The 286,499-nt window shown below is 46.2% G+C and overlaps 2 protein-coding genes, 1 long non-coding RNA gene and 1 other non-coding gene across 7 annotated transcripts in view; 1 reads left to right on the top strand and 3 right to left on the bottom strand.

The window, feature by feature from the left end:
- The window catches only part of LOC126956819 (uncharacterized), a 26,271-nt gene extending 9,991 nt beyond the window's left edge, over positions 1-16,280 (bottom strand). Inside the window, exons 1-2 of the long non-coding RNA XR_007726478.1 lie at positions 16,144-16,280; positions 4,414-4,555 (exon numbers count right to left, since the gene is read on the bottom strand). This is a non-coding gene — a long non-coding RNA (uncharacterized LOC126956819). The remainder of the gene's footprint in view (positions 1-4,413; positions 4,556-16,143) is intronic.
- A 19,915-nt stretch (positions 16,281-36,195) lies between these two features.
- Positions 36,196-36,410, bottom strand: LOC126957837 (small nucleolar RNA U3). The gene has a single exon (XR_007726988.1). It is a non-coding gene; the product is annotated as a small nucleolar RNA U3 (small nucleolar RNA).
- A 35,365-nt stretch (positions 36,411-71,775) lies between these two features.
- PPARGC1B (PPARG coactivator 1 beta) lies at positions 71,776-196,334 on the top strand. 3 transcript variants are annotated; one of them, XM_050793630.1, is made up of 12 exons: positions 71,776-71,938; positions 161,866-162,039; positions 168,075-168,287; positions 172,148-172,264; positions 174,004-175,126; positions 176,020-176,056; positions 176,648-176,712; positions 177,688-178,498; positions 181,476-181,551; positions 183,662-183,783; positions 187,117-187,271; positions 188,742-196,334. In XM_050793630.1, the coding sequence occupies exons 1-12, from the start codon at positions 71,861-71,863 to the stop codon at positions 188,840-188,842; spliced, it is 3,072 nt and encodes a 1,023-aa protein (XP_050649587.1). In that variant the 5' UTR covers positions 71,776-71,860; the 3' UTR covers positions 188,843-196,334. The 3 variants fall into 3 exon arrangements, with proteins under 3 accessions (XP_050649587.1, XP_050649588.1, XP_050649589.1); XM_050793632.1 differs by having other exon boundaries at positions 71,804-71,938; positions 174,004-174,931; XM_050793631.1 differs by lacking the exon at positions 172,148-172,264.
- Positions 196,335-199,283: 2,949 nt separating this feature from the next.
- On the bottom strand, positions 199,284-286,241 carry PDE6A (phosphodiesterase 6A). 2 transcript variants are annotated; one of them, XM_050793647.1, is made up of 22 exons: positions 285,648-286,241; positions 276,712-276,864; positions 276,072-276,161; positions 274,484-274,624; positions 264,760-264,834; positions 257,665-257,729; positions 245,882-245,948; positions 241,879-241,926; positions 237,590-237,739; positions 236,565-236,708; positions 234,542-234,607; positions 234,187-234,333; positions 232,996-233,103; positions 227,890-227,999; positions 226,405-226,492; positions 226,104-226,204; positions 225,199-225,306; positions 209,674-209,737; positions 209,315-209,389; positions 207,755-207,838; positions 204,588-204,735; positions 199,284-202,436 (listed from the first exon to the last, which is right to left on the bottom strand). In XM_050793647.1, the coding sequence occupies exons 1-22, from the start codon at positions 286,119-286,121 to the stop codon at positions 202,360-202,362; spliced, it is 2,583 nt and encodes an 860-aa protein (XP_050649604.1). In that variant the 5' UTR covers positions 286,122-286,241; the 3' UTR covers positions 199,284-202,359. The 2 variants fall into 2 exon arrangements, with proteins under 2 accessions (XP_050649604.1, XP_050649606.1); XM_050793649.1 differs by lacking the exons at positions 276,072-276,161; positions 276,712-276,864 and having other exon boundaries at positions 285,648-286,121.
- Positions 286,242-286,499: the final 258 nt, after the last annotated feature.

The raw sequence follows: 286,499 nt of genomic DNA, 5'->3' as shown, positions 1-286,499 counted from the left end.
TTTTTTGCCATGTCTATACACTCCGTTTATGATTAAGAGTAACAACATTTATGAGCGTGTTTCTTTAATTGTAATTAGAGAAACTGAGATATTGAGAAAAGGTCAACAAGACCCTTTTTCATGCTAAAGAAGTGAGGCCCTGTCCCTGCAGGGACTGTCCTTGAGAAGGAGACTTGACTGGCATTCTGGCACGGCCTCTGCTCTTATCACCCCTCTGGTATGGGTGTATTTATTGACAGAGCCAGGGCTGATATCACAGTTGGCTTTGTTGCATGTATGACTCCAGGCAAGTCCTTGCCTCTCTTGGGCCCTGGGTCTTCCCATATAAACAAGGAGGGGATGGGATTAAGTGACCTTTGAGTTCTGCTGCTCAGTTCTGGGGCCTTGTTGAAGGTCACTGCCCGATGGAAGCAGCATCCAGGGGAGAAGCTGGAATCATACTCTCTGGGTGAAAAGGCGCTGGAGATGTCCACATTGTTAGAGCTTTCTGAGCTGCATATGACAAACACTCACCTCAAACTGGCTTAAGTAAAAAAGGAATCTATTGGCTCATGAACCTGAAAAATTTAGATCTAGACTCAGGCTTGGCTGGATCCTGGGAATAAAAGGCTGTCATCCAGACTCCGTCTCTCTTAGTGTCTTCTGTTTTCCTTTGACTGTTTCCTCTTCAGGCAGGCTCTTCCTGGACAAAGGCAATGTGGCCACCAGCAGTGGCAGGTTCACACCTTGCCAAATTAACACCTCTTCCCCAGGGCTCCAGCGGAAGTCCCAGCATTGACTCTCACTGGACTGTATTAAGTGACATGCGCATCGCTGACCTGATCACTCGGTGGAGCTGGGGTGTAGATTCTATTGATTGGCCAGACCTAGCCCCTGTGCCTGCCTCTGAAGTTGGGAGGTGGGTGAGTGTCACTTACATGTTTTGGTCTAAGGGTTAAGGAGGGGCAGTTCTCCAAAGGCATGTCAGGAGCTGCTAGCAGCTGGGGACAGGATGTTGGGAAGGAAAGAGCCCATAGAAGTCCACTCAGGTTCATGTCCATCTGTGTCAGCGAAGTGTGCTCCTCAGATTGGCAGCAGCCTCATCACTATCATCATGTGGGAGCTTGTTAGAAATGCAAATTCACAGGTCCAGCCCAACAGGCAATTCTGATCATGCTAAAGTTTGAAAAACACTGGGGGAAACCAGTGCATCTTGCCCCTGCTTCCATCAGAATCACCTGCGTTGAGAGTGGGCCCCACTCAACGAATTTTATCAGGAAAAGGGAGGGGACCAGGTCCAGTCATTCATATTTTTTTGTTTTGTTTTGTTTTGTTTTGAGACAAAGTCTCAGTCTATCGCCTAGGCTGGAGTGCAGTGGTGCAATGATAGCTCAACCTCCTGGGCTCAAGTGATCCTCCCACCTCAGCCTCCTGAGTAGCTGGGACCACAGGTACATGCCACCAAGCCAGGCTAATTTTTTTTTTATTTTTTATTTTTGTAGACCACCTGGGCTAGTCTCAAACTCCTGCTTCAAGCAATCCTCCTGCCCTGGCCTCCTAAGGCACCGGGATAACAGGCGTGAGCCATTACGCTGACCTGATGCTTTTATTTATTTCTTTCTTTTTTATTTTATTTTTTTAAATTTTTTTGAGATGGAGTCTCGCTCTGTTGCCCAGGCTGGAGTGCAGTGGCCGGATCTCGGCTCACTGCAAGCTCCGCCTCCTGGGTTCACACCATTCTCCTGCCTCAGCCTCCCGAGTAGCTGGGACTACAGGCGCCCGACACCTTGCCCGGCAGGTTTTTTGTATTTTTTAGTAGAGACGGAGTTTCACCGTGTTAGCCAGATGGTCTCGATCTCCTGACCTCGTGATCCGCCCGTCTCGGCCTCCCAAAGTGCTGGGATTACAGGCTTGAGCCACTGCGCCGGGCCCTGATGCTTTTAAAAATGTTGCCCCAAGTAATTCTGATGGAAGCCCAGCTTGAAAGAACAACTGAGCTCAACCAAAGTCTTGTTCTCAACTATTTCTAACTTATGAAGTGGCGATAAACAAGGAAGTGGATGGTCCTTCTGCTGAGAATGACGGTTTACTAAAGGAACAACTTGGAAGATAGCAACTTAAGCCAAGTCAAATGAAGAGACAAAGCCAGGGACATGTAATCCACTGAACTTTGTGGAATTTGAACCTGGAATTTCCTACCCTATGACAAATTAATCTTCATACCCACACAGCTGATTCAGCCAAGAAAAGAACTAGAGGAAAAAAATAATAGCCACAACTGAGTGCTTACTACCAGTGTGTGTGAGACAATGTATTTATCTTATTTACACCAACATGACCCTGGAAGGTAGGTAATCCTAAATAGGAATATAATCCTGTGAAGTAGGTAATATTAAATATGAAAGAGGAAGACACCGAGGATCAGAGGGTACAGGAACTAGAGCCCGGTGGCTGAGCTAGGATTTGAATCCTGGGCTGTTTTGAAAACCTTTATTCCTGCTCTGCGTTGCCTTCTGGGAAAAGTCACACTCTCTAGTAAGGAGTCGAGGGGCTTGAGGAGGAGTTTAGAGGTGACTCCTCCGATTCCACACATTTTAAAGAAAGAGCACCAGCCTGAGATCAGAACCTGGGCTGCACTCCCAGCCCTACTCCTGCTTAGCTACATGACCTGGAGCAAGTCATTTCTCTAGCTGGGGCCTCAGTCTTCCTTTCTGTACAATGGGATGGCTTTAATTGACCCCTAAGGTCTTTTTCATTTCGGGATCATCCGTCTGAATAATGTTATCAGGAAGTTTCCAGCAGTTCTACTTTCTGGGATCCTAGGACCTATTTTGAAATGCTCCCATGGTCCGTCCTGACCAGGTGTCATAGTCAGTCTGCTGATTACTAAAGAATTACTCCCTAGACCAGTCAAGGGTTCCTAATTTTTTTTTTCAAGGCTTAGAAGACAATACAGCTCAGACAGAAGGTCTAACAGTTGCAATTAAATCTTGGAGGACTAACAAGACACTGCAGAATTTTGTAGAGTCTCAGACCGTATTTTCATCAGATAGGATGCAAAAATCACAGTGCCCCGACTCCATCAATATTGATCAGTGCCTACTACATTCAGCTTTGTGCTGGGGACCATGGAAGACACAGAAGTGAAGGGGAAGGTGAAGGGGCAGCACCCTAGCACCAAGGAGGAGTGCCATGGGTCGGGGCATGGCCCTGTACTCAGCCTCACATTAATCAGGGAAATGCAAATTAAGACAAAATGCTTTTTGCCACCAATGAAAGGGTTAATATCCAGGGCTGGCGAAGATGTAGTGAAGTGAGCATTTTCTTTTTTTTTTTTTTTGAGACGGAGTCTTGCTTTGTCGCCCAGGCTGGCGTGCAGTGGCCGGATCTCAGCTCACTGCAAGCTCCGCCTCCCGGGTTTACGCCATTCTCCTGCCTCAGCCTCCCGAGTAGCTGGGACTATAGGCGCCCACCACCTCGCCCGGCTAGTTTTTTGTATTTTTAGTAGAGACGGGGTTTCACCATATTAGCCAGGATGGTCTCGATCTCCTGACCTCGTGATCCGGCCGTCTCGGCCTCCCAAAGTGCTGGGATTACAGGCTTGAGCCACCGCGCCCGGCCGAAGTGAGCATTTTCATATACGACTGGTAGAGTGTAAACTGGCACAGCTTTTTCAGAGGATAGATTATAATATCTCCAAAAATTTTAAGTACATAACCCTTTAATCCAGCAATTCCACTTCTAAGACTATCTTCAAGAAATGCTTGCTCTATGCACAAGAAGGCAAAATAAGAATGTCCATTGCTGTGTTGTGTGTTGTATGTATTTTTTGGAGATAGCCAAGATAGCATTCATTAGGGAATGGCTAAACTGGGCTGTATTCATGCTCTGGCACTTTGCAGCATTTAACAAGCACAAAGAAGATCCCCAGATAACGACACAAACATATTTCCAAGATATATACATTTTAAAAAGCTACTCTCAGAATATATTTGGTTAGGTCAGGCACGGTGACTCACACTTGTAATCCTAGCACTTTGGGAGGCCAAGGCAGGCAGATTGTTTGAGCTCAGGAGTTTGAGACCAGCCTGGGCAACATGGTGAAACCCCATCTCTACTAAAAAAAATACAAAAAAATTAGCCGGGCGTGGTGGTGTGTGCCTGTAATCCCAGCTACTTAGGAGGCTGAGGCATGAGAATCACTTGAACCTGGGAAGCGGAGGTTGCAGTGAGCCGAGGATCACACCACTGCACTCCAAACTGGGTGACAGAGTGAGACTCTGTCAAAAAAAAAAAAAGACCTGGCATGGTGACTCATGCCTGTAATCCCAGAATTTTGGGAGGCCGAGGCAGGCAGATCCCCTGAGGTCAGGAGTTCAAGACCAGCCTGACCAACATGGAGAAACTCTGTGTCTACTAAAAATACAAAATTACCTGGGCGTGTGGTGCATGCCTGTGATCCCAGCTACTTGCGAGGCTGAGGCAGGAGAATTGCTTGAACCCGGGAGGTAGAGGTTGCAGTGAGCCAAGATCATGCCATTGCACTCCAGCCGGGGCAACAAGAATGAAACTCCACCTCAAAAAAAGAAAACAAAAAAGAATATATTTGGTTAAACACACACACACACCCCCACCCACCCACCCCCGCCACATCCTCCCCCATACCACTATGAAATACTGCTTCATACCCATTGGAATACGTATAATAATAATTTTTTTTCAAAAAGAGGCCAGGCTCAGTGGCTCACACCTGTAATCCCAACACTTTGGGAGGCCAAGGTGGGAGGATCCCTTGAGCTCAGGAGGTTGAGACCAGCCTGGGCAACATAAGGAAGCCCCGTCTCAACAAATAAGTTTTAAAAATTAGCCAGGTATGGTGGCACACACCTGTAGTCCCAGCTACTAGGGAGGCTGAAGCAGGAGGATCTCTTGAGCCTGGGCGATCAAAGCTGTAGTGAGCCGTGATCGCATCTCTGCATTCCAGCCTGCGCGACAGAGCAAGACTCTGTCTAAAAAAACCAAAACCAAATGTAAAGACAAATGTTGGTGAGGATGTGGAGAAATTGGAACCCTCATATACTGCAAACGGGAATGTAAGATGGTGCAACCACTTGGAAAATAATCTGACAGTTCCTCACATAGAATGGTCATGTGATCCAGCAATTCCACTCCTAGGTATGTAACCAACAGAAATAAAAACACGTTTTCACACAAAAATTCATACATGAATGTTCATAGCAGCATTACTATAATGACAACCCAAGAACTGGTGAACGGATAAATAAAATACTGTATAGCCATCCAATGGAACATTATTCTGCAATCAAAAGGAATGAAGTACTGACACATGCTACAACATGGATAAGTCTGAACGAGTTTATGCAAAAGCAACAAAGCCATTCACAAAATACCATGTATTGTATGATTCCATTTATATGAATGTCCAAAATAAGCAAATCCATACAGACGGAAAATAGTGGTTGTCTTGAGCTGGAAGTGTAGATGAGACCGAAAGATGAGAGCTAAGGGGTGTGGAATTTCTTTCTGAAGTAATTAAAACGTTTTAAAATTTATTGTAAAATTGGTTGTACAACTCTCTAAATATACTAAAATCCATTGACATGTACACTCAAAAGGCGTGAATTATGTGGTATATTAACTATGTCTCAATAAAACAAGTACAAATATGTACAATGTTTTCAATGAAACATTGTTTTTAAGTAGCAGAAGGAAATAGCCTAACACCCATAAATAAGTGATTGGCTAAGGAAATTATGGTAAAATACACTACTGTGGAATATAATGTAATGTTATGCCAAAGGCAAAAACGACGACCTTTTGTACGAACTCATGTGGCATGATCTCTGAGATATATTGCAAACTGAGATATATTGTACTTTAGCATAGCATGTTCCCCTCATGTAAAAAAGAGGGGGAAGAACATCCATAGTTCTCATCCACACAGACCCGGGGTGGGCAAGCTCCAGTTCACATGTCAAATCCAGTCTGCCACCTGTCTTTTACAGCAGGGAGGTAAGAATGGTGCTTAGATTTTTTTTTTTTTTTGAGACGGAGTCTCGCTCTGTCGCCCAGGCTGGAGTGCAGTGGCCGGATCTCGGCTCACTGCAAGCTCCGCCTCCCAGGTTCACGCCATTCTCCTGCCTCAGCCTCCCGAGTAGCTGGGACTGCAGGTGCCCGCCACCTCGCCCAGCCTAGTTTTTTGTATTTTTTTTTTTTTTTTAGTAGAGACGGGGTTTCACCGTGTTAGCCAGGATGGTCTCGATCTCCTGACCTCGTGATCCACCCGTCTCGGCCTCCCAAAGTGCTGGGATTACAGGCTTGAGCCACCGCGCCCGGCAGGTGCTTAGATTTTTAAGTAGTTGAAAAACTAAAGAAGAAGATTTCCTGACACTTGAAAATGATATGATGTTCAAATTTCTGTGTCTATGAATAAAGTTTTATTGGCATACAGCCTCGTTCATTCATTTATATATTGTCTATGGCTGCCTTTGCAATGCAATGGCAGAGTTAAGCAGTTGGGGCAGAGACCATAAGCCTACAAAGCCTAAAGTATTTACGATCTGGCCCTTTACAGACAAAGTTTGCTGACTCCTGGCCTAGCGTAGTTGGAAGGAAACACTGGAAACTGGTGACCTGGCCAGCTGCTCTGTGAGAGGAAGGGACAGCTGAGGGATGAGGTAAGAGGGAGACTTTTCACTGGGTACCCTTTCAGACCTATTCAAAAGATGTCAACAAAACTAAAGCTATATATTCCTGCATGTGAACATATTACGATGTAAATATGTAGAAAAATATTTCAACAGCTATCCATCAAATGCATAACAGGTTACTTACTTTGAGGGAGGGGCCTGGCTGGGGAGAGAGGAGTTAAGTAGCTTCAGTAGTAAACGTATGATTGGAATAGTTTACAAGGAGAATCACTTAATGTATGACTTAATGCAATAAAAATGCAATAAAAATAAAGAGTACATTCATAAAACATGGCCCTCGTGGCATTTTCTTGAGTTGTGTGTTCTCTGAGGTTCCATGAGGTAGGATCTTCCTGGGGACCCACGGTAGCTCCTGGCATGAAGCATGGCCCTCTGTAGACCCTAAGCTGGTTGAATGAGTGTGAGGGCCAGGAGATGTGTGTGTCAAGAGTGAGGGAGTGAGGGAGTGCCCTCACAGGAGTGCACAGTTCAGAGTGGGCTGGAGTGCAATGGGATGGCCTGGGGTAAAGGGAGGGCCAGAGTGGCAAAGCAGGGACATAGTCCCCAATGCCTCCTAGCTCAGGGCCATCAGCTCCCCTGGGTCGGCAGCCACCGTGGTTGAGGAGTGCTAGTCTTTTAGCCTGTCCTCATTCCCCTACCCTCATAAAGTCTCTGATTTTTTCTCCTTTTACAGCCTCTCTTGAAGGGCATTAGGGGAGTCTAGCTAGGGCCTTATGCAGCACCACCCGTGCCTGCTACTCCCTAGAACCGCCTTTTCAGCAAAAGCACCATCTGTGGTGTCACTGCTGTCTGTGGAGGAGACGACTCCTGCCTGCTACCCAGTGCTGGAAGAATCCCCTTCCCAAGGACCAAGCCTGTGGGGGCTGCAGCAAAACTGAACGTGGATGTTCAGGCGCCCAAGAACAGTTTGACTCCAGGGACCAATGGCAAGAGGGTGTCTCACACATGAGAAAATTGAGGACGCCTCAGTTTTGTTTGGTTTGTCCTCCATCTCTTCTCCCAGAAACAGGGCCCTTATTTTTATTTGGGGAACTCTTTATGCTCACTCCATGTAATTTGGGTGGGGCTGAACCAACCCTGGATACAAGATTGAACACAAGAAACAGACCTGGTCAATCAGAAAATTCTATTTTTCTGGTCACAGTGATTGGTTCAGAGATGAGTATGTGGTCCAAAGTTAAGCCAATGAACGTCAGCCTCAAGATTTTTGCTGATGCTATCAGGAGAGAGGTGCTGTCTCTGGGCTGGGCTTGTTACCTGCAGAACTACACTTAGAGCTGATGGTTGACTTTTGTCAATACATAGAGCAAGGCCAGCCTGAGAACAAAGCTAAGATGGGCAGAAGTAGAGCTGAGAATTGGAGACTGGTTCCTGATGGCAATGTTTACACCAGATTCATATCTACCCTTGGCCTTTTCAGTTAAACAAACTCAAAATTCCCTCTTTTGCTTTGGCTGGTTTGTGTCGATAAGAGTCACTGAAAAGCAATGTTAGCAGAGGGAAGCTTCCTGTCAGATTCTCTGAGCATTTCATGAAGATTTCATTTCCACCCACTCTGCTGTGCACTTACAACCCTCTGCTCCCAGCTGTCCAGGGGCAGTCTGCCTCTCTGGCTTGCTGGCTCTCAACTCCTCTCTGAGTGAGATGTCCGATCCCCTAGGTCTTCTCTCCTCCCCTTGGCAACCTACTCCTCTGAATTCCAGCCCCTGAGGATCCAGGCCCATGGCCTGGTGTTAACCCCCATTCTCTTTATGACTGAAATGTGTCCCAGACACAACTGTTGATGTTCTTTGAGCTTTGATGAGTACGTCCTATTTGCCAGACTCTGTGCCAGCCTCATTACATGCACAATCTCATCGAATCTTCTCAATAATACTGTTGGGTAGGTTTTATGATTATTATTTCCATTTTCAAGAATAGAAACCAGTGGCTTAGGGAGATTAAGTAACTGGCCTGAGACCAAACAGCTGAGTCACACACAGCGGGAGGCAGGGCTAGACAGAGTTGTAGGAGGGAACTGACCCCAGGGCCTGTGCTCCAACCACCGCACCAGCGCTTCTAACCCGAGCGAGCCCCAGGATCACCGGGGTACAGGAGCCCATTCCAGGGACCCACCTCCTCTGAGTGAGGACAGGAAGGTCTGGGAAGCTGCTTCATTAAATGCCCCAGGGGATATTGAAGCATGGGTCCCCAGGACCTTACACGGACAGCAGCCACTATCTCCCCCATTAAGGACCTTGGCCTTAGAAAGGAGCTTGGCATTTCCAGATCTATTATTGCAGAAGCTGAAGCTCTGCCCTAGGTTAGAAATGATGACAACGCTAGACAAACTTCTTTGCTGACACAGGGAAAGGAGAGATCAAGGGCATGTGGATAAGCAACTCATGCCTGGGAAGAAAACAAAAAATTAAAGAATAACATCATTCCACTCTTCAGGGGGTGGGTTGTGAGGGTCTGGACTCTAAGAGGTAAGAGGTGTAAGCCAGGGCCCAGGAGAAATTCAAATTCTACAGGCTTTCTTCATTTGTCCCTGAAAAGAAATGGCTCTCACGGCCCCAAGAATGAAGTTCAAAGTTATTATTATTATTTTTTTAGACAGAGTCTCACTCTGTCGCTCAGGCTGGAGTGCAATGGTGCAATCTCAGCTCACTGCAACCTCTGCCTCCCAGGTTCAAGCAATTCTCCTGCCTCATCCTCCCAAGTAGCTGGGACTACAGGCACCTGCCACCACATCTAGCTTTTTTTTTTTTTTTTGTATTTTTAGTAGAGACAGGGTTTCACCATGTTGGCCAGGCTGGTCTAAAACTCCTGACCTCGGGTGATCCACCTGCCTCAGGCTCCCAACGTGCTGGGATTACAGGCATAAGCCACCGCACCCTGCCAAGTTCAAAGTTCTTAACAAAGCTTTCCACCCAACATGAGCTGGTTGTGCTCTCTTGACACCTGGCTTTTAGGCATACCTCACCTCTCTGCCTGAAATGCTGTCTCTTTCCTTTCCCTCCTTTGCTTAACAAACTTCCGCTTATCCTTAAGGTCCCAGCATTGATGGCACTCCCTCTGGGAAGCCTCCTCCAATCACCAAATCTAGATTAGACATCCTTCCTCAGGGCTCCCTTACCTCCCTTAATATGTCTTGATTGTACCTCTTATATTGTATTTTATGTGTTTAATTCACCCTGCTATACAGTGAGGTTCCTGAAGGAAGGACCATGTCTATCGTGTTCTCTATTATATTCTCAGCACCAGATACATTACAACAATGAGTGAATGAAAGCTTAGTGAAACCAAAACAGAAAGCCCCAGGCTGTTACATGCAGTAATGACATTGACCACTAGATGGCACACGACTATGACGTCCCAATTGAGATGGGCTGGGAGAGGGGCGTGAAATTGATTAGCAGGTTGATGGAAGGAGGCCGGTGGGCCTCTGATCTTCTCCAGACTGACAGCTGGAGACCTTTGTGATCCTTAAATTTGTATGTGTGGAAATCTTTGTTCAGGTACTTGCCTTACTCCAGAACCCCATTTCCATTAAGGGTTACGTCTTCATGCTACACATTAAACGCTTTTTGATGTCTCAGAAGTTTCTTCTCTTGCCTACCAAAGAGGTGCTTTCTGTGATGGGCGTTGCTGTTGACTGCTTGAAATGGTTTTATAGACTGCTTTTTCTTATTACCCTTTAGGAATTAGGTGGAGTCTGTCACTTTTAGGATCTGAGCCACCAGTGAGTCCAATCTTCCACTCTTCAGTTGATCTGAAACTTCTGTTTTTTGGCTTAAGAACTAACACACACTTAGACTTGTCTTCCTCTTCCCTTTTATCACCAACACAAGTTGGCTTATTTTTCAACGAGCTCATCTTATACAAAGCCATTTTTTTTTTTTTTTTTTTTAGTTATCCCTGGAGAATGTCAGGATAGGTGACAAGTGTTGACCTGTACCTGCTGGGCAGCAGGCTAGACTTACAGACCGGTGTTATTCTTCCCAGCATACCAGCTTCCCAGTGCCATGATTTAAATCTGGACCCAGTGAAATGACTAATATATGCCATGAACATTCTGGTTTGCTCACAAATAATTAAAACCAAACACTTCAATTGAACAATGCCAAGAATCTAAGGTAGCAAGCTGATGGCTAGCTAGTTTCCTAGAAGCCCCAATAGTCCCACACTTTTATTATAATAATGATATCATTTGGAGAATTATTTTTCTGTGGAAAGTAATAAAAACCTCAATTTGGCAGAAATTCGGTAACTTGCAGCCTGTAAGAAGTTAGGAATTAGGTGTTGCCCTAATGGGGTTAATTCTTAATTACCCTATAGATGCTCACGTGGCTACATTAACCTCTCTGCGCCTTTGCCTTCTATCTCTCCAGTGGAGGCAGCAAGCCTGCCAGGGCTGGCCTGAGAAGGGGAATTTGAGCCTCCTCTTTGTACATATATTTGACTTGGCACTGGTTCCAGGCCCGTGTAGCCACCATAAGCAGTTACAAAGGCCTCTGGCAATCTTGCTTTGTCCGGCTCCCCAGCCGATGCCAGTCTCTGCCCATTACACCCTTCATATCTGAACAGTTTGGGAATTATTTAGAAACGGCCTTATTTGTAGTCCTACAATCCAGCCAATATGACAGCCATAAAGATTGCTTTGCCGTTCCTTGAGCTGTTGATTGAAGGGTGTGGAGGGAAACAGAAACTAGATTAGTCAAGGGCTTTGCCCGAAGGTTGCCCAAAGTGGTACACTGGTCGTGGGGGACAGGCTAGCACCCAGGGCTCTTGGCAACCCAGATAGTACACTCTCCCTCCTGTGGGCTATTTCCAAGAGCTGTGTGTGTGTGTATGTGTGTTGGATAGAGGGAGTAGTTATTAGTCATTCAGCCAAAGTCCTTCTCTCAACAAGGATGTTGTGGATGGCCACCAAAATGGGTTCAGTACTAAGCTTCATGACATTAGATTTGGCAGTGATTTCTTGGATATGACACTAAAGGCTCTGTAACAAAAAATATATATATACAAATTGGACTACATGAAAATCTTTAAATTTTGTACACCAAAAGACACTATCAGCAGATAAGAAGGCAGCCCACAGATTAGGAGAAAATATTTGTAAGTCACATATTTGATAAGGGATTAATATCTAGGGTATATAGAGAACTCCTAAAACTCAACAAGGAAGAAAAAAACCAGCCCAATTTAAAAATGAGCAAAGGAGCCAGGCGCAGTGACTCACACCTGTAATCCTAGAACATTGGGAGACCGAGACGGGTGGATCACTTGAGGCCAGGAGTTTGAGACCAGTCTGGCCAACATGAAGAAATCCCATCTCTACTAAAAATACACAAAATTAGCTGGGCATGGTGGTGTGTACCTGTAGTCCCAGCTGCTTGGGAGACTGAGGCAGGAGAATCACTTGAACCTGGGAGGCGGAGGCTGTAGTGAGCGGAGATCATGCAAGTGCACTCCAGCCTGGGCAACAGAGTGAGACTCAGTCTCAAAAAAAAAAAAAAAAAAAAAAAAAAAAAAAAAGCGTGCAAGGGGTCTAAATAGACATTTCTCCAAAAAAGATACACCTATTGCCAATAAACACATGAGAAGAAGCTCAACATCACTAATCATTAGGGAAATGCAAATCAAAACCACAGTAAGATACACCTCACACCCATTAGTATGGCTACTATAAAACAGAGAAACAAAACCTCCATAAAATAGCGTTGTCAAGGATATGGAGAAATTGGAACCCCTTGTACACTGTTGATAGGAAAACATAATGGTGTAGCTCCTGTGGAACAATGTGGAAGTTCCTCAAAAAGTTAAAAATAAAATTGCCATAGGATCCAGCAGTTCCACTTCTGGGTGTATACTCAAAAGAGTAAAAAGCAGTCTCAAAGAGACACTTGTACACCCAGGTTTCTAGTAGCAGTATTCACAATAGCGAAAATGTGGAAAGAACCCAAGTACCCACTGATGGATGAATGGATAAGCAAAATGTGGCATGTACATACAATGGAATATTTTTCAGCCTTAAAAAGGAAGGATGTTCTAACACGTGCTGTAATATAGATGAACCTTGAGGACATCATGCTGAGCCAGTCACAAAAAGGCAAACACTGGGCCGGGCACGGTGGCTTATGCCTGTAATCCCAGCACTTTGGGAGGCCAAGGAGGGCAGATTACGAGGTCAGGAGTTCAAGACCAGCCTGGCCAACATGGTGAAACCCCGTCTCTACTTTTTTAGTAGCTAATACAAAAATTAACTGGGCGTGGTGGTGCACTTGTAGTCCCAGCTACTCGGTAGGTTGAGGCAGGAGAATCGCTTGAACCAAGGAGGCAGAATTTGCAGTAAGCCTAGATCGCACCACTGCACTCCAGCCTGGGTGACAAAGCAAGATTCCATCTCAGGGGAAAAAAATTAAAAAAAAAAAAAAAGACAAACACTGTATGATTCCACTTATGTGAGGTACTCAGAGTAGCCAAAATCTTTGAGTCAGAAAGTAGAATGGGCTAGGCGAGGTGGCTCACGTCTGTAACCCCAGCACTTTGGGAGGCTGAGGAGAATGGGTCACTTGAGTCCAGGAGTTGGAGACCAGCCAGGGCAACATAGTGAGACCCCAGCTCTACAAAAAATTTAAAACATTAGCCGGGCATGGTGGCACATGCTTGTAATCCCAGCTTCTCGGGGTTGAGATGGGAGGCTTGCTTGAGCCCAGGAGGTTGATGCTGCAGTGAGCAGTGATTACGCCACTGCACTCCAGCCTGGGTGACAGAGCAAGACCCTGTCACAAAAAAAAAAAAATAAAAAACAAAAAAAAAAAAAAAAAAAAAAAGGTAGAAAGGCGGTTGCCAAGGGCTAGGAGTAGGGGAGAATTAGGGAGGATATTGTTCATTGGGCCCCGACTTTCGGTTTTATAGGATGGAAAGAGTCCATGGAGATGGTGGTGATGATTGTATAATATTATGAACGTGTTTATCACCATTGGACTGTACAGTTAAAAATGGTTATGACTATAATTTTTATGTTACGTATATTTTACAAAATAAAAAATGTTCTAACAAACGGATTCAGTGTTGAGCCCACTGTTATTGGGTGGGTGGGTGGGTAGGTGGTGTTGACAGGATGGAACAAGAAGAAATGAGACCCAGTCCCTGGCCTTAGCCTCTGGTCTTGTTAGGAACGCAGAGTGAAAATCAACCAAGAGGACACTGGTAGGAAGCAAGGCTCCTTGTAACTCCAGTGTTAGCTCAGGTCACATGTCCTCAGAGATTAAAAGAAATTGGCTAGTGCCCTATCCCTCCTCATGTGGGTGGTCTAATGCCCTCCAAAGGCTTCTGCATGTTCCCAGGGGCCTCTCTCTTTCCCATGTCCCCAGACCTTGGGTTCCTTCCTTCCATGAGGCTGTTTCAATTCCAGGGTAATAGGAACTGTCTTTCCTTGTTTTCCTCTAAAACTCTGCCTCCCGAGGTTTTGTGTGTAGCCAGCTCTGCCAGTAGTCTGGTGTGGTCAATAACGCAAGCACTGATAACCTGAATCCTGCGCAGCCCTGGGCCTGGAGGCCCTTGTGCCACCAAGTCCTCTGGCCACCTCTCTTTACAGACCTCAGCTCTCCGTTTGTTTTTGTTTGGTTTTGGTTTCGTTTATAGAGACAGGATTTCACTCAGTCGCCCGTGAAGGAGTGCAGTGGAGTGATCATACGATCATAGCTCACTGAAGCCTCGACCTCCTGGGCTCAAAAGATCCTCCCGCCTCAACCTACCAAAGTGCCGGGATTACAGGTGTGGGCCACCATACCTGGCCCCTACCTCTCCATTTGGATCCAGCCTGGTCTCCTGGCCCTTAGAGTCCATGTTCGAGGTACACCCCCAGGAATGCAGTTTCCCTCAAGGTATCATTTGGAGCAATGGATTTTCCATTCCCATTTCCAAAGAACTCCTTGCACATTCCAAGACTCGTTAACGTGATGTGCTAAGGAAGGGCCATCTGCCTTTTGAATTTTGTACCATGTGCAACTATTATTTATTCTCAAAGAGCCAAATACTTTTTTGAAAGAGACTTTCTTCTTAGGATCTCACCTTTTACTGGAAAGAAAAAACAAAAATCCTTTGTAATTTTAATCCATTTTTATCTCCTTCTCCTATCAGCCTCTTCAAGGAAGGAGATAGTAGGGAGATTTGTTTTTCCACCTATTGGAATTATGCCTTCCCTCTTAGAAAGCAGAAGCTGTTGCAGTGATTTTGAGTTTGAAATGACATTATTTTCTGACTTTGCCCCATTTGTTATGTGCACCATCCCATTCATTCATTCAATAAACAAACAGATGCTATAGAACTCAGTGGAAGGTAGAGTCTATGGGCGGGAGTGATCCGAGGTGGCTTCATGGGAGGGGTGGGAATTGACTTGGAAAATCATGGGAGGGAAGGGGTAGAATTTAGTTCAGTCAAGAAAAAGAGCAGGCAGGTAGAAAGTAGGAGTATAGACTGGTAGGTGCGGGGAATGAATAGCCTTCCATTCAATCAACAAGCATTGCTGCGGCTCCACGCAGTCTTGGCCACGGGCTAGGCACTGTACTAGAGACTGGCAAATGGACACAGGCAGTTCCAATAGAGGGGAGGCATGGGAGAAACACAGTTCATGGGGAGAGAGGTGCTGCCTCAAGGAGACTGAGAGAGGCTGCCAGGAGAGAGTGACATTTCAGCCGAGACAGGAAGAATGTGTGGGTGATGGTGAGAAGCTGTGCTTCAAGCAGAGGCAGCATTGTTTATGAAATTCCCAAGTCGAGGGAGCTTGATGAGGAAATGGAGGAAGTCCGACCTTGCGAGACGCAAGAGCTGGAGGAGCAAAGTGAGGAATGAGGCTGGGAGGGGCAGGTGCGGGGCAGGTGCAGGGCAGGTGTGTGCAGGGCAGGTATGTGCAGGGCAGGTGTGTGTAGGGCAGGTGGGGCCTCGGAGGCCCCAGAAGGAGGAAGCCATGTAATCCTGAGGACAGGAGAGGCTGAGGGGTTTCTTTAGCAGCGAAGCTACATAATCAGAGCTGGGCTTTCAAAAGGCACCTGGGCTGGGCCTGGAGAATATGCTGAATGGGGAGAAATGGAAAGCAGTGGGCCCATTTTGGGAGGGGATTGCAGTGGTGCAGCAGAACTCTGACGCCTTACAGGCTGTGGGTTAGAGGAGAGACCTGTGCTAAAACAAGAGTAGGCAGGGATGGAACCTGGGACCTCACAGAGGAGAAGGCAGAGACGAGAGGACTTGCAAAAGGGCAGCCTCTGAGACAGGTCAGGGTGGTGACAGGGCTCCTGCTTGGGGGAACCAACTGGATGAAACCTGGGTCACCAAGGATGAATCCTCTGTTCTCCAAGAAGGAGTGCGGCACTATAGGTTGTCCCAAGGGCGAGACAAGTGCTACTGGTGGGCAGTGTCCAAGACGGGCATGACAGCGTTGACTCACCTGGCAGAAAAGTTCATTTATTTCTCAATTCCTCTTCAGTTCTTCAAGGAGAAAGCCTTGAATGGGTGCTAGACTCTTCAACACCTCTCTGACATTTACTAACCTCTCTTTTCTATAAAGAGAGAGCAAGCCTCAGTCTCAGAGCCTTCAGCAGGCAACAGTGTCTAACTGGGATTTGATAACATTTCATTGCATGTATTTGTGTGGCTGCCTTCCATTTATGGTCAGTCATATCAAGTTTCCAATTATGGCAGTGATATCGAGTTTCATTTTTCATAAAGGCATTTAAGCTAAGGGGGAAAATAGGCCACCTTTAAAGATATATTAAGTAAATAATGCTACAGGTGGTCTAGAGCTATGGCAAAAAACAGGAGGGGAGGACTCAGATGACAGAAGGTTGGGAAAAACTTGGATAATAAAAAGGGCACTGGGTTTGGAGTCCTGAAACTATGTGTAAGCACTGTCCTCCTCCTCCCAGTCGTCGTGGGGACTCGTTGACATCATGGATGGGAAAGGGCTCCAGGAACCCTGAGGCCTCTTGGGACATTCCTTATTGTCAGGATGACAACAGGAGGCAGTCTCCACCCTGATCCTCCCACTGGGTCCTGGGCGTGAAGGTGGGAGTTAGCAGTGTGGGGTAAGGTTAGTGTCCACTTCATTCTAGTAACTTTTTTGGTTCATCAAAGAAATTAAGCCTGAAAAGCAAATCTCCCCAAAGATAAAATATTCAAGGCTGGGCACGGTGGCTCATCGCTATAATCCCAGCACTTTGAGAGGCCGAGGTGGGTGGATTGCCTGAGGTCAATAGTTCGAGACCAGACTGACCAACATAGTGAAACCCCGTCTCTATTAAAAATACAAAAATTAGCTGGGTGTGGTGGCAGGCACCTGTAGTCCCAGCTACTTGGGAGGCTGAGGCAGGAGAATCACTTGAACCCAGGAGGCGGAGGTTGCAGTGAGCTGAAATTGTGCCACTGTACTCCAGCCTGGGTGACACAGCGAGACTCTGTCTCAAAAAACAAAACAAAACAAAACAAACAAACAAACAAAAAAACATAAGTTGTCCAAACACTGTTAGGTATACTTTGCTCTCCTGAAGTGGTGTCTAAAACTCAAGCCACAGGAAGGTTTAGAACATGAGGCTGTTGTTGGTGTCAGTTTGGTACTCAGTGCAGTTCCTGAGCACCAGGAGCAGGGCAGTCTGGCATTGGTCACCAAGGGGAAGCGACCTCTCTGTGACCCGGGGAGTTGCTATTGTTGCAAGACCGAGAACTCGGTGCTCCCGATCCTGGGGCTTCCTCTTACAAACTTTCCATCTTGATGTTGGTGGGTGTGTTCCAGCCCACTTCACTCCCCAGGCCCCAGTGGCGGGGAGCTTGACCAGCATGGGCACTGGCAGACTGTGAAACAGGGGATTTCCTTCAGCGCATTTCTGCAGTCACCACAGCTGAATCCCTCTGTTAGTTTACTTCTTACTGTCAGTCGTCACCTGCTCCTGGAAGGTAAGCCGAATGAGGACAGAGCCTTGTTCTCACTGGTGTTCCCAACACCTTTTGCAGTGTCTTGCACTTAATAAGGATGGTTGAAGAAACAAATCAATGAGAAGGGCCAGAATGTAATCTTAATGTTCAGCTTCCTCACAAGGCTCCGGACAGACTCCTTAGAGCATGACTACGAAATACAGAATTGGGAGTGAATTGGAAATTGGCTTTTTCTTGCCCCTGTGACCTCTCAATCTAAAAAAAGTATTAAGGAATGAATCCTTTTAAAATGAGAGTTTAAGGCATTTAAAATTGCTCTGAGTTGAAAAATCTGAAGCAATATTTAAGGAGCATTGGTATGCTTTCATTAGTTGCCTAAGTCACAAAAATGTTCCCTTTGGGGCTGGATCTAGGGAACAAGAGGGTTCCAGGTGGTTTCTTGGGACAGCGAGACTGCAGGAGGGTGGTTTGCCCCAGTTCACTCTGGAGAGGTAACGTGACTAGATGAGTAGGGCTGACCAGTGCCTAATGCTCACCCCAGCTCACCACCACTTTGCTTTCAATGGAGACTCAAATCCTGATTCTTCCCTTAGTAGCCATGGGACATTAGTCAAGTCACATCACTTCCTCTAATGGGGATAATCATGGTTCCTATGTTATGAGGAGCTGGGGAACTATTTTAAGAATTAAATAAACACGTGCATGTAAAGTCCTTAAAACAGTATCCTATCCATAGTAGGTGCTCAAAAAATATCAGCTTTAATCATTATTTCTTCCATTTTCTCTTTCTCTAATATAATGAGACCAATTCCAAGAATATAAAAGCATTGCAAATTAGTTTAAGGGAAAATATGATTTATGGTCTCTAACAAATAAAGTGTACATTTAGAAGGATGATGTAAATTCCAAGAGACAAATGTTATCGGTGAGTTGGGGGTTTTCCCTCCTACAGTTTCAGCAACTTTCCTAAAGATGTGTGATCTCTGTTTATAAACCCCAAGTGCTCAAAATGTTAGAGGTTTTACTGAAGTCAAGTGTGGGTGACCTCTGTTTTTAATCAACAGGCAAACTGAAAAGACTCCCTAAAATTTAATAGCTATAGCTCCATTTGTTTTTTTTAATCACCAAATTAAAAGTAAACCACAGATTTATAATTAATGCCTGAAATATTATACTTTGAAATGTAATATGCTGATTGTGATAATTTGCAGAGAAAATCAACTTATACATAATGGATTTTTATGTCCCTAAATTACTGACATTATTTTTGACCTAAAAAGGGATTGCACATAGTTTAACTTTCTCTTAAATTTTCATACACCCCACCCCATCTCTTCCAAATGCAACATAATCTTTTTCCCCAAGGTATCAATATTAGAGAGAATCATAATTTCTACTCTGGAACCCTTCCCTCTTCCTTGGAATTTGCTTCCCATGACTGCACACACTTAGGTCCCTCTCCTCTCCCTGAAGTTCAGCCCCCAGCTCGAGAAACCAAAGTCCCCATATGCAAGGACAGGGATGGTCTGTTCTGGGGATCTTCAGGGAATAAGCTACACCCATCTTCCTGTCAAAGGCATTTCCCAATTACTCTCCTGAAAGACCCAGGCAGTCTCCCCTCTGGGAAGAAGGGGAAAGGGTATGGATACGCATGCCTCACTCCTTGCCACCTGTTAACATGTAGTTGAATTCTAGAATCGTAACTTGCTTTGTATGTCCTGCAGTGTTAATTCCCATTTTACTGATGAGGAAAGGGTGGGTGGCTGTAGGGTGACATCATATAGGCCATTTCTTCAACAGGATTTTGTTTGGTTCTGTTTTGAGCACCTTCTGTGGGCCAGGCGCTGCATTAAGTGCTGTCGACACGATGATGAGCAAGACAGTTCTACATCTCCCTGGAGCCTGAGTATCTTTATCTGCATAGTGGGGACAAAAATCCCACAATAATGACTTGGCCCTTCTCAAGGGGTTGTGTGGAGATCAGCTGAGCTAATGGAGGAGAAAGTGCTTTGTAAAATATTAAGTCACGATACCAATATGAAGAATGATCAGATATAGAGTGAAAGTAGATGTTTAAAAAGAAGGCTTGGCCGGGCGCGGTGGCTCAAGCCTGTAATCCCAGCACTTTGGGAGGCCGGGACGGGTGGATCACGAGGTCAGGAGATCGAGACCATCCTAGCTAACCCGGTGAAACCCCGTCTCTACTAAAAAATACAAAAAAACTAGCTGGGTGAGGTGGTGGGCGCCTATAGTCCCAGCTACTTGGGAGGCTGAGGCAGGAGAATGGCGTAAACCCGGGAGGCGGAGCTTGCAGTGAGCTGAGATCCGGCCACTGCACTCTAGCCTGGGCGACAGAGCGAGACTCCGTCTCAAAAAATAAATAAATAAAAATAAAAAATAAAAATAAAATAAAAAGAAGTCTTGTTTTTCTGCACTCTTTATTAAACGATAATAACAACAACCACTTATTGTGCACCTACTGTTTGCCAGCACACATTCTTGCAAGATCTCACAGCAACCCCCAAGAGAGCTGTATGATCTCTTGCAGGGGCCAGGGCAGCCTGCCCTAGGTCACGCAGCTCGTGTGTCTTGGAGCCAGGATTTCAGCCAGCACAACCTGCCCATTTCCCTTTTGGCAGACTCTCATGCAGGCTGTGGGGAGGGCCTAGATATCCTGGAGAGAAGGGTCAAGGAAAGGTTGAAGGTAGAATGGAAGAGGAAGGAAGAATAAATGCATCTCCCTCAGGATCACCCAGGCAAAGATGAGCCCTGGGGGTGCCAGAGAACTTCTCAGGAAACAGGCAATCAGGGACAAAGACTTAAGGGTTTGGTAAGAGTTTCTAAACCTTTGTGACTTCCTCTTATTGGTTCTTCCATTATTCAGGCCTTCTGCCTATAGGGAGAAGCAGTGAAACACAGCCTCTGTCTACCTGTATGTATTAAGTGCCTATTACAGTGCCAGGCAGGCACAAGGAGATGGGCTGGGGGGATGTCTTTTCAGAGGCAGGAGGAAGAGAGGTGTTGAGGCGTCCTGTGATGCACCCATTGTGTCTGAGAATGAGAACACCAAAGGACTGAGAGCGTGGCGGTGGCTCGAAAGAGGAACGGAAAGCCCATGAGTCTCTAGGGCTTTCAGGGAAGAAGAAAAGGGGAACAGGGGGGCATGAGCCCAACCTGGTCCTGAGCTGGGTGGGCCAAGAAGGGAGAGGACTTGGCCCTGACCCCGCCACAGGCTGTCACAGGGCTGAAATTGGGCTTGGGCTGGGCTGTGTCCTCCTTGGCCCTCCAAGCCCTGAAGTTCCTCTTCCTCCTCCCTCCTCCCTCCCCTGTTCCACAAGCACCCACTCTTGCATTCTCGGGGAATCAAAGGCTAAAAATAAACAGTTGCCACCAGACTCTGGGCCCAGAGGGGAATGGGTTCCACAGGAGTATTGCGGACTGTGGGTTGGGGCTGGGGCGAGGGGATGGAAGGTAGGGGGACAGCTAAAGGTCTTAGGACCCCCTCAAGTGGTGATGCAAATAGTCCCCCTGCTCCCCACCCTGGGTCTGGAAGAGCCAAGCCTTCTAGCCTTCAGCTCCATGACCTTCTACAGCTGGGGCTATTTGGATCCTGGGCAATGTCACTGTGCCTGCTGGAGAGATAGAGCATGTGGCAAAAAATAGCTTCACCTCCTTGCAGTATTCCTACCCATAACTGGACTCAGAGAGTCTTTATCAGTCCAAAGGCATTCTCCCAGTGGAGCAAAGGTGCCTTTCTGGGAAGGCAGAACCCGTGACTCCTCAGCCCAGAGAGGACTTAGTGGGGTTCTCCTTACCGAAAGCATCACTGGAATCCTTTGGAAGAGAGTCCAATTTTTGGAGTGGAAGGCAGGGTGGGGAGTGGGGGCCGATGTCAACTAGCAGCATACATCTGTCATCTAAGAAACCTTCTTGGCCGGGCGCGGTGGCTCACGCCTGTAATCCCAGCACTTTGGGAGGCCGAGGGGGGCGGATCACAAGGTCAGGAGATCGAGACCACGGTGAAACCCCGTCTCTACTAAAAATACAAAAAATTAGCCGGGCGCGGTTGTGGGCGCCTGTAGTCCCAGCTACTCGGGAGGCTGAGGCAGGAGAATGGCGTGAACCCGGGAGGCGGAGCTTGCAGTGAGCCGAGATCGCGCCACTGCACTCCAGCCTGGGCGACAGAGCAAGACTCTGTCTCAAAAAAAAAAAAAAAAAAAAAAAAAAAAGAAACCTTCTTGGGTCTTAGCTGTCCCACTCTTCTGTCTGTGTCACTGACAAACACAAGTCCACTTCCAAAACTTACTTGATGGATTCATGGATTATTCCAACTGAGTCATTGCCCAGACTTTTGTCTCTAGGAATCCAGGGACTGGGAGACCCTCCCTGGCTCTGTGTTAACTCCATATTTAGCCATAAAGAGACTGCACCTCCAGGGACAGGGACCCTGGTGCCTCTGAAAACATTAATAAGAACAATAATAACAACATTAGCTACCGTGCACGGGGCACGGCTGATGTACCAGGCATTGTGGTCATGACTTTATGTGGATTATCTCCCTTAATCCTCACAACAACCCATGTTATCATTTCGTACCCATTTTATAGGTGGGAAAAATGAGACCCAGGGAGATTAAGTTGCTGCCATTTGCACACACATAGTGATGGAGCCCAGGTGAGATGGTTTACATCAGCCTGACTCCAGATCCTGTACTCTGAGCCTCTACAGAAAATGTTCTGTTTCAGATGAAGGACCCACCAGGGAACGGGAAAGAAAGGCTACAAGGCCAGTGGCAAGAGTTCCCAGAACATTTCCCTGGAGAGCTTTCACTGTGCCCTGTCCACTGCTGTGTCCCCACACTTGCATTCTGCAATCCCACTAGCAATGGCTCGGTCAGAGGTTGAGCCACTCTGACCTCTCAGGCCCTTGCATATGCAGTTCCATCTGCCTCAAATGCCCTTCCCTCTGCTCTGAACTTGGCCACCTCCTGCCCAGCTTAACAGCTCTTTCCTCAGAGAAGCCTGACTTGGCCAGATCCAGTCCCACCATGCCATTCTGTCTTACAGGCTCTAGCACAGTTGTTATGGAAATGTGTGTTAGAATTTGTGGTATTTGTCTCTGAATGGAATGTAAGCAGGAACCGTGTCTATCTTGTTCACGGAGGTATTCCTGCAATTTAGCCCAGTGCCTGGCACATAGTAAGTGTTCAGTAAGTACTTTTGAACGAAGGAAGGAAGGAACAAATGAATGAATGAATGATTTGTCAAACATTGACTAAATGATTGAACCAGTAATCTCAAATGCATTTGGCTGATGGGATGTAGCAGCCGTTGTGCAGAGCAGGAGGGAGGCTGTGGGGAAGACGCTACCATGAGAGACAGTGCCTCCCCTGGGGCGGTGACGGAGAGATAGAGGAAGGAACTGGGTGGCCTGTGATTAACCAGATTACCCTAAGACTCCATCCAACCTTGAAACACTGTGCCTTGATGTGAGGATGGGCTGGCGCCCCAGATGTCAACCCTTTAAGGTCATGGTCCCCCAGGCCCTCCTCGTTTACCTGAAGAATCTATTGGAGTAAATCCCACCCTATGAGTGCTAAACCTTGTGAGGAAAGAGCTGCATAAAATCGCTTTGAAATGGTCATGGTGAAAGCTGCTCCAAAGCAGCTCATTCTGGGGGTGGGATTCCGAGGGCGTTCACTTTCTACATCACATATTTCTGTAATGATTTCTCGCTCCCTTTTTTTCTTCCCAACAAACATATATTACCTTTGTATTAAGAGTAACAAAGCCGGCCAGACGCGGTGGCTCACGCCTGTAATCCAAGCACTTTTGAGAGGCCGGGGTGGGAAGATCACGAGGTCAGGAGCTCAAGACCAGCCTGACCATGGTGAAACCCTGTCCCTACTAAAAATACAAAAATTAGCCGGGCATAGTGGTGCATGCCTGTAATCGCAGCTACGCAGGAGGCTGAGTCAGGAGAATCACTTGAACCTGGGAGGTGGAGCTTGCAGTGAGCTGAGATCGTGCATTGTGCCACTGCGCTCCAGCCTGGGTGACAGAGTGAGACTGCGTCTCAAAAAAAAAAAAAAAAAGTAACAAAGTCAAGTGATTAAGGATGTCTTCAAATATTTGGAGGGTAGAAGTGCCTATTCTTTAAGGAGTTTCTGGTTGTAGAAAATGAGGAAAAGGGAGGAAAGAGAGGCTGGGAGTGAGTGGCTAGTCAGAATGACAATACCACTGATGACTTGTTTTTCTTATTTTGACAATTAACATGCAGTAAAATTGTCTTGTGTGTGTGCTACAATTTTTTTTTTTTTTTTTGAAGAGCCTTGCTGCAGTGGTGCCATCTTAGCTCAGTGCAAGCTTTGCCTCCTGGGCTCAAGCGATCCTCCCACCTCAGCCTCCTGAATAGCTGAGATTCCAGGTGATCACCGCCATGCCCAGGTAATTTTTGTACATTTTATAGAGATAGGGTCTCACTATGTTGCCCAGGCTGGTTTCAAACTCCTGGGCTCAAGTGATCCACCTACCTTGGCCTCACAAAGTGCTGGTATTAGAGGTATGAGCTGCTGTGCCCAGACAGTTCTACAAATGTTAACATATACGTAGATTTGTGTAACCACCATTGCAATTAGGATATAAATCAGTTCCATCAGTCCAAAAAACTACCTTGAGTTGCCCTTGGTATTCACACCCTTCTCCCAGCCCTGACTCCTGGCAACCACTGATCTGCTCTCCATCACCCTAGCTTTGTCTTTCAAGAATGCTGTGTAAATGGAATCATATAACACATAACCTTTTGAGACTGGCTTCTTTCACTCATTTGTTGCATGCATCAGTGGTGCGTACCATTTTACTGCTGAGTAGGTTTCTAGTGATGGACTAGTAGGCAAACCACCGTTTATTTACCCATTGAGCAACATTTGAGCTGCGTCTAGTTTTTGGTGATTGTGAATAGAGCTGCTATCAACATTTGTGTCCAGGTTTTTGTGTGCGTGTAAGTTTTCATTCCTCTAGGGAAATTGCCTAGGAATGGGATGGCTGAATTATATGTTAAATAAAAGTTTCACTTTATAAGAAATTGCCAAACTGTTTTCAGGGAGGCTGCAGCATTCTGCAATCCTACTAGCAATGTATGAGGGTTGCGGTCAATCTTCATCCTGCCAGCATTTGTTGTCAGAGTTTTGGGGGGTTTTTTGTTTCTTTTTTAAGCCATTCTGATAGGTATGCAGTGGTATCTCATCAGGGTTTTGTTTTACATTTCCCTAATGGCTAATGCTGTGGAATATCTTATCATGTACTTATTTGTATCCTCTCTGGTGAGCTCTCTGATCAAGTCTTTGGGCCATTGCTCAGTCGGATTGTTTCTTTTCTTACATTGAGTTTTGAGGGTTCTTTTTATATTCTGGATACTAGTCTTTTGTGACATATGCGATTTGCAAATATTTTCCCCCAGACTATAACTTGTCTGTTCCTATTCTCAGTGGTCTTTGTCATAGAGCAAACATTTCTAGTTTTGATGAAGAAAATTTTAATCAATTTTTAAATTTCATAGACCATACTTTTGGTGTTACATGTAAGAACTCTTTGCCTCATATTATCATTTTTGATCACTTTCTTTGTGCCAGCCCACATTGCACAATCATTTAATCTTCACTACAATCCTATATTATTAGTACTATTCTTATATAACCTCATAATACAGATGAGGAAACTGGGGCACAGAGAGCTTAATAATTTTCCTAGGACTCACACAGCATTCACTGGCAGAGCTGGGATTCAATCGCATGCTCCAAGACGTCAGGGCCCAGCCTTGTCACCACTAGGATCAGGTTGACACGCTGCCCATAGAAACCCTACTGGAAAGCCAGCAGGGCAAGGAACATTTGCTGCATCTTGTCATTTGGGTCTTAGCTTAAACGTCACCTCCATAGGGAGATCGTCCCTAGCTACCCCATCTAAAATAGGCCTTCTATTCCCCTCCCCTCCGTTTTCACCTCTCCCTCTCTTCCCCCCTTTCTTTCCCTTCTTAATTGAGCATGAGTCTCTCCATGGTACTTTTCATTACCTACAATTTGTTAGTTTTATTCTACAACTTGTTTTCTTCTACATAATTTCTTCCTTCCCCACGTAAGGTCAGCTGAGTGAGAGCAAGGACCTTATCTTTCACCTCTTTATCTCCAGCTTCTGTGCCTGGCACAGAGTGAGTGCTCAGCAAATGTTTGCTAGCACTGTTAGTGGACGGATAAACGAATAGATGAATGGATGGATAAGTTGCCTCAGTTGGGGAAACCTGGATGCTTGAGCAGGAAGAAGCTGCCACCTTGGAACTAATCAAGTCCCAGCTGGAAAGAATGGAAAGGCATCTTCTGTATGAACATATTTGTTTGTGTATATAAACATTATGTACGACATTTGTGTTTAAAAAATAGAATATTGTAATACATGTCTATTCTAATATATGCATAGTCTATCTCTGGAAGGATACAAAAGAAGCTGGTGTGCTGACTGCCTTCTTGGGGTAGAGCTGGACTAAGATATTGGCTACAATATTAGGATGAGAATGAGACTCACTTTTCACTATATAACCTTCTATTCATCTTGCTACCCTGGGCATGTATTGCATATTCAGAGCTTATATTTCTTTTAACAATAATAATGATACAAGATTTCTCTCCCTGGGAGGCTGGCATCAGAACAAGCCAAGAGGTTAATCAGAGGAAGTTGTTTAGAAGACAATTAACACCTCTCCAACCAGCAGCTTCTTTGTAGGAACTGAGGCAAGGTCAATCTTGATGCAGAAAAGGTTTTGCAAGGCTAAATGGACAGGCAACATTTATTAAGTCATTACTAATGAGCAATGCTTATTAATATTTGGAATATAATACATGCTCACTGCAACAATTCAAACTTAAAGATGTATCTGAAGCAAAACTAACACCTTCCAATCCAACTCCTTTGACATACTGTAATTAGAAATTTGATTTTCCTACTTTTATTTGATAAAGTATTCTGTGTCATTTGGGTATATTTATTGTTTGTTTTCTATAAAAATGGTATCAAACCATAGACATTATTCTTTTTTGTTTTCTGTTTTCTGAGACAAGACCTCTCTCTGTTGTCCAGGCTGGAGGGCAATGGCACAATCGTAACTCCCTGCAGCCTCTATCTCCTGGGCTCAAGTGAGCCTCACTTCAGCCTCCCAGGTGGCTGAGACTACAAACACACGCCACCACCATGACCAGCCAATTTTTTTCTAATTTAAACGATTGATTTTTTTTTTTTTTTTTTCCCAGAGGCAAGGTCTCACTTTGTTGCCCAGGCTTGTCTCGAACTCCTGGACTCAAGGGATCCTCCTTGGCTGGCCTCCCAAAATGCTGGGATTACAGGTGTGAGCCACCGCACCTGGCCAACACTATTTTTTAACATCTTTTTTTCACTCCATACATTTTGGAGATAATTTTAAGTTGATACACATGGAGCTACTTCATTTGTTTTAAGAGTTACATAATGGCCGGGCGCAGTGGCTCATGCCTGTAATCCCAGCACTTTGGGAGGCTGAGGTGGGTGGATCACAAGGTCAGGAGATCAAGACCATCCTGGCTAACACGGTGAAACCCCATCTCTATTAAAAATACAAAAAATTAGCCAGGTGTGGTGGGGGCGCCTGTAGTCCCAGCTACTCGGGAGACTGAGGCAGGAGAATGGTGTGAACCTGGGAGGTGGAGCTTGCAGTGAGCCGAGATAGTGCCACTGCATTCCAGCCTGGGCGACAGAGCGAGACTCCATCTCAAAAAAAAAAAAAAAAAAAAAAAAAAGGGAGTTACATAATATGCAATTGTATTGATGGGAGCAGGAGCAGGATATTTCTAGTTTCTTGTTGTTACAAAGATGTTGCAATGAATATTCTTGTATCTAGCTAGCTAGGGCGTTTATGTGCTATTACTTTCATTTCTGAAAGTTGTCACGTATTTTTTGTCATAATATTTTGGAAAAATTATTTTCCTACAAGACTGTAATTTTTTACAACCAACAATGGGTATGATAGAGTTGGTTTTCTTACTCTGCCATCAGCTATAAACGTTACCAATCTTTTTGTTTCTGCCAATGTTAGGAGACATATGGGAACTCACTATTTAATTTTTATTTCCCTACTTATACATATGCTTATTGGCCATTTTCATTTCCTCTTCTGTATACTGTTCACATTCTTTGCCAAGTTTTCCATCGGGTTGTTCATTTTTCCCCCCAGTTAACTTGTAGGAGTGCGTTCATGCCGCGGACAGTAAGCCTTTGTCATATGAAGTTTCAATGTTTTATCCTGGACTCTCATTTATCTTTTGACCTTGTTTGTGGTGTCTTCTGTTATACAGAGGTTTAACATTTTAATGCAATCAGATCTCTCTATTTTTTCCTTTATGGCTATTAATAACCACGGATGTTTGTGTAACCCAGTGGTTTTCATACTGCGTTTCCTAACCTTAGGGTTTCATGGGGATGAATGGATGTCAAGAGGGTGGGGGTGAATGGAGCTGCTGGCTGTCAGGAACTCACCATTTCCCCTTCCTCTGTTTTTTATTGATCCTTTACATGCTACCGCTAATGCTATAGTGGAGGAGAGCCCGGGCTCCGGAGCCAGAATTCTTGGGCAAGGCACCTAACCTTTCTGGGCTTAGTTTCTTAGTTTCTCAGTCTATAAATTGGGGGTTTAGAATAGTGCCTGCCCCTAGAATTGTGGTGAGGCTCCAGTGAGTTGATCCATGGAAAGCCACCTCTTCACTTACCATGTGTCCAACACTGTGCTAGGCAATATACATACATATATTCTCAGTCAGTCCTCACAGCTACCTATCTGCCTGAGAGGCCAGCAGGATTATTCTTATTTTACAGAGGAGGAAACGTAGGCCCAGTAAGCCTAGGTAACTTACCTAAGGGGACAAAGGTAGTAAGTGATGAAGCCAAGATTTACACCCTGGTTTCTGCATGCCTTTAAGACCTTGGTTGTTATTTCGTCCTCTCTCCTTACCACATTGATATTCATTGAGCACCTACTATGCTCCAGTCCAGGGCTAGGTGCTGAGGAGACAGCAGAGAATCTGACAGTCTCCTTTTCTTGATGCTTACAGTCTAGTGGGTGAGGCAGTGATCGACAATCAGACAATTGCAAATTGTGGGTGTCATTGTGCACTGTGTAATGAGAGATAATCATACCAATTGTGATTTCAAGCTGGGGAATCAGGAGAGGCCTTTCTAACAGAATTGTTTGAGCTGAGACATAAAGGATGAGTAGGGAAGGCCAGTTCGAAACCGCAGCATATCAAATGGGTGGCTCTCTGGCGGAGAAAGAGCTTGGCAGTCTCCAAGAATGGAAAGAAGGTCAATATGGCGGGCAAGCAGTATGTGTGAGGGCAGTAGATGCCAGGGCATACAAGCCCTTTGTGGGTGTAGGTGAAAGTTTGAACTTTATTATAAATGCAGCAGGAAGCCATGGAGGGTTTTAGAAAGAGAATGCTGGAATCTGGCTGTACTTTAAAAATATCACTTTGTGAACATGTTCATACGTTACGGCAATTCTACTCCCAGGCAGGTAGGTACCCAACAAAAATGCACACTATGTGCACCAAAGACCAGAATTTTAACAACTGCCCTCTTTGTAATAGCCCCAAACCACAAGCCACTCAAATGCCTCTCAGTGCTTGACTGAATAAAAGATTATACAGTCACACAATGGAACACTACACAGCAATGAAAATGAATAAATTATACCCACATAATGGTATAGATGGATCTCGCAAAGGTAAATGAGTTAAGGCAGACATAAAACAGTATACATGATATGAATCCACGTATATAAAGCTCAAAAATAGAGGTGAAACTAATCTATAGTGTTAGAAGTCAGGATAATGGCAGCCCGGGGGGAGATATGGAAGTGACAAGGAAGGGGCATGGGGTGGGCTTCTAGTAATAATACTCTGTTCTTCATTTGGGTGCTGGTTACGTGGGTGTGTTTTAGACAAACCCATCAAGTTGAACATTTATGATCTGTGCACGAGTCTCTCCGTATGTTCCTTTCTGGCCAGTATGTGAGTGTTGAACTAGAAAGGGGGCGCGTGCAGCCTTGGGGAGATGAGGTGGGGGCTGTTGAAGAATTCAGGTGAATGATGGCTGGCTAGAGGGATGGTGGGGGCCAGGGAGACCTGAGGACAGAGCAGGGACACATGTTGGAGAAAAGCTGGTGAGGGTATCAGCACTGCCTCTCCACTTCTGGCATGAGCACCTGGGAGGTGTCAGAACTAAGATGGAGAAGGTGGGGGAGGAGCAGTTTTGAAGAGGATGACAGAACCCAAGACTTTCGTTTTGGACATGTAAAATTTGAAATGTCTCCAAAAGATGACATCGCGGGAGCAGATAGGTGTCTGGTGAGATTTCATTTTAAAAAACAATAAAAGATTCTGCTGCTTAAGAGAAAAATAAAGTTTGAAAAAAGTTGCCACCATTCTGGCAATTTTTTCTTTTACAAAGCACTTTCAGTTCCATTATCTCATTCTATTTAATTTCATGACAAGGATTCTTGTCTTTGAGGTGTGGGTGGGGTGAGGGGAATGTGATGTCTTTATGTAGAAATTAGAGAGATATTCATGTGTGTGCTGTTACTGGAACATGCTATATTTATCCATTAAAAGAGAGCAGGCCTGGGATGGGAGCCTGAGCTAACCCGTGGAGGGCATCAGCCGTGATGAGAAGGCTGATTGGGGTTTGGGAGTTTGGCTTTCACTGCAGTGGGGCTGAGCCAAGTGGTCTAAGACCCAAATGTAGTGGGCAGAGATGCTTTTAGACAGCCTTGGGACCCTGGGGACAAGCCACAATTGCTGCAGATTCAGTCCCTATCGCTGCCTTCCGCTGAAGAACACGGATCACACTTCTCCCCTGCTTTCCTCTTCCAAGGCTTCCCATTGTTCCCAGGAAAGAATCCTCAGTCCTGGCCACGAGGAGGATTTGCATCTCTGCAGCCTCATCTTTTACTCATTTTATGGGTTCTTTCTGTTCAAGCCATGCAGGGCTTTCTTTCTGTCTGTTGAATGTGCTGCATTCTTCCTAATCTCCAGGTCTTTTTGTAGGCTTTTTTCTGTGCCTGGGATACTTGGTCACTCGTCTTTGTACTTACCTGTATGCATCCTTCCAGTCTCAGGTCAAAACCATTTTCTTCAGGAAGGCTTCTGCATTCCCTGAACAGCCTGAGCCCTGCCCTACTCACTCAGGTCACCCAGCACTGCCCTTGATCTGAGCCCTACTCCTCTTTCAGCATCTGTCTTCCCCACCAGACTGCGAGCTCCAGGGCAGTGGGTACTGTGTCTGCTGTGTCACAGTCAGCCTGTCTCCTACTCCCTAGCATTGGGTACTAAACATGTCCTCACAGCCATGTGCTTTTCTTGCCCTCTGGGCTAAACTGATAACCTTGAATCTGGGCATCCCTTTGTCCACATCCCCAGGCCCCAGTGAGACTCAGCGTTCACTGTGCACTCAGGGGCTTGTGTGTGGATTTGCAAAATCCCCTGAAAATACTCATGACCATAACTGACTCCACACCTACTTTTTCAACAGAATACTTGGGCACAATTTTTAGGCAGATTAGAACCAAAACCTGGGGCTGGGTGCTGTGGCCCACCCGTGTAATCCCAGCACTTTGGGAGGCCAAGGAGGGCGAATCACCTGAGGTCAGGAGTTCAAGACCAGCTTAGCCAACATGGTGAAACCTCTGTCTCTCCTAAAAAACACAAAAATTAGCCAGCCAGATGTGGTGGCAGGCGCCTGTAATCCCAGTTACTCAGGAGGCTAAGGAATGAGAGTTGCTTGAATCTGGGAGGTGGAAGTTGCAGTGAGCCAAGATCGCACCACTGTGCTCCAGCCTGGGCAAGAGAGTGAGACTCTGTCTCAAAAAAAAAAAAAAAAAAAAAAAAAAAAAAACCTGGACACCCCTCCTCCCAACAAAGGACCAATGAGGGTCAACTCACTAAGACCAATTCAGTCTGAAATAACCTAATCCCATGAAGGTGTCCAGTGACTGTGTGGGCAGTGACACCGAAAAAAGAACAGCCACAGGGCATCGTTAAAAACCATGTCACAAACCTTAAAAATATGAACATCCTTTGCTGCAGCAATTTCACCTCTAGGAATTCACTCTGATAAAATAATGCATGGGAGCAAGGATGAATTTATGAGGCTGTTTCCCACAGCATTGCTTATCACAGCAAAACATTGGAAAAACCGAGATATGCAACAATAGGAGACTGTTTAAAAGGGGAGACACAGACAACACCCTGCCGCCATTAAACGTGATGTTGTGTGTGTATTTTATCGACATGGAGTCACCCCCACGACACACGGTGTGTGTGGGTCAGAAGCTGTTCAGTGGCAAGTGACAGAAATCCACCTCGAAATGGGAAAAGCACAAGGGAGGATTTGTTGTTAGCTCATGTAATCTAGAGGAGAGTTGGACAACACAGTTCGGAAGGACCACAGTGTGGCCAGGCCCAAAGAACACCTGAGGTCTGGGGCTCAGGCAGCTCCAGGACCTTCTCTCCATCTGCTGTGTTTGCCTCTCCCTGTGTGTCAGCCTCATTTTCTCATTGCAGACCAGATAGTGGGGAATAAGTTTTGAGACATAGGAAAGCATATACCTGAAGCTGTCTTTAGCCCTCAATCCAGGACTCCCAAGCAAGGAATAGATTGGCCACTTTAGTTCAATTACCCAAATCTGAACCAGTCAACTGTGGACAGGGTAGCCCCGCACTGTGATTGGCCCAGCTTGAGTCAAGACCTGCCTCTGGACCAAACAACTAAGACCAGGGGGCGGGGTCTCTTTGACCTAACGTGGAAGTTCTTGAACTAAACAGAGAAGGAGGGAAGAGCGATTCTGGGAAAGGGTACAGGGCTGATAATCTGGGTTATCCTCCACCTATTTTTGAGTGAGATGGTTAACAAAATGACATACCAGTTTTGTTACTGAAATATTGTTCACTCTTCATTGTACTTACCATTACGCATCCTTCAAGCCTCAGCTCAGGAGGGCTTCTGCATTCCCTGAACAAGCTGAGCCCCACCCTACTCATCCAAGGTGAGCTCTCATTTCTGTAAAGAAATGGAGGAAGGGCAGTGCATAGACGAAATAAAGTCTGAAAAGATATTCTAAAATGTTCAGAGTTGTTTTCTTGCAGCTGTGCTGTGTTTCTACAATGAACATCAACTATTTGTGAGATCAAAACAATTTTTTTTTTTTTGAGACGGATTTTAGCTCTTGTTGCCCAGGCTGGAGTGCAATGGTGCGATTGCGGCTCACTGCAACCTCTGCCTCCAGTTCAAGTGATTCTCCTGCCTCATCCTCCCTAGTAGCTGGGATTACAGGTGCCCGCTACCACACCCAGCTAATTTTTGTATTTTTAGTAGAGATGGGGTTTCGCCACATTGGTCAGGCTGGTCCTGACCTCAGATGATTCAGCCGCCTTGGCCTCCCAAAGTGCTAGGATTGCAGGCATCAGCCACCATGCCTGGCCCAAAAATCTGTTAAGAGAGAAAAGCTATATTGACTCCATGAGTATGTGGAATAACCACTCAAGTGGTTCTCCTCACGTCTCTCTCCTTCAGCCAGCCCACGCTGGATTTGAAATGCAAGTGATTTTGTGAACTGCAGATCTCATTAGTGTCTCCAGGCATCCATCCATCCAACAAATGGAAGTTGACAGGGGCCCCAGTAAGTGCCAGGCAGCAAAATGTGCTGGAGATACAATGACTACTAAGGGCTAGACCCTGCCTCCAAGGAGCTCACAGTCTGGTGGAACGTAGATTGTGATGAGTACATAACCAGTTACATTACAAGAAGCTCAAAACAGAAGTGTGAGCAATGTGCTAGAGAAATATAGACCAGAGGACAACTGGTTCTGTTTAGACGGATCTGTAAAGGTGGTCTTGGGGCATTGGACTTTGAGTTGGGCTGCAAATGTACAGCATGCTGTGAAGGCTTATCAGATGGGGAAGACAGCACATGCAAAAGTGCAGAGAGCTCACCAGTAGGACCTGGAGTTGGTGGTCAGGTGTAGTAGGAGTTATGAGGGAGCAGGCAATGTATTTCTTTTGCTGAGCAGGTAGTGAACATCTAGCATATGTCAGGCTTTTGACTAAGGGCTTGCTGATAAAATAGGAAGGGCATTTGAGATTAGAGTCCAGAGGGCCTTGAATGCTATTCTATCTCCTTTCCAATAAAACAAAATTGAGATAAAAATGTGGGCTTATCACTTCTTTCATAGGAGAGACACATGTCTTCTTCATGTACGGGCCCTCTCAAGTATCTTCAGCTCCTGCATCTCCACATTAAAGAAGGAAGCAGGACTGGGTGTGTGTGTGTGGCAGAGGTAGGTGTCCACACTCCCTGCTTCCTGGGTTCATATTCCACCCTTGTTTCAGGGATATTGGGGAATGAGACACTTGGGGAATTCTTTTAGAAGTTGCAGAGGCAGGGCCGTGCTCACAAAGTCCTAGCTGGGCTTTGCTGTGGAGGCCCAGAGCCATGATCATGGAAACAACTTTCCCAGCTCTGCTTCTCTGGAGGGACTCTGGGGAAGGGGAATCACTGGTCTGCGAAGTGTCTTTCATGCACTAAGCTGAATGACCTTGGCCTGAATCGCTCAGGGTTATGTAAGATTAGGTAGCCACTTAGTCAAAAATAGCTTTCATGCTGACTCCAGCCCACAAAATAGCATCCAAGTCAAGGGGGCACAGATGCGCCAGAGCTGGGCATGCATGGGGAAATTCCCCTCCTGGTCCTCGCCATTGGAAAATCGCTTGAGGGTGTTAGCCGGGTCTTGGAGCTGCTGCCAGGTAATCTCCTGTGCGTCTCTGTTTGGCCGCATATATATGGTTGTTTTGCTGAAGCAGAGAAACCAAGGGACCATAAGCACAGAAATGCAGTGCAAACGTTAGAATAAAAGTGAGAAAGAGTGTGCAGTAGGCAGAAAGAGCACTGAACTAGGAGTCTTCAGACCTGTTACCACCATTGACTTTCTGGAGTCAGTCACTTTCATTTATTCATTCAACAAATACTTACTGAGCCTACTGTGTGCCAGAGACTGTACTAGCACTGGAGACAAAAAAGGGAAGGATAGATGCTATTTCTTCCCTCATGGAATTTTAGCTTGTAAGCTGTCTTGTCCCTCAGCTTAAAGATAACTTACATCCTCTGAGAACTTTCTTATGCCAGGCACTTTACAAGACATTCGACATACACAGTGAACAAGCCAGATATAGTCTTTGGCCACATGCAGCTTGCAGACTAGAGGGAGAAAAAGACAAATAAAGACCAAAAAAAAAAAAAAAAAAATCCAGACAATTTGTCTTTGCAATAAAAATTCCAATAAAGGGCCCTTTTAGGCCTAAGAGGAAGATATCTCTATTGATTGGGACGGTCACCGTCTTGTTCAAAGTTTCTGCCCAGTGAAGGAGCATGTCAGCGCTCCTGTTTTCTCCTTCTGGAAGTGACATTGGGTAAAAGCAACTTGGATCCTGCGTTAGGAAGAGAGCCCCATCCACTGCTACTCAGAGTGGGTGTTGGTCTGATATTTTTGGAGGAAAATTTGGCAACATTCATCAAAGCTTTGCAAGTATTCCTCTCCTTTGACCTAATACGTTCATTTCTGGGAGCTTATCCAAAGGAAATAATTGGATAAGTGTACAAAGACGTACATTGTAAAGAAACTCACTGAATCCTTATTTATAACAATTAAAAATTTGAAATAACCAAGATAGTCAATAATAAGGGATTGTTGAAGCAAATTGTAGTTTAGCTGGACTGGTAGCACATGTCTATAGTCCCGGATATGGCAGAAAGATCCCTTGAGCCCAGGAATTGGAGTTCAGCCTGGGCAACATAGTAAGACCCTATCTCAAATAAAAAATAAAAAATTGCAGGCCGGGCGCGGTGGCTCAAGCCTGTAATCCCAGCACTTTGGGAGGCCGAGGCGGGCGGATCACAAGGTCAGGAGATCGAGACCACAGTGAAACCCCGTCTCTACTAAAAATACAAAAAATTAGCCGGGCGCGGTGGCGGGCGCCTGTAGTCCCAGCTACTCAGGAGGCTGAGGCTGGAGAATGGCGGGAACCCGGGAGGCGGAGCTTGCAGTGAGCCGAGATCGCGCCACTGCACTCCAGCCTGGGCAACAGCGTGAGACTCCGTCTCAAAAAAAAAAAAAAAAAAAAAAAAAAAAAAATTGCAGTATATCTATAAAGTGCCATAAAATAATTTTTGCCTTTTATACCATTAACCTGGAAAGACGTTCATGATATGATAAGTTTAAAAAAATTGGTTCAAAAAATTGTGTGGGACAGTACCAAAAAGAGCAGAGTACGTAATAATAAATTTACCCAAGAAGGAGCAAGACTTGTTTACGGAAACTTTAAAACACTGCTAAAAGAGATGAAAGAAGACCTAAATATACAGACATTCTTTGCTTATGGGTTAGAAGACTCACTTTTTAAATTCAATTTTAATTTCTGTGATTAATGTGTTTATTTTTATGGGAACCACTAAGACTGTGTCCTCTCCTTCTTACTCCCCTTAAGGAAGAGAAGAAGGATCATCAATGGCAAGCGGCAGCTGCAACGAAACAACACTATGAGCTGGCTACATGCTCCGGAAAGAATGCCTGCCTCCTCCGTTTGGTTTCCAGTGCTCTGAACATTCAGAGAAACTTCTCTAGTATTGCATGATAGAAATGAGCCCTGAAAGTAGAGTCTTAGAAGACTTGATTTTGTTAAGACAACAATATTCCCCAAAGCAATATGCAGATTCAATGCAATCCCTATCAAAGTCCCCAAATCCCACAAATTCCATTTTGCTGAAGTAGAAAAACTGACTCTGAAATGTATATAGAATTGCAAGGGATCCCAAATAGTCAAAACAATCTTGCAAAAAGAAGAACAAGGTGTTAAGACTCACATTTTCCAATTTCAAAACTTACTACAAAGCTACAGTAATCAAAATCGTATGCTACCGGCATAAGGATAGTCATGCATATAGATCAATGGAATAGAATTGACAATCCTATGTAACTATGTAACTGTGGTCACATAGTTAATAAATAAACCTATGTAACTATGGTCAATTGATTTTCAACGAGAGTGCCAAGACCATTCAATGAGGGAAAAGAAGGGTTTCTTCAACAAATGGTGCCAGGCCAACTGAATATCCACATGCAAAAGAATGAAGTTGGACCTTACCACACACTATGTACAAAAATTAACTCAAAATGAATAAAATCCTAAATATAAGAGCTAAAGCTATAAAAGTCTAAGAAAAGAACAGCTTTATAACCTTGGGTTTGGCAACAGTTTCTTAGACCAAAAACAAAAGGAACAAATGAAAAATAGATAAGTTGGACTTCATCAAAATAAAAAACTTTTGTGCATGAAAGAACGTTACCAAGAATGCAAAAGGAAACCCACGGAATGGAAGAATATATTTGCAAATCATATATCTGATAAGAATCTTGTATCCAGAATATAGAAGGAACTTGTACAACTCAACAAGAAAAACACAAACTACTCAATTTTTAAAATGGACAAAGGCATGAAAAAGAACAAAATCATGTCCTTTGCAGCAACATGGATGCAGCTGAAGGCCATTATCCTAAGTAAATTAACACAGAAACAGAAAACCAAATGCTGCATGTTCTCACTTGTAAGTGGGAGCTAAACATGGGGTACACACGGACACAAAGATGGGAACAATAGACACTGGGGGCTCCAAAAGCAGGGAGGAGGGGTGGGAGGGCAAGGGTTAAAAAACTACCTATTGGGTACTGTGTTCACTATTTGGATGATGGGATCAATAGAAACCCAAACTTCAGCATCACACAATATACCCATGTAACAAACCTGCACATGTACCCCCTAAGTGTAAAAAAAAAAAAAAAAAAAAAAAAAAAGCCAAAGGCCTTGAAAAGATATCTCTCCAAGGAAGACATACAAATGGTCAACAAGCACGTGAAAAGATGTTTAACATCATTAGTCATTAGGGAAATGCAATTCGAAACCACAAAAATGTAGTTGTGAGATAGCATTTCATACCCACTAGGTTGGTTATAATAAAACAAAACAAAACAAACAGAAGGAAAATGACAGGTTTGGGTATGAATGTAGAGAAATTGGAACCCTCACACATTGCTGGTGGAAATGTAGCCACTGTGGAAATCGCTTTGGTATTTCTTCGATAAGTTAAAGATAGAATGACCCTTTGATGTAGTAGTCCCACTCTTAAGTATGTAGTCAAAAGAACTGAAAACAGGTATTCAAATAAAAACTTACATGTTCATAGCAGCACTATTCACAACAGACAAAGGTGGAAATAGCCCAAATGTCCCTCAACTGGTGAAGAGATAAACAATATATAGCATATCCATGCAATGGAGTGTTACTTGGCTATGAAAAGGAATGAAGTACTGATGCATGCTACAGCATGGATGAACCTTGAAAACAGACTGGACCTGGTGGCTCACACCTATAATCCCAACACTTTGGGAGGCTGAGGGGGGTGAATCACTTGAGGCCAAGAGTTCAAGACCAACCTGGGCAACATAGTGAGACTTTGTCTTTACAATTTTTTTTAATTAGTTGGGTTTACACCTGTAGTCCCAGATATTTTGGAGGCTGAGGTGGGAGGATCACCTAAGCCAAAGAGGTTAAGGCTGCAGTGATGTATGATCATTTCACTGTACTCCAGCTTGAGTGACAAAGAGAGACCCTGTCTCTAAAATAAAAAAGAGAAAAAGAAAAAACATTTTTAAAAACCTTGAAAACATTATGCCTGGCTGAGCACATTGGCTCATGCCTATAATCTCAGCACTTTGGGAGGCCAAGGTGAGAGGATTGCTTGAGGCCAGGAGTTGGAGACCAGCCTTGCTGACATGGTGAAACCCCACCTCTACTAAAAATACGAAAATTAGCCGGGTTTGGTGGCACATGCCTGTAGTCCCAGCTACTCAGGAGGCTGAGGCAGGATAATTCATTTGAACCCGGGAGGCGGGGGTTGCAGTGAGCCTAGATCATGCCACTGCACTCCAGCCTGGGCAACAGAGCGAGACTCTGTCTCCATAAAAAAACAAAAAAACAACAAAAAAAATATGCTGAGTGAAAGAAGTGAGACACAAAAGATCACATATTGTATGGTTCCACTGATGTGAAATATCCAGCATATGCAGATCCATGGAGCTAGAAAGCAGATTCATGGTTGCCAGGGGCTGTCAGGAGAGGGGAATGGAGAGTGACTCTTCCGTGGATATGGGATTTCCTTCTGGGGTGATGAAATTATTCTGAAAATATATAGTGCTAATGGTTATTCAGCATTGAGAATGCACTAAATGCCACTGAACTGTATACTTCAAAATGGTTAAAATGGTGAAAAATTGGTGTGGGTATTCCAGAAAAACAATTGGAAGGATGAACAATAAAATGTCAACAGTGATTATTTCTGGGTAACAGTAGGAGTAACTTTCACTCTCCTATTTTTCTTTTTATACTATTTGAATACTTTATGAGAAGCATGTTTTGCATTAATAATCAGAGTGAATAAAAACCATAGTGAACTGTTTTCATTCTAGAAGGCAAGAAGCAAGAGGGAGGGGAGGAAGAAAAGACGGAAGGAAGGAAGGAAAGAAGGAAGAAAGGAAGGAAAGAGGGAAGGAGGGAGGGGAAGGAAGGAACGGGAGGGAAGGAAGGGGAGGGAAGGAGGGAGCAGAAAGAAGAAAAACAGGGAGTCCTTGAACCCACCCCCGCAACTCCCTCATGTCTCTCGTTACTTTGGAGGTGCAGGCCTTGCTAATGTCAGGCTGGGGGTTGCATGGGTTTCTGGTTAGACACCAAGAAGGACCTTTTAGGTTAATAGGATCGAGGTCAGCAACCAACAGAACTCTTTACATATCCTATGGGAAGATCCCTAAGATATATTGTATAAAGAGCAAGATTTAGGACAGAGTGTGACAATTAGTGTAATGATACACTCAAACACATACACACACACATGCTCCTGCACATACAGTCATAATTACTAAAGAGTGCATGCTGGCCAGGCTTGGTGGCTCACGCCTGTAATCTTAACACTTTGAGAGGTCAAGGAAAGAGGATTGCTTGAGGCTAGGAGTTCTACACTAGCCTGGGCTACACAGCAAGACTCTGCCTCTACAAAAAATAAAAATAAAAAACTAGCCGAGTGTGGTGGTGCATACCTGTAGTCCTAGCTACTTGCGGGGAAGAGGCAGGAGGATCATTTGAACCCAGGAGGTCTAGGCTGCAGTAAGCCATGATCATGCCACTGCACTCCAGCCTGGGTGATAGAACAGGATCCTATCTCTCCCTCCCAAAAAGTGTGTATGCATATACATTTGCAAATGTAAAGATGCCCTCTACCAAAATGGCTGAAAAATAACAAGAATGGTTTTCCCCAGGGAGGGCAACTGGGTGATTAGACAGGAGAGAAAGGGAAGGAAACAGACATTTCACTGTAAATACCCATCGACCCATCTCTGTATCTTTTGTATTTGGTGGTACGTATATACTTTTTTTTTTTTTTTAAGATGGAGTCCCCTCTGTTGCCCAGGCTGGAGCGCAGTGGCACAATCTTGGCTCACTGCAACCTCCACCTCCCAGGTTCAAGCAAATCTCCTGCCTCAGCCTCCAGAGTAGATGGGATTACAGGTGCATGCCACCGCACCAGGCTAATTTTTGTATTTTTAGTGAGCATGGGGTTTCGCCATGTTGCCCAGGCTGGTCTCTGACTCCTGAGCTCAAGCAGTCTGCCCTCCTCAGCCTCCCAAAGTGCTGGTATTACAGGCGTGAGCCGCTGTGCCCAGTTGTATGTATATATTTTCAAAGACAGACATTTTCTCCCCCTGAGCACTTGCTTTATGTCACAAAAACAAAATTTCCAAAACATAAAGATATTTAGGTAAAATATAATCCTTTTTTTGGTTTCTGTCCTATTTTTGTATTTACCAAATTTTTATAACAACAGACATTATTTAACATGGTATAAAAGGCAGATATTACTTAACACATTTAAGTAAGACAGAAATGTTTAAAGCAAAAACAGAACATTCCCCTTACAGTTTGCTTTCAAAAGGAAAATACATTTATAATTAAATGTATTTTTAAATGAAATAAAGGTATCAGAAAAAATGGTCTTTTTTTAGAAAAACTTCTCCGTTGGTTTCCTTCCCCCTAAATTTTCTACAGTGCTATCTATTATTTCATGTTGGAAAAGGTCTGTAATTAGCTGAGTCTTTAAACACAAAGCCATGGGTTTTAGGCAGCTGGTAAAGCAGCGTTGGCCTGACCTTGACCTCCGTAGAGCCCTGGACCCTTCGCCTCTGGCCCTGATCTCTGCAGCCTCCTTGGCCCAGACCCTAGGCTCTGCCAGTCCTGCTGTCCTCACATGGCCTGCACAGCCTGCCAAGCCACCAACCCTCAGGACTCCCTGTGGAGAACTAGGACGGGATGGGGGGCAGGGTGCTTCTGGATATTTTTCCAGGAGGGGCATGGGGGCTGTTTTGAAGCTATGTTTGCCCTGTAAGCAAACTTTGATAGCCTATGGTAGACAAATAAAGTTTTAAAAGAATTTTTTCTTCATGCTTTTACGTTAGTTGGAACAAACATTACTTGTCCATTTTCAAGAAGTGGGCAGCAGGTGCTCGGGGAACCTGATGGAAATTGAGAAGTGGGCCAGCCCCTGGACTACCCTCCCTGTCCCCACTGGTGTGGCCATCATTGGAGGGACGTTGATGTTCATCTGCCCATCTCCGCTCTGCAGAGGAAAGAGGGAGACACAGGCTCTCCCATCTGCCTTGGGCCCAGACATGCCATTGGAAACCCCCCTCCCCCCGGGGCCACTCACATGATGTAGGACTAAGGGTTTGGAGCTTTTCTCCTGAGGCTCGTTTACTGAGCCTTTCCCTGTCCTGGCTTCTCTGCTCTGCTCTCCCCGCACACGTCTGAGGTGACGCTAAGTCCGATTAAAGTGGGCCAGTCAGAAACATTTCCAAGGTCTGCGGGGACAGTTCTACCAAGGTTCTTACTGTCCCCAATAGCTACCCTATTACCTGAAATATAACCGTTTAAGAACCATCTTATTTTTAATTTGTGCTTTTATAAACACCATAAGTTCATTTTCTCCCCTAAATTATGAAAATTTATCACTGTGAAAAGTAGCAAAAAGTAGAAACACACCCTCCTTCTCTGCTACCAAAAATGTCACAAAACACTCATACACCCAGTACCTTGAGAGGATCTCTAGTAGTTTGGAGTATTTCTTTGAAGTCTTTAAAAATAAATATCAGAGTCATTTTTGTTATTATTGCTTAATATCATCAACAGAAGCTTTTTTTTTTTTTCTTTTCTGAGACAGGATTCACTTCCATTGCCCAGGCTGGATTGCATGATTTCTGCTCACTGCAACCTCTTCCTCCCAGGCTCAGGTGATCCTCCCACCTCAGCCTCCTGAGTAGCTGGAACCACAGGTGCATGCCACCACACCCAGCGAATTTTTGTACTTTTTTGTAGAGACAGGGTTTTGCCATGTTGCTCAGGCTGGTCCCGAACTCCTGACCTCAAGTGATCTGCCCACTTCAGCGTCCCAAAGTGCTGGGATTACAGGTGTGAGCCACCATGCCCAACTATAAGCTTTTTTTTTTTTTTTTTTTTTTTTAATGCTGCTATTAAGTGCTGGCTCTGATGTGCTACTAGCTCTGTAATTTGGGGTATGTTAACCTCTCTGTGCCCCAGTTTTCTTATCTGCAAAATGAGGACAATATCAGTATCTATCCTACTGAGCTCCTGTAAGGATTTAATGAGATAGTGCAGGGAAAATGCTTTGCCAACAGCCAGATTCAACAAATATTAGCAATTCATCTATTGCTAGCATGGACGAAGTTAAATTTTGCTTTTCAGCTAGTGTGAATAATCCTACGTTGAACACCTCTGTATCTAGAGCCTCATCCACAGGGAGGATTAATTTCTTTTCAGAGATTCCTGGACATGGAGTTGCCGAACCAAAGGGTATAGATCTTTTTTTCTTTTTCTTTCTTTCTTTCTTTTTTTTTTTTTTTTTAAGACAGTCTTCCTCTGTCACCTAGGCTGGAGTGCAATGGTGCGATCTCAGCTCACTACAGCCTCCGCCTCCTGGGTTCAAGTGATTCTCCTGCCTCAGCCTCCTGAGTAGCTGGGACTACAGGCACCTGCCACCACACCCAGCTGATTTTGTGTTTTTAGTAGAGGTGGGGTTTCACCATGTTGGCCAGGCTGGTCTCGAACTCCTGACCTCAAGTGGTCTGCCTACCTCAGCCCCCCAAAGTGCTGGGATTATAGGCATGAGCCACCACACCCAGCCTTTTTTATTTTTATGTTATTTTTTTGTAGACAGATGGTCTCACTAAGGTCTCCAGGGTGGTCTCTAGTGGTCCCCACACCTTGCCCTCCCAAAGTGCTGGGATTACAGGTGAGAGCCATGGCTACTGGTCCCAGGCCTTTCTAAAGTTCTTGATATAGATTGTCATCGACACTTCTGCCAGGAGAGGAAGTGTCTCTGTCTTCCGTAACTCTGTCTTCTGAGTACAGGACACTGAGTCTCTCTCCCTGACTCCAGCACACACAACTTTAGTGGATGTGAATTCTGATGGCTTCTCTCTCAGAACACACCCACCTAAAAGTTTGATAAGACATCTTGGCATCATACAGCTGCCTGTTGGAATAACCCTGAGACCTCAGTTTCACTCTCTGTAAAATCTGGTCAAAGATCTTGCTCAAGGTGTGGCAAAGAGTAATCAATAGCTAATGGCTGGGACTGACTTTTGTTCTCCTGGTCATAAAAGACCTTTGAATTGCTTGGCCACTTTGGGTTTCTCAGGAAAAGTGATAACACTAAGCCAAAGTTCATCCCAGTTGGCCAGGCCACCTCTTTCCAGCACCCACAAGGCTCGAGGGAGAGGGGGAATGGCCACAGTCTCATGAGTGTTGGGCTGGGTTCACTGGGGTGAGGGTCACCAAGGGTAGGAGCCATTTCCCCATTGACTCTCCCATGCATCACACCACAGAAATATCCCTGTGCTCTGTTTATCTCCCACCCCTCCCCCGACACAGCAGAAGGACGTAAGTTTTCACGCATAGTAGACAGAGGACTTAGACTGAATGAGGTGAGGCTTGGTCAGCCCTGATATGAGAAACACAGATCAAAACCAGACTTGTGCCTCTGCTATCATCACCCAGCCACTCAACACCACTTCCCAGAATGACTCAATCGACATTTCCTGTACCCGAGCCTGGGATCTCCATTTTATCAAGCTTTCCAGAAGATGTTATCATCTAGCAAGTTTTTGAAGGAAGCATAGGACTCTGCCTATCCTAATGGTGTCTGCCCAGGTCTCCTCTGTGCTCAAACACCGTCCAAGGCTTCCTCAGTCCAGCCTGAAGCCTCAGCTCTTAGTGTGATATTCTAGGTTTCAGTTCACCTGTGCAGACCATCTCCCAGCTCTCCCTCACTCACTACCCACTGCAGCTACTCTGGGGTTCCTGGTGCTTGAATATGCTGTGGGCCTTTAGGAAGAGCAACCTTGCTCTTGTTATGCTGTTAACTTAATGAAATCTTCTCCAACATTTAAAGCCCAGCCCTGATGCTCCAACTCTAGAAGGCTCCCTTGATCTAGCCCCAGCTAGATGTGACCCCCTCAACTTTCCTCTGAGCTCCAATAGACTCTCTTCATCTGTGCTCGCACATAACTCTGGTCACTTTCCACCTTATTTTACAGATGTTGGCTGGTCTCATCTCCCCAAGCTGTCTAGAAGCTGCTTAAGGGCAGGCCACACAACTGGTTGGTTCATCTCTATGTCCGCAGTGCAAAACTTGGCATCTCTTAAGGCAATTAGTAAGTGTGCTGTAATGAATTAATTTGTGTCCACCATGACAAGGAGATATTGGTCAGAAACATGAATTAAGTAGAGATAGCTTTATCTCTTCCTTTCCATTCTGGGTGCCTTTTATTTTGTTTTCTTGCCTAATTGCCCTGGCAGGAACCTCAAGTACAATGTTGAATATAAATAGGGGGAATAGATATCCTCATCTTGTTCCTGGTCTTGGGGGAAGCAGTTGGTCTTTCACCACTGAGTGTGATTTAACTGTGGGTTTTTTATAGATGCCCTCTATTAGGTTAAGGATATTCCCTTCTATTCCTATTTTGTTGAGTTTTTTATTATTATTATTATGAAGAAGTGTTGAATTTTGTCAAATGCTTTTTCTGCATCTATTGAAATGACCATGTGGTTTTTGTCCTTTATTGTATTGACAAAGGTATTACATTAATTGACATTTCAGATGTTAATCTTGCATTCCTGGGACATTTACCAGTTGGTCATGGTGTCTAATTCTTCTGATAAATTGCTGTGTTCTGCTTACTAGTATTTTGTTGAGATTTTTCTGTCTACATTGATAAACGATATTGGTCTGTGGTTTTTGTGTGATGTTTTGGTCTGATTTTTGTATCATAGTAATACCGGCTTTTGTAGGATGAGGTGGGAAGTGTTTCTTCCTCTTCTATTTTTTGGAAGTTTGTGAAGAATTCTTCCAAAATTTGGTAGAATGTACTAGTGAATTCTGGTCCTGGGTTTTTCTCTGTGGGTAGTTTTTTGATTAGTAATTCCATCTTTTTTTTTTTTTTTTTGAGACGGAGTCTCGCTCTGTTGGCCAGGCTGGAGTGCAGTGGCCGGATCTCAGCTCACTGCAAGCTCTGCCTCCTGGGCTTACGCCATTTTCCTGCCTCAGTCTCCCGAGTAGCTGGGACTACAGGCGCCCGCCACCTCACCCGGCTAGGTTTTTTTTGTATTTTGTAGTAGAGACGGGGTTTCACCGTGTTAGCCAGGATGGTCTCGATCTTCTGACCTCATGATCCGCCCGTCTCGGCCTCCCAAAGTGCTGGGATTACAGGCTTGAGCCACCGCGCCCGGCAGTAATTCCATCTTTTTACTTGTTTCAAGTCTGTGCAGATGTTCTATTTCTTCCTGAAACAGTTTTGCTATTTTAAGGCTTTCCAGGAATTTGTCCATTTCATGTAAATTATCTAACTTGTTGGCATACAGTTGTTCATAGTAATCCTTTACAATCCATTTTATTTATATATGATCTGTAATAATGCCCCCTTTTTCATTCCTGATTTTAACAATTTGAATCTTCTCTCTTTTTTTCTTGATCCATCTAGATTAAGGTTTGTCAATTTTGTTAATCTTGTTGAAGAACCAACTTTTAATTTCCTTGATTTCCTTGATATTTTTCTATCATCTATTTCATTAATTTTGGCTCTAAATTTTATTATTTCATTTCTTCTGCTTGCTCTAGGTTTAGGTTACTCTGCTTTTTTTCTAGTCTTAAGATTATTGATTAGATATCTTTCTTCTTTTTTTTTGTAGTGTAGGTGTAAATTTCCCTCTAAGAACTGATTTGGCTGTATCCCAAGTGTTTTGATATATTTTGTCTTCATTTTTATTCATTGAAAAGATTTTCCTAATTTGCCTTGGAATTTTCTTAATGCAATGGTTTTTTAGGAGTGTGTTTTTAAATTTCCATATATTTGTGAATTTCTCAAATTTAATTCTGTCATTGATTTCTAATTTCACACCATTGTTATCAGAGAACATACTATATATGATTTCAATCCTTTTAAATTTATTCAAATTTGTTTTATGACCTGGTATATGGTCTATCCTAGAGAATGTTTCATGTACATTAGATGAGAATGTATACTATACTTTTGTTGATTGAAGTGGTCTGTAGATGTTTTTGAGGTCTAGCAGGTTTATAGTGGTGTTCAGAACTTCTGTTTCCTTGTTGATCTTCTGTGCCTCATAATTTTGTCTCTTCAATGCATTAGAAAATAAATGCTCCTTTCTTGTTTGTTTATTTATTTTTATAAAGATTAGGGGGTATCACTATGTTGCCCAGGCTGGTCTCAAATGCCTGGGCTCAAAGTGATCCACCTCTCTTGGCCTCCCCAAATGCTGGGATTACAAGTGTGAGCCACTGTGCCCAGCCAATGTATCTTTTTTTTTTTTTTTTTTTTTTTTTTTTGAGACGGAGTCTCGCTCTGTCGCCCAGGCTAGAGTGCAGTGGCCGGATCTCAGCTCACTGCAAGCTCCGCCTCCCGGGTTTACGCCATTCTCCTGCCTCAGCCTCCCGAGTAGCTGGGACTACAGGCGCCCGCCACCTCGCCCGGCTAGTTTTTTGTATTTTTTAGTAGAGACGGGGTTTCACTGTGTTAGCCAGGATGGTCTCGATCTCCTGACCTCGTGATCCGCCCGTCTCGGCCTCCCAAAGTGCTGGGATTACAGGCTTGAGCCACCGCGCCCGGCCGCCAATGTATCTTTACAGATTAATTTTCTTGTTCCTTAGAGGTTTAGTTTTGGAGTCCTAACTATCAAGTTTGACTATCTAGACAAATTTAATCCTTCTTATAAGAACAAACTCTGTACTTTTCTGAGCTCTGGGTGAATCTAACATAAGAAATATTGGTTAAGGCTTGGAATGTAAAATCTTGGTGAAGAAGGACTTTCTTACCTGATCCTCTTAGGAGCACGTGATTCTCGAAGTGTGGTTCTAGATAAATCAGCCCTGAATCTCCTGTTCAACCAAGCTGATGTTTTCTTCCTTCTCTCCTTTTCTCCTTGTTTCCTCCTTCTTTCTTCTCTCTTCTTCCCTCCTTCCCATATTTTTACTATCTTTTTTCCATCCAATCATTTATTTATACTTTTCTTCCTTCATATCCATTTACTTGTCCTTTCCTTCTTCTTTCCTTCTTTCCTTTCTTCCCTTCTTCCTTCCTTCTTTTCCTCCTTCCTTTTTTTATTCAATTATTCATCCTATTCTCCATCCTTTCATCCATCTATCTGTCCTTCTTTACTTCCGTCTATCTGTTCACCTTCCCTTACCTCCTCTCTTCTCTCACTGCCTTCCTTCATTTCTTTCCACTCCCCCTCCCTTCCTCCCGTCTATCCAGTCATCCACCCATTTTTAGCAATAAAGCACCAGACAGGACTCAAGCTACCTGAAATAGCTGAGCTCAAAGTAGATGTGGTGGTGGTGCTGGGGTGAAGGCCCCTGATTTCTAGTTCTCATTTTCCTTCCAGAAATCTACAAAGTGCCTAATGGTGCTGCTTCACTGGCAAACTTTTATAAAATACCTGTTGTGAGCCAGACAGAATTCCTCGCAACGGGAATGAGTAAGGTCTACTTGCTACTCCCAGGGACAGAGAATAACAGTACAGCCTGGAAAAACTGCAGTATGACGGCCTCTAAGGCTGAGGAATAGGACCCTCCAGGGGGCAGTTGGAGAGGTTTTCTTGGAGAAATAAGTGTTTGGTTGAGCCTTGAAGTATGAGCATTTATGTGAGAATCAAATGTAATAGCACATGAGATTATAAAAAGTAAAAATGTCACAGAGAGGGAGTGACATTTATTGTTGAGACTTATGGTAAAAACCACTTAAAGTAATAACAACTGGCCTGCATAGAAAAGGTATTTGTTAGAAGCATTAACAAATTCCTATGCAGTTTTTAAGACTGTAAGACAAATGTGCTGTGGGTGGAATTAGACATTCAGAGAGTAGTGAGGCAGGGTAGAGGAGTACTTCAGAGTGTGGGTTTTGGTATCAGACCCACCTGGCTCCAAGCTCTGCTGTCACTTGCTGTCCATGTGCTCATCTGTGGAATGGGGATGACAGTATAAGAGGATTAAATGGGATGGTACAGGTTGGGGTTGGTGGCACACAGTGGATGCTCTGTCAATGCCAGCTGCCACTGTTCATGAGAAAGGAGCTCAAAGGTCATCTGGCTCCAGGTGGTATGGATTCATGTTTTCCTCCTGAAAAGGTGCTTTTTATCTGCTACCAAATATGTAATCTTGGGGAAATTACTTGTTTTTTCTCAGCCCTTGCCTTTTTTTTTTTTTTTTTTCAAGTAAAATCTCTCAAGATCATCATGAGAAAAGCAAGCTCTGGCTGGGCACTGTGGCTCATGCCTGTAATCCCAGCACTTTGGGAGGCCAAGGCAGGTGGATCACCTAAGGTCAGGAGGTCTAGACCAGCCTGGCCAACATGGTGAAACCCCATCTCTACTAAAAATACAAAAATTAGCTGGGCGTGATGTCCCACACCTGTAGTCCCAGTTACTTGGGAGTCTGAGGCACGAGGATTGCTTGAACCCAGGAGGCAGAGGTTACAGTGAATCGAGATTGCACCACTGCATTCCAGCCTGGGCGACAGAGTGAGACTCAGTCTCAAAAACAATAAAAAGCAAGATCTGTCAAGGGAAAATATATTTGAAAATTGTGACTTGCAAGCCTAAGCCACAAAAATGTTCACCTCAGTATTGTTTATCATGGACATGTAGGGAAATGGAAAAAGTATAGATAGACATCCCAAAATAGGAGACTGTTAAATAAATTATGAAACTTCCTTCAATGGAATCACAAGCAGTGAAGAATTAGGTCCATGAAAGCCAAGGTTTTCTCCTTTTGTTGAATGATGAACCCCTCAGCACCCAAAACAATGCTCATCATATGGTAGGTGCTCAGTATTTATCAAAGAAACAAATGAATAAGCCAAGAAAAATCAACCACCAAGAGGCATCCACCTGGCTGTTGTTTTGGTGCATGGGGTAGAAAAGTGGACTAGAAGAGCTAGGGTTGAGAGACTAACGAGAGAGCAAGAAAGTTAAACTATCAAGAGCTGTCAAGTAGGACGTTTGAGGGTGTTTGTTGGATGCTGGGCTGTATGACTCTCTCCTTCATGGCCCACAAAGTCTTCAGTAAAATATACAGTGGCTGGCAGTGCTTTTGGAATTGCATGTGTGTTTTAGGGGGTGAAATGAAATACAGAAGACTGGCCTCAATTGGAGAATACCATGGGCATCCAGTCACATCTGAGTATGATAATGTAGAAGAAGGTTTAATGACGTGGAAAGATGCTCACAATATATTGTTAAAGAAAATAATTGGGTACAGAAGGGGATGTGTAATTGCATCCCATTTTGGTTAAAATAGAAAAACATCTGCTCATGTCTGGATGGTGAGATGAAGAAATATTTTTTCCTTTTTGTGTATTCGCGCTTTATACTTTTCTTTAATCAATATGTACCACTTGTGAACTTGAAAATAATGTGAACTGTTGAATGAGCTTGAGCTGTCCTTATTGCATTTGACTGGTTGGTAAATAAATTGAGCTAGAGGTCAAGTGGCATTGTCAAGGTCAAGCCAAGACTGAGTGGCCCATCAATGTATGGCCAGTTCAGTGACCTTTCTACTTGATTAGAAGGAAACAAGTAGTGTTTTCAGTGCCTTGGACCCCCAGCATCTCAAAGATCTGAAAGACTGGGCCATTCCTTCTTCCTCTGCCTCCCTTTTGCTAGATTCCAGAGGATGATCATTGTCCAGGAGACTATCAATGGTTATAAGTATATTTCCTCTTCTCCATTTCAAAGGACACTCACTAGGTTTTCTTTTGTACGTCAGGTCAGTAACATGACCCTTGGGATCCTCTGGGCAGAGGATCATGTTAGCAGGATGGGCTGTGAAGCCTCCTGCAAATTAAACCAGTTATAATCTGTGACTCATATCTGCAGATAGTAATTTTCTTAAAGGTGTTTGTTGAGTGATGGGAACACACAGAGAGACAAGAGACAGAGGGGCAGCCCAAGTAACATACCGAAAAGCATAAATGTATAACGTGGAACTGAAAGAGACCTTTGACATCACCTAACTTGTGACTGGATGATCTGGGAAGCAGGCTTGGGATGTACAGCCAGGGCCAGAATGAGATGGTTTTACTTCCTAAACATCTCTCCATTTCATCCTTTCCCACTCCTTCTCCCCACTCTGGCCTGCAGGGATGCCACAGCACTTCCCTAGCTGGTCTCCTTTCAATCCAGAGCTATGTCACTAAAGATTCTTTCAGCTATGTTGAGGAATCTGGACTTAAATCTGGGGCAGTGAGACACCATGGAAGAATTTTTAGGCAGGAAGGCAATGGGGTCATATCTGGATTTCAGGTGGCCACTGAAACCCTCTGGTTTCTGTGTATAGAATGCACCCAAGGCAGTTAAGTAGACTCAGGGAGAGCAGTGAGAAGGCTGCTGTAACTGTCCAGGTGAGAGGAGGCGACAGCCTGGACCAAGACTGTGGCAGTGGAAGTAAGTGAGTGGTCTCCCTGACTCCTCAAGCCTCTCATTGACCTCCTCTTTTGGTGCTTATAGTCAGTATCTCCCAATTTAATACCTAGTTCTGGGCTTGTATTGGTTAGGATTTTTTAGATGTGATTGCACAGAAACCCATCTCGGCTGGGTGCGGTGGCTCAAGCCTGTAATCTCAGCACTTTGGGAGGCCGAGACGGGCGGATCACAAGGTCAGGAGATCGAGACCATCCTGGCTAACACAGTGAAACCCCGTCTCTACTAAAAAATACAAAAAAAAAAAAAAAAAAAAAAAAAAAAAAAAAAACCAGCCAGGCAAGGTGGCAGGCGCCTGTAGTCCCAGCTACTCGGGAGGCTGAGGCAGGAGAATGGCGTGAACCCAGGAGGCAGAGCTTGCAGTGAGCCGAGATCGCGCCACTGCACTCCAGCCTGGGTGACAGAGCAAGACTCCATCTCAAAAAAAAAAAAAAAAAAAAGAAAAAGAAAAAAGAAACCCATCTCAAACCAACTTAACTCAACATCATTGAGCCATGTCAGGCACATGATAGGTGTTTAGTAAACAATGAACAAGTAAATGAATGACTCCAGGACTCCAGGACCATTGTTCTTTCTACTGTGCATAATACTGATTTTAAGCCTAAATTCCAAAACTCTAAATTCCATAACCTCTAAAGGCCATCTATTCTGGGCTTGTGCCCAACTCCGGAATGCCCTCTACAACATGCTTGACAGAAACCCGTTCAGCTTGTCTTTGGAATTCTCCAGGGACAGAATATTCACTACCTCAAAAAGTCATTTAAACAAAAGAGTAAACGTATATTTTTAAAATCAGCTTTATTGAAGTATAACTTACATACACCCATTTAACTATAAAGTTCAATGAGTTTGACAAACATATACAGTCCTATAACTACCACCACTATGCCATTTTAGCGTATTTCCATCATAGAGCTGAGCATGATAGTTTGCACCTGTAATCTCAGCTACTCAGGAGGCTGAGGACTGCTTGGACCCAGGAGTCAGAGGCTGCAGTGAGCTGTGATTGTGTCACTGCACTCCAGCCTGGGCAACAGAGCAAGACCCTGTCTAACATTTCCATTGTGCCACAAAGTTTGTTTGTATTCCCTTGCAGTTTGTCTCTTCTCCCCACTCCTGGTCTCTACTTTCCGTCCTTGTAATTTTGCATTTTCTAAAACTTCATTTGAATGGAATCATGTACTACGTGGTCTTGAATTGAGAATAGTTTACTTAGTATAATGTATTTGAGATTCATCTACACTGTTGTGTCAGTAGTTTGTTCCTTTTTATTGCTGAGCAGTATTCCAATAAATGGACATATCACAATTTGCTTATTCATTCACCAGTTGAAGGACATTTGTGTGGTTTCCAGTTTTGGCTATTGTTAACTGAGCTACTGTGAAAATTCACATATACATCCTTGAGTGGACATATTTTTTTTCATTTATCTTATATAAATACCTAGGATGGGATTTCTGGGTAATACGGAAGATATATGTTTAATTTTATTAGGAAAAAACTGTCAAACTATTTTCCAAAGTGGTTATACCAGTTTGCATTCCTGGCAATATGGTATGAGAGTTCCAATTGTTCCACAACATCGCAAACACTTGGTATTGTCAGTTTTAACGTTTTAGTCACCATAGGGAATGTGTAGTGCTTTCATATTGTGATTTTCTCCTATATTCCCTCAACGACTAATGATATAGAGCATTTTCCATGTGCTTATTTGCTATTCCTATAAAATAGGTGTAACTTGAAGGCCGTACTTTCTGCTGTTAGAAATCTCCAAACTCTGTCTATTGATTCAATTCAGTTTAACAAATATTTACAGATGACTTACTCTATGTCATTTACTATGAGGTCTGATGAGCCCAAGACGATTAAGATCCATTCTTGATCTTGATTTGTTTAGAGTCTCATGGGGGGAAACATACTTAAAAGAGAAACATTTCTCTTTAAAGGTTTTAGTGTATTCATAGAGGTAAGCCCAGGATACAGGGAAAAAATGAGGAAGAGTACTCTACCTAGTCAACGGTGCTGGCAGGTGGTAGGGTGTGAGGAATGTTTATGGGAACGTCCACCCTGGCTCTGAACTGTGGCATCACAGAGGTACGGACATGTTGTCATTCATTCATCACATACTCAGTGAGCACCTAACATGGACCAGATGCTGTGCTGGCCTGGGGAGGATGGCTATAAACCAGACAGACATTGTCCCTGTCTCAAGGATCTTACAAAGTGAGAACAAAAGTTCATTTCCTTTCCATGTGGAAACTTATATTTAAAAAAACTACTTATCTAACTCTCTCTTTCTCTCTCTCTCTTTCTCTCTCTCTCTCTCTCTCTATATATATATATACTACCTATCAAAGAATTGCTAAGTGATTAGAAAACACAAAAACAGATTTATGGTAATTGTATGTTGTATAATTTTACAGGGATGATTCATTATAATGTCTTTTATTTAAGACATAGGTATTTATTCGGTGCTCAGCTCCTTCACGTGGGTTATCTCACTGGGTCTACATGATCAATGAGAGAGGTTAGGATTGCTACTGTCTGAAACTGAGAGTCAGAGAGCTAAAAATACTGGCCCAAAGTCACTCAAAAGTAGAACCCGTCTTTGAAGTGAAATCTTGGGACTTTAAGTTCAAATGCTACTTTGAATAATATCTGTACCGTTGGCATATTTTTAGTACAATTTGAGGACTCAAGTACTAACTGTAAAATTACTAATTAAAATTAAGTTCCAAGGGATTATGGTTTGTGTTATTTTCCAAATATCTATCCAAATCCCCCATTTAGCCTATGAGGATATGGGGGGTCCAGTGGGAATAGCCACATAGAGAGTCACAATCCAAGTCCAGGCCTCCTGACTCCATGCTGTTGCCTTGTGAGAGTGCTACCTCTCAGTGCTAACTTGCATGATCACTCCTGTTTATTTAGTCCACAGGCATTTGGAGCAGATGTGCTGCTGTAGGCAAAAAAGTGAGGAACGGTGGGAGGAGAGACTACATAGACCCGGGTTCAAATCTCAGCTCTGCTGGTCTCAAGCTGAGTTATTGGGCAAATAGCTTTACCTTTTTTTTCTTTTCTTTCTTTCTCTCTTTCTCTCTTTTCCTTCCTTCCTTCCTTCCTTCCTTCCTTCCTTCCTTCCTTCCTTCCTTCCTTCCTTCCTTCCTTCCTTCCTCTCTTTCTTTTTTTTTTTTCACCAGGTCTCTCTGTGTTGCCCAGGCTGGAGTGCAGTGGTGCAATCTCAGCTCACTGCAACCTCCACCTTCGAGGCTGAAGCAATCCTCCCATCTCAGCCTCCCAAATAGCTGGTACCACAGGCACATGCCACCACACTGGGCTAATTTTTGTATTTTTTTGTAGAGATGGGGTTTTGCCATATTGTCCAGGATGGTGGTCTCGAACTCCTGGGTTCAAGTATCTGTCCGCTTCAGCCTCACAAAGTGCTAGGATTACAGGCATAAGCCACCACATCCAGCCTCAGCTTAACTTTTCTGAGTCTCAGCTTCCTGGCCTGTGAAATGGGGCTAATAACAGCACTGACATCTTAAAGCTGCTGGAAGGTATCAAAGAAGAAATGTGTAGGAAGCCCTCCCCTTGAGCTCTGGATTTTGAACAGGTAAAGGAATGCAAACACTTAGCTCCCTGCTGGGCCTATAATAGCACTCGATAAATTACACAATGACCAGCTTTTCTATTTAATAATTGCACTAAAATTATTTTTTATGAAGATCAAATTAAAGGAAATTTGAATAGAGAACATTTTTACTCAAATCTAAATTCAAAGACACTGTTTTTATCTCTCCAGATTTTTTCAAAACTTTATCCCCATTTGGGAATTGAACTAAAATGATTTATTATTAAGAATCTGACACCAACATTAAGGATAGCCCAAGAGCAAATTTTTATATTAAGTCCACCACTCAAATGTACTAACAGTTTTAATTGTCCACATTTCTTTCCAACATTTATCCAGAGATTTTTTTATATTGTTGGAATCAGAATGGTTCTCTTTGTGTCATTCTTTAAAAAATTTTTTTTCTTTATTTAATTTTATTTCAGATTATTTAATGAATTAAGTTCATATGTAAACCTTATGCTTATGATTTCTTATGGTTCCTTAGAATTCTACTCAGTAGAATCTAGCCAGTAACATGGAAACTCAACTCCTGCAGGAAATTATGTTATATTATCATGTCATCTTATATATTCCACAAAATCACTAAGTGTTTACTATGTAGCCTTTGAGCATCGTCACAATCCTGTAAGCACTAACCAATTCCATTTTACAGATTAGGAAACTGAGGCTCAGGTTATTTTAATAAGTTGCCAAAATTCATGCAGCTAATGTCTAGTGTTCCTATAACAAATTGCCTCAAGATGTAGTGGCTTAAAACAACAACATCCATTTATTTGTTCTTAATTCTGCAATTTGGGCAGGGCTTGGTGGGGCTGATTCATCTTTGGTCCACGTGGTACTGACGAGAGTGGTTTCAATGGAACTGGAGGATCCAAGATGAGTTCATTCAGGTGCCTGGTGTCTCAGCTGAGGAGGCTGAAATGGCTGGAGGCTGGTTGGGTTTCTCTCCCTTTGTGGTCTCTCATCTTCCAGGGGCTCTTTCTTTCTCTCCACGTGGTCTGTCCAGCAGATTAGCTGGGCTTCTTTCCATGATAGCTGGCTTCCTAGAGGGCAAAAACAGAAGCTCCCAGGTGTCTTAAGAACTAGCCCCAGAAATGGCACAGTGTCATTTCTGTTACATTCTCTTAGTCAAAATAAGTCACAAGGCCAGCCCAAAGTCAAGGAGAGGGAAACAGACCCTACCCTTCATGCTTGGAGGAATAGTGTGCATGGGGATGGGCTGGACTGTTAGCCATCATCTTTACAGTGACAGAGCAGGGCTTCAAACACAGGCCTGTCTTCCTCCAGGCTCCAAACTCAGCTCCCGCCCCCATACCCCTTCAGTGAATGTTTTTATCCGGCTAGCTTTTTCTCTTCCTTTCACTCATTTTTAGGGTAAATTCCCAAGGACAGGGAGATTTGGTCAAAGGGCAAACAATGTTGAGCTCTATGCTGAGATAAATCAACTTTTGCATAACAAAGTCATCTCATGAGCTTCTCATTAAGTATGTGACTAAAAAGTTTTGTTCCCCCACCTCCTTTTTCTTCACAAAGGAGATCCAGGTTTAATTTTGTTCATTCTATTGTTTCACCTACTTTGACGGAGGAAATCTTGTTTCCTGCTATGGAGAAGCTCCTCAGGACTTCCAGGCAACAACACAGTCAGCAAAGAGCCATGACATTCACCTGCTGCTGAGCCATGCAGGATGGTGTTCCCTGTGGATTGGGGCATGCGGGAAACTCACTGGCTGACCTTGACTTTTCACAGAACTTGGGATGTCATGAAAAGAACATGGCTTAGACTTGCCCGAGTTTAGCTCTCCTTCTGAAGAGTAACCGTGTGCATCTTTGTTTACTGTCTCAGTTTATGCCTGTTGTCACGTGTCCTGTCCATTTCAGTATTTGTTCAGGGCAAAAGTTTTCCAATTTGGACAATAGATTATACGATCACCCTAGCTGCCGCAGGAGCTGGGGCAAGACATTGCTCCTCCCGGAGTCTCAGTTTCCTCATCTGTACAGTGGGCCTGGCTACCTATTTCATAGAAATGTGGATCACTTTTCACTTAATAGCATCCTTCCATGTGGCAGAAACTGTCTTGGACTCTGGAGGATCCAGGGGATAACAAAATGAGGTTCCTGCTCTCCTAGTAAATAAGCAAGATAATTTTAGAAATTTGATTTATATCAGGAAGTCAGGAAGGGCCTTTCTGAGGAGGTGGAATTTGAGATAAGGGATGAGGAATGAGAGCGGGCCACAAAGGGAGCTGAGGGAAGAACATGCCAGGTTAAGGGAACAGCAGTGCAAAGGCCATGGGGAAAGAGATAACTGGCAAAGGGAACGGAATGGAGCTCAGGTGCAGGTCGTGTTCTATAAACTGCGAAGAGCCCCAGCAGTTATTTTCCTCCTAGAGGGTTTTAAAATACTCTCCCATCCTTTATCTGAAATGATCCTCAAAATAACTCCAAAAAGGCAGGGCAGAGTTTTTTTTTTTTCCTTTTAATTTTAATTTTTTTTTTTAGACGGAGTCTTGCTTTGTCGCCCAGGCTGGAGTGCAGTGGCACAATCTCTGCTCACTGCAACCTCCGCCTCCCAGGTTCAAGCAATTCTTGAACCTCAGCCTCCTGAGTTGCTGGCATCACAGGTGTGCGCCACCACACCCGACTAATTTTTTTGTTGTTGTTTGAGATGGAGCCTCACTCTGTCACCAGGCTGGAGTGCAGTGGCGCAATCTCAGCTCACTGCAACCTCTGCCTCCTGAGTTCAAGCGATTCTCCTGCCTCAGCCTCCCTAGTAGCTGGGATTACAGGCACCTGCCACCATGCCCAGCTAATTTTTTGTATTTTTAGTGGAGATGGGATTTCCCTATGTTGGCCAGGCTGGTCTTGAACTCCTGACCTCAGGTGATCCACCCACCTCAGCCTCCCAAAGTGCTGAGATTACAGGCTTGAGCCACGACACCTGGCCACGCCTGGCTAATTTTTGTATTCTTAGTAGAGACGGGGTTTCACCATGTTGGCCAGACTGGTCTAGAACTCCTGACCTCAGGTGATCCACCTGCCTCGGTCTCCCAAAGTGTTGGGATTACAGGTGTGAGCCACTGCACCTAGCCTAATTTTAATTTTAAAACTCTAATTAGAGACGAGGTTTTGCTGTGTTGCCCAGGCTAGTCTTGAATTCCCAAGCTCAAGCTATCGTCTTTCCTCAGCCTCCCTAAGTGCTGGAATTACATGCATGAGCCACAGTGCCTGACCCAAAGATGTATTATTATTAGTATTGTTATTATTGTTTTTTGAGAATGAGTCTCACTCTGTCTCCCAGGCTGGAGTGCAGTGGCGAGATCTCACGCTGCAACCTCCACCTCCCGGGTTCAAGCGATTCTCCTGCCTCAGCCTCCTGAGTAGCTGGGGTTACAGGTGCATGCCACCATGCCCAGCTAATTTTCATATTTTTAGTAGAGACAAGGATTCACCATGTTGGTTAGGCTGGTCTCGAACTCCTGACCTAGTGATCTGCCTGCCTCAGCCTCCCAAAGTGCTGGGATTACAGGTGTGAGCCACTGCGCCTGGCCAAAGATGTATTATTAATCCTGCTTTACAGAACAAAAAAATCCTTATGAGTTATCTTTGCATATTTTTCCAAAATGGACCCACTATATTTCTATGCTTAAATTTAATCTGATGTATCTCCATGATTTTTTATTGCTTTTGATGTTAGGAATCTTTCAGAAATCAGAGACCTCTTTAGGCACATCTTCCCATTGTGATATTTAATTCGGTAGTTAAGTAATCATGTGTACTGCTTTTGCATCTATATTCATAAAAGATATTGATCTGTAGTTTTCTTGTGATGACTTTGTCTGGTTTTAGTATCAAAGTAGTGCTGGCCTCACAGACCGAGGTGGGAAGTGTTCCCTCCTCTTCTGTTTTTTTGGAAGATGTTGTAAGAATTGTGTTAGTCCTTCTTCAAATATTTGATAGAATTTGCCAGTGGAGACATCTGAGTCTGGTCTTTTCTTTGTGGATAATTTTTTATTTCTAATTCGATCTCTTTACTTCTATTTCTTCTTGAATCAGTTTTAATAGTTTGCACCTTTCTAGGAGTTTGTTCGTTTTATTTGCGTTTTCTAATTTATTGCCGTTCAGTTGTTCATAGTTTCTCTCACAATCCCTTTTATTTCTTTTTTTTTTTTTTTTTTGAGACGGAGTCTCGGTCTGTCGCCCTGGCTGGAGTGCAGTGGCCGGATCTCAGCTCACTGCAAGCTCCGCCTCCCGGGTTTACGCCATTCTCCTGCCTCAGCCTCCCGAGTAGCTGGGACTACAGGCGCCCGCCACCTCGCCCGGCTAGTTTTTTGTATTTTTTAGTAGAGACGGGGTTTCACCGTGTTAGCCAGGATGGTCTCGATCTCCTGACCTCGTGATCCGCCGGTCTCGGCCTCCCAAAGTGCTGGGATTACAGGCTTGAGCCACCGCGCCCGGCCAATCCCTTTTATTTCTGTAAGTGACCCCTCTTTTCTTTTTTTTTCTTTTTTCTTTTTTTTTTTTTTGGAGGTGTAGTCTTGCTCTGTCACCCAGGCTGGAGTGCAGTGGCACAATCTCAGTTCACTGCAACTTCTGCCTCCTGGGTTCAAGCAATTCTCCTGCCCCAGCCTCCTGAGTAGCTGGGACTACAGGCGTCTACCACCACACCTAGCTAATTTTTGTATTTTTGGTAGAGACGGGGTTTCATCATGTTGGTCAGGCTGGTCTCAAACTCCTGACCTCAGGTGATCGGCCTGCATCAGCCTCCCAAAGTGTTAGGATTACAGGCATGAGCCACCACGCCTGGCGTTATTTCTTATTTTAGTAATATGAATCGTCTCTCTTTTTTTCTTGGTCAATCTAACTAAAGTTCTCTTAATTTATTTTGTTGATCTTTCAAAGAACCGATTATTGGTTTTGTTGATTTTTCTCTATTGTTTTTCTAGTCTCTATTTTGTTGGTTTCTGTTCAAATTTTTATTATTTCTTCTTTTCTGCTTGCTTTTTCCAGTGTCTGGGTAGAGGGTTAGATTACTGATTCTAGATCTTTCTTCTTTTTTAATATAGGCATTTAACATTCTAAATTTCCCTCTGTCATGTATACCAATGTTTAACTTTTGGACTATAGGGTCTCATTGTACCCTCCCCACTCACCCTGATGAGGCTGGAGTAAAATAATCAGGCCTAGAGTCAGAGAGCCTTGGCCTGGTCCTGACACCGCCACTCAGTAAGTGACCTCTGGTGAGTCCCTGCTGCTCCTGAGTCTTAGTTGTTGTCTGTCTGTAAAATGAAGAGGCTGACCACAGCATCTCCAGGGGTCTCCTAGTCAAACTAGCTTGGGGGACAGGCTCATGTCAGACTCATCTCTGTGTGCCTTTGGATTGGACATCTGTTGTTTCTGCCTGCTCAGCACTCTCCTTTCCCTTTGGTAAGGCACCTGCTTTCCCTTTGGGGAGACATCCATTCCTCACCTTCTATTCAAACTTTTTTTTTGTGCCAGGGACCCCTCTGACAGCCCATAGAAGACCATGGATCCCTCCTCAGATTGATATCTTATTTTTATTTTATTTTATTTTGTTTTTTTTTGAGACAGGGTCTCACTCTGTTGCCTAGGCTGGAGTGCAGTGGTGTGATCTTGGCTCACTGCAGTCTCCATCTCCCAGGTTCAAGTGATTCTCCTGCCTCAGCCTCCTAACTAGCTGGGACTACAGGCGTGCGCTACCATGCCCAGGTAAGTTTTGTATTTTTAGTAGAGACAGGGTTTCACCATGTTGCTCAGACTGGTCTTGAGTTACTGACCTCAGGTGATCTGCCTGCCTCGGCCTCCCAAAGTGCTGGGATTACAGGTGTGAGCCACCATGCCCGGCTTCATTGATTTTTTTAAATGGTATGACATATACTACATATGGTCTAAAGGAAGCCAATTATATTGAAATAGTTATGAAATTATTAGGAAAACAGATTTTTCACATAGAGATATTTGTACTTCTTGATTAGCACAATAAAAAACAAGCACTACTTGGCCTAATAACTAGAATAATTTCTAACTAGTGCTAACATAAGTGATATTTTAAGATACCTGTGACAATTGTGATGTGATATGAAATATCTGTGATCTCTATTGGTGACAAAGTTATAGGTAATTATTTTTACACAAACTATTGCTCTATTGCCCAGGCTGGAGTGCAGGTGTGATTGTGGCTCACTGGAGCCTCGACCTCCTGGGCTCAAGCCATTCTCCCACCACAGCCTCCTGAGTAGCTGGGACTTCTATGCCTGGCTAATTTATTTTTTCTGTAGAGATGAAGTCTTACTATGTTGCCAGGCTGGTAATTTTAATACTACCATGATTCGTTGGCTACATTTATAACAGGGGGGAAAAAAAAAAAGCTAAATTTCAGTTAGAGATTAGTGAAAAGAGAGATTTTTTTTTTCTCTCACCCAAATTAATGGTTCCTTACTAAGAAGCCCTGGTTTGGGGGGTTGATATCAAACTGCTTGACTCCCAGATTCCGAGGTAGCCATATAACCCAATACTGGTCAATCAGAGCAGGAATTGGATAAGAGTTTTGAATCAAATGGATGAAATCAGAATTGGGCCTGGCATGGTAGCTCATGCCTGTAATCCCAGCACTTTGGGAGGCCCAGGCAGGCGAATCATGAGGTCAAGAGATCGAGACCATCCTGGCCAACATGGTAAAACCCTGTCTCTACTAAAAACACATAAATTAGCTGGGCGTAGTAACATGCGCCTGTAGTCCCAGCTACTTTGTAGGCTGAGGCAGGAGAATCGCTTGAACACAGGAGGCAGAGGTTGCAGTGAGCCAAGATCGTGCCACTGCACTCCAGCCTGGCGACAGAGCAAGACTCCATCTCAAAAAAAAAAAAAAAAAAAAAAAAAAAAAAGAAAGCAAGCAAGAAAGAAAGAAAAAGAAAACATAATTAATCCAGGACTTTTGCTGGACAACTGGGAGAATTTCTTCTGCGGGGCTTGCTAAGAGGTTTGGGTTTAGCCTGCAACATGTCACCTCGCTGTCACCAGGAAAGAACCTGACTCAGAATCAAGCCAACACAGAAGAAAGCAGAGCTGAGAAATGAACATCCACATCTTTCTGACAACATCCCTCCCTTTAGTGTGTTAATTATGTAAGCCCATATATTATCTGTTAAAGCCGGTTTGCGTAGGGTTTTCCGTTCATTGCAACCAAAGGAGTCACAACTAGTATAGTCCCAGGAAGCTTGGCAGAATGCCTGCCCCAAAGTAGGTTGCCCATGAAGGAATGAGGAATGAATTTCAAACAATGTAGCAACATGATTAATGTTATTCACTGAACTCATGTAGGTAGATCTGGCTCAATTGTGTATTAAAAGATGAAGACTCAAAGTAAGCATTCCATAGGCTTTTATTGTTTAAATGAATGAAAGAACTCATCCATTGTCATCATTTTATTAACAAATTATCCCCAGCTTTGCATATTCTTTAGTGATCCAATCAGGACCACACAACCAAATGGAGAATGCAAGTCTAGAATCATGATGGACTAATAGTTACAAATGAAGTTTGTGGCACACTCACACGGGGAAAACCATGCAGCAATGTAAAGGAAGAAGGTAGATCTATGTGTACTGATATGGGAAGACTTCCAAGACACTCTAAGAAGGAAATTACAAAATAGTAATCACATTAAGAAGCCGTTCTCAGCTGAGCGTGGTGGCTCATGCCTGTAATCCCAGCACTTTGGGAAGCCGAGGCGGATGGATCGCCTGAGGTCAGGAGTTTGAGACCAGCCTGGCCAACATAGTGAAACTCCATCTCTATAAAAATATAAAAAGTTAGTTGGGCGTGGTGGCGGGTGCCTGTAATCCCAGCTACTAGGGAGGCTGAGGCAGGAGAATCGCTTGAACCCAGGAGGCAGAGGTTGCAGTGAGCCCAGATTGTGCCATTGCACTCCAGCCTGGGCAACAAGAGTGAAACTCTGTCTAAAAAAAAAAAAAAAAAAAAAAAAAGATGCTCTTCTCATAAAAACAAAATCTCCCAAACAAAATCTTGAGTTTCTCTATGAACCTAAATGAGTGTAAATCAATAAAAAGTTCTAGAAGTCCACTCATGAAACGCTCATAGTGGGTACCTCTAGCAAGGGAATGGTCACAGAGCCTTGTCCTTTCTCTGTTGTTTCCAATTTTTATACAAGGATAAAATAGTTGTGTTACTTGTGTAATTTAAAATAATTTCTAATTTTAAAATGAAATAATAAAACAACTCTGACAGAAGGGAGAATATTCCTTTCATGTTTTTCCCCCTCAAGTGTCTGTCAGGATTCTTGGGGAAGCTGAGGAAACCAGGGCTGTGACTGTGATATTCTGCTATACCTAAGGTCTGTGCCCATGATGCTCTGCTGCATCCATGATGCTGTGCCCATGATGCCATGTCATGCTCTCTGTACCTTTCCATGCCTGTGACGCCATGCCCGCTCCCTGGGATTCTGTAGTTCTCCTGGCTGCTCTAGAAGCCAAGGAGATTCTACCCCATGTAAAATGCTCCCGGGGTGGCCTACTGACCTGGATTCTCCTCTCAACATCCTGACCCCAACCACCTCTGCTGCCAAACTACACATGGCCCAGGTGACTTCTCCCACAAATGGGAGAGGGAATCAGAGCATTTCATAGTCAGAGCAGAGGCCCTGGGGAGATGCCCGTCTGCAACAGATTTGGGACAAATGATCCAGTTCAAGTCCATCACTGTGCAGAGTGGGATTGTGAGCCTCAGAGTGGACAGAAGATTCATCCAACTGTGGGTTCAGTGCCAGCCAGAGTGGAACTCCACCCTGACTCCCAGTTCAGAGCTCATTTTGGTGTGGAGTCCTGAAGTCCCACCATCGTGGTTATCCCTTGCTTGGTCTCCAAAATGTCCCTGTTCCAATATATATCTGTTACTTAAATAACACGTTTGCAACATAGCTATCAGAGGGGTTGGTTTTTATTTAGAAAGAAGCTGGTAAGTTATATTTTATTTATTATAAAGACAAAATTGTAACAGCACAAATGAAAATATTATTAATAAAAGAAATTCTTTCTGCCACCCTGATCATGTCTCATTTGTTCACATTGCTTAATGTCATTCTAACATACACACTTTATGTGTACATTTATGCATACAGTTGTAACCTTTTTATATACATTTTATCATCTTTTTTCACTCAGTGTTATTTTTTCTGTTTTTAAGGAGCTGAATTCAGAAGACAATGTTACACATTTCTTTTATATAGCTTTCTACCTTCTGCAGAGTATTTCATCAAGTAAGTAAACCACTACACCTTCATAGTTTTTGTATCATGAAATATTTTAATCATACAGAAAATCTCAAGGAACAATATACCACACATATTTAACAAATATTGATATTTCTAAGCTTGGCATAGTGGTGTGTGCCTATAGTTCCAGCTATTCACTTGGGAGGCTGAGGCAGGAGGATCGCTTGAGCCCAGGAATTTTAGGCTGTGGTGTGCTATGCTGGTTAGGTATCTGCACTAAGTTTGGGATCAATATGATGACCTCCTGGGAGCAGGGGACCACCAGGTTGCCTAATGTGGGGTGAACCAGCCCAGGCTGGAAATGGAGCAGGTCAAAATTCCCGTGCTGATTAGTTGAGGAATGGCATCTGTGAATAGCTATGACTTTCCATTCTGGGCAACATAGCGAGACCCTGTCTCTTAAAAAAATAAAGATATATTTACAGGTACAGTTGGAGCTTTCTTCTGCATGATGTACTCAAGTCCACCCCAGGATGGACTATATAATTTTCAGGGCCCAGTGCAAAATGAAAATGCATTATTCAAAAATCATTATGAATTTAAAGACAGCAACAGCGGAGCATTAAACCAAGCATAGAGCCCTTCTGAGTACAGATCTCAATGCTACTGTACAGGTGACACACCCGGGAAGCCAGCCCTAGTTCCCCATCTCCTCTCACTTTCCTAACATCGATCTGTGTCTTCATTGTCCCATGTTTATGCTTTTACTTTGTATACATGCATTGACCAATATTATGGAGTATTGTTACATGTTTTAAAATATTGCATAAATGACATCATACTGTATGTATCCCTAGGCTGCTTGTTTGTCTTACTCTTTTTGAGAGGTATCTGTGTGGAATCATAGAGATGTTATTTATTTTCACTATCATCTAATATTCCATTGTGAGATCTCACCGCAGTTCATTTTTCTGGTACCCTATATTTTTATCATAATTAACAGTACTGAGGTGAACGGTTCTCTGTGCATGTATGTGAGTTTCTGTCTGTCTGTCGCTAGGTGTGGAATTGAACTGTTCTGCTTTGCTGGATGTTGAAGTTATTTCCAAGTTTTTGCTTGGCACCAATGTGCTCCCCCGGGGTGTTTTCCTTTGGATGTTCCTAAGTCACCTGAAAAGCTTCCCTTGGGAGACTTTCCTCTGAGCTACCTTTCTTCTAAGATCACCATCCACACAGTCAGAAACTGTGTGCCCTGACCCTTTCCTTTTATTCCCTCACCACTTCTAACCTATTGCCAAAGCCAATGGATTCCCACTCTAAAATAAGGCTTTAACCCATCCTTCCTCCATTTCCTTCCTGCTACTTCTGTTATCTTGGTTCAGGAACCCCCGCTCCCCTAGACTCCTTTTCCAACTCCTAACTTGTCCCTCAACCCCTCCAGTCTCCAGTCCCCAACTTTCTTCACTGAAGGACTCATTACACACTACCAAGTTGCATGGTGACATGCAGTGCTCCCATGCACATTGTAGAGATCAGAGCTGTGAGTTACATGACAGTCAGATTGCATCGTAGTCACCATTTGTGGACCTGTAGCATGGTACCTGGTACCCAATAGAATCTAAAAATATCTGTTGATCAAAGGATGAATAAACGTCATGCTGTCATTTTCCTATCTTTTGGATCACTCAGGATAAATTCGCCAAAGGAGCATTATTGATGACTTAGGATAATGAATGTAAAGTTCACAGTCCTGTGTAAACTGAATTTGATCCACACAAAACTTTAGGTCAGTTGAGACCAGCCTGGGCAACAGAAGGAGACCCTGTCTCTACAAAAACATAAATAAGTTAGCTGGACAAGGTGGTATGTCTACTGTCCTTACTACTTGGGAGGCTAAGTAGGGAGGATCACTTAAGCACAGGAAGTTGAAGCTGCGGTGAGCTATGCTCACATCAGCACACTTCAGTCTGTGTGACAGAACGAAACCTTGTCTCTAAATAAAAATATATAATTAAAATATAAAATATATATAATAAAAATATATAATTGAAAAAACTCTAGGTCAGGTACAACAGATAGGATGACCCTTACCAAGAAGTGGTTTTCCCAAGATCCCAAAGCCGATAAGAGACAAAGTATAAAGAATAACAGGTACTCAGGTATTCTTTCCATCTGCTTGTCTTATTTCATAGGTGCCCTACATTGAGTTTAGAAATAACTTAATATAAACTATGTTGCCCTTTAATGTCAGGTGACTGTCTCTTTAAATGTTGCGGTTCTGACACAAATATACATCATTCTAATGTGTGTGTGTATATATATATATGTAAAATGTGTATATATATTTAAATAATAACCTGATAGAATTTGTATCTCTCTAGAAAAGAAAGAACTCTCATCTCTGGGCCTTTGTTTATCCGTCTATTAAATGGGCATAAGGAGGGTCCTGTCTAGGATCTTTTGCTCCATGAGTAGATAAGGAAAAAGCACACTTTTCTATCCCTATCTAATTTTGTTGCTCCCATGCTCTGTGCAGTCATTTATGGGGCTGAGGAGGATGAAGGAGGAGGATTTACGAGGCTCTTGCAAAACTGGGAAACAGTAATAACTGACATTATAGCTGCTAATGCCCCTTACCTGCTGATTTGAAAGCGCTTTAATCACTTGTAGCCTATGAAACAGAAAGTGATCTGCTAGCTATTTCCCCCAAATGCATTGGTGAGTTCATAGGTTAACCCTACAGGAAGAAGAGAGCATTGCTAAACACAAAGAGCCTTGCTTCATGGGCTTTCAAGAGTCAAAGGCCCCAATCATTGACTCTGAGACCCTCAAATGCTACCATCTAGCTGATGTTGTTCTAAAGGATCAGCCCTGAGGAGAAGTTCATCCTATGGAAGCCATCTGAGCACTCCACACACCATCTGAAGCCCTGGCTTCCAGTTCTGGCTCTGCCACTAAAGGGCCGTGTGACCTTAGCCACATTCCTCTACCTATACAGTGAAGCTGGTGGAAAACACCTTTCCACTGCCCCTCCACAGTTCTAAAGTTCTATCATTCAATGGGAGGTGGAGATGGTTTTCAGCATCAACAATACAAAGCAGGCAGCTTTTTAGTTCCTCTTGGCCTGAGTCCCTGCCTCCTGGACAGAAGCTGGGAAATAGATGAGCATCTGGCTCCCTGGCCTGGGTCACAGAATCACAGAATCGTGGGTGGCTGGCAGGAAGCCTCTGCGTTTATCAAGACCCACGTCCTACCTCCCTCCCTCATTCAACACAAATTTACTAAGCAGTTGCGTTGAACAGAATGTGGGCAGAGATGGCGGCTGTTGTGTTCACCAATTTATCCATGGCATCTAGCGCAGTGGGTGGCACATAGTAGCTGCTCACTACATATCTGCTGAATAGTGTCTCATCTCCTACAATAGAGTCACCTAAGGGAGCCTATTAAGCACAGATTCCTGGGCCCACCCCAGACCTCCTGAATTGGAATCTCTGGCGATAGAGCCCAAGTGACTGTCACGCCCTCCAGAGTTTGAGAACCACAGCTGTATGTAGTGTCTGAATAAAGCATTATCTTGCTATCGGAAAGGAGAAAATGCTGATGTTTCAACTTTTGAGCATTTGTCGGTAGTGACTAAAGTATTCAAGTCAAATAGGTTCATTTTGCTGTAGCCATTTCCATGGAGCCTGGCGATCTCTGTGCTTTGCACTAGGTATGCACAAGGCTCACTTTCACTAATCTTGAGGGAGACGAGGCTGATAAAAACAGGCAGAGAAGATAGGAGTCAAGCCACACAATGTCCAAGCTTGGCATTATTATTGCCCTTCACTTGGAAGTTACCAAACAGGAAATGTGCTGCCCTTCTAGCTTTCATGGGGAGGTTAGATGCTATGAGATTTTTCACCCTCCCTTTCCAGTGTCTGTAGCTTGGACTGTGTACACACCTGGGTTCATATCTGAGCTGTTGACTCTATGTAGTCCGGGGCCAATCACTTTAACCCCCTTTAAACTTTTGTTTCTTCAGTCATAAAATGGACATCATGATTTACCCTATGGAGGGTTGCTGGAAGGATGAGAGATGCTATAAACTCAGGCGCTGGGCACATGCTCAGAACAGAAAAGCTCTAAGTTTTGGTTGATGTCTATAAACTGCCATAACATTTGGGATGCAGGACTCTGCAGAGGTTCATCTAGGCTAGCTCCTTCTTTTTTCTTTTTTTTGAGACAGAGTCTTGCTCTGTTGCCCAGGCTAGAGTGCAATGGCACAGTCTTAGCTCACTGCAACCTCTGCCTCCTGGGTTCAAGCAATTCTCCTGCCTCAGCCTCCCTAGTAGCTGGGATTATAGGCAGGTACCACCACACCCAGCTAATATTTTTAAATTTTTAGTAGAGATGGGGTTTCACGCTGTTAGTCAGGATGGTCTAGATCTCCTGACTTCGTGATCAGCCTGCCTCAGCCTCCCAAAGTGCTGGGGTTACAGCTGTGAGCCACTGCGCTTGGTCTGCTCCTTCTTTTTTTTTTTTTTTCTTTTGAGAAGAAGGCTCGCTTTTGTCCCCAGGCTAGAGTGCACCCAACCGACCACTCCTTCATTTTTTTTTTTTTTTTTTTTGGAGACGAAGTTTCGCTCTTGTCCTCAGGCTCACTGCAACCTCTGCCTCCCGGGTTCAAGCGATTCTCCTGCCTCAGCCTCCTGAGAAGCTGGGATTACAGGCGCCTGCCACCATGCCTAGCTAATTTGTGTATTTTTAGTAGAGATGGGGTTTCACTATGTTGGCCAGGCTGCTCTCGAACTCCTGACCTCAGGTGATCCACCTGCCTCGGCCTCCCAAAGTGCTGGGATTACAGGCGTGAGCCACCAGGCCAGGCTGCTCCTTCAGTTTATAGATAAGAAAATAGCCTCAGAGAAGAGAAGCAAATGGCACAAGATCATCTAGCACCTCAGGCTTTTTGAGGGCTTTTTTTTTTTTTTTTTTTTTTGAGATGGGGTCTCAGGCTGGAGGGCAGTGATGATCACAGCTCACTACAGCCTCAACCTCCTGGGCTCAAGTGATGCTCCCATCTTAGCCTCCAACGTAGCTGGGACCATGAGTGTGCACCATAACCCCTGGCTAATTTTTTTTTTTTTTTTTGGTATTTTTTGTAAAGATGGGATCTCCCTATGTTGCCCAGGCTGTTCTCAAACTCCTAGACTCAAGTGATCCTCTGGCCTCAGCCTTCTACTGTTGGGATTACAGGCATGAGCCACCACACCCAGGCCAGGACTTTTAATCTCAGTTAAGAACTTCACATTTTTCCACTGGCCAGAGGAACTTCAAATTCCTCCATGAGGCTGAGACTCTGTGAGCGACCTGTGATGAAGGAATTTCTGGGACAATATGCTTTTGAAAAGGAGGCTAGATATCTCAGGTGAGGCCCTTTCTTGCCTAAGTTTCTTGCCAGCCAGAAGACTGTTGTGAGGATATAGTGATTGGCGAGAAAGTCCTTGACATTGGGCAATGTGTGGCTTTTCTACCAACATGGGAGTTTTAAAAACAAAAAAGCCTCTGAGAAAGTGCTGTCGGGCCTTCCCTGGCAAGGCAATGAATGGCAGCTCTGCAAGGACCAAGGCTAGAGATGGCTGGCTTTGGGAATACTTCAAAGTTTGGTCATCCAAAGTTTGGCCTCTGGGCTGTAAAGGACACACCACCGGTCAGGGGCCAGGCTGGGCCTGGAAGGGACATCTCCGGAAACCATCCCACAGGACTCTGACTCTGGTGCCCAGGAGAGTAGCAAAAAAATGGGGTCTTGGGAGAGTTCAAGTCCTTAGCGCTAATGGCGATGACATTGGTGATGTTGGTGATGACTATAGTGATGATGGGCATTTCCTGCCTGCAAGATTCAGGGCCAGGCAACTGACTTTACATGAATTGCATTGTTTCATTCAATCCATCCTCATAAGATCCCTATGTGGAGCAAGCAGTACCATTGCTATCCCCACTTTACAGATGAGGAAACTGAGGCTCAAAGAGGTTAAGTAAATGACCAAGGGCACATAGCTAGTTTGCACCAGGATTCAAATCTGAATGTATTGTAGTCCAAAGTCAGTCAGCAGCCTGTAAGTGCTGGAAAAAAGGCAAGTAACATTGGCTAGTGCCTTCAAGGGATATATATTTCTTATTCCCATTTTAACAGAAGGGAAACAGAACAGAGCGCTTAGCATATTCTCCATGAGGTCAGGCACTGGGCCAAGCACTTTACATATATTATCTCCTCAATCATCAAAACATCCCTATGAAGTAGGTGGTTTTTTGGTCCCCATTTGTGTAGATGAGGAAACTGAGGCCTGAGACTAAATGACTTGCTATGGTTCCAAATCAAGCAGTGTGACTCCAGGGCCCATGCTCTTCACCCCCTGAACAAACCAGATGTTCCAGTATCCAGATGCAGGGTTTAAACAGAACCCAGGACTCCTGACTCCTAGTCTAGGGCTCTGAGGCTAGAGGCAGGCTCTCTGTTGGAATGCATTGTTCCTTAAAAGCACACTGGCCTTAAGCCCAAGGAGTGAAATCACGCCCTGCGGTTCTGGGAACCTCAGACTGGAGAAGGAAGCTTTTGCCCTGGTGTTCAAGTCTCAGCAGGTGTGCTGGGGACTCTCCCTCTGTTTCCTTCTCCTGCTGGAAGGGAGCCCTTGCTAGGTGGGCAGGGTGGGGCAGCCCTTATGAGTGTAGGGTGGGAGGAGGGCAGGAGGCAGGTGTGCCCAATAAAACAGACCTAAAGCTTCCCGCCTTCTTGCCTTCATCCAGGCAGTGCCCTCATCTCCTGTCTGGCAAACAACAGGGCATGATGATGAGAGTTCAAGTTTGGAGTCAGGAGGTTTGAGTTCTGGTTCTGGCTCAGGCAGTCACTCCATGTACACACTGACAGTCAGTTTCCTTATCTGTATAATGCGTGGTGGTGGTGGCAGAGAATCAAAATTCTCCAGCCTTTTCAGTTAACACATCATCTATTAAGTGCCTACTGTGTGCCAGGAACTGCGGATACAGCAAGTGCAAAAGCAGATTTAGGCCCTGCTTTCATGATGTTAGCGTCTTGTAAGACAGATACAAAGATTAAGTCTTCACTGCAACAAATGTAAAATGGCAACTGTGACCAGCTTTTAGAGAAAAAAGGCCTGCTGATGGAGCTAAGGGAGCCCATGATGGTGGGGGTGGAAGGAGAGGAAATGGCTTGACAGTCCGAGGGGTAATAGGGAAAGATGCCCTGAAGAGATTACTAGGTGAATGGCTGCTGGGTGTACAAGCCCGTTGTGAGTGGGCCTGCGGAGGCTGGCAGGAGCCCAGCCCCTTCATGCATTGTGGGCATTGGTAAGAGAAGTTTTTTGGGGGAAGGGTGTTGGGGGACGATGAGAGACATATATGATCAGGTTTAGCACAGAATGTAGGCAAACGCACCCTTCAAGTAAAAGATAAAAATGCCTCCTCCTCCAAGGAGACTTTCTTGATTTCTTTTCTTTTGATCTATGGTATTTCTCCCTCCTTCTCTGGCCTTGTAGCCTGGGTAGAGAAACTCAATCCTCCAGGGGAGTAAGACCTGAGCTTTCCCTTCCTGCAACTGATGTGAGCTGTAGCTTCAAACGAGGTCCTATGCCTTCTTGAGCCTCAGTTTCCCCAGCTGTGCAGAAGCAGGTTGTCTCGCAGGGTCCGCCCAGCGCTAACGCAACGTGATTCGTTCTGGCAGGAGCCGGGGGCTGCCCGCATTGCTGCGCAGGCATCGGGCTGCTGGCTGGGGCACCGCCACCCGGCTGCCTGTGCTTTACCCCCTGCTGAGAGCTGCGGGAGCCGGTCTCGGCGCCAGACGCGGCGCAGGAAAGTGGGTGAGCGACCCCCGGCTCCCGCGGGCGCCGCGCGGCCCCGCCCCCGCAGCCAGCGGCCCTGCGGCAGCCGGGGGCTCGAGCTCCGCCCTCCGCCTCCCGCCGGCCTCACTCCCTCCTCCCTCCTCCTTTGCTCGCTCGCTGGCTCCCTCCCCTCGGGCCGGCTCGGCGTTGACTCCGCCGCACGCTGCAGCCGCGGCTGGAAGATGGCGGGGAACGACTGCGGCGCGCTGCTGGACGAAGAGCTCTCCTCCTTCTTCCTCAACTATCTCGCTGACACGCAGGTACGGCCGGCCGGGGCTGCGGGCCCAGGGCCAGGGGTGCTGAGCTGCGGGGGCCGCAGCCGCAGCCGCGGAGGCCGGGAGGCAGCGGTGGGCGCCCTGAGGTAACTGGGGGTTCCAGGCTGCAGAGCCCCCCTTCCAGGCGCCCTGCGATGCGCTTCGTTACCGGGGCAGGGAGCCGGAGGTTTCCCGGCGCGTGCTGGAGCGCTGGGGGCGCTACTGCCGCTGGGGAGGGTCTAGCTTTGGCCGCTTGGAGTCTGCCCCCCCGCGGGCAGACCTGGGGGGTACCGCGCTTCCTTTGGGAGGTGTAGGCGCGCCACGGTGTGAGGTACCCTCAGGCTGGCGCTGGGTGCTGGAGGCGCGCCGTCAGCTCCCGGCACTTGCTGCCGTACTTTCACGTGGACTTGTGGCCCCGGCACGGGTGCTTGCTCCGGTCTCCGGAGTACCCTAGTCCTCCAGGCTCTAGTCACCCGAGTGCTGTTGCTGGCCCCCCTAGGTTTTCTACCCGCGCCCGCAGCGCGGAGTTTCCTGCCAGTTGCCGGCTAAAGGCATAGGGGTCTGCGGGGCACGTGGACACGCGGGCGGAGACAGCGTCTTCCTGGTTTCGCTATCGGGCGGAGCCCCCTGGGGGGAAAAGCCAGGCTGGATGGGGGCGGAAGGACTGTCTGGGGGCGCAAGGACTGTCTGGGGGCGCCTGGGTCCCCCTGCGGTGCGCGGCCCTGGTGCGCGCTCCACGATGCTGGGGGAAGGGAAGGCGAGGCGGAGTCCCAGGCTCTGGCTGAGCCCGGGAGCCCCACTGGCGACACGCGCGTGACAGGAGAGGGTGCTCTGGTGTGCCAGGGCGCGGGGGAGCGAGGAAGCTGGTGGCTTGGAGACTGGGAGAGGGGTGCTGCTGGGACAAGCAGCCACCAAAAATGTCAGCACGAGGCGTGCGCGCCCCCCACCTCTTCCCCCATTTTCCCCACCCAATGCCTGTTGCAAGCATAAAGTTTGGCTCCAGAGTTAGGGCTTTTTTCTCTGGGCGCCCGGCTGCGGGTCATTGGGAAGCTGGAGATGCGGCGGAACCTCGGAGGAGTCCCCGGGTGCTGGCACACGCCTGGGCACGGAGAGGGGCAGCCGGGCGGAACCGGGCGCGGCTCGCGGGGGCTGATTTGATACCTGGAGTGGGAGCGCCGGTGCCGGCCCGTTTTGCATAACAGTGGAAGGGAGGGGGAAGGCGGAGATGTGGGGAGGGAGGTGGGAGGAGAGAGAGGGAAACTTTGCTTCTTGTTATAATCTGCCTGTCTTTGGGCGGCAGCAGCTGTCATGGGACCGGGTGGGCGGGGAGAGGCTTGCAAGCTGACTCCTTGCGGTGAAACGCGACTTGGAGGGGACGCCGCAGCCGAGACGTTCAGCTCCGGGCGGACTCCGGGTGGCGACTTCGGGCTGGCGGCTGGGACGGCGTGGCGTGGCAGGGTGTCGCCAAGAGGAAGCCCGCCACGCGGGAGGCAGGCCGGCCCTGGCCCGCTGCAGACGCCGCTGCGTAGGGGAGCCGCTGGGCCGCGTGGTCGGTGGCGGGCGCGCTTGGGTGGGTTCGTGGCTGAGGCCGGAGGGGCTAGTGGCGTGTGATTGCGCTTCTTGAGGTCGGGGGGAATGTGTGCTGAGTAGGTTGCGCGCGCGTGTGCATGTGTGTGTGTGTGTGTGTGCACACGCCGCGCGCGCCGGGCGCGTACCTTTACCTCTGACGAAACTGCGGTGGAGCTCCCGCCGTCGTCGCCGGGCTCCGTCACACGCCCCGCGCCGGTGTCTGCGCCGAAGGCGGGTCCCAGCCTCAGTACCCCCAGAGCCGACAGCTTGGGGCTAGCGGGCACTGAGTGCGGGAGGAGGGGCAGAGTCGCTCTTGGGAAGATTCTGTCCCCAGATCTCGAAATTGCCCGGGGTCGTCTCCAGATCTCTTGGCTGAAATGCGGATGAGGGAGGCCTGAAATAGCCGGAGACTCGTTCAGGGACCCATGTCAAGAACTGTCCGCTTTGGACCATACCCCGGATTTTAACTGGATCTTCAGTGTTTGGCTCAGCAATAATTAATTATTTTGCCCTTTAGCCGCCCAGCGAGCCTAGCTAGCAGAAATATTTCACCCAAGGAGACTAGAAAATTGAATAATCAGGTGTTAGCAGGAGCAGTGCAGTGAAAGTTAATCTGGGTCGTTTGCCTTTTTTTTTTGTTTAACCACGTGACAGGCGGAGGATCTTCTGGTGATCTTTGCCGGCCCAACTTGGGAAATGTAATTGATAGGATGAGCTTTGAGCCGCCCCTAGAAGGCTCGGAGAGCCCAGCCGGAACAGGACCTGGGCGGGCCCAGTGTGCGCCTCCTCATTTTACAGTTGGAGAAAGAGGCTGCGAGGGGTGAGCGGCTTGTATGGGACCATGCAGCCAGAGGGTGACAGAGCCACCCAGGGCTCCTGACTCCAGGTCCTGTGTGTTACCTCGAAATAGCACTGGACTTGGAGTCAGAAGGCCTGAGTGGAGTCACCTTCCCCACTCTCTGGCTGGGTGACCCCGGAGCAAGCCATTTGAACTCTCCGAGCCTCATTTCCTCCATCTGTCAAATGGGGCTGGTGGTGCCGCAAGAGAATCCAATGGCCCAGTGGTGGGGGTGAGCATTGTTTTGCATGTGAGATGTTCTGGTTGTTCCTGCAACCCCCTCTCCTCCCCCAAACTTTCCCTGATCCTCCCCTCCTCCATCTCCCTTTGGGAGCTTTGGGGAAAGTGGATTAAATGGTAATTCATTGTCTTTGTCCCAAAAGATTGTTGTTGTCTTTGGTGGCTAATCCAGGGTTAGATTAGAGGGAGGACTTCTGTTTAGAAGACTTAACTTTTACCCATTGGGGCCAAAGTACGGAAATTTAGCAGAACAAGGATTGCGAAAGTTTCTTGGAAAGCTTTGAGGCATGAATCCCAAAGGACTGTGGGTGGCTTCACCTTTGTTCAGGCTGTGCCCCTGGCCCAGAGTGCCCTCACCCACCCGTCCTGCATGGCCTTCTCCTCTAGTAGGCTCTCCCAGCCCAGCTCGTCATGCTTTCTGTCCTCTGGTTTTCTGCATCTGTGTTATACAACCAAGCGCTTTGTGTAAGTCTGGTGTCCAGTAAGATTCTAGCACTAGGGCTGTGCCTTTTATCATTGTGCCCGCAAGGCACCTGTCAATATGCTGAGCCGTGTTCCTTTGCTTAGCTCTTGGCTAGGCACATGGATTACAGACAGGGTCGCAGCTGGGTCCTGCCAAGCAGAAGCTGCCAGGCTGGCAGAGGAGACAGCTGGGCAGTGAGTGTGGGAGAGAGGAATGCAGAGGGCTACAGCTGTGGGCAAAGGCTTTGGCCCCAAAGGCCACACAGCAAGCCCACACTAAATATGGACTATTTGGAGTTGCTTAGGGCATCAGTCATAGATGCACAAAATGTCAGAGTTGGCGGCGGGAATTTTAGAAATCATCTGTTCTAACATCTTATTTAAAAATATTTAATTATAGAATTGTTAGAAAATACTGCCAAGCATAAAGAAAAAAATGAGAAATATGTAACATGACCCAAAGATAACCACTGTTAATTGTCATGTATATTTCCAGACTGTTTCTTTCCTGTTCATATAGATCGCATCTTATTTTTAAATAATGGAGTCGCCGCGCATGGTGGCTCACGCCTGTAATCCTAGCAGTTTGGGAGGCCAAGGCGGGTGAATCACCTGAGGTCAGGAGTTCGGGTCCAGTCTGGCCAACATGGTGAAATCCCGTCTCTAGTAAAAATACAAAAATTAGCTGGGCATGGTGGCACACGCCTGTAATCCCAGCTACTTGGGAGGCTGAGGCAGGAGAATCGCTTGAACCTGGGAGGCAGAGGTTGCAGTGAGCCGAGATCACGCCACTTCACTCCAGCCTGGGCAAAAGAGCGAAACTCAGTCTCAAAAAAAAAAAGGAGTTATCCTGAATATACTGATTTGTAACTTGGAATCGCACTGTTTTGTAACTTGTTTTTTTTCTCCTCCAAACAATATGCTGTGAACATCTTTCCACATCGGTAAATATTCTACTTAGTATCTTAATGATTATATAATGTTTCATTGAAGATTGAACCGAAATGTATTTAATTAATCCTTTATCGTTACTCATTTAAGTTGTTTAATTTTATTTTGCTATTGTAAGCAATGCTAAAACGAATATCTTTTTGTGTATGTCTTTGTTCCTTCCTTTACTTTCATAGAAGTGAAATTACTCCATCAAACCCATTCCTGGATTCTCTTCTAGAAAGATTGTACTTATTTGCGTACCAGCATAGTCTGGGAACACCTTGTTTCCTATACCCAGATAACTGTTGATATTTTCATTGTTTTTCATTTTTACCGGTCTGTTCATCAATAAATTCTGTTACCCTTATTGTTTGAATGTGCATTTATTTGATTACTTGTGATGCTGAACTTCTTCCCCATATGATCATGGGTGATTTGTGGTTCTGAGTTTCTGAACTTGGCCCATTTTGTAATTGGTATCTTGTCTCCTTGTTGTTCTAAAGCTGGGACTGAGCACCCAGAAGGGGCCCCTGCCACATGGAGAACTGGGAAAATGGCTCCACACACCCCTTGAAGCCAAGGCCAACTTCTTTTTCAAATCAGTTTGTGGGTTTGGACAAGTGTATAGTGTGTGGGAGAAGGTTGAAGTGTAGCCTTCACTGGGTGCATTTGCCCATTCTTCATCTGTATAAGACTTAGGGAGAGTAACTTCTTCACCTGAGCCAAAAGGGGTCATGTTCACCAGAGACCTGGGCTCCACTTTCGTTGGGATTCCCTGGCTGGTGCTAATGATCAGGATGCCTGTGAAACCCAGGAATGGCAACGGCCCAGCAGCTGGGCCATAGGGGCTCATATTTCCTCTTTACTTTGGGGCCCTGCTCTTAGCAGCTAGTGCAGGCCAGGCAGAAGTTCCACTATGCCACGTGAGTCACCCTCTTCCTTCTTCCTTTGAAATAGAAGAAAGACTGGCTCGAGTGAGAAGCAGCCTTGCAAAGGGGGCTCAGGCTTGAAATGCATTACAAGAACATTGCAGTGTTGATCCTTGCCTTCTCCTTCATCATTGTCATCATCAGTGATGTTTACTCAGTATCCCCTAGACCCCATGCAGTTTACTGAGCCTTCTGTTTGCACTACTACATTTCATGCTCATAGAGATTGTGCAAAATGTAGGTGCTGTTGCACAGTTGTACAGATCTTACAGTTTCAGAGAACTCACTGACTTGTGGAAGACTAATTACCTTTGAGTAAGTAGAAGAGCCAGCATTAGTGGGCAGTGTTCCCAGACTACTTGACTCCAAGCTCCTTGAAGACAGGGACTACTCTCGGTTTTTGTTCATTGTTGTTTTTCTAGCACCTTGAGCTAATGAAGCCACATTGATTGTATAGAGAGAATGCAGAGGCGGGGAGCGGTGGCTCATGCCTGTAATCCCAGCACTTTGAGAGGCTGAGGCGGGCTGATCATGAGGTCAGGAGTTTGAGACCAGCCTCACCAATGTGGTGAAACCCCGTCTCTACTAAAAATACAAAAATTAGCCGGGCATGGTGGTGTGCGCCTGTAATCCCAGCTACTCAGGAGGCTGAGGCAGGAGAATCACTTGAACCTGGGAGGCAGAGGTTGCAGTGAGCTGAGATTACGCCACTGCACTCCAGCTTAGGCGACAAAGTGAGACTCTTTCTCAAAAAAAAAAAAAAAAAAAAAAAAAAAAAAAAGGGAAAGAATGCAGAACAAGTCCCTCTGCTTCTCTAGGCCTGTTTCTCAATCCTTGAAATGGGGATAATAGGCCCTAACTCTCAGGGTTGGGAGTGAAATAATACAGTGTATCTAAAATGAGCATTCATCTGCTGCTCATAAAACTTAGAATAATTCTCTCTTTGAAACACTTTAGAAGGACAGGATCAAGTATGGAGCTAATTTTCATACATGCAATCTTATTTTGCATAAAAAAGAGAAGCGTAATTCTTATTAGAGAGTCAAGGGTACCCAAATAAAGTCATTTGGAAGAAAATGATCAGGGTCAATTTCTATCTGTCCTCCTACAAGGTAGTCAGAGTGCCTCATATCCATCCCGTTGATACTCAGCTGATGCAGAATTGATTGGATTGATCTTTCTGTTCTTCTCCCCTTCTGATCTAGGTTTTTTGTCTGTTTGTAGCTAGATTCCTGCAGTTACTACCAAACAGATCTTTGCCGTACCAGACTTTGTCTTCTTCCATTTGCCCTTAGCCCTGATGGCAGATCAGTCCTCTTAGAGTGCATATCTGACATCACTCTCTTGCTCACACATCTCCCATGGCTCCCCAGTACATTTTTTTCTTTTAAGACTTTATTTTTTTAGAGCAATTTCAGGTTCACAGCAACATTGAAAAGAAGGTACGGAGATTTGCCATATACCCTTGCCCCCAACATGCATAGCCTCCTCCATTATTAACATTCCCCACCAGAGTTATAGATTTGTTCTAAATGATGAACCTACATTGACACATCGTTGTCACCCCAGAGTCTGTAGTTTACATTAGGGTTCACTCTGTGGGTTTGGACAAATGTATAGTGACAGGTATCCACCATGGTTACATAACATCACACAGAATAGTTTCACTGCCCTAGAAATCTGCTCTACCTTTTCATTTCTTCTGTCCCCCAACTCCTGACAACCACTGATCTTTTTACTGTTTCTACAGTTTTGCCTTTTCCAGAATGTCATATAGTTGGAATCATGCAGTATGCAGTGTTTTCAGATTAGCTTTTTTGTCACTTGCTGATGGGAATTTAAGGTTCCTCCATGACTTTCATAGCTTGATAACTCAGCTCTCCAGTATTTTAAAATTAAAGTCTAAACTTAAACCTGATTTCCAAGGGCCTTCAGGTACTTAAGTTGGACAGTTAGGCCCTTGACTTTGTCTTGAGCTGTCTGCTTTTACTTTGGGATCCTGTACTTCCCCAGGAAAACCCTGAATTTTCCTCCTGGAGGCTTAGACTCGGGCTGCCCTTTTCTGTGTCCTCCGTCTCCATTTCCATGATTCATCCTGCGAGCCGCCGCTCACCAGCCATTGTTTTGGCAATGCCTTCTCCCTCACCTCCAAGCCAGCTGTTCCATCTTCTGTGTGGCAGTATGCAGGGCCAGCAGAGCACTGATTTTGGAATCCCCTTATTGGGTTTGAGTCTTGGTTCTGCGATTTGCCAGCTTTGAGGCCTTTGGCAGGTTACATAACCTCTCTGAGCTTCTGTTTCCTCAAGTGGGAAGATATGATGATTATGATTGTTGTGAAGAGGCCAGGCATGGTGGCTTACACCTGTAATCCCAGCGCTTTGGGAGGCTGAGGTGGGTGGATCGCCTGAGGTCAGAAGTTCGAGACCAGCGTGGCCAACATGATGAAACCCCGTCTCTACTAAAAATACAAAAGTTAACTGGGCATGGTGGCGCATGCCCGTATTCTCATCTACTTGGGAGGCTGGGGCAGGAGAATCACTTGAACCGGGGAGGTGAAGATTAGGAAATCACTCCTGGACGTTAAGCTCCACAAAGGCAGGGATTTTCGTTCATTTCATCCACCTTTTTTTTCCGCCACAGTGAATAGATCAGTGCCTGGAACATAACAGATACTTAATCAGTCCTCATTGAGTGAATGAATATGCTAGACTATGAGCCTCTTCAGGGCAGACGCTGCTTCTTGTTTTATATCTTCAGTCCGAGTGTTCCTGAGAAGGGATGGACTAATCCAAGTCTGGTGGAATGAACTGGAATGTCCTCTCCCCACCACCATCTCTGCCATTTTAATGTATTCATAGCCTACCTGAACTTTAAGCCCCCTCTCGAAAGCCTGCACTCTCTGGAAAGCTTTTTTTTTTGAGATGGCATCTCACTTTGTCGCCCAGGTTGGAGTGCAGTGGCGTGATCTTGGCTCACTGCAACCTCCGTCTCCCAGGTTCAAGCAGTTCTTCTGCCTCAGCCTCCCGAGTAGCTGGGACTACAGGCATGTGCCACCACGCCCGGCTAATTTTTATATTTTTAGTAGAGACGGGGTTTCACCATATTGGCCAGGCTGGTCTTGAACTCCTGACTTCGTGATCCGCTTGCCTTGGCCTCCCAAAATGCTGGGATTGCAGGCGTGAACCACCGCGTCCAGCCTCTGGAAAGCCTTTGAAGCTAACTTCTTCTGCTTCCACCACCCACGTGGCTTGTGCCACTTACTATCCCATGGTATCTGTGTTTGCTTTTATTCCTACAACTGGATTGAAAGCTCTGGGAGGACAAGAAATTATTTTTATCCTGGACTAGCACTGTGGTTGCCTAGAAGAGTGTTTTATATGTTTCAATGTCAGGTTCTCTGAAAAGAACTTTGTATTTTAAATACTTGACTATGGAAAATGTCAACTCATACAGAAGTAGACAGTAGAGAGAACAGTATGGTGACTCCCCATTCCTCCATCACCCAGCGTCCACTGTTGAAGACTTGCAGCCACTCTTATGCCGTCTCTATGTACAAGCCGTCACTTCATCTGTGACTGTTTCACTGTGTATCTGTGAAGAGACTTCTGAGTGCTATTGCATGGATTTCTCCCAATAACTGAGACTGGCTTTCCCTATTTTGTAGGTGATGAAACTGAGGTGCAGGGAGGTTACGTCAGTTGCTCAGGGTCTTGAAGCTAGTGAGCGGCTTACCTGGGATTTGAACCTTCACCGTGAGCAGCTCCCTCTCCTTCCAGGCTTGGGGCAGGGGGCCCTTGGAGATATCAGGTACACCTTGCCGTTTCCAGAAGAGAGGACACTGAGGCCCAGCTGCTTGGCTGGAGGAGGCCCAGGCCCCTGACTGCCTGGCAAGTTCATTTCCAGTGTCAGGTTTTGCGAGGTGCGGTGGGCCTTAGCTCTTGGGGAGGGCCAGGGTGGGTAGTCCTCTGAGAGACACCATTGCCCTGAGTGGCTGGACTTTGGGTGGCTGTGGTACTGTGGGGCAAGGTCTACCACCACCCCTGGTCAGACTGCATTTTCTTCCTACTCTTGTCATTCCTAAATCCCAAAGGTCCCCCTTGCAGTTGACCACGAGTTCTCTCATGAGATGCTTAGGACTACCCAGTGAGGGAGCGGGAGCCAAGGGGTCAGCAGCGGGGTTCACAGAGCTCAGAGAGGAGGGGCCTGGCCTGAGGTCACCCAGCTGGGCACAGGGTTGACAGGCTCTTGGTGGCATCTGGATCCGTGGGCTCCCACCCTGTTCTTTCCTCAGGACAGAGACCGAATTGCCACCCAGGTCTAGAGTAGGCGACCAGAGACAAGACCTGAGAGACTTTCACAAATGGTGGGATAAAGTCATTGATTAACTGTCCCCAAAGGCCTGTGATGACTGTTTGGTGTTTTAGGTAAGAAAACAAACATTTGCCCTAATTGTTTGTTTTAGTGGCTGTGAATGCTAGGATTGGGTTCTGCTTGGGGCAAAGCCCTGGGAGCTTGGCAGAGAATTTCTTTGGGCCTTCTTTTTCTGTCTAGGAAATGGGACTGATAGTAGCATATACTCTGAAGGCTTTTAGTGAAGAATAGTTGAGGCAATGTCTATAAAGTGTTCAGAAATGCTCAATGAGTAGTAACCCTTGTTATTATGAAAAAGAGACACATATAATGCAGACTCTGCCATTTGTCTTCCCCCTGAGCTCCAGGTCCTTGATCTAGTCAAGGCCCTGAGGTTCCTCTTGTAGTGTTTTTTCCTGTCTACTTCTGGTGCAGGTGACGAGGGATCACATCCAGTCCTAGCAAGTGTTGCAGTACTGACTTAGGAAACCCATCTAGTGAGATGCCACTTGAAGGGAGAAGAAATATCCAGTAGTGGTTAAGAGCTCTAGGCTTTGGAGTTTTAACTGCCTGTGGTTTAAATCAGTGCTCTACCACTTACTAGCTATGTGACCTTGGGCAAGTATCTTAACTTCTCTGACCTCAGTTTCTTCATATATGATCCCCCAAATTGGGGATAATAATAGTGTGCTCTTTGTAGGATAACTTAAGATAGCTGCAGATAATTAAGGCTTGCAGCTTCACCTGACATATAGTAAGCGCTCAATAAATGGTAGTCGCTAGGATGATGACAACGATAATGATGTAAAAATATGAAACACCCAGATGTCAATTTGAGCTTTCTGGGAGTTGGGAGTGCCTTAGAGATGATCTTGCTTAATGCCCTTACCTTGAAGGAAGGAAACAGACTAGAAACAGATCAGAGGATGCCTTCAGGTCACTCAGCAGAGGCAAGACAGGGCCCTCGGCTGCTGTCTGCTTGGTCAGGGCTGGCTCTGAGTAGCTGGGACTCAACTGTCTGGGACCCACTGTCTGGGAACTCAGCCGGGCGAGCCCTGCTTGGCTGAGAGATGGATGCTCCCCGACAGCTCTGCAGCCGTATTTTTTCCCTGTGATTGCCTGGCAGAACATAGTCATTTAGCAGAGGGAAAGTGAGGAGATGTTAGAAACCAACCAGGCCCTGAGCAGTTGCAGCAGCCGGCCCACGAATCGCTCCCTGATGTTGCCATGGCAAACAGCCTTGGCAACGTGGCTGCTCACGCCTTTATTTCTGGTCTCAGGCTCTTTGCAAGGAAGTGTGGTACCCAGAACACTGGGGAGGGCCCTGCCCTGGATCCTTGGCACTGAGGGCAACCTGGCCTCTATGCTGCTGGCAGTCCCAGGCCATAGCAGCCCCTGCTCAAAACACCTGCAGACCTACCCTGCATTTGCAGAAGCAGACTACTGGGTATGGGATTTGAAGCCTCAAATGCCCATTTATCTGACTATCTATCTATTTGTCAAATACTGTGTTTGGCAATGCCATACTGTTCCCACCACTGCAAGAGCACAGCCACATAATATTCTTTTTTTTTTTTTTTTGGTGAGATGGAGTCTTGCCCTGTTGCCCAGGCTGGAGTGCAGTGGTGTGATCTCGGCTCACTGCAACACCCTCCTCCTGGGTTCAAGTGATTCTCCTGCCTCACCCTCACGAGTAGCTGGGATTACAGGCGTCTGCCACCATGCCTGGCTAAATTTTTTGTATTTTTCGTAGAGATGGGATTTCACCATGTTGGCCAGGCTGGTCTTGAACTCCTGACCTCAGGTAATTCAACCCTCTCGGCCTGCCAAAGTGCTGGGATTATAAGCATGAGCCACCATGCCTGGTATAGCCACATAATATTCTTTTTTTTTTTTTTTTTTTTTGAGACGGAGTCTCGCTCTGTCGCCCAGGCTGGAGTGCAGTGGCAGATCTCCTCACTGCAAGCTCCACCTCCCGGGTTCACGCCATTCTCCTGCCTCAGCCTCCCAAGTAGCTGGGACTACAGGCGCCCGCCACCTTGCCCGGCTAGTTTTTTGTACTTTTTAGTAGAGACGGGGTTTCACCGTATTAACCAGGATGGTCTCGATCTCCTGACCTCGTGATCCACCCGTCTCAGCCTCCCAAAGTGCTGGGATTACAGGCTTGAGCCACCGCGCCCGGCCAGCCACATAATATTCTTAACATGAACCCTGGTGTTAAGAGTTCCTAGGTAGGCATCATCTTCAACCATGTCCTTCAAGGATGATGATGATGATGGTGGTGGTGGTGATAACAGTTAACAGCTACTATATCCCCTTCAAGAGATCAGGCCCTGTGCCACATCCTTCACACGTGTAATCACATTTAATCTCAGAGGAACCCCATGAAGCAGTCCCACTGCTATCCCCATTTTACAGCTGGGTAGACCTAGGTCAACCCAGAGTTTGTGGTGCTGGTGCTGCTCTGCAGCTCCTCCCCTATACCAGGCAACCATGGGGGCCCCACCATGAAGTGTCTGTCCCCTCTCCGTGCCCCTCTCCCACCTGCACCTGCACACTGCAAGGCTCAGCTCAAGAGATGCCTCCTGTAATTCCCCCTGTCAGAACTGGCCGTTTTTGCTCTGTGATCCCCACAGTCTGCTACAGACACTTTGTGTTCCCTGCCTTCCCTTAATACTCTGCCACTCTGGTGAGTTTATTTCTGCCCTCCAGCCATCCCAAAACAAAACAGAAGGGCAAACTGCCTAAGGAGGAGAGCTTTGACTGTGCTGAGGAGTTTGGACTTGGCAGGCAGTGGGGAGTTGGCAAAGAGTTTTATTATTATTATTATTCATAACAGTAATAATATAAAAGAGCCAACACTTAGAGACTTGTTGATATGTGCCAGGTACTAAGCTAGGGCTGTTAGGTGCTTTATCTTGTTTAATCAACTACCGTTGAGGTTGGCAGTATGGCACATGAGAAAACTGAGACTTGGAGAAGGTCAGTGACTTTCCCCAAATCGCCTAGCTAGCAAGTAGCAAGGCTGGGATTTGAATCTAGGTTTGTCTGACTTCAGAGCACATGGTCCTAACCATTGCAGTGTGGCTAATTTGGCTGAGCACATAGAAAGGACTGGAATGGGGTAACAGGAGGCATCTGTGGTATGGCTGGGGTGGGTGGTAGGGCCTGTACCCTGCCTCAGCTGTGAGGCTCAGTGGAAATCACTAGATATAGGTAAGAGGGCAGAGGGCTCAGAGTGGTACCCTCATAGCCAAGATGGGGCTACAGAAGAGGATTTATATGGGGAGAACATCCATCTATTCAAGGCCCACTGTGTGCCAGGTCTGTTCCCTACTCTGGCCTTCCCTGGAGCCTGGTTAAATGTAAACTGTAGCCTCAGCCCTTTATAACCTTTGTTTATGTGTTTCTTCTTCTTCTTCTTTTTTTTTTTTTTTGAGGCAGATTCTCGCTGTGTCGCCCAGGCTGGAATGTGTGGTGGTACAATCTCGGCTCACTGCAACCTCTGCCTCCCGGGTTCAAATGGTTCTCCTGCCTCAGCCTTCTGAGTAGCTGGGATTACAGGTGCCCACCACCACGCCGGGCTAATTTTTGTATTTTTAGTAGAGATGGGATTGCTCATGTTGGCTAGACTGGTCTCGAACTTGCGACCTCAGGTGATCTGCCTGCTTTGGCCTCCCAAAGTGCTGAGATTCCAGGGCTGAGCCACCGTGCCCGGCCATATTTATTCTTTACTGTTCCCTCTTCTCTACTCAGTTGGGACTGGAGCTCATCGAGCTGGTTTTCCATCAAATCCCCCAGTGACTTAACAGTCCCTGGCACACTGTAGGCCCCCAATAAATAGTTGTTGGATGACTGAATGATGAACAAATGCTGTTCGATCTTTCACGACATTTGCCTGACGTTTGCCTGACCCCAGAGGTCCTTCTTTGTGCCTGGAGACGTGCTAGGATATGTAGGTGAGGTGAATGTGGCAGCATTGTACCAGTCCCCACAAGGAGTCACCTGCCCTTGTCACCAAGATAAGCCTTGCACACAAAAGATCAAAGGCAAACACTTCGTGGAGCCTCCGGAATCCACTATCAGAATACACCTGCAGCGCACAGATCTTTGTGGAATGATAAACCACTGCTAGGAATCCAGTCTGTTCCAGGGCATGGCTCTGCCTCCACTGGGGAGGGGCTCAGAGTTTCAAGAGTCTTGGTATCTGCAGGGAGGTGTCTGGTCAAATGTTCCCACATCTTCCCAGGGTATTGAAACCAGCACTTTACACTAGGCCTCATGCCCATGACCCACCTACTTACTCTAGAGTGACTAGGCAGGCTGCCTGCACTCATGAGGAAGGAAGAGAAATCCAGGGAGGTGAAGGGGCAAGAGAGGACTTGGGGACCAGTGACCATAGTGCCCAGCCCAAGAAGATGAACTCCATGCTGCGTGGATCTTCCCTTGCTTAGAATCTCCTCATATGTTGCACCCAGCACCTTTCCTACTTAGGGCCAATTTGCTCTTAGTTTGCACACAGTTCTTACAAGCTTGGCAGTCATGTCGGGCAAGGCCTCATGACATGAGAAGCAGCACATTGGTTCTGTTAGCGTGTGCCTATGTAGGCACGGGGTGAGAGGTGAGGATCTACCAGAGGCAGACACGTGGACTGCAGCACCAAAGCCAACCTGGGGCCAATTAGTGAGGGGGCTGAGGGCCCCTGCACACCTGTCTTGTTCCTGAATACATTACTGTGTGAAAGCGCAAAGCTCATTGGTGATGAAGACAGTGTATCGTCTCTGAGAAAAGGTACATTCTGTTCAGTGTTCTCTGAGAAAGCAAGAAAGTGTGAAGTACATTTTGGTATTACCATCAAAAATAGGAAGTCTGTCAAAAGTAGGCAAAAGTTTTGGCATTCCAAGTTATTTATAAACTTTGCATATTGTGAGCATACATAATTCCTTGATGATGCCAGATGAATGAGTTAGTCTAGCCTTAAAGAAAGCTTTCTTTGAAAGTTAATGCAATCTCTGAAAATAAGGTATTGTCTTTTATGTTTCCAAGGCTGCTTAGGGTAGTACAAAGAGTATGTAGCTCGGCATTAGATAAATGCTGATTGGCCTCAAGAAACAGTGGCACTGTGCTTAGTGATTCGTCAGAGCTTGGGCTTTAGAGTCTGGTTCAAATTTTAGCTTTGTGACTTTTTTTTTTTTTTTTTTTTTTTGAGACAGAGTCTTGCTCTGCTGCCCAAGCTGGTGTGATCAAGGCTCACTGCATCTCGACCTCTTGGGCTCAAGGGATCCTCCTACCTCAGCCTCCCCAGTAGCTAGGAGTAAAGGCATGTGCCTCCACACCTGGGTAATTTTTTACTTTTTGTAGAGATAGAGTCTTGCTATATTGCCCAGGCTGGTCTCGAACTCCTAGGCTCAAGCGATTCTATTGCCTCAGCCTCCCAAAGTGCTAGGATTACAGGCGGGAGCCACTGTGCCTGGCCAGCTTTGTGATTTTTTAGTTGTGTGATCTAAGGAGTTAGATAGCTGCTCTGTGCTCTAGTTAGCCAGCTCCCAAATGGGAATGATAATAGGACTTACCTGCCAGGCTTGGTAGAACTAATCAGTGGTTCTCAGCCATGAGTGCACATCAGAATCAACTCTGTAGTTAAAAAAAATCATAATTACACATCTGGGGCTGTCCTAGAACTATTGAGTGAGAATCTTTGAGAGCAGACCCTTAAGCTTCTCTGTCTTTAAAAAGCTCCCTCTGATGACACCCCTGCTTTGGTACTAAAAATCAGGTACTATTCATAGAGTGTCATGAACTCTGCCAGTTCCCTCCCCTCCCTCTTTCCTGCCTCAGTGTGGGGCACAGGCTAGCATTTAGGATGTGAATGACCAGGGAACAGATCGAAAGCCGCTTTATAATAATGCCTGTGTAGATCAGGGCAACTTCTTTATCAGGCATTTCCATTTGCTCTTCACATCAATCTTATATCATAGGCAAAAGGAGTATTCCCGTTTTACAGATGGGGAAATAGAGGTCCAGAGAGTGACTTGGTAGGATCTTGATGGTAATCAGTTTTCAAATATTTGTCTTGGTCCCTGTGTTTGTCCTCCTTGATCCTCAATCCCACACCCACGTATGGGACAGCTCATAGGAGGTGGGGGGATTAGGATTACTTTATGAGGTGAGTGGGTTGGAAGAGGGGAGGAAGAAGGCAGCCTGAGAGAACACAAGTCACCTGCACACCCCCAGACCAGTGACAGTTTGATTTATCAGGCCCCTTATAGATCAGAGGGGTGCTGGTCTTGGTCCCAGACCATGTAGTCGCTTAGGGGTAGCAGCAGGACTAGAATCTATTTCTGATGCCTGATTCACTGCCATCCCAGCTCTATGTGCGGCTTCCACAGTGTGGTCAGGGTGTGGCTCCACTGATAGTAGAATTAGTCTTCTAGCTAGTGTAGTGAGGCCTTTGCACTTGCTGTTCCCTCTGCCAGGAATGTTCTTCCCAGGCATTGCCATGGCTTGCCGCTTCCTCACCTCCTTCCAGTCCTGTCAGGTGTCATCTCCTCAAATGACCACCATTCTACTTTCTGTCTCTATGATTTTGGTTGTGACATGGTTTCTTATACAAGTGGAATCACAGTATTTGTCTTTTTATGGCTGGCTTATTTCACTTAGCATAAGCATAGTATCATCAAGGCTCATCCCTATTGGGGCGAATGTCAGAATTTCCTTTTTCAGGTAGAATAATATTTCACTGAATATGCCACATTTTGCTTATCCATTCATTTGTTAATGAACACCTGGATTGCTTTCCCATTTTAGCTATTGTGAGTGATGGTGCTATGAACATGGGTGCACAAATATCTCTTGGAGACCCTGGTTTCAACCCGTTTGGGTATGTGCCCAGAGGTGGAATTGCTGGATTATGTGGTAGTTCTACTGTGAATTTTTTTGAGGAACCACCATGCTGTTTTCCATGGTGGCTGTGCCATCTAACATTCCTGCCAATAGACCACAAGGGTCCCAGTTTCTCCATATTCTCTCTAACACTTCCTGTTTTCTGTTTGTTTTTTTAAATAGTAGCCATCCTAATGGGTGTGAGGTGGTTAGTTTAGATTTGCATTTCCCTAATGGTTGAGCATTTTTTAATGTGTTTATTGTCCATTTGCATATCTTCTTTAGATAAATGTCTTTTCAAGTCATTTGCCTGTATTTTAAAATTGGGTTGTTTATTTTTTGTTGTTGTTGTTGTTGACATTTAGTTCTTTTTATATTTGAGATACTAGTCTCATCAGATATGATTTGCAAATATTTTCTCCCATTCTATGAGTTGCCTTTTTATTCTATTGATAGTGTCTTTTATTTCACAAAATTAAATAATTTTCATGTAGTCTAATTTATCTATTTTTTTGTTGCCTCTGCCTTTGGTGTCATACCTAAGAAATCATTGCCAAATCCAATGTCAGGAAGCCTTTGCCTGCTTTGTTTTCTTCTAAGAGTTTTAGAGTTTGAGCTTTTTCATTTATATCTTTGATCCATTTGGAGTTAGTGTTTATATATGGTGTAAGGTAAGAGTCCAACTTTATTCCTTTGCATCACTGAATGTGTCTTGAATGAGTGAGTAATTGGCTAAGTCCTTAAGCGGTACAGGCTGCTGAGCTCACCTAACCCTCCCAACAGTGTCAGAAGAAAAATACTTTTAGTGCCATTCTTCACGTGAGCCTGATGCTCAGAGGGTGAGTGTGGGGCCTGGGGACGTAGCTCCTTTGCTGACCAAGCCACACAGAGGTCCCCAGGGCCCAGCAGGCAGGCATGACTAGGGCCCCACCCCAAAATATCATGCCCCAGTGCCCCAGTGACCTCATGCCACTTTCTCCTTGGGGTTGGGCAACAGCTCCTCCCTGCCCTGTGGGTGTGGACACCAGGTACCTGCCCAGCAGCGCCTGGGGCCTCCAGCCTACTGTAGCACTGCTCTTTGTCCCAGTGGCTGAAGGAGTGGCAGCCTGGCTTGTACTTTTTGGTCCAGCCCCAACAGGAATGTGGCAATCTCCTCCCTCTGTGCCTGCATCCATACCTCCCTGATGGGGTGGGGGTGGACCATGGGCAGGCACCATAGCCGGCAAAACCAGAGGACAGTGATGGTGTCTTGGGTGGAAGCTGCTTTGCCAGAAGCCCATCTCCTGAGAGGCTACAGCAGGCCCAGGTTGGTGGATCAGGTCCCAGGGAGAGCAGGGTGGGGTTGAGGAGTGGGTGAGGAGCCAAGTGGGAGAGGGAGGTGGAGGTTTAGAATCCACCCTACAAGGAGAAGAGAGCCCTCCTTTGCTCAGCTGGCCTGCCAGAAGATTTTCAATGATCTGGTTGCAAAACAACCAGAGGAGGGGCAGTACCAGCCAGTTCCAGGTGATGAGCATAGCCCAGGGTCTGAGGGCCAGCGGGAGGCACCCGAGAACAGTGAAGAACAGAGTTCTGCGTCAGGGCCTGAGTCCAGAGTCTGTCAGTTGGCTGCTGACTTAGGGCATGCTACTTATTGTGCCTGGGCCTTAGTTTCCTCACCTGTGAAATGGGGTGAAGATATATATATATAAAATTATATATATATATATAATCTCAGTGGGTAGTTGAGTTTGAAAAGATGAGAAGGTACAATGTCTGAAGAGCTTCGTGCAGGGTCTGGGTGTTATGATCAATAATAATGACAATTACCAGTGACCAGATGGTTTGGTGACAGCTTAGTGGAGGAAGGCATGCAGCAGTCACTCCCTGTGCATGGGAAACCGGTTGCAGATTTGAGCAAGCCTTGCTCCCTGCCCTGGATGAACAGATCTGCAGATGGCCATGGAGGGTGCCCAGGGCAGAGTGTCAAGACAACTTTTGTAGCAGAAGGGGTATTGAAGGATGAGCAGGAGCTGGCCAATTGATGGGAGGGGCCTCCTAGCCAGGGGCCAGGCTGTCATGAAGGCTAGCATATCATGTGGCTGATGACTGAGCAATGCGTGGCTAGGTGGGAGGCTTGTGGGGAGGCTCTGAGCTAACTGGAGGACACCCCGTGGGGGCAAGGAACAGACAGCATGAACGAAATGTCTGGAAGAATCAAAAGAAGGGACACCAAGATTCCTGTCCGAGAAACTAGCTGGAGGCTGCTCCGGAGAAGGGGAAAGGCCTTGGGAAGGTTTCAGAAGGAGAGTGACTTTGAGAGTGACGCATTCTTCCCTGGGCTTCACAGGCAGCATGGAATGAGTGGTGTCACCCTGTGGCCTGCACCACTCATCCCCAGGCCCTAGGAGTGAGTGGGGGACATGCAGGGATTTGTGCAAGGATTGACACAAAGGCTGGAGCACAACTTCTCAACTGTAGTCCTGACTCAAGTCCCTGGCCCAATACAGCAGGAATCGGTGGGGCCAGGCACCGTAGAACCACCAGGTACAGCCCTCAATAAATGTAATGATGCAGATGATACTTAGTGCCATCATAATGATTATTACTCCTATTTACCGTTATACCTGTTAGCATGTCACTGCGAAATTCAACACAGCATTTTCACATCCACAGTTCACATCCTTGTAAGGATTTTCATTTTCGTTTTGCCGACAAAGAACCCAAAGCCCAGGGATGTGAAGTGACTTACCCATTGAGGTCACTGTTGTAGGAACTGGATGGGAATGTGAGACTTGTGGCCCTTCAGATCCGTCTGGTTGAGAAGAGAGATGTTTTTTGAAAGGAGCCCCTCAGCTACTCCTGTCTGAGTTCCCTGCCTTATCTTGAATTCTTTTTGGAGCAATGATCCCCAGTCTTTTCGGAGTTGCCACATCCCGCCATTGTATGATTTTGTAACAGTTGCAACTGTGAAACGCCCCCAGAAAACTGTAATCTCCATTGATCTCTATGTAATTTAGTTAGGGAAGAGAAAAATATTGTTTCTAGAATTTTGCATCTGTGCTGGAAAGAAGAGTGTCACGATGAGAATATTGTACCTGGAGTCTGGAGGGAGGCCTGGGTTGTTCCTCTTTGCTGTGTGACCTTGCACAGGTCTTGCCCCCACTCTGGCCCTGAGTTTCCTAATCTCTGCCATCCTGTGACTCATTATCTTTCTAAACGTGAGCTGTTTTAAAGTGTCACAAGTCTGGGATTGTGAATCGTGGGGGCTGTTTTGCTTTGGTAAATTCTGCTTGGAGCTGAACCACCAGGTACTGGAGAGAGGGAGACTAGTTCCTGGAGACAGATGGACAGATGGAGCTAGGAAACAGTCTCATCGCAGATGGATAATGTACTTTCCCTGCACCCAGTGGGTAATGTCAGTGTAGGTTCTTAACTCCCCAGGTTATGTGGCCCCTTTCCTGGTGACAGGTGCAATGCTGACTTCTCTTTGAACTGTAAGTTGGAAGAAATTTGTCATGGGATCATGTGCCTTAAACGAGTGGGTTTGGAAGGAGGAGAAGGCGGAGGAGGAACTCCAGGCAAGAGAATCCCTGATTTCCAACCTCCCCAGTGAATCACGGAACATTGGATAAGTCATTCATGGGGGTGGAAAGATTGGGCGAGAATTGGGAACTTCAGACCAGATTTTTTTTTTTTTAAAGGGAGCAAGTCATTCAAAATCCTCTACTGACAGATGATATCTACAATAATTTCTTCCCCTTTCCTACAGCATTATTTTATCCACCTTAAATCATTTTTTAAAATCTGCAAAACAAACTTCCTTTTAGCTCTGTTCTCTGTTTTAGTGAAAAAAATATATATGTTAATAGGGGAAGGAAGGTGTCAGTGAATATCAGATACCCCAGGGGTCTGCAGACTTGGCTGTGGATGCTCTTTGAGGCTCAGAATGGCCATTCTTGGGCCCCAGCCCCTGGTGTCTTTCACACAGAGCTGCTTACAGAGCCGCTGCTGGTTCAACCATGAGGTCTGGAATTATTTAAAGAAAGCTCACATCAAGTGGAAAAAGAGTGAACCACACTTAATGTACCATGTGGCCAATGGGCAATTCAATACCAAAGCCATCCGATTACCTCTGGCCCACACCAGCTGCTGGATTTTGCAGCCGGGTGCATTAGGTAACCATGGGACTGACCAGCAGGTCCAAGTACGCACGATGGGTGCCCGTGCAGGCAGCCTGGCCAGGCTTCAGCCTGGAAGACAGGATCTGTGTACATCCAGGGAAAGCTGTGTTCTGAGCTTTACAGAACAAGTTAATGTAAAAGCAATTTTGCAGAGTAAAAAAGAAGCTAATAAGTATGAAATTTAAAACTTAAATGTTTTATATTGCTGGAACACAGACATTTGTTTAATTGCACTGTAATTTATCGTTAATACCAAAGTGTTTTGAAGAAATAACCTTAGATTCCTTTTACTTTTATATTTTGGTTGTTTTGTTTAACAAATGTAATATAGATTTTTTGGAAATTAATATTTAAAAATTTTCAGTATTAGGGACTAATTTGTCAGAGAAAGTAAGGTTATCCCCACCCTGACACTCTTAGCAGTTTAGCAGGTTTAAATGCCTTTCAACTGAATATGGTATTATCTCTTTTCTTTTATTTCTTTTTTTTTTTTTTTTTTTTTTACCTTTTCTATGGTGCTGATCTTTTATGTTTATATAAATTATATTTTTTCTTGTTACAAAAATGATATGCGTTAATTTATTGAAACAAGAGAGTACAAATAGGTAAAAGAAAGTAAAGAAAACTAATCCCGGCCGGGCGCGGTGGCTCACACCTGTAATCCTAGCACTTTGGGAGGCTGAGGCAGGTGGATCACCTGAGGTCAGGAGTTCAAGACCAGCCTGGCCGATATGGTGAAACCCCGTCTCTACCAAAAATACAAAAATTAGCTGGGCGTGGTGGCACATGCCTGTAATCCCAGCTACTTGGGAGGCTGAGGCAGGAGAATTGCCTGAACCTGGGAGGTGGAGGTTGCAGTGAGCCAAGATTGCGCCACTGCACTCCTGCCTGGGCGACAGAGCAAGACTCTGTCCAAAAAAAAAAGTAAAGAAAAGAAAACTAATCCCAGCACCCAGAAATAACTAGTCATAGGCAGTGCTTAAGAAAATAAAGGTAACATTTATTGAGAAAATAAAGGTAGGTTTCACTTCTCCCCAAGCTTCTCTCCTTGGCCACACTTTTCTCACCTCTCAGCCACCTTTTATGGGCAGATTCCTACCCATGACCTTGAGAGGGGAAGAACCTAGACGGTAGTCATAGTTTAACTATCTCCTCCTTTATAAAATGGGAACAGCAATCCCTGCATTGCTGTGAGAATGCATGTATAATGAATGTGAAAGCAAATTGCAAGTTGTAGAGTCATAAACAGATGTAAGGCTGTGTTGCTACTTCCCTGTGCCTGTGCCTACCACAGCTACTGATATTGCTGCCTGTTTTAAAACTCAGATAATACCAGGTTTGGACAATATCTGATCACCTCCAAGTACTTCTCAGGCTTTAATCACTCCCGAGGTTTGGCTTTTAGTCTACATACTATGTACCGCATCCCTCCATATGTCCGTTAATATGTATAGAACAAGATAAATGCCCTTGCTGGTGGGGAAGGCATTTAAACTCAGGCTTCCTGATTTAGAATCTATTACTCAGTCGGGCTGTTTGAAGTGTTAACTGATCCACCTTGTGATTCAGACTGCAATTGGAGCAGAACCAAGGGGAAGAGATTGGTGGGGCTCACGCAGAGCAGGCCCCAGGAAGACCCAGCTGCCTGGCAAGCTCATTTTCCTACTAGTTTCAGCATACACCGTGGTTCAATGTGAAAGAGACAATGAACTTGCTTTAGTATTTATTTTGCAAATGTAACACAGGCCCTGGTTTAAAAAATTATGTTACAGGCCGGGCGTGGCAGCTCACTCCTGTAATCCCAGCACTTTGGGAGGCCGAGGCAGGTGGGTCACCTGAAGTCAGGAGTTCGAGACTAGCCTGGCTAACATGGTGAAACCCTGTCTCCACTAAAAATACAAAAATTAGCCGGACGTGGTGGCAGGTGCCTGTAATCCCAGCTACTTGGGTGGCTGAGGCAGGAGAATCACTTGAACCCGGGAGGCGGAGGTTACAGTGAGCTGAGGTTGTACCATTGGACTCCAGCCTGGGTGACAGAGTGAGACTCCATCTTGATCACTTGAAGTCAGGAGTCAAGATGAAACATAAACAAACAAACAAAAACATTATGCATGTTACAAATGGCAGTCATTCCCTGCACTCACATTCGTGTGTTTCCATCCCCAGAGCAATGCTCTACTAATTTCTAATGTATTCTTCCGGAGGTAAACCATACAAACATTGCATCTATGGGGTCTAACTTGCTGCCTCCTGTGTTTTTATTTTTTATTTTATTTATTTTTTATTTTTGCACAAATAGTAGCAAACTAAGGACATTGTTGTGCAACTTTTTTTTTTTTCCACTTAGTATTTCTTAAAGATCATTTCATATCAATATGCAGAGATCTACTTCACTGTTTGGATTGATCATAGTTTGTTTAACTAGTTGGGCATTTAGGTGATTGCTATTTTATTTTATTTCATTGAGACAGAGTCTCGCTCTGTTGCCCAGGCTGGAGTGCAGTGGCGTGAGTGCAGTGGCTCACAGCAACCTCTGCCTCCCGGGTTCAAGTGATTCTCCTGCCTCAGCCTCCTGAGTAGCTGTGATTACAGGCATGTGCCACCACACCCAGCTAATTTTTTATGTTTTTGGTAGAGACAGGGTTTCACCACTTTGGCCAGGTTGGTCTCAAACTCCTGACCTCAAGTGATCCTCCCACGTCGGCCTCCCAAAATGCTGGAATTAGAGGCGTAAGCCACTGTACCTGGCCTATTTATTTATTTTTAATGAAAAAAATATTTTTTTAACCTACCTCTTATACAGAAATAAGTTATTTCTAATTGACTGCTACTGCTAGTCTGCAGTAAGTGTCATTTTGCACACATGTGACCATATGCATAGGATAAATGCCTCAGAGGGGAATTGCTTAGTTAAAAGGTGTGTGTATTTATTTACTTTTTTTGTTTCTTTTTTTTTGAGACGGAGTCTTGCTCTGTTGCCCAGGCTGGAGTGCAGTGGTGTGATCTTGGCTCACTCCAACCTTTGCCTCCCAAAAACAAGCAATTCTTCTGCCTCAGCCTCCTGAGTAGCTGGGATTACAGGTGCCTGCCACCATGCCCAGGTAATTTTTGTATTTTTGGTAGAGACGGGATTTCGCCATGTTGGCCAGGCTGGTCTTGAACTCCTGACCTCAGGTGATCCACCCACCTTGGCCTCCCAAAGTGCTGGGATTACAGGCATGAGCCACCACACTCGGCCGGTGTGTGTATTTAACATTTTGATGTATATTGTCACATTCCTCTCTATGTGTTTATGTTTCTGTAGAAATGAATAAGAAGTGTTTGTTTCTTCACACCTTCACCCACACAGCATGTTATTAGACTTCATTGATCTTTGCCAATCTGGAGTCTCTGAAGTTTTAATTCATAGTCCTTTTTGGATGGTAAGACTCACCTGTGTTTCCTTTCCTGTGAACTCCTATCAGTTGTCAGTTTTCTTCTTCCTGATTTGTGCGTTGAGCTTGTTTTATCCCCATTCCCTCACATGGCCCCGGGTCCTTTTTGCTTGCCCCCCTCCCCTGGCAGCTCGGTTTGGAGGAGGATCCCTCCTGGGCTCGGGTCGGGGTCCAGATCAGACTGCCTCCCCTCTGGGTGAGCTTGACTAAGTCACTTAAACTCTCTGAGCCTCTGGGTGAGCTTGACTAAGTCACCTAAACTCTCTGAGTCACTGTTTTCTGCTCTGTGAAGTGAGGATATTAGTTCAACAGCAGGGCTGTTGGATAGATCAGATAATAAGTAGAAAAGTATTTTAAAAACTGTAGAAAGCTGTCAAAATATAATATCACATTAATATTTACTTGGTTTCAAATGAGTGATAAAATTTTACTTACCTAAAACTTTACAGTCAAGTCATCTGGTTAAACACATAGGCAGAGTGAGGCTCTGAGAAGAATGGGCCTGTCAGAGTCAGGTGTCAGAGGCTGGGTCTGACAGGTAACCAGGTCCTGATTTGTCTTGTTATATATAGTAGGAGCCATGGGCAACGTGCAGTTTCTTCCAGAGCATCCTGATTTTTTTTTTTTTTTTTTTTTTTTTTTAGACAGAGTCTTGCTCTGTCACCCAGGCTGGAGTGCAGTGGTGCGATCTCAGCTCACTGAAACCTCTGTCTCCCGGGTTCAAGCAACTCTCCTGTCTCAGCCTCCAAAGTAACTGGGACTACAGGCACACGCCACCACACCTGACTAATTTTTGTGTATATACACACACACACTATATATGCACATATACACTACATATATATGCATATACACTACTATATATATACATATACACTACATATATATATATATATATATTTTCTTTTAGTAGAGAAACGGTTTCATTATGTTGGGCAGGCTGGTCTCAAGCTCCTAACCTGAAGTGGTCCGTCCACCTTGGCCTCCCAAAGCGCTGGGATTATAGGCGTGACCCACTGTGCCTGGCCTAGAGCATTCTGATTTTTTTCAAAAAGTTTTTTTTTTAAGAGACAGAGCTTTACTTTGTTGCCCAGGATGGAGTGCAGTGGTGCAAACAGCTCACTGCAGCCTTGAACCCCTGGGCTCAATCATTTCTCTCACCTTCACCTCTGGTGTAGCTGGGATTACAGGCATGCACCATCACACCTGTCTTTGATTTTTTAAGTGCCAGCTCTTTCATGGGTGAACCCGTAAGAGCCAATACTTCAGAGCTGAAAGATGTCTATGTTGGAATCTCAGTTTTACTAGCTGTTAGATGTAGACCCTAGACTGGGGTCTTAGCCTTTTTGGGCCATGGTTGCAGAAGATGGCTGAAACAGTGCTGGAGTCCTGCTTGTCTGGTGGTGGTGGTGGTGTTATTATTATTATTATTTGAGATGGAGTTTCGCTCTTCTTGCCCAGACTGGAGTGCAATGGCGTGATCTCGGCTCACTGCAACCTCTGCCTCCCGGGTTCAAGCGATTCTCCTGCCTCAGCCTCCCAAGTTGCTGGGATTATCGGTGCCCACCACCATGCCCGGCTAATTTTTGTATTTTTAGTAGAGACAGGGTTTCACCATGTTGGGCAGGCTGGTTTTGAACTCCTGACCTCAGGTGATCCACCTGCCTTGGCCTCCCGAAGTGCTGGGATTACAGGCGTGAGCCTCTGCGCCCGGCCGCTGGCGTCATTGTTGCTGCTTGGCTTTGCAGGAGGCACAGCAGCAGCACTCAGGGTTCAAGACCTTGCTCTGCCCTCGTTTGCTGGTTGTGTGACCTTGGGCATATGACTTCACCCCTCTGAGGTAATGCACTCTAGCCTGGGCAATAGGGCAAGACTCTATCTCAAAAAGAAAAACAAAAAACAAAACAAAAAAAACAACAAGCAAACAAACAAAATTCTTACTGACGTGCCTGTTAATGTCCCAGCACTGGTCCAGATGTTGGGGCTTTAGCAGAAAGGAAGCAACATCCTTGGCCTTGGGGACCAGCATCAGGTCCAAATGTCAATTCTGTTGTCCTCTTCTAGAAACTATGGGACATAGAGCTTCCCTTAGGAAATGTGAGGGTTTTTCCTGCCCCTGTAGACTCTGCAGATCACTTTCAAAGTGAGATTCTCTTTTTGAGTAACCCTAGGACACTGGACTCCGCGTGTCTCTCCTCCCCCAACAAGGGGTAGGGCCTTACCTGACTGGCCCTCGAGCACAGATGATCTGACGTTCCTTGACTAGGAGTGTGGTATGTGTCTTGTTCACTGTCCCCCTGAGATGGAATCTGGTCCTGGACCCCTAGGACTGAATCTCCTTGGCTCATTAATTGTTTTTGCTAAGGGAAGTTTCCTTCTCATCCAAACCCTGTTCAGTAACCACTGTGCTTGGTCCTGGGGATACAGCAGTGAGCCCCAACCCAGCATGGTCCTCCAGGAGCTCACACAGAGAGGCAGAAAATACACAAGAGGATTTCAGCTAGTGATAAGCCCTTTGAAGACGATAAAACAAGGACATGTGATGGGGGTAGGCGGGTTACACTAGAAAGTGTGGTCCAGACGCCTCTCTGAGATGGTATTCATGCTGAAGCTGGAGAATCAAAAAGGAAGCAACCTTCTGGGGAAAAAGTATTCCAGGCAGTGAGAAAAGCCAAGAGCAGAGGCCTTGAGCGGCTGAGCTTGTCATTCGTCATAAAATACACAAACGACTTGTGAAAATGGGATCCAACAGGAACTACATAAAGAAACCTGGTGTGTTTGAGCATTTTTTTTTTTTTTCAGAGCAGGTGATATGCTAGTTATAAATCAGTGTGCACCCTGCCTGAGGGGATGGCCAAGTCAGCCTGGGTGAGGTGGGTGGATAAGTGCATTTGAGGCCATCGCTTGAGCTACAGTATTTATTTGAAATGAGTAAAATCCACAAGGCCTCGATAAGTGGCAGAACCAAGGCCTTCCTGAATTCAGCCCTGCCAGGCTGTCCTGACGGATGAGGGCTTCCTCATTGGCTCTCCAACTAATAGTGTCAGCGTCTGCAGCCACCATCGACACAAGTCAATTTTCACTCTTGGATCTGCGATTTAACACCCAGCTGCTCAGAGAGCTGCAGAGAGTGGAGGTCAGTGGGGCTAACTGGTTTGCTTAATAAAAGAGGGAGGTTTCCAGAATTGGAAAGGCTGGGCCCCCGGCAGGGTCATGGTGCAGATAAACTAGGATGGCTAGCTCACGGGGCTCAGCTGGGAGGAGGAAGGGGGCCACTATCACAGGGCTGGAGCCACGCAGACCCATGTGGAGGCCTTGGACTCCTGTGGACCCCATTCCCCTGGGAGGCAGTTCTTGTAGCTCTAGGAGTTTGAGTTCTAGAAAAAGGCCAGGTGGGCAGCTTAGGGCATTCTTTGGCTTGGATTAATCTCTCCTAGTAACAGTGTGAGTAATGGCTACTTTTCTCCCTCTCGCCCTTATTCCATAACCCCTGCCCCCCTCCAAACCCACACAAAGCACCGTCTGTGGTTAGCACCAGCTGGAACTGGGGCTGGGTCTGGCCATGTGAGGGCACAGCTCATGGTGGTAAGGCTAAATTAAAGGTCATTTGGCCAACTCGTCGGTGTACTCTGTCTGCTGGGTAACCCTGCCCTTTGGGCAAGTCCCACCACTCCCCTTGTTCTAGACAAGAAGTCATTCATTTATTCATTCACTCACTTGTTTTTTATTCACCTAATCAATCATACATCCTCTTGTCTGTTCATTTATTTAACAAATGCTTACTGAGTTGTCATCATGCTAGGCTCTGTTGGATGCTAGGAGCAGATCATCTCCATTCTCTTAGAGTCGACGGGGAAGAGAAGAGGCAGACCTGTGCATTGTACACTTGTTACTGTGATTGTGTGTTTCACTGGCGCTGTACATAGCAGTTCCTGTTTGAGACATACCTTAGTGAACAAGTATGGGACCTCGCTGGGGGATCAGAATCCACATGGAATCTCCTATGTGGTCACGTGCCCCAGCAGGTGCCATCTTTTGGGAGCAGGGTGTGGACAGTTACAACACATGCCCCCAGGAACTCATCACCACGGGGATTCCAAGAGGGCTGAGGCCAGCCCCGCCTGTGGTCTTCAGCCTTCCTTCCAGGCTCCATGGTGTCTTGTATCTCTACTGGGGGTTGTATACTTTCTGTTTGTTTTTTGTTTTTAATTTAACAAACATTTAATAATTGTAAAATTTTAATATTTTGCTTCTAGTTGTAAAGAAGATGTAATTAAAGACTTGGCCATTAGTTTCATACATTCCCAATAACTGTGGTTCATATAATCATATCTTTTCCTGCTTTGTTTTTTAACTATAAAATGAAAGGCTAGTTTTAGAAGTTTATTATAAAAGAATTCAATCTTTGTTGAAGAAAATTAAAGACGCAGATATACCCTTTCAAAGGAAATAAAAACCACCCATAATTATTTAAAAGTGACTATTATTTCTTTTTTCACATATTTATTTTTCCTTTAAAAAAGTCAGATCATATTGTCTTTATGACTTTTTCATTTAGCATTATATTGAAGAATCTATCTTTATTAAGGCCTTCTAGGTCTTCATTAAGGTTTAAAGAGGTCTTTTCTGTGGCCTTAAATTTGTTTACCTCCTCATTTGTTGACAGTAGGACTCCTCATGGATGTAGCTTGAGATTCTGTTTTGTGGTTTGCACTTCTCTGTCTTCTTGAGAGCCAGTTATGTTTTACTCATGACCTCAGGCAAGTAATTGACTTGTTTGCCTCTTTATTTATTTGTACAGGAGGAAAATAACTGCACTTCTCTTAGAGTGGATGTGAGGGGTGAACAAGCAGAGGGGCCTAGCACTGGTGAAAGCTGTAGCAGTAGTGGCCACCATGGAGCAGGAGGGGCAGGAGGGGTACTACCGTTTCCCATTTGGTGCCCAGAAGCCAGAGACTGAGGGTTAAGTCACCTGTCTTCAGCAGCTGTTGACTCAAGTTGGACTTGGACAGCATACAAATGAGAGTTAACCTGAGCCCTGGGCTGGGGTGGGTTGGTTCATTGCAAAGATGGAGCTCCTCCGGCTCCTTCCCTCATCCTCACAAACCAGAGGAAATGCATTTGGTTGAGAATGACCTACATCCTTCATTGGGCGTGCTGCCAGCAGCAGCATGGGGCAGCTGCAAGACTGCTGCTTGGGAGTTGGTGAGGGGCCTGGCTGCCAAGAGCCCCCTGGGCCAGGGGCCACCCACACCTGCCCTAGATATTGAGGCTCAGAGAGGCAGTGCTGTTTGCCTAAGTCAGGTAGCCTGTAAGTGGCAGAGCTGGGATTTGAACCCAAGACTTTTCCACTGCATCTTCTGTGTTAGACTCATTCACCTGTGAGTTGGAACACCCATTATGTGCAAGGAACTCCAGAGCGCCCACAGGGTGCTCCAGACATGAAGAAGGTGTGGTCCCTGCTGAAATGGCACACACATAATACAGGAGATGCTGCAAGAGCCAAGGATACCCTAGGGACACTTACCTGGTTCATTCCTTATGCATACACTGTGCTAGGCTGTGTGCTCAACACCGTGGACACAGCTGTGAACAAGCAGACCACAGAGGGCCAGCAGACAGCAAACTGCCAGCAGATCGAGGCAGGCAGAGAGCACTGCGGGCAGCAGAGGGCTCTGGGCAGCAGTTCCTGGGAAGAATTGTTGGCGGTGGGACTTAAGGTTGGGCTACCCTAGCTGCAGTGCTCCTGAAACCAGGGGCACAGTCTTGGCATTGAATGGTAGCTATGGGAAGGGCTTTTGACCAACTCGACTGGATCTGAGGATTCTGCTACATAACATGCTGTGTGACCTTGGGCACATTGCTTGGTTTTTCTGAGCCTTTTCCTTGTTTAAAGGGGATACTATTTATCTGCCTCACAGAATGAGTATGAGAATTAAATGAGAATAAAGGGACTTGAATGTATTTCCAGCAGCCATGTGATTATTGTCATGAGGGGGTGGCAGCAAGTGTAGAGAAGCCAGGGACACGCTTGGGGTTGACATTGTACGTTATAGAATGAAACATAAGTGAAGCCCAAGTGCTATGCTTATGTGACACACATTGTCCTAGTAATGATCTCATGTGCCTGCTGCACAAATAAGAAAGGAATTGTAGCCTGCTGTGCATGGCTGCCCCTTGAGAGAGGAGGAGAGGAGTTATTTCTGGAATTTGCCCCAAGGTGTAGCAGGTCCCTTTTGACTTAGTCCCACAGTGTACACCCAGTCCTGTTGGGCATTTAAGGAGAGCTTGCTCATCTTTTTTTTTTTTTTTTTTTTTTTTTTTTTTGAGACGGAGTCTCGCTCTGTCACCCAGGCTGGAGTGCAGTGGCCGGATCTCAGCTCACTGCAAGCTCCTCCTCTCGGGTTCACGCCATTCTCCTGCCTCAGCCTCCCGAGTAGCTGGGACTACAGGCACCCGCCACTTCGCCCGGCTAGTTTTTTGTATTTTTTAGTAGAGACGGGGTTTCACCGTATTAGCCAGGATGGTCTCGATCTCCTGACCTCATGATCCGCCCATCTCGGCCTCCCAAAGTGCTGGGATTACAGGCTTGAGCCATCGCGCCCGGCCGAGCTTGCTCATCTTGAAAAAAGGCTCCTGATGCCCTGAACTGGGGGATGGGGATTAACGGGGAGATTTCTGGAACCTAGGCATATTTCCTGCTGCTCTAGTTATTAAAGCAGCGCAGGGCATCTGGGCGGATTTGTTCAGTGATGCTGGCAGGCGTCCGGCCCCTTCCCACACTCCACAGTGCAGGCTGCTTGGGGTCTAATCCTGCTGCTGTGGCTTTTTTCTTTTCTTTTTCTAGCTTTATTGAGGTATACTTGACGAATAAAAACTGTGTGTTATTTAACGTACATAATGTGATGATTTGATGTATGTATATATTGTGAAAAGATGACCACAATCAAGGTAATTAACATATCCAACACCTCACACAGTTATCTTTGTGTGTGTGTGTGCCTATGCATATGTGTGTGTGGTGAGAACGTTTAGGATCTACTCTCTTAGTCAATTTCAAGTATACGATATAGTGTTTAGTCACATTGCTGTCACGTAGATCTCCAGAGTTTATTCATCCTGCATGACTGAAACTTTGTATTCTCTGACAAACACCTCCCCATTTCCTCTGTCCCTCAGCCCCTGGTCACCAGCATTCTACCTTCTGCTTTTCCCACTTCTGGGTATGTATTCAAAGGAAATGAAATCAGGATGTCAGAGAGATCTACACTCTCACGTTCATTGCAGCATTATTTACAACAGCCAAGATATGGAAACAACCTAAGTGTTTGTTGACAGATGAATGGATAAAGAAAATGTGGTATGTACATATAATAGAATATTATGCAACCTTAAAAAAGGAAGGGAATTCTGTCATTTGTGTATAGCATGGATGAACCTGGAGTACATTATGCCAAGTGAAATGAGCCAGATGCAGAAAGACAAATGCTGCATGATGTTACTCCTGTAGAATGTAGAGAAGACCGGGACTTATTAACTTGACAGGCGATAGGTTCTGCTCTCATCAGCCTCCTCATCCATAGCAGGGGAGTGCCGTGTTATCCTGTGGATGTGTGGATAACAGTATTGCCAACCTGATTGTGGTATTGTGAGGGTAAAATAAGATAATATGTGTTTAAAGAGCTGACACAGTGCCTGTCACCATGAGCGCTCAAGTTTTTGCTCTTGGGATTTGGATATCTGCCTATCCTTTGCTGTTCCCTCCTCAGGGAAACTGTCATCCTCTTCTCTGGCCAGATCCTGGTTCTTCTTGGGTTCTCCTGGGGACCTATGTGAGATGATGGGATAAATGCAAGGGCAGTGACAAGCAGGGAGGCAGGTGGGTGACTTGGGTCAGGAATCCCACAGAATTTTTTTTTTTTTTTTGAGACAGAGTCTCTGTCACCCGTGCTGGAGTGCAGGGGTGCAATCTCGGCTCACCACAACCTCCGCCTCCTGGGCTCAAGCGATCCTCCTCCCTCAGCCTCCCAAGTGGCTGGGATTACAGGCGCCACCATGCCCGGCTAAGTTTTTTGTATTTTTAGTAGAAATGAGGTTTTACCATGTAGGCTAGGCTGGTCTTGAACTCCTGACCTCAAGTGATCCTCCTGACCTTGGTCTCCCAAAGTGCTGGGATTACAGGCATGAACCACTGTGCCAGGCCGGCAGATCTTTTCCTGTCTGCCTGCAGAGCCCTCAGGTACCTCTCTGCTGATTCTGGCAGCCTGACCCACCCATGGGGCCTCTCAGTGAATCTATCTTGTCCTGAGGGAGAATTCCAAGGCTCTCAAGAATGGAAGGGATTTTAGAGGGCAAGTTATCTAAATAGCACCCCCCCCCCCCCCGGGTAGGGCTTGGACCGTTTCTGCCTAACGCTTGCATGTGTGGAAGGACAAGGTGTTCACTGTTCTGGAGGCAGCCTATTTCATTTGGGGACAGTCTTGACAATTTGGGTATTGAGCTGAATCTCACTTCCATCCTCTAGATCTCCCTCATGGCGCCAAGGTTCTCCCTCACCCCTTTTTTTAAAGAGATGGGGTCTTGCTCTGTTGCCCAGTCTGTAGTGCAATGGTGCGATCAGGGCTCACTGCAGCCTCAACTTCCTGGGCTCAAGTGATTTTCCCACCTGAGCCTCCCAAGTAGCTGGAACTATAGATGTGCACCACTACACCTGGCACATTTTAAATTTTTTTGTAGAGATGGGGGTCTCACCATGTTGCCCAGACTGTTCTCTAACTCCTGGGCTCCAGCAATCCTCCTGCCTCAGCTTCCCAAAGTATTAGCATTACAGGCATGAGCCACTGTGCCTGGTTCACCAGGGCCCCTTGAGCACCTTCAGGTGCCTTGAGAGAGGTGACCTGCCATCCCCTGCAACTTCCCTCCCCACTCTAGCGCTGCAGCCTTGCTTGCTCCCTCTGGCCTTTGGCCCTGGTCCTGCAGGTCCCATTCTGGATTCCTCAGGGGAGCTTCACCGTGGCCCTTGGGTGACTTGTTCTTGGGTGACTCTTAAGGCTTTCTTTATTCTTCCTATTAAAGTTACAGCCAACCTTGGATATGAAGTGAAATGAAAGACGTTAAATGCTTGGTGTGTTTTTCTTTTCTTGTCGTCAGGGGCTGTTGGTCATGGTGGAGTTCAGGGGCAGGGGAAGGTGTTTGGAGTCTCTCTCGTTGAGGCCCCTGTGAGCTCTGTCCTGGCTGTGGATGAGTGGAATGTGTAGGTCCTGAGGGTTCAGAGCATGAGAGCCAGAAGGACCTTCAGAGGCCATTGACTCCTGGGGCTTTTTTTTTTTTTTTTTTTTTTTTTTTTTCCAGAGAAGTTCTCACTCTGTCACCCAGGCTAGAGTGCAGTGGTGTGATCACAGCTCACTGCAACCTCTGCCTTCCGGGCTCAAGCAATTCTCCCATCTCAGCCTCCTGAGTAGCTGGGGCTATAGGTGCGTGCCACTGCACTTGACTGACTTTTAAATTTGTCATTGAGATAAGGTCTCACTATGTTGCTTAGGCTGGTCTCAAACTCTTGGGCTCAAGCCATTTTTCTGCCTTTTTTTTTTTTTTTTTTTTTTTTTTTTGAGACGGAGTTTCTGTCCCGGGCTGGAATGCAGGGCTGCAATCTCGGCTGACCGCCACTTCTGCCTCCTGGGCTCAAGCGATCCTCCCACTTCAGCCTCCCAGGTAGCTGGAATTACAGTCGCAGCACTTCCAAAGTGCTGGGATTACAGGTGTGAGCCACCCGGCCCAGCCACTTCTGGAGCAGAACCATCTCTGGATCAGAACCATCCGTGACCTGAAGTCCAAAGATGTGAGATGGGTCAAATCTAGGTTTACTCCTAGTTGAGAAAATGGGAAGGACAATGTCATATCTCTTCTGGTCTGTGAGGTCGATGGCTGTAAAAGTTGCCCAGGGCCTATCAAGTAGTGAACTCAGTTAGGTCTCATCTGTTGCACATTATGTCACTCCACCCATCTGAGACTTCAGTTCCTTATTCTAAAAATGGAGATAATAAAGCCCCAATCTGTGGGATTGTTTTTTAGGATTAGATAGTATATTTAAAGTACTCGACAATACCTGGCACATAGTAATTGCTCAGTTTTTTTAAGGCTGTTATTTTAATAAGGAGTTTTTTTTTTTTTTTTTTTTTTTAAATGAATGCCTATAGAAATGTTGTGATTACTATCTGTGAAACAGTAGCAGAGCTATCACCTCTGAACCCTCAGGCAAAGCTTGGACCTTACAAATGATGTTGCCATAAAAAATCTGCCACCTTGTGGCAGCCTACTCAAATTGCAGGTTTAGTGTTTTTATTTTAAGTCTTGTTTTTAAATTTATGATTATGATTATGACTTTTTTTTGCTAGATTGGGGTGGTCTGAAAGAAGGGTAACAATAAAAAAATCTAAAGTTATGTGGTTACAAGGTAACCAGGAAGAGCAGGCTAAAATAAAATATCTTCACTGGGTTAAAAACAGTACCAGACCCAGCAGAGCCTTAATAATTAATCTATATATTTAAAGGCATTGTTTATTAAGGTCTTTTTCTAGGGCAGACAGTTTGACTAGCGCTTTGCATCCATCTGTTGTAGTCCATCCTACTTAGCAAGATCAATATTACTGGTGTCATATATTTCAAAAAGGGAAACTGAGGCTCAAAAGTAACTGAGTAACTTGCCTGACAACAGAGCTTACATGTGGCAGAGTTGGAATGTGAACCAGGCAAGATGATGATTAAACCTCCTAATAAGTAACCTCTCAACCAAAAAATCTGTCCTATTCCTGGATTCTAGAGGGTGTCACGGGCTGTGTTCTTGGTTTCTGCCATGGGGCCTAAGATTATACTCTGCAGTCCTGCCCATGTCCTTTACAGAACACAGTAGCACCCATCATTGGATTCTACTAAAGGCAAATATGGGGTGATTATTACATTATCTGTCCCCTCATCCTCACTGCTCCCTGTCCCCCTACAAAGGCAGTTAGGTGGCCTCTTTGGGGAAAGTAGGTTTTCTCTGAATGGCTCTGAGAGAAGCAGGTTTCCTGCTTGCACTTTGAAAACCTGCATCTGGAACCAGCCCAGAGGGGTGGTAGCAGGGCTGTGAGGAGGAAACAGAACCAGTATGTTCCTTTCCAAGTTGGTTCAGCTGACGAGGCTGTCAGAGATGAGGACCAGGCCCCTGCATTGAGTGGGTACAGAGCTGTCCAGGAAACTCCTTGGCCCATAGTAAGGATATCCCTCATGCCAGGGGAGGAAGTCTTCCCTGCACTAGAAAACAACAGTCCTCTTTCTGTAAAGTTGGGCATCTCAGCCCATTTCCCTTGCTGGCTTTGCTGGGAGAGGAAGGTGCAGGTTGGGGTGTCAGATTCACAGTGGTAAGCCTTGGGACCTATGTGGGTGTTCATGCAGGGAAGTCCTAGAACCCACACATACATGCTTGTGCCTCCAGCCTTTTTCCCCACTCTACGGGATATGGTCTGGGAGAGGCAGACTAGAAAGATTCCTTGATAATAAATAATTGTTTAGAACTGATGGCTTATTCAGGGCTCCCAGGGAAAGAGCCTTCTTCCTGATTTTTTCTTTGAGTTCTTGGAGACATCAGGAAGCTTTGAAAGGCTGCGTGGAGAGATGGCATTAGGATGTGCTCACAGACATGGGGTCTCAGAGTAAGCAGAGGCAGATCTTAGAAGATGAGGCTGGAGCATCATTCCCAATGTAGGTAACAACTCTAGAAATCTAGAACCCTCTCAGTTCCTTCCCAAGTAAGAAAGCCTGTCTTAACATGCCTGGAAAATATAGTATCTATTCAACTCCAGGGACTGAACATTCTCACTGGGGTATCCCATTCCCTTTGGACATCTGGCAGGATCACTGAGCTGAACTCTGCTCCTCTGGAACTCTCCTGCATTTGTCTACACCAGTGGTCTCCAACCTTTTTGGCACCAGGGACCGGTTTCATGGAAGACAGTTTTTCCACAGATGGGGTTGGGGGTGGGGGCGGCGGGTGCAGGGAAGATGGTTTCAGGATGATTCAAGTGCATTACATTATTGTGCACTTTATTTCTGTTATTATTACATTGTGATGTGTAGTGAAATAATTAAACAACTCACCATGATGTAGAATCAGTGGGAGCCCTGAGCTTGTTTTCCTGCAACTAGATGGTCCCATCTGGGGTTGATGGGAGATAGTGACCCCCAAAGTGGGTTGCTTATTTCCAGTCTCCTCCGTAATCTTGTTTTGGTTGCTGTCGCTGCAGAAAACCCTGCTGCACAAGGATAGGATGTTGGAAATGGAAGCAGGCTTTTCAGTGTTTTGTGAAGGTCTCTGGATATTCTGCCTTGACTTTAATCCAGAACGTATGGAGATTTGAAGTTGTCCCAAACATATTTTTAAGGCCACCAGATGCAGCTTAATTGGCACTTGCCACTCAGCAATAGGGTTTTTCTTTAGACAAGGTCTGGCTCTGTCACCCAGGCTGGAGTGTCGTGGTGTGATCCTGGCTCACTGCAGCTTCCACCTCCCAGGCTCAAGCAATCATCCCATTTCAGCCTCCTGAGTAGCTGGAACTGCAGGCACGTGCCACCAGGCCTGGCTAATTTTTTTTTTTTTTTTTTTTTTTTATGAGATGGAGTCTTGCTCTTTCGCCCAGACTGGAGTGCAGTGGTGCCATCTCGGATCCCTGTAACCTCCGCCTCTCAGGTTCAGGTGATTCTGCCACCTCACCCTCCTGAGTAGCTGAGACTACAGGCGCCCACCACCATGCCTGGCTAATTTTTGTATTTTCAGTAGAGATGGGGTTTCACCACATTGGCCAGGCTGGTCTCAAACTCCTGACCTCAGGTTATCCACCCACCTTGGCCTCCCAAAGTGCTTGCTAGGATTACAGGCGTGAACCACCACGCCTGACATAATTTTCATAATTTTTTATAGAGATGGGATTTCACTTTGTTGCCCAGACTGGTCTTGAACTCCTGAGCTCAAGCAATCTGCCCACTTCAACCTCCCAAAGTGCTGGGATTACAGGCGTGAGCCACCGCTCCTGGCCGCTGATAGAGTTTTGGTGAGTCTGCAAGCAATTGATTTATTACAGTCTCTGTGCAGTCAGACCTCTCTGCTAATGTTAATCTATATTTGCAGCCACTCCCCAGCACTAGCATCACTGCCTCAGCTCTACCTCAGATCATCAGGCATTAGATTCTCATAAGGAGTAAACAATCTAGATCTCTTGCATGTGCAGTTCACGATAGGGGTTGCACTCCTATGAGAATCTGATGCCACTGCTGATCTTACAGGAGGTGGAGCTCAAGCAGTAACGCGAGCAATGGGGAGCAGCTGTAAATACCGATGAAGCTTTGCTTGCTTGCCCACCACTCACCTCCTGCTGTAAGGCTGGGGACCCCAGTCTACACTGCATAACGTCTTATACTTTTCCCCCTTACAAATGACGATGGCGAAGTGATAAGCTGCTGGAGCCAGGCCTCAGGGGGCACATTCCCACTGATTTGGGAAGCTCATCCAGGTGGGGAAGTGCTTCTCCTTTGGTCTTTCCCCAAGGTTGAGAGACCGCCACCCCGCCTCCCTCTCCACCCCACCATGCCCTCCTCCTCTCTGGGCTTCAGGTTTCTCACTTATACTTCGAACGGGGGCTGCAGTGATTTCCTGTTGCTGCTGTAACCAACTACCATACACGTAGTGCCTTAACACAGATCTTGCCATTTCAGAGGTCAGCAGCCAAACATGAGCCTCACAGGGCTGAAGTGAGGGTGTGACTGGGCTGCATTCCTTCCCAGGTGCTCCAGGAGAGAAGCCATTTTCTGGCCCTTTCTAGTTTCTGGAGACTGCCTGCATTCCTTGGCTTGTGGCCCCTTCACTTTGTGCTCATACCTCCTTCTCTGGCCCTGACCCTGACCCTTCTGCCTCCCTCTTATAAAGACCCTCTGATCACACCAGGCCCGCCCAGGACATCCGGGGTTATGTCCCATCTCCAGATTCTGAATCACATTGGCAGAGTCCTTTTTTGCCCTGTAAGGTAGTATCTTCTCAGGTTTGGGGGATCAGGACGTGGACATCTGTGGGAGACCTTATTCTGCCTGCTGTAGTGGTGCATTCATCATCTTCAGAGCTCCCTCACCTCTGCAGCAGCCCGGCACTCCCCACTCAGCTGCCCCTCAGCCTCTGTCCTCCCTCAGGGTTGTGGGAGCCCCTGCCTTCCTGCCAGATCTGGCCTTCTCAGGGGCAGAAGTGCAGGAGATGACCACTTCAGTCTGGAAGCCTTCCTCTCTGGCTGTCAAATTCTATTTAACTTCTTAGGATTCACGTTTAAAAAAATAAGAGAACACCCTAATTGTTTCCTTCCTAGAGTCATGTGTCTTTTGCCTCGTAGCTCCTCAAAGTATAAAGACATACAGGATATCATCGCTTCCTCCAAAAAGTTGAAGATCCAGATAGGGGAAGATGTGGGTGCCCACACAAAGTCAAGACTGTTTACGTCAAGGCAGTTATCAGCTGTGTCATCCTGGGCAAGTAACTTAACCTCTCAGGCTCAATTTCTTTACCTGTTAAGTGGAGATAGTAGGACCTTCCTTTTCTCTCAAGAGTTGTGTTAAGAATAAAAATCAGGAAGCCAAGGCATGAGGATTGCTTAAGGCCAGCCTGGGCTGCAGAGTGAGACCCTGTCTCTACCAAAAAAAAAAAAAAAAAAAAAATTAGCTGAGTGTGGTGGCACATGGCCTGTAGTGTAGTCTTAGCTACTTAAGACTTAAGGAGGCTGAGGTGGGAGATCTCTTGAGCCTAGGAGTTCGAGGCTTCAGTGAACTATGATCACTGCACTCCAGCCTAGGCAACAGAGCAAGACTCTTAAAAAAAAAAAAAAAAAAAAGGAATAAAAATTCAAGAATATAGTTGAAACACAAGGGTTGTCTGGAATAGCATGAGACACCTTGAGTAACACCAAAGCCATCATAGGACTTGATTAAATGTGATACAAAATTATTACAGGGTCAAGGCTTTCTGTCGTTTGTGTGGATGCGGCTACTCTGCAGTGAGGACCTCAGGCTTTGAAGGCCCCTCATCATTACTGTCTCCAAACTTCATTTCTAGAACTTTGAAGGAATTGGATGGCTGGTTTGTTGAGAGCAGGGTGAGAGTACAAGTGGAGGCTCCCCGCCTGCACGTGGGGGTCCTTGTGCACATGCATGCGGATGCTGCACCTGCATTTCTAAGCACCAGCCACCATTTTCTCTGCAGGCAGCCACTGCCTGGTCATGCCTTGGGTCTAGGAATGTGTAACACCCACTGCACAGTCATCCTGAGGATGATGGGCCCAAGAAGAGACCCGCAGAGGCCCCTGGAAGCGGGCTTAGGGCCAATCAGGTGGGGAAATTGGGGTCCCAAATGCATCTGCAGCCCAGGTAGGCAGGTTTCCTTACACAAGTGGACTCCCTGCTCTGTGGGGAGGGAACAGCTGGAGGAGGGCCAGAGCGTTGCCCCTAAAGTGCAAAGCCGAGGGCAGGGCCCTGATTGCCCAGGTCTGAAGGGCTATGGAGATATTCTAGTCAGGTGTGAGAGCAGAGGTGGGCAGAGGATGGGGAACTAGCTGGGTGTCGTCTTGGACCTGTGAGGCCAGATTTAAGGCATAGAGTAACAGCAGCCATCTATTACTGTGTCCTACATAAATTATAGCAAGAGGAGCATTTTCTTTTCCTCTGCCAGTTTTCATAGAAAGACAGAGCAAGCCGTATTCCGTTTTCCTTGTTGTTTCTGTTTGCCTATCAAGCAGCACTCCACTTGCTCTGCCTTACATTCAGTGGTGTGCTGGTAAATGCATAACAACTGATTCTGGGGGCAGGAGCCTCTGAGGTGGGAGGCTCTGATTTGTAGCATTTTCAAGTGTCCAGGAAGTAAATATTCCCACCATGGCCAATTTCATCCTGTTTAAGTGATGTCACTGAACATTGTCCCCAAGCTTTAGCATTCTGCTTTACTTTCTCATTTTAATCCTTAAGCAACTCTGAATTAGTTGCTGTTATCCCAGACTTACAGGCAGGAAACAGGCTCAGAGAAGTGAAGGTTTCCAACTCAGACATGCCAGGCTGGGCAAAGGTGGGGACCTCTCAGGGGCCTGCTCTTATCTGGGTTGGGGCTGCCCCAGGACCCTTGGAGGAGCTGCCACCAGAGCTAGGTGTTGGGCCAGAGGTTATTTTGGTAGCTTTGGTGGTGAAGGCTTTTGCTGTGAGCGTGTTGGGTTGACGGTTGTGACGTGCTGCTGGAAGGGTGTTGGGCAGACACATGGTTGTGATGTGGTGATGGTGGGTTAGGGTACAGTAGTGTGTGTGATGTGCTGGCTGTCTCAGGACGCGGTGTTTGTGCTGGTGCTGCAGCCAGTCTCCAGTCATGGTGTGTGGCACTATGGATTTATTTGGCTGAGGAGGCTGCACGGTGTTGCTGTGGTGTTTGCTGTTGTATTGCTTTGCTAGGGCTGCTGTAATAAAGTACCATAGACTGGGTGACTTACACCAGGGAAATGGGTTTTCTCACAATTCTGAAGGCCAGAAGTCCAAAAGCAAGGGGTGGGCAGAGTCAGCTTCTTCCGAGGCCTCTCTCCTTGGCTTGTGGATGGGCATCTTTCCCCTGTGAGTTCACGTGGTCTTTGGTCTGTGTGTGCCTGTGTCCTGATCTCCTCTTATAAGGACACCAGTCATATTGAATTAGGGCCCATTATAGTGACCTAATTTTAACTTAGTTACCTCTTTAAAGAGTCTGTCTCCAAATACAGTCACATTTTGAGGTAGTGGGGTTTAGGGCTTCACCATATGAATTGTAGGGCAATGCAACTCAGCCTCTAACAATTGTGTTTTCTGTAACTGCTGACTGGGTGGTGGTGGTGGTGAATCCGTGGAGGGGGTTTGGTGTAACAGTGTTTGTGACCTTGTGAAGATATTTGTGTGTGTGTTTAGTATGATGGTGGTTGTACTGTGAACATACCTGGTGCTTAAGGTAAAGGCGTTGGCTATGGTGGCGTTGCAGGAGGGTGTTTGGGGAAATGGTCTGTGTTGCAGATGTTTTCTAGTGGGGTATGATGGTTGGTGTTTGTGAGACATTGTTCTCCCATGTACCAGCTTTGCCCATACTTAGTGTTTTTGGTTAGCAGTGTTGGCTGGGCTGGTGCTTTCAGTCTGTACTTTCTTGGTGTGTGGGGCAACCCCACAGGCTGTGATTCGGGTTGTGAGGCAAGGACTGTTGTGGTGGTGTCTTGTGCAGCCAGATGAGAGCTGCATATCTCTTATTAATCCAGCCTCCAGAGGAAACCCAGCTGTGCCTCCCGAAGCTTGATGGAAGCTGCCGCACGTCCCCGGCCTCCTGCTGGTCTGTCTGCCATGTTTTGTGCAGCTGGTGCATGGGTGATCCTGGCAGCTGAACCTCCTCAGCCAGTGCTCCGCCCCGTGGGCAGGAGTGGGGCAAGGCAGCCTCTACTCTTAGGTGTGTCTCAGCCTGGCCCCTGCCTGGCTGGCTGCTCTGTTCTGGCCTGGTCCCTCCTCACAAAAGGCAGCTCCACCTTCATAGACAGGGGTCAGGAGGAGGACAGGCAGATGGAAGTCACATATCCAAATCAATGTGTAGTTACGCACTGAGAATGTGAGGAGGCTAATAGACATGGTGATGGGAGGCAGAGCGGCCGCGGGAGGGACTGAGATGGGGCCGGCAGGGTAGCCACGTGCTGGAAATGGATGCGTGAGGGGAAGCACTTGGAGGCGTGGTGTAGGCTCAGCTCCCATCCCTCTCAAATGGGAACTGAGCCTGAGCTTCAGGAGGGACCTGGCTGCCCAGCGTGATGGTGACTGTCATGAGGACTGGGGACTGTGGGCGGGGCTCAGCCTGCCCCACCTCTGCTGCTAGGCACCCCACTGCCGTTTCTCTGGAATGTTGGTGCTCTGTCCCCAGGTGCATGGCAGATTGTATACCTGCCAGTCAGAAAGTAGGTGTCCAGCAGTGAGCCTCAGGGCTCCAGCCTGAGCCCTCCTGCTTTGGCCACTGTAGCACTGGTTAAGAGAGCAAAGAAGGTGCTTGTCCTGGGTTCCCCTTTCAGCTCTGATCTGAATTCCGTTTGGGGAGAGGCCGTGGTGACAAGGGCATCGGAGCCCCAGCGGGAAGTTCAGGGGTGGCACCTTGCAGCAGCCATGAGGCAGAGAGCTTGTGGAGTCCCCTGTTCCCCCCTAGTAAGGGGACACCGTCATAGAGAAGTTCACAGAATGGGTGTAGGGGCCTGAGTTAAAGTTAGTGTTGCTGCTACTGACTGTGTGCACTGGGCTCCGGTTTCCTCACCTGCACAGCAGGGCTAAAAATCTGGCATAGCCCTGGGTGCTGTGAGGTTGCCATGAGATGGTGCAGGTAAGGCACTTAGCAGTGAGCCGGGCACATAGTGGCAGATCAGTAGAGGTCTGCCGCGCCGGTAATCCTTCTGGCTTCTGGTCCCATGATGACCTGACCACAGTAATCACATCCGAACATTGGCGGGGATTGGGATGATCTCTAAGACTGCCAGCTTTGACATTCATTCATTTGTTCATTCATTCATTTAGCATGCAGGCCACACCCCTTAGGAGTTTGTCTCTATTTATGGTGCCAGGACTTTAGGGACCTGTAATGACTAGGTCCCTGCCCCATGTGTGACCTGGCAGCTGGGCAGACCCGAACCTCACCCCCTCTCCCTCCCGCCTCTGGCCCTGTACTGACTTGTAGAACTCCCTGTACTGACTTTGTAGCTAGATCCTGTAGGCCTTCTCAGAAGATGACAGATTCTCCAGGACCCACTCATGGGAGTCATGGAGACCAGGCTGCTGCTTTGGGAGTTGAGAGCATTTTTGTCCAGTGGTTGGGTTCTGTCCCTACTCACACTTCCCAGGGTCTAGATGCGCTCATCTGGGACTCAGTGGAGAAGCATGTCCCCACAGCCAGAGAGCAGGGCGAGCTGCTGCCAGAGCAGGCGGGGAAACTGGTTCCACAGTTCCACCTAGAATTGCTCCCCCCTTCTCCCTTTGGTGGGCTGTGTTCACTGGCAGCTGAGGGTTGTATAGGGGTGGAGTACAGCCGCTCCCTACTGTGGAGGCCTCCTGCCAGCCCCACATGGCTGAACTATCACCCCCTACTCTGGGTGTTACTGTATAAGCCATAACTACAGCCTGTTGGGGGCAGAGGCAGTTGAGAATGCACTTTTTTTCTGTAGATCTGGAGGGGGCAGGGCGTAGTGGTAATAAGAGGTGAGATGGAGTCCTAGGTTCTTGTCCCCACTATCATCATGGCCCTGTGTAACTCTGGACAGTTTTCATGGCCCTGCAGGTCTTCAACTTCTTTCCCTTCACAGAGGCTCAGTGATTCTTGCCCTATCTGCTGCCCAGGTTGCTTGGAGGGTACAGTAGGGTGAGGCATGTGGCCACAGGGATAAAGGTCATGACTGAGATGGCGCAGGAGCTGAAATGTGCCTTTCAGCACCCATGGCAGACAGAACAAATTCAGTGTCCACACTCTTACTCCTGAACTCCAACAGGCCTCAGAATCCACTGCAAAACAAGGCTTCAGGTAGTCCTCCCAATTAATTGAAGCTGACACTTGAGATAAACATTTCCTGAAAGACCTAGAGAGGCATGCTGAGTCTGCAGCTAGGCATGCCTAGTGGTAAGGTCTTCCGCCAGTGATGCCCACACCTCTTCCCTGTCCTAGGATGGGAGCCAGGAAGCACTTGGATCTGAGCTCTGGATTTTCTGATCAGGTTCTGTCTTTGGATCTCCTTCTCCAATTCACCCCCTACCCCCTTCTCTTTCTCCACAGGCAACAATGAAGGGAGTTGTGGTATTAGGTGCACTGGACTGTCTATACAGAAAGTAAATCAGATTGGATAGAAATAAGTCGTTCCATTTTCCTCTCCCTGACCACTTAACAAATTCTTAGGACACAGCCAAGCTGTCCAAAGCCAGCATTGCCCCCTAGTGGTTAGCATCAAGAATACATAGACTACCCAACCGTCTTCACCTCCACCTCCTTCTCTGCCATACCAAGATACTCCCTCTTTTCCTCTGTCTTTGTTACTAATTTTCTCCTCATACAAGTATGTTTCTTTTTGAACCCTTCTACATTCTATTCTAACTCTAATAGGTATCATAGAAAAGGCAGCAGAGTGTAGGTGATGAAAGAACATTGGACTGGGAGTAGTAGGGGCTGAACCATAGCCTTACTTCTGTTGCTGGCTTGCAGTGAGACCATGGGCAAATTCCTTTCCCTCTCTGGACCTTGGTTTTCCTGTCTGCACTGCAAAAATTTTGCCTTGTGCAGCGTTTCCCAAAAGGGGTCCCAAAAGATTTTTAAAGTTTAATTTATGTTTATTTTTTTCAACTTCCAGCAGCACCCCAATGCTCTTTTTTTTTTTTTTTTTTTTTTTTGAGACGGAGTCTCACTCTGTCACCCAGGCTGGAGTGCAGGGGTGCAATCTCTGCTCACTGCAAGCTCCACCTCCCGGGTTCATGCCATTCTCCTGCCTCAGCCTCCCAAGTAGCTGGGACTACAGGCGCCCACCACCACGCCCGGCTAATTTTTTGTATTTTTAGCAGAGACGGGGTTTCACCGTGTTAGCCAGGATGGTCTCTATCTCCTGACCTGGTGATCTGCTCGCCTCCCACAGTGCTGGGATTACAGGGGTGAGCCACCACGCCCGGCTGAGCACCCCAGAGCTTTTTGGGCTGGACAGTTTTGCATTGTGTAGGACTGCCCCAGGCACTCAGTTCAGTTTGCATCCCAGATCTCCAAGTCAAATCATTGTGCTAAGGTGGAACACCCAAATGCTCCCAGGCAGTGATGCTGCTGTGGTTGGCATTCATTGAACCAGGGGATCTTGAGAGCATGTGTAGGTGGGTGCTGGTTTGATGAGAGTTGGGTGGGTCGTTGGTGTCAGCTGCAGCTAGGATGCAATGAAGACATCTGGGGCCCTGGGAATGACCCACCCAGAGGCCACCATTGTAGTGTAATGGAGGCACTGTGGCCTCAGCAGTTAGCCCCACATTCAGATCCCCTCTCTGCCACTTGCTATCTCTGGAGCTTCAGACAAGTTTGAGCAGGATTGTGTGTGTTCTCAGTTGACAATGGAAATGGCCCTGTAACCTTTTCCCGTTGGCAGCGGACAGGGAGAGGCTCTCCTGGCTTCCTGCACTCTGCACGCACATGTGTGTACACACCCTTGCTCTTGCCCAGTTCCTGGTCCCGAGTCCTTCCCCACCCTCAGCCTAGCTCTTCCATGATGGTTGGCGATCATGGGCCTGTGGGGAGCCCTTTCAGTTTGCAAGGAGGTTATTCCCAATGTGCAGGTGCTGGGCCTGAGCCTCCGAAGGATGGTATGGCTTCCCTTAAGCAGCAAGGCCAGGGCTAGAATTCAGTCTGAATCTGTTCTTCTTCTTGTTTTTGCTGAGGCAGTTTTGTGGTTTTTTTTCATCTACAATTCATAGAAAGCACTTAGTATATGCCCTGGCTTTAGAGTCATTTTCTCAATTTTCCCAAACACACATAGACCCACACAGACCCCTGCTGCCCACACATGCTCTGCCCACTTTACAGATGTGGAAACTTTAGAGGGAAGTCCAGAAACACATGCCACGGTTGCTGAGCTCTCTGTCTGCAGAACCTGTTCCCTTCCTCCCCCCGCCACCCAGACTCTCCTGCCTCCTTCCAAAAGCCACCACCCCCTGGGCCATTGGCAGCCCCTGCCCAGCCTGAGCGGTGCTGACAGTCAGGAGTGGGAGGGGGCCCGCCTGGCTCTGAGCTCAGGAGAATGTGTTGGGAAATTCCGCCACCCTCCTACGCAGGGAGGGAAGAGTTAAGTGGCTGCCTTGTCCCTCATGGGTCCCAGAGGCCTCTTCACTCCTTTTACAGACTGGGTCTCCTAAGGAAACTGCCGGGCAGCTGGCCCCCTCCCCCAGCATCCTCACTTCTTGCCTTCTTTGGTCCTCTCTCCCCATGAGAACCACACCACCCAGAGCCTCTAGCTTCCCAAGATGGGGACGCTTAGAAGTAGGGATTTAAAAACTGTCTTTGTAACATACACACACACGCGCACACACACACACACGGTACCCAGCTGCTCATATCCATGTAGCAGCAACACACGCGCGCACACACACACACACACACACACACACACACAGTGCCCGGCTGCTCATATCCATGTAGCAGCAACACACACACACACACACACACACACACACACACACACACATACACACACACACACACAGAGTACCCGGCTGCTCGTATCCATGTAGCAGCATCACACACACACACACACAGAGTACCCGGCTGCTCGTATCCAGGTAGCAGCGCCACATACACACAAACACACACACAGACACACACAGTACCCAGCTGCTCACATTCCATGGAGCAGCATCACACACACACACACACACACACACAGAGACACAAACACACACAGAGCACCTGGCTGCTCACATCCGTGGAGCAGCATCAGCCGTGTCTCAGCAGGTACTTTGTCTTAGAGGGGATGGCAGAAGGGAAGCAGCCCCTGACCCAGGAGTGGTGAGGAGGCCTGGATCCCTGGAAAGGCTTTAGTCTGTCTCTTACCCATCAGTCTGCAACTCCGTGATGGGAGAAGAGGTCTGTGAGCTTCCCTGACTTAGCTTAGTACTCCAGTGGCCAGGGAGACTCCAGAGGCAGGGAGAGGAGGCTCCAAGCAGAAGCGGGGCTCTTGAGCTCCCTGGGTCGAGGACCTTCAAGACCGCCTCATGGAGAGTACCAGCATCCCTGCCATCCCACCAGCTAGTGGCCATACAGTTCTCATGACCTCCCACAGCTGCTGGCAGCCGTCACTGGGCAGCTCTGGTCACAAGGGCATCCTTAGAATAAATGAGCTGCAGTCTCAGCTCCCACCATGGCCTGGGCTTGGTGTCGTGGGCCCTCATAGAGCAAGGTTCACCCCTCCTGCAAGTCACAGCCCTTCACGCCCCCTCCTGCCCAAGCTCCCCCACCAGCACCCCAGGCCACAGGATCTATCACTGCTCGGCTGTGGCTGGGTGACCACAGATAAAACCTGGCACTCATGGCCTCAATTTCATTGTTTGAAAAAAGGGAAGTTTGATGGAGTGTGTGGTCATAAAACCATCCTCTTTTTTCCAGGATTCCGGGAAAAGAGATTATCCAGAAACTTTTAGAACCATCTCACAGGGGAGATGACCCGTGCCCAGCATCTGTGTTTGAGAGGCAGTTTCATCACAGACCAGTGTGGAGGAAGCCCTAGAAAGCTGTTACTCCCAGTAAGGCCTAGTTTTTGAATGTCACAAAAACTAGACTCCTCAGAAGGAGGAGATTCCTTGAGACAAAGTCCAGACTCCTTGGGACACCCAAAGGCCCATTGTGATCTGACCCCAGCCAGGCTCCGAATCTGAGTGCAGCCCACGGAAAGGAGTCCTGAATTTGGAGTCTGGTCTCTGCTACAGGCTGGCTGCACTGTCTCAGATGGCCAGGCCTCTCTGGCTCTGTCTCCCCAATGATAAGATGGGGATGAGGCTTGCTAGAGTTCAGTGGGGTGAGTGCATACACCATGCCTGGCACGATCTCAGTGCTGCTCAGTAACAAAAACAACGGGCACTCCTGCATCTGGGGGAGGGGCCGTCTCTTCTGCCCTCAAGGCCAAGTTTTGAAACCCCCATCTTCACAAAGCGTTGCCGGACCACTTCAGGCACCACTGCAGCATCCATACCTTCAGGATTTTATTGAGCATCTACTGTATGCCACACACTGAGGATACAACAGTGAAAAGAACAACAGGCCACTGCATCCCCGGAGCTCTCTAGAGAGTCAGAAACAAGGAGACAAATCAGATAAAAATCAACATGCTCTAGGAAGTCCAGGGAGGGAGGAAATAATGGGGTTCAGTTGCAGGGGGCCAGGAGTGACTTTTGAGACTACCTGGCAAAAAAGAGAATTTGAAAAGGTCTGGAGGGGTTCCAAGAGGAGGCCACAGGTGTGCTGGGGAGGAAGATGTGAGAGGCTTCTGGAGGTGGCAAGGTTAGGGCATGCCTGTGCCTTCCCACGGTGCTGTGTGCTGGGCTTGGCCCAGGGTGTATCTGGGATGCAGGGAGGGGCTCGGTGCTCCATGATTGATAAAGGAGTGGATGGAACCCCTTCCCAGCCCCTTCCCATGGCCTTGGTCTGCACGAGATCTCTCCTGTTTCCTGGTGTCATTTTCATTTCCTAACACCCTCTTGGCTGGCAGCAAGTGATTGACTCTCCTCAGCCCAAGAAGCTGAGAGGAGGTCTGAGTGAGAGGGCTTTCCATCCTAGGGGAGTGGGAGGAGAGAAAGCTGGGATGAATGCCTAGGCCCACAGGTGCAAAGCCTGTTTCTGCCGCGGGGTCTGGGAGCTGAGTGACAGAGGGGAGCAGAGCCGTGTGCGATTGGAGCATCGAAAACCCACACACCCAGAGCACAGGTTCCAGCTCGGAATGAGTAGCCAGAGCCCAGTGTGGCTGCCTGGCCCCAGGCCTGGCCGGTTCAGATTCTCATCCTTACTGGTCACCAGCTCTCAGTGTGTGACCCACGTTGGCTCTCCTGACCTTGAATTGGGTGCAGGATTTCAAGTCAAGTCTTAACTGATGTTTAGTGGGCACAGTCCCAGGCTGGGAGGAAGATGTCCAGCCCTCCACTGTCTCAGCATTGAACCTGAGACAAGGTCCCTCTCCCTCTCCAGGCCTCCGATTCCCCATGTGTACAGTGAGAGACTTGAACTAAGGGTCTGTAAGGCCCTTGTTGATTTGATGATCTGTTATTCCTGTTGTTCTAGTTTTGCAGATCCTTGGCAGCGGAGGGGTAGTCGTGTATCAGCGGTTAGATAATGTGAAGCATAGTTAATCTCAAAAAGTTATTGATAATTTTAAACATTAAGTGCATTAATAGAAAGCTGGGGCCTAGAACTAGGGAGGAGATGGTTCTGTCACCAAAGTAGGCAAACAGATCGGCTCTCAGAGAAAACAGAATCAAAAGCAGGATGACTGTAAAGCAGGTGTTCTTCCACATGGGCGGAGGCAGTAGAGGTGTGCAGCTCAGAAGAAACAGGCCACCTGCAAACATCGGCATGGGAGAGGCGTGGCACTGGTAAGTGGAGGTCAGAAGGGCAAGTGCTGGCTTGAACTAAGAAAGGGCTTTCCGGCAGGGTGCAGTGGCTCATGCCTGTAATCCTAGCACTTTGGGAGGCTGAGGCGGGGGATTGCCTGTGGTCAGGAGTTTGAGACCAGCCTCGCCAACATGGTTAAACCCCATCTCTACTAAAAATACAAAAATTAGCCAGGCATGGTGGCGGGCACCTGTCATCCCAGCTACTTGGGAGACTGAGGCAGGAGAATTGCTTGAACCCAGGAGGCGGAGGTTGCAGTGAGCCGAGATTGTGCCATTGCACTACAGCCTGAGTGACACAGTGAGACTTCATCTCAAAAAAAAAAAAAAAAAAAAAAAAAAAGGAAGCGGCTTTCTGAATGAAAAATGGCATGAGCTGGCCTGCCTTGGGCAGTAGGGAGCTTCCTGTCATGGGAGATATGAGAGGGCAGGTGCATGGTCACATCACAGGTTGGCTGTCCTTAGTCCTATGGTTCTGCATAGCTGCCATTCTGTGACCTGGGATCAGGCCCAGGCTTGCCAAATGACCTTGGTTTAGTCACTTAGCCTCCCCATGCCTCAGTTTCCTCCTGTGAAAAGGAGAGAGACTACCTGTCTGCCTCTCAGTCTTCTTGTCCAGATTAGTTGAGGTGCTGGCTGTGGAGTTCTTTGTGTGAACACCACTGAAGTGCGTAAGGGATGTTTCTTGTTTTTCCCTCTAAGTTGTCTGCTTGCCATCATGCTGCCGTTTGAGTGGTCGGCAAGGTGGGGGAACCCTTACAGCTCAAGCTGACTGATCTGCTGAGCTAAATTTCTGCTTCACGGAGTTTAGTCTTGGGAGCAACAGAATGATGGGGGTAAATTCTAAAGCAGGAAAACAAAATCTGGCACTAGTGCTGAGGGATGCCCTGGCCAAGGCAGACATCGCTAATCAATCACCATACTCTTTCCTGCTGATCTTGGATATATGGTCTCATAACCTATACCCATACAATGACAGCTACTAATAACCCTGATGGGACTTGGCCTGTGAGGTAAACTCTATTTGCCATTCCTCAGTAAAGAAAAACAATCATTAATGCCATTCCTGGTCAGTGCCAAGCAAGTGACTCAGTAAATGCATTAAGGGGAATTTGTGTGTTGGTGGGAAGTGGGGGTTGGGACAGCTGTGAGCTAAATTAATTTAGATGGGGATGGCTTCTTGGTGGAGGTGGTAATGGGCTAAGCCAAGAAGAAGAGAGGGGAGATTAAGAGAAGAAAAGAGAAGTAAGAAGGGCACACTGGGCTGTTAGCCTGGCATAAGCAAAGGCCCAAGTGGTGGGCTGGGAGAAGGCTCCTGATCAACTTGGGGTTGGGTGGGCGTGGCTTGGGAGTCTGATTCCTGTCATTCATTTACTGTGTGACCTTGGGTGTGGCCATTCCTCTTGTATAAGGTATAAAGAAGCTCTTAAAAAATTTTTTTCTTCAAAGACGAATATCTGCAGCATACACATGTACAACCTTCCTTCTCCCCAAGCAGTGGGTTCCTAATGAATGCCTTGTTGGTGGCAGCATATTAAAGTGAGATCCAAATGACTCAGAAATCTGGGGGCTGGAAGCAGTAGCTACACCAGGATTGTTATCGGGGAAGAAGCAAGGACGTGGGCTGAGTGGGCCTGGACAGCTGACAGATCCCTGGATTTCTAGAGAATGGAGTATTTTCCCTGAGGTCAGCAGAAGGTTTGGGCCCAGAGCAGCTGAGCTGGATATCTGGGCCCCTGTACCATTTCAAGGCGCCCTTTTATTTTCAGCCAAGAGGGAAGGGAGGCTGGGTAGGGGCAGGGGGGCTGAAGGTTTCTCATCTATTAATAGCTGGGATTTGGGGTCACGAGGCCCCGGGTGCTGGGATGGCCTGATGCCTGGCCTTGCCAGCCAATCACAGGGCTGCTGCCCTAGGGTCCTGCACATTAGCAGGTTCCCTATTGTGAACCCACAGGGCTGGCCTGGGCTCTGGTCAGATGCTTGACATTCACTCCTGACCCCCAGTGGGCCTCTGAGGGGCTGCCAAGTGTCTGCTGGGACAGAGGTAGGGAGCAGGAAGGAAGAAGGGAAAAAAGGGCTTATGTGAATACAGCCTGTGGGTCCAAGCTTGCAGATTAGATAGAAATGCAGGGTGCTTAAGGTAGAGGTTCCTGAAGTGGGCAGTGGAACTCCTGGGTCCTGGTATTGATGTCACACTGGAATGAGAGATAGAGACAGAGATAGAGATAGAGAGCGAGAGAGAGAGAGACTGTTGGCCCACTCAGGCCTTCCTCACCCCTGGGGCACATTTGTTCCCCTCCTGCCATACTCAACACCCCAGAGGCCAATTAGTTAATTTCCTCTAAGATGTGCAGCCATCAGTGGAATTATAGAACTCCATTTGCCCATTTTGCCCTGTTGGGAGCTCAGAATGGGCTGCACAGTTTTTCATAAAGAGAGTAGCATGTCAGAGTAAAGGGGATCAAGTGACCTTAATGATGACTGCATAGGACCTGAGAGACAAATCATGGACTGAAGTTGTGACCTTGGGGGATTCTTTTGACCTTTTTGGGTCCTTAGTTCCTCATCTGTGAAATGGGGGAAACACCAGCCTCACCGGGATGTTTTGAGTACCAGATAAGAGAGTGTGTGAAAGACAGAGTTTGCACCATCCAGTCAGGTGGGGGAGACCCCAGGCCAGTGCCCAGGAGATTGTAACCCAAGGAGAAGGAATGGAGAGAAACTCAGTGTGGTAGGAGAGCCCCAGGCTGGGAGGAAGATACCCAGATTCTGGTTCAGCTCTCCACTGTCTCATCACCGAACTTGAGACAGGGTCCCTCTCCCTCTCCAGGTCTCAAATTCCCCCTCTGTACATTGAGAGGTTCAAGACGAGTATCGCTAAGGCCCTTGTTGATTTGATGGTCTGTTATTCCTGTTGTTCTCGTTTTGCAGATCCTGGGCAGAAGAGGGGTAGTTGTGTGTGAGGCATTATATAAACAGGAGCATGGCAATAGCCATGTTTATACCCACGCCACCCTTCACCCGTCTCCGCATGCACATGTGTGCAGGCATGGGTGTATATACATGCCTGCCCCAGCCTGGGCAAGGTGGGCGTGGGAGACCTCCTGACTTGCCTGCCTGGGGCTGACCGCACTGTTCCCTTGCTTGTAGGCACCTCACACTCAGCTTATTCAAAGCGGAGGTCTTTGTTGCATCACCCCAGACCCCAGCCCTGTTTCCCTTCTTTCTTCCACGTGGGTTGCTGTAGTCCTCAGTCAGGGAGGCTACCTTAATTTCTCCTTCTACCTTGCTGCATATAGCCAGGAGTCACTGAGTCTTGTCAGTCCTACCCGTGAATATAGATCACAAATAGGTCCAATCCCTCCTTTCCTTCATTTTACTTCCTCCCACTCAGAGGCCACCCTCTCACATCGGCCTGTGAAGCAGCCACCTCATTGGGCTTCCTGCTGCCATTTTTGGCTGCATCTCCATGTCAGCCAGAGTGCAAATCTATCATGTCACTGTCTTGTAGAAAGCCCCCTAGTGGCCTCCTCGTCTTGGGGCAGAGGCCACCCATACTGTGGCCTAGAAGTCCTTTCAAGATCTGGCCCTGCATACCTCACCCTTGTCCTTCCCGGGTGTCCTGAGCCTCACTCCAGGCAACTGAGTTTCTCTCAGTTCCTTCTTGAGTCCTAATCTCCTGGGCACTGGCCTGAGGTCTCCCTCTGACTGGATGGTGGGGACTCTCTTTATCACTGCTGTCTCTCCAGCACAAGATAGGTGCCTGGTGCAGGTTAGCAGTTCAGGAAGGAGGAATCTGTTTATATACTCTCTCAGGGTGACCTTGACCCTTAATTACAAGGGGTTCTCTATACTAATAGAGTTCAGGAGATCTGGAGAGAACCCTCACCCAGGGTAACAGTAACGCGCGATCCCAGGCAGGCCTCTTCCCATGTGGCCAGCCCCTCCTGGGCCTCAGTCTCCAGTCCGCACAGCAAGAGATTGGACCAGATGCCCTCGTTTAAGGGCCCTTCTGGTTGTAAAGGTAGGATAGGAAAGAGGCTAGCAGCATGGCCTTTGCAGCCAGGCAGACCCAGGTTAGAATCTTGCTTTCATTCCCCCTTTGGCCGGGTGATTTTGGGCCTCTGTGAACCTTGGTTTTTGTCATCTGTAAAGAGGGATGCTTCTTGCAGGGCTGGGAGAATCAAATGAGAGAGCCTAGTGCCTGACACTTAGCAAGCACACAGTAAAAGACACCACCCTCCTTTCCAGTTTATGATCTTTTGGTGGAACTTGGCAGCTCGAATGTCTCATAAATCTTTATCATTCAGAAAGATTTTTTCTTCCCCTTTACCTTTTGGTGCCAGGTAATTACAGAGAGCCTGCTGCGCACTTGGCCTTGGCCTCCACTGTGCCTCTCCTGAGAGCCCAGTCCCGGCTCTTCATGAACAAAGACAAAGACCCTCTGTTTTGGTTCCTGACGGTGCCACACGAGTTGTTCAGGTGTGCCTGGAGCCTGCTGTGGGTTAGCGTTGTGACTGTCAGAGGCTGGTGGCACTCTAACCTAGGTTGGCACTAAATGAGGCCAGAGAACAGAATGGTTTGCTGAGCCTCCCCGACACCTGTGAGGTAAGCTGCCCAAGGGTCCAGGACAAGGCTTGGCTCAGAGTGAAGGCAAGTTGAGGGCTGAACCCCTGACACTCATTCTTCTTTTTTTTTTTTTTTTTTTGAGACAGGGTCTCCCTCTGTTGCCCAGGGTAGAGTACAGTGGTGTGATTGCGCACTGTAGCCTTGACCTCCCGGGCTCAAGGGATATTCCTGCCTCTGCCCGCATCCCCAGTAGCTGAGATTACAGGCATTTGCTACCATGCCAGGCGGATTTTTGTTTTGTTTTGTTTTTGAGACGGAGTCTTGCTCTGTTACCCAGGCTGGAGTGCAGTAGCTCGATCTTTGCTCACTGCAGCCTTCTTCTCCTGGGTTCAAGCGATTCTCCTGCCTCAGCCTCCTGAGTAGCTGGGATTACAAGTGCGCATCACTACCCCCGGCTAATTTTTGTATTTTTTTAAGTACAGACAGTGTTTCGCCCTGTTGGCCAGACTGGTCTTGAACTCCGAACCTCAGGTGAGGTCTTGAACTCTGAACCTCTGCCTCCCTTGGCCTCCCAAAGTGCTGGGATTACAGATGTGAGCTACTGCGTCCAGCCAGATTTTTGTATTTTTTATAGAGACAGAGTTTTGTTTTGCCATGTTGCCCAGGCTGGTCTCAAACTTCTAAGCTCAAGTGAGCCTCCCATCTCGGCCTCCCAAAGTGCTGGAATTACGGGCATGAGCCACTGTGCCCAGCCCTGTGGCACTTATTTTTGATGGGAAGATGCCCCAGGAGCAGGAGCCAAGATCCAGAGACAGGCGTGTGTGTAGATGCCTTCCCAGAAACTCTTGTCCCAGGGTGGGCTGTCTAACCCCCACTGCACATGTGCTGCAGATGGAGAAACTGAAAGTTGAGAAGATCAAGGGGAGGAATATCTTTGGTAGTAGAAAAGACAGAGACTTCAGAGGGTCCTAGTGGAGATCAGCAAACAGCAGGAAATGTGGGTAAAATGAGTAAGTGAATGAATAATAGTCTTCTCCTTCCAATAGAAGTAGAATCCTGTCCTAGGCCTCAGAAGTAGAATATTAATGCACTTGGCTCAGGCCTTATCAATTTTATTAGGTGCCCAGAGTCCATAGTTTAAAAAAAAAAAAAAAGTCATCAAAAGAAAACCACAGGGTCAAGCTTAGTGAGTCTCGAAACTTTTTTAACTGCCACAACATGCATGTTAGAGCACACAGGCTCACTCTCCTGTGCATGCCCAGATTACCACCAGCTGTGGCACGGATAAGAGAAGCTGCAGGTATCAGGTGCCTGCTGCATTTCTTTCCTCCAGCATCAGAATGTGAGTGTTTGACTCTTAGGGCTGTTTTGGCAGTGTTACAGAAAGCTGATTCAAAGTCACCCCCGCAAAAAGAAGTTGATTGGTTCCCTTAACTGAAAATGTGGGATTCAGGTTTAGTTAGATCCAGGAGTTCCATCTCTCAGCTCTGCTTTCCTCTGTGAGAGCTCCATTTCCACACAGGCTCTTTCCAGCCAATGGGAGAAACGGCCTTAGGGTTTCCCATGGATCAGCTTAGCAACCACAGCAAGAGAGCATTTCTTTTCCAGTAGCACCAGCCAGTGTCCTAAGGCAGACTTCTCATTGTCTGGAGTGGGGGCACATGTTCAGTCCTGAGCCAGTCATGATGGCTGGAAAAGATGGCCCTCTGGTTGCCCAGGACTAGGTCACGGGCCCACCCCGGGCAAGAGTGTGTATGTGAGCTTAGCTTCACTGACCCACGACTGCTGGGCCAGGAGGCATTGCTGTCCAGAGAGATGATGGAAAGGATAAAAGCCCCTTGTGCCCACTGAACCTCTCCACTTTTACATTAAACACCAAATTGGCCCCAGGTTGGCATTTTAAAGTGTGATTAGTAACAAATTACCTACCATACCTTTTGCTGGTGTCTGTTGTCACACAGAGGTGACCTGCTGATGTAGAATTAGCTGAGAACATCTGCTGATAAAATTTGGTAGTCATAAAAGTGAGCTTGTGGGCCGGCTCTAAGCAGTGTGTCTGTTGAGCAGTTTCTTGGATGTAGGGAAAGATGGGTGCCGCTGTGATCACATTCTATCTGCAGGGACACTATAATCTACCAGTGACATCTGCAGGGAGGTTGACACATGTAGGGACATGGACTGGGCTATGAGCACCCTGTCGACCAATCATAACTAAATTTAGAAATAACTCAAGTTTGGATAGAAGATTTTGTCTATACAATGGAAGGGTTAGGTTTGGTCACCTACCATCTGCAGTCAATTGGTAATGACTGTCAAAACTGGATCCTTTCTTTACACCTTATATAAAAAGATGGCTTAAAGACTTAAATGTTAGACCTAAAACCATAAAAACCCTAGAAGAAAACCTAGGCAATACCATTCAGGACATAGACATGGGCAAGCACTTCATGACTAAAACACCAAAAGCAATGGCAACAAAAGCCAAAATTGAGAAATGGGATCTAATTAAACTAAAGAACTTCTGCACAGCAAAAGAAACTACCATCAGAGTGAACAGGCAACCTACAGAATGGGAGAAAATGTTTGCAATCTACTCATCTGACAAAGGGCTAATATCCAGAATCTACAAAGAACTTAAACAAATTTACAAGAAAAAATCAACCCCATCAAAAAGTGGGCGAAGGATATGAACAGACACTTCTCAAAAGAAGACATTTATACAGCCAACAGACACATGAAAAAATGCTCATCATCACTGGCCATCAGAAAAATGCAAATCAAAACCACAATGAGATACCATCTCACACCAGTTAGAATGGCGATCATTAAAAAGTCAGGCAACAACAGGTGCTGGAGAGGATGTGGAGAAATAGGAACACTTTTACACTGTTGGTGGAACTGTAAACTAGTTCAACCATTGTGAAAGACAGTGTGGCGATTCCTCAAGGATCTAGAACTAGAAATATCATTTGACCCAGCCATCCCATTACTGGGTATATACCCAAAGGATTATAAATTATGCTCCTGTAAAAACACATGCACACGTATGTTTATTGCGGCACTATTCACAATAGCAAAGACTTGGAACCAACCCAAATGTCCATCAATGATAGACTGGATTAAGAAAATGTGGCATGGGGAGGGGGGAGGGATAGCATTAGGAGATATACCTAATGTAAATGACGAGTTAATGGGTGCAGCACACCAACATGGCACATATATACATATGTAACAAACCTGCACATTATGCACATGTACCCTAGAACTTAAAGTATAATAATAATAATCATCATCATCATCATAATAAATCATCACTAATTAAACTGGTCAAGCCTTGACTATTGTGGCCCGGCAAGAAACTCAGATAAGAAATGCTGTCTATCAAAATAGATTGGTTCTTGACTACTTGCTAGCAGCTGAGAGGTCTATAAGAAATGTAACCTTACTCATTATTGTCTACACATAGATAATCAAAGGCAAGTAGTTAAAGACATAGTTAAAAATATGACAAAACTGACACATGTGCCTGTACAAGTGTAGCACAAATTCAACCCTGAAGCCATGTTTAAAAATTAGTTCCCAGCACTAGGAGGATTTAAAACTCTTATAATAAAAGTTATAATAGTAAAAAGAACCTGCTTACTGCTCCCTTGTTTGCTACCTGTACTTCTTCAAATGATAAAAAAGCTTCATTGCTACCTTAGTTTACCAAAATGCTTCAGCACAAGTGTACAATATGAATCACTATCAATCTATTGCACAAAAAGACATAAGTAGCAAAAATAAGAGAACTCCCACTAATAAAAAGTGAGAGTCTCAAAGGGGGGAAATGAGGAAAGAGAGAGACCCTTTCATATTGTTTTATACTCAGTACCTGTTTTAAGAAAAAACAACGAAGCAAAACTAAAGACAGGCAGCCTGGTGCCAGGCCTGAAACCAGGCCTGGGCCTGCCTGGACTAAACCCAATAGTTAAAAATCAACTCATAACTTAGAAACCGATGTTATTCATAGATTCCAGACATTGTATAGAAGAACATTGTGAAACTCCCTGCCCTATTCCGTTTCTCTCTGACCACTGGTGCATGCAGCCCCTGTCACGTTCCACCTGCTTGCTCAAATCAATCACGACCCTTTCATGTAAAATCTTTAGTGTTGTGAGCCCTTAAAAGGGACGGAAATTGTGCACTCAGGGAGCTTGGATTTTAAGGCAGTAGCTTGCCGATGCTCCCAGCTGAATAAAGCCCTTCGTTTTACAAAAGAAAAAAAAAGAAAAGAAAATGTGGCACATATGCACCATGGAATACTATGCATCCATAAAAAAGGATGAGTTCATGTCCTTTGTAGGGACATGGATGAAGCTGGAAACCATCATTCTGAGCAAACTGTCTCAAGGACAGAAAACCAAACACCGCATGTTCTCACTCATAGGTGGGAATTGAACAATAAGAACACTTGGACACAGGGTGGGGAACATCACACACTGGGGCCTGTTGTGGGGTGGGGGGATGGGGGAGGGATAGCATCAGGAGATATACTTAATGTAAATGACAAGTTGATGGGTGCAGCACACCAACACGGAACATGTATACATATGTAACAAACCTGCACATTGTGCACATGTACCCTAGAACTTAAAGTATACAAAAAAAAAAATTGTTCTGGGTTGAAAAGTCCAAAGTTGTGCTCTGGCTCAGCAGGAAAGAGGCCTGTGATCGCCTAGTAATGTCTGCCATAGGCAGATATTAGGACATTGAAAGCAGGAGTGTGTTTGTCAGTGTAGTAGCCATTCCTGTACTTTTTTCAGCTCTCTTTAGACGTGAATCAACTGAACAAATGGGGGCAATATCAGGGCTCAAAAGAAAGACAAATGCAAGGTGGGGGCTTGCCTGGGAAGTGATCTGAGAATGCAGACTTATGTACACAGGTTGTGTCCTTGTGGAAGTCATTTTCCTTGCTGAAGCTCACTTTCCTCATCTGCAAAGTAGGACAAATGATCCAGTACTGTGAACCAAGCGGAGTTGCTAGGAGGATCAAAAGAAGTAATAAATGTGAAATCATTTTGGCATACTTATAATAGCAGAAGCCATTAAATGACACTTTTTGTGTGTTAGGCACTGTTCTGAGTGCTTTGTTTATATCCTCATTTAATCCTCAAAACAATTCTATGAAGTTGTTAACTATTGTTATCCTCATCTTATAGAAAACGACACTTGAACACAAATGTCAAGTCACATACCCAAGATCACACAGCTGCAGTAGAGCAGGCGGCCGGGCTCTGGGCTCACTGTTCTGAATCCCTTCTTGATGGTGCTTCTCACTGTAGACTGTAAAGTATCATGCACCTGAAAGGGATTCCCCGAAGCTGCACTTCTAGATCCATTCTTGTTCAGGAACTGCCTTATTATCCCAGTCCCTCATGAACATGGAGGTGAAATTGGCCTGCTGTGGTCTGTCAGTCTTTCAGGGCTTGATGACACATTTCCAAGAATTTGTGGGAAGGAAGGAAGGAGAAGCAGTGTGTAGACCTAAGGATCTGCCCTTGATCTCCAGTCAAACTGCCTGGGTTTGTTTCCTGCCTCTACCACTTCTAGCTGGGTGACCTTGGGCAAGTTGCCTAACCTCTCTGAACCTTAGTTTCCTTGTCTATAAATAGGGATGATAATCATGCCTACTGTGTAGGATTGTTGCAGGGAATAAGTGGGATAACCTAAGGGATATGCTTGGTAATATACTAAATACTCAGTATGGGGGAGTGCTGGTGGTGATGATAGTACAGAGGTCAAAAGGACCAGAATGATAGGCACAGTCTGCCCTTCCCAGGACCAGAGCCTTTTGGCAGCATCATTTATAATGATGCCCTGGTTAGTTCTGAGCACATTACCCGCTCCTAGCTGTGTGGAAGCCTAGTGGCTTCCTCTACGGAACATCAGGCTCACTTAATCTCTCTGGGGTGTGCCTCCGCTCTCACCCCTGCACACCCTCCCTGTGCAGACAGCTCTGCAGCCATTGGCTAGAGCTGCTTTCCCTGTCCAGGCTGCTGTAGCCCCAAACCAGTCCAATCCAGAGTGAGCTGGTCAGTAGCCTGCACTTCCTGGAGGCCTTTGAGGCTTAAAATGTAATACTAGGAGCACAATTGAGAGAGATTCTGATTCTAGGGTGAGGCATCTGGTAGTGTACAAGTGCCCTTGTTTTGGGACCTGATGAAATTAGCAAATAAATGAATGACAACACTCATTGATTATTTGCTTTCCTGTCATTCAGTGCTTTTCCTTCTGTTGGGTGGGTCCCAGTGACTCCACCTGTGAGATGAGACCAGGAAATCCATTCGGGAGTATGTGAAACATGCAGATTCCTGGGCCTCAGGAATCTGGACATGGATAATAATGGTTACTTTGTTACTTGGGAACTTGGTTAAAATGTAGGTTCCTGGGTCCCTGCCAGAGATGGTTTCAGGCTCTCTGGGGTAGGGCCCAGGACACTGCATTTTTACAAGCTTCCCTGGGAGATTCCGCAGCAGTTGGTAAGAGAACCAAACTGGGTGTCTTCTTATGAGTATTCTATGGGCCAGGTGTGGTGGCTCACTCCTGTAATCCCAGCACTTTGGGAGGCCAAGGCAGACAGATTACTTGAGGTCAGGAGTTCAAGACCAGCCTGGCCAACATCATGAAACCCTTTCTCTACTAAAAATATGAAAATTAGCTGGGCGTGGTGGTGCCTGCCTGTAATTCCAGCTACTTAGGAGACTGAGACACGAGAATTGCTTGGGGCAGGGGGCGGGGGGGGGGCTGACGTTAGTGAGCCGAGATCCCATTACTACACTCCAGCCTGGGTGACAGAGACTCTATTTCAACATTTCGGAAAAAAAAATTCTATTAAAAAAAAAAAAACTGATTCTATTAGGTTTCTCCTTGTCTTCCCTCTGTAAAAAACCTCACTCCCAACTCTTGCGGCAGCCAAAACACTGTACAGACTGAGTGCTCATTGGACGAATGAGCACCCAGAGCTCCTGCTTGAGTTTCTAGAGATGAGTTCCTGCCTCTTCATGAGCTCCCCATCCCTGCAGGTGTGCAAGGAGCTCCAGAGCATACCCACTCCAGATTGGGACTGGGAGAGCTGACCTATGGGAAAAGTGTGTGTGATGTGATCTTATGGTCTGGAGAGGCCGGTCTTTCACAGCAAATGTCAATTTCTGCAGAATGGGTAGTAGAGGATATTGGTGCTGGGAGGGATTTTTTTTTTTTTTTTTTTTTTTTTTTTTGCTGTAGGACTCCTTGTCTTCCCTCTGCAAATAATCTTGCACAAAAGCTCCTTGAATAAAGGAGACAGTCGAGCTGCTCTGATTGGCCTGGTGTCCAGCAGTACCCTTCTCTCACTTTAACAACTTTTTTTTTTTTTTTTTTTTGAGACAGAGTCTCGCTCTGTCGCCCAGGCTGGAGTGCAGTAGCGCGATCTCAGCTCACTGCAAGCTCCACCTCCTGGGTTCACGCCATTTTCCTGCCTCAGCCTCCCAAGTAGCTGGGACTACAGGCACCTGCCACCACGCCCGGCTGATTTTTTGTATTTTTAGTAGAGACGGGGTTTCACTGTGTTAGCCAGGATGGTCTCGATCTCCTGACCTCATGATCCACCTGCCTCGGCCTCCCAAAGTGCTGGGATTACAGGCGTGAGCCACCGCACCCAGCCACCTTTAACAACTTTTGACAGATTAAGATAATGAGGGCGGTATCTCAGTGCCTTGCAGTTTTCCGTTTAAATATAAAAGGATTCGTCTATAAAAGTTTCATTTATTCAACAAACATTGGATGAATGCGCACCTGCTGGGCCCGGGGGACCCCAGGACACACATTCTAAGTCTTTGGCCTTGGCTTCCCTATGGGTAAGTGATGCTGAGTCATGGGAGGGGTGTCAGTGGGACAGAGAGTATCCCCTAGGCAAGGCTTGAAAGGGCAGGGTGTTGAAGAGAACAGAGTGGCCTGGGAGGGAAGGTGGGGAGTGGTTGGAGTGGCAGAAAGGGGAACATGGTGTTCAGAGGTGCTGAGATGGGACTGGTCAGGATGTTTGGAATCAAGGGTGGGAGAAGCAGGACATGAGGCTGTAAAATGGGAATTGGCAAACAGAGCTTGCATTGATAGTCCCTCGGGAGCCAGCAGGGCTCCTCCAGTGTCCCAGGGGAGACTTCGGAATTTTCTAGTCAGCATGGAGCATGGCAGAAATTTTCCTCCTTGGAGCCTCTGAGATGTGGGGTGCCACTCCCTCATTCTTCACAGCAGCTCCCCAGAGGCAAGAAGGGTCATAGAAAGGCCAAGACCTTCTCCCAGAGTGAATCATCTCCACTTTTGGGAGTAGTGGGACAGGGTTGGGGATGAGAGGATTGGAATGGAATTGGAATGGAATTCTTGATTTCATTTAAGGAATGCGATTTTAGAGACGTCGGCACTAGGACACTGGGATTCTAATTCTGGCTGGCTGCACACTTTTGCTTCTCTTTTAAATCTTTTTGTGCCCGAGTTTTCCCATCTGCAAAGTGGTATCATATTCATTTCTACCTTGAGGATTATTGTGACACTTAAAGAATGTGCTGATGAAGGATAAGAGCCTGAACAGGATGCAGCCTTGTTCCGTAGTTGCATTCATTCATTCAGTCAGTGTTCATGCTTGGATGCTTAAGACCCCCTTGCAGTTTGCACTGCTGGCCTTGGTATAAATCCCCACAAAGAAGAAATCACTGACTTCATTTTGACATATTCTTCCTTGTATGGAAAAAATGCAACTTCTACCCACTGGTGTCTTGTATCTGCCCTGGGGGTCCCACAAAAGAAGTTTCTGCCACTTCTGCCTGAAGACCTTCAGAGATGTGTGGATAAAACGATGGCAGCCAAAGCCTTGTGGCCACATACCCTCAGCTGCTTCATCCAGGTGGAGGAGAGGTGGGCGCGGTCTCTGGGTGAGGTAGAGAGTGTGTTCTCCATCGTCTGGGCCTCCCTGTGGTTCCCTGCCTTCCTCACCCTCGGGTGGCTGGTCTGGTAGACTTTCCCTCACACAGTCTGTGGGGGCAGCTGCTCTTGCTTGCTCCTTCCTTTTTGCCTTCCTGAGAAGTGGGTGGAGGCCGTGGGGCAGCTCTTCTTGGTCAAAGGAGTGATTTCTGCTTACTGGGAGGAGCCCCTGACTCATAGGAGATGTTCTCCTGCAGGAAGGGAGAGGTGATTCTGTCATCAAGTCCCAGGAGAAAAACAGAAAGAAGTTGGTTCCCCAGGGCATCCTCTGTCTTCTGGAAAATCCCAGTGTGCTGTTTAAAAGAAGGCCCTTACACTGCCTCCCTTGGCACTCGTGCAGCAAATGTTTTTGGGGAGGGCATATCACACCCCAGTTTCCTCATGCCTTCAGACACATCTCCTCCAGCAGCCCCTGCCTTCTGGAATCCAATGCAGAACCCCGCGGTAGCCAAAACCGTCATCACAAAAACCAGGCACTGTGGTTCCACAAACCATTCTCCTTCAGACCCCAGTGCCACTTGTCTCAGATACAGCCTTACGCTTGGAGAGCTGTGTGACCAGTCCACTGCAGATCAGAAACAGGACCCAAGCAGAGGGGAATGGAACTTCTTGAAGACAGCAGACCTGTAGGAGGAAGATGTGTAAGCTGAGACCCTAAAAACCAAGGAGGAAAAAACAGAGGGAAAGACACTCAGACAGACCAGCCTGGCAGAGACAAGCAGCTCTGAGGATCCCAGTTCTCTGGGTGCAGCACTGTGTCAGGGCAAAGGATCCCAGGGATGTGTGTGTTACGATGATTCCAGGGTCAGCAAGCTACGTATGGTCCTGTGTGCCAAATCCAGTCAGCTGCTGGTTTTTGTAAAGTTTTATTGGAACCCAGCCACGCCCATTTATTTATGTGTTGTCTGTGGCTGCTTTTGCACTACGGAGTTGAGAAGTTATAGCAGAAATCTATCTTATGGCTCAAAAGTCTAAAATATTTACCAGTTGGCTCTTTACAGAAAAAGTTGCCAACTCCCAATGATTTGAGCTATCAAGGAAGGGTTAAAATTCAGCTTCTGTTAGAGAAAAACTGGGAGGTGTGAACCTCTTGGGGAAGGCCTTCCAAGCAGACCAGCTGATGATGTTGTCACCCCATGTGTTGGTGCTTTTAATGAATGGTAAGGTTTCAGCTTGTCTGGATTTCATAAAATTAGCAAGTGTTAAGGCCAAGACAAATGTTAGATAGTGTCTAGTTTAACTCTTGAATATCCACATGAGAGGAAACTGAGGCCATGTAGGCAGGGGGGCTGGCTTGGGAGCCTATGGCGGCACAACACACTCTCAGAGAACCCAGGCCAGAGCACTTTGTTCTGATTTGCTGTTTATTGCACACACACATGTGCATACGTTCATGTATGTGAGCGTGCACATGCACACACGCACACACACACATACATTCAAGCAAAATTCTCTAAGCAGTAAAATGGCAAAGATGTGTTTGCCTCTAAAGGGCAGTTGCTTATTTTGTCTTTTCTGTGCCCGTTGCCTTTGAGGCAGGAGAAGGGTGGGCAAGGATTCCTGCTTTGCCCTATATAAGGAGGCTGTTGTCCCAGCCAGGCCCATCCCCTGGCAACAGGACTAAAATGGTAACAGGGAGTTCTGTTTAAGGCCAGCTCTGCACAGCAGCTGCCTCTCAGCCCGCTGCTGATGAAGCGTTGTCTGCCCAACACCTGCCCTTCCTGCTGTAACCAGATTGGAATGCAAGCACCAGGGTCTTCCTAGCTCTCCACTGGGGCCTGCGATCCTGGGGTGGGTCCTGTGTGGGGGCCATTGCCCCACTGATGTGTGCCCTTTAGTGCCACCCTGCCTTGGGTCCAAGGCCATGGGGACACATGAGACATCATGACGTCAAAGCGTCAGCTAGATTCTCCGTAAGAGACTTCCCACTCTGGGCCTCAGTTTCCTTTCCTGTACAATAGAATTAGAGCCAGCTATGGCTAAGGCTCCCTTTCACTCTGCTGTTCTGTAATTCTGGCACCTATGCCTTCCTTGCAGCAGCTCTGAAACGGAAAGGTTTTTGTTCTGATTCTAGCATAGAAATTAGATGTCATAGCTTAGGGTGTGAGATTTCCTGAGTTCCAGTCTCTGGACAACTACCTACTTAGCTGGGTGTCTCCAAGGGCGTCAAGTTTCCTCACCTGTAAAATAGAGATAAAAAGGGGAAGTATCTCATGAGGTACCTGCACCTACTGTAGTTAAAGCATAAGGTGGGGCATTGGACTAAGTGGCTGTCAAGGTCTTTTTCCACCTGGGGCTGTGTTGTTCTAAATCCCAGATGTCTAGCCTCAAGCTGGAGAATGACCTAAGAGAGGACATTTCACAGCTCTGGAAACCTGATCTGGAGATTAGAGGCCTGGAAAAGGCAACTGAGGAGAAAGAAGCAGTGAGGAGTTTCCAGAGCACTACATGCAAATCTGAGTACAGGTGTGGATGCCACGTCTCTGCCAGCCAGCTCCTCGGGGCGGAGGACGCAGGAAGGCGGCAGCTTCTGAGCGGGATGAAGTCACAGCGTCTTGAGACCTGGGATACCATCACCTCAGCCCCATTCATCTGCAGTTTTCTATAGAACCATCCTTCCCATGTCTCCTGTTTGGAGATGATTGTGGAGGCAGGGGGGATGATTCCCCCCCCCCCAGTATAACAGTGATTAAGAACCCTGTTTTGGAGTCAGACTTCCCTTAACCCAGCTGGGGAACCTCATTAGGCCTCCTCAGTTTCCTCCTCTGTAAATTGGGAATAATACCAGTCATGAGGATTGAATGATATGGTGCATGTCAAGAGCTCAGCCCATTTTCCCACATAAGAGAAGTCTCACTAAAATCTGAAGAGTGCCTACTGTGTGCCGAGGTGCAGCAGGAAGCATTGAGAGGCTTCCATTCTGGTGGGGGTGGACCTGGACAGAACCAACAAGGCCATTTCAGACAGTGATGTAGATCTTGAAGAAAATAAAACACAGCCATGCGATGGAGAGTGTGATGGAGTCGGGAGGGTGGTGGCCACTTCAGAGTGAGCAGTCGGGGCGGTGGGGCGGGCTCTTGGAGGAAGTGACATTTGATTTAAACATCAGAAAGTAACCAGCCATGCAACAATGGCTTGTGGATAGACACTGGGGCAGTGACCAGCTATTGAGCTCCAATGTAAAGGATGCCAAGATGGCTGTGGCATGGTCAGCGAGGCAGAAAGTGGCAGAAGAGGATGCTGGCAAGGTAGGCAAGGGCCTTATAAGCCACAGGTGTTTGGATTTCATTGTGAGTGCAATAGGAACATCTTTGGAGAATTTTGAGCAGTGGGTGGGTAACATAACCCTAATTTACATATTTTAAAGATAATTTTGGCTACTGTGGGAGAGACCAACTTGGGGTGGGGTGAAGAAGTGTGGGAGTGGGAGGCCAGCTGAGCGTCTGCTGAAAGTCTAGTAAGATGATTGTATGCACCAGTGTGGTGGCAGCAGGGAGGGAGAGATGAGAATGGTATTTTGGAGAGAGTGCAGACAGGACTGGCTGATGGTTGGCATGTGAGGGTGAGGGAAGAGAGGAATACTTAAGTTTTGCTCCTCAGCAGCTGGGTAAAGGGTTTGCCATTTACTGACCTGGGGAAGACTGAAGGAGAAACTAGTTTGGGTGGAAATAGAATTCCATTTGGATCTAAGGAGGAGATGCTGATAAACCACTCAGGTGGAGACATCAGGGAGGAAGGATTTGAAAGGGCTCCTTTGCAGACATAGCCGAGGACAGAGTTAATGCATGGAAGGACACGGTTTGTTTTGCTCTGAGACAGCCTGTGTGCATTTCTAACTGCAGCTTATCCCTCTTCCAGCCCTAAGCTTCTGGATTAGCTTGAAGGGCCTCCCTCCCTCGCCCAACAGCTTCGAGTGACCCACATCCCTCCTTGAGCCCTGGACGGGCTCAGGACTGCTCAAAATGCTCCTCTACAGGACTCCTATTGGCGCATAGGTGGAGCCTCCAGCCCTGGTGTGTCTGAGATCAGAGCCTGGCATAACCTAGACCAGCCAGCCTTAAAGAACATTCACAGTGTGCCAGGCACTGTATTACAATGCTTTAAACCTCACGTTTAAGGGGTCTGTGAACTTGGATGGAAAAATATTACATCTTTGTTTTCATGAATCTCTAGCTGAAATTTAGCATTTCCTTTATGAATGTAGGGGACGAAAAAAGTTTTAGTGGTAACGGTGACTTTGTTGTCAACGGAAATCACAGATATTTGTATATCACTTGTTCGAGATATCTACAAATATTTAGGCTCATTGCTATTTCCAAATTATAAGTAATTATTAGGCTCGCCACTAGCTCTTGTTATTTGTTAATAAGGAAACACTACTATAACAGATTGACTTTTTAATTATTTTATAAATATATTTTGATAGTATTGATTTTCTTTATAATTCTATGTTTCATTTGGTGCATTTAAAAATATTTTGGCTGGGCGTGGTAGCTCACACCTGTAATCCCAGCACTTTGGGAAGCCAAGGTGGGTGAATCACTTGAGGTGAGGAGTTTGAGACCAGCCTGGCCAACATGGTGAAACCCTGTCTCTACTAAAATAAAAATTAGCTGGGCGTGGTGGCGTGTGCCTGTAATCCCAGCTATTAGGAAGGCTGAGGCAGGAGAATCGCTTGAACCCGGGAGGTAGAGGTTACAGTGAGCCGAGATTGCACCATTACACCTAGCCTGGGCGACAGAGCAAAACTCCATCCCTGCCCCCCACCAAAAAAAATTCATTTATTTTTTATTTTATGCATTCATAAACGTTGTGAGAAGTTTATAGGATTCACCAGATCTCAGAGGGACCCATGGTTCAAAAGAGGTTAAGGATCCTTACTTTACAAGTATGATCTTGTTATTCCCATTTTACAGATAAAAGAGCTAAGGCTCAGAGAGGTTGAGTATCTTGGCCAGGGCCACACAGCTGGTTAAGGGACCAAGCCCAAATTAATGCAACTCTTTCTCATTCCAAAGTCAGTGTTCAGAACAGTCCACCATTGCCTCCAAAGTAGCCCCATCAGCTAAACCTACAACTGATTTGAATAGTCCACACCACAAAAAAATCGTATTTTATCTGGAAAAATTAATCCAGCATTTGCATTCTAGTCCCTAACATGCCTTTGTTTTTTTGTTTTGTTTAGTTTTGTTTTTATAATAGAAGAATGTTCCCCTTTCCAGTTAAATGACTTGACTTTATTATGGCAAATCTTGGGGGTAAAATGGAGTTCTGAAAAGAGGCACCATACCTCCTGTGTGTGCCTCTGAGTATGTCTTGCCACTCCAGGTGTGTGATCAGAGATAGAGAAGCATGGCCTCAGCTTAGTTGATTCCGATGCTGCCTGTGCACAGCCAGTCCACTGAGCAAACGAGAAGGCTGAGGCCTAGGGCCGTGGGGTGGCCTGACTGTAATCACATAGCCGCAGCCAATGGAGTTCTAGGTCATGTTCTTCCCCTGTTGCAACCTTGGTATGGCTCGGATGCCCAGCAGACTTTGGTCCAATTCTGACAACCCCTAACTTAGCCGAGTGATTCTGAGCACATTGCTTACCATCCCTGGGACTCAGTTTCCTCATCTGTAGAGTGGACTGGACAGTCTGTCTTCCTGCCTTTATGTGGTTGTTGGACAGTATAAACGAGATGTCCATAATGTGCTTGGCACAAACGAGAGGCTCAGCAAAGGGCAGTGATTATTACGGCCAAATATTACCAAGCTCTCAGAGGTCCCCAGCCCCCACGCAGGGGAGGAGGGCAGAGACCTCCTTGCTGCCTGAGAGGTGAGATAGGACATTTGCTAAGCTCCCACCAAGAGCCAAGTGTGACCTGGTGGTCCAACCTCAGCCACAGTGGAGACCTCACTAGATGGACTGTGAAGGGTGGAGAATGGGGGACAGATTCCTCACCTCTCATCCCTGTCTGTCTGTTCCTTCCTCAGAATCCCAGAACGAGAAGTGGTGGCTTTATTTCACACACCTCTATATTTAATAAGCAGGACCATGACGAGGTTTGGTGACCTCAGGGCCCAAATGGACTGTCTGCTGGCATAAGTGGTGCTTGAGTCATTTCCCAGGGATGAGCACTGGGCAGGCTTCCAGGAGCTGAATTTACCCTCTGATTCTCTGCTCTCCTCTTCTCCTCCCCACCCCCAAGCTCCATTTTAGAGTTTCCAGCTTCTTTGGCTTCAGGAGGCATGGACCAAGATAGAAAGTAAAATAGTTATTCATTCACAAGGGCTCTCATGCCCCTCCCTGAGCAAAGGCTCAGGCTCAGATTGAAGGGAGACCCTGGAGGCCCGAGACTCTGACCTAGGCCTTGAGGCTTCTGCTGATATGTACGTGCACTGGGGACACAGTCTCAGTGACCTAAATGCCCAGAGAGAGACTGGAGGAAGGAAAAGCTGAGGCAATCAGGGCAGGCTCCATCAGGGAGGTGGCATATGAATGTTTTATTGTTTGTTTGTTTGCTTTTTTTTTTTTTTTTTTTTTTTTTTTTTTTGAGACAAAGTCTTGCTCTTTTGGTCCAGGCTGGAGTGCAGTAGCACGATCTCGGCTCACTGCAGCCTCCGCCTCCCGGGTTCAAGTGATTCTCCTGCCTCAGTCTCCTGAGTAGCTGGGACTACAGGTGTACACCACCACACCTGGCTAATTTTTGCATTTTTTAAAGTAGACATGGTTTCACCATGTTGGCCAGGTTGGTCTCGAACTCCTGACCTTAGGTAATTCACCCATCTCAGCCTCCCAAAGTGCTGGGATTACAGGTTTGAGCCACTGCTCTTGGCCCGAATTGGGTTTTGAGGAATGAGTTGCAGCATGTGTATGATGAAAATAAAAACCTTCAAAGAGTAAAGAAGGATGTAAAATAGAAAGTAAATATTCTCTGACCTCCCCCATGCCCAACGAACTCCTTATTCCTATTCCCTCCAACTCCTACTATTCTTGTGTGTCCTTCTAGCACTAATCTATGGATATATGAAGTACCTATCTATGTATCATAAAAAAAGTGTAAACAGGATCATATAACGTTAACATCCCCTTCCACCTAACAGCCCATCTTGACAGTCTTCCATAGCAGTTCATGTGGGGAGGGGTGGCTTTTGGCCAGTGGTGCGAAAACATTGGTGGTCCTTGCAGGTGACCGGAAAGATATCACCGAGAACTCAGAGATGAGAAAACCCGCAGTGTGTATGGGGAGCTTTGACAGGAGTGAGGCAGGCAGTATTGCCAAGCGATTTCTTTTTTTTTTTTTTTTGAGAAGGAGTCTTTGCTCTGTCGCCCAGGCTGGAGTGCAGTGGCGCGAACTCGGCTCACTACAAGCTCCGCCTCCTGGGTTCACGCCATTCTCCTGCCTCAGCCTCCCGAGTAGCTGGGACTACAGGCGCCCGCCACCTTGCCCGGCTAGTTTTTTGTACTTTTAGTAGAGATGGGGTTTCACCGTGTTAGCCAGGATGGTCTCGATCTCCTGACCTTGTGATCCGCCCGTCTCGGCCTCCCAAAGTGCTGGGATTACAGGCGTGAGCCACCATGCCCGGCCTGCCAAGTGATTTCGAGCCTGGTCTTTGGATTCGGAAGATCTGGGGTTGAATCCGTTTCAGCACTCTCTAGCTGTGTGACCCTGGGCAAATTTCTTCACTTATTTGAGTTTCAATTTCCCCATGTCTTAAATGGAGCTAACAATACCTCCCTTTGGGACCATTAGGGACTTTTGGTGAGAGCACTTACAACTCACAGAGGCACCTGGTAAACAGCCTCTGCTGTTTTTGCTGCTGTTGTCATGTGACAGATGGGGCAGGGGGAGCTGAGTCCCAACAGATGGGGCCAGGTGAATGTTGGGTGTTTCAGGAGTGATATTTGGAGGGAAGAGGGCCAACCGATTGATCTGAAGCTCAAAATAGCCTGGAAGTGCAAGAACAACAATAAATAAATGGGTTCCGGATGCTTTTAAATCTTGGCATTTCCTGATCTCAGCTCAGCTGGTCCAGACAGCTTCATCAGCATTTACTGCTGAGGCGGCGGCACACGCCTCCCTTGGCCATGACCCAAAGCTGCTTTCAAGAAAATCAGATCTAGAAACGCTTGGATCTCTGGCGCCGGGCCTATGGGTCATGGACATATGGCGTGGATCAGGTAGTGTCGGGGTTTGTCCCGTGTGTATGGAGAATGAAGACATAGGGGATGAGGAGAGAGAGAGCAAGACCTTGTAGGACGAGTGGGTGATATGGGTGCAAGGGAATGGCCAGGCTCCTAATCCCCTTTCCAAGTGTTTATTGAACACTTACTATATGCCAGGTGCCAGGGATAGAGTAGTGAGCATTAATAAAATACTCATGCAAATATATGTTGAATAATAAATGCTTAATTTCCCAGTGTGCTCAGCTCCAGAAGCCTCTGGAATCCAGAAGGCTGTGAGAAGGTGCAGTAAGGCTCCTTATATGATCTGCAAGCTCAGAAAAAGCTTCCTCAAGGAAGTGGAGTGAAGGGTGAATAGGAGATAAGTAGGCAAAGCCTTTATAGGTGGGAAGTGTGTTCCAGGGAGAGGGAACAGCATGTGCAGAGGCTCTGTTGGGGGACAGATCCTGTATAGTGCCAGGGGTGGAAAGAAGCCAGCAGGGCTCAGAGTGGCAGTAGGGAGTAAGTGCCAGTATGAAATGACGTGGGACAGGGAGGCAGGAGACGCACCGTGCAGGACCTTGCAGGCCACAGGAAGGGTTTCAGTCTTTACCTGGGAGGAATCAGAGGGAGTCAGTGGGTCAGGTCTGTGTCTTAAGAAGATAGCTGTGGCTGCTCTGTGTCCAATAGCCTGGTGGGGGCTGGAGTAGAGGCAGGAGGCTGTGGCTGCCATTGAAGTGTGAGTTGGTGGTGTGAACTGGGTCCATCTCAGAGCATGCAGGGTTAACTCAGTGACTGGGTGTGAGGAAGCTGCAGGGAGGTCTGGGCTGCAGCTGTAGTTGCTTAAGGACTCTTGTGTAGTAATCTCACTGATGGCCATCGTCTTTTGAGTATCTACTTTGCACTAGACACTATGTGAAGCCCTTCTCGTTAATCCTCGTAAGAACCCTAAGCAGGTGGGTGTCCCCTATTTTACTGAGGCCCGGAGAAGTTAAATCATTTGGCCAAGATTACACAGCTCAGCCCCGCCCCACCCCCGATCCCCAGGCTTGTTTGGTTGACGGTCCTCTGGATAAGTGTTCTCTAGTTCACTCGGATCCTTCTCAGGGCTTGGCCCAAGGCCCCAGCTTCTGTCTGGCTGCTCCAGTGACCCTCAGTGTAGTGTCTGCCCTGACCTCAGGAACCGGTTCAGAGCTGGTCTGGAAAAGCATTGTCAAACACGGTCTGAAAGGACACAGCCATGTGGCCCTTGCTGCTCCGTCCCTCCTGGCTTGCTGGCTTCTGGCAGCACTCAGTTTGCGACGTGAGCTGAACCGGCTGTGTCTCTGGGCTTTGCATGTTGCCTGCCTCCCGGGATTCAGATGGTCTCTGCTGCTTGTTTTTATTTTTCTTCTTGACTTCCTCTCCTCTCCTCCTTTCCCTCTGCTCCCACCCTGTCTCCATGTGTTGTGGCCCCATGGGGGTCTTTCCCTCGCCTCCCGGATGTGCAGGCAGGACTTGGGATGGAGGCAGAAGCCTCCTGCCTTCTGACCTCTCGAGAAGGAAGGAAGCTAGCAGTTTGGACAGCTGTTACCTGCCGGGCTTTGGACTAGGCTCTTGGCATACGTGATCACACAGAGCCCTCATAACGCTTCCGTGAGGCATACACAGCTTTATCTCTACAGATGGGGCAGCTGGGGCTAGGAGGACTCAGGTGTTGCATCCATGGTCACATGATAAGGATCTGACTCTTGATTTCAAAATGTTTGCTTCCCAAACTTAAATGTGCCTATGAATCACCTGAGTATTTTGTTAAAACGCAGATTCTGATTCAGGAGGTCTGGGATGAGTGTGAAGGGCTGCGGTATTTAATAAGCTCCAGGAGAGGCTGATGCTGCTAGTTCATGGACCACACCGTGAGTAGCATAGGGAGGAGCCAGCAGAGCTCCCGCTTGCCACTTCAGGGATTCTCCGAGTTGAGGATTCACCAGCCCTCAGTACACACCACCTCCACCCCCGCTGTCTCTCCTCCTTTTTAGGAATTGCTAATGGGGCACCTCACGCTTTCCCACCCTGCCCATGTGCTGACCCTGCCTGTCTCAGGGCCCTGGTTGACTGCTATCTGAGGCTGACCAGTGCTGGAATACGGGGGACTGAGGCTCAGAGAAGTAGAGGGACTCGTCCCAAATCTCATACTATTAGCAGAGAGGATTTAGCTTGTGACTCCCCATCCAGTGTTCTGTACTGTTGCGTCCACTAGGACTCAGAGATCTTGAGATTCTAGTCCTGGTCCTCTCTTTGACTTGCTCTGTGACTTTAGGCAGCTCACTTTCCCTCTCTGAACCTCAGCTTTCCTGTTGGAAAAATGGCTTAACCTCTGCCCTGTTGTGACTATCAGATGGGAGAATATCTAATTTACAGCATAAAGGATTTTTATGAGCCCCAAGACCCTGCAGTCCTAGTAGAGTGGGAGAAACTTAGTAGGGCAGGAAAGTGGGTTCTCATGGTACTTACATGTGTGTGTGGCAGGGGCTTCATTTGACAGGAGACCTCGTTGTTCTGTCATAGAGAGAGCTCCTCTCCTCCTGCCTATTTCTCTTAGTCCTGGGTGGCAATCGAGCATCTGATTTTCCCCCTTTCCTAGTTCAGGTGCCTGTTCTGTCATGAGCACACAGTAAGGAGGCCCAGGAGTGGGGAGCCTGCTGCATTGCCACCCCCACCCCGGACACATCCCTATTACTTGAGAAGAAGGGAGTGTGGAAACGTGTGATTCAGTTGACACAGATTCACTGTACCGCCCAATTCTTCGCTCTGGAACACACTTCTACATAAGGCAGGCTCAGCTGTGGCTTAGAAGGCCAGCCAGGGCCTCGCGTCTGCAGGAGCTGAGCGAGTGGGGGTCTGCTCAGCAGGCCTCCTTGGCTTCCCTTGGCCTCTGGCCCTCACTGGCCACATGACCGAGGAGAGCCTGCTGGGGCCAAAGAGAACCTCTTTCCCACCGGCTTTATCTGGGAGCCTGTGGGTCTGCGTTTCTCATCATCTGACCCACTGGAAAAGGAAAGGCAGGAGTTTCCATAAGGGAATAAATGGATGCGGAAGGAAACCACCCCCCAACCCCCAGTAAAGGGGGGGTGAGTGTGAGAGAGACTGTAGGCTTCACAATAGTGTGAGGCAGAGATGCCAAAACTGACCTGGGAAATGGTGCCCCTGCCCCTCCACCCCACACCCTCCCATCCTGCAAAGGTTGAGTAAGAACCTACTCACTGCTTGGCACCTTTCCAGGTGCTGGGACTCAGCAAAGGACAAGGCCAGGTGCTTGGACAGTTTATATTCTGGAGAGAAGATGGATGGTCCCTGGGTCCATGCTGTGCTTAAAACACAGTGATGTGGCCGAGTGCAGTGGCTCACGCCTATAATCCCAGCACTTTGGGAGGCTGAGGTGGGTAGATCGCTTGAGGTCAGGAGCTTGAAACCAGCCTGGCCAACATGGCAAAACCTCATCTCTACCAAAAATACAAAAATTAGCCAGGTGGTGGAGCATGCCTGTAAGTCCCAGCTACTCAGGAGGCTGAAGCGGGAGAATCGCTTGAACCCAGGAGACAGAGATTGCAGTGAGCTGATCTCATACCACTGCACTCCAGCCGGGCCGACAGAGTGAGATTCTGTCTCAAAAAACCAAAAACCCACAGTGATGTAATCCCCGTAAGTGGATGGATTGCAGTGTTGGGGAAGGCCTCTGTCACTGAGACTGAACAGTGGGAAGGTGGCCCCAGGACCTGGGGGAGGTGTCCCAGGTGGACAGCCCCAGACAGAGCGTTGTGTTCCAGGGGAAGGAAGAAGGCCACCATGCCTACTGTATGGGGAGGGTGGGAGAGTCCAGGAGGTGGTGAGAAAGCAGGCAGGCTGCAGCGGCACTCGGCCCCTGAGGACTCTGGGTTTTAGTCAAGGGCAGTGAGAAGTCAGGAGAGGGTTTTCAGCAGGAGAGTGAGTGACGAGCCCTGGTGTCCGCTCTGCCTGCAGCTCGCTGGGCATGGTGGGCAAGCCCTGCCCCTCTTGATGGGAGCTTCCTCCTTCGTGACGTTGCCTGGGCTTCTGGAACCCAGGAAGACTGTCAAAGGTACTAACAGACGTGGAGAACTTTCCCCTCCCCATTCTTTCAAAGTCAAATAGAGAAAATGGGGAATACCCACTTTGCTGGATTCTTACAGGCTGCTCAGACACCCTGAGTGGTAAATACCATGGACTTGGGGAGTGGTTTCTTAGTTTGGGGTTTGGGTCAAATAAACCATCATAGAGTCCTTAAATAGACTACGAAGTAGTGTATATGGAAAATAGGTACGTGTGTATGAGTGTATGCAAATATAGAATCATATGCAAGATACATCACCCTACTTCTAATGTGTAAGAAAGAAACAGAAATGTGGCTTTTTATTTATTTATTTTGAGATGGAGCCTCGCTCTGTCTCCCAGGCTGGAGTGCAGTGGCACAATCTCGGCTCACTGCAACTTCTGCTTCCTGGGTTCAAGAAATTCACCTGACTCTGCCTCCCGAATAGCTGGGATTACAGGTGTGCACCACCACGCCTTTTAGTAGAGATGGGGTTTTGCCATCTTGGCCAGGCTGGTCTTAAACTCCTGACCTCAGGTGATCTGACCCCCACTTGGTGCTGGGATTACAGGTGTGAGCCACCGCGCCTGGCCTATTTTTTTTTTTTTGCCAATCACATAATGTTCAATTCACTCTGGTTAAATAGGAATATGATGGGTTGTCACTGTATGACTTTTGGTTAATAACCATGGAAAACCTAATTAACTCTTTCGTAATCCCTCCCATTTCAAAGCCCAGGGCCATGGTAGAGCTGTGGGGGTTCCCCAGGGAGCCTGGTGTGGGAACCACAGGACCAGATGGGCTGTGAGGCCCCTCCAGCTCCCACGCTGTGCAGCAGCAGGGGCAGCTGTGGGCCGAGCACTGCTGAGTCATTGCTCCCTCGGCCTGGTCATGTGTTGGCTGACAACCCAGGCTGGTGTGGAGTCCTGGCCTGGGTTATTGGGGAACTGACTTCAGCTCTGGCCTTCCAAGGCCCCCAGCCTACTGGGAAGTGGGAATCGCCAGCTACCTACTGCCTGTCCACGCACCTGAGGGTCCCCTGTCTGTTCATAAACCACAGGAGCTGGACACCTAAGAGGGCTGCATATCCTGGGTGTGAGTGCTGCCCGGGGGCTCTGGCATGACAGCAAAGCGGCAGTCAGCCCCAGGCAGCACTGGGCTGAAGGTGTGCGCTGGCATCTTGCTGCCCTGTTGAGCGTGACATTTCCTTAAATGCCATGAAGGGGCTGCCTGACCTTCACTCTCTTGCCAGGACCCCCTTTCTGCCTCTTTCTGGGTTATTTATAACAGTGTTTACAGGAAAAAGGGCTTCTCAGCCGAGCCCTGGCCCTGCTCCCTCGGTATCTTCTGCCAGCCAGGGCAGGAGATGCAGAAATAGAACCAGAGAACGTGAATACTGTAGGACCCCAGAGAACATCTCCAGATGGAGTATATGGGACCCTTTGTTTTTTTAGGTCTCTGGGACTTTTTTTTTTTTTTTTTGAGACAGAGTTTCGCTCTTGTTGCCCAGGCTGGAGTGCAATGGTGTGATCTCGGCTCACTGCAGCCTCTGCCTCCTGGGTTCCAGCGATTCTCCTGCCTCAGCCTCCCAAGTAGCTGGGATTACAGGTGCCTGCCACCACGCCCAACTAATTTTTGTATTTTTAGTAGAGACGGGGTTTCACCATATTGGTCAGGCTGCTCTCGAACTTCTGTCCTCAGGCCGTCTACCCACCTCAACCTCCCAAAGTGCTGGAATTATAGGCGTGAGCCACTGTGCCTGGCAGACTTTCTAAAAAAAATTGTGGTAAAGTGTACCTAACATAAAATTTACCTTTTTTTTTTTTTCTTTTTTAGAGAGGGTCTGACTCTGTCATCCGGGCTAGAGTAGTGCAGTGGCACCATCACAGCTCACTGCAGCCTCAACTTCCTGGGATCAGGTGATCCTTCCACCTCAGACTGCAGAGTAGTTGGGATGACAGACACACGCTACCGTGCCTGGCCAATATTTTTGTATTTTTTTTTTTGTAGAGACAGGGTTTTGCCATGTTGCTCAGGCTAAAATTTGCCATTTATAAATGTACAAAACAGTGGCATTAAGTACATTCACTATGCCATAAAACTATCATCAGTCCAGCAATTTCTGTCCTCCCCAAAGTCAGGTACTTTGTCATCCTCCTGACACAGGAGGATGGCTGTCATGTCCCTAGGCACACCCGAATTTTGAGGAAATGCCACACAACATGGCAAGGAAAGGAAGCACCTGCCAGCTTCCTGAGCAGGGTGTCAGTGGTCATCCCTTCAGCTGTGTGATGTGAGCTAGCAGTCACCCTTTGCTTTCCTTCCGACTCAGGACCAGGGTCAGAATTCCAGCAAGTGGACCGCCAGAGGACATCCTGATTGCAGGAAGAACCAGGAATCTACTCCAGTCTCTTTCTTTTCTTAAGCAAAATCGATGCATTTCATGAACTTCACTCCTGTCATTAGAAATAAGGCACGTGTTTTGTAACTCACCTCAAAGCTGAATGCCACCCCCCATCCTGGCAGGCCATTCACCATCTTTGAGAAGAATTTAATAACAAATAAATAATAACAAATTTAAGAAACTGGAGAGTTTCTTATAAGCACTTTACAGTTTTCCTAAATCCCCTTCCAAAATACCTCATGAGGGCTCAACAATTCCACAGCAGCTACGAGGTTATGGGCCCCATTGCAAAGATGTTGAAACTGAGGCCCCATTAAATGGTGTGACCTGAGACATGGTCCCATTTTAGTCACCTGCACGAACAGTAACTTTCCCCATCTAATCCCACCAAGATGACGGCTAAGGTAAGGCAAAGGAGGCACTTGGCTCTGGCACAAAATTTAAGGAGATGCCAAAAAACTCAGTCATCAAGATCAATCCTATTTATATCAGTGTTTAAAAAATAATTGATGTGAAAATATCTATGCTGAACAAAATATCCAATTTTAAAACAAAGGCAGAAACAGTGACGTGGCCGTGCGTAGCCCTACAGGAACCTGAGGCAAGAGGGAAAAACTCGGCACCACTGACCTCACCTTTACTTGGAATTTTGGTATTTTGTTAATCTTGGGTGGATATTTTGCATTAATTTTAAAATTGCATTAAAATATGATCTACCTTGATGACTGAGTATTTTGATGTCTAAGGCACCCTAATTCCAGCCCTGGCTCCACCTTCTAATTTCTGTGAACTGCTGGAACAGCTGACCCCTGCCTTCAGGTCCCCAGGCCCTGGGGTCCTCGGATGCCAGGGCCTTTCACTCCTGAGAGTCAAGAGAGCAGCTGAGGATGGCATTTGATCCCTGCAGTCTATTTTTGTGCCTGCCCTTCAGCAACTGATAAAATGTTGCTCTCGGTAGAGCTGATGTGTTGAAATGGTGAGTGTTGATGTCAGGTGGTTTGTGTGATCATATATCTTCATTCTTGACCTCATAGAGGGGCCTGGAACCAGGAAAGAAATGGAGCTCTCAGCGGTTTTGCCCCCACAGACTTTGACAAAACCTGAAGTTGTTGTCTGGTGACTGAGGCTGCCAGGAAGCTTGGTCTTGTCTCGGGGCTGTATGGAAAAAAATGCACATGTTGCGCTCTCTTGTTTTTGTGCAGAGCCCTATACCCTCTACAAGACACTCATGTTGTTTTTTGAACACATGTTTGTTGAGTACCTACTATGTGCCAGGCATTATGCTGGGCATTTGAGATACAGTGGGCAGGAAGACAGACCCAGACACAGCCCCTGCTCACATGGAGCTGCCAGTTGTGGGAGGCAGCAGTAAACAAGTAGACAAATTAGTAATGGGGTTAGTTCTGGAGATGGATGGTGGTGATGGCTGCATAGCAATGTGGGTGTACTTAATGCCACTGAACTGCACACTTAAAAATGTTTAAAATGGGCCAGGCATGGCAGCTCATACCCATAATCCTAGCACTTTGGGAGACCAAGGCAGGAGGACTGCTTAAGCCCAGGAGTTTGAGACCAACCTGGAGCAAGCTGGGAGTGGTTGTGTGCGCCTGCAGTCCTAGCTACTAAGGAGGCTGAGGCAGGAGGATTGCTTGAGCCCGGGGAAGACAAAGCTGCAATGAGCCATGATCATGTTACTGCATTCCAGCTTGGGCGACAGCATGAGATCCTGTCTAGGAAAAAAAAAAAAAAAAAAAGTTACACTGATACATTTCGTGTTATTTATGTTTTACTATAATATAAAAACATACTGATAAAAGGGGGCAGGGGATAGCAGAGAATGATAACTGCTAATTGAGAGAATTCCAGCAGGGTGCTGGGTAGGCCAGAGATGGGGGGGGCATTTAGGGTGCAGTGGTCAGGGAGGCCCATCTCGGGAGGGACGTTCAACCTGGGATGAGGATAGAAAGAAGGAAGCCGCTATGGGAGATGAAGGAGAGAGAAGGTGTTCCAGGCTGAGGAAGGCTCCAGCGCAGAGGCCCTGGGGTGGACACTTAAGCCGCACAACTGTTCCAGGAGGGAGGCTGGTCTCGAAAGATGCGGAGAGGGCAAGCAACTCCCTGTAACTAGCAAGTTATGAGCCAGGGCCAGCCCTGCCTCAGCAAAGCCTAACAACATGTACCTGTACATCATTTTACAGTTTAGCAAGTGCTTTCCTGCCACTCTCCTTTGAATTCAAGAGGCCCTTGAGTTCAAGTGCATAAAATTGGCTGTGAGTGCAGGCAGACACAATGTGTATATTACCCTGTCCTAAAACACCTTGTGCAGAATATACTTCAACCTTATTGTTTACAAACAAAATGAAACACTGCCTTCCTGGGCTGGGGCAGGCTTGTACCTGCTGATAGGCCACCTTCCTGACAGGTGCCAGGATCCATCCTGCCAAAGGTGGGGAGGGGGGCCTAGCTGACCTCGGTGCTGAAGGAGGGGAGTCTGGGCTCTGCATAGCCACATGCCAGGCCATCCAGGAGCTGCCCCACCCCAGGTCATCTCACCCCGACACAGCAACTAGAGACTTTGCAGATCTTCAGTGGATAAGGGGCTGCTTGCAGGCAATAGGAGTGGGTGAGGAGATGACTGTAAGATAGCACCTGCCCAGGAGACTGCCTGTTCTCTCTTTCCCTTGTCATTTAAAGAGAGATGAATCTAATGTGGAACTTTTGGTGGATGGGCCACAGATGTTGAGGAAGTGGCCTGTTATTCTGGAAACTGGTCTGGACAGGTCACACGGGAGATCCCGGTTTGTGTTCCGGCCCTGTCAGGAGCTGGCTGTGTGGATCTTGGGTGACTCCCTGTTCCCTCTTTCTCAGCCTCAATGCCCTCATTTGCAAATTGAGAGATTCATTCACAAAAAGTGTTACTCCAGACCCTTCCGGTGTACAAAACCCTGGTTCTGTATTACAGTAGTCCATCATAAGGCTTTATTTCCTGTGCTGTGTGGGCCAGAGCCTGTGTGCAATAGTCACCTTCTTATCTAATGAGAGTGGGAACACTGGGAGGTGCCTGGAGGTTGCAGAGGGCAATTCCTAGGAAAAAGTCAGATAAAGCTCAAAATTGTGAAACACATGCCTACATTGTCTTTTAGCGAAGCCATATGACATGTACATTCATTTTTGCCAGTCTTTTGCTATAGGACTGTTTGTGGTGCCAGCACTGAAACTCTAAGTCATCTGATTCCCTCCATAGTCCACACCCACGGTGCCAGGGTTCCAATTTCCAGTTTCAGGACGCATTCAGGTGGATCAAGAACTTTGACTCTTTTTTTTTTTTTTTTTTTTTTTTTTTTTTGAGATGGAGCCTCACGCTGTTGCCCAGGCTGGAGTGCAGTGGCGCGATCTCGGCTCACTGCAAGCTCCGCCTCCTGGGTTCACGCCATTCTCCTGCCTCAGCCTCCTGAGTAGCTAGGACTACAGGCGCCCGCCACCGCGCCCGGCTAATTTTTTGTATTTTTAGTAGAGACGGGGTTCACTGTGGTCTCGATCTCCTGACCTCGTGATCCGCCCGCCTCGGCCTCCCAAAGTGCTGTCAAGCAGTCTGAGTGCTGAATCTTTCTTGATTCTTGCAAATTTCTCCTAATCTTTTACCATGATCTCATTCACATGAAATTTGATGACAGTGTTGTTTGTTTGCTTTTTTAGCAACTCAACTTCCTTGAATCCTTCCACAGCCTTCAACTTAGTTTTCATTGAAATCTCTTCTTTTGTACTCATATTTTCTGTTTATGGACCAGTTAATGACATTTTGTAATTACACTATCGAGTGGGTTTGGGAAGAAATAACTGAATCTTAGTAAATAAACAACTCAGCTGGTGGGAGCAGACCAGCTGAGGCTCTGGGGCGCCTTGGGCATTAGTAAAGGGTGTTATTACAGGAGAGGGTGGGGAGTGTTGGTTAACCTGGTTGGTTGGTCGAGTAGAGGCTGGTTAGGAGAACCCCTGTTATACCAAAGGCCTGAGATGGCCTGGATGGGATTAGCTTTGGCTGCAAGTAGCAGAAAACTGCCTCCAAATGACAGGAAGTTTGATGAGCTCTGAGTTGAGTCCTCTCTCAGATCCCGAGATAGGTGTCCCAGGGCAGTGTCAGGGATCCCAGCTTTCTCCATCCTGTTGCCCTGCCTACCAGGCAGAGCTGCCTTCCAAGGTCCCTGGAAACTGGGCTTCTTCCTGGTTGGCTGGGTCTGGCCCAGCCTTGGAGCTCACTTCTGAGCACTGGACCCCATCTTCTTCTCTGGGCTGGAAGATCCACTCTCGCCAGACCTGGTGACCTCCTGTCGGGTCGCCTTACGCCAAGCCCTGACCAGGCACCACCTACTTGGCTAAGGCTTGAAGCCCGGCTGTAAAAGGCTGAGAATCACCAAGGTTGAGCTCTGCCAGCCTGAACCTGGATGCTTCCGCACAGAAAGGGCCTTGGATGCCGGGTTGAGATCTTTTGCCTTAAATGTTTTGGTGGGAGGCCCTTCCAATGGTCTGGTTTATCTCTGAGTTTAAGATGTTCTGTTCTTCTAGGCTGGGCTCAGAGCCCCTCTCTTCTGTCCACTTATTTTGTCTGGAGTTTAACTTTGTGTTTGTGACTTTGAGTCTTATTTCAGATGATGCTATAGGTATTTCTGTGGGGACTAAGATAAACTACTCTCCCCACTGTTCTCCTGGAAGCTTCTTTAGGTGATTTGCATTAATTTGGAAGACATGGGAAGATTGGGTTTCTTTTTCCATAATGTAAGAGAAATGAATAACTTATCACTTTTTCATTGATGGGTAGTAGAAACTCCAACTGGCATATAATCTAGAGAGGGAATGTATTCACTCACGGAACTGTGGAGCACAGGGAATGCCTGCCTTCAGGCACAGCTGAATCCAAGTGCTTCAGTTATTTTATTGGGAATCTATCTCTGTCTGTTTCTTGACTCTGCCCTCTCTGCTCTGGCTTCTTTCCCAGGCAGGCCCTTTGCAGGTAGTGGCAAAGAGGGCTGCCAGCCTATTCAGAACAGAATCCAACCAGCGCAGCCCCCTTGTCCAAATGCTGTTGCAGTTTCCTGGTATTTGCTCTGACCCACCCAATGCAACCAGTTGTTGTGGCCATAGGATATTTTAATTGGCCTGGATGTGCTTCCCTGGATTGCTTGCTTGGGGGTAAGGGAAGGGCAGCTTCCCAGAGGAAACTCAGTGGGCTTCCACCCATTGGGAAGGGAATGGGTGAGAGGCAGGCCAAATAACAGAGGTGAGAGAAGGAACAAAACATTTATAAAGTGAAATGGCTATGTGGGACTTCATAGGTATTTCCCACACTTCCTTCCTAGAAGGTAAGTAGAGGCACAGGGTTATAATGTAGACTAGGCCCCTTCTAATCAATTAGTAACAGCTGCTGAGGCTCCGTGTTAAGAAGGCTTGGGGCTCAGCAGGATGTCAGACTGGGATCAGTTAGTGGTATCGCCATGGAAAGAGGGAATGGTGAGCCCAGTGCCGTGTGCTTGCCACCCTAGCAGATCTCATTGCAGGTCTTCATTCCTGACAGCAGTTTAAGAAGAATAACTTATCTCAGATCATCAAATACAACTTCTTGTCAGTGAAGGAGGCACCAGGCTGGCAGTCGGGCAGGACTTGGTATCCAAGATGGCAGTCACAGGAGGTCAGTGCAGCTGGGTAGGGGCCGACTCCCCACCATTGCAGGCCGGCCTGAATGGAGCCAGCATGGTCTGGCTGGCAGGTCAAGATCATTCCCCCAACAGAAACCACGAGCCATGATGACACTGGGATTAGGCGGCTGGTCAAAGTTGACAGAAAAGAATTGGGTGAGCCGGCAGGTTTAGAACTGAGGATGTGGGTCAGGGGATGAGTTCACGAAGCATTGACCCTCCTGGAGCCCCAGTGTTCCCATCAGTCAGATGCAAACGCTAACCACTGGCCATCCCCTGCATCTTTGGAAGGTACTGATGAGAGCACAGCTGTGAATGTCACTTGGGAACTAGAAAGTGCCATATCTGTGTCTCAGTCTGTTTCTGCTTCTGTAACAACATACCATAAACTGGGTGGCTTATAAACAACAGAACTTTATTTCTCACAGTTCTGGAGGCTGGGAAGCCTAAGATCGAGGCGCCGGCGGATTTCGTATCTGGTGAGGACCCATTTCCTGGTTTATAGATTGCAGCTTCTCGTATTCTTACAGGGTGGGAGGAGCAACCGAGCTTACTTGGGTCTGTTTTATAAGGGTATGCCTCCCATTCGTGACCTCATCACCTCCCAGAGGCCTCGCCTCCTCATGGCCTCACCATGGGGGTAAGGATTTCGACATAAATTTGGGGGATCACAAACATTCAGACCATAGTAATCCATGATCACCACTCATGGGTGTCTGATCCATGCCATGTTCCCAACCTGTGGTACTTTATCTTTATAAGAACTTGGGAGGCAGGATTGTTTTTATTATCCGCATTTTGTCAATAGAAACCGAGGTCGCAAAAAACATAAATGTCCTGATCTGAAAGGGTCAGTGTTAACCACAAAGCCAGGGCCTTTTTGCCCTCCTCATCTAGGCTACCTTCCATTTCAAGACAGTCCTCCTTCTGCATTTTGTCTCCCCTCTGGAAAGTCATTCACACATACATTCCTTTATTTGTTCATTAAATGCTGAGTTCTGCCTGTTTCCCCAAAGCCTATATGGATCTCAGAAATTTGATAAGTACAGAATTATATCAAACGCTTGAGCAGGGGGTGTCCAGAAGGCCTATCTGGTTTTATGTTCTCTTTTCCAGAGAGGGCAGTGAGGACCAGAGAGGGGGAGGTGACCCAATGAAGGATGCAGAGTGAGTCCTCACAGACCCAGAACCCAGGCTGTCACTGCAGCCACCCCTCCGCCCCACCTCCTCGAGCTTCCTTCCCACTCAGTAGTTCTGAAAATCTGCTCTGGACCAGGCACTGTGCTAGGCGATTTGCTGATTATAGCCAGGAACGTAGAACCACCAATTTTTCCTGAAGATGCATTCTTTCTTAAGCAGGGAATCAATTTCTGGCAAGATTCACAAGCTTCCAATGAAGCCACTTCTGTGAGTCTGGATGAAACCCCATTAATCCATGGCCAGGGCCATTTATCTCCCTGGCTCGGGGCAGCCACAGTCCTTTCAGATAAGCGGTGTGGTGTTGCTGGAGAAGGGGGGCACACGGCAGGGGGTGAGCAGGCACAGAGAGGGGCCAGAGAGGCCGCACACACGAGCCTCCTGTTCAGTGTGTTCGGTCCCAGGTCTGTCCTGGCTCAGCCACAAACTTGCCGTATGACTTGGGCCATCCCCAACCCTTGCCTCAAGCTCCATTTCCCCATCTGTAGATGGGAATGAATGGTCTTGAATATTCCTTCTCACTTTCAGAAGCAGGGTGATGGATGAGGGTCCTGGCTTCATAGGGAGAGAAGAGACTTGGGTTTGAATCCCAGCTTCACCCCTTTGGGACCCTGGGAGTTACGGTTGAATTGTATCCTCCCAAAAAAGGTGTGCTGAAGCCCTAAACCCGCAGTGCCTCAGAATGTGACCTCCTTGGAGCTAGGGTCTTCACAGAGATAAGTTAAAATGAGGTCATTAGGGTGGGCCCCCATCCAGTATGGCTAGTGTCCTTATCAAAAGGGGGAATTTAGGCACAGAGACAGACACGCATAGAGGGAAGAAAACATGGAAAAACAAGGAGAAAATGGTCATCTACAAGCCAAGGAGAAAGGCCTGGAACAGACTCTCAGAAGGAACCATTCCCGCAGACACCTGAATCTCAGACATCTGTTGTTTAAGCTACCACCCCGTTGTGGTCCTTTGTTATGGAAGCCCTAGCAACCTAATTTATTTATTTATTTATTTACTTACTTACTTACTTACAATTTATTTATTTATTTGAGACTGAGTCTTGCTCTGTCACCCAGGCTGGAGTGCAGTGGCGTGATCTCGGCTCACTGCATCCATTGCCATCCATGCCTCAGCCTCCTGAGTAGCTGGAATTATAGGCAGCTGCCGCCACACCTAGTTAATTTTTGTATTTTTAGTAGAAATTGGTTTTCACCATGTTGGCCAGGCTGATCTCAAACTCCTGACCTCAAGTGATCTGCCCACTTCGGCCTCCCAAAGTGCTGGGATTACAGGCGTGAACCACTGTGCCTGGCCCTAGTAACCTAATTTAAATGACTTGCTGACATGGGGATGGTAGCACCCACCCTGCTAGGTTGATTTAAGACTGGTGAGAGCATGTATAGAAGGCACTAGCATGGGCCTTGGCATCTAGTAAGGATGTGCTTCGACCTCCCAGCTCCACTGGCAAGGCCTGTAGAAGGCTCCCGGGACAGGACAAGAAGGCCTTAATTCAGACCTTTCAAAAAGAACTGGGCCACTGGAAGCACTCCTTCAAAAGCCTCTAAATATGGAGATGGCCAGAGAAATCACTCTTAATGCGTTGCTTAATGGTTTTTAGCTAGAGAGTGGTCTTAGCCTAATTGACAAGGCCGCGAAGCTGAGGTTTCTTTGTTTTTATGTGCTGGGTACACTTTGAGTATGTTGAGCTGCTATGGGCAATCAATAAGTGCAGCCATCACAGCCATTTTGTGGACATTTTGTAAAGGAGATGGTATGGTTTCGAGGGAAGGACACTCACCGGATGACCCCAAGCAAATCCATTATCCTCTTTGGGTCTCAGTTTCCATATTTGCAAAGTGAAGGAGATAGACCAGCTAGGTCAGGAGTTCTTAAGCTAGTTCTATGAAGTTCTAAAAGTTAAGGTACATTTCGTGCGCATACCTGCATCTTGTGGGGAAAAATGTCCATAGCTTTTGTCTGGTTTTTGGAGGGACCTCTGCCTCCCAGATTGTTCACCATGACTTACCTGGACAACCTCAGAGCTGCGGGTTCCTGGCTAGTCTGGGATTCTGGGACTCTGGTTCTAAAGCTGTTTCTAAGAAGCAAGCCCTACAAAGCTGTCTGCTCTGAGTTACTGGAGAGAGGGAGATCTGGAACATAGAGCTCACCCAAGAACTTATTGCTGCGGGCTTTGCTGGCCTGGGAGGCCCTAGCTGCCTAGCAACCTGTGTTTCTGCTTTTGGCCCTCCCTTCTGTCCCACAGTCCCTAGATGGTGTCTGAGATGTACCTCCCTGACCCACCACCTGTCCCCTCCTGGATGGCTACAACAGCTATTAAACCATCTCCCGGCTTCTATGCCAGTCCTACCCCCATCACACTTAGGGTAAAACCCAAATCCTTTTCCGATCCCTACCTGATCCAGCCTCCACCAGCCTTCCTAGTGTCATCTTTTCCCATTTTCTTCATCCCCCACCCCTAGTCACCAAGCTGCAGTCTCACTGACCTCAGCGCCTTATGCCTTGGGCTCAGTCCCCACTGGGGTCTTTGCCTCTGACGGTCCCTCTGCCTGCAGTCCTCTTCCCACCTCTTCCACTGCCTGACTTCTCCTTCAATAAGTTTTTCCTGACATTCCATCTGGTTTAGATTCTGGGCTGGGCACAGTGGCTGACACTTGTAATCCCAGCACTTTGTGGGGCTGAGGCAGGATGAGACAAGCCTGGGCAACATAGACCCCTGTCTCTACAAAAAATTAAAAAAGAAAAATTAGCCGGGTGTGGTGGTACACACCTGTGGTCCCAGCTACTTAGGAGGCTGAGGTGGAAGGATCGCTTGAACGTAGGAGGTTGAGGCTACAGTGATTCGTGATCAAGCCATGTTGTATTCCAGCTTGGGCAACAGAGCAGGAGACTGTCTCTAAAAATAAAAAGGGTAAAATGATAGATTTTGCTTCCTGTTATCTTCCATCAGTGCACCTTGTTTGTTTCTCCTTCATAGCACTAACTCAGTCTAGAATGAAATATTTATGTGTTTTCTTCCCTCACTAAGATGTCAACTCAGGGAGGAAGGAGCTGAGTCTTATATAACACAGTGCCTGGCTCATAGTAGCACTGGACATGCCCACTAGAATGGCTAAATAAGTGACTGACAATACCAAGTGTTGGAGAGGGTGCAACACTCGTACAGCTGATGGGAATGTACAAAGTGAGTGTTCTCTCACTGTGGAAAACAATTTTCTGTTTTATAAACTTATACACACACTTACCATATGGCCCAACAGTTTCACTCCTAGGTATTTACCCAAGAGAAGTAAAGACATATGTCCAAACAAGACTTGTACGCACGTATTGCGGACTTACTAGAAATGGCCCAAAACAAGAAACAAACCAATTATCTATGTAGAACAGGACCCCGGCTGCATCCCCACAGTCTGCTTGGGCACGAAGGAGAAAGAAGCTCTCAAGAGGCAGCGGAGAGAATCCACCTGAGTTCCCGCAGCAGGGGCAGCCATTGAGTGCTGGTGATTTGTAGTTGGGGGGCATGACAGTTGGGCTTGCGGGGACGGGGGTACCTGGGGGACCCAGAGATTGAGGAAGCACCTGTGTCCCTCTCACCTTCAGATTCCCAGTCAGGTTCAGAAGCATTCTGCTCTTCTCTGGAGAGTCATGATTTAGAATCACATGTTTTGTTTGTGTGATTATTTGTTTAATGTCGTCCTTCCCCACCCACCATCACAGTGCCTGGCTCAGAGTGACTGGGCTCTCAGTAATGAGGATTGTGGAATACATGTGGATTGGAGAAAGAATAGGCAGGGTGGGCAGGGTGGTGGAGCTGTGCTCTCAGAGGCAGACTTGCTGGACACCTTGCTGCCTGCTTGAGGGCAGGGGGCCGGCCGCTTGAGAGGACCTGGGCCTGGTGCCGCCTGTGTAGGCAGGATTTTTGCAAAACGCCAATTAAGACATTTGACCCAAATTTGGATAAAAGCCTTTTTCCTGTGTCAAGTTGAGCTAATAATATACATTTATTCATAATTTATGAGGCCTAGTAAGTGGGAACAATTAAGGAAAAGGTCTGGGGAAAACCTATTTCTCTTAAGTGTCACATATGCCTCTTTTTGTTCTCCGAGACAGTTTCCGCTCCTCTCAGCCTACCATGAAACACCATTGTTTCATCATTATTATTATCATTTGTTATATTACTCTTAGCTGACATTTATTGAGCAGTTACTAGGCCAGGCTATAACCACATTGCCTCTTTTAATCTTAACATAGAAGGCCCATATTGTTGTTGTCCACGTTGTACAGATGAAGGGACTTGCCCAAAGTCCACAGCTGGTGAATGGGGATCTCGACTCAGTTCTGCCAGGCCCCAGGGCCAACAGAACATCACCAGGCCCTTCTGTTTCTGTGTCAGCCCCCCAACTCAGGCTCTTTCTGAATCTGTAGGGCAGCTTTTCTATTGATGACCGTTAAACTTGGGAGACCAGGGTGAGAAATTGATTGCCTTCTGATTCAGTAGCTCTGGGAGTAGGCCTGAGAATTTATATTATTTCCCACATACCTGGTTTCCAGGTGATTCTAGTGCCGCCCGTCTGAGACTACACTTTGAGAACCACTGATTCAGGCAATGCTGCTATCCGAGTCACCTGTGGCTCCTTTCTCCCCCACTCACTGCTGTTAGGTGGGTTTATGACCTTCTAGATCTTTTCCGGTGTGTTTGCATACATGCTGTGCTACATAGAGAAATATACGGCTTGATTTCTATTTTTTTTTACACATGTGGGGTTCTATTTTACATGCTGATATTCTACAACTTTGTTTTTTATTTAATGTGTCTTGGAGAACACACAGATCTTCCTCATTCTTTTCAACAGCACTGTAGTATTTCATGATATGGGTGTTTTGTTTGTTTGTTTTTGTTTTTGTTTTTGTTTTGTTTTGTTTTGTTTGTTTTTGGCTTTTTGAGACAGTTTCCATCTGTCACCCAGGCTGGAGTGCAGTGGCATGATCTCAGCTCACTGCAACCTCCGCCTCCCGGACTTAAGCGATTCTCATGCCTCAGTCTCCCAAGTAACTGAGATTACAGGCATGCACCACCACACCTGGCTAATTTGTGTATTTTTAGTAAAGACAGGGTTTCGCCATGTTGGCCAGGCTGGTCTTGAACCCCTGGCCTCGAATGATCTGCCCACCTTGGTCTCTCAAAGTATTGGGATTACAGGCATGAGCCACCATGCTCGGCCCATGATACGGGTGTTTTATGACTTTATTTACATATTGTCTACTGATTGGTGTTCCATCATATTATATCATATATGTAATTTTATGTTCATCATATATGTTCCATCATATATTCCATCATATATGTAATTTTAGACATTACATATATTCCTATAAAATCCCTGGGAACATGGATGAGTGTTTCTTCAGAACCTAGTAGTCACACATTAGTGTCAGTCATTATCATTGCTGTTTTTGTTTCATTATTAATATAGAGGCATTGTTAGCTTCAAGAAGTCCACTTATAAGTGGGGACATATGTGTAAAGGATTAGCTCCTCATTTACAGTCTCTAATAAAGTTTTCAACAAAACAGTTCTGGTAAGAGGACAGAGATGTATGTGGGTAGGGCCTTGAGGGATGTAGAGGAGTGCAGAGGGGAGAGCAGCAGGGGGGTTTGTACTGTTGGGGCCTAGCTTAGCTACCAGAAGATTCTACCAAGGGGTGGAGCTGATCTTCTCATTTCTTGGTCATTTGGCAAAATCGGGCCTTGGCCACGGATCCAGATTGGCTGCATCATTATTGAGAGGGCGCCTGCTTGGGTCTAGCCAGCCTCAGCTCTGATCCACCTCTTTCCTTCCTGTCTCCTCAGGGTGGAGGGTCCGGGGAGGAGCAACTCTATGCTGACTTTCCAGAACTCGACCTCTCCCAGCTGGATGCCAGCGACTTTGACTCGGCCACCTGCTTTGGGGAGCTGCAGTGGTGCCCAGAGAACTCAGAGACTGAACCCAACCAGTACAGCCCCGATGACTCCGAGCTCTTCCAGGTATGCCCTCTCCAGTCTCCCCTCCTCCCACCCTGTCAGGCCTCTCTGTCCTCAAAATCCCGGCTCTGCCTTGCTCTGCCCTCTCCTGCACTTGCTCATGCCGGGAAGTCCCCTCACCCACCAGAGCTGTTGGGCCCCGGTTTCTTGTGCTGGATCGGCCCCTGATCTGGCGCAGCTCACACGCCTCACTTGGCCCTTGCTGTATCACCTCCGGGAAGTAAGGGTGAGATGAACTGCTCTCTAGGCCTCCCGAGCAGAACTAAGCCCCTTTGTGTGCCACAGAGGTCCAGGTCCTCTGTTCCCTACATTATCTCATCCAATCCTCGTCCCCACCCTGCAAGACAGGCTCCAGTATTTTCCCATTTTACAGATAAGGAAAATGAGGCTTGGAAAAGTTAAGTCCTGTGCCTAGGGCAATTAACCTAGTGAGTAGCTGAACTGGACTCAAACCTAGTCTTCTTGCCTCCAGAGCCAGGACTTTATGACCATGATGATACCATAATGAGATGACTGGCATTTATTGAGCAGCTGTTCTGTGGGGGGCTGTCCCTGTTTGTGTATATTAATTCATTTAAATTTCTTAACAACTCTCAGTTGTAAATACAATTATCTCCCTTTTTCAGCTGAAGCCTAGAGGTTCTTTAATAAGAGGCAGTGCCAAGAACCACTATGCATGTGCCTCTCCAGCCCTGGTGCTCCAGCGCTGAGCCTCAGGGGCATGTAATGGCTAGCATTTCCTGTAAGAAGGCCTCTTACGGAATAATATGATGTCTGGGGTTTGCTTCAGAAGAAAGCAAGCTCTGCATGGATTTGCATGTGTGGGTGGGAGTGTGCGGCCTAGAAGGTAATAGATGAAATTAGATTGGCCGTATTTAGCTGGGTGATGGACACATTCAGATTCATGATTCTTTTCTTGGAATTTTCTCCCTCGTAAAGATCAGGGGCAGAAGCCATAGCTCCCTGTGCCTATCTGGCAATATAATAACAATAACAACAATAACATCACGCGTGCTGAACACCAAGGTGGTGTGCTGCAAGCGTCCTTTCCAAGCGTCCTCCTGATGGATTTTATCATCCTTCTAGAAATGTTTACCGAGCCCCCTATGTGTCAGGCACTGTGTTCATCAGAGGACTTTACAGTCTGTAAACATGTGAACAAACAGTAGTCACTTGTGATAAGGGCAAAAAGGAAATAGAGAAGGGACTGTGGACTGAGTGGTCGGGAAAGGCCTCTCTGAGGAAGGGGAGCTATCAGTTGTGTACTCCTAATAATTGGTTTTACAGACAAGGAAAGGGAAGCTCAGGAAGGTTGAGTAACTCGCCCAAGGTCAAACAGCTAGTAAGGATCCAGGCAAAGATTGTAATCTAGGAACCCACACCCCTCACCGCTACACTGAACCCCTTTGCCAACCCAGTGAGGAATTACCAGAACCAAACTGCAGTTTTGGCTCCAACCAGAGACCTCCATTTTCTTGCTTGAACAATGGGGACAACTCCTTTGCCATATTGCACCTTTCCTCTTAGGGGGCCAACTCCAGAAAATGCTTTTAGGTTGCAGAGAACTCATGAGTGAAAGGGGTTTGGATGCTCCCTGAAGACCATCCCCACCAAGACTATATAGGCCCCCCACCTACTCAGATAATGGCCAGACCCACCGGCAAGCCTCTGATGAGGTCCTACTAGTGCTTTCAGGCACAAGTAAGCTTGGTGCGGCCCCAGCCCTGCAAGGAAAACAGTCCTCACATCTGGCTGAGCTCTGCCCTTCCAGCCCCTCTCCCTTTCATGGGCTGCACACTCCACCAGCTCTCCTGAGATTAGGCTAGCTCTATCCATTGCTCACCGGTGCACCCTCTGTGCATGTGACTGGGGCCTGTCCCCACCCTCTGCTCCCTGCCCATCGGAAACTCTGAATGTGGGCTGTGTCTGCATTGTTCTTTGTTGTATTCCCAGGGCTCTGCACAGTGCCGGGCACTTTGTCAGGGCTTAACAGTCATGCACTGAATGAATCCTTCGACACCCAGCTCTCATGATGCCTCTTCCTAAGGCAGTTGGTCACTTAGTCCCGCTCATGGGCTCCCATCTCTTGCACGCATGTGTGTCCTTCAGACTGCAAGATCCTCGGGGACAAACAACACTTTATTCATCTCTGGGGCCCTTGCACATTGTAAGGACTCAATTCATAGGTGTTGAATGAAGGAACTGATTAAACTGACCCATTCCAAAAACCTTGAGCTGGGATCTAGGAGCCATAGGTTCTAGTCCCCTTTCTGGCACTAACTTGGACAGTTTCTTTATGGGAACAATGGGAATCATGGAGCCTTGCTGCCCGTGCCAAGCTCTGTTAACAATTAAATGGCACCATTGTTATGGAAACAAACTGGGAGAGTGGAGAACAAGCTACAGTTGCAAGGGTTGACACCTCCTCCGGGATGGGAACGTTGCTTCCATTTCTCTGCATGTCCCAGAGTCCTTAGGGATGGGACATGACAGGCCCTTAGTAAATATTTCTAGAGTAAGGCAGGTGTTTGGTTGTTGTGCAACAATTTGCTGTGTGTCCGTGGATGAGTAGCTCCCTTTGTTTGGGCCTCCGTTTCCCCATGTGAGGAATGAGGAAGGAACACGGACAAATCAATCTGTTGAGGCTACAGGAAAAGAGTCACTGGGTCTGGACCTACTCCCAGAAAAATGGGAGGGAGGTAGCCAATTTCCTGGGTTTCTTGAACCTCAATTTAAGCCCCCTGGATAGTAGCGATCTCTGAGTCTTCTTTCTGCCCTGGTGGCCTACATTCTGTTCCGTGACGTTTCTTCAAGCCACTCTAGGTCCTCAAAATGAAGCCTTTTCCCTCAGATTTCTTGAAGGCTCCTTCTCCTCCTGCTTGAGATCAGCTCAGGAAGACTGGGGGTGGGGCTGAGTCTATTAATATCCCTTCCTCAGCTGATTAACTCTCCATTAATTTGCACTCTGTTTCTATGCTGAGCAGGGAGAGCCGAGCTAATGGGCCTGGGGAAGAGGAGAGGGGTGGCGCAGCTCCCTGGGATGGATGGCTGGAGAAAGCAGTGACCAGCGTGGGCAGGGTTGGCTGCTCCTCCTAGTCGGGCTCAGGGCCTCCAGCCCCACCTGGCTGTTTCAGTGGAGTGGGGTGGGGAGAGGTGGGGAGAAGGGGAAGACTTTTGCTTTTACCCAACTTGATGGGTACTTCTTGAGGTCTTTGCCATTTTGGACTCATTTCAGCACCATGACCGGCACTCACTAAGTCAGTGTTGGCTTTCTAAGTCCTGGGTTCTAGTCCTTAGTCCTACCCCTGACTCACTGTGTGACCTTGAAAGATCTCTTTCCTGGGGCTTTCTTCCTCCCCTGCCACCACGCCCCCCAAAAAATAATGGCAGATAGGTTTCCTTGTGAGTGCCAACTGTGATTGATTGGCAGTTGTCACCTGAAGCCCTGCATCAGGAAAAATGCTGGCATGGAAGGAAGAGGCCGTTAGCAATACAGGGCAGCAGTAGCGTGTGTGCCATGCGTTTGAAATCTCTCTTCTCTACATGGTTCCTGAGAGCCCTTCCAGCTCTGACATTTGTAATAATTCACAATATCTCTGGCCGTTGGTACTATCCCTGGGAAAGAGTGAGAATTCTCAGTTCACGCAGTGCTGATGATGTCATCTCTGAATGACTTCCCTCTAGAATCTGGTCTTTGAGACACTGAACTTAGCCTCCCACCATTGTTCATTGTTTGGTTCATTCATTCTTTCATTCAGTAAATCTGCCTTGGTGCCTCCCATGTCCCAGGCATTGAGCTTAGGGGCCTAAGCACTCTACAAAGCACTCTCATTACTGCTTCCAGACTTGGCCTTCTGGGAGCCCAGGGAGGGAGGCTGGCCAGGGATCATGTCTTCCCATTTCACAGGGAAAGGAGCAAGGCATAGAGGAGGGAAACGACTTGCCTAAGATCACCGTTTGATGGCAGAACCCCAAGAGTGGTCACTGAGCTCCAGGTTCTAGGGTCTTAACTCCCCATCAAGCTGGACAGATGGTTCTGAGCTGGACAGGGTTGGGAGTCTGGCCTGAGGGTTGAAGGAGACTTGTGGATAGGGTGGGGAGCAGCCAGTGAGCCCCCCTGCGTTCTAAAGCCAGAGTCCTCAGGCCCTGATCTACCCTCGGGCCTCCGTCCCCAGGGCTTGGGTCAGGCCCAACCAAAATCTTCTTTTGACCTTTCTTTTATTCTTAGCTCTGTTCTAAAAATTACAAACGTGTTTGTTCTCTCCCCGTGTTCCCCCTTCGAACTTCTCAGCTGCTGCTCCGGCTGTAAGGCCTGGAACAGATTTAGTGCAGCCAAAAGGCCGTCACGAGATGTGTATTTCAGATGAACTTCCTGCAGAAAGGATAAACAGCCTGACCTGGGATGGGAAAGAGTGCCGGAGGAGGCGTCATGTGACAGAATGTGCCTGCTGCCAGAACAGCCCAGGGACCAGGCCTTACTAAATGAGGCACTCGGTGCCTCACCTAGAAACCACATGCTCTCGGCACCAGGCCTCTGGGCATGGGGGCCTGTGGGCTGGGGGTGTGCACGCTGACCCTCCTTATGGTTCATCTGTGCGTGGGGCACTCTTGCTGTCCAAGTCCTGGCTCTGGATGTTATTTGCTACGTGAGCCCTGACAAGTTGCTGAGCCTCCAGGAGCCTCTGTGTCTTCAACTGCAAAAAGGAGATCAGAATCGTGCGCCCCTGGGCGAGGTTGCTGTGAGGCCTCCCTGAGCTTGACAGAGCCTTTCTACTCTCTTCAGCCAAGTGCTGTGCCCCTGGCCTTTGATTGGGGTTTCCCTTTTCCTGGGTCTCCCCTCCTTAACACTTTACCTGGCTCGTGTCTTTCAAGCCTACTTTTAAGTATCAGCTGCTCAGAGAAGGCATCTGGGACCACCCTGAAGAGCCTGTAAGTCCTCGCCACATTCTTTTTCTCCATCATGGCTTCTTTTTATTTTCTTCTAGCCTTTCTCACGCTCTGGAATGATCTTGTTTGTTAGTTTCACCCCGTCCTCTACTGGAGGGTAAGCTCCATGGGAGCCGGGCATGTCAGTCTCTGCGTGCTGTTTATCACCATCGTCCAGCATGAAGCCAGGCACAGAGTAGCCACCGGGAAAGGGAGGGAAGGGAGAAAAGAGTGCAGGGGGCAGTTACTACCATCACCACCACCATCATCATCATCGTCCTGGCAGAAATCGTGTAACAGTAGCAGCACTAGCAGTGGTAGTGGTAGCAGTTACAGTCATCACAGTAGCAAGTGCTTATTTTGTGCCAGGCACCATTTTCTAAGCATCTTACCTAAGTTTACTCATCTAGTCCTCAGCTGTAACCTTAGGAAATGTGTGCTGTGTGTTATCCCACTTGATAGATCAGAAAACTAACTTGCCTAAGGGCCCAGAGTTGCTAAGTATGGGACCTGGGGTCCAGCCCCAGCTCCAGAGCCTGAGTGTCTAATCACCATACTTGCTACTTCCTCAGGAGTGAATGAGGAGAGTAAGCTCTGGGAACCTGCAGAGAAATGATAGCTGCCTTGTCACTGCTGTGGTTATTATTGTCATAGTTGAACCCTGAAGCTTCTGGCCTTCACACTGCCTGGACCCCAGGGTCTGAGGGGCTGCAACAGGTTGCTGCTACCAGTGTGGTAGGCCAGCCTCTGTCCTTGGTCGGGGAGGCAGGTGTCGCTCAGGTGGACAACTTTGTGCCCAGGTCACATACTGATAAGCAGCAGAGCCAAAAGTGGGACTCCCAGGCAGGGCCCTTTCCATTATCACCTGCTGTCTGTCCATAAAATTCTGGGATTCTTGGAGTCAATAACACATTTATTGGGCATCTGCTATGCCAGGAATACTGAGCAGCTCTGCTGGGGGTGGGGGGCGGCTGAGGGGAAGGTATGGCAGGAGGGTGATGGTGGGCCAACCGGCTGGGCAGAGCTGGTGTCCACCGTGGAGAATGAGTCTAAGGTGGTGACTAACCATCTCCCCATCTGCCTTTCTGGTCCTCCCGCCCTCCTCACTCCAGATTGACAGTGAGAACGAGGCCCTCCTGGCAGAGCTCACCAAGACCCTGGATGACATCCCTGAAGATGACGTGGGTCTGGCTGCCTTCCCAGCCCTGGATGGTGGAGACGCTCTATCATGCACCTCAGCTTCGCCTGCCCCCTCATCTGCGCCCCCTAGCCCTGTTCCGGAGAAGCCCTCGGCCCCAGCCCCTGAGGTGGATGAGCTCTCACTGGTGAGAACCTACTTATAGCAGAAGTGATGGTTGCAGCCTGGGATTAGGTTTCTGGTTCAGGGCATGGGTTGCAGAGCAATCCACTCCAGCCCTGCAGGGGACTCTATGCATCACTGGCAATATTGATCACCGCAGAGAGCCTGGGCTGAAGGTGTGAGGCCCCCTGGGCTTAACCTTTCCCACCTAGACAGAGGAACTAACAACAGAGGCGTCACCTGTATTCTCTACGCTCTTTGGTACTTTAGGGATTGACCTAGTTATGTGTTAAATCCTTGAAATTGCTGCAAAACATTTTCCTGAAGATTGCACACACATGGTAAAAATCCAGATAGTAGAAGTGGACAGTTAAAAGCAAAACCTCCTTAGGCCTCTCTCTGTTGCTTGTTCCTGTCCCAGAGGTAACCATGGTTACTGATCTGTTATGTGACTTTCCTCTTCTACCTTTTAAAAGATTTTACTACAAAAGGGAGTCTACATTAGACAGGGCTCTGCACCTTGCTTTCACGGTTAACTGTGTGTCTTGGAAGCTCTTCCAGATGAGCATGTAGAGCTCTGTTGCATTCTTTGTGTTGGCTGTGTTATGTTCCTTGGTAGGGATGGGCTGGTTCCCCTGTTGGGTATTTGTGTTGTTTCAACTTCTTCCTCATTACAAGCAGTGGCGCAGTAACTGTTCCTACACAGGCCTTTGTGACATGTAAGTGGACAGATTCTTAGAAATGAAATTCCTGGGTCTATGGATCTGTGATTTTCCAGTTTAAGCAGATACTTCCAGATTGCCCTCCAAAGAGGTTGGACTGGTTTACACTTCCACTAGCAGAAGTTAAATGCTGTGTGACTATGTGTATGGAATGTGGAAAGGTGCACATGGAATAGCAGCTTTCTAGGGAGAAGATCAGATTTTATCAGATTTTCAAAGGAGTCTGGAACTCAGAAGTTACTGGAAGCAGTTGCTCTTAATCCAGGCTGAGAGCGCCCAAAGCTGAGCTGTCCTAGAGTGTGAAGTCCAGCTTTGCTCAGCCTGTCTTGGTCCCCTCCCTTGGTGCTGTAGCTCTTGGAGGCTGGCAGGACTCAGCTAGAAAATCAGAGCCTGTTTGAGCCGGGAGAGTTCTTAGGTTATGGAGAGTTTGAGCTAGAAAGGCCCTTGGTGACCCTCAAGCCCAATTCTGGGAAAATTGTGGCCCAGAGTGGGGAAGGTATCTCCACTGGTCACACAGCAAGTCAGTGTGCCAGGAAAGACTAGAACTCAGGTATTCACTCCTAGTCTAGGACCCTTTCCGTTCCTTCCCACTGCCTTCAAGTTCCCCAAAGCAGTGTGAAGCGCCCACCATGCCAGGCACAGAATATGTTCAGTCCCACATTATGGCTCCTGCCGAGAGGGGGTTCTGCTTCCTCTCAGACTGGAATCGAAGCACCTAGGTTTGAATCCCAGCCCTGCCATTTAGTACTTGTATGTTCCTTAGGCACTTATCCTGAACCTCTCTAAGCCTCAGCTGCCTGATCTATAAAGTGGGGTTAATAATAGTGCCTATGTCAAAGGCTATTAGGAGGATTACAGCAGATAATACACATGAAGCACTTAGAACAGTGCCTGGCACATAGAATTGCTCAGTAAATATGAACTAATACTTCTGGTGCAACCATGAGTGTTAACAAGCATTCTAGTGCCATTTCTGCATGGGGCCTTTGGAGAGGGACCAAACCTTAAAGAGGCAAAGTGCGACCCCTGCTGGTCAAAGGTTGTTTCCCACCCATGCCTTAGATTACCTTCATTCCCTACACGCTTATTGAGTGCCTCTGTTTCAGCCATCGTGCGAGGCACACAGGAAACAGACTTGCTGTCTAGACTCCCTGCATACCGACAGACACCTGGAAAGGCCCTGAGGGGTCGGGCACAGTGGCTCATACCTGTAATCCCAACACTTTGGGAGGCTGAGTGGGAGGATCCCTTGAAGCCAGGAGTTTGAGACCAGCCTTGACAACATAGGAAGATCCAGCTCTATGATTTTTGGGGTTTTTTTATTTAATTAGCCCAGTATGGTGGCATGTGCCTGTAGTCCCAGCTACTCTGGAGGCTGTGGTAGGAGGATTGCCTAAACCCAGGAGTGTGAGGCCACAGTGAGCTAGGATCATGATACTGCATTCGAGCCTGGGTGACAGAGCAAGACCCCATCTCTTTCAAAGACAAAAAGCAAACAAAACAAAAAGGCCCTGAGAAGTCATCTGGACCTTAGGTCGGGCCATGGATCCCAGAGAGTCCACCAATAGACTTGTAAGGACCCGTGGACCTCTGTGTGTCTGTGTGATTTTCTGAGGTCAGCAACTTCTGTCATATTCTTAGAGTCAAAAAAAGAGGTTTTAATCCAGCCATGTAGTCTCCCTGCCCCTGCTCATTATACCAATGGAGGAATCAAGGCTCTCACAGTGCACTGGGCCTGAGCCAGGCTAGAATGAGGTCTCTCCCCCAGTCCTAGGATCCTTTCCCATCGAAAAGTCACAAACGTGTGGGTGCTGGTTTGGGGTGTAGGTGAGGTGGCCAGGATCCTGTGGCTCCTCAAGAGTGTGGAGTGGCCTTTTCTCTGGCTCCTGGGCCTTTGGCATTCCTTGTTGGAGTGACTTGGGGTGGCATGTCCCTCAGGAAAACTCTCCGTGCGGTACTAAAATCTCATGATCTTTCTCAGTTTGCTCTCAAGCTTGGCTAGGATCTCCGGTGGAAAATCCAAATGTATTCAACTTTCTGCTCTCTCAGCTCAGGTACACTGTGTACCTGCCCTCAGGGTGCAGAAGCACAAGAGCTTTTACAATTTTTATAGAAAAAAAAAAGCCAAACAAGCTTAAGTGTAGTCTTCCACTTGTGTAAAAACAACAGGGTAGGGCCAGGCACAATGGCTCACTCCTGTAATCCCAGCACTTTGGGGGGCCGAGGCGATCGCTTAAAGTCACTAGTTTGAGACCAGCCTGGCCAACATGGTAAAACCCCATCTCTACTGAAAATACAAAAATTAGCTGGGTGTGGTGGCGGGCACCTGTAATCCCAGCTACTTGGGAGGCTGAGGCAGGAGAATCGCTTGAACCCGGGAGGTGGAGGTTGCAGTGAGCCGAGATCCTGCCACTGCACTCCAGCCTGGGTGACAGAGACTGCATCTCAAAAAAAACAAACAAAACAACAGGGTGGGTTGGAGGTAATGACTACATATATATTCTTGTATAATGAAAGCCCGCCTCATGGTAGGTTCACCGGAAAGTAGTTAGTGGAGTTGCCTCTAGGAGGGAGAAAGGGACTTTGGGCAAGAGAGAGACTTGCTTTTAATTGTCTGCCCTTTAGTATTTGCAATGTGTCTTTTTTTTTTTTTTTTTTTTTTTTTTTTTACCATTTACAAGTATTACCTTACTTAATTTAAGAAATTAATTTTTACAGGTATACGAATAAACAAAAATAACAAAAGGGAAATCAGCTAGAATCCCACACCAGAGAATCATTTTGGTACCTAACCTTCCAGATTGTGTGTGTGCGTGTGTGCACTTAGAATGTCCCAATAAAACTGTATCATAATATTTTAACAGTAGAATAGACAGACATTACCCAAGACCTGCTTGAGTTTTTCAAAGTCATAGCTCTTCCCTGGGGTTATTAACTCTGAAAAGGAATTGTATGTTATTAGGATACTTATGTGTGTTCGGGATTGTTAGACAATCTGCCATCTGCACCTAGTATCTTGGGATCATCATCTCAGGTCATGGAATGCCCACCCCATGTTCTCCCTGTGGTCCTGTGATGCCCAAGGTCAGTCCTGAGGGGCTGGCCATGCAGTCCATGTCCTCTGGCTCAGCCCCGGCTCCTGTCCTCTCTGCTTTTCCCTCAGCTGCAGAAGCTCCTCCTGGCCACATCCTACCCAACGTCAAGCTCTGACACCCAGAAGGAAGGGAGCGCCTGGCGCCAGGCAGGCCTCAGATCTAAAAGTCAACGGCCTTGTGTCAAGGTATTTCTTCACATGCCCCCAAATCTGCCCCAGGTGTCTGTTGGGGCTGCAGCCTTCAGCTGTGGTGGAGGATAGTGAGTTCAATCAACTTCCAGTATCTCTTCCCGCTCCTCCCACAGCCTTTGTAGCTGGTGTCCTGGGCACTGCCTCTGGAGATCCAGCTAGGTTAGGGTTCTAGAAGGAGCCCTGGACGTTCTCACACTTCAGTGTTCCAGACACTGGTAGATGTTAACTCAGGTTAGAGAAAGGATGAGGAAAGTGTGGCCAGCCTTCAGAGGACTAAGTGACAGACCAAAACACAAGATTGCGCTGGTTGTGGAGGCCACAGTAAATAGTTTGGATTTTTTAACCCCCCTCAGGGAGCCATTGGAGAGTTTAAAGCTCTGTCATAGATATCCAGGGTCAAAGAACATCCCTTTTCCTCCTTGAGCCCCATCTTCCAAGCCTAACAAGGAGAGGTGTAACAGGTGGCTTTCAAGCGGTCCTGTCCTCAAAGGCTACACACAACCCCTCCTCTTCCTGGTCCTGGACCCTCTTTCTGGGAACTGTTGCATACAATCCTTGATCCTCAGAGGCAGAATCAGGTCCCTCTCAGACAGCAGCTCAGTGTAGGAGCCTCTCCCTTGCTGGGGCTTCGCTGGGGAATGAGTCCCTTTGCTCCCTCCCTACTTGTCCTGGCTGGCCCTCCTGAAACAAAGGTCTACCCTCTCACGCCTCATTCTGTTGAAGGAGCAGTAGCCACACCCCATTGTGAGCCAGCTCTTTGCTCTCTGGGAGCCTAGGAACTTCCCCAGAGAGGTGAGATGCATCTGACAGCCATTGCTAGAAAGTTCCAGCACAACAATGAGTCACACTGGGGGGAATTAAGACTGGAGAGAGGTTGACTGGTGCGAGTGCAGAGGACCTCAGACATCCAGCCATGGAGCCTCCCCTTTATCCCGTGGGCACTAGGAGCTACCGAATTTTTTGTTTTTTTTTAAACTTTATTGAGGTGTAATTTACATACATAAAAGCCACCTATTGTAAAAGTACAATTCTATGACTTTTAGTAAACTTACACCCATGCAGTTATGACCATTATCCAGTTTTAGAACATATCCATCATTCAGGCTAGGTGCGGTGGCTCACTCCTGTAATCCCAGCACTTTGGGAGGCTGAGGCGGGCGGATCACTTGAGCTCAGGAGTTTGAGACCAGCCTGGCCAACATGGTGAAACCTTGTCTCTACTAAAAAATACAAAAAATTACCCGGGTGTGGTGGTTCATGCCTGTAATCCCAGCTACTTGGGAGGCTGAGGCAAGAGAATGGCTTGAACCTGGGAAGCAGAGGTTGCAGTGAGCCGAGATAGATGAATCCCCCAGTGCTAATTTGCAGTGAGTGCTTCCTATACCCAGCCCCAGGCTACCATGAATCTACTGCCCGGCTCTTGGCCGAAGGGTTCGGAGCAGGGGGGTGGAGTGGTCAGAGTGGAGCTTTGCCAGTGAATCTGGAAGGGTCTGCAGGGGCGAAATTCCATGGCTGGGAGAGCTGTTAGGAGGCTGGTCATTCCTTCATTCCTCATCCACTGAGCACGGCCAGGTGCCCGAGTCTGTGTGGGAGGCTGGGGACGGAATGAAGGAAACCTGGCTGTTCCTATGATCCAGGTGAGACACAGTGGGCTGGCCAGTGGCCATGTGGATGAGATACACTGGAGGAGTGTTTGGGCCTCCTTCCTCACTCTGGCCTCTCTCCCTCTCTAGGTGGACAGCACCCAAGACAAGAAGGCTCCCATGACGCAGTCTCAGAGCCGGAGTTGTACAGAACTACATAAGCACCTCACCTCAGCACAGTCCTGCCTGCAGGATAGGGGTCTGCAGTCACCACGCCTCCAGAGCCCCCGGCTCCCTGCCAAGGAGGACGAGGAGCCGGGTGAGGACTGCCCGAGCCCCCAGCCAGCTCCAGCCTCTCCCCAGGACTCCCTAGCTCTGGGCAGGGCAGACCCCGGTGCCCCGGTTTCCCAGGAAGACATGCAGGCGATGGTGCAACTCATTCGCTACATGCACACCTACTGCCTCCCCCAGAGGAAGCTGCCCCCACAGGCCCCTGAGCCACTCCCCAAGGCCTGCAGCAACCCCTCCCAGCAGGTCAGATCCCGGCCCTGGTCCCGGCACCCCTCCAAAGCCTCCTGGGCTGAGTTCTCCATTTTGAGGGAACTTCTGGCTCAAGACGTGCTCTGTGATGTCAGCAAACCCTACCGTCTGGCCACGCCTGTCTATGCCTCCCTCACACCTCGGTCAAGGCCCAGGCCCCCGAAAGACAGCCAGGCCTCCCCTGGTCACCCATCCTCGGTGGAGGAGGTGAGGATCGCAGCTTCACCCAAGAGTACCGGGCCCAGACCGAGCCTGCGCCCACTGCGGCTAGAGGTGAAAGGGGAGGTCCACCAGCCTGCCAGGCTGCAGCAGGAGGAGGAGGAAGACGAGGAAGAAGAGGAGGAGGAAGAGGAAGAAGAAAAAGAGGAGGAGGAGGAGTGGGGCAGGAAAAGGCCAGGCCGAGGCCTGCCATGGACGAAGCTGGGGAGGAAGCTGGAGAGCTCTGTGTGCCCTGTGCGGCGTTCTCGGAGACTGAACCCTGAGCTGGGCCCCTGGCTGACATTTGCAGATGAGCCGCTGGTCCCCTCGGAGCCCCAAGGTGCTCTGCCCTCACTGTGCCTGGCTCCCAAGGCCTATGACATAGAGCGGGAGCTGGGCAGCCCCACGGACGAGGACAGTGGCCAAGACCAGCAGCTCCTACGGGGACCCCAGATCCCTGCCCTGGAGAGCCCCTGTGAGAGTGGGTGTGGGGACACGGATGAGGACCCCAGCTGCCCGCAGCTCCCTCCCAGAGGTAGTCTGAGTTGGTGGTCTGCGAAGAGGGGGCAGGGATGGGGTGCAGCATGCCCCTCTGCACTGGGAGCCAGGAGCCCTGTGTTCAAGTCCCTGTCCCCCAACAAAGTGTTATGTGGGGTTGGACAAGTCCCTTCCCGTCCCTGGCTTTCAGCTTTTCTTTGGGCTAGTTGGAGCAGATCTTCAGAAGAACACCCATGCATCTGAGTTTTTCATGTTGCATGGGCAAGGTGCCACTTAACGAATTAAGCAGGCAGTCAAAAAGTAAACAGAAAAGGAGGATAATTACAAATTGCAATAGGTACTGTAAAGAAGATTCACTGGGGATGATGTGACAGAAGCATAAGGCTATACATTCAGCTCCACAATGCAGCTAGAGTCTTAAATGCTGCTAATAACTGTAATGATAACAACAGTTAGCCACTGTGTACTTACCGTGCTGGCACTGGCCTCGGACTAACAGATTGTCCCTATTGAGTCCTCACAAGAAGCCTCTCTGATAGGGACTGTCATTGTCTCCATTTTATGATACAGAAACTCAGGCACAGAGCTACTTAATGATGAGCCCTGTGCAGGGCTGTCTGTCCAGAGCCCACAGCAGTGAGGCTTGGAGTCAAGTTCTTCCTCACTGTGCTACATGTTTAGCCAGAAGGGGTCACCCTTGCACCTGTTTGTACTTTCTGCAAAATCCAAGTAGATCCCCCAGCTGAGACCTGGGATGAAAGGTGGATTTGAGTTGTTCCGCCCTTCTCTAAAAGTGACAGAGGTATTTGGTCGCCTGCCCAAAGGGCAGCTCTGCTTGGCACCAGTAGAGGCCTGGGGTCTCCTCCAGAGGGGAACATCTGTTAGCAATACCATGTTGGGGAATCTTATTTTTCTTTGTCTTCTTTTCAGACTCTCCCAGGTGCCTCATGCTGACCTTGTCACAAAGGTAGATTTTTAAAAATTATTGGTGTATTATTCCATGAGATTTTGTCTTGTTGGATATTTGTGTTGGTGGTGATGGGGGCGTTCATCAGCCCCCATGCCTGGTCCTGGTCCCACACCCTGTGCCCTGATTGTCATCTGGGACCCTCAGGAGCTGGGCTCCTTTAGAAGGGAGTTGGTTTTTAGAAACTAACTTTTGCAGGCCAGAGGAAAGTCCTCAGGCCATTTCATAACCTGTCCTCTTGGGGACCCTGAAAAGAGTTCTTTTCTGACAGTGCCCTGTGACTTTCAGCAAGTCCCTTCCTCCTTCTGGGCCTCAGTTGCTCCCTCTATAAAATAAGGAGGCTGACAACACTTGTTCTCTATTTACCCTCCAGTGAACCTTGCCTGTGTCTCCTAAAAGAGCTGTGCAGCTTGAATTCCTCTAACAGCCGGGATGGGGGTTCCCCCAGAGCAAATGCACCTCAGGCTCCATTTCCATGGGCAGCAGAGCCAGGGCCTGTCACAGCACTCCCTGTGACCCTTTCGTGGGTGGGGAGGTGGATGCCTGATGCTGACTTGCTTCTTTCCTTTCTGTCCTCCCTGCCTCCACCAGCGACCCAACTTTTGGCAAGAAGAGCTTTGAGCAGACCTTGACAGTGGAGCTCTGTGGCACGGCAGGTGAGCCAGGGGGCTTCCACTGGCAGGTGCCTTCAGGAAAACACCCGTGCATCTCTGAGTTTTTCATCATGCACGGGCAAGGTGCCACGTAATGAACAATGCACAAGATGCCTGCCTTCATAGGGCTTATGTTATAGGCAGTCAAAAAACAAACAAAAAAGGAAGATCGTTACAAATTGCAATAGATACCATAAAGAAGACTCACTGGGAATGAACCAGGATTACAGGCATGAGCCACCGCGCCCAGCCCCGGTGGGCAGTTTTACCTGCGGTGCCTGCCCCCTGTCCGTCATGGGAAACGCCAGAGGCATATGAGAGGTATAGTTGGGAGGGTTTGTTGAATGATTGGATGTAGATCAGGAAGAGGTATTTGGAAGATTGGGAGGTTCCAGCTGCCATTAGTAGGTCACAGAAGGGATGGCAAATGGATTTCATCACATGCCAACTCCAAAGAATTGAAGGATTCCAGGCTACCTCCAGGCTCAGCCAGCAGTGCAGTGATCAGTTAGTGATGCCTGCCATCCACTGGGTTGGGGGAGTAAGGGCACTTGGCCATTTTATTGCCATCCCAAACTAGGGTCTTTTTAAAATTTTATTTTATTTTATTTTATTTTTTCGAGACATAGTCTCACTATGTTGCCCAGGCTGGAGTGCAGTGGCACAGTCTTGACTCACTGCAACTTCCTGCTCCTGGGTTCAAGCAATTCTCATGTCTCAGCCTCCAAAGTAGCTGGGATTATAGGCATGTACCAACAAGCCTGGTTAATTTTTTTGTATTTTTAGTAGAGACATGATTTCGCCATGTTGGCCAGGCTGGTCTTGAGCTCCTGGATTCAAGTGATCCACTCACCTCGCCCTCCCAAAATGTTGGGATTATAGGTGTGAGCTACCATGCTTGGCCCCAAACTTAGGGTCTCAGTGTCCCTTGGAGAAGTGATCTGTCTTTATCTTACCTTTCTCCTCTTGCTTGGGCAGGACTCACCCCACCCACCACACCACCGTACAAGCCCACAGAGGAGGATCCCTTCAAGCCGGACATCAAGCACAGCCTGGGCAAAGAAATAGCTCTCAACCTCCCCTCCCCTGAGGGCCTGTCACTCAAGGCCACCCCAGGGGCTGCCCATAAGCTGCCAAAGAAGCACCCGGAGCGGAGTGAGCTCCTGTCCCACCTGCGACATGCCACGGCCCAGCCAGCCTCCCAGGCTGGCCAGAAGCGTCCCTTCTCCTGTTCCTTTGGAGACCATGACTACTGCCAGGTGCTCCGACCAGAGGGCATCCTGCAAAGGAAGGTGCTGAGGTCCTGGGAGCCGTCTGGGGTTCACCTTGAGGACTGGCCCCAGCAGGGTGCCCCTCGGGCTGAGGCGCAGTCCCCTGGCAGGGAGGAAGACAGAAGCTGTGGTGCTGGCGCCCCACCCAAGGACAGCATGCTGCTGAGAGACCATGAGATCCGAGCCAGCCTCACCAAACACTTTGGGCTGCTGGAGACCGCCCTGGAGGAGGAAGAACTGGCCTCCTGCAAGAGCCCAGAGTATGACACTGTCTTTGAAGACAGCAGCAGCAGCAGTGGCGAGAGCAGCTTCCTCCCAGAGGAGGAAGAGGAAGAAGGGGAGGAGGAGGAGGAGGACAATGAAGAAGAGGACTCAGGGGTTAGCCCCACTTGCTCTGACCACTGCCCCTACCAGAGCCCACCAAGCAAGGCCAGCCGGCAGCTCTGTTCCCGCAGCCGCTCAAGCTCTGGCTCCTCATCCTGCCACTCCTGGTCACCAGCCACTCGGAGGAACTTCAGGTATGAACAGGGGGCTGCAGGAGAGGCAGCAGGCAGTGGAGGACCCCAGTTCCCAGGTAACCAGGAGCCCCAGGCGGGAGGATCCCCGGGAAACTTGCTCTGAAACTGAGGCTGCATTTCCCTGTGTGGCCCATGTCCTGGTCAGAGGCCTTGAAGGTGGTCTTCTGGGGCAGTTGTGGGTGAGTCCTGGAGGCAGGCAAAGCCTGGTGTGTGAAATCGGGAGTGTCCCAAATATCCTGGCCTCCAGAAAGAAAGAAAACCCACTTCCTGGCTGTTTGTGGGCTTATGTCTAAAGGAACTTGTCCCTTACCCATCTGTGTTTTTTGCTTTTATATTTGTAAAATGGATAGGTTTTTGTGCAAACATACATGCCCCAACATTTGAATTCTGGAGATGTTTACATGTAAAAGAAAGATGAGTGTAATTCTAATCTGTGCTCCGGAAAATGCCTGGACATAAAGCATTGATAAGGTTTCTGGGTCCTGCTGAGGTGCGCCGTGGCTTTCACCAGTCGGCTGCCCCTTGAAGGGCTTTGACCTCAGTGGAGGGATGATGCCTCATGAGCCCGCTTGCTCGTATCATCCTCGCTCGCTCAACCAGACTGGAGAAGAAGCCAGTCCAAAAGTCAGCTGGGGAGCTGGCCAGAAAAAAAATGGAGGTTTGGCGGAGTCGGAGGGTACTGGTCGCTTCTCTATGATCACAGTGGGTCCTGATTCTCCCTGGGGAAGGCTTGAGGAGGGTCAGTGTCGTCATCCCCAGCCCTGTGTTGAGGTGAGGCCGAGTGGCCACTAGATGCTGCTCTTGGGCTAGAGCCCAGCTGCAGAACCCGCTGCAGGATTTGTTGGGCCTCCACTGGCCGGCCCACACGGCCCACACCCGGGTGTCTGATCTGTAGGTCTGGGGTGGGGCAGGGGCAGGGATTGGCGTTTCCAACAAGTCCCCAGGTGATGCTGATGACATTGCTAGAATATCATACTCTGAGACCAGAATTTAGGTCTTGTGAAGATACTTCTTCCCTTCTAAAGGGACTAGCAAAAAAAAAAAAAAAAAAAAAAATTTTTTTGTTAAATAAAAATGTAAAAAGACTACAGCTTTATACACATCGACAACAAGGGCTTTTAACTGTTAGAAAACCTGATTAAAGCAAAGGCCCATCTTCCCATTAAAATGTGCATACACATCTAACTGGGCATTCAATTTTAGGGGGTTTGTGGGCTCTCCACAAACTATTATTAAGAAGCCCTAAATTTTTTGTTCCTCAAAGGGAGGTCTGCAGCAATTTCTCCAGTGAGCCCTTACTGTAGAAGCCAAGATTAGTCAGTCACAGCTGCCTTCTGCCGACTGTGCTGAGCCTCTCTTTCTGGCTCCGTTCTTTCCCCAGGGGGTAGCTTCTGCCCTACAGTGTTCCAATGTCAAAGGTTTGGCTTCAACCTTGCTTTGCTGTGAGCTAAAGCACTCCATCTCCACATTAGGCAGTGTCCCAGGTTCTCTTCATGTTGAAATACATCCCCCAAGCTGGAGCTTCCCTGGCCTCCTTTCTCTCCTGCCCGGCTCAGAGGTGTTTGGACTGGGCCTGCATTCATAGAATTGCCTGGGAAGAGTCGAGAACTTCTCAGAAACCCCCATGGATTTTCCTTTTTCTTTTCTCACTTTTGGGCCAGGTTCAGGGCTGACTTTGTCTGCTCACCGCAGAAACTTAAATTGGGTAACCTGGCTCCTGCTCAGCTACCTGGCTGAGCTCAGTACCTGGTAAACCTGGTAAGATACTGATCAGCCTTCTCTAGACCTGTACCAAACACACAGCAACAGAAAGCACGTTAAGCTGGGTTAACAACACAAATCTTGAACTCCACAATACCTTCCAGGCATGCTCAGCTCCTCGGGTGGGGAAAGTCTACCAATTCTGTTGCAAAAGGGACGATAATACTATAATTAGGTAACCCTTTAAAGTTGCAAGTCATTTCCCCTCCCATTATCCTATTTGAGCTTCACAGGTGCACCTGGAGGTATCTGCTGCTTATCCCATTTTATAGATGAGGAAGCTGAGGCTCAAAGAAGTTACATAGAAAAATAGAGCAAATATTTACGGAGCAGTTCCTGGGCTAAGCATTGACATGCATTTTTAAATTTAATCCTCACAAATGGCCAAGGGATGGACACAATTGGTTATCCTTATTTTATAGATGAAGAACTGAAGTTGAGAGGGCTTCTGTAACTGGCCCAAGGTCACCCAACAGGGAGGCGGTGGGGCTAAGATTCAAACTCAAGCTGTCTAACTCAGAAGCCTGTGTTCTTGTCCTCTGTGCTGTATTTCTCAGTGACTCAGGCTGGAGGAGTGAGGGCAGTGTGCAGGCAGGCAAGGAAGGCTGCAGGTGGGTGGCACCCGGGAGCCTGCTCGGGCTATGGGACTAATGAGCCTGATAGCTAGCCTGGAAGCATGGAGCTGCGCTGGCCAGGGGCTGCTGCTTAGCTGAGGCATGAACCCATAGGGAGCAGTGGTTCTGGACTCAGAAGGACCTGCTTCTGACTTCTCTGCTTTCTGACTTTAAGTAAATCCCATCTCAAACCTGAGCCTCAGATTTTTCATCTGGAAAATGGAGAAACATAAAACCTCATCGGGTTAAAAAAAAAAAAATCAGACCAAACAAGATAATAAAGCAAAAGGACTTTTCTACCCCTAATGGCATAGAGAGGCAAGGCTCAGAAGGGGGTAGGGTTATAATGAGCAACACAGTGGTTCCCAGTGATCCAGTCCGGAAGCTGGCAGTAGGCATGTGTCCAGATGTTCAGGCCCACACACAGCCCTGGGCTGTCGTTACGGAAGGGGAAGCTGGGTTTCTGCAGGAGGCAGTTGCAGCTCGTGTGCCCTTGTGAACGAGTCCTAAGGAAGCATCCCTTGCCTCCTGGAGCAGATCCGCCCCCACCCCCATGGTCTCTCCTGAGAGTGAGTGCCTCTGCTTTGCTTGTTCACTGACAGATGTGAGAGCAGAGGGCCGTGTTCAGACAGAACGCCAAGCATCCGGCACGCCAGGAAGCGGCGGGAAAAGGCCATTGTAAGTGATCTGGGGGCCCAGAGCCTGGAGTGAATGGGAAGGAGCAGGAAGTGTGTGGGGGCTTCATGAACCAAAGCCTTTGAGGCTGGCTGGTGAGCCCCTCAGTCTTCGGCCTCTGCCTGGGGAAGAAGGGACTATGGCAGCAGAAGGCAATGATATTTCTCTCATTTGAAGAGCATGCAGGTCACTAAAGGGCATCAAAGGTGGCACCATGCAAAGTTCAGCCAAGAGACTGACCGTGAGTGTGCTGTTGGTGGTGATTTAGGGCTCAGTGTCAGGGGCCTTGAGAGAGCCAAGTGGGCAAGCTGTGGTAGTGGGGAGCAGAGCCAGGCTGGCCAGATCACAAGCCAGCCCTGCCACCACCTTCTGTGTGACTGTGGGCAGGTCCCCCAGCTTCCCCAAGCCTCACTTTCCTCATTTGTACGTAAGGGCCTGTGCTTCCCAAGGGTTCCCCCAACTTGATCAGTGCCAAGGGACCAAGAGAGCCTGCCCCTTCCTCCCCACCCACTTCCCTAATCCCCTCCCAGAGTTAGTCCACAGGCCCTGGCCTTCTGCGTTTGCCTGGTGACCCTATTGCAAAGCTCCCCACAGAAAAAACACACCAGGGGCCTGGAGTGGGGAGCTGGAGCTGGCCAGCTAGGCCATGCCACTAGAAAGGAAGGAGGAAAATAGGATGAAAACACAAGGCAGACTCCCGCTGGGTCTCCCATGTGATGTGGCACTTCAGGGAGGAGGGGCACACAGGAGGTGTTCATACCCTAGAGGTGCACAGCTGTCTGCATGCAGGTCCTTAAAACCATGGACTGTGCATGGAGAATCTTCTTGGAGTCTGTGTCTGGTCATTCAGCAGTTACAGGCCTTTCACAGTTCTGGGCGTTGGAGGACAGCAATGAACAAGAGAGATGAGGCCCCCTCCTGACTGAACAGAAGGGAGAGAGAGATAACAGACTCGTAACAAAGGAATAAGCAATGTAATTGCAGATTGGGATAAGCACTGTGAAATTAGTAATGTGCCATTAGTAACGATCTGGAATAAACAGGACTGTTGAGGAGGATGTGTTTACGGGGTGGCCAGGGAGGGGCACCTTCAGGGAGCTGGGCCCTGATTGATGAAAAGGAGCGACCAAGCAAAGACTCAGGGGGACAAGTGTCTGGAGCAGTGGCAGGAAAGAGCTTTATGAATTCAAGAAGCTGCAAGGAGAGTGGGAGGAGGGGATTTCTCTGTTGAGCTGAGCTTGGACATCGTATGTTGTGGGATGCACAGTTCCCCTGACTGTTGACGACGGAGTCCTGTTTGTGGACCCGCCGCCTGGGTTTTCTTCCTTGGCACGTGTAGTACAGGGGTGGGATGGCTGGAGAATCACTGGCTGTAACGTGTTTCCAGAGCAAGCCTGTCCAGGACAAGAAACTGTGTTTTTCCTATGGGAACACAGGTGTCCAGGAACAAGGCTGAAGTTTCTCTAGCAGGTCACAGTGACTTTTCCAATAGCAGTGGCTTCAGCCAGATCAAGTCACAGATCTGAGAGGAGGGGAAGGGGAGTTCCAGTCTGGACTTTCTCCCACCTGCTCCCTCTGCTAGGCTGTTCTAGGCACCCACTGGCATAGCACAGAACTCACCTGAGTGACGCCTTGGTGACAGTGTCTATACTGTGGCTTCAGCCACTTTGCCCAGGCAAAACCAATAGCCCTGATGCCCCCACCTCATTCCCCTTCCTTCCAGCCCACTCTCACACTCACAATCAACCTGCCTCCTGTGCTTGCCCTACCCCAGCACCTCCCCTGCTCAGACTTGAAAGGTAAGTCCAAAAGCTACTGAATATGCAGGCATATAAATGGTGATAAATCCCTCCCCTTTCACAGCCCCAGTCTCTGCTCATTTCCTTCATGTAAGCAGTGGCTTCCTTGGAGGCCCCTTCCCTTCCAACACCCTCCCCCAACAAGGGCAGGTCCTCTGGGGTAGAGATTGGCATTGACCTCTCTCTGACTCCAGCTGGTATTGCTCACTCAGCCAGGCATCATGGACTAGGACAAGAACTCCACGGGAGCACACCCCCGGAGGGGCCCCAGGAAGCCAGGCAATGACCGAGTCTGTATCCTCCTTCTTGGGCAGGGTGAAGGCCGTGTGGTGTACATTCGAAATCTCTCCAGCGACATGAGCTCCCGAGAGCTGAAGAGGCGTTTTGAAGTGTTTGGTGAGATTGTGGAGTGTGAGGTGCTGACGCGAAGTAAGAGGTGAGTTGAGCCAAGCCATGGCAGATGAAGGGAGCAGAGAGGGGCACCGGTCCTGATCCAGAGCTGGGTACAAGAAGATGTCCAAGGCTTGTGGAATGAATCTGACGAAATCCATAGCCTAGATGTAGAAAGCCAGGCCCAGGAGAAGGACCAGAAATGGTAATGCAGTCAGTAACAGCAGCAAACACGTGCTGATGCTTTACTAAGTGCCAGGCAGTCTCCGTTCATTCTTCTATCTTAACTTGCCAGCATGCCAGGGACATAAGCACTCCTAGTCTTTCAATTGCTCTCCTTTCTGCAGGAGTTCAGACAAGTTAACTGGGCAGCTAGTTGGTGGCAAAGCCAGAGCCGGAGCCCATGTGTCTGCTTCAGGGCGTTTGGCCTGGAGATAGTGCGGGGCAGCAGCCCCTGGCAGCTTGAAGACTGGCACTGGGACCCCACTCTACCTCAACCCTGTGCTGCTCACCCCTCCCTTCCTCTGCAGCAGCAAGTCCCAGGCCTTGGTTGGGTATGGCGGCTCACACCTGCAATCCCAGCATTTGGGGAGGCCAAGGCGGGCAGATCACTTGAGGTCAAGAGTTCGAGACCAGCCTGGCCAAAATGGTGAAACCCCGTCTCTACTGAAAATTTAAAAATTAGCTGGATCTGGTGGTGCACTCCTGTATTCCCAGCTACTCAGGAGACGGAGGCAGGAGAATCCCTTGAACCCAGAAGGCAGAGGTTGCAGTGGGCCGAGATCGCGCCACTGCACTCCAGCCTGGGTGATAGAGCAAAAAATAAGACAAGGTCCCAGGCCTTCTGTTCTACTAGGCAGCCCTGGGTTTTCATCACTCACCTGGAGAAGCAGTGTTTTACCTGTCAGGGGATCTGCAAAAAGAACAGGTTTTATATGAATGTACAATTTAGATGTCAAAACTCAGTTTTGAAATATTTCTAAATTATCTTCTATTATATTGGCAAACACTAAGGCAAACTAAGTTATTAGGGTTTTTACATTCTCATACAATAATAATAATAGAAAGCTTCAGCAAGAAAATAGTTTCTGGTGTAAGAGTTATCATATACTTCTTGCCCATTAGGATGGCTACGATGAAAAAACCAGAAAATAAATACTGGCAAGGATGTGGACAAAATGGAACTCTTGCATAGTGTTGGTGGGAATTTTAAATGATGCAGCTGATGTGGAAAACAGTGTGGCAATTCGTCAAAAAATTAAACCTAGAACCACCATCTGATCCAGTAATTCCACTTACGGGTATATATCCAAAAGAATTGAAAACAGGATCTCCAAGAGATATTTGTTCACCCAAGCTCATAGCGACATTATTTACAATAGCCAAGAGGAGTAAACAATCCAAATGTCCACCAACAGATGAATAGATAAACAAAATATGGTTTCTATACATACAGTGAATATTATGAAGCCTTAAAAAGGAAGGAAATTCTGACTCATGCCGCCACATGGATGAACCTGACCGCATTGTGCTGAGTGAAATAAGCCAGGCACAGAAAGACAAATACTATATGATTTCACTTATATGCTATGTCTAAAGTAGTCAAATTCATCGAAACAGAAAGAGTGGTGGTTGCCAGGGGCTGCAGAGAGGGAGAATAAGGGAGGTGTTGTTTAATGGGCATAGAGTTTCAGTTTGGCAAGGTGGAAAATTTCTGGAGCTTCGTTACACAGCAGTATGAGTATACTTAATACTGCCAAACTGTATGCTTAAAAATGGCAAAGATGGTAAATGTCCTGTTAAGTGTTTTTACCAAATTTTTTTTAAAAGAACCATTATACAAATAGAACCATTTTAAGTTCTGTGCAGTTTTCAGGCTATCAAATGAAGACAACATGCAAAAATAAAGCAGGCACATTAATCTCTAAAGAGAAAGATCAATCTGTTAAGATTTTAAAAACACACAGAATCTTTAAAAAAGAGTCTTGGACGTACTACCAATATTAGACATTTAAAGAGGAAAAAGGGTCCGGGCATGGTGGCTCATACCTGTAATCCCAACACTTTGGGAGGCTGAGGCAGACAGATTACTTGAGGACAGGAGTTTGAGACCAACCTGGCCAACATGGTGAAACCCTGTCTCTACTAAAACTATAAAACAATTACCCGGGCTTGGTGGCACATGCCTGTAATCTCAGGTACTCGGGCGGCTGAGGCATGAGAATCGCTTGAACCTGGGAGGCAGAGGTTACAGTGAGCTGGGATTGCGACCACTGCATTCCAGCCTGGGCGACAGAGTGAGACTGTCTCAAAAAATAAATAAATAGAGAAAGAGGCAGAAGGGTTCAAACTTGGCGCTGGTTCAGAGAGGTGTCAGGAAACATGATTCACGTAAATGTTTATTAGGCACCCACTATTTGTAAGCCTGTGCTAATAGTTGGTGAATGCCACTTTGCCTCTGCCTTGAAGAGTTTACGTAGCAGATGATATGTCAGTCGGGACTCTCTGTTGTTCATGGAAGTGAAAAGTTGGAATAGAACTGACTTTTGGTCCTTCTCAGGCAGACTTTTCTCCTGGTTGCAAAGTGGCTGCCTGTAGCTTTAAGCTACCCCCCAGCAACTTAGAGACCCCTGGGGAGGTAGGAGTCACTACATGACTCCAGCAAAGACCTGAGGTGGGTTCTTTGGGGTGCAGCCTTGAGTAAACAGGCTTATCCTTGAACAAACCATGGTATCCAGGAAGGGCCATTGTCATGTGGTTTGCCCTGGCACCCTGAGCCTGGTTGACCACACATGCTGTTGTCTGAGGAAGGGGAGTGGAAGCTGAATAGGCAGGCATCATAGATGTCTACCATGAAGGGCAAGATGTGTGCAGAAGCAGAGGTGAAGGCCAAGATGGCAGCCAAGGAATTGGTGACTGAGGCTGGATTTGAAGGAGGCAGAAAGAGGTGCAGTAGTATAGGGAGATGGGAATAACAGGAGAAACATACAGGGCTGTTACGAGCATCAGCTTTAATGTCAGAGGCCTGGGTTTGAATCCCTGCTCTGCCACTTGCTTTTGGGTACATTACTGAACTCCACAGAAGCTGTTTCCTCATCTGCAAGGTGGAGATAACAACAGTACCCACCTCACAGGCTCATCTGAGGAGCGTCCGAGGCAAGGTGTGGTGGCCAACATCTGGCAGACATTCAGTGTATTAGCTACTTTCATTATTACCACATTGCAGAAGTCAGCCTGGTGGTCACGTCGTCTCTATCTAGGGGGCCATGATGCGAGTATCGAATCACTGTGGCAGTCTGTTCCTCATCTAGTAATGACTGGTCTCACAGTGTCCACCCAGCCAGCCGAATAACATACTCTCCTTCTCCTCTCCCCACAGAGGCAAGAAGTACGGCTTCATTACCTACCGGTGTTCTGAGCACGCGGCCCTCTCTCTGAGGAACGGCGCTGCCCTGAGGAAGCGCAACGAGCCCTCCTTCCACCTGAGCTACGGTGGGCTCCGGCACTTCTGCTGGCCCAGATACACTGACTACGGTAAGCCCCCGAGACCCAGCCATAGTCTAGTAAGACTCAAAGCTTGAAAGGAAGTGCCTTTCTTGAACAAAAGCCAGAGCTAAAGCCCCCTGTGGACATAGCTTCCATCCCCACACCCCAGTGTGCTGCTTGGTGTAACACTGCAGCCCCTTTGCCTGAAGGCTACCATCTTGTTTTTCTTCTGGCCTCTGGTCCACCTTGTCTTGTCCTGTGACTGCTACCAAAGAGAATCCAACCTCCCATGGCCTCTAAGAAGATTCAGTCGTGTGCACAGCCAGCTGGCAGAACCGTGGCTGCGGTCTCCTTGACTTCACAGGGCCAGCTGCTACCCTGTCCCCTTCAGGGGCATTCCGTGGTGACCCCAGACAAGGCAGCAGCCACCTGGGGACAAGATGATGAAGAAGGACAAGGAAGTACAATGTATGAAAGAATTACTTGGCCAGGCTCAGTGGCTCATGCCTGTAATCCCAGCACCTTGGGAGGCTGAGGCAAAAGGATCACTTGAGCCCAGGAGTTCGAGACCAGCTTGGGCAATATAGTGAAATCCCGTCTCTACAAAAAATACAAAAATTAGCCAGGCATGGTGGCTTGTGCCTATAGTCCCAGCTACTCAGGAGGCAGAGGTGGGAGGATCACCTGAACCCAAGAGGTCGAGGCTGTAGTGAGCCATGATGGCACTACTGCATTCCAGCCTGGGTGACAGAGCAAGACCCTATCTCAGAAGGAAAGAAAAAAAAAAAAAAAAAAAACACTTATTGGAGAGAACCCAATGCAGCCTTGATGGTACAGGACTGAGTGTCAGTGGCCTGGCTGGGTGCCGGGCCAGGCGGCACTGCAATTGGCTACGTATCCATTTATGGGAATTACTTTCCCAATCTATTAAAAAATTCTAGTGTTGGCCGGGCGTGGTGGCTCACGCCTGTAATCCCAGCACTTTGGGAGGCTGAGGCAGGCAGATCATGAGGTCAAGAGATGGAGACCATCATGGCCAACATGGTGAAACCCCGTCTCTACTAAAAATACAAAAAGTAGCTGGGTGTGGTGACGCGCCGTCTGTAGTCCCAGTGACTTGGGAGGCCAAGGCAGGAGAATTGCTTGAACCTGAGAGGCAGAGGTTGCAGTGAGCTGAGATCACACCCCTGCACTCCAGCCTCAGCAACAGAGCAAGACCGCGTCTCCAAAAAAAAAAAAAAAGTATTATAGTGTTGTCAGCTCTCCCTTATGTGGCACTGTAGCAGGTTACTAATGGACGAGAAGCTGTTGGGGGAAGTAGAGTTGTAGGGTGTTGGAGCTAGAAAGGCTCCGGAGTGCTCTAGTTTGGACCTCCAGGTCTCTAGATAGGACAGCCAAGGCCTTGGGCTGCAGCCACTCCACGGTGCCCACTCAAAGTGGCAGATTTTTCAACCATCCAGTCTTTGTAAGTTGCTCACTGCCTTCCCCTCTTCCCTGCCTCCTCACCCCCATGCCCAGATTCCAATTCAGAAGAGGCCCTTCCTCCGTCAGGGAAAAGCAAGTACGAAGCCATGGATTTTGACAGCTTACTGAAAGAGGCCCAGCAGAGCCTGCATTGATAACAGCCTTAACCCTCGAGGAATACCTCAATACCTCAGACAAGGCCCTTCCAATATGTTTACGTTTTCAAAGAAATCAAGTATATGAGGAGAGAGCGAGCGAGCGTGAGAGAACACCCGTGAGAGAGACTTGAAACTGCTGTCCTTTAAAAAAAAAAAAAAAAAATCAATGTTTACATTGAACAAAGCTGCTTCTGTCCGTGAGTTTCCATGGTGTTGACGTTCCACTGCCACATTAGTGTCCTCGCTTCCAACGGGTTGTCCTGGGTGCACCTCGAAATGCGGGTCAGTCACCCATCGCCCCTTCCTTCCGGACTGACTTCCTCTCGTAGACTTGCAGCTGTGTTCACCATAACATTTCTTGTCTGTAGTGTGTGATGATGAAATTGTTACTTGTGAATAGAATCAGGATTATAAACTTCATTTTTAATTGAAAAAAAAAAGTATATCCTTAAAATAATGTATTTATGGCTCAGATGTACTGTGCCTGGGATTATTGTATTGCTTCCTTGATTTTTTAACTATGCACTGTCATGAGGTGTTTGCCACTGAGCTGCTCTGCTCCCCTTGCCAGATTGCCCTGGAGGTGCTGGGTGGCCGCTAGGCTGGTCTGCAGGAAAGTGCGGCCTGCCGTTTCCAGGCCGTATCTGCCAAGCCCTGCCTTGTCTCTTACTGAGCAAGTTTGGCTCAAATTATGAGAGCCCCCATCTTGTGCCCAGCTCACGCTTCAAGTGTGTGTCCATCCATTTGTACTCAGACCCTTGAGTATCTTGTAAGGAAGGCAGGGTGAGCTGCATCATTCCTGTTTTCCAGGGGAGGCTGGCAGCTCCCCAAGAGGCGAAATGACTGTGGGAGTTCTGGTTGCCAGTGAGGAGGCAGAGCGGTGACCCAGACCAGACTTTCTGATTCTTGGTCCCATGCGTCCGTAGTAGCTGGGGTAAAGACACAGTTTCAGGGACTGGTAGAGGTGAGTTTGGCTAAATTGGGTACCAGGCTGGAAGCCTAAGGGCTCATTTTAGGGGTTACGTTAACTGTTGATTCACCAGCATCAGGTGAATTCAAGCCCCGGCTTGTGTCTTGTGTGCACCATCAGCTTTGATCCTGAGTGGTCCTGCGGTTTGCCTGCATCTGTGGACACAGTGTCAGAACTTTGGTGACACCCCTGGCAGCGGTACAGACAGGTGGTCTGGGAGCAGTCATCTTTTTTGGGCCAGCCACCAGCCCATCCTACTCCCTCAGGTAGCCCTTCGTCTTTACCTTGTCCTTGTCTGTAAAGTTGTTTTGGTGGCTGGGGCAGGGGAGCCAGGAGGAGGGAGTGAAGGTTGGAAATAGATAGGACAATCTCCTAGCTTCCCTCCAACTGAGAAAACACTCCAATTGGGCTTTGCTTTAAACTTTGTGTTCTTAAGTGATGTCAAAGCCATTTCCAGCTTAATGTTCTGTGGGTACCTTGGGGGCCATTCATGCAGGGAGCATGGCCAGGCAGGGTGTGAGTATATTGTTTCTGATTTCTTTCATACATCAGGATTCCTTGGGAAATCTTTATAATTTTTTTTTAAAGTCCTGCTGCTTTAAAAGTTTGAAAGTGGCTCATTAAACTAAACAGGCTAATGTAATTTGTTGCTTATGCAAAGCCTAGTCTGTTGAGAATTTACTTTTTTAAAGATTATCAAATACCTCAGTAGGTAAAATGAGCCCATGATCTTCCACTGGGTGGTGAGCATACTCCCAGCCCATGGATAAGGCTGGAAGAGACAGGCTTTAGTAGGGATAGGGAATTTGAACTGTTGCGTGTCGCAGCAGTTGACCCCTCTGGACTCCAATTTCCTTTCCTGTGAAATGAACTGATTAGACACGTTTCAACATTGTTAGCTTCTGCTGAGGCAGTGTCTAGCCCAAGATGGCAAATACATAGCTCATGTGCCTCTACTCCCACCTCCTTGACTGATACAGACATAACTAATCAATTGCACCACTCAGGTTCCTTGAGCCTGGATGCGCTGTAAGAATCCTGAAATCAGTGCTCTGGTAAGTCATTACTAATTGATTAGGGTTCAGTCTATTTGACATCTTGGGCTAATCTTTGGAAGGTTTTCAACGATCACACAGAACCATATGCTGGCTGGGTTTCATGCTGGCCTACCCTGTCTGTGATGTTCCGTTCCATGAGAGAAAACTCCCCTAATGCTATTCCGCGGCACAAAACTCCCAATACTATTTTGACACACACATCCCCTTGCGGAAGGTGCAGGGGGCAGTAGACGAATAACAGACAGGAACATATTTGGGGAAGGCAGGGCTTAGGAAGATGGACCAAAAAAGGGACTTCCCACAGCACAGACCTGATCATTCTGATTTCCTTTTTAGCTATTCACTGCCTAGCACATAGTAGGCACACAATAAATGATTATGGAATGGGATAGAATTTAGATCTTTCTGCTGCCTCCACTAAGTAAGTCCTGATTTGCATCAAGGAGAGAACTGAGATAGGAAAGAACACTAGATTCCAAATCTGGAGAGTTGGGGAAGTGCAGATTCTACCGAGAATTTCCTTTGTAACTTTGATAAGTCCCTTCTACTCCCTGGCACCCCAGTGTGCTGAAAGGAGTTGGGCTGTGGATGATCTCTAAGCCCCTCCTATTTGCTTCTTCCTTGATTGCATTTGGTCAAAGGGTGGGCCTTGGGCTGGTGATACTTTAGAGTAAAGAAATGGAGAGTTTTAGCAAAGGACGAGTGTGTCCCTCCCTGCTTTGGGGTCAGCTGAAGCTGTCCTTTCATGTCAGATTAATCTAGGACACTTGAAGTTAGCTTAGACGTTGGCGCTTGAGCAGAGACCTGAGCGTGGCATTGGGACATGACATGCCTAAAGTCAGGGCTAGGGAACGCCAACTGCCAAGGGCATCAAGTAGTCTCTACTTGCCATCCTGTACATAAAACGCTACAAATTCTAAAATTTACCAACCTTGCAGACAACCTCTATCCCGAAGGACTCATTCGGTGCTGTGTATTATTTAGGGCAACTCCAAGGTCTATTCAGAAAAACGAGTGAACCTTGGTCTCTTTCCCACCAAACTGAGGAGTAACCCAGAGGGAGCAGCTGCCATTGGCAACCATCTCGTTGTAGCTCTGTCCTAGTGTTTGCTCTTGATGATGTTTACATGTAATCGCCATAAAGCTTGCTGTAGACTGTGTCGATAGCCGCCCGCACAGGGCAGATCGTACTGTCTGTTTCTGTGCCATGCTGGTGTTTTCCAAAAATGTCTGATCCAACCACTAAGTGGAATTCTTCCATCTCCTTCCTCAGTCTGTACAAGGCTGAATCAGAATCCCCGTTCTCGGGGGCTCTGGTTACCGAAGGAAAATGCATCAAAGAGGTAAAGAATATGAGTGGATGGAGTGCAGCTAAGGCCCTCACCCCCTGCTCCGTCACAACTTGCCCCCTCAACCAAAAAGCTGCTTTGACTCAAAAAGCACCCATAAGGTATCTGCATCTGCCTTGAAATCTTGCAGCATGGAGTGTCATATATACTCAGGAGAGAGGCAGGGCTTTGCGGGCAGGAGAAGGAAGGGAGCAATGCTCTGAGCTGCAAAGACCCAGTACTCAAGTTCTGACATGGGAAGAGATGCCGTGAGACGTCTTTTGTTGCCTAAAGCCTGTTCCTGTTGGTTTTTGAGAGTGATTTCTCCTAGACATGTGCAGTGGGCCCACTGGGGCTGCTGTGCGGTGGTGAGTAGAAGGGCAGGGAAGGCATGGACAGCCTGGGCCTTCTGCATGGACAGCTCAGTCCATGGCCCATCCTAGGTATAGAGTTCAGTTAATCCCAGTTGAGCCTGCAGCTTGAGAGATGGCTCATCCCAACTGTGAAGCACCAGCCCCACAGGATGTATTGATCTGACTCACTGATGTCAAAACTGCAGTATTTTTTTAGCATTTGAGATTTAGCAGCTGCCTTCAGTTTGGGGTTACCCATATCCCAGCATCAGATATGATTAAGGAAAGAAATTGGATGTACAATAGTAAAGAAAGTGAATGTAATGGCTTCACTGGCCAAAGAAGAGGGACCCTGTCATCCCTTACCGGTGGGGCAGAAGAAAACTAGTGCATGTGCAATATGTCAAAGCTAGTCCCCCAGTCCCTGAGGTGTTTTTACATACAGATGGGCTCCAGGTCTGCTTGTCAAGTTTGGAGGTACAGGGTAAATGAAGGAAGAGCTTCAGAATTGGAAACCCACATGCATGGATGTGTCCTTGGCCCAGAACCACCATGGGATGGGTGAAGCCCTGGGAGCCGGCTACAGGATGCCCAGGAAGTAGGCAAATGCTGACTTTGCATTAACCAAATAAAAGCACTTTGAGAAAACCCCAACACTTCGGCCTGGCTCCGTGTTTCTACCTGGAAAATATGAGTCTCCTTTGGCTGTATGAGGTGCTCTTCTAGAGACTGGGACAGGGAATTCAGGAATGGGGCTGCTGTCAGGTAGGAGAGAGCAGCAGGAGAGCCAGTGCTGTCAGCAGCAGGAGCTGTCAGCAGCAGGAGAGCCAGTGCTGGGGCCAACCCTTTGCTGGCCTTTTGTTGGAAGCCCTCGAAACAGGGAGCCATGGATTTAGATCTTGGTACCTACCTTTACAGAAAGATGAAAACAGTGCAGCTGAGTGAAATGGGTTTTAGAGTAAGTTACTTAACTATAAGCCATCTCAGAATCAGAAACCCCAGTGTTTCTTACTTGCTGTGTGACCTTGGGCCCCTGTGTCCTCATCTACCAAACGAGAATGTTGAATATGAGCATTAAAGTCCCTTTCACCTCTGAGAGGCTCAGATCCCCAGCCAGGAGCATTGGGAATCCATCACTCCTCCTTGAAACTGATTCCATTCTCTGACTTGACCCAGCTCCTGTTCAGGGTGAGGTTCTCTACAAGAACCAACCAGCGGTAGGTTCAGTCCCACTGTGTCCTGGCTGAGTTGCCTTATCCAAGGAGACCAGCTCCCCAGGACAGATCTAAGCCATAATTTCTAGTGGGGACAGTAAGGAATTAAACCCCCAACTTGGCTAGGTAATGATGTCAAATCTCATATTAACCTTGTCTTTGTCCCCACTGGACAGCTGTTAATCCGAATGTTGTGACCACTCGGCTGTTTCTGTCTTGTTCGCAGACAATACTAGCAATACACTTGTTTTTTTTGTTTTTTTTGTTTTTAAAGAAAAACAGCTTAGGCACTTTTCACACATTTCTTTCAAATGATTGTAAAACATATGGGGCAACAGGAGGCATTGATCACGCTGCATATGTTTAGGACAGCTTTTGTTTTTTGTTTCTGTAATGGTATAGCAGCAGTGACTGAGGCTTCGTGATTCGTGGGGACAGCTTTTCAGATACTGCATTTCATCAGTATGCTTTGCACATCCGAAAGGAGGACAAAAATCCAACTGCCCGAATTTGGGGCTTGGAAAATAGGTTTTATAGGTGGTCGGTCCCTGGGCTGTGCAACAACTCCTCAAAGAGGGGTTTATAAAGCTGGAACCCCCCTGTGCTGTATTTTTGGTCAAAGGAGTCTCCAAGGCGGCTTATAAAAGCTTCCTTTTTCACTTGACCACCCTTGCTCATTGGTTCCTTGTGAAGGGGATTGGTCAGTTTCCACCTCAGCACTTTGCCTTATCTACATGTGGTCGCCATCTAGTGGCCAAAGGTTGTCTCCACCAGCTACCCAGATAGAAGGCAAATCCTTTCAGCCACCCTGCTGTCCATCGTGAACTTTGGGAATGAAATATAATGGCATGAACGAACCACCTTTGTGTTCAGAGATCAGTGCAACACTAGGGTCAGAAGACTCCAGAAGCAGAAGCAGCCACTTAGCAGACTCTCACGCAGAACTGAGAAATGCACTAGCTGTCCTGTGGGCAGAAGAGACAGGAGTGGACCAGGAGAGGTCCAGGTGCCCGGGAGGGGTTTACTGTAACTGCAATACTGGCAGCCCAGCTGCCGACCTTGTTAAGTAAACCTTTGCTGGGTGGTCTGAATTATGCCCTCAAGGCAAGATAAGAAGTTGGGTGTAAGGATTCTTTGGGGGCCTGGCCATGACCTTTGATATGGTCCACCGAATAGCCAAATAGGTTTTTTTGTTCAATTTTTTGTTTTTGTATTTTGTATTTTTAAAATCTTGTCAAATGTTTTTGTGTTAGGAATAAAAAGTCATAAACTATTCCCAACTTTGTTTCTTGAGGGATGTTCTGATTCTGACGGAAACAGGTTGGAAATCTCGAGGGGAGCTTGGACAAGGTGGTATATGCAGCAGGGGAGTAGACTGCTTGGATTTCCAAATGGTTTCTGGGGAAGATGACCATCCAGAAGTCCAGCTTAGTGCAGTCTGCTCTGGAATTCACACCCACCCCCTCACCTCCTTGTGCCATGTTGTTAGCATTGGCTTGGAGCATCTGCCTCTTCCAGAGGCAGCTGCTAATGTTGAAACCAACATGAGCCCTCTCCCCAACCCCAGGTTTCTAAAGAAGGTGTCTTTAGCCAGCCTTAATCAACTGGGTAAGGTGGTCCCTATGGTCCTTTCCAGCATTTCCAAATATTGGACTCAAATTCTTTTCTCTTGGTGTGACCACGCAGCCTAGAGAATTCTAAGCAATAGGAGCCAGGGCTTTCCCTGACTCTGCGACAGGGTCAAACCAAGGAATGGCTAAACCTGTGAGGTTTTGTCATCCCCAGGGGTACTACTGTAGGGGGCATTATTTATTAGGAAGCTTAACAAGGTAACTACAGCCTGAGTGCGTGAGTGTGAGGCTGTGTTTGTGGTGGGTATGTGTGTGTATCTGCACACATACACACGTCTGTGCCTGTGTGTGTTTGTGTGTGTGTGTGTGTGTGTGTGTGTGTGGAATTACATTGATGCATTTATTGAGAAAGGTGCAAGAATTTCACCTACACAGAGGGACACATCTGCTTTGTTATTTATAATAGAAAGCTAAATTTTAATTTTTTAAAGGACACTGCTAATGATTGAGAATCAAGTTTTTAGTTTTGCTATTTTTTTTAATTGGTAGAGGATTTTTATATATTTTTTCCATTTTGTTGGGTTGTGTCCTTATTTATAGAAATCCTTTGTCTGTGAGAGGCAAGGAGGAAACCTTCTTGGCTTTTAATTACTGTGGTTGTCATCGTCCCTTTCTTTCTGGTGTGATTTCTCTGTCTTACCTTCTAAATGAGAAAATGTTTTCCTGTATTTGTACATTGTCAGATTCTATAGTTTCCTAGATAATTTAACCAAATTGCTCTATGTATTATTATTCTGTGAGTATAAAGTTCTATTTTAATGTCTGTAAATACTTCAGAACTGGCTTCTTTTCTCAAACTCCCACTGTGGGGTTATTGTTTACATCACAGAAACTGTAGAATCTCTATGCTCATGTACTGTAAATAGTGAAGTGATCTGCTTATAAATAAACTTAACAAATACACTATGGAGATTAAAAACAAAATACCACCCACAGCTTTGCCCATGTGTGTCTTTCCTTATTGGTCCTGGGAGCTCATTGAGGGACACTCTGACCACTAAATGGGGAAGAGATTTCAGTTTTCAGCGTCACCTTCTCAGATAAGACCCCGGATGATGTCTGTCCCCCACTTCACCACACTTTTCCTTCACGGCATTTTTCACGGTTCATAATATCCATTCGTGCTGGGCACAGGGGCTGAGGTAGGGGATCACTTGAGCCCAGGAGTTCAAGGCCAGCCCAGGCAACATAGTGAGACCCCCATCTCTGAAAAAGTAAAGTAAATAAAATATAATAAATAAATAAAATAACCATTCAGACTCATCTCACATAACAGCTGTTCCATGAATGACTTTTTGCCCTGACTTTTATAAAGCTATACCACTTTCTGAACAAAGACTTCCTTGTTTTGGTATATCAACTTTTTCACATAAGCACATTGAATAAATGCACTGTAGGAGATATTTTGGCATTATGGTTCCAGGCAAAACACTCATCAGTTTGTAATTACAAAATGGTTTCTGGTCAGAGGATCTCATAGAGAGCAGGCCTGCATTGTGTGCGGTAATTGAGTGAACTCAGAACATTTTCCTTTGTGTACTTCCAGCAAGTAGGATGAGGAAGTGGCATCTTCCAAGACTCTCGGTCGCGTGCCTGTGTGTTATTTCCTCACGTCTCAAAGGGGTTAGCCTGTATTTTGCCCTAAAGCTGTTTTTTGTGCTTTAACTTATTTTTAAATGCAAGATACCCATGAGCCCCAAAGGGTTGAAACATTGGCAAGAGAATTATACATAAATAAGAACAGTCTGGGCGCGGTGGCTCACATCTGTAATCCCAGCACTTTGGGAGGCCGAGGCGGGTGGATCACCTGAGGTCAGGAGTTCGAGACCAGCCTGGCCAACATGGTGAAACCCCGTATCTACTAAAAATACAAAAATTAGCGGGGCGTGGTGGCGGGCGCCTGTAATCCCAGCTGCTTAGGAGGCTGAGGCAGGAGAATTGCTTGAACCTGGGAGGCAGAGGGTGCAGTAAGCCAAGGTTGTGCCACTGCATTCCAGCCTGGGCAACAGAGCAAGACTCCGTTTCAAAATAAATAAATAAAATAAACAAGAACAGGTGCAGTGCATGATTACATTTTATGTTATGTGCAAACTATTTTCCGGTTGCTATTTATTACATAAACTCATACAAACTCATACATATATTCTCCTTGTTCAGGTGATTTATTTTCCCATGCCATGGAAATTGTTTGGATTTCTTTGATTGCAAGGGAACACATCATGATTTTTTTCCCATTAAAATTAATAGGAATGTTTCTACTTAGGGGCAGAGCTCTCTGGTGTGATGAGAGTATGTGTGTGATTGAGGGCTCAGTACCTGTTGCCCATCTGTTGTAGATGGTAAGCTTCAGGAGAACAGGCCTGCTGTTCCATGCACTGCAGGGCAGTGGCCCCATCAATCAGGAATTCCTGAGTGGATCCTACCCATAGTACAAGGAATAGGATGGCAGATGCAGAGCCTCAAGACCTGCCTTTGGGACCCATCTCTGCCACTTCTGTATTGTGTGAATTGGGTAAACCACCTCTTTGGTCCCTGGCTTTCCCAAATATGAAACAATTTGCTTAGCTGAACTCAAAGGTCCTTTATTTTCTTAACGTTCTTTAAAAACAACAACAACAAGAAAACCTGATTTGCAGAAGAAGTATGGTGCAAGGAAAATGCTTATAAGCTGGGGTTCTGGTGTCAATCTGCATGGCACTTTTTGTTTGTTTGTTTGTTTGTTTTTTTGAGATGGAGTCTTGCTCTTGTTGCCCAGCTGGAGTGCAATGGTGAAATCTCGGCTCACTGGAACCTCTGCCTCCTGGATTCAAGTGATTCTCCTGCCTCAGCCTCCCAAGTAGCTGGGATTAGGCACCTGCCACCACACTCAGCTAATTTTTGTATTTTGAGTAGAGATGGTTTCACCATTTTGGCCAGACTGGTCTTGAACTCCTGACCTTAGGTGATCCATCCACCTCGGCCTCCCAAAGTGCTGGTATTACAGGCGTGAGCCACCACGCCTGGCCTAAGCTGCTTAGCTTTGAATCTTGGCTCCACCATTTACCAGCTGAGTGTCCTTGGGTAGGTTTTCTAATCTCTCTGTCTGCTCCTCACCATGTGATAAATGGAGCTAGTAACAGTTTCTCCCTTGGAGTATTGTTATTAGGATGAAATTAGATCGTGCACAGTACCTAGGACATGGTAAGTACTTAATCAACGTCAACTGTGATCCTTATTGCGCTCAGTCTCATTTGGTGCTAACCATAGTCCTCTGAGAGAGGCACCGCAAGGATCTTGACCTTTTTTTGACAGATTGGGAAGGCTGGAAGTGGAGCAGAAGGAACCTGCCGAAGGGACTCAGAAACGTGGCAGCAGAGTCAGGACCAGCAACATCAATGCCTACATGTTCCTGAGTGACACTTATTTCTCCTTGCTACTCTGCCATGTAACCACCACATGTGACATTCTTAGGACAGGCCTCTGCTTAGAGACCACTGCTCTCAGAGTGTGCATTGCAGCAGAGCAGAACATCTAGTTTGGGAGTTTAAAGATGCAAGTTCCAGACCCAGCTCTCTATTGACATCATGACCTGCAAATAGGAGCAGGGCTTATGCGTCAGGGGCCCAGATTGATCTGCTCTGGAGGCCACCAGGATGTGGATGCCCTGTACACTGTGTTCTCTGTGACCTTGGGCATCTCCTGGAGGGAAGCCAGGGAACTGTACTAGGAACTTGGCCCAGCCCCATCTCTCACTGGCCTTCAATTTCCTTGTGTGTCTAAAAAGAGAGATTACAGTAGATCAGTGGTTTACAGTTTGGGAAAACCATGTGCCTCCCTCTCCTCAAAGCAACTGTTTTAATATATTAGTTTCTGCATAACATTCAGTGTGGAAGGAAGAAAAGTTCTAGAGCTAATGTCCATTTATTAGAATGAGACAGGAATGTGTTACATGCGGCCACAAAGAAACAAACAGATAAATACAGGATGTGGGGAAACTGACTCAATTTCTGCAAGTTGGTGGCAATGGAAAAAAGGAAGGAGCACTTCATAGATTAAAAGAGACTTCAGAAACTTAACCATAGCTATGTGAGGTGATGGATCTATTAATTAGCTTAATTATGGCAATCATTTCACAATGTATATCAAAACATCGCAGTGTGTACCTCAAATATGTATAAGTTTTATTTGCTAACTATACCTCCATAAAGCTGATGGGGGAGAACAACAGAGAATTTAAAAAATGAGGATTTGGACAAGCATAACAGAAACTGACTTGCAAATTTTTAGCATGTTATTGTCATTTTCAAATTCTGGTTTATTTGTGCTGTTTTCAACATCAGTTACTATGGTGCGAATGCTGATCAGGCCAGTGGCATTCTGCTAGGTATTGCAGACTTGCCAGAACATACTTAGATTTGGTTTAAAAGAAATAAGTCCTGACCAGGTGCAGTGGCTCACGCCTATAATCCCAACACTTTGGGAGGCTGAGGCAAGAGGATTGCTTGAGGTCAGGAGTTTGAGGCCAGCCTGGGCAACAGAATGAGACCCCATGTCGACAAAAATAGGTTTTAAAAAATTAGCAGGGCGGCGTAAACCCGGGAGGCGAAGCTTGTGGTGAGCTGAGATTCGGCCACTGCACTCCAGCCTGGGCGACAGAGCAAGACTCTGTCTCAAAAAAAAAAAAAAAAAAATTAGCAGGGCATGGTGGTACATGCCTGTGGTCGCCACTGCTTGGTAAGCTAAGATGGGAGGATTGCTTGAGCCCAGGCGGTTGGGGCTCCAGTGAGCTATGATCATACCACTGCACTCCAGCCTGGGCGATAGAGTGAGACCTCGTCATGAAAGACAGAGAGAGAGAGAAATTTAGTTTAGTTTAGTTTAGTTTAGTTTAGTTTTGTTTTGTTTTGTTTTGTTTAGTTTGAGACAGAGTCTTGCTCTTGTCACCCAGGCTGGAGTGCAATGGCGTGATCTCAGCTCACTGCAGCCTCTGCCTCCCCGGTGCAAGCGATTCTCCTGCCTCAGCCTCCTGAGTAGCTGGGATTACAGGCTCGCATCACCACACCTAGCTAATTTTTGTATTTTTAGCAGAGATGGGGTTTCACCATGTTGGCCAGGCTGGTCTTGAACTCCTGACTTCAGGTGATCCACCCGCCTTGGCCTCCCAAAGTGCTAGAATTACAGGTGTGAGCCACCGCGCCCGGCCCGCATATATCTTTTTAAACCAACAGAATGCCTGTTAACTTAAGAAATAGAAGTTCTGAAATTGAGAATAATTTGTCTTAATTTATACTCTGTGAAATCAATGAAAAATCCAAGAATAAAAAGTACATCTTTTTTCTAAAAACCAACAAAAAGAAAACTAAATTCAATGTGTGAAATTGTTTGGATCAGATTCAGGCAAGCCAGCCACTAAAAACATTCATGAGAATGAAGGAAGGTTGATTAAGGGCTGGCATCACAAGTTGGGTGTCCCAGAAAACAGACTCTAAAATGGACTTAGTCTGCAGGATGCTTATTAAGCAGTGCCCTGGGAACCGATGCTTGGGGAAGGGAAGGAGATAGGAGTGGGCAGAAGGAGAAGTCGAGTTGTGATGTGAGCCCAGCGACAGCCTTAGTGGACCCCACGAGGAGTCCTGGAGCTGGAACAGCCCTGCACAATTATCCTGTGCTCAGCCAAGATGGCCAGGCCTCTCCACTTGGCATGGGTCAGTCATTGGGTGTAGGCCACCCTGGCAAAGGCTGCAGTAACCCCTGATGGGGCTGATACTGAGGGTGGTCTGTCAACAGCACTCAAAGCTGGTGGGGTCCCAAGTCCTTTGCTGAAGCTTGGGGTCTGTGCAGCCCATCAAAGCATACATCACAGCTGGGTATTAGGCAGGCATCGGTTGCATGGGCCAGTGATGCGGCTATGTTAGAAAACATCCTTATTTCTTTAAAGATGACTTAGTAGAGGTGTGAAATGATAAGTTTGGGATTTGCCTTTTTTTTTTTTTTTTTTTTGAGTCAGAGTCTCGCTCGGTCACCCAAGCTGGAGTGCAGTAGCATGATCGCAGCTCACTGCAACCTCCGCCTTCTGGGCTCACGGGATCTTCTCACCTCTGCCTCCTGAGTAGCTGAGACTACAAGTGAGCGCCACCACACCTGGCTAATTTTTGTATTTTTTGTAGAGACAGGGTTTTGCCATTTTACCCAGGCTGGTCTCAAACTCCTGGGCTCACGCAATCTGCCTGCCTCAGCCTCCTGAAGTGCTGGGATTACAGGTGCGAGCCACCACGCCTAGCCAGGATTTGCCATTAAACACTTCAGGTAAGAAAAAAAATTGAAAAGGAAACATAAAAAGGACAGATGAAATACATGTAGCAAAATCTTGATACTGGAATCTGGGTGATGGGTATGTGGGGATTCAATGTACAATTCTCTACTTTTGAAAATGCTTGAGAATTTTTACAATACATTAAATGAAAGTATAAGAACAAAAATGATCCTAAGCAAGCCAGTGCATCTGGCATTAATTAAATGTTTAATTAATGTCTATGAAAGCTAGAATACTGGTTTTAGCTCAATAGGCAGTTCTCAAGACTAAAAGAATGTTTAAAAACCACTGGATAAGGTATAAGCCAAGCTTGTTCAACCCATGGCCTGTGGGCCACAGGCGGCCCAGGATGGCTTTCAGTGCAGCCCAACACAAATTCATAAACTTTCTTCAAACGTTATAAGATTTTTTGTGTGTGTGATTTTTTTTTTTTTAAATTTCAGCAGCTATCATTAGTGTTAGTGTATTTTATGCACAACCCAAGACAATTCTTCTCCCAATGTGGCCCAGGGAAGCCAAAAGATTGAACACTCCTGGAAGCGAAATTCTGTATCAGTTTTGAAATCCTATGACTCTTTGACTTCTCAGGGTGGGTGGTCTTCCACTGGCTTGAGTCACGTCTTCCCAGGAAAGGGTGGTGCCGTCCGGCCAGCAGATCCTCGGTGGTGTTACTGGATGCAGCAGGACTTGGATGTAGTTGCACCCCCTGGGCTGGGGTTTCCCCCCAGCTGATTTCCTGCGGCTGCTGCAATGAAACAGGAAAAAGAACACACCAGGTGACAAGAGGCTGCCGTGGGCTTCCCCTTTGACCTAATTTGGACCAAGAGTTGCAAACTCAAAAGCTTTCAGCGACCAACAGATGCAGAAGGCAAACCAGGTGTGAGGAGAATCACAGAAACTGAGAACTTTTCTCTAAGAAAAATAGCAGCACGAGGATGATGACAAGTGAGAACCAGTACTTGGCACGAGCATCTGGGAGACCTGGGGAGTGGTGAACACTGACAAACTAGAGACAACCTCTGTCTCATCCAAAGGGGGCAATTGTCACTCAGGTTCAGCCAATTGTTGTCATGTAAAAATGATAGACTGGTGTGGCCAGATCTTACCCTTTTACTCTTTTAGAAAGAAAAACTGAGCCAGGCACAGTGGCTCACGCCTGTAATCCCAAGACTTCAGGAGGCTAAGGCAGGAGAATCACTTGAGCCCAGGAGTTGGAGGTCAACCTGGGCAACATAGCAAGACCTGGTTTCTACGAAAAAAAAAAAAAAAAAAAAAAAATTGGCCGGGCATGGTTGCATACACCTGAAGTCCCAGCTGCTAGGGAAGCTGAGGTGGGAGGATCACTTGAGGCCAGGAATTTGAGGCTGCAGTGAACTATGATCACACCACTGCACTCTAGCCTGGGCAACAAAGCAAGACTCTATCTCCAAAAAAGAAAAAAGGAAAGGCTGTAAATCTGGATTTTTTTAATCTTAAATATTCCAATTTTAAAATGTGGCCAAAAAAATCACATTTAAAAAAATGTTGCTACTGATTCTCTAGCTATAAGGAAAAAAAGAAGGAGAAAAAAATGTAAGCCAAATCTGTATTTTTTTATCTGAAGGCCACAAATTTGCACTGACCTACTACTTGCCCAAAAGACAATTTGTACAAATTAGAAAAATGCACTTATTTCCCAGGATATCTCACTGCCATTTTTCTGGAAAATCAAAATAGCTATACACATCTGTGATGTACAGGATGCTCCCTGGAGTTGTGCACAGCATAAACTGCAAAACTCTAAGTGGCCCCTACGTTTGCAGCTGCCCATTTAGAATCAACCCACACTGCTCAGAGCAGAGCTGAGGCCCTGATATTTTCCATGTGTAAGAGCCATGGGTGAAGAGGGATGGGTGTGCGAAGGAGGCAGTCAGGGTGAGGCAGGGACGAGATGCCATGTCCTGTGAGGAAACAGATCACACAACCAGTAAAAGAAATGACTTGGGGGAGGGGCAGTGCTGTCAGTAGTAAAGAGTTAGAACAAACAAATCCCATTTGATTCTGAAGGCAGAACCATGACCGCTAAGTGGAAGCTTCAACAAGGAGAACAATTTGAGTTCAAGGTAGACCTTTCTAATAGTGGTACTGAATAAGGATGTCATATAAGGTAGTGAGGCCTCTGTCACTGGTGGTATGCAAGCATAAACTCATGATGGTACAGATAGGACTCAAACATCAGACAGAAGGCTGGAAATAGGGCCTCAAATTCCTTCCAAGGCCGGACGCAGTGGCTCATGCCTGTAATCCCATCACTTTGGGACGCCGAGGCAGGTGGATCACCTGAGGTCAGGAGTTTAAGACCAGCCTGGCCAATATGGTGAAACCCCATCTCTACTAAAAATACAGAAATTAGCCAGGCGTGGTGCTGGGTGCCTGTAATCCCAGCTACTCACGAAGCTGAGGCGGAAAAATTCCTTGAACCTGGGAGGTGGAGGTTGCAGTGAGTGGAGATTGTGCCACTGCTCTCCAGCCTGGGCGACAGAGTGAGACTCCGGCTCAAAAAAAATAAAATAAAAATAAAATTCCTTCCAACCAAGAATTATATATCTTCTCCTTTGCCCCAGGGTAGGGACATAAGTCCACAGCCCAAAAATCAGAGTCTGTGCTATGTTGCTTGAGTGGGCACTTGCTGGGAGGCCTGAAGCTTTCCTCAGCCTCAATCTTGGGGACCAGGCTCTGCCTCTTACTGTGTGACTTGGTCTCTTCCAGCCTCGGTGCTCTCACACACAGAATGGGGACAATACTGGCCATCAGGAGGCCTGAATGAGACTCCGTGTATGAGGCTCTGAGGCCAGAAGCAGACACCGAGTGCCCAGGGAGTGGGTGGTGGGAGTCCCTGCTTCCCGCTTCCACAAACCTGGCTTGGCTGACTGCTGTTTCTGCTTCTCCTCCTCCTGCACCTTCATCTTGGCGTCATACTCGTCAGCAAGCGCCTTCCACTCTTTGCGATTGTTGGTGATCCCGTCCAACATTGGGGTGATCTCCTTGTGGAAACGGGAGAATTCCTGGAAGACAGAGTATGTGCCTCTGGCACAAGAGCCAGGCCCCAGGGTCGGGGCTCAAGCGGGTGGCAATGTCCAACACTGGAATGAGCTGCTTCAGGGTAGCAGGCCTCCCGCCACCACGCTGATGCCGCGGGGCCTCCCGTCACCATGCTGATGCCGCGGGGCCTCCCGTCACCATGCTGATGCCGCGGGGCCTCCCGTCACTATGCTGATACTGCAGGACCTCTGGTCCATACCAGCCTGTGCTCCTCCTGTGGCACCTGTCCTTCAGGATGAAGTGAAAACCCCTAACTCCATGACCCAGTGTCCTCCTGCCCCTGACCATCTTGCATTCTCCAAGCAATCCAAATCTCTTAGTTCCTAGAGTGTGTCCTCCATTCTGTGAGCCTCACACAAGCTGCTCTTTTTTTTTTTTTTTTCTTTCCAAGATAGGGCCTCACTGTTGTCCAGGCTGGAGTGCAATGACACAATCACAGCTCACTGCAGCCTCAAACTCCTGGGCTCAAGCCATCCTCCCACCCCAGCCTGCCAAGTAGCTGGGACTAGAGGCGCCTGCCACCACACACAGGTAATTTTTTATTTTTGTAGACACAGGGTCTCCCTATGTTGCCCAGGCTGGTCTCAAACTCCTGGCCTCAAGTGATCCTCCTGCCTTGGCTTCTCAAAGTGCTGGGATTACAGGCGTGAGCTACCATGCTCAACCCAAGCTGTTCACTTTGCTGGAACACTCTAACCTCCCCTTTTCTTCCTTGCGGCCTCCAATTACATATCACTTTCTCCAAGAAGCCTCTTCTGGCCCCCTAGGTAAATGGAGTCCCCCATTGGAAGCTCCCAAAGCCCTCTCTTACCACACCTTGCTTCCTTGTCATGACTCCCTTTGCTTGTCTCCCTGAAAGGCTGAGAACCTGGAGAGGGCAGGGATATTGGCTGCCTTGTTGCCTGGGGTGGCCCTGGCCTAGCACAAGGTATGGGACACAAGGATACTCAGTAAATACTTTCTGAGTGAAATGGGATGTTGAGAAGATAAATCTTTTTTTTTTTTTTTTTTTTTTTTTTTTTGAGACTGAGTTTCACTCTGTTGATCAGGCTGTAGTTCAGTGGCGCAATCTTGGCTCACTGCACCCTCTGCCTCCTGGGTTCAAGTGATTCTCCTGCCTCAGCCTCCCAAGTAGCTGGGATTACAGGCATGCGCTACCACACCCAGCTAATTTTTTTTTTTTTTTTTTTTGGTATTTAGTAGAGATGGGGTTTCACCATGTTGGTCAGGCTGGTCTTGAACTCCTGACCTCAAATGATCCCCCTGCCTTGGCCTCCCAAAGTGCTGGGATTATAGGCATGAGCCACCGAGAAGATGATTCTTAAAGGCTCTTACAGCTCTTTGAGCACGGCACATTACAGTTTATGAAGCCATTTATCTCCTCTGGTCCTCAAATTCCTGTGAGGTAGGAAAATAACATTCATCACTTCTACATCTTCAGGTAAGGAAATTGAGATGCAGATTGATGGAGTGGATTTGCCCAATGTAAGAACAGCAAATCCAGGGCCCACTGCGAAATACCAGCCAGAGCCAACTGTTCGGAGATGCCTGGGTTCTGGTCCAGGCTCTGCCACAAACTATGTGACCTTGGGTGGGTCACTACCAGAGCTCACCTTCAGCCATGAAATCAGGATAGTAATAATACCTACCCCACAGTGTGATTTTGATAACGTACATAAAGCACTTAGCTCCGTCTCCCTTATTTAATAATATTCCTGATGATTAAAACTCATTCCCTCAGCCGGGCACCATGGCTCACACCTGTAATCCCAGCACTTTGGGAGGCTGAGGTGGGTGGATTGCTTGAGGCCAGGAGTTTGAGACCGGCCTGGCCAACAAGGCAAAACCCCGTCTCTACTAAAAATACAAAAATTAGCCGGGTGTGGTGGCACGTGCCTGTAGTCCCAGCTGCTTGGGAGGCTGAGGCAGGAGAATTGCTTGAACCCAGGAGGTAGAGGTTGCAGTGAGGTAGAGATTGCAGTGAGTGAGACCACTGCACTCCAACCTAGGTGACAGAGTGAGACTCTGTCTCAAAAAAAAAAAAAAAAAATTAGCTGGATGTGGTGGTGTGCACCTGTGGTCCCAGCTACTCAGAAGACTGAGGTGGGAGGATCATTTGGGCCTGGGAGGTCAAGGCTGCTGTAAGCCATGATGGTGCCACTGCACTCCAGCCTGGGTGACAGAGGGAGACCCTGTCTCAAAAACAAAAAAACAAAAACAAAAAAAAAAAAAAAAACGCCAGCAAAAAACACATGTCCTCAATGAAAAAAAAGAAATATTACTGATGATGGTGGCAAGCACCAGCCACTGTGCCCTGTGGGTTAGAGCACCCCAGTTATTCTGAGTTATATCTCAGATGCTCTTGTTGCCTTTTAGAAAATTTGACTTCTTCCTAGCAGAAGGGCTGCACTCACACAGCATAAAGAGATCTGGACTAAATCCTGCCTTATGGCTGAGTCCAGTGACACTGGCACTGTCATTTTGCATCTCTGACTTCTGTCTTCTCATGTGTAACATGGCCAAAATAAAAATTAAAAGTGAGAGGTGGATGGTGGCACAGATAACAGAAAGTTGGGAGCAGTGGGTTTCTCAAGGAGACTAACGTTGAACAAGAGCTCAAAGAGAAAATCCAGATTATCTTTTCACAATTACTTTTGGCCTATAATGTTTCCACCAGCTAGGGAGGTTAGAAGGACATATGTCTGCTGTGTTTCCCCTTCCTCTCTCTGAATCTATGCTTAGTCATTTGCCCCACAGCTATGTATTAAGCAACTAGGATGTGCCCCAGGCTGGAGTCTAGAGCTGCAATCACATAAGATCCACAGAGCTGTCCTGAGAATCAAATGCCCCATTAGAGATGAGAAGCGCTTTGTAAAGTATCACCCACTGGTCACCTGCTAGGGCTTATTATTCCCGATGTTGTCTGGAAATCCCAGGTTTATCAAATACATGTTTTTGAGTGTGAGGAAGCCAAGGGCCTACCTTGTAGACGAAGGTGCAAACAAAGTCAATGAAGCCGACTTGAAGCTTAGGGAGTTCATCTGCTTTGTTTCTGTCCATCATGGGCTGTCATAGGGGAGAAAGAGTTAACTGCACTGGACAGTAAGAGAAACCCACCCTATCTATGAAGCATTCTTACTAAAATCAAACTGTAAACTCATCATGTTTCCCGACCTGATGAGCATTTTGCAGGAGATAGGAGAATAGAGAAACATGTTAAAGAACACCATGAGGGTGCAATCACCGAAATCCAGAATGTGGGAAACTGCACAAAAACAAGACCCACTGTCTTCAGCAAATAAACGGCATACCAGAAAAAGGCCAGAGGGTGGGAGGGGTGGCAGGGCCTGCTACAGATTAAAAGAGACTTAAGAGACATTAAAACCAGAGGCAGTATGCTCCTTGATTAGATCCTGATCTGAACAAATCAACTGAACTCTGTTTCTTAATCAAGAAAAATGAACAGAAATTGGGGATTAGATGATACTGAGTATATGAATTTTGTGATTGTTAATGGTATTGTGGTTGTGTTTATGGTTTGTCCATATTACACTCCTGTCTCATAGAGATATGTGCCAAAGTATTTATGGAAGAGATTATAGAGTCTGAGATTTACTTTAAAATACTGCAACCAAAAGCAAAAAATGCACTGGATGGAATAGATACAACAAGAATGGCAGACTGCTACAAATTGTTGGCTGTGGCTGATGGGCACTAGAATTCACTGACTATTCTCATTATATTTGAAAATATTACAGAGAGAGAGAGAGAGAGAGAGAGAGAACGACAAAGCCCATGGGGCCCTTCACGTGTTCCTTCACGACAGGACCTGCTCCTCCCAGCCTTCCACTCTCCCTCAGCTCCTGCCTAAGCCTGCCGTGGTGGCCCCTGCATCCTTAGCACACTCTCACAGGTTTAGCCTATCCAGATGTCAATGGTTTGTCCCCAAAATGTCTCTCTCTTTAACCCATCCTTTGCAAACCCTGCTCTGCTTCCCAGCTTTGCCTTCAGGGACTTCAGGGAAACTTTGGTTGCTCTTCCCGTCTCCCCATCTCTCCATCTCCATGGAAAGCTGGCTGACTGTCTCAGCCAAGTTAACTTTCAGTGTTGATAGGTGCACAGCTTGCTCACTCTGTGCTGTTAGATTAGGGTCAGGGGAGGCGGATGGACTTCTAGACCTGTGGAATTGAAAGGGCAATCTAAGTGTTGGAGTCCGCTTGCCAAGCTCTGCAGTTGAGTGAGCTAAGGACACATTTCTCAAACTTTAGGAGGGCTTACTAGTTAGAGCACTCATTGCAGAGCCCCACCCGCAGAGCTTCTGGTTGGGTACACCTAGGGTGAGGCTTGTGAATATACATCCCTAACATGTTCTCAAGCAATGAGGTTGACAGTGGCCTGGAGACCACATTTTGAGAACCACTGCATTAGGAAAAGGTCATCTTTGTGGTAAAGTCACACATCTCTCCATCATGGCAAGGTCACATCTAGGTCAGGATGGAGCACACACGCCTAACATCAGGCTGACATCCGCTATCTACTCACAATGGGATTCTGTTGCAGTACGGTGCGCTCCAGGTCACCTTGTTCCCAGAATTCGGCAGCCACCAGCAGAGCTACCTGCAACAGACAGACCCTCACACACGCAGAGTCAAAGCCCCAGCCCAATCCCCTACCCCTGCTCCCACCCCACTTGCAATTCCAACTCAACCAAAAGGTTAAACCCTGCCACCCTCGCTTTGCTGTCATCACTGGAGAGACGTAAAGTGATTCCCATGTCTTGGTAAGGGAGGATGGAACACAGGTGAGCTGGTTCTGGAGCTGGGCTGAGAGAGCCCAAGCCTCATGACCTGCTGCTCCCAGTACTGGGATGCCCCTCCTCTCGGGTCAACAGGAGTTCATACCTGGCTCTGCACCTCCCAGGGTTTGGTGATGGCTGAGAGATCACAGGCGGTCATCATCATGGCCCTGGGCACACAAGACACCCTCTATCAGTCCGGGGCCATTTAAGACTTCATGTACTGGTTAATTCCATCTCTCTCACCTTTCTCCACCCCCACTAGTAGGTGACTTTGTCTCGTTGTGAGGAAAGGGCTCACACCCATTGCATCTAGGGATTGGGCTTTGAAATCAGACAGCGTTAGATCCTGCCTCTGTCAGTGATCAGAGATTGGACACTGGGCAACTACCCCCACCTCGCTGAGCCTCCATTTCCCTGTCTGTAATGATAATCGCACTTTACTCACAAAACAGGTGTAAGATTAAATGAGATGGTGGATGGAGAAATCTAAGTATTGTGTCTGAACATGGTATGTGCATAAGGAACATGTACTGGGTTTTCTTATGTATCAAGCACTGTTCCAGGGACTGTCCAAACATCAATTTTATTTAAATCTCATCACATCTTCAGAGTCCCTTCAGTCTTGTCTACTGTAGAGAAGTGTTTCTCAACCTTTTTTCTCATCATTGTTCCCTGCCCCAACTGCCAAAGAGCCTTTTTAGATACTTTTTCAGTAATTGCCCCACCAGGAGCTTTTAATACCGCAGATATGCCGTCCATCTGTTTGGAGAACCACAGGCCACTGTAATAGCTAAGATTTGCTCTCCTCCCTCAAGAATCACTTTTTGCTCCATTGGAGGCAATATGCTCCTTTTTTCTATCAGTCAGTTAGCTTTTCTGATTTAGGAGTTTTGTTTAATACTAAGAGATTTCTTTCTCTTCTAGGCCATTTCCTCATCTGGCAGAAACTCTCACACACAAAATTTAAAAGGTAAAAAAAGAAAAAAGAAAATGTATAGTGTAGAGAGAACTGTGAACAGCTGTAGCAAAGAGGCCTTGCATTAAGGAGTGGAAAGGGCCAGGTGCCGTGGCTCACGCCAGTAATCCCAGCCCTTTGGGCAGCTGAGGTGGGCGGATCATTTGTGATCAGGAGTTCGAGACCAGCCTGGCCAACATGGTGAAACCATCTCTACTAAAAATACAAAAATTAGCTGGGCATGGTGCATGCACCTGTGATCTCAGTTACTTGTGAGGCTGAGGCAGGAGAATCGCTTGAACTCGGGAGGCAGAGGTTGCAGTGAGCTGAGATCATGTCACTGCACTCTAGCCTGGGTGATAGATCGAGACTCAATCTAAAAAAAAAGAAAAGGAAGGGGTGTGGGTAGGTAGAAAGGGTTCAAAGGTAAACTCTTAAGGGAGTGTCCCACTCATAGAAAGGCAAGGCAGGTATTATTACATAGGTGGGTACAACAGAAAACAGAAAGGAAGGGGACACAGACAAAGAATTGGAGCAAGAGGAAGGAGCAAGGGGGGTGGATTTGAGAAAACATTTTAAGGCAGGTAATCCTGGTAATCCAGGGCCATATGGCATGGGCCCTAAATTTCACGCCAGGGAGTGCAGACTGTATCCAGTAAGCAATGGGGAGCAGCTGAAGGTCGAAGGCCCAATTGTGACCTCTTCATAGCTGTGCTGCAGGAAGGCAGTTGGCAAGACTTGTAGGATGGAGAAGGAAGAAAAGAGCAGGATGGAGGGGGATGGGTTGCTGCAGTAATTCAACAGGAGGGCAGAAGAGCTGGCCTGCAGCAACGACTGCCTGTGGCAGGGTGAGACCAACGGGCAGGAGCCGGGGAGAGTGAGGGGTGAGAGAAGGCTGGGGCTCTGAACCTAACTTGCTGCTTGGATAATTTTATAATTAATCAGCTGTATGGGGCATATTTTCTATAAGCCGGTCTGTGAGGCTGTAAGAGTTACTCATGAAATATTAACAAGTTTAAATAAAATCTTTAGTTATGGGCCTGGCACAGTGGCTCACACTTGTAATCCTGGCACTTTCAGAGGCTGAGGAAGGAGAATCACTTGAGGCCAGAAGTTCAAGATTAACCTGTGCAAAATAGCGAGACCCTGTCCCTATGAAAAATACACAAATTAGCCAGGCGTGGTGGCATGTGCCCGTAGTCCCAGCACGTTGGGAGGCTGAGGTGAGGGGATCGCTTGAGCCCAGGAGTTTGAGGCCACAGTGAGCTATGATCATGCCACTGCACATTTTAAACTATGTAAACTCTCAAAAATTCAAATAAGTCTTTAAGTAAGCTTTCAGAAGTGCATACATTTCTTAGAGACACCTTTATGCTTTATAATAACCTCAGAATACATGCCCCATGCTTTAATAAGTGCTGTGGACATGTTACAATGTCAGATAGGTTGAGCAAATACATGCTCAGCTATGCATACAAGAGTCACTGGCTGCCTGGTGGCTTCAGGAGGGCACTGGATGCTTACTTCCCTTAGCTGGAGGGATCATGTGAAAAACACTCCCAGTGGTTGCAGAAACACACCTAAGAATTTTATAGACAGAGATTTGCTGTGTGCATGGGATGAAGGAAGGACACCGAGGTGCCAGAAAAGTCAATTCGAGCCCTGTGCCCTAAAGATGAGGCTTCACATTCACTTCAGCACCTCCCCCTTATATGCACTGGGGTCCCGGGTGCTGTGCTGGGCACGGGGGATCCAGAGGGGCCTTCAGGGAGCTCACAGTCACTTAAGGAACACAGGGCAAAAAAAAACCTGTCATCACAATATGCGAAGTAGAATGGCAGAAAAAGGTCCAAGGTGGGGGAAAAAAAAAAAAAGAAGAAAGGAAGGAAGGAAGGAAGGAGAAAGAAAGAGAGAAAGAAAGAAGAAAGGAAGGAAGGAAGGAAGGAAGGAGAAAGAGAGAAAGAAAGAAGAGAATGAAGAAAGAAAAGAAGGAAAGAAGGAAAGAAAGAAAGAAAGAAAGAAAGAAAGAAAGAAAGAAAGAAAGAAAGAAAGAAAGAAAGAAAGAAAGAAAGAGAGAAAGAAAGAAAAAGAAAACAAAAGTAAAGGTGACTAGCTCAGCCCAGGCGCCATATAACAGGTGACAATGGAGCAAAGGCCTTGAGGGGGGTACATAGGAGCCCTCTTTAATGGACAGAATGTTTGTCTCTTCCCAGTCTTTTTTTTTTTTTTTTTTTTGAGACGGAGTCTCGCTCTGTCGCCCAGGCTGGAGTGCAGTGGCTCGATCTCGGCTCACTGCAAGCTCCGCCTCCCGGGTTCACGCCATTCTCCTGCCTCAGCCTCCCGAGTAGCTGGGACTACAGGCGCCCACAACCGCACCCGGCTAATTTTTTGTATTTTTAGTAGAGACGGGGTTTCACCGTGGTCTCGATCTCCTGACCTTGTGATCCGCCCGCCTCGGCCTCCCAAAGCGCTGGGATTACAGGCGTGAGCCACCGCGCCCGGCTCTTCCCAGTCTTATATGTGGAAGCCCTAACCCCTAATATGATGCTATTAGATGACAGGGCCTTTGTGGGGTGATGAGGTTTAGATGAGTTCATAAGGGTGCAGCCCCCATCATGGGGTCATGGCCTTCATCACCATGGAAGAACACACAGGGAAAGCGGCCTCTGCAAGCCAGGAAGAGGCTGGGCTCACATGGTCTGTGCTCTCAGAGATCTTGCAGATGTGCTGGAGAATTGCACAGTTATCCCACACATGCAGGTTAACACGTAAACAAACGACTGCTCTGAAGGAAAGGACTTTCATTCTTGGAGATAATATGAGAAAGAGAAGCTCACCAAGGTCTGGGAGGTCAGGGAGGACTTCCCTGAGAGAGCGCCCCTCCAGCTGATAACTGTAGGATGTGTAACCATTTACTTGCTAAAGAAGGGAGTGGGAGAAACACATTCCAGGCAGAAGGACATCTAGTGTGCAGGCCCTGGTAGAAGGAAGCCTGGCGCAAAGAGCTTAAAGGTAGGGGGAGCTCAGGGAGCAGGTGGGAGACCTGGTAAGAGAAGTTCCACAGAGCAGCAGGGGCAGCCTACACAGAGCCCAGGCACCGTGGCAAGGGGATGGTCTTCATGCTATGAGCAACAGGAAAAGTGACGGGAGTTAGAACAGAAGGGTGACATGGTCACATTTGTATTTCACAGAAATCGCTGTGGCTTCAGTGTAGGAGGGACAGGAGCATACACAGGGAACCCAGTTAGGAAGCCACTGCAGGATCTGGGCAAGAGATGGAGATGGCAATAAAGAGAAGTGTCCAGACAGATATGGCACTTAGGAAGTCAACTCAGCAGCATTTGGGGACAGATTAGACATGCAAAGTGAGGAAGAGAGATGTGTCAGGATGGAATAGAATAAAGGGCAACATGATTATAATGCAGAAAGAAGCAAGAGTACGCCACAAAAATATTGTGTGCTCAGAAATGTGAACCTTATGCTCTCAGTAGACGAATTGTCAAGAGGAGGGGATAGAGTTCAATAGGACAACAGTGCAAAATTCCATGCAGGGCTTTGGAATCAGACAGAGCTGAATTAGACCTTCCATCTTCTCCTCACTTGCTGTGTCCAGGGCAAGCGACTTCATGTCTTTGAGTCCCGGTCTGTTCATTTGTAAAATGAGATATTCATATTAAGTTGGATCCTATGAAATTCTGATTTTGTTAGTCCAAATCAGTTAAAATTCAGCAATTTCCTATGGGTCAATGTAATATATCCTTTCTGAGACTAACTGTGATGATCACATAAGATGCTTTTGTAAATGCACCCAGTGTTGTCATCTTCATTATCAGCACCTGCATTCATCTCATTCCTGTTCTGGCTCACCCTCGTGTGTAGAGCTCTTAAAAGCAAGCTGAGCTCTTATCCACCTGGACCATCCCCAAGGCAAATGTTTCTTCCTGAAACATTTGGCTCCTTGGCTGTGAGTTTCAGTGGCTGTTCTTCCTGACTCCTGGCCAACTTTCAGGAAACGCATTCCAGCCTTCCTCTTAGCCAGCCCTTTCAGGACACTTACTCAGACCCTCCCTGGAATTACATCTATCTGGAGGGTACGGCAGGAGATCCTGCTGGGGAAAGTCTTGGAGGAGCCTAAGAAAGTGGTAGGTGTGCAGGCAAGGGCTGGTGTGGCTGAGTCCAAGGCCTTGTTGCTCCACAAATGCCCGTGTGACACCAGCTAAGTCGCGTTGTCTCTCTGGGCCTCACTTTCCTCATTGGTAAAACACTAGACCAGGAATTGGCAAACTCTTTCTGTAAAGAGCCAGACAGTAAATATTTGAGGTTTTACAGCCCACATAGTCCCTATTGCAAAGACTGAGCTCTACCACTGCGATGTGAGAGCAGCCATAGATAATAGCATGGATAAGCAGAGTCAGCTCGTCCATTCAGCAGAGCACTGAGGGCCCATGATATTCTCCAGAGCCCATGAAAATATTTTAATTTCTTTCAAGATCAGCAGGAAAAAAAGGACACAATAGGACTGAATATGTAAGAATGAATTCAGCCTGGATTATATTTGTCTTCATACCAACACAATCATAAAATATAATTTGTATTTACTTATTTACTTTTATGGAGGAAGGAGGCACAAAGACAAAAGTGCCTAGGACTCATGAAAGTCAGAATGTGGCCATCTGTAAAAGAATACAGTTTTATTTACAGAGACTGGAATTTGAATGTCTTATGATTTTCATTTGTCATGAGATACTCTTTTTTTTTTTTTTTCCTTTTTGAGACAAGAGTCTCACTCTGTTCCTCAGGCTGGAGTGCAGTGGCACGATTTAGGCTCACTACAACCTCTACCTCTGGAGTTCAAACGATTCTCCTGCCTCAGCCTCCTGAGTAGCTGAGATTACAGGTGTGTGTCACCACACCCAGCTAATTTTAGTATTTTCACTAGAAACAGGTTTCATCATATTGACTAGGTTGGTCTCAAACTCCTGGCCTCAAGTGATCCGCCTGCCTTGGCCTCCCAAAGTGCTGAGATTACAGATGTGAGCCACCACGCCTGACCATGAAATATTATTCTGTTGATTTTTTCCCCCAACCGTTTATAAATATAATAGCCATTCTTAGCTCACAAGCCGTGCACAAACACCGCAGTACCAGAGGATCTGTGAGCCTTTCCAACTCATGGTTTGGTCAGACTGTCAGAAGCAAAATCTGGAGTTAAGCGGAAATGTCAAGAGTTTGATGAAGAAAAGGAAGTCACGCCCTCGCTCTAGAGTTTCTATAACATCTTGGCCCTAGAGTAAAATTACTGAAGTAGTCCTAGCTACTCAGGAGGCTGAGGCAGGAGAATCACTTGAGCCTGGGAGGTTGAGGCTACAGTGCGCTATGATCGTGCCACTGCACTCCAGTCTGAGCAACAGAGAAAGACCCTGTCTCAAAAAAAAAAAAAAAAAAAAAAGTCAAAGTCAATTGGTGTGGGCCTCCAACCACAGGAAGCCCGTGGACATAAGCACTCCAAGATAATCAAAACACACGAAGGGAGTATTAGGATTTTCCTCACAACAACCAATCCTGACACCAATTGACTGTCTTACAATTCATTTCAACTCTGATACTAAATTCCTATAGTTAGCATCAGACCCGACAAGTTTAAGGGTTCAGCCCCACAAGACTGCCTCACTTCAGAGGCCAGCCACAAGTATGGGGTCCCCAAGTTACCTACCCTTCTGTCTGACCTGGCAACAAAGTTGAAATGTGTCCCTGCGTTGAGGTTCAGTAATTTGCTAGATGAGCTCACAAATCTCAGGGAAACACTTTACTGACATTTTCTGGTTTATTGTAAAGGATGCATCTCAGAAATAGCCAAATGAATGTGATGGATAGAGGAAGTTATGGGAGGGGGAATGCATGCCAGCCCCCCATCACCTCGAAGTATTTACCAAACCAGAAGCTCTCTAAACACTGCTGTTTAGAGGTTTTTATGGCGTTTTTTGTTTTGTTTTGTTTTTGTGTCTGTGTGTGTTTTTTGTTTTTTCTTGTTTTTAATCACAGAAGTATGATTGATTAAATCATTATCCACTGGCAATTAATCTCCAGCCTCTTCCCTTCCTGGAGGTTGGGGATGGGGCTGAAAGTTCCAAGCTTTAAATGAAGGTTTGATCTTTCTGGTGACCAGCCCCCAGCCTGAAGCTGTCTAGGGTCCTGCCAAGAGTCATCCCATCAGAACAAAAGACACTCTTATCACTCAGGAAATTCCAAGGGTTTTAGGATCTCTGTCAGGAACCAGGAACAAAGGCCAAATGTGTATGTCTTCTTATACCACAGGAAGCACCGAACACCACTACCTACTGCACTACATTCCACATACTCCAGCTCAGCCCCCATCATGGTCCACAAAGCAGGCACTGCCATGATCCTCCTTAAGCAGATGAGGAAACTGAGGTGAGGGAGTAAGTCACCTGCTCAAGGCCACACCACCAATAAGTGAAAGAGCTGAGACTTGAACCCAGGCTGTCTGATACCAAAGCCCCAAGTGTGCAACAGCTACATGCTACTCAGGTGTGAAGAAGTTCTAATTATATACCTAAGCAATGGGCCCCGAGATGGCTTTATAGCAAACAGCTTGGGCCAATTTTTGCGCAGGGGATATTTGGCAATGTCTGGAGACATTTTTGATTGTCACACCTGGGGAGGGGTGGGGGTGCTCCTGATGTCTAGTCCTGTGCATCCCACAAGGTGCAGGATAGTTCCAGAACAGGGTTGCCAGCCCCAAATGTCAACAGGGCTAAGATTGAGAAATGCTGCATTACAGGTCTCCCAACGTTTTTTGTTAAATCCCTACCTAAAGAATTTTGAAAAGTGCTACCTTCTTACACATTTTTAAGTTGACATCTTAAGCTATTACATCATAAGTTTGATATTTTCAAAGGATCTAATTTATAGTACATTACACATACTGACTTTTTTTTTTTTTTTTGAGACAGGATCTCACTGTGTTGCCTAGGCTGGAGTACAGTGGCACCATCAGGGCTCACCGCAGCCTCAACCTCTCGGGCTCCAGCAATCCTTCCATCTCAGCCTCCCAAGTAGTTGGGACCGCAGGTGCGTGCCATCATACTCAGGGAAATTTTTATTTTTTATAGAGACAAGGTCTCGCTATGTTGCCGAGGCTGGCCTCAAACCCCTGAACTCAAGCCATCCTCCCGCCTCAGCTTTGCAAAGTGCTGGGATTACACATGTGGCCACTGTGCCCGGCCATACTGACTTTTTAAAATAAATTTGTTACGTCATTTTTTACCCATGATAAAAGCACATAAGCAAGCTTTTCTTTTAAGAGTCTAGAGTTTTACATCTTTCCTTGTCTCTGTAAACCTCTATTTCCACTTGACTTCTCCATAGAATGTTATCCTAATATTGTGGGTATATGTGTACATGTATATGCATATGTGTTTCTGTATATGTGTGTGTGTGTATACTACATATATGCTTGAAAGTCTTTCATTGATCAATTTTCATAATTACCTGCAACCAATTATATCCATTTATTTAAATTATATAATTAAAATTTTTTCTTTAACAATAAGCCTCTAAGTGTTGAAAAATTTTCTTTTGGATTAAGTTATTAGTACACAATTAAATAACAAAATATACTACTATTTTTACAAATAACGATTAAACACTCAAAATATCTTTTTTTGAATTCATCTATTAACAAGATAGGATGGGATTTTTTAAAAAGTATTGGTTAATGAATGAATATTTCTTGTTACTAGACTGAAGTAGGATTCAGCATTTTTTTGCCCATTTTTCCTCTTTTTTTTTTTTTTTTTTAACCAGAGTCTCTCTCTGTTGCCCAGGCTGGAGGGCAGTGCAGTGGCATGATCATAGCTAGCTGTAGTCTGAAACTCCTGGGCTCAAGTGATCCTCCCACGTCAGTCTCCCAAGTAGCATGCACCACCATACCTGGATAATCTAAATTTTCCAAGACAGAGTCTTACTCTGTCGCCCAGGCTGGAGTGTGGTGGTTGCATATCGGCTCACTGCAACTTCCGCCTCCCAGGTTCAAGTGATTCTCGTGCCTCAGCTTCCAGAGTAGCTGGGATTACAGGTGCAAGTCACCATGCCTGGCTAATTGTTTTTTTGTATTTTAATAGAGATGGGGTTTCACCATGTTCCCCAGGCTGGTCTTGAACTTCTGAGCTCAGGCAATCTGCCCGTCTCAGCCTCCCTAACATGCCCAGTTCCTATTTTTAAATTTAAATAAGCATGTTATAATACATCCAACTTATCTTTTATTTTTAATTCTAAGAAAGGTAAAGGTACATGGAGGGTATGTAGGTAGACTAGACAGACAGATAGATAGATGATGATAGATGATAGATAGATAGATAGATGATAGATAGATAGACAGACAGACAGATGATAGATAGATAGATAGATAGATCATATGATTCTGTTGAGAGACTATGACCAAATAAAAAAGAAAGAAAAAAAATTGTAAAGACAGATGATAGAAAGAAGACAGTGGTGTGGATTAAATCAGTTGCTGCCATCTTCAGTACTTATTGCTGATGTGCCTTTGCCCTAGTGTCATGGTCCCTGAACAGTAATACATTCTCTGAAAGAAGTAAGATGTTTAAATGAAAAATCCCTCACCTGCTGCCCCCCTGTACAATCCCACCCACTGGCTGGGAATGGGGGTGGGGTTCAGGGGGAGTGCCTGGCAATTAAAGTTGTAAAAACTCTTGAACAGATAGTCTGGGTCCAGTGGTTCATGCCTGTAATTCCAGCACTTTGGGAGGCTGAGGTGTAAGAATGGCTTGAACCCAGGAGTTTAAGATCAGCCTGGGCAACAGAGTGAGACCTTTATTCATCTCTACAAAAATTTAAAAAAGAGTCTCGCTCTGTCACCCAGGCTGGAGTGCAGTGGTGCGATCTTAGCTCACTGCAACCTCTGCCTCCCAGGTTCAAACAATTCTCCTGCCACAGCCTCCTGAGTAGCTGGGATTACAGGCACGCACCACGATGCCTGGCTAATTTTTGTATTTTTAGTAGAAATGGAGACTTGCCATGTTGACTAGGCTGGTCTCGAACTCCTGACCTCAAGTGATCCACCCGCCTTGGCCTCCCAAAGGGCTGGGATTACAGACATGGCCACTGGGCCCGGCCCCTTCCTTAGATTTATAATGCCTTAATTATAAGAGGCTGTGACAACACCAGTATGGGGGATTCTTGAACAACATGGGTTTGAACTACGCAGGTCCACTTACACATGAATTTTTTTCAGCTGAACATGGATTGCAGGATGCAAAACCCATGTATAGGGGGTTCCGACTCTTCACATCCAGGGGGTTTTCAGAGCTACTGCAGGACTTGAGTTTGTACCAATTTTGGTATACTAGGGGGTCCTGGAGCCAATCCCCTGAGTATACCCAGGCATGACTATATTTCAAATAGTCCCTCTGTTTGGCTGCCCAGAGGTTTTTGTCTCTAGGACAACACACTGCAGGAAGAGTCAAGAAAGAACGGAGTTTGCCTTTATTTTGTAAGGTGGGGAAGAATGAGAGAATGCTGTGCCTACTGGTCTGCTTCTTTCTCAGGAAGATTAATACTACGAAAGCAAACACTGATTCCCTTAAGGCTATCCATGCTGATATACATGTTGGAAGGACATGAGTTCCCAGAGGGGTATGTGTGTCGTCAGCTGAAGATACCTAAATAAGGTCACCTTGACTTTGACAATGATTGAGATCCTGCTCCTGGCTTTTTTTTCTTTTAAAATTAAACATAATACCTTTCACTTGATGTCATTTCTTTGTAAATCTGTAAGACATTCCATTGTATGAAAGTGTTATCGTTTATTTAACCTGGTTCCCCATTGCTAGGTATTTCGATTGTTTTCAATCTTGTTTGTGTTACAAACAATTCTGCAACAAATAACTCTGTACATACGCTTTGTGCACATGTGGGAGAATATCCAGAGGGGAAATCCTGGAAGTGGGATTGCTGGGTCAAAGGGTACGAGCGCTTACAGCTTTGATAGGTGCCGCCAAATCGCCCTACGCAAAGACTGAGCCTCTTTGCACTCCCACATGTGGAACGAGGTGGCCCTTTCCCTCACTCTGCCCGACGCGGAATGGTAGCAAATGTTTTCATCTTTGACAACAGGAGTTAACAATTATATCTCATTGTAGTTTTATAATCACCGTCTTTTCATAGGTTTATATCGCACTGTAAGTTTTCTGGGAACTGTCGGTTTGTGCCTTTTGCCCATTTGCTATTGGATTAGCCTTTTCCTGGAATCGATTTAACACCTTATTTACTGAGGAAATTAGCTCTTTTTCTCTTAGAAGTGATGCAAATATTCCCCCCAGCTTATCACTTACTTTCCTACTTAGACTACGTGTTTTTGTGTGTTGTACAGAAATCCTTAATTTTTCATAATCAGATTTCTCCATCTAATTTTATGACTTTTATGATTGTCATGTCATATTTTATTTATTTTTATTTTATTTTGTTTTATTTATTTATTTATCTTGAGATGGAGTCCCACTCCTCGCTTAGCTGATTTTTGTATTTTTAGTACAGATAGCATTTCACCATGTTGGCCAGGCTGGTCTCCAACTCCAGACCTCAGGTGATCTGCCTGCCTCGGCCTCTCAAAATGTTGGGATTACAGGCATGAGCCACTGTGCCCGGCCTCATGTCACATTTTGAAAAGCTTGCTCTGAAATTATTCTCCTTAATTCTTTTTTTTTTTTTTTTTTTTTTTTTGAGACGGAGTCTTGCTCTGTCGCCCAGGCTGGAGTGTAGTGGCGCAATCACGGCTCACTACAAGCTCCGCCTCCCGGGGTCGCGCCATTCTCCTGCCTCAGCCTCCCAAGTAGCTGGGACTACAGGCGCCCGCCACTACGCCCAGCTAGTTTTTGTATTTTTTTTAGTAGAGATGGTGTTTCACCGTGTTAGCCAGAGTGGTCTCGATCTCCTGACCTCATGATGCACCCGCCTCGGCCTCCCAAAGTGCTGGGATTACAGGCGTGAGCCACCACGCCCGGCCTCTTCTTAATTCTTCCAGGCTTTTTTCATGCTCTCTTTTCTTTCCCTGGTTATTTAAAAATTTTTATTACATCTAGAATTTATTTTGGTATAAGGAATAAGCTAGAGAGCTCACTTTGTGGCCATCCCATTGTCCCAACACTGCTGATGAACTTGTACCTTTCTCCACTGGTACAAAACCCACTTTGGGCACAGACATAATCCTTAAGATCATCCCATTGATCTGAGCGACTTCTGCCTAGGACACAACTACCTTTAGTTCTGCTGGTCACCATTATTACTTTCTATGTCAGAATTTTCTGACTATTCTTTTTTATCTGTTTTCTTTTTCTGTTTATTCTTGCGTACTCATTTCTCGTAAGAATTTTTCAATCAGCTTCCTAATTCCCCCAGAATAAAGCAGGGTATTTTTGTTTGTTTGTTTGTTTGTTTTGGAATCACCCATAAATGAATAATTAATTAAGGAGAATAGACAACTTTCTAATATCAAGTCCCCCTATCCAATAGCAGGGTGTTCTTTTCAACTATTTAGTCCTTCTGCTGAGCCATTTTGAAATGTCCAGCTATGGAAGTCAAAAAAAGAAAAACGTTAGGAAAAAACAGAAGTCAGCTAGGCGCAGTGGCTCATGCCTCTAATCCCAGCACTTAGGGAGGCCGAAGCGGGCGAATCACGAGGTCAGGAGTTTGAGACCAGCCTGACCAACATGACAAAACCCTGTCTCTACTAAAAACACAAAAATTAGCCAGGTGTGGTGTCGCGTGCCTGTAATCCCAGCTACTCAGGAGGCTGAGGCAGGAGAAGCCCTTGAACTCGGAAAGTGGAAGTTGCAGTGAGCTGAGATTGTGCCATTGCACTCCAGCCTGGGCGACAGAGTGAGACTCCATCTCAAAAAAAGAAAAGAAAAAGCAGAAGTCAATAAACAGATAACCATAATGAGATACCATCTGGCACCAGTCAGAATGGCAATTATTAAAAAGTCAAAAGAAGTCTGAGTACTTTGGAAGGCTGAGGCAGGCAGATCACTTGAGGTCAGGAGTTTGAGACCAACCTAGTCAACATGGTAAAAACCCGTCTCTACCAAAAAATACAAAAAAAATTTAGCTGGGCATGGTGGTGGGTGTCTGTAGTCCCAACTACTCTGGAGGCTGAGGCACGAGAATAGGTTGAACCAAGGAGGTGGAGGTTGCAGTGAGCCAAGATCGTGCTGCTGTACTTCAACCTGAGTGACAGAGTGAGACGCCGTCTCAGAAAAAATAAAAGAAAAGAAAAAGTCAAAACATAACAGATGCTGGTAAGGCTGTGGAGAAAAAGGAATGTTTATGCACTGCTGGTGAGAATGTAAACTAGTTCAGCCACCATGGAAACCAGTTTGGAGATTTCTCAAAGAACTTAAAGTAGAATTACCATTCGACCCATCATCTCATTACTGAGTATGTATCCAAAAGAAAACAAAGAGTTCTACCAAAAAGACACATGCCCTTACATGTTCATCACAGCACTATTCACAATAGCAAAACATGGAATCAATCTAGGTGCTATCAACAGTGGATTGGATAAAGAAAATGTGTTACATATACACCATGGAATACTACACAGCCATAAAAAAGAACAAAATCATGGCCTTTGCAGCAACATGGATGATGTTGGAGGCCATTATCTTAAGCGAATTAACACAAGAATGGAAATCCAAATACTGCATATTCTTACTTATAGGTGTGAGATAAACATTAAGTATACATGGACACAAAGATGGCAACAACAGACACTGGGGACTACCAGATGGGAGACAGAGGAGAGTGTGGGCTAAAAAAAAAAACACCTACTGAGTGCTATGCTCACTACCTGGGTGATGGGATCGCTTATACCCCAAACCTCAGTGTCACACAACATACCCATGTAACAAACCTGCCCATGCATCCTTCAATGTGTAATAAAAGTTGAAATTATAAATAAATAAATGTGGCTGGATGTGGTGGCTCACACTTGTAATCCCAGCACTTTGGGAGGCCAAGGTGGGTGGATCGCTTAAGCTCAGGAGTTCAAGACCAGCCTAGGCAACATGGCAAAACCTGTTTCTACCAAAAATACAAAAATTAGCCGGGTGTAGTGTGCCTATAGTCCCAACTACTAAGGAGGTTGAGGTGGGGGGATTGCTTGAGCCTGGAAGGTTGAGGTTGCAGTGAGCCCTGACTGCCACTGCACTCCAGCCTGGGTAATAGAGCAAGACCCTATCCCAAAAATAAATAAATAAAGAAAGAAATAAATAAATAAATAAATAAATAAATGAAATGTCCAGGGGGGGCAGTTCCTGGTCAGTCTATGAGTAACCATGGGCTGAGCATGTCCCCTTGTTCAGCGAAAGCAGATTGCACTGCTCCCAGAATCAGGGGACCTTTGTAGGAGGCCTGGTTGGATAACTGCAGGGCTGAAGGAGTGGCAATGGCTGCCGCCCACCTCTTTCCGGAGCCTTTGTCAGTGGTCTCCTCTTCTCTGTTGCAGACACTTGCAATGCTTGTGACTTAATCAAGCCTCATTTCCACAGAAGCATTTGGGGATAAACAAATAACCCAATGCTTCCTAGGCAACTAGTCAGGCATTGTCTCCCCTGCAACTTTTCTTGACCATTGCCTTCAATGCCCTGGACCCATCACAGAGGAGCCAGGGGACCATTTGGCTTGGGCCACATATTCGTAAAAGGCCTCAAATTTACCCTTCTCACTCCATTGTCAATTGAGGTGAATCATGGAAGCACATTGAGAAAACTGAAAAAAGACGTTCACCAGACAACTTAAATTTGAGTCCCATTATCAACCATGCCAGACTATGCAATATGAATTTCATACCAACCATAACCAATTTGTGACTAGCACAGCTATATTGGAGGATATTGTCCTATGTAAAGGAATATGTTAAAAATTAAGCCTATGTGTTTTGAATGACACATTAAGTATCACTCAAACTTTAATTGGGGCAGGGCCTGATGGCTCACACCTATAATCCCAGCACTTTGAGAGACACAGAGGTGGGTGGATCACTTGAGGTCGAGAGTTTGAAACCAGCCTGGGCAACATGGCAAAACCTGGTCTTGACTAAAAATACAAAAATTAGCTGGGCGTGGTGGTGGGTGCCTGTAATCCTAGCTACTAAGGAGGCTGAGGCAGGAGAATCGCTTGAACCTGGGAGGCGGAAGTTGCAGTGAGCTGAGATCGTACCACTACACTCCCGCCTGGGTGACAGAGAGAGACTCCATCTCAAAACAAACAAAACAAAACAAAACAAAAACCCCTTAATTGGTATAGTGATTTCTGTTGTATCAAAAACTTGAAAGTTATATCAGTTTATCATCCAAATCTTAGATAGTATGATTGAGCTACTTCAAATAACATATTTTTGTATTCAGATAAATAAAATAATAATATACTGTCTTGCATTTTTAGTGCTAAAATAAAGATTAAACATATAGCTTGTGCAGTTGGAATTTAAAAAACTTCATTTTTTCATATGTTGAAGCCTCCAAAATGAAATAGTCCCAAGGCTTGTTGAGGGCAGCAAGAGCTGTCACTGCAACGTCTCGCCTCATGATCCTAAGCCTAAGAGGATCAGGTTTTAACCCCATCCCAACTCACATAACGATTTCCTTCCGTGTCTGCTCCAGCATCATGTACTGTGTCCACTCCTGTTCACTCTCGTATGTCTTAGACTGATCCACGATCTTCTGGAACATCGTCCTCTTCCTACAAAACACATCAGTCTTAGTAAAGGGAGCAAATCTTAGAATAAGGCAACACCTGAGCTGCTAACATTGGCTGATTCAGATGGAGGCTTATTAAATCAACAAAATTCACAAAACAAGGTTGAAAGAACCAAGGCCTGGGAGTGAAGACCTAGGTTTAACCTAAGTCTCTGACACTGATTTGTTATCTAATCTTAGCAAATCTTTTGTCCTGAATCCTGGTGTTCCCATCTGTACAATGGGGGTAATAATATCTAACTCATAGAGTTGTAGCAAGAATCAATGTGTCCATAACACACGTGTTGTGCCTGACACATAGTATATGCTAAATTAATTGGAACTATGATGTTTGTTATTATTATAATCATTGTTGCTGGGTGCAGTGGCTCATGCCTGTAATCCCAATACTTTGGGAGGTTGAGGCAGAAGGATGGCTTGGGCCCAGGAGTTTGAGATCAGCCTGGGTAACATAGTGAGAACCCATCTTTACAGCAAATTAAAAAATTATCCGGGAGTGGTGGTATTCCTGTGGTCCCAGCCACTCAGGAGGCTGAGGTGGGAGGATCCCTTGAACCCAGGAGGCAGTGAGCTGTGATGGTGCCACTGCACTCTAGCCTGGGCAACAGAGTGAGATCCTGTCCCCAAAAAAAAAAAATCTCTCTCTCTCTCTCTCTCTCTATATATATATATATATTCACACACACACACATATATACACACATATAATATATATACACATATATATACACACATATAATCATTGTTACTTCTACTATTAGAATGAGAAGAAATACCAACTTGAAATACAGGGCGAGGTCTGTGGCAATGATTGCAATGTCCATCATATGGATGGCATGCTCATGCTGTCGGCGATTGAGGTTTTGAAAGATATTCAGGCTCTAAAGAAAAAAGCAGAGGCAAGATGGGAGAGGATTGATGCTGGCAGTAAAGTCACCCAACTACCAATGGCTATCCCAGATGATGGCAGAGGCAGCCCAGGCCAATGGAAAGTATGCTCCTTGGGCACACGCAGGCTCCTTGTGAAATGGAGCCTCTGACCCAGGCCCTGTGGGCAGTGCATCCTTGGCCCTCATCCTACCTCGTCTCTGAGCAGTGTTTTGCCAAACTCCAAGTGGTGTCTTTCCAAGATGGAGGACCCATGGAGCTTGGCCAGTGGGTTCTGGGATCTGAATGAGAAAGAGAGAGAATCAATATGGAGTGGACAATAGAAAATTAGGACTAAACATCAAGTCTCCTGACTCAGTCTTTAGCCTTCTCCACAAGTGATTCCAAGTTCCTTTTGGGTCACGAACTCATTAGAGAATCTACTAAATAGCATAGACCCGTTCCCCCAGAAAAAACCACAAACGCACACAATGCCATAAGGGATTTTAGGGGCATTAGCATTGGGCCATGCTTCAAGATCATCTAGCCCTGATTCTTCAGATCCAAGTCTGAAGGAAACCACTGAATTTCCGCAAGCCGTATGTTTATTCATTTCTGTATTCAATAAACACTTGTTGAGCACTTACTATGTGCCACACACTGCGCTAAGTATTTAGATTCTCAAAATGTAAAATGTAAACCCAATATCTGGCCCCAGAGCAGCATGGAAGTATTGAGAAGACTCAGAGCAGCATGAATTCAGAGCTTGTTAATGACTTACAGGCCATGGGCCCTGAACGGAGACTCAGTTTTCTCATCTGTAAGTAGGGATAACATTAGCCCCTGCTCTGCCTAGCCCAGTGGGTGGTTGTGAGGATCCAATGAGATCAGGTCCAAGAACTATGCTTCGTGGGCTGTCTGACATATAAGCTCTGTGAGGACAGGAGCTGTTTTGCTCATCAGAGCACCTCCTTTGCCTAGCATAGAGCCTACCACATTATATTCGAAGCATTATAAATATGAGATGAGTGAATGAACCATTACTGGTTATTAACGTCTTGGCACAAATTAGTGCAGCAGGTAGGACAGGGAAGGAGACGAATAAAGGAGTTTAGTGCATTTGTTTTCTACAGCTGCTATAACAAACTGCCACAAACTTAATGGCTTAAAACAATAAAATTTATTATTTTACAGCTCTGTATGGAGTCTGAAATGGGTCCTTAGGGCTGCTTTCCTTCTGGAGGCTCCAGAGGACAATCCATTTCCTTGCTCTTTTGAGCTTCTAGAGGCCACATGCATTCCTTGTTTGCAGGCGATGCCTCCATCTTCAAAGCCAGCAGGGTAGCGTCCTCTCTCCTCTCTGACCTCCTGCTTCCCTCTTATAAGGACTCTTGGGACTACACGGGGCCCACTTGAATGAATAATCCCTATATCTCAAGATCCTCGACTTAATCACATCTGCACAGTCCCTTTTGAATGTAAGGCAACATACTCCCCAGCTCAGGGATTTGAGATCTGGACATCTTTGGGGGATCGTTATTCTGGCTGCTACAGGAGGAGACCCAGGTCCCAAGGGCAGAAGGCAGTGGGAAGCTGTGGACCACAAGGCTTCCCTGTTGGCCAATGAGTCTGCCTGGGGGCCACACAGAGCTGGCTAATGAATCCGGAGGGCTGGGGGTGAGGAGGGAAGCTGACTCACTTCATCTGGTAGAGGTTGTTGGTGCCTCTGTGGTCAATGTCATGGCAGAAAGCAGCAGTGACCATGGCCAGGGCCTCCAGGTCTGTGAAGTAGCGCTTCAGCTTTCCTGTCTGGAAGGGCAATCAGAGTGCAAATCATTCCTTTTGTGTAGGGGCTGGAAGCAGAGCTGAAAAGGTGGGTGTGAGAAGAAGGGCCCAGAACTAAAAACTCATGGGTCTGATCTTGGCTGCATCCTGGCTCCAGAGGCTGACTGGAGGATTTCCCAGGGCTGAGGGGTTTTTTGGACATGGGACTTTCAGTGCTAGAATGGGGAAAGTTCCAGGTAAATGGGAACAACTGGTCACCCTATTTCTGAGTTGACTTTAGCTGGTCTCAGCTCCCTTTGAACCTCAGTAGCCCAATCTGCATACTGAGGGTCGAGGATTATATGAGTTTTAAGAAACTTGTAGATGTCAGGTTTTAGGATTTGGAGAATTTCTGAACATGACCAGGCTGGTAAAGCAAATCTTCCAAACGTTGTCTACTGGTTTAAGCACAGCCTGGAGGAACCCTTCCCTGGGATTCTGCCAGACACTTAACTCCTTGTTGATGCTGGGTGTTGAAACAAAATGTGGGAAAGCACTCTGGAGAGCTGATGCTGACTCTAAGAAAGCAATCACTCTAAGTGGTGTTCTTGTCACCCTCTATGGTAGCCTGGTCAGAATTCCTGCTTCTGGGCCCTAGCACCTACTCTGGCCTGAGCATTTCAGCCAAGGGAGAAGGGACGAGGATGAGGAAGGGCAGAGATTTGCATCATGATCTGGATGGTGAAATAATTTTAAATAAAACACAAAGGTCTCCAAACCCTCTGAGCCAAAAATATGAACACAAATACACACACAAAAAAAGTCCATCCAAGGGTATTGTGACACTGTAATAGTGAAAGATTGAAAAGACTTCCAAGTCCAACAATAGAATATTATGCAGCCTTAAAATTGTATCATGGATAAGCCTTAAAAACATTATGCTAAGTGAAATACGCCAGACACAAAAGGACGAATACTGTATGATTTCACTTACATGAGGTGCATAGAATAGTCAAGATGAAAGAAACAAAAAATAAGATAGGGCCAGGCATGGCAGGTCACACATGGCAGCACTTTGGGAGGCTGAGGTAGGAGGACCATTTGAGCCTAAGAATTCAAGATCAGCCTAGACAGCATAGCCAGACCCTGTCTCCACAAAACTAAAAATTTAGCTGGGCATGGTGGCACGCACCTGTGGTCTCAGCTACTTGGTGTTAGGCCCAACTGCGTCATTTTGTAAGCTCCCCATTATTTTGCAGACCTTGGTCAAAGTGAAACATTTCACGGGGGTTTGGGTCGGGAGAAACATCCTTCCTAACCACCTGACCACAAGGCAGACAAAGGCTCAACTAAAGAAACATTCCTATCATATCTTGCTGGGCAAAAGTCCAAGAAACACCACAATGGCATCCCACCAGGCCAAGGGCAAAACCGCCTCATCATGAGAACATCTTTTTTTTTTTTTTTTTTTTTTTTTTTTTTGAGACGGAGTCTTGCTCTGTGCCCCAGGCTGGAGTGCAGTGGCGCGATCTCGGCTCACTGCAAGCTCCGCCCCGCCCGGGTTCACGCCATTCTCCTGCCTCAGCCTCCCAAGTAGCTGGGACTACAGGCGCCCGCCACCTCGCCCGGCTAATTTTCTTGTATTTTTAGTAGAGACGGGGTTTCACCGTGTTAGCCAGGATGGTCTCGATCTCCTGACCTCGTGATCCGCCCGTCTCGGCCTCCCAAAGTGCTGGGATTACAGGCTTGAGCCACCGCGCCCGGCAAGAACATCTTATCAATAGCCTGCCAGGCAACAAGCCAAACTGCCCGGACCCCTCCCGCCCATACCTATAAGTACCCCCAGCCTGTAAGCAGCGGTGGGCTCTGGCATTAGGCCGGTTCCCGCTTCTGTAGGTTTTATGCTGGGCGTAAAGCCTGCATTTGCTGTTGAGCCACCCTCTTTCTGTGTGTGTGTGTCTTTCTTTAACCCTCGCCTTCCCTTCAAAACCTAACATTTGGGAGGCTGAGGTGGGAGGATCGCTTGAGCCCAGGAGGCCGAGGCTGCAGTGAGTCGTGTGTTCTCAGCACTGCACTCCAGCCTGTGACAGAGCAAGACTATGTCTCAAAAGAAAAAAAATTCTAAGAGGATAGAGATTAAATGTAGACTCCTCTACAATTTCTTATTACCAAGAGACTAAAAATATTTGAGACTGTTACTAAACATGTTCTGTGCCACAGTGACAGATTGTACTATGGGAAAGTACATGCTTCCAGAAATTATTATTCACAGACTATTGATCTACAGATTGCTGGCGTGACAGACAGTTCACAATTTTTGCTTGCTTCCTAGTGTTCACTAGAAATAAAGGTCACTAAGGGTTAAGAATTCTAATTAATATAAGGCTATATTAACATATATTAATATATATTTCTTTATTATTTAGAATTCTTAACACAATTAAAATGCTATTTATAATATAGTAATAATTAAAAATATATTATGAATAAAACAATAATGGAAACAATTCTATAAGCAATTATATAAGAGGGCAAAAAGTACTTTTGGTCAGAAAAAGCTATAAGATATGAGCATGTTTTATTTTGTTAAGGGGAAAAAATTTTTTTTGTCCTAAAGTAGGATAACTGGTTGCTCCAAAATGAGAAGAGGAAAAACTACAAGACAAAAGCTGAATGGATAAGAAAGTTGTAGAAGGCTTGTGGAGGATAAATCTTGTGAAAGTAATTGTATGTGTGATTAAGCTGGCTAAGATTAGAAGAAAATTATTTGTGAGTTTTTCTGAAATTTTGAAATTAATGCTGTCTTAAACATTAATGTCAACAGTACACTGATGCAAAACTAGAACTTGGACCTCTGTTTTAAAACAACATATTTTCTTTGAGTATTGGTCTGCTTTTAATAGGAAATTTATATTTTAGGTAATTGGCCTAGGAAACAAAGATTCTGTGCTTTACCAAATTGATTTCCTGTACTCCAAGTTGTCTTTATTAGGTTTTTGATCACTTAAGAAAACTGAGTTTTCTTTATTAAAAGAGCTAAGGTCTTTCTATAAGTATTTAACTTACTATATTTTTATTTATTATTTATTTATTTATTTAATTTTTTTTTTTTTTTTTTTTGAAACAGAGTCTTGCTTTGTCACCCAGGCTAGAGTGCAGTGGTGCAATCACAACTCACTGCAGTTTGGACCTCCTGGGCTCAAGCGATCCTCCCACCTCAGCCTCCTGAGTAGCTGGGACTACTGGTGCATGCTACCACGCTGGGCTAAATGATCTTATTTTGGGCTGGGTGTGGTGGCTCATGCCTGTAATCCCAGCACTCTGGAAGACTGAGGCAGGTGGATCACTTCAGGTCAGGAGTTCGAGACCAGCCTGGGCAATATGGTGAAATATCATCTCTATTAAAAGTACAAAAAGTTAGCTTGGCCTGGTGGCATGCACCACCACATCACAGTCCCTTGGAAGGCAACCTTACAGGATGCTATGAAGGGACCACAAAAAAGTAAGTGTACCACTGGACCCTGTTCAGGAGCTATGCAGACTTATGAGTGGACAAACTTAACTGAACTCTGTTCAAGCACCACTAAGTGGCCTCTTTTCCAGTCCCCAAGGGCTTATATTGGGTTTGGTTTACTCTGTTCTGTCTCCCTGATGGTTCAGAACTTATTATTTGGCCAGGCTCACTCCTGCTCCCAAATAGCTTTCCCTGAAAGTTCCCATAATAACTCGTGCAATCAGAGGCCAAAGCAATCGATAACCAGAATTACTACCGACCTCAAAATAGATGAAGATAAGTTAGCGTCTATGAGGAAAGTTTCCAGTGGTGCTCCTGGGGTCTCACTCTTGCTGGTAGAGAGGTACCAGTAAGTACCAGTAATAGGGAATTTAAAGCTAATTATACATGGGGGAAATCTTCGATTTTATAGTCAATCAGGCCTCCCAGGGTTCAGACAGGTAGAAGCAACTCTCTAAAACGTGGATGAGAAGATTCATGGAAATACCTAAAGGAACATGATGCAGCTTTAGACCTCCTCTTTGTCCTTGTTGGGGCTTGCATATGGGGCTGAACAAAACCGAATGTTGCACTTACCTTTTCTCTGATTTTAATACTACAGAAAGCTTAATTTAAAAGGTGGCTGATACTGCTGTTTCTCTAAACACTGCCACAATTTAAAGAAATTTCAGAAAATTTCTCTGGGGAAAAGAACACACGTTGTGTTTATGGGAGCAGCTAACAGGTGGTTTGCAGGCATCTTGAATGGTGAATGGCAAACTTTTCTATTCCAAGGTTTTCTAATCTTTATTTTTTTTAAGTGGATTTCCAGATTACTATGACTTGCACTGCCAGGCTAACTACAGAAATGGATACCTCTTTATATGAGGCCATTGAAAAATGAAATATGTTCCTAATTGTCATTATGCCCCAAACAAAGACTATAACCAATGACCAATTGAACTGTTGATTTTTTTTTTTTTTTTTTTTTTTTTTTTTGAGACACAGTCTCACTCTATTGCCAGGCTGGAGTGCAGTAACCTGATCTTAGCTCACTGCAACCTCTGCCTCCCGGGTTCAAGTGATTCTCCTGCCTCAGCCTCCCAAGTAGCTGGGATTATAGGCGCCTGCCACCACGCCTGGCTAATTTTTGTATTTTTAGTAGAGATGGGGTTTCACCATCTTGGCCAGGCTGGTCTTGAACTCCTGACCTCGTGATCCACCAGCCTCGGCCTCCCAAAGTGCTGGGATTACAGGCGTGAGCCACCGCACCCGGCCCTGTTGAACTATTTTTATACCTGTGACATGGTTACCCCCAAATAAACAGACTGAGGTTGGGGGTAGCTTGCAGCTTTCTTTCACTTTTTGTTTTATATGCATCTCTATTCTTGGAATCCTTTTACACTAAACTTGTACTGCTTTCATGTCATTCTTAAAAGACAACAAATAGAGAAAGAAGAACAATGCTATTGCTACCATGTAAAGTCTGCATGAGATTGTCTAGTGTGATGCAAGCCCACCCTACCAGCCCCACCAGCCCCACCATACCACCAGCAGGGAGAACATGGTCTGTCCCACGTTGAAACCGTGCCGCCAGTTGTGGTAGGTGATCTTGCGGTAGCCCTTACTCAGGGAGTACATGAACCGCACCAGGGCCTGTGAACACATGCACATCAGTGAGGCAGGACACACCTGAAATGGTCTCATAAGGGTTGGAATAACAAAAACATGAAGAAAGCATAGCCCATGGCCCTCTCTTTTGAGGCTCAAGGTCCTCCAACCCCATCATTGGGCCAGGAGGTGAGAACTTGTAATAAATGCAATTATGCTGTGAAAGTACTTTGCAAACTGCTCAACACTAAGAAGATGTTGTTGTTTTGTTGTTAGGAAACAAGCTGAGCATGCGTCATTCCTCTGACTGAGCTTCATCAGTGATTTCCAAACTGTGCCCTGGAGAGCAACTGTCCTTGGAGAAGCTAACAGGGGCTCTACCGGGAAAAAAAAAAAAAAAGGACTCTTTTATCCACTGGTTCTCAAACTTGCATGTGCATTAGACTCACTTGGAGGACTTGTTAACACAGCTTCTGATTTATCAGAGCTGGGAGAGTGTGTGTGTGTGTCTGTGTGTGTGTGTGTGAGAGAGAGAGAGAGAGAGGAGAGGGAAGAGAGGGAGAGAGAGAGAAAGAAAGAGAAGAATGTGAATTTCTGGTAAGTTCTTAGGTGGTGTGGATGTGGTCTGGGGCAATACTTTGAGAACCACTGCTTTAATCAAAATCAAACAAGTTCAGGAAATTCTTCACACCATATCCCACTGCCTTCCATACACACCTTCTCTCCGGTCCCCCATGCCCCTAGACTCACAGCAAAGCTTAGTAAGGAATCCTGCAGGGAATGAGCCCTGTTTAAATTGGTTTAGCCCACATTTTCTGCCCTCATTTAACTATAGGACCCATTTTTTGCAGCACGTCTATTCTCAGCCTTCAGAGCTTAGTATCTCAGAACCCACTGCAAGAAACCAATGCACCCAAAACATCACACTTCACAGGACACAGAGAACAGCGCGTCTCTTTTCTTATAAATGACTCATCTGTGCAACATGACTAATTCTTTAAATCCTAAATGCTGAGGGTAGATTCTTTTTAAGGTAGTTTACAGATTGAGTTTGTTTTGTTTTGTTTTTTAAAGCAAGCAAGTAAGAAAATAAAAAAGGGAAATCGAAGATGTTTGTTTTGACCTCACCTCTTGTGGAATGTGAAATTTATCCACCACTTTGAGCTCATAATACATCTGTATTCCACATTTCACCAGCTCCAGTTCTGTTAGGGGCAAGTCACTGAAGTGAAATTTATTAATTTCATATTTCTCTGCATCTGGCAGCTCTGCTTGCTGTATAAAGAATAGAGTCAAGCGATGAGGAAACATGAAGTGTTTCTGGGTGCCCACCTCCTGTCCAGCCCTGTCCCTATCCTGGGTCTGCTGGAAGGATCAGAATAGAGTGATGGGGAACAGGCTTTGCAAAGAGACACCCCTGCGTGCTCAGGAGCACCTTGCACTTGTTATGCATCAGGCCTTGTGCTGCCCCGGTTCAGCTCACCAGGATCTCAGCCAGCTCCTCTTCCTCACATTCCCATGGCTCCTTCCCATACACCTCTCTGGTTTTCTGCCAGGACCCAAAATGGCAGGGGAAAAAAAATAGGTTACAACATGCCTCCGCGTTTCCATTCCCATTTATCTCCTTCCTCCAAAGTCCTTGCAACAGAACCACCAGCGCAAAGAGGATTCCACTTAACATTCATTGATGCACAAGGTCCTGGACTTTAGAGCCATACAGACCTGCATTCAAATTTGAGCTCTACCTCTTACTAGCAGTGTTATTAATGCTTCTGATCTGCAGTTTCCTCATCTGTAAATTGAGGATAATAAACATACGTAACTGGTGAATTAAAATTCAATTGTGCAAAGTCATTCTTAAGTAACATATGTAAAATTAAATAATCCATATAAAACACTTAGCACAGTGCTTGGCGCATAGTAAGCACTAACATAAATTAATGTTGTTGTTGATAGTTTTATTGTTATTATTACTGACAGGGAGTAAGGAGGCCTTGGCCATAGTCCTGGTTCTTCCTCTCATTTGCTGTGTAACTTGAGGCAAGTTCCTTCTCTCTCTGGGCCTATGTCCCCATGTGCCAAAGGAGGGGGAACTGGACCCCGTTACTTGCTCCTGACTTCTTGACTCAGAGCAAAATCTGTCAACTTGTAACTGGTTCACTGAGGTTGTGCCCGATAGGTTGCACATACCCATTCTTTGGCTGAAACTGCGGACTGAGTCAAGCAAATCATGAGGCAATTTATTCAAACTGGATGTTTTCTCCTCTGAATTTACCAGTTATTGAAATGAAATGATCAAATTTGTTGTGGTATCTTCCCAGCTTAAGAAATGCCCTCTAAAAACATTAGCCTGTCGGCCGGGCGCGGTGGCTCAAGCCTGTAATCCCAGCACTTTGGGAGGCCGAGGCGGGCGGATCACGAGGTCAGGAGATCGAGACCATCCTGGCTAACACGGTGAAACCCCGTCTCTACTAAAAATACAAAAAAAAAACTAGCCGGGCGCGGTGGCGGGCGCCTGTAGTCCCAGCTACTCGGGAGGCTGAGGCAGGAGAATGGCGTAAACCCGGGAGGTGGAGCTTGCAGTGAGCTGAGATCCGGCCACTGCACTCCAGCCTGGGTGACAGAGCAAGACTCCGTCTCAAAAAAAAAAAAAAAAAAAAAAAAAAAAAAAAAAAATTAGCCTGTCTTTCTTTTTTCTTTTTTTCTTTTTTTTCTGATCTCACTCTGTCAGCCAGGCTGAAGTGCGGTGGGGCAATCACGGCTCACTGCAGCCTTCAACCTCCATGGGCTCAGGTGATCCTCCCACCTCAGCCTCCTGAGTAGCTGGGACTACAGGCACGCACCACCATGCCTGACTAATTTTTGTGGGGTTTTTTTTTGGTAGAGACAGTGTCTCACCATGTTGCCCAGGCTGGTCTCAAACTCCTGGGCTCAAGCAATCTGACCACTTTGGCCTCCCAAAGTGCTGAGATTATAGGTGTAAGCCACTGCACCCAGCTTAATAGGGTCTTTTAAGTGAGCTGACCCCACAGGAGGGAGGCTCTGAGAAACTGGTAATTGTCCATTGGTCTTCCAGATAAAGCTTCCTCTCAGAGTAGGGGCTATGGCTGGTTGACTCTGTCTCCAGTACCACCTCATTCCTGAGCACAGTAAAAAATGGAGTTTCTAGAGCTGTCAAGCCAACATCTGACCCCAAGAATGAGGTGTTTCTGCAAGGAATAGCTGTCCCCAGGTCACACAGTGCAGTCATTATGTACCACTCTCAGGCACTCATCTGCTTATGCACTCATTCATCCATTCATTCATTCATTCATTCATTCATTAATGTATTCATTCATTAAATGTTGAGGGCTGCTGCATCCCTGTGCTAGGCAGGAAGGATACAACCGTGCACAAACCCACACCCAGGCTATGCTCTCATGGAGTTGCAAGTTTTGCCTTAATCTGGCCACATCTCTGAGACGCAGTCTGTATTAGAGTAGAAACAAGTAAAGAACATTACCCACCAAGATTTTCTGAATTTCTTCATTGTCACACTTCACATGATATTTTACTATGTCCTGGAAAATATCCTTCCTATTTTCAAGTTTATTCATGGACTCATAGGTGTCAGGATTTAAGACAGACCAGCCCAGAAATTGAGCCAAAGACTGAAAAAGAAAGAAAGGAGGAATCAGAGACAGAACACCTAAGTTTAATCTCGCCTCTAAAACTCATAGCAAGAGTCTCTAGGCCTCTGTTTTCTCAGCTATAAAGTGGGTTTGATAAACTGTGTGCTGCCCACCTTGCAGAGTTCTTATAAGGCTAAGATAAAGGAATGGATGTGACCACAATGTAAGCAAAGCACTAACATACATAAAGCACCATTCTTATGTGTAATAACTTCACAAAAAGAGAATGTGTTTTTGCATATGTGGGGATAGGGGATATACAGGAACTCTGTACTTTTTGCTCAATTTTGGTAAGAACCTAAAACTACTCTAAAAAGTAAAGTTTGTTAATTTTTTTTTTTTTTTTTTTTTTTTTTTTTTGAGACAGGGTCTTGCTCTGTCACCCAGGATGGAGTGCAATGGCACAATCACGGCTCGCTGCAGCTTTAACCTCTTGGGCTCAAGTGATCCTCTTGCTTCAGTCTCCTGCGTAACTAGGACCACAGGTATGCACTACCATGCCTGGCTAATCTTTTTTTAACTTTTTGTAGAAATAGGATATTGCCCTGTTGGCCAGGCTGGTCTTGAATTCCTGGGCTCAAGTGATTCATCTGCCTCAACCTCCCAAAGTGCTGGGATTACAGGCATGAGCCACCTTGCCCAGCTTGATTAAATTTTTTAAAAAGGAAATGTGGATTTCTCGGACAGCACATCAGTGCAGTACAGAAGTGAGAGTGAAGAAAGTGGTTGATGAGGCTGAATCAGGATTATAGCAACCATGCTGCCCCATGTGATAGACCAGTGACATCCAGCCCCCTCCAGCCTCCCCCAGCAAGCTGACTCTGAATCCCAGCAGCAAAAGGCCTCCTAGCAAGCCATACCTCCATGAGCGTCTCATCCATTTCATCAAAGGGCTTCCCATCTTTACGATTGTAAAATGTGGCCACTCCAACAATTTCTTCCTTCTTGTTCACAATCGGCATTGAAAGCACATTTTTAATCATCCATCCAGACTCATCCAGAGGCTCTTTCTACAAGAGAAGGAATAGATTAGATTTCCTCATGTTCCAGGCCACAGAGGCAATGATGATAGATTTCACACTACATCATGACACACTACATCATGACCCTGATTGGCTGAGAGGAGGTGGCAAGACGATGGAGTTTGTTGGATTTTGCATGAGTTTAATTACCAACAACTACCACGAGAAATAACCCATCTGGTTGGAATTCCTTAAGTCAAGTAGCCATTTTGTGTTCACCTCTCAGATGTCAGGCCCAGTGTGTGTCAGGCAGTATGTTACGGGGATGTACTGATGTGTTCACCTCTCAGATGTCAGGGCCAGTGTGTGTCAGGCAGTATGTTACGGGGATGTACTAATGTGCAGAACAGCCCAGAGAGGTAGTGTTTCTCCTTCAGATATGGGAGGTAGTGGCAGGGGACTGGCATAAAAGGGCAATACTATGATTCTTGTAACTTTGAATTAACAACCTAGATATAACCTGCACATTTTGCCTCTTGCCCTGACTTCCTATGTTACTTTTAACACTTCATTTTCTCTCCTGGAATGGAAAGAATATGTGCCTCACTGAACAAACGAAGTTCTTGATCAATTATAAGACGCCTTTGGTGAGGCCAGGCATGGCGGCTCACACCTATAATCCCAGCACTTTGGGAAGTCAAGGCAGGTGGATCACTTGATGTCAGGAGTTTGAGACCAGCCTGGAGAACATGGTAAGACCCTGTCTCTACTAAAAATACAAAAATTAGCCAATTAGCTGGATGTGGTGGCATGCTCCTCTAATCCCAGTTACTCGGGAGGCTGAGATGGGAGAATCGCTTGAACTCAGGAGGCAGAGGTTGCAGTGAGCTGAGATCGTACCACTGCACTCCGGTCTGGGCAACAGACAGAGACTCCATCTTGAAAATATATATATATATATGTGTGTGTGTGTGTGTGTGTGTGTGTGTGTGTGTGTATAAAATCCATTGGTTCATCAAACATTTAGAATGGGCAAGAAACTGAGCTAGAAACTGGGGAAGCCAAGGCACAGATCTTGTCCTCAGGTTGCTCATAATCTGTAAGGTAAACCAGCAATTACACCGCAGTGTGGGAAGTTCTCTAAGAGAGTTACCGTTATGGAACTATGGGAGCCAGAGGAGAAAAGGAAGTCAAGGAAGGCTTCCCGGAGTAGGTGAGTCTTCCAATCCTGAAGTTTCAAGATCCTTAACATGGTGAGATGATAATTGTTATTATTTAAATAACACTGGAAAGCAAAACAGCTGTCTCAGCACCTGGTGAAAGAGTGTCTCCAAAAGGATGGAGAACACTGCCCGAAGAGCACAGAGTTGTATTGAACTCAGACCTGGCTGCCCCTAGCACTCTACCTAACTTTCATGGAATCCCTTCCCTTTGAAGGCCATGATGAAAAGACAGATTTTGTTGAAAATGAAAGGGGACACCATTAAACATTTTTAAGCAAAGAAGTCACTGATTCAACCTACGTGTTTTGTTTTTTGTTGAGATGGAATTTTGCTCTGTCACCCAGGCTGGAGTATAGTGGCACTATCTCGGCTCGCTGCAACCTCTGCTTCCTGGTTTCAAGTGATTCTCCTGTCTCAGCCTCCCGAGTATCTGGGATTACAGGTGCCCACTACCACGCTCTGCTAATTTTTGTATTTTTAGTAGAGATGGAGTTTCACCGTGTTGACCAGGCTGGTCTTAAACCACTGACCTCAGGTAATCTGCCCGCCTCAGTCTCTCAAAGTGTTGGGATTACAAGTGTGAGCCATCGCACTTGGCCCAACCTATGTTTCTTAAAAACATTATTCAGGGGCCAGGCGCAGTGATTCACGCCTGTAATCCCAGCACCTTGGGAGGCCAAGGCAGGCAGATCACCTGAGGTCAGGAGTTCAAGACCAGCCTGACCAACATGGAGAAACCCCATCTCTACTAAAAATAAAAAATTAGCCAGGAATGGGGGTGCACACCTGTAATCCCAGCTACTCGGGAGGCTGAAGCAAGAGAAGCGCTTGAACCTGAGAGGCAGAGGTTGTGGTGAGCTGAGATCATGCCACTGCACTCCAGCCTCGGCAATAAGAGCGAAACACCATCTCAGAAAAACAAAAACAAAAACAAGCAAGCAAACAAAAAACAACATTATTCAGACTACTTTGTGGAGGATGAGTTGGAGGAGGAAGACCAGAATCTAAAAACAAGATTAAATTTGCTTCACTAGTGTAGTTAAACTGCAATCAAGTGGATGGCTTGAGTAAATACCACGTTCTGCTGTGGTTGTGGTCAGGTTAGCAACTCTTAGCAAGTCTTCGGCTTGTTGCATTGATGTGGTCAAAATCACAACACATGAAGTGCAATTTTAACTTTGGAACTATTTTCTCTCTAAGCTTTTTCATAATGTTCTTGAAGGAGAAAAAAATAATTCTGACTTTTCTGAGTCATTTTTATTTCCTTCTGAATTATTTCCTGATTGATAATGATTTGTTTTTCTTTTATTTGTTTAGTCTAGCATGCTAAACCAAATCAATATTGACAGGGCCCCTAGAGCTGAGGATATCAAGAAAGATAAGACCCAATCTTGACTAAAGGAAGTCACATTTCACTAAGAGGAATTAGTCTAACACAGAGGCAAGGATAATAAAAGATGACATAAGGAAAATACATAGCAGACACAAGTTCCTTGGTGTGCCTTTCCAGGTCCTGTGGGATCTGGCCTCTGTCCACCTCTCTAGAATCTTCTCGTGCCAGTCTCCCCCTCAATTTCTCACTCAGATTTGTTGACTTATTCTAGTTCCTTCCAATAAGCCATCTCTTTCCTACAATCTTCTCTCCTCTCTCTACTGCCCAAACATAAGTTTTGGGGACATATGTCTTGATTCCTCCCCGATTAAGTCAGAACCTCCTGCAATGCCCCTCCTCTCCCCCCTGCCCTTCTCCTAATCATGGCTCGGTGTCTCTTTCCCCATGCAATCATGAGCTTCATGGAGACAAAGACTACCCCTGTCTGGCCCACCACTGTAGCAAGTGTTAGCATTTTGCCAGTGCCTTTGCAGAAGATATCTTCCATGAAACATTTGTTTACAAAAAAAAAAAAAAAAGACAAAATCAAATGGAAGGTCAGGTGTGGTAGCTCATGCCTGTAATCCCAGCACTTTGGGAGGCCAAGGTGAGTGGATCACCTGTGGTCAGGAGTTTGAGACCAATTTGGTCAACATGGCGAGACCCTGTCTCTACGAAAAATACAAAAAATTAGCCGGGCGTGCTGGCGGGCACCTGTAATCTCAGCTACTTGGAAGGCTGAAGCAGGAGAATTGCTTGAACCCAGGAGGTGGAGGTTGCAGTGAACCAAGATGGCGCCATTGCACTGCAGCCTGAGTGACAGAGCGAGACTCTGTCTCCAAAAAAAAAAAAAAAAAATAAAAAGGAATATTAAACAATATTCCATAAAAATTCCAAGGAGAGAGAAATGATATTCAGCCAGAGGAATCATAATAAAACTTAATAGAGGTAGTAGCGTTTGAGGTTGTCATTGAAGGGCAGAGAGGATTTCAACAGGAGATGGTAGAACAGGATTTGAGCAGGAGATGATAGAGAACGGCATAAGCAAAGGTGCTGAGGCCAGTCAGGCACAGTGGTGCACACCTGTAGTCTAGCTAATTGGCAGGCTGAGGCAGGAGCTTTGCTTGAGCCCACGAGGTTGAGGCTGCAATGAGCTATGGTTGCACCACTACACTCCAGCCTGGGCAACAGGGTGAGACCCTCTCTAAAAAAACCAAAGAAAACAACAACAACAACAAAACACCTGGCAAAGTAGCATTTTGATTATATTTATTGAAATACAACTTTAATGTCTGAATATGATCCTGAAACTTTGGAGCTTTTGTATACTATATATTGTATATCTTGTGGCGGGAAAAATAGATCCTGAGGCCAGAAAGCAAAGGGTGCAAATGTTAAAACTGAATAGGACCTTGGAAATTACCCAGTTAACTCTGTCCCCATTTCCACTGGCACAGGACTTTTATCCTGTCATATTTTCACTTTTTTGAGGCTGCTTCCCAGCAGAGTAGGTGGATTCTAATGTATTCTAATGCTTTTGGGGGAAGAAAAAAAAATCATATGACTAAGACAGCAAATAAAAAATGACTTACCTGAAATGCAAAAAAGTCCTCCGCAGGCGCATTCATGATGTTGCAAATCTGAGAGCCGTGAAGGGGAATAATGAAGGTGTGATTAGGCCTGAGACAGTACCCAGCGGAGCACTGTATACTATTTTCAGGAACACCATGTTCTTGCCCAAGGCATTCACATTCTTTTCATCAGGTAGACATAGTCGAGACGGTTTGGAATTATTAACTGAGGCTACTAGACAGAAAAGTCACCTTATAAACATTACTTTTTATGATTTGCTCCACTCTTGAATCATTTCTAAGCTTTGAAAAAGTTAAGGCTACAACTTGTCGTTACTAGTAACTGGAGGGTATCCCATGTTGTTGTTCCCCCTTTCTTGCTTATTTGGGTTGTATCCAAGGTCTTTAAGTTAATATAAATACCAGCCCGGCCAATGTGGTGAAACCCTGTCTCTACTAAAAATACAAAAATTAACCAGCAGTGGTGGCGCGTGCCTGTAGTCCCAGCTACTCTGGAGGTTGAGGTGGGAGAATCACTTGAACCTGGGAGGCGGAGGTTGCAGTGAGCCGAGATCATGCCACTGCACTCCAGCCTGGGCTACAGAGTGAGACCCAGTCTCAATAAAATAAAATAATAAAATAAAATATGCTACTCCAACTATATTTGACTCAACTACATTTGGGTTCTGTTTTGTTTGGGCAGGTAGGGGTTTTTCCCTGGATTATAAATCCCAAAGTAGAATAATAAATGAAAGGTGTTGTCGCTCCGGTTCTATATTGCTAGATTCCTCTCCTGAAAGTCGGACCAGTTTACCCTACTGGTAAGGGATCAGATGACACTTACAGGGCACTGTGAGGCCACTGTGTATGGTTGTGTAATGTGTGAACTGCACACGGGCATCAGGCTGAGGGGCAACTGGGAGCTGAAATCCAGCCTGTGATCTGCTTGCAGCACCATGACCTTGACCTTCCTTTAATCATCCTTTGAGAAATGCTGCCTACTAATTCTCACAAACGTACCACTTGGCTCACAGAGACCCTGCCTGACAACACAGGAGTGGGCTGTCTGTGGTCTCAGAGAGCGAGCTGTACCTGCTCCTGTCCGAGGACTGCCCGCTCACTGCATCAGCCTTCTGACCTCTCCTTTGACCAACTCTATCAGTTGCCATCATTGTCTCCTGATGGCAGAGCTCTTGGAGGCCTCTTTCCTCTCCGTCTGTGAGCATGCTGGTGTCTCTCTCATGCTTGAAAATGAAATCCTTCCTGCATCCATCATGGTCCCCATAGCAACCACTCAGGCATTCTCCTCTTTTCTTTTGCATTCTTTACCTTCTCGTTACCCACCCACTACTCAGCAAACCACATGCTGGTTCTGCTTCCACCTCACCACCAAATCCATTTTCATTGGGGCCGCCAATAACCTCTTCAGTGCCAAACCCAATGAGGGTTTTCAGTTCTTATCTTACCAGTTCACTCTGCTGCATGTCATCATCTCTCCCTGTTGAAACTTTCCACTTTCTCGGTTTCCATGACACTGCCCTCTCTTGGGTCTCCAAACACCTCTGAACCTTCCTTCTGTTTATCACATGCTCCTCTTTCTCCACCCACTCTGTAGATGCTGACACCCTCCATGATTGCACCCTGGGTCCGCTGCCTGTCTCCCTCTCCCTAGGTGCCTTCCTCCACACTCATAATTTCAAACACCATCTGGTCCTGATATCTTCCAGATCTCTGCTTCCAACACTCTTCTCTCTCCACAGCATCAGAATTGTCTCTTCATCTACCTGCTGGACATCTGCTTCTAAAAAATGTCAGTTTTACCTTGTCTGAAACTGACTTCATCATTTTACATCCAAGCGTGATGACAGCACTATTCATCCAGTCTAGAAGCCTGAAATTAGCCTTGACTCCTCTCTTCCCCACTCTCTGCCTACAGCCAATCACAAAGCCCTGCCAGCTTCACCCTCTCAATATTGGACCTGTCCCCTTGTCCCCTTCTTGTGTTCTTGCCTCTGTCAAAGTTGTTGTGAGTATTAAATTTAGGTAGTGCCTGACTCACGATAAGCACCCAGCAGCTGTTAGCAAGAATGATAGTGTTCTTTATTCCACCTGCCTTTGCTGAGATTCTCATCACCTCTTACTTGAATGTGCTCTGGTTACTTTGCCTGCGGTCCTAGTCCTTCAGATCCATTTTCCAGGAAGCTGCTAGAGTCATCTTTCTTTTCTTTCTTTCTTTTTATTTTTTTCTTTTAGAGACAGGGTCTCCCTCTGTTGCCCAGGCTGGAATGCAGTGGCGTGATCATACCTCACTGCAGCCTGGAACTCCTGGGATCAAGGGATACTCCTGTCTCAGCCTCTTGAGTAGCTGGGACTGTGGGCGTGCACCACCACACCTGGCTAATCTTTAAATTTTTTGTAGAGACGGAGTCTTGGTATGTTGCCCAAGCTGGTCTCAAACTCCTGGACTCAAGTGATCCTCCTGCCTCGGCCTCCCGAAGTGTTGGGATTGCAGGCATGAGTCACCATGCCCTGCCAGAGTTATCTTTCTAAAATGAAAATCGACTATGTGAATCTCCTGCTTGTCTACCTGCCACCTGTAGATTAAAATCCCACCTTTTAAGGATGAGCATGGTGGTTTACTCCTATAATCCCAGCACTTTGGGAGGCTGAGGCGGGTGGATCACTTGAAACCAGGTGTTCGAAACCAGCCTGGCTAACATGGCAAAATCCCTTCTCTGCTAAAAATACAAAAATTAGCTGGGCGTGATGGTACACGCCTGTAATCACAGCTATTCAGGTGGCTGGGGCATGACAATCGCTTGAGCCCAGGAGGCAGAGGTTGCAGTGAGCCAAGTTCTCACCACTGCAGTCCAGCCTGGGCAACAGAGCAAGACACTGTCAAAAAAAAAAAAAAAAAGTCCACCTTTTAGACAAGGCATCCAAGGCCTGCTGTAATTTAACCCCTTCCTCCCTCTTGAGCTTCATCTTTTGCCGTCTTCCTGTCTCAAATCTAATACTCCAGCCACACTTAACCACATACAGCACACTGCTGCAGGCCTCCATGCCCATGTTGTTTGCCCATGTTCTTCCTTCCACCTGGAACCTCCTTTTATGACCCCGCCTGCCTAAGACATATTTATTTCATTTTATTTATTATTATTATTTTTTGAGATGGAGCCTCTCTCTGTTTCCCAAGCTAGAGTGCAATGGCGTGATCTCGGCTCACTGCAACCTCTGCCTCCCAGGTTCAAGTGATTCTCCTGCCTCAGCCTCCCGAGTAGGTGGGATTACAGGCACCCGCCACATGCCCAGCAAATTTATATATATATATATATATATATTTTTTTTTTTTTTTTTTTTTTTTTTTTTGAGACGGAGTCTTGCTCAGTCACCCAGGCTGGAGTGCAGTGGCAAGATCTTGGCTCACTGCAAGTTCCGCCTCCCAGGTTCATGCCATTCTCCTGCCTCAGCCTCCTGAGTAGGTGGGACTACAGGCACCCGCCGCCACGCCAGGCTAATTTTTTGCATTTTTAGTAGAGACGGGGTTTCACCGTGTTAGCCAGGATGGTCTCGATCTCCTGACCTCGTGATCCGCCCGCCTCGGCCTCCCAAAGTGCTGGGATTACAGGCGTGAGCCACCGCACCTGGCCAAATTTTTATATTTTTAGTAGAGATGGAGTTTTGCCATGTTGGCCAGGCTGGTCTCGAGCTCCTGACCTCAGGTGATCCACCCGCCTTGGCCCCCCAAAGTTCTGGGATTATAGGCCTGAGCCACTGTGCCTGGCCAAGACTGCACCTTTCTACCTAAGGATTATTTATCTATGTATTTGATATTTCCTCAAATGTCAATTATCTGTTCATTCATTTAGACCAATTGCCAACTGAATTGAGAGAAACAAGAGAATCAGGCTTTTAGAGATCCACACTTGCCATCATCTTTTCCACTCTCTTCTTGATCTAAAATCCTTCCACTCTTTCTTCCACCTAATCCAAAACTCTCTCCCTTCAAAGTTACATTACTTACCAGGCCATTCTGGGCAACATAAGTGGGAAGACCGCTTACTAAAGCCCAATGGTCAGGAGGTGGATTCCTGTGAAGGCCAAAGACAAATGGTGACTCTCAGTGCGGGGATTGCTGGACTGAAGACTAAAATGTGGGCCTTTGCCCTCCCCCTGCTCTCAGGTGGCTCTCAGCAACTGCTTACATTCACTACACCTGACCAAACCCAAAATGTTGGCCAACAATCTTCATGTCCAAATCTAGACATGGAGAAAAGGGTGGCGAATATAACATTTTACTGACTGCCCACCAAGTTTCACTGTCCAAGAAAAGAGACAGCATTCATTCTACAGATTGTTATTTGCTGCTGAGCAGAAACAAATACCATCACTTCCCTCATAAAGTTAGAAGCTACTAAAACTATGTAGGGAATGAAAAAATTCATCTATGGAGAATTCCTACGATGTACTAAGCACTAAGCTAAGTGCTTTATATATACTTATCCCTCACAATACTATAATTTTTTGTATTATTATTTTTGCTTGTTTGTTGTGAGAAAAAAACACACACATAAACACGCATTAAAAACCTCAGCAATCATTAGAAAATGAACATTTATAAAACCACATAGACATCAAGAACAGCATTGTCAGCTCCTTGGAAGCCCTTGACTTTCCCCCGCAATCATAACCTTCTCCCTAAACCCAGAGGTAACCATTATTCTGAAATTATGCTAAATTGCATTGTTGTTTTTTTGTAGAGTTTTACCTCCTAAGCATGTTTTCCTGTACTTGTTAGTTTACTTTTGCCTGTTTTTCAACTTCATTTAGATGGAACCATACAATGTATATTATTTTGTCTGTCTTCTTTGTCACGTTGCTGTAATTCACTCATTTCATTGACTTACAGTGTTCCCTATACTACTGTAGCACAAGTTATCCATTCAACTGTTGGTGGACATCCCCTATCCTTCCAGTTAGGGGATAATATAAACAGTGCTGATGTCAACATTGGTGTATATGTGCTCTCAGTGCTACATGGTATATTCCTAGGAGTAGAAGTACTGGGTTATAAGATGTTTGTATCTTCAACTTTACTAGATGAGGCCAAACTGTTTTCTAAAATGATTGTACCAATTTACACTCCCATCAGTGGTCCATTAGAGTTTCCTTTGTTCTCCATCTCTGTCAATACTTAGTATTTTCAGACTTTTAAATGATAGTACTTCTGGTGAGGTCTAATGGTATCTCATCATAGTTTTCTTTCATATTTCTGTACAAAATTAATGTTCATGTCTTTTACTCATTTTAAAAAATTACTTTTACCCATTTTTCTATAGTGTTTCCTTCTTATTGATTCATAGGAATTCTTTATGTGTTCTCTCTCTCTCTCTCTCTCTTTTTTTTTTTTTTTTTTTTTTTTTTTGTGTGAGACAGGGCCTTACTCTGTCACTCAGGCTGGAATGCAGGAGCATGATCCTAGCTCACTATAAACTTGAACTCCTGGGCTCAAGTAATCCTTCCACCTCAGCTGCTCACCTAGCTGGGACTTCAGGCACGAACCACCATGCTCAGCTGAATAAAAATTTTTTTCATAGATGGAACTGTCTGCAAAAATTATAACAGAGAAATCTAACCTCACAAGATTCCATCTTGCTTCTAACTTTACAAGCTAACTGCCCTTACTCATTCCTGGGCATAGACCAAGCCAACTATGGGGAGAATTTAGTTTATAATTTAACATTGAAGCAAAGATGATAATAGTCCCTTCCCAAAATTGACCCCCTCTGGGGACTAAAACTGCCTTTGTTAGGCTAATGAAAGGCCACAAGGTTAGGGTTATGGGAGGGGCCTGAATTCTGCTAAGATGTAAGTGTAGTTAAACAATAACCAGCCATTGTTCCCTAGCTGGTTTTCTATAATTCCTTACTGCTCAGGAGTTATGTGGCTGGGGATCACATGATTTATAACTTCCCCTCCTACAGATAACATCACTATTGTACAACCTAAGATTGGTCTTTGAGATATTTTTTATACTTTCGCATTCTGGCTACTGAATGACTCTACCTGGACCCATAACTCAGTGGTACAAAGTTTCCTTTGTTCTCCATCTCTGTCAATACTTAGTATTTTCAGACTTTTGCATGATAGTCCTTGTGGTGAGGTCTAATGGTATCTCATCGTACTTTTCTTTCATATTTCTCTACAAAATTAATAAAATGGAGTACCTTCCATAAATGTATTTGTCATTTGCATTTTTTGTAAAGTTCCTCTGTTCATGTCTTTTACTCATTTTTTAAAGTTACTTTTAAATTTACTTTTGCTCATTTTTCAATAGTGTTTCCTTTTTATTGATTTGTAGGAGTTCTTTGTATGTTTTTTTTTTTTTTTTTTTTTTTTTTTTAAGAGACAGGGCTCACTCTGTCACTCAGGCTGGAACGCAGTAGCCAGATTCAACTGGTCTTGTGACCTCACCTAGGAACTGACTCACTGCAAGAAGACAGTTTCAATCCCCTGTGATTTTATCCTCAGCCCAACCAACCAGTATTTCTCATTCCCTAGCCCCCTGCCCACCAAACTATCCTTGAAAAACCCTGGCCTCCAAATTCTCAGGGAGGTAGATTTGAGAAATATCTCTGGTTCTTTTGCTCAACTGCCTTAAAATAATTAAACTCTTTCTCTGCCGCAACTCTTGCTGTTCTCAGTGTATTGTCTTTTCTGGGCAGCGGGCAAGAAGAACCTGTCAGGCTGTACCATAGAGATGGGGAGTCTTACTGTGTTGCCCAGGCTGGTCTCAAATTCCTGGACTAAAGTGATCCTCCTACCTAGATCTCCCAAAGCACTGGAATTACAGGCATGAGCCACTGTGCCTGGCCCTATATACATTTTTGATACGAGCCTTTGTCAGTTATTTGTGCTATAAATACATTTTCTTGTATCATGATTTGCCTTTTTACTCTTTATAGTAACCAGCCTCCTAGATGACCCTCAGTGATTCTCACTTCCTTGTATAGTCCCCTCCAACGATGAATCAAAGCTGGTCTCAGTGACCAAAAGAATATGGTGGAGATGAATGTGTTATTTTGAAACTAGATTATGAAAGGCATTGTAGCTTTCACCTGCTTGCTCTGGGGAAGTCAGCCACCATGCCACGAAGTAACTCAAGCAGCCCGTTATAGAGGCCTATATGAAAAGGAACTGAGGCCTCCTGCCAACAGCCAGCATCAACTTGCCAGCCATCTGAGTAAGTTATTTAGTAAGCAGATCCTCCGATTCCGGGAAAGCCTTCAGATGACTGCAGCCCACACTCATATTTGACTTCAACCTCATGAGCTACCCCAAGCTAAAACTGCCCAGTCGGCCGGCACAGTGGCTCACGCCTGTAATCCCAGCACTTTGGGGCCAAGGCAGGCAGATCACCTGAGGTCAGGAGTTCGAGACCAGCCTGACCAACATGGAGAAATCCCGTCTCTACTAAAAATACAAAATTAGCTGGGCGTGGTGGCGCATGCTTGTAATCCCAGTTACTTGGGAGGCTGAGTCAGGAGAATCTCTTGAACCCAGGTGGCAGAGGTTGCGGTGAGCCGAGATCATGCCATTGCACTCCAGCCTAGGTAACTAGAGTGAAACTCCATCTCAAAAAAAAAACACGAAAAACAAAAAACTACCCAGTCAAGCCACCCTTGAATTTCTGACCCACAGAATAATAAATAATAAAGAGAAGCCGGGTATAGTGGCTCACAACTGTAATCCCAGCACTTTGGGAGGCTGAGGAAGGCAGGTAACCTAAGGTTGGGAGTTTGAGTCCAGCTTGGCCAACATGGTGAAATCCCATCTCTACTAAAAAAAATTACAAAAATTAACCGGGCATGATGGTGGATTTCTATATTCCCAGCTACTGGGGAGGCTGAGGCAGGAGAATCACCTGAAACCAGGAGGCAGAGGTTGCAGTGAGCCAAGATCATGCCATTGCACTCCAGCCTGGATGACAAGAGCAAAACTCCATCTCAAAATAATAACAACAATAAAGAGAGATAATAAATTATTATTGATGTTTTAAGTCACTAACTTTTGGGACAATATGTTATGTAGAAATAGATAAACTAATACACTCCCAAATGGTATATTTTGATATAAATAGAAGTTTTTGTTCTTAATGTGGTCAAATATATCAATATTTTTATTTGTTTCTGAAGTCTTATTTATAAATTTTTTACCCAAAGATCATAAAGCTCTTTTATATTATCTTCTAAAAGTGTTACAGTTTGACCTTTTATATTTGGACCCCTAATTCACCTAGAATTTATATTTGTGTAATTTACTTCTTTGTTGTTTTGTTTTTGAGACAGAGTCTTGCTCTGTTACCCAGGCTGGAGTGTAATGGCGCGATCTCATCTCACTGCATGCAACCTCTGCCTCCTGGGTTTAAGTGATTCTCCTGCCTCAGCCTCCCGAGTAGCTGGGATTACAGGTGCCTGCCACAATGCCTGGCTAATTTTTGTATTTTTAGTAGAGATGAAGTTTCACCATGTTGGCCAGGCTGGCCTCGAACTCCTGATCTCAGGTGATCCACCCGCCTCGGGTGGGATTACAGGTGTGTTGGGATTACAGGCGTGAGCCACCGTGCCCGGCTGTGTAATTTACTTTTGAGGGAGAAATCACATTTCTTTTTTTTCCCATGTTGGTACCCATTTATACAAGCATAATTTATTTGAAAGATCATTCGTTCTTCCATTGCTTTAAAATGGCACCTTTGTCACAAATGAAGTGGCTGTATATGTGTAAGTCTGTTTCCGGCTCTTTGTTCTGTTCCATGGATATATTCCCAGGCTGGTCTCAAACTCCTGAGCTCAGGTGATCCACCTGCCTCAGCCTTCCAAAGTGTGAGGCTGGTGTAAGCTATCGCACCTGGCCTAAAATTATCTTTAGAAGATTAAGAAAATTTTCCTCTATAATGATGATTATGTCATTTTTCTCTTAATGGCAAATTATATAGGTTGATTTTTCTAACATTAAACCAAGTCTGCATTCCTGGAATAAATCCATCTGGGTAACGATGTGCAATCTTTTATATATTGTTACTCATTATTTGCTAGAATTTTATTTAGAATATTTACATCTATGTCCATTATTTGCTAGAATTATATTTAGGATATTTACATCTGTATCCGTAAGGGAGCATACTCAGAACTTTCCTTTCTGTTGGGTTTTGGCATATAGCTTATACTAGCCACTTCTTTGCCTGTTATCATACAATAATCGTATGAGATTTTTATTTCTTCCTTAAATATTAATTAGAACTCAGGCAGTGGTGTGTGCCTGTAGCCCCAGCTAGTGGGGAGGCTGAAGTGGGAGGATCACTGGAAACCAGGAGTCCAAAGCCAGCCTGGGCAATATAGGGAGACTCCATCTCTAAAAAATATAAATAAATGAATAAAAACCACCCAGTAGAATTCACCTGTGAAAAAAATCTGGGCCTGGGGTATCTTTGTGAGAAGGTTTTTATTTATTTTATTGTAATAAATATTGTATTGTAATAAAACTGTTTTGGTGTTATATTTCTTCTTGATTTTGTAAGTTTCACTTTTAATTTTTTTCCTCTTATTCTTTTTTTCAAGACAGGGTCTTACTATGTTGTCCAGGCTGTTCTTGAATTCCTGGTCTTAAGCAATCCTCCCACTTCAGTCTCCCAAGTAGCTGGGATTACAGGCATGTGCCACCACCTGGCTAGGTTTTTTGTTTTGTTTGAGACAGGGTCTCACTCTGTCACCCAGGCTGGAGTGCAGGGGGGCAAACCTGGCTTACTGCAGCCTCAACCTCCTGGGCTCAAGCAATTCTCCCACCTCAGCCTCACATGTAGGACTGCAGGCCTGTGCCATCACATCCAGCTAATTTTAAAAATATTTTTGTAGAGACAGGACAACCACTGACAAGGCTGCTTTGAGCTGGCTATGTTCCTTGACTGAAGGTCAATGCTTCTCTCAAGGTGGTTTGCTCTACAAGACTCTTTTTCATTCCAGATTATGGAAATTTCCTTTTGGGGCCAGAAGTGGTAGTAGCTCCCCAACTAATAGCACATTCTCTTATGGTTCCCTTCATTCCACCCCCACCTTTGCAATTTGTCCCTCTGTAAATAAACCCTCACTGAATTATCCTGATTTGAATGTGACACCTATTTTCAGTTGAGACCCTGACTGATACAGATGGATACATAGCTTGTTACTTTTTCAGCCTTTTAAAATTTAAATATGTGCATTTAAGGCTGTAAATTTTTACATTAAGCACAATTTCACTGCATCACACAGGTTTTTATTTTTTATAGAGGCTTTAATATGTTATATTTTCATTATCTTTCAGCTCAGAATATTTTCTAATTTCCATTAATTGATTATTTTATCTATAGGTTGTTTGGAAGTATATTCCTTTTATTTTTTCAGAAGGATATTTCTTAGTTCCCAAGCATATGAGAATTTCCTAATTAGCTTATTGTTACTGGCTTAGAGCAGTGTTCTCTTTATATTTATTAGGTTAAATTCATTAATTGGATTATTCAAATATTCTGTATTCTGTTTGTTGATTTTAGTTGCTCCTTAAGTCAATTAGCAAACATAGATTCGTCTATATCTCCTTGTATTTCTGTTAGTTTTTGCTTTATATTTTTTGAGGTCATGTTATGATGTGCTTGCAAATTTAGAATAGTAATATCTTCCTGTAATACTGAGGTAGATCGACCCCTTTATCATTAAGTGACTCTTTATCTCTACTAATGTTCTTTGATATGTCTATTTCTATATGATGTTAACATGGTTATACAAGTTTTCTTTTGATTAGCATTTGCATGGTGTGTCTTTTTTCAATCTTTAATGTTCAACCTCTCTGTATTCTCTTTCAGATTAGTCCCCTGTAAACAGGATATAGGATTTTTCATCATATCTTGGAAGTAATCATTGTTGACTTTTGTATGTGCAGAGAAAGATTAAATGCTGCCAATTAATCTATAATGTAGTCTATAATGCTTATCACTTGTAATTTTTACTTTATTCAGATCAACATTGTTCTTTTAGATACAGATTTTTTTTTATCGTATCTCACATTTTTTTCTGTCATTTTGTGCCAGTTAAGACAATTTTTCATTTCAATGCTGAATCATAGCATAATCTCTCTTTAAAATTATTGTGCATGGCAATTGAATTCAATGTGAATAGCAACCAGCAATGGTTGCTCAGCATTAACTATACTTACAATGATATGAATGGTGTGAAATGAAAATTACAGGACACCATTGTTTTTGACTAAACTCCTGTAATAGGAGCCCTAACAGATCAAACTAAAAATTAAAATGAAGTCACCTACATCAAAGTTCCAAGTCACTAAACACACTAAATTGTTATCTGACCTTCTGAGAAAACAGGAGAAACAAAAGCCAATTTTCCAAACAAGCCAGTTAAGCCAGTTTCTTTCTTTCTTTCTTTTTTTTTTTTTTTTTTGAGACAGGGTCTCACTCTGTCCCCTGTGTGAAGTGATGCAATTGTGGCTCACTGTAGCCTCCACCTCCCTGGCTCAAGTGATCCTCCTGCCTCAGCCTCCTGAGCAGTTGGGACCACAAGTGTGCACCACCACACCTGACTAATTTTCGTACTTTTTTGTGGAGATGGGGTCTTGCCATATTGCCCAGGCTGGTCTCAAAGTGCTGAGCTCAAGGGATCTGCCCACCTCAGCCTCCCAAATTGCTGGGATTATAGGTGTGAGCCACTGTGCCCAGCAACAAGCCAGTTTCAATTGGCATGATAATGAAGTTTCCTCTGCTTCAGTCCTTACACACACACAAAGGTAGCCTGAAATAGCTTGATTTCTACTTCTCAGTTATTTTTCTATTGTCCTGTTTCCCTGTCCTGCCTTACAAGAAAACTACCTTTAAAATGGCCAATCTGCTTTTTGTTCTTTGTTCCTATAAAACCAACCCCTTCTGCTCAACTCATTGGAACATTTACTCTATTTTACGCAATAAATCATTGCCCAATTCTAGAATCTCAAATAAAACCAATTGAGATTTTTAGACAAAATTGATTGTAACTTTATCTTTTGACTGTGGTTATGACCAAGTTCACACCTAGGCAATAACAACTGCATCATGTCTGCCATGGCTAACAACAATCGCACAATTCTATTTCAGAAATGTCAAAAAGTAGAAAACTGCATCTTAGAATCAATGAAAGGTAATGTATTTCTTTCTTATCCAGGCTGGCAATCTTTGTCGTTTAACTGGAACATCTAGTTGATTTATATTTTTAAAAATTATTGGCCGGGCGTGGTGGCTTAAGCCTGTAATCCCAGCACTTTGGGAGGCCGAGACGGGCGGATCACGAGGTCGGGAGATCGAGACCATCCTGGCTAACACAGTGAAACCCCGTCTCTACTAAAAAATACAAAAAACTAGCCGGGCGAGGTGGTGGGCGCCTGTAGTCCCAACTCGGGAGGCTGAGGCAGGAGAATGGCATAAACCCGGGAGGCAGAGCTTGCAGTGAGCTGAGATCCGGCCACCGCACTCCAGCCTGGGCGACAGAGCGAGACTCCGTCTCAAAAAAAAAAAAAAAAAATTATTGGCCAGTGCATCAGCTCATGCCTATAATCCCAGCACTTTGGGAGGCTAAGGTAGAAGGACTGCTCGAGCTCAGGAGTTTGAAGAGGAGAGCCTGGGCAACATGGTGAGACCCCATCTCTATTACAAAAAAAAAAAAAAATTATTGGCTAGGCATGGTGGCTAATGCCTGTAATCCCAGCACTTTGGGAGGTAGAGGTGAGAGGATCGCTTGAACCCAGAAGTTTGAGACCAACCTGGCAACATAGTGAGACCCTGTCTCTATAAAACACTAACACACTAAATTAATTAATTAATTAATTCAAGTAATTGATATATTTGAATTTGAATTTCACCTTGATATGTACATTTTATTTTCCTACCTGCTCTATGCTCTTCTCTCCTTCTTTCTCTCTCTCTTTTTTAGTGAAAGGGTCTCACTATGTTGCCCAGGCTGGAGTACAGTGGCTATTCACAGGTGCAGTCATAGCTCACTGCAGCCTCAAACTCCTAGGCTCAAATAATCCTCCTGCCTCAGCCTCCTGATTAGCTGGGGCTACAGACAGTGCATCCACATCCAGCACCTATGTTCTTCCTGAACTTTCATTTTGCCTTCCTTTGGTTTGACTAGTCATTTATTTACTATTCGATTTTCCCCTCTATTAGTGTGGATGGCATATACTGTGACAGCCATTCTGGATGTTTACAGACATTCTGGCTGTCTATCCTGGGCACAAAGTCAGACTGTGTTTCCTAACCACTCAAGTAATGTGTAGCCATGTAACTAGCTGTGCCCATAAAATGTGAGTATAAGTGCTATGTGTCACCTCCAGATGGAGATTTTAAGAGCCAGTGTGTATTTTTCTTCTCTTCTCTATGGCAAGGTTATTCTATCTTGCAAAGTTCAAAATGGTGGCTGCTTTATTAGCCTCGGCTCCTACCTGACTACAATCCACATACCATACCTCCAACCACACTTGCTAGCTGGCAATGCACACACAGTGGGATGGTGAAATAAATTTTAGTTGTTTATAACACTCAGGTCTCAAGGTCTTGTTATGAAAGCAGAGCCTGGCCTATCTTGGCTGAAACAACGATTTGTGTTAGAAACAAGGTGCTGCCATAATAAAAACCCTAAAATGAGAGACATAGGTTAGGGACTGGGTGGTAGGCAGCAAGATGAGTGTTATCAGAGGCTAGTAGGATGTGATGCTGGTCAAGCAGAGACAAACAGAGAATTGCGACCTGTGACCATTTAAGAGACAGATAGTGAGTTAATAAGATTGCGGCTCTAGAAGCTAGAAAAGGGACTAGGAAACAGAATTGTTGAAGAGTATGTTTTTGATAAGGTGGAAAAAAAAAAGAGAGATGAGCTTTAGGAGAGAATAAGGGTATCAGGCTGGGTGCTGGGGCTCACGCCAGTAATTCCAGCACTTTGGGAGGCCAAGGTGGGTGAATCACTTGAGGTCAGGAATTTGAGATCAGCCTGACCAGCATGGTGAAACCCCCATTTCTACTAAAAATACACAAATTAGCTGGGCATGGTGGCGCACACCTGTAATCCCAGCTACTTGGGAGGCTGAGGCAGGAGAATCGCTTGAACCCAGGAGGAGGAAGTTGTAGTGAGCCGAGATTGGGCTGCTGCACTCCAGCCTGGAAGACAGAGTGAGACTCCATCTTAAAAAAAAAAAAAAAAGAAGAAGAGAATAGAATAAGGTAATCAGTCCTTATGCAGGCAGGAATGAAAGAATAGAGATAATCTAGAAATTGAGGAACTTGAGGCAACTTCTCATCCTCACCAATAACAAATAACCCTGAGAACTTGTTTATCTGGGTGATGGGATTATTACGGTTTGGTCTGGTGACCAAACTGAATCAGCATGGCGTATCACACCCACTCTTTGAGGATTAAGTTAGCATGCAGTAAATCCCTTTAGTGGGACAAAATTGCTGTGGGGGATAAGACTAAAGGTGTGGCTCTCCCACCAACCGAATTATAGCCTCAAGGCCTCTGCAATTAAGTTGAGAAAGAGGGCTATGTCTCAAGACAGAACCATGGATGTGGCTTTTAGCACATGGAGAGGATTCAAACAGAGAAGAAGGTAATCAGGTTTTTAAGAAAGGTCTACTAACCAAAAAAGTGTAAGCCTATATTTTAAAAGTTTGCAACTGTTCAAATCTTCGAATGGTCATAGAGTCCCAGCTACCTAGACGCAGGACTGAGAGCATTCTTTCCTTTTCTTTTCATTGTCCTCCTCGGTCACACATGAGGGGACATTGAGAATAGGCTTTCCGTGAGGGCTGAGTCAGTTCCTTTGCAGCTTCCTGCTTTTGCTTTGCCTCCTTCACGTACCAGAAGAGTAGCACCATTGAAAATCCCTGATTTCATCCCAGTCTTATTCCATACATCGGACTCTAAGGTCCAGACAAACCACTTACTGGCACTGGCTGTGAGACTGGGACTCAGAGCACCTGACTCACAATCTGGTCCACCGTAGCCCTCATCACCGCTCTGGTCAAGTCTTCCTCTTTCTTGGGCCTCACTGCTCACCCTCTGAGTCTCTCTACCATCTTACACTGCCTCCTTCCCACTCTCCCTGCCTCTAATCAACTATGGGGTCTCGTTGGATTTGGTCAGTGTTGATCTTGGAATGAGTATCTTTTGGAAGTTGATAATGTACCTGCAGTTTTCCATGTTTTGAGATGTGTTAAAATAAAAACTATAGGAGGCCCTTGTTTTGGACGAAGCTCTGAACTAAGCTCCAACAAACCAAACTAAAAACCAGCGTGGAGTCACCCATGATAACGTTCCACCTCATCAAACCTAAACTAAGTTGTTTCTGATCCTCTTAGCGATTAGGAGAGAGGTAAAAGCCAATTTCCCAAAAAGACCTGTTCCAGTCTTTAACAGGCATGATAATGAAGTTCCTCTGCTTTAATCCTTACACGCACACAAAAAGGCAGCAGTAACCTGATATTAATCAGTTATTTTTCTATTATTCTATCTCCCTCTCCCACCTTATAAGAAAAGTATCTTAAAAATGACTAACATGTTCTTTGATGTTTGCTTGGCTTTCTTCAGCCCTTCTCTGTCTATAAAGTCAACCTTATCAGAACACTTATGTATTTTATGGAATGAAGTGTTGCCCAATTCTAGAATCGCCAATAAAGCTAATTGAGATCTTTAAGCTAATTTATTGTAATTTTGTCTTTTGACAGGTGAAACTTACGGGATTACTTTGATGTCTTCTTTGCCATGCAGGATGTAGTCAATGACCTTGTAAAAGTTAATTTCCTGGCAAAAGAGAGAAAAATTATAGTTTTTGTTTGTTTGTTTGTTTTTTGAGACAGAGTTTTGCTTTGTCGCCCAGGCTGGAGTGCAATGGCATGATCTCAGCTCACTGCAACCTCCACCTCCTGGGTTCAAGCAATTCTTCTGCCTCAGCCTCCCGAGTAAATGGGACTACAGGCATGCACCACCATGCCTGGATAATTTTTGTATTTTTAGCAGAGACAGGGTTTGAACTCCTGACCGCATGATCTGCCCACCTCAGCCTCCCAAAGTGCTGGGGATTACGGGTGTGAGCCACCACGCCCAGCCAAAAAATTATACCTTTAAGAGTCAGTTAGAAGTTCAACAGGAGTATGTCCCTAAAACAGACTTCGTTCTTTACCGTCATATGCCCCGTGGTTTTTGTTGTTGTTTTAATAAATTAATGTTTTTATTGATATATAGTAGTTGTACATATTTTGCCCCATGGTTTTCAGTGATCGCCAAGCCTGGCCATAAGCTCCCTCCAAGGATGTGCCTGGGCTGTCTTCTGGTGCTCCCTGTCCTCTCTGACTCTCAGGATTCAGCGTGCTCCACCTTGGAGCCAGCTCACAGTGGCCAGGCAGAGGCCTGGGATCTGAGGCTGGGAAGAGGGATAGGAAATTCTCTAAGAGGATCTGGAGGTTGAGTGGGTGCAAGTTGATCATACAAATTGGGACATTTTTGTCATACCCAATTAAAAGAGAGTTGAGAAGCCAGGGGGCAAAAAAGTACTCAGGACACAGCATTGTTCCCAGAATGTACTTATCTGCATGCCTGGCTGCTTACACTACCTGCTGTAACTCGAAAACCAGTTTTATCTGATAGTTGCTGAAACAACCTGCTGCAATCTAAGACTAATTTTACCCACTGCCATTACTCATCAGTCAAAACTTGCCAGCTCCCTAGACCCTTACTGGTGTCAATGAACTTTCTCAGACGGCAACATGTACTATTTCTCTTTTTTCTTTTAGACACAGGGTCTTGCTCTGTCACCCAGGTTGGAGTGCAGTGGCGCAGTCATGGGGGTGCTCACTGTAGCCGCGGATTCCTGGGCTCATGTGATCCTCCTGCCTTGGCTTCCCAAAGCACTGGGAATGACAGGCATGAGCCACCATGCCCGACCTCATTTCTCTTTTTTATAAAACCTTCACTTTCTCTCTGTTCTTTGGACATACTGAAGACTACTTAGTCTGCGTGTATGCCCTACATTGCAAGTCTTCCTTTGCCCGAAAACATTCAATTTAGAGATTCATCTCTGCGTTTTAATTTTGACTTTAATAAGTGCAAGAAGAAAGAGATAAAGACGGCTGCCAGAATCTAGGGAGATGGGAAAGTGGTCAGGAGGTTCCCATCCCATTTAAAATCACAGCCAATCAGCCATCCTTCCTGCTCTATGGTCATGGCCCCATTTCTCCTTCATGCCTACCACTCAGCTGTTCTCTTGGCTGTGTCGTCACTTCAGACCTACCTTCTCAATCATGCTTCACGCCTCCAAACTAACTCTCTGCCTCTTCCATCCCTCCTACCTCCTTGCATTGTTAAAATTCCTATTCCCTTAAAGTAGAGCTCTTCTTTGGATGTTGGCATGTGGCTCCATTCCCCTAGCTCTCCAGGGGAAATTCTATTACCTTTTTCTTAGGTCCTCTGTGTGCCCAAGTGTGACGAGCAACTATTTCACAAATGAGAAAGCTGAGACACAGACAGAGGAAAGGACTCACTTGTAGCAAGACAGTGAACCAAAATCAGAACCTGGGTCCTTAATTCCCAGCTCAGTGCTTTTCCTCTATGTCACCTAAGGTTAACAGCTTAGTGTTTTACTGTCTGCATCACTGTCACCTTGAACAGGGCTGCTCAGGGTGTAATCCGTGGACGGGTGCCAGTCTGCGAACTCTTTACTATTCCAGGAGAAGATAAAAACAGAGACTGAGAGTCATTTAGGAAGTTTTGTAACAATTTGACTGAGTTAGATGAGGTCTGTTTAATTGAACAAAAGGGGAAGGGGCATATGTATATGTGTGTATATATATATATTTTTGTGTGTGTGTGTGTGTGTGCGTGTGTGTGTGTGTGTGATGGAGTCTTGCTCTGTCACCCAGGCTGGAGCACAAGTGCAGTGGCATGATCCAAGGTTTATATTTTGTCTGTCTTTACACAATTTTGTTTTTCTAGGAATACATTTTGTCATATTTTTAAAAGTAGCAATCAAAACATATTGGAGGCATGACTCACTCTCTTGAGTACGCCTGCACTCCCCTTTCTTGTGTTTTTCACGCACACACACACACAAAATTGGAAATTTTTTTAAAAAGGAAAACTAAACTGTTACTTTACTACAGGTATTTTGAGAAGTACCTCCGTAGAGATTTCAATGCAGATACCTGGGCTCCACCCCAAGCCTTCTGACTGAGAACCTCCACAAAGAGAAATTCCTGAATCAGTTAAAGATGTCTGAAGGTCTGTTTGGTTGACGGGCAATCGGCAATGGTCACCTTCCAACTCGTAAGGGAGAGGCTCTGCTGCTCAAAGCCTAGCATTGGCGGCAGCTGCACTGACTGAATACTTCCAGGAGGCAAGCTCTGGTTAAACAAAAGACAGAAGCTGAAACCGCTCCAATGGCATAGGCTACCCCCAGGGGTGGTGAGCTCCCTAAAATAGGAAGCATCCAAGAGGAGACTAGATGAACCCTGAAACACGATAAATAGAATGGAGCTGAGGCTAGACCTAGAGTGAGGATTCCTGTTCTAGTTTCGGTCCTACTATGTGTGTTCTCTGGGCCTCAGTTTCTCTGGCTGTAAAATTAGATAGGTGGTATGTGTTTGTTGCTGCTGTTAAGTAGCAGCTCTCTTTCCCCCAAGCAAAGGATGGAAACTAATCATATAAAACTGTCTTAATGGAATCAGGGCCAGGTATATAGATAGAGGCCCTGCAGCTTTGTTCTCTCTTACTCCCTTTCCTGCCCTCTTCCTTTTCCATTAACCCCTGGTCAAGGCAACTACTATGGAACTCTAAGGTTCTAAGGACAATGGGGGAAAAAGAAAATTGTATTAGATAATCCATACCCTCCCAGCTATGATTTTAAGGTTATGATTAGTTAGCAATATCTCTCAAAGATCAAAACAGACATATTCTTTGACCCACATGTGGTAATGGATCCTAGAGATATACTCCCAAATGTGGGTAAAAGCATTGTTTGCCCCATCCAGGGGTCTTAGCTAGACTGCTTTAAAAAGTCTGGAGATGATGTGACGTCTCTTATTAGGCGAGTAGTTGTACAGTGGATACCACATGTTTCCAGAGTGAGATTGCTGTGCCTGTGCTGATAGGGAAAGATGACAAAATATTCAGTTAAGTAAAAAGAGCAAGGCACAAAATAGAATCATAACTTTAGTGCAGAGTGGTGGTGGTAGAATATGTGTACTTCTCCGTGAATATCTGGATATACATAAACATTCCTGCCAAGAGAGTTTGCTAACAGCAGCTGCTTCACGGAGGCTGACCAGGAGGAAAGGGGTGTTTGATTTCTTACGGAGTGAACTTTTCACTGTGCTCATATATTGCTTTTTCAACATACAAGCAAATTTTCTTTTTTTATATTTTTTACTTTGCTTTATTTTATTTATTACTTTTTTTGAGACAGGATCTCATTCTGTCACCCAGGCTGCAGGGCAGTGGCACAATCTTGGCTCACTGGAGCCTCAGTTTCCCAGGCTTAAGCAATCCTCCTATCTCAGCCTCCCAAGTAGCTGGTAATACAGGCACACGTCACCATGCTCGGCTACTATTTTTTTTTTTTTTTTTTAGTTAGAGACAAGGTCTCACTTTGTTGTCTAGGCTGGTCTTGAACTCCTGGCCTTAAGTTATCCTTCTGCCTCAGCCTCCCAAAGTTCTGGGATTATAGGCATGAACCACTGCACCTGGCAAAACAAACTTTCTTAAAAATATTTTTAGGCCGGGCGCGGTGGCTCAAGCCTGTAATCCCAGCACTTTGGGAGGCCGAGGCGGGTGGATCACGAGGTCAGGAGATCGAGACCATCCTGGCTAACACGATGAAACCCCGTCTCTACTAAAAAATACAAAAACTAGCCAGGTGAGGTGGTGGGCGCCTGTAGTCACAGCTACTCGCGAGGCTGAGGCAGGAGAATGGCGTAAACCCGGGAGGCGGAGCTTTCAGTGATCTGAGATCCAGCCACTGCACTCCAGCCTGGGCAACAGAGTGAGACTCCGTCTAAAAAAAAAAAATTTAAATAGTCAAGTTGTACCTTATAAGCAGTTCTAGAAAGCAAAGGTGGCTGCATTATATCCTAGGAGATAAGTTTCTGCCTGGGAGGGGGAGAAGGCAGAGTTCCAGGACCTTATTGACATCTTTGTCTTCCCCTAGGGCCACCTGTCCTTGGGCCTGTGCTGCCCACTGTACTCCCGGCAGGCTCAGGGCTTCCTGGGCCTCGCTGCTGTCCTACCCAGGGTTTCCCACGAGAGTCTTTAGAAAGGTTAGAAATGGACATTTTTAGGCTGGGCACAGCAGCTCATGCCGGTAATCCCAGAACTTTGGGAGGCAGAGGCGGGCAGATCACTTGAGGTCAGGAGTCTGAGACCAGCCTGGCCAACATGGTGAAACCTCATCTGTACTAAAAATACAAAAATTAGCCAGGCACGATGGTGGGGCGCCTGTAATCCCAGCTACTCGGGAATCTGAGGCAGGAGAGTTGCTTGAGCCCAGGAGGCGGAGGTTGCAGTGAGCTGAGATCTTGCCACTGCATTGCAGCCTGGGCAACAGAGTGAGAGTCCATCTCAAAAAAAGAAATGGACATTTTTTTGGAATCCCACAGGAGAATCAATTTTCTTTCCCAAAAGTAACAAAAAGATCCGTGTACTTTGGGTAACTAGGCTTTTTCCACACACTGTAGCTCAGTCAAAGTCTTTAAAGCCATATTCATGTACAAATTCACCAGCCTCTGGAAAGTCAAAACTGAGCCATCAAAAGTACCTTTGTTTCCTTCTACCTGAGCAGCTGACACAAGGGGCTTTGAAAGAGCCACAAATACCCATGGAAATATACCACTTTATAAAAAACTGCTATTTTTTTTTCCATGAAGTCTATTTAGCCCGTATAACTTTTAAATACTTAAAACATACACACACTATTTTATTTTTAAAAGGAGATGAAGCAAGATGTAGCTGACATTGTGAGGCTTTTGACCTAAGATTTGGGAACATTAATTGGTTGAAATTCAGACGAAAGCTGTATTTCCAAGTGAATGTGGCAGATTAATTGTGAGAGGGATGTTAGAAGGAAGAGGGAATGTTAAAGGGCCTAATTTAGGCCGGGTGCCATGGCTCATGCTTGTAATCCCAGCACTTTGGGAGCCCAAGACAGGAGGATCACTTGAGGCCAGGAGTTCAAGACCAGCCTGGGCAATATAGCAAGACCTCATCTCTATAAAAAATAAAAATAAAAACAAAATAAAATGCTGCAATTGGATGAGACTAGAGATCATAATCTTAAATGCCTAGAGAGGTCTGATTAAAAGAAAAAATGAAAGCAGGGCACAGATGTACATAAAAGAGAGTGGTGGGGGCCGGGCGCGGTGGCTCACACCTATAATCTCAGCACTTTGGGAGGATGAAGTGGGTGATCACTTGAGGTCAGGAGTTCAAGACCAGCCTGGCCAATGGGCAAAACCGTGTCTCTACTAAAAATACAAAAATTAGCCAGGTATGGTGGCAGGTGCCTGTAATCCCAGCTACTCGGGAGGCTGAGGCAGGAGAATCACTTGAACCGGGAGGCGGAGGTTGCAGTGAGCCGAGATCGTGCCATTGCACTCCAGCCTGGGTGACAAGAGCAAAACTCTGTCTCAAAAAGAGAGAGTGGTGGGGACTGTGGCAAACTAGAGAGCTCAGGCCACATCCCAAGGAGGTAGCTGCTACTAGCCCCAGTCAAATTTGCCCTGTTGGATTGTGGGTCCAGTTTTGATTAATCATCCACCTTTTCAAAAGAAACTGAGAATTCAGATATTTATGGGAAAGACTTTGATTTTTAAGGGTTAGCCGCCAATTTCCCAGCACTTTGGGGAGCCAAGAAAGGAGGATCACTTGAGCACTAGGAGGTCAAGACCAGACTAGGCAACATACCAAGACCCTATCTGAGAGAAAAAGAGAGAGAGAGAGATATAGAGAGAGAGGAAGGAAGGAAGGAAGGAAGGAAGGAAGGAAGGAAGGAAGGAAGGAAAGGAAGGAAAAAAAAGAAAGAAAATAGAAAAAATATGTAAAAAACCTATGTAGCCAAGCAAGTATATCTATCAGCTGGATTTGGCTTTCTGGCTACCAATTTGTACATTATAGACTAGAAATGAGGGTTTTCTAAGCTCATATTGTCTATAACTCTAAATTCCTGTAAGGTGAAGCCTTGAGTAGGTTGCTCGACCTTTCTGGGTTTCTTTCCACAGCTGTGGAATGAGTATGTTGGTCCCTGCTTGGTCTACCCCACAAGGTTACTGTGAAACTCCAATAAGATATTAAACACTTTGCTTCTTGTTAGTATAGTGCTTAGAAAGAAAGAAAGAAAAAGGAAGGAAGGAGGGAAGGAGGGAAGAAGGAAGGAAGGAGGAAGGAAGGAAGGAGGAAAGAAGGAGGAAGGAATGAAGGGAAGGAAGGAAGGAGGAAGGAAGGAGGAAGGAAGGAAGGAGGAAGGAAGGAGGAAGGAATGAAGGAAAGGAAGGAAGGAAGGAAGGAAGGAAGGCAGGCAGGCCACTTTGCACATGTTAGGGATGTTAGGGCATGACAATTAGGAGGAATTGTTGCTGTTTTTTACTTTTTTTCTCTCTGTTGTTTTATTTTACTTTTAGCACCTGTCTGCTATTGAACATGAGGGATTATTCTAACTTCAAGGGAGACAACCCAACACAAAGACAAATACCTATCTGCTAAAAAAAAATTCTTCAACAGGGTTTACTGTGCCTTGCATTGGAAATATATTAAACATCAGATCACACTGAAAAGGCCAGAGAGAACGTACTCTTCCATCTGGAGTCCTGGGACCAGAGTAAGGTGGAACTTCACCCATCAGAACCGGCCACACATCAAAAAATTCCTAGGAATGAAAAAAACAATAATTACATGTTTTGAAAAGAGATCAAGGAAAGGAGATTAAGAAGTCCCACCTATATGAGTCAGCTAACACTGAAATTTAGAAAGTGAGAAGAACTCAGTGAAACCTAAACTTGGAAAGGCAGTAAGACTCACTACAGTTGGAAAATAGTCACATTTGCCCTTCAAAATATTGATGAACTGGGCCTGCCTAGTCATTAGCCAAATACACAGGAGCTGAACTGGGGCACCGTCAGTGTTATTGGACATGAGAGGGAAAGTAGGGTCTTTATGGCTAAGAAATTTACCTTAAGACCATGCTAATATGTGCTGAAAGGTTTAGCTAAAACAATGTCCCAAGCAGTATCATTTATAGTGGTAAAAAATTAGAGACCATCTAAGTGCCCAACAAGATAAGACTTATTAAATCAATTATGGTACATCTATTAACAATGATGTTACAGATGTGTGTGTACTGATTGAAAAGATGATACATTGATGATGATACACTGATGAGTGAAAAACGTGAGAGGCCAAAAAGAATATATCATGTGACCCTAATGTTCAGTTACACATAGAAAATGTTGTGAATACATTTACAACAAATTATTATTATTATTATTATTATTATTATTATTATTTTTTGGAGACAGGATCTCACTCTGTTGCCCAGGCTGGAGTGCAGTGGCTCCATCTCAGCTCACTGCAACCTCCACCTCCCGGGTTCAGCCGATTCTCCTGGCTCAGCCTCCCAAGTAGCTGGGATTACAGGTGTGTGCCACCACATCTGGCTAATTTTTGTATTTTTAGTAGAGATGGGGTTTCACCATGTTGGCCAGGATGGTCTCGAACTCCTGACCTCAGGTGATCCACCTGCCTCAGCCTCCCAAAGTGCTGGGATTACAGCCATCAGCCACCATGCCTGGCCCACAACAAAGTATTAACAAGTGATTTTTCTCTGAGTGATTGGAGTCAGACTATAATGTATTTAGAAATTTTTCATAATAAACTTTATTGCTTTTGTAATCAGGAAAAAATAATTTTTCACAAATAATAAAGAAAAAAATGATGCCAAATATGGACAATAGACCTATATCTGGGATCCAGTAAGAACGGCTGACACCTGTAAGATAAGTGGCTGCTAAAGCAAAATACACAGGTGCCTTAGCCTGAGGCTATCTCTGTTTTTCCAGTTTCTCTGTAATAATTTGAGTTCCTACAAAACAACCTGCAACCTCAGTAGACAAACAAACCAAAACCCAACTTAGGAGTATATTATTGTAACAAATGGTGGAGTTTCAACCAATCACAGGCAGCCCAAATGATCAGGCCATGCCTAAAACAGGCAAATGCCCTATTGTTACTGACCATGTTATTTCTATACTTTGCTTCCATGTTCAGCTATGAAAGCTCACTGGCCATGCCATGCAGCAGAGCTCTTTGAACCTCTTCTGGTTTTGAGGGTTGCCCAATTCATGAGTCGTTCTTTGCTCAAATAAACTCTGTTGAATTTTTTTGTCTAAAAGTGTCCAAGGCCAGGCGCGGTGGCTCACACCTATAATCCTAGCACTTTGCGAGGCCGAGGCGGGTGGATCACTTGAGCCCAGGAGTTTGACACCAGCCTGAGCAACACGGCAAAACCCTGTCTCTACCAAAAATACAAAAATTAGCCGGGCGTGGTGGTGTGTGCCTGTAATCCCAGCTTCTCAGGAGGCTGAGGCAGGAGAATCACTTGAACCCGGGACGGGGAGGTTGCAGTGAGCTGAGATTGCGCCACTGCACTCCAGCCTGAATGACAGAGTGAGACCCTGTCTCAAATAAATACATTACATAACGTAACGTAACGTAACGTAACGTAACGTAACATAACGTAACATAACATAACATAAATAAAAGCGGCCAAGACACAGGCAGAAGGAAGAGGAAAATGAGCCAGAAAAGGAGCTGCACGGTCATGCAGCCTCATGAGAGGCCAACTGAGAACCACACAGGCTCTTCCCCACTACTTCCTCATGGCTTCCTTTGCACATAGAGCAACAAAGCTTGTGCGGGGTCAAGTCTGGGCCTGACAGAGGAGCTTCTATCCTCCAGTGCCTTTTCTGTTCATTCATCTGTTACTATCCAGGGATAAACCTTGATCTGTTAGCACTGGGTTACTGTGGGTAGGATGCCAAGCCCTCCTCGTTTCTCTCATTTGAACATGTTTGCCATGGTTTGTTTATTCTAATATCATCCAGAGAAGCAGAAGGGAAGCCACATGAAATGCAGAGTCCATGTTTTTGTCCTTCTCCCCAGTTGAGCTCTTTTTCTAGACTGCCAGCAACAGGAAGAAATTTAATTCTAGGTGAAAATTTAGAAAACAACTTTAATTCTAGGCAAAAATATAACCAGGCCCTACCTGAGTCTCACAACCTGCTGACCGCTAGTTATACACAGGTGGATAAGGCACAGTTTGTATCCTGGAAGAACTGATTGTCTCATGAAGAAGATAATGAATAGTGAGGTAAATGAGGCAAGAACCAAAACAGTGCTGGAAGGAGAGGATAAATGCTAGAGGAGCCCAGAAGAAGAATAAATATATTGGCCTGACACCTCATGTGGGCCAAACACTGAGTGGATCCAAGGAGAAGATTGTCCCAAGAAGTTGTCAAACAAGGGGTTATATGGCAAGCTGGACGTATCTATGACTTCTCCCTTCTTCCTTCCATCCCTTCCTCCCTCTGCACTTTCTTCCTTTCTTTCTTAACAGGTTAATTGATATATAGTTCCCACATCATCTGATAATTTGTCCATTTAAAGTGCACAAATCAACAGCTTTAATGACTTTTTTCATAATGCCAATAGCTCAAGTAAAATCTTAACTACCTGAGGGGCAGGTTCTTAGAGTGTAGGTGGCCTAGATCACTTATTTTTATTTTTATTCATTCTTGCTATCATCATCTCACACTTTTTCTTTTCTTTTCCTTTTTCTTTCTTTCTTTTTTTTTTTTTTTTTGGAGATAGGGTCTTGTTCTGTCCTGTCACCCAAGCTGGAGGGCAATGGTGCAAGCCTGGTTTACTGTAGCCTCAACCTTCTGGACTCAAGCAATCCTCCTTCCTCAGCCTCCCAAGTAGCTACGACTACAGGCATGTGCCACTAGACCCAGCTAATTTTTGAATTTTTTTGTAGAGACAGGGTCTCACTACATTGCCCAGGCTGCTCTTGAATGCCTGGGCTCAATTGATCCTCCTGACTCAGGCTTTCAAAGTGTGAGGAGTACAGGTGTGAAGCACTGTGCCCAGCCTCATAGGCCACTTCTAATTACAAAATTGTTTAATATTTTGAGGATGACGAAGTTCGATACTCTCTTTTTTTTGTTTTTTTGTTTTGTTTTGAGATGAGATCTCACTACGTTGCCAGGCTGGTCTCGAACTCTTATGCTTAAACAACCTTCCTGCCTCAGACTCCCAAACAGCTGGGACTACAGGTATGTATCACCTCCCCCAGCTCAGAGTATTTTTGCGTAAAAGTAGTTTTCCCGTTTGACAGGCAGGCAGTTTAAAATAAACAGAGAACAGATCACTATAGCACACAGTGGCCTAAGCCTGAGACCAAATCCTGCTGCAAACTGTGAATGGTAACTTCAAAATGGAGTCTTTTGAATTCAATTACACAAAAATCTTTTTTAAAAAACATTTTTAAAATCTTCCTTTTTTTCTGTTTTTTTATTTTTTAGGCTAGTCAAGTGAAGCAGTGGCAGTGGAGAAGGAACAAAGAAATCTGTAACGGGTTGTGATTAATTAGGTGCAAACACCACTCAGACCAGCCAGAAATTATTTTAATCAAAAAGTAATCATTCATTTGTATGAGTCCATTCATTTGCCACTTCCTGAAGGAGAAACAAAGGGCATGTTGTTGGGCTTAGCAATATTTGGCAAGATATTTATGAATCAAGGGTATGCCAAAATCAGATGAGGCTGGCCATGGTGGCTTATGCCTACAATCCCAACATTTTGGGAGGCCAAGGTGGGAGGATGGCTTGAGCCCAGGAGTTTGAGACCAGCCTGGGCAACATAGTGAGACCCTGTCTCTAGAATTTTTTTTAAATCAGATAAATGGTTTCACTAGAATCAGAGGTTCCCTAAAACCAATATGTGGCCCAACAGTACAGAATCACTTAAGGAGCTACAGGCTGGGTTTGGTGGCTCACACCTGTAATCCCAGCACTTTGGGAGGCCAAGCCCGGTGGACTACCTGGGGTCTGGAGCTCAAGACCAGCCTGGCCAACATGGTGAAACCCTGTCTCTAGCAAAAGTACAAATATTAGCTGGGCGTGGTGGCACGTGCCTGTAGTCTCAGCTGCTTGGGAGGCTGAGGCACGATAATGGCTTGAACCCAGGAGGCAGAGGTTGCAGTGAGCCGAGATCGCGCCACTACACTCCAGCATGGGTGACAGAGCAAGACTCCATTTCAAAAAAAAAAAAAAAATCAAGAAGCAAACAAACAAACAAAATCCCAGAAAAGTGAGACCCATGTATATGAACATCTGGTATCTGATGATGCGACTTATCAAAATGATGGTACTTCAAAATAGTATACTTCCTCAGCCGGGCACAGTGGCTCACGCCTGTAATTCCAGCGCTTTGGGAGGCCGAGACGAGTGGATCGCTTGAGGTCAGGAGTTCAAGACCAGCCTGGCCAACAAGGTGATATCCTGTGTCTACTGAAAAATACAAAAATTAGTCAGGCATGGTGGCATGTGCCTGTAATCCCAGCTACTTGGGAGGCTGAGGCAGGAGAATCACTTGAACCTGGGAGGCAGAAGTTGCAGTGAGCCGAGATCTCACCATTGCACTCCAGCCTTGGTGACAGAGCAAGATTCCGTTTTTTGTTTTTTTCTTAAAGTATATATTTTCTCACTCCTTTTTTTTTTTTTTTTTAATTGATGGGATCTCACCCTGTCACCCAGCAGGTTGGAGTGCAATGGTATGATCATGGCTCATTGCAGCCTTGAACTCCTGGGCTCAAGCCATCCTCCCACTTCTGCCTCCTGAGTAGCTGGGACAGGTGCATGCCCCTGCACCTGGCCTCTCCCTATTCTTAAGAGCTTGTTTGAATGTTCTAGCAGAAGAGCATGGCTACTCATATACTCTTACCCAAGAACAACCCTCCTCTGTCGGGGAAGGTCACCGTCTTTGACTGAGTGCAAAGACAGGAACACGCATGGAGCAGTGAGAAAGGAAAGGGACACCCACCTAGCCAGCCAGATCAGCCAAATCAACACTGGCAATCAATGGTGTCACCGATGTCACAGCTGGATCTCCCTCACAGCCCACACTACTCTTTAAGTGGAAAAATACACGGAAAAACACAAAAGTTACCCCATCTCACACCATACACATACCTAACTTAAAAATCAATGAAAGATTAAACTATATTAAAACTATAAAAATACTAAGAGTAATAGAGGAGATTATTTCAGATTATCTTTAATGTTGGGGGTAGAAAAATCTTTCCTAAATAAAACTCAAAACTCAGAAGCTATAAAGAGAAAATTTAAATTTTCTGTCTGATGAAAGATGTTATAAACAAAGTTAAAATATAATTCACAGACAGGGAAAAATGTTTGCAGTATATGTGACAGATACATAATCCCTATCATATATAAAGCACTCCTACAAATTAATAAGAAATAGATTATTAAATTTCTTTTCTTTTTTTTTTTTTTTGAGATGGAGTTTCGCTTTAGTTGCCCAGGCTGGAATGCAATGGTGCAACCTCGGCTCACCGCAGACTCTGCCTCCCAGGTTCAAGCGATTCTCCTGCCTCAGCCTCCTGAGTAGCTGGGATTACAAGCATGTGCTACCACGCCCAGCCTAATTTTGTATTTTTAGCGGAGACGGGGTTTCTCCATGTTGATCAGGCTGGTTTCGAACTCCCAATCTCAGGTGATCCACCTGGTTACAAGAGCGAAACTCTGTCTCCAAAAAAAAAAAAAAAAAGAGAGAGAGAGAACGGAAGCACCGAGTGGGAGAATACAGCCATGCGTCACTTATGATGGGGATATGCTCCGGGAAATGTGTGTGTCGTTGGGCAATTTTGTCATTGTGTGAACATTATAGAGTGCACTTGCATTACCCCAGATTGTATAGCCTACTACATACCTAAACATAGCTAAACATAAAAGATATAGTAAAAATAAGCTATAAAAGTTTAAAAATCATACACCTATACAGGGCACTTAGCATGAATGGAACCTGCAGGACTGGAAGTTGCTCTGGGTGAGTCAGTGAGTGAGTGGTGAGTGAATATGAAGGCCTAGGACATTACTGTGCGCTACTATAGACTTTATAAACACTGTACACTTAGGCTACACTAAATGTGTTTTTAAAATTTCTTTCTTCAATAGTAAATAACCTTAGCTTACTGTAATTTTTAATTAATTAAGTAATTATTTTAGAGATAAGATCTTGCTCATTATAGCTCACTGCAGATTCGGACTCCAGGCCTCAAGCAATTCTTCTACCTCAGCCTCTTGAGTAGCTGGGATTGCAGGTATGAGCCACCAAGCCTGGCTTGTAACTTTTTTACTTTATAAATTTTTAAATTTTTCTTTACAAAATTTTTTATTTTTAAAAACTTTTTTGACTCTTTTGTAATAACACTTAGCTTAATACACAAACACATCATACAGCTGTGCAAAAATATTTTCTTTTTAAAAAAATTATCTCAAATTCTGTTATTCTTTTTTCTTTTTTTATGTCTTTGGTGCTTGAATCAGAACAAAAATATTTGCTTTATATCTTTATTCTACAAGCTTTTTTTCTCTTAAATTTGTTTTTCTTTTACTTTCTAAACTTTTTTGTTAAAAACTAAGACACAAACACACACATTAGCCTAGGCCTACACAGGGTCGGGATTATCAAAATCATCATCTTCCACCTCCACACTTTGTCCCCCTGGAAGGTTTTCAGGGGCAAAAACAAGTATGGAGCTCTTATCTCCTGTGATAACAATGCTTTCTTCCGGAATATCTCCTGAAGGACCTGCCTGAGGCTGTTTTACAGTTAACTTTTTTCTTTTTTAATAAGTAGAAGGAGTCAACTCTAAAATAATGGAAAAAAAGGTGTAGTATAGTAAATATGTAATCCAGTAACATAGTTTTCTATTATCAAGCATTATGTACTACAACTTATAATTGTGTGTGATATATATATATATATATATTTGTGTGTGTGTGTGTGTGATGAAGTGTCACTCTGTCACCCAAACTGGTGTGCAGTGGCACGATCTTGGCTCACTGCAACCTCCGCCTCCCAGGTTCAGGCAGTTCTCCTGCCTCAGCCTCCTGAGTAGCTGGGATTACAGGCACCTGCCACCACAGCCAGCTAATTTTTGTATTTTTAGTAGAGGCGGGGGTTTCCCCATGTTGGTCAGGCTGGTCTCGAAGTCCTGACCTCGTGATCCTCCCACCTCAGCCTCCCAAAGTGCTGGGTTTACAGGCGTGAGCCACCACGCCCGGCCTATATGTGCTATGCTTTTATGCAACTGGCAGTGCAGTAGGTTTTTCTTATACCAGCATCACCACAAATGTGAAGAATGCATTGCACTATCACTAGACGATAGGAATTTTTCAACTCCATTATAATTCTATGGACCATGGTATATGCCATCATTGATCAAAATGTCGTTATGTGGTGCGTGACTGTATTTGCAATGCATGTATTTGAAAGTGGACTTGTGCTCAGAATTTGCAAAGAACTACAAATCAGTGAGATAAAAAAGACAACGTGATTTTTTTAAATGGGGGAAAACCTTGAACAGTCACGTCACAAAATAATACATCCAAATGGCCAATAAACGTATTTAAAAATATTCATCCAGTCATTAGGGGAATTCATGTTGATAACAAAAGAGATAAAGCCACATGCTCACCAGAATGGCTAAAGTTACTAAGAATAACAATAGCAAGTATTGATGAAGAAACCCTTGATACATTGCTGCTGAGGGTATAAAATGGTACAATCATATCATTTTGAAAATCAGATTGGCAATATCTACTAAAGCTAGTACTCTGAAATTCTACTCCTCGGTAAATACTTAACAGAAATGGCACAACTGTGTACTAGTAATGTACTAGAAGTTTCATAACAACAATATTCATAATAGACCAGATCTGAAAACTCAAATGTCCACCAACAGTGGAAATGAATAAATACACTGTGGATTATACCTATAATGAAAATTCCACAGGAATAAAAATGAATGAACTCATGCTAAATGAAGCAATAAGGATGAATCAAAAGAAGCCAAACACAAAGGCATGTGTATTGTAGGATTCCATGTATATGAACCTCAAAAAGGCAAAACCAATATGGTATGAAAGGTCAGATGGTGGTAACCTTTCAGGAGGAGGCTGTGGGAGGTACCGAAGAAGGTATGAAGGAGGCTGCTGAGGTGCTGTTTGTCGTGTTCGGTTCCTTAATTTTGGTGGTGGTTTCATGGGAACGTTCACTCATTGAACTATTATATCCGCAGTTATAATTAATGTTCCTTTTCTGTGTCTATGTTATCCTTCTTTTTTTATTTTTATTTTATTTTTTGTAGAGACAGGTCTCACTATGTTGCCCAAGCTGGACTCGAACTTCCTGGCCTCAAGCCATCCTCCCACCTCAACCTCCTAAGGTCCTGGGATTACAGGTGTGAGCCACTGTGCCAGGCCTATGTTTCAATATAAAGGCTTATTAAAAAGAATTCATATGTGCTGACATGGAAAGACGTTTGTAAAACATTAAGTAAAAAATGGCAGACTATCAGAAAATGTTGTCCAGCAATTTTTTTACTCAGCTCATCAGAAGATTCTGATGAATTGTCAAGTTTGGGAGCCTCTGGACTATATCCAAGATTCTGTGATCCATGTATTCACTCGATCCAATATGTTTGGAGAGTCTGCATTGGCCTGGGCACCTCAGCATGACAAGGCGTACAAAGTAAAACTGACTGAAATCCTTGGGTTTTCAGGATAGGAGATAATAAGCATAGATAACTTGGAAACTCTGTTTCAAGGCAGAAAATAATTAGCCTCATAGGGCAGAAACAACTAAACAAAGAGGAATAAGGAAGTTGTTTGGGGAAATGTATCTAAAAAACATCTCTGGGAGCTGCATTGAACTCTGCCCCCTTAGCTGCTGTCTCTGCCACAAATCTGGCCCCTGAGCATGTGAGGGACCAGATGTTGGCGTCTGCCTCCACTTAATTGCCTGGGTGAGCTCTGTAATAGATAAATTGCAGCAAAGTTTACACGCAACTTTCAGGACATTTTTTGAGAATCCCTGACGTTGGCAACTTTCTCCTTGACTCTCAACCCGCATTGAAACTTCTTTATCACTGACCTTCATCACCTCATCAGTTTCTTTTCATGTACACTTTTTTTTTCTTTCCAAATGACTAAGGAAAATACAGATTGTTTTCGCTCACCTGTGTCCTAGATTGACTTTTCCCCTTTAAAGGCTGACACTCCTCTCCTCAGTACAGACCTATGTAAAACTTTCTACAACCATCCCAATTCACCCAGCCTCTTCCCTGTGCAATTGAATGTGTGCCAAGACTCTAGCCGTCAGTCAGTGCCTGTTTAATCTTTTCTTGGAAATGTCTGTTGCTGCAGTTTTCTCACCTTCTGCTTGGTCATGTCTAAGAGACCCACAGAGTATCTGTCACAGTTGAGGAAAGCACGGACTGTGTACAGGGCTTTGTGGAACTGTCGTTCGATGTCCGTAAGTTCTTCAAAGACTTTACTCCCAGACCACAGCAGTATCTGAAAAAATACGGAAATATATTCATAGATTTTGAGGTGCAAAGTAGTAGCTCACTTAGCTGGAGAATAACAAAAATTCTGTGAAGTTCTGTAGAGTTTATTTCACTTAATCTTCATAATAATTTGGAGAAATAGACAGGTTAACTATCCTCCATTTTTACTTTTAGATTTTTTTTAAGTTTATTTATTTATTTATTTATTTTTTAGGGACAGTCTTACTCTGTCATCCAGGCTGGAGTACAGTAGTACAATCATAGCTCACTGTAACCTCCAACTCTCAGGCTCAGGCAATTCTCCCATCTCAGCCTCCCTAGTAGCTGGGACTACAGGTGCACGCAGATAATCTTTAAATTTTTTGTAGAAATGAGTTTTCACTTCTGGCCTCAAGCAATCCTCCTACCTCAGCCTCCCAAAGTTCTGGGATTATAGGCATGAGCCACCTTACCCAGCCCATTATCATGCATTTTTTTAAAATTTTTATTTTAAAAATAGAGATGGGGGTCTCACTATGTTGCCCCAGCTGGTCTCGAACTTCTGGGCTCAAGCAATCTTCCTGCCTTGGCCTCCCAAAGTGCTGGAACTACAGGCATGAGCCACCATGCCCAGTCCAATTATCTTCCATTTGTAGATAAAGAAACTGAGGCTCAGAGAGGTGAAGTAACTGGCTGCTTTACATTGGGTCCAACTGTTTCCCTTTCATTTATCTCATAGGTTTTTAATAAAAATAATAAGGAACTTCAATTGAGCACTATTGTCCTATATGCATTATCTCATTTACTATTGATGGCAACCTTTGGAGGGTGGCACCATAATCATCCCTATTTTTCAAATGGGGAGACTGAAGCATAGAAAGATTAAGTGGGCTGGGCGCGGTGGCTCAAGCCTGTAATCCCAGCACTTTGGGAGGCCGAGACAGGCGGATCACGAGGTCAGGAGATCGAGACCATCCTGGCTAACACGGTGAAACCCCATCTCTACTAAAAATACGAAAAAAAAAAAAACTAGCCGGGCTCGGTGGTGGGTGCCTGTAGTCCCAGCTACTCAGGAGGCTGAGGCAGGAGAATGGCGTAAACCCGGGAGGCGGAGCTTGCAGTGAGCTGAAATCCAGCCACTGCACTCCAACCTGGGCGACAGAGGGAGACTCCATCTCAAAAAAAAAAAAAAAAAAAAAAAAAAGAAAGATTAAGTGACTCGTTTAGGGTCTTAGAGCTAGTCAGTGGTTGAGCAGGGATTCAGATCAAAGCCATCTGACTTGAAGCTTGTGCATATAACCACTCTGGTATACAGCTTTACAGACAGCCATTACCTTGTAACACTCGTGATGCTGGCCAGAGATTGTATAATGCTTCCCAGGCACCTTCATTCCCATCTGCCTGCCAGTCCTGACCACATCAATGCTTCAGGGAAAGGATGTGTCAAGTCCATTCCTTTGGCCCAAGCCCCTTACCTGGCCACGTCGAGTTTCACAGTTGTGCAGGTAACTCAGGTGGTATACTTTCATGATTAGATTTGCAAAATTGAGGTACTTGAGAAGAATCTAAAAATCAAACAGCACGTGGGCAGGCAGATGAGAAGAAGAAATCCATCCTCTGGCTACTTTTACCACCAGCAAATATCTGAATATTTTCAAAGCTTCATCAGAGACAATTTGGGCAGATGGATCCTAGAATGCAGACTCATAAGATGTTGCACAAGTGTAAAACTCACCGAATGTAGAATGTTGATGTTGATGGGAGAGTATTCATGAAAAATAGCTACTATTTATTGATAAGTTCCCTATGAGGTTGATACTGAAAAATTATCCACATTTTACAAATAAGAAAACCAAAGTTCCAAGAAGTTAAATAACTTGCACAATGCAAACAGCTAGATATTGGCAGAGCCAGAACAAATACCCCTCTATTCCTGACTCCAAAGCCCAATGTGTTAACTATTATTTTATCCTGCCTCCCTCAGAGAATATCAGGTGAATTCCCTGTCTTACAGATGGGAAAACTGAGGCCAGGCCAAACAGCAAATTTCAGGGGACTTCATAGGCTAGGAGAATGTGCTAGTATGGCTATCCTTAGTCTCTGAAGCATTCTTACCTCTTCATCTCTCTTGGTGAAGTGGGATCCATCCACTTTATTCACAGCCATGATTATGGCCACCACATCCTTCCCATTCATTATAGGGGAAGCCAAGATGTTCTTGGTCTTGTATTCTGTGAGGATGTCCACAAAATCACAGAAATGCTCATCCTAAAGGAAGGCAGAGATAAGCACGGACAGGCAAATGAAGAGCAAGAACAATGGAACAGCCCAAAGCCCCTGTTGACAAGGGAATGAAGGTGCTTCCATCTATTCCTCTTCAACAGGGGCAGGGCAATCAGAGATGATATCTGTCATGGAAGCTTCCAAAATCCAGTAGAAGAAGAAAGTCTGAGATGCAATCCACTGAGGGCTATGGAGGAGATGTGTGCAAAGTAGCGTTAGTGCCAGGGATGGGAGTGGGGGACCGACTTTGCCTGGAGAAGGAGGGTTAGAGAAGGCTTTCTTGAGGTGATTACAATTAAGCCCAGAATAAAAACCCAGGGGAGAGCTAAGAGGAAGCCAAGGAAAGACTTCAGGAAGTACAATGACAGTTGCTAGCAGGCAGTGTGCATGGCATTTTACCTGCATCATCTTACTTTTATCTTCGCAATAAGCTATGAGATAAGTACCGTTAGTAGCCCATCTTACAGAAGGGGTATCTGTAACTCAAGAAGGTTAATGTCATGTGTGTAGAATGTGTGCGTGTGTGTATGTGTAACTCCAGAACCTGCCCTCAGCCCTGCTGCCTCTTAGAGAAGCCTGGATAGGGTTAGACTTGGGCCCAGGTCATTGAACAAAAGAATTTGTTGTTTTCAGCTTTTTAAACAATCCAGTTCTAGCACCACACAGCCAGTTCAGTGGATATCCCCATTTTACAAGTCTTGGTAGAAGCCCCACTATGTGTCAGGCCTTATGTCAAGCACTGGGGATATGGGTGACTAAGGTTCAGGCCAGCTCACAGAAAAATCAATAATAGTAATATAGGTCACAAGGGATTGGCTTGAAGCTCTGGGTGTATAGAGGAGCACACACCTCCATAACACCTCCTAATGCAGCCCAGAGAAGCCAGTATAGGCTGTGGTGGACCATGTGGTCAGGATGAAAAGACAGAGCTTGACTTGTTCTCTTAAATTTACAAGAATCCGCCTTTCTGTTTATTGGTAGCACTGTGAGGTCTTGGGACTGTCAGCATTGCTTGGGACACAGGCCAGCCCAAACCTGCACAGCTCATGCTGTTCTGAGTGGAAATGTATTTCATAGAGCCAATTCACAGAAGTTCTCTAAAACTAAGTCTGGGCCGGGTGTGGTGGTTTACACCCATAATCTCACACTTTGGAAGGCCAAGGTGGGAGTATTGCTTGAGTTCAGTAGTCCAAGACCAGCCTGGGCAACATAGCAATATCTTGTATCTACTAAAACTCAAAAAAATTAGCCAGATGTGGTGACATGCGCCTGTAGTTCCAGCTACTTAGGAAGCTGAGGCAGGAGGATTGCTTGAGCCCAGGAGTTGGAGGCTGCAGTGAGCTATGATTGTACCATTGCACTTTACCCTGGGTGACAGAGCAAGACCCTGTCTCTAAAAAACGAAGGAAGGAAGGAAGGAAAGAAGGAAGGAAGGAAGGAAGGAAGGAAGGAAGGAAGGAAGGAAGGAAGGAAGGAAGGAAGGAATTCAGAGCATAATGCTCTGCATCTGTAGATTTCCTCTAGTTGGAATGGGATTAAATAAATAGTCAACAGCATTATTATCAGTGAAGCTGTTTCAAACCAGGTGAAGGGTAAAGGAATTAAGAGAAGCTTATAGTGCTGCACTTGAATTAACATTTGAGGATTAAGCAAAATCTCTAAAAAGGCATTAGTCAAGAAGTGATGAGTTCCTGAGCACATGTCTAGGTGAGGTATGCTCAGATTCATTTCATGAAGTCATTTTACTTTCCCAACGTTCACTTCTATCAGGAAAAGCAAATACTTGGGGCCTCACCTGCATCCAAGGCAGATGCTACTAAATCCACCAGAAAGCTCATTCCCACTGGGTCCTCAGTCCTGGAACTCCCCTCATGAGTACTTCAACTGCCAATTGACTGGCATTTACATGATCATTGTCATCCTTATATATTTAGCATATAAAGTGTTCTAAACAACCGTGTCACAGAACCTCAGATTATCAAATGCAGAGGAGACTTAGATGCCATTTAGCTCAAACTATTAAAAGTTTGCACCGACCTATATTTATTTTAAAGCCCAGAATCAGAGGCTGAGCTAGCGAAAGCCCAAAGTGATTCATCCATTCAGTTAGCATGATCAGAGTGCCTTCTATATGCTAGGCACTCTTCCAGACCCTGAAACTACAGCAATGAACAAGAAGAATGAGTTTCTTGCCCTGGTTAAGCTTACATTCAAATGGGGAGACAAAAAAAAGCAAGTAAACAACTAGGCATTCTTCCTGCAGCTTGAGACAACTGCTTTGAAGGAAATGGACTGGATGGTGCTGTAGAGAGTGATAAAAGGAATAGCAGGCTGGTGGGCAGGGAGACTTCTCTGAAGATGTAATGCTGAGCTAAGAGCTGAAGGATCAAGGGACCCAGTTATATGAAGTGCATTCTAAGCACGGAGCATGCAAAGGCCAGGAGATGGGAATGAGGCCGGCCCTGGTGAGTAACAGAAAGAAAATCAGTGTAACTAAAGCATAGAGAGGGAGAAGGAAAGCAGAGGGCAAGGAAGTTAGACAGGCAGGCAGGGACCAGATCCAGCAGGGCCTCGGCGGCCATGGGAAAGAGTTTAGATTTCATTTTTATGTATTCACTTATTTGAGACAGAGTCTTGCTCTGCCATCCAGGCTGGAGTGCAGTGGCGCCATCATGGCTCACTGCAGCCTCAACCTCCTGGGCTCAAGTCATTCTCCCACTTCAGCCTCCAGAGAAGCTGAAACTACAGGGGCATGCCACCATGCCCGACTAATTTTTGTAATTTTTGTAATGCTAGGATTTTGCTGTGTTGCCCAGGGTAGTCCTGAACACCTGGGCTCAAGTGATCCTCCCACCTTGGTCTCCCAAAGTGCTGGGGTTACAGGTGTGAGCCTGCACCTGGCTGAGTTTGGATTTTAAGTGCAATGCAACACCACTTCTTATTCTCAGATTCCTCATTTCCCCTTTGCAAACATTCACAGTGCCAAGCTCTGCTGCGTCTCATGAGGAGATCTACTGTTTATTAAGTAATAATGATGAGGCTCAGAGCCAGACATCTTACATATATTATCTCATTAACTCTCACATCAGCCCTGCCAAATAGAACTGCCACCTTTCCCATTTTATAGACAACTCCCTTGCTGGTATGTGGCACAGCTGCTCCACTTATTTATTCATTGACTTATTCATTGACTCACTGATTGACAGATTGATTCATTCATATTCATTGAGCACTGACTATGCCAGGCATTGTATGTGCAAAGACCTGTAAGATGAGGTTGTTCTCACTGGGTTCTCATGGTATAGTGGAATGTCATGTAAAACATGAGCCCACGACTCAAAGCGTGTGAAGCAGACCACCCTGGAAGCCCAGATAAGGATAAAATTGTCCTATGAGTGGCTTCAAGGGCCACTCAGCACATTGTCAGTAGTTGAAAACCCTCTGAGCCTCAATTTCCCCTTTGGTGAAGTCAGAGTATTGAATAAGATCCTCTTTGAGGTTTGTTTCTTTTTTTTTTTTTTTTTTCCTGTTCTAGCATGCTGGGTCCCAGGTCTCATGGGAAATGAAGGAAAGCAGGGGCAGACAACAAATGTGAGAGGGTCTACAAATGACGGTCATCTCAGGTACAGCCTTCAGAAATGGAATTTATCAGCCACAGGAAGTGCTGGCCAAGGGCTGACATTTAGTCATCCACTCACTCAATAAACTATTGTAAGTACGCATTCTGTCCGAGACACTGGACTAGGTGCCAGGGGCCAGTGGTGAATAAGATAGACAGGGACAGACAGGCCTCATGGGTTTTCCTGCTAGGAGAAAGGGGAAAGGATTGATATACAAGTAAATATTGAAAGGCAAGTGGGCCTTCCCAATGAAATTTGAATTTCAGATAAACTACAAATAATGTTTTAGTGTAACTGTGTCCAAAATATTGCACAGGACCTTCTTTAACTAAAATATTATTCTTTGTTTATCTAAAATGCAAACTTTACTGGGCATCTTATATTTTTTTCTGGCAGTCCTCTGGCAAGTCTTCCTGAGGCAATTCCCAAGGTAAGTAGGAATTTGGAGAGGGTGGGGAAGTTCATTACAGCCCAAAAGAACTACCTTTGTGATTTCGCGTTTCAACAATGCAGCGATTGCAACCATTTCCCAGGTTTTTGGAGGGTGCTGACGGCTGAAAGTATCACTTTTTGGTGGTTCAGAAAGATTCTAGACCACTGTCTACACCACCTTCCTTTTCCTTCTTCACCCAGCCCCAATCACTGTTTGGTGACCAAGGCTGCATTCTGCCACTGGGGCCCAAGGTTGCATTCTGCCCAGGGCCGTGAATTGAGTAAGATTTCCTGAAGTAAACACATGCAAATACCGTGTATGCAGGGATGACTGGCCTGGACAGACTTCACCCACAGGCCCAAGTCACTGGCCAGGGAGACTGACTCAGGCCCCAAAAGTTTCCAGGGAAGGTGAGGTGTGGTTTCCTGAGTAAACTCTGAGGGATGAACAGAAAGCAACAGGCCGTCCCTTAGCACAGAGGCTCCACAAACTGTTAAGTCAGGATCTTCTAGAATCAGAAAAACATCCTGAATCCTCAATCTCTTAACACTAGGGTATAGAGAAGCTCTCAGCATCTATGTTCTCTGTTTTCCCACAGACAGAATCTAAACTTGAAAGCTCCAGAAGGGCAAGACTGGATTCTTCTCCAAATTCCACCCAAACCTGGTACAACATATCCATCACTTAGAATAGATCCTTAACAACAACAGCAGCAGCAGCAAAATAGTTGTAATAGTAACAAGGAACAGGAGCTGCCGATAGGAGCCATTACGGTGTGCCGAGAACACTGCTAATGAGAAATAATCCATTCGTTTAATTTTTACAACAATGCTGTGGGGTAGCTAATATTTCCCCATTTTATAAAATAGGAAATAAACCCAGTCAAGCTAAACGATTTGCCAAGGCCACATTCTTAGAAAGTGACAGAGTCCTGGTTCACATCCAGATCTGACCTCAAAGCATAAGATCTTAACTCTCTGCTACATGATCCAATGACCTTGCTGAAATACCCAGTGCAATGCCCTCATTTTACAGAGGAGGAGGCAGTACAGAATAGCAGAGCAATTAAGAGGAATTAAGGCTCTACGACGACTCCCTGGCTGAACCAAGAGTGTGAGCTCAAGGTCAGAGTGCCTGGGTTCAAATCATTCCCAGTCTGCCACTTTTTTTTTTCTTTCCTTTTTTTCTTTGTTTAAGCTAGTGGTGTGAAGCAGTAGGAGTGGAGGGGGAACACAGAAATCTATAACTGGCTGTGATCAATTAGTTATAAACACCTGTGTACTTGGACTAGCCAGAGTCTGCCACTTTCTATCTGTATAATCCTGAGCAAGTTACCAAAACTTTCTGGGTTTCTGTTTCATCATCTGTGAAACAGGGATAATGACAGTGATGACATAGATCGTTATGAGGGGAAATGAGTGAGGCAATCCCTGTTGGCTACAATTACAGTCAGAAGAGTTGAAGGGAGAATAGACTCCAGTCCAGTTGGATGAGTCCTCCAGAAAATCTCCTGAGTGGAGAACCATTGCCTGGCCCCTGGATGCCCAAGAGGAGACGATGGGAGCCATGCGCCCATTCAGGAGCCCACCGGGTGTGCTTTCCACAGACGCACAAGTCTGGCCTCACCAAGGAGCCCAAGACCAAAAGATACCTCTTCGGATTCTTTTTTTTTTTTTTTTTTTTTTTTTTTTGAGACGGAGTTTCACTCTTGTTGCCCTCGAGTGCAATGGCGCGGTCTCGGCTCACTGCAACCTCCACCTCCCAGGTTCAAGTGATTCTCCTGCCTCAGCCTCCCAAGTAGCTGGGATTATAGGCATGCATCACCAGGCCCAGCTAATTTTTGTATTTTTAGTAGAGATGGGATTTCACCATGTTGGCCAGGCTGGTCTCAAACTCCTGACCTCAAGTGATCTGCCTGCCTCGGCCTCTCAAAGCACTGGGATTATAGGTGTGAGCCACCGTGCCGGGCTGACCTGTTTGAATTCTTGCATTCGTGCCATGTGGAGCGTCGGCAAGCCTCTGCCATGCTCTCCTGAGTTCAGTTTCTTTGTCTATTAAATAAGGCAGTTGGATAAGACAGTCCCTGAAGCCCCCTTCCTCTCCTATTTTTAACCTTAAGACACTTAATCTGAAGTAACGCCAGAGGTAAAATGAGCACAAAATCACACCATGTCCAAGGGCTGGATTTTGGACATGCTGGAACACAGTTCCTGGTTTGGCCAGTGCAGGGCTGAATGAGACCTGCATGGGCCCGGCCACAATGGGACAAACATTCTTTTGGGTGAGACAGTGTTAAAGAAATTATTGCATAATGACTTGATTGTGAATCTTTTACACCAAGTGCTTACCGAGCACATGCTTTGTGCCAGACACTGTGCTGGGTCCTGGAGTAAATGCCTGGTGGACAAGGCAGACCTGGTCCCTGACCTCCAGGGCTTATTATGAGAAATGGCTTAGGGAGGGGGCTATAACAGGGGGATTAGAAAGGGCCTCCCTGAGGAAATGACTTTTTCTGAAGGACGAGTAAGAGTTGGCCTGGGCAGAGGGCTATGTGGATAACTGCATTACTGCCTTTAAAAGCCAGCGTCCAGAGAGGGGGAGTGATTTGCCCAAGGTGATCAAAGAAGTCTTTGCCAGAACTGCCAGTAGAACCTCAGGGAACAGTGGATCCTGGAAGAAAGAGCCAAGTGTTTAACCAAGTAATCAGTGTTTACATTTCCAGTAATGGGACAGACAGCCATTATGCCTCCGCATGTAAAGCACAAAGGAAAACACATCACCTCTGTGGTGCCCCTGCCAGAAATGCGTGACCTGCATCTAATCCCAAAGAAGTATCAGACGAGCCCAAATGAAAGAACAGTTCTGCAAAAGATTTGGTTTGTACCTGTATCCTTCAAAAATGTCAGCGCCGTGGAAACAAAGACAGACTGAGGAACTGTCTGAGATTCAAGGAGACTCAAAAGACAGTGCTACATGGGTGTCTGAGACAACTGACAGAAATTGAATATGAACTGTTTATTAGATCATGGTGTTGCATCTTTTTTCTTTACTTTTTAGCAATTGTTTTCTTTTTTCCTTTTCATCCAGCCGATTGGATGGTAGCTTTCCTTTCTTTGTCTTTCCTTGCCTTGCCTTTTGCCTTGCCTTGTCTTGCCTTGCCTTTCTTTTCCTTTCCTTTCCTTTTCTTGACAGGGTCACACTCTGTCACCCAGGCTGGAGTGCAGTGGTGCAATTATGGCTCACTGCAGCCTTAACCTCCTGGGATCAAGTGATGCTCCCATCTCAGCCTCCCGAGTAGATGGGACCACAGGTGTGCACCACCACACCCAGCTGGTTTTTTTATTTTTTGTAAAGACAGGGACCTCCCTATGTTGCCCAGGCTGGTCTCAAACTTCTGGGCTCAAGTGATCTTCCCACCTCAGCCTCCCAAAGTGCTGGGATTACAGGTGTGAGCCACCACACCCAGCCTTTTTTCATGTTTTCTTCTTCTTTAAGACAGGTTCTTGCTATATTGCCCAGGCTGGAGTGCAGTGTCTATTCATAGGTGCAATCCCACTACTAACCAGCATGGGAGTTTGACCTGCTCCTTTTCTGACCTGGGCTGGTTCACCCCACCTTAGGCAGCCTGGTGGTCCCTCACTCCTGGGAAGTCACCATGTTGAGGCTGACCACAGGTGTGCACCACCACGCCCAGCTAATTTTTTCATTTTTTGTAGAGATAGGAGTCTCTCTGTGTTGCACAAACTGGTCTCAAACTCCTGGGCTCAAGTGATTCTCCTGCCTCAGCGCTCCGAGTAGATGGGACTACAGGCACATGCTACTACTCCCAGCAGATAATGGTGTCGTATCCACATTACATTTCTATGACTCCATCATTGTACTGTGGATAGGTAAGAAATGTCCTTGTTCTGAAAGTACTGTGGAAGTACTGTGAAAGTACTGTGGAGGTACTATGGAAGTACTGTGGAAGTGCTGTGGAGGTACTGTGTGGAAGTACTGTGGATGTAGTGTGGAAGTACTGTGTGGAAGTACTGTGGAAATACTGTGGAGGTACTGTGTGGAAGTACTGTGGAGGTAGTGTGGAAGTACTGTGTGGAAGTACTGAGCAGAAGTACTGTGGAGGTACTGTGGAGGTACTGTGTGGAAGTACTGTGGAGGTACTGGTGGAAGCACTGTGGAGATACTGTGGAAGTACTGTGTGGAAGTACTGTGGAAGTTCTGTGGAAGTTCTGAGTGGAAGTACTGTGGAGGTACTGTGTGGAAGTACTGTGGAGGTACTGTGAAAGTACTGTGGAAGTACTGTGTGGAAGTACTGTGGATGTACTGTGTATTTCCAGAACAGAGACATTTCTTACGTATCCACAGTGCAATAATGGGAGCATCGCCAGTACTTACAGACAAAAGGGCATGATGTCTGTAACCTTCCCCCAAATGGGTCAGAGAAAATGGAGAGAGAAAGCAAATGTGGCAAGATGCTAATGAATGATAAATTTGGATGAAAGACAACAGTTCTTTGTAGTATTTCAAATTTTTCTGTTAAGTTTGAAAATTTTTTTCAAAATAAAGAATTATGAGTAAATATGTAAATAAATAAAGAGAAGCACCATGTTGTCACCAGCCTTGTCTTGGTGGCCAGTAGCCCCCCACCCCACTTGTACCCCAGAACTCCACGGAAATAATGCCCCATGCCCTCTCTCTCATGGGGAAGAGAGTACCTCTTCTGTGTTGGGGACGTTAGCAATCTTCTTAGAGTGTGCGACATGGCCCACGACGCCCATGTCCAAAGGGAAGACAATCTCCTGGTCGGGCATCACCAGGCAGTCTTCGAGGACAGCATCCTTGTGGACATTGAAAAGCCGGGTGGCCAGCTCCGCGATGCCGTTGCGGGTCCTGTACATGAACAGGCTCATGCGGTCTGCCTGCAGGAGGAAGCACAGCTTCTTCATGACGTTGAAGATGCATTTTTCTGTCTGTAAATTCTCCTGAAAGTCCCGCAGGAGATCAAAGATGATTTCACTCTCCTCCACGCTGCTCGGGGAGTGGTAGTTGCTGAAGTCCACGGCGGCCTCCTTGGCCCCAAGGAGGTCGGAGATGACCTTGGCTCGGTAGTGGAGGTTGTAGTACTGTTTGGCAAAGCCGATATTCGAGTCCAGGAATTTCTCCACCTCCTCTGCTGTCACCTCGCCCATGACTGGGAATCCCACGGGCTACACTGTAGAAGGACTGGGACGGAGGTCTTCCAAGGGCAGTTTGGCGGTCTACCACAAGTCCAGTCTGGACTTCTCTGGGTCTTGTCTGCAAAACATACTGTGATGGCCCACACAGAAGCGGGAGCAAGCTTGAGAGATTAAGTCATTAATATTTCTCAAGAACAAGGATTATGAGGATCAGTGTGTTCCAGATGCTGCGAGGCCGGATGGGAGAAGGTGAGAGTTTTCTTTCACTTTGGTCTAGGAAGAGCAAAGAAGAGATGTCTGCACAGGGCAGGAGGTGGGCTGGAGCACCGCCAAAGCAGAGGTTGCAAAAAGGCAGCACAGGGACAATCTACTTGCTATAGGTGTGTCTTC

The sequence above is a fragment of the Macaca thibetana genome, chromosome 6 (genome assembly GCF_024542745.1).
Source record: "Macaca thibetana thibetana isolate TM-01 chromosome 6, ASM2454274v1, whole genome shotgun sequence".
Taxonomy (NCBI): domain Eukaryota; kingdom Metazoa; phylum Chordata; class Mammalia; order Primates; family Cercopithecidae; genus Macaca; species Macaca thibetana.
This window is presented reverse-complemented; position numbering and strand designations above follow the sequence as displayed.

Bases quoted from the DNA above. Each gene is read 5' to 3' on its own strand.
- PPARGC1B (XM_050793630.1), top strand. From the start codon at position 71,861: ATGGCGGGGAACGACTGCGGCGCGCTGCTGGACGAAGAGCTCTCCTCC. The intron at 162,040-168,074 runs GTATGCCCTCTC...TCCTCACTCCAG, and splicing joins ATGACTCCGAGCTCTTCCAG to ATTGACAGTGAGAACGAGGC. The intron at 178,499-181,475 runs GTATGAACAGGG...GTTCACTGACAG, and splicing joins GCCACTCGGAGGAACTTCAG to ATGTGAGAGCAGAGGGCCGT.
- PDE6A (XM_050793647.1), bottom strand. From the start codon at position 286,121: ATGGGCGAGGTGACAGCAGAGGAGGTGGAGAAATTCCTGGACTCGAAT. The intron at 264,835-274,483 runs GTGAGAAAACTG...TTTCATTCCTAG, and splicing joins TAGACATGACCAAGCAGAAG to GAATTTTTTGATGTGTGGCC. The intron at 225,307-226,103 runs GTTGGTATTTCT...TGTGTTTTGTAG, and splicing joins GACCTCGCCCTGTATTTCAA to GAAGAGGACGATGTTCCAGA.